This window comes from Podarcis tiliguerta, assembly GCF_965153285.1.
Source record: "Podarcis tiliguerta genome assembly, chromosome: 17".
NCBI classification, from domain to species: Eukaryota; Metazoa; Chordata; class Lepidosauria; order Squamata; family Lacertidae; genus Podarcis; species Podarcis tiliguerta.
The window spans coordinates 25,198,605-25,447,275 of record NC_139550.1 but is presented as its reverse complement, the minus strand read 5'-3'; the positions used below and the strand labels follow the sequence as shown (position 1 = coordinate 25,447,275).

Sequence of the window (248,671 nt, the reverse complement as noted above, 5' to 3'; positions counted from 1 at the left end):
GTTCTGCATAGTCCATCAATTTTTCTTGCCATGATTCTTTAGTTGGGGTTTCTTCAGTCTTCCATCCTTGTGCTACCAGAACTCCCTCCATTCCCTTCAAATGTCTTGACCTAAAGGTTGTATAGTTACTTATCTCCTTATCTCAGGGGTTGAATAACTGCATACCCTCCAACATTTCTCCAGGGAAAATTGGGGTGTCCTAAGGAAGAGCAGGACATTCTGGAATCAAATTAGAAACTGGGATGGGAGAGTCAGTGTGGTGTAGTGGTTGAGAGCGGTAGTCTTGCAATCTGGTGAACCGGGTTCGCTTCCCCGCTCCTCCACATGCAGCTGCTGGGTGACCTTGGGCCAGTCACACTTCTCTAAAGTCTCTCAGCCCCACTCACCCCACAGAGTGTTTGTTGTGGGGGAGGAAGGGAAAGGAGAATCTTAGCCGCTTTGAGACTCCTTAAAGGGAGTGAAAGGCGGGATATCAAATCCAAACTCTTCTTCTTCTTCTTCTGTAAATCTGGGACTGTACCTGGAAAATAGGGGCGCTTGGAGGGTCTGACCATGTGTGTTTTCGCTTGGATATACTGCATCCAACTTACCTGTTAACATTGAGGTGCATAAGACACAGGTTCACCTCTGCTCAGGAGAAACCCACCTTGGGATGCAATGATTGCAGATATTAATATTGTGCAGTTTGAAGTGACTGAAGCATAAGATCTGACTCCTTTTGGAATAAATCACTGTCCAGGCCCATAAAAATATTATTCAAACTTTTACTGGAAGAATTCTTTGCAAACAAAATATAAGCATCAAAAATACATCCAAAATATCCATATAATGTTGTGTGCTGTCCAGCACAGGTTCAGAATCTTAGAAATAAAAGATAACTCTCTGTCTCCCACATTCCAGCTTGCCTAAGCCTACCCTACCTAAGGCTATGCAACTCTTTTTGGAGAGACTTTATCACATCCTTTGTTGTATTAGCCACTACCCTTCCAAGATGGCAAATTAAGCAACTCGGTACCTTTGTCAACAACCTCAGATATGCAGATGACACAACCTTGATGGCAGAAAGTGAGGAGGAATTAAAGAACCTTTTATTGAGGGTGAAAGAGGAGAGCACAAAATATGGTCTGAAGCTCAACATAAAAAACCCGAAAATCATGGCCACTGGGCCCATCACCTCCTGGCAAATAGAAGGGAAAGAAATGGAGTCAGTGAGAGATTTTACTTTCTTGGGCTCCATGATCACTGCAGATGGTGACAGCAGTCACGAAATTAAAAGACACCTGCTTCTTGGGAGAAAAGCGATGACAAAGCTAGACAGCATCTTAAAAAGCAGAGATCACCTTGCCGACAAAGGTCCGTATAGTTAAAGCTATGGTTTTCCCAGTAGTGATGTATGGAAATGAGAGCTGGACCATAAAGAAGGCTGATCACTGAAGAATTGATGCTTTTGAATTCTGGTGCTGGGGGAGACTCTTGAGAGTCCCATGGACTGCAAGGAGATCAAACCTCTCCATTCTGAAGGAAATCAGCCCTGAGTGCTCACTGGAAGGACAGATCCTGAAGCTGAGGCTCCAGTACTTTGGCCACCTCATGAGAAGAGAAGACTCCCTGGAAAAGACCCTGATGCTGGGAAAGATTGAGGGCACAAGGAGAAGGGGACGGCAGAGGACAGGATGGTGGGACAGTGTTCTCGAAGCTACCAACATGAGTTTGACCAAACTGCGGGAGGCAGTGGAAGACAGGAGTGCCTGGCGTGCTCTGGTCCATGGGGTCACGAAGAGTTGGACACGACTAAACAACAACCACCTTTGTCACCTGACCTAAAGTTACAACAGTTTAGAGTAACAGAATCAACGAGTAACCATTAATCCATTTAGGAGCTTAGAGCCCCTTAGAAAATCTACTATGGAAAAATCCCAATGTTACCAATACACGTTTAACCATTTTCCATTTTAAATTTCATCTTTCATTTCTGTGTCAATTAAATCAATCATACTCAGGGCTCCCCCCCCCCCCAGTCGGAACTTGTTGGAACTCAGTTCCAACACCTCTCAGGTGGGCACCATTGCCATTAAAAGAGAACAAGAACTTTACAAAAGTTAAGCACCTTTTATCTTATCCTTGGAATCAATTGTGAAATGACCGCAAACATAGAGAAGTCACGATCCTTTTCACATTTTGTATAATGCAAAATTTTACTATGAAGTAAGTCTTGCTGGGTTTTGTGGGTCTTAGGGGTAAGATATATTTTGGGGCTGTTGTGTGTGTTGAAGCCTTGTAGTAACATATTGAATTAACACAGGATCTGGGCACACATACAGAGAGGACTGAATATTTTTCTATGATGAGGACATTTATTAGTTATCTTCTTTCACAAAGGGGTTTCTTTCAGCTATAAAGAATAGTTGATATGCAATAAACAGGGGAGATTCATTTCAGAAATATATATATATATATATATATATATATATATATATATATGGGTTTCTCTGCAGTTATTTTATTGAGTGCAGTAAAGTCAAGTAAACTTTAACACTGAATTTTCATTCCCCCCCACAAGATAATACTGCACAGAAATAAATAACAATGCTCTGAACACAGAGACACACAAAATCCATTTATACAAGCAAAGCCTCTGAAGGATTCACCTTCCAAAAAAACAAAGTAGTTCATTGTTCTGTATATATTTATAGCTTTAATCTTCAGTCATAGTGGGTTGCTGACAGTTGAACAGTCGAAATGGGCTCTCTTTGTGGAGGCTAATAAAAAATATAATTCGAAATGATAGGAGTGTGCTCTTGTTTCAGCCGATATATGTTGAACCACTTGCATCTGGTTTTGAGAGAAAACAGGAATCATCAATACTCCAGCAGCCTCGAAACAACTCTTGCGCAAAGCTAGCAAATGACAGCAAAACCCTATAAATGTTTACTCAGGAGTAATCCCCTCTGAGGTCAATACAGGGGTGCCAACTTGGAGCCCCGACTGTGGGTGCCCAGCATGCCACTCCACAACATCATCGTAGCTGAGGTGTGAATTCTATGATTATGATGAACGCCGAACACAAATGTCTAATATTTTGTAGCTCACACAGAAAGAGTTGTCTCCAGCCATGAACGATGTGACCTTCAAGCCACGGTAAGTGAAGGTCCCATAGCCAACACGTGAAGTCATTGCTCACCCAATAATTACTCCCACGACAGTGGAAGTCGTTGTGTGACCTGGATATAAGTTGAATGGTTACTCGCTTTGCTCAGTGCAAATTCTCTTGCGTTATCTTCCCATGAGGACCGTTTTGTCTTCATTTGCATGTCTAGTAGCAACAGGTGCCAAGCCACTGGGATGAGCAGGTGTTAATACTCTCAAGCCTTTGATTCCCAGGGGGCTGGAACACTGCAGAGGTAAGCAGAGTTTGTGCTTGACAAAATCTGTGCAGTTCTTCCTTGGGTTTTCGCACATTGTCCCTCCTCTCCAGTCTCGGAGCCTTCCAAGGCAGAGAAGGGATGCGTTTCTGACAGCCACCGCAGTTGCCTAAAAATCAGGGACAAGGTATCTTGCCCTGCTTTGCATCCTTCTTGAGTGTCTTTGCCTGGGCGCAAGGCATTTTTGAACTCTGATAATGCCCTCTGCTTGCCTGCATGGAGGACAGAGAAGGATGTGTGTGCAAACACAAATGGAGAGGTACCAAGAAGAAGAAGAAGAAGAAGAAGAAGAGGAGGAGGAGTTTGGACTTGATATCCCGCCTTTCACTCCCTTTAAGGAGTCTCAAAGCGGCTAACATTCTCCTTTCCCTTCCTCCCCCACAACAAACACTCTGTGAGGTGAGTGGGGCTGAGAGACTTCAAAGAAATGTGACTGCCCCAAGGTCACCCAGCAGCTGCATGTAGAGGAGCGGAGACGCGAACCCGGTTCCCCAGATTACGAGACTATCGCTCTTAACCACTACACCACACTGTGTAGTGGTTGCTGAATATCAGTCCTGCTCAGATATATTTACAAAACCAAACATGGCCATGGAACACCATCTTCCCCATAGCTCCACACCATTCCCCACTCATTTCCTGCTTGCGTTTTTTGCTCCTTATTTCCCACAGCTCCTGCATTGTCCCTTCCTTAAAGCATCCTCTATATAAACTCCTTGTCGTTTCCATGCTGCTTCATTAATCAGCCCCTGCTCTCGAGCGCTGCAGATGGCACCTCTGCTGCTAATTTCTAAAATGAGCGGTATCACACACTTGTAAACTCTGAGCTCTATATTCTGATTTGATCAGGATGCCTTTGCAAAGCGACAGGTGGCTGTGGTTACCTGGTAGAAGAAGATTACTCCAATGCCCTGCTCTTTTTTATCAGCTTTTCCCCAGCTTAGCTTGAGATTTGCATACACAACATCCAGAACAGTAAACTATATCCCCCATGATCGGAGGGAATGTACCTGTGAGGACCACATGCTGGGACACAGCAGGAGAAAGGCTTCGCTTTATGATGCCCTTCTTGCGTTCTGGCTAACAGATTGAGGTTGAATCCTGAAAAAACAGAAGTACTGTTATGGGAGGACAGGAGGTGGGCAGGTGTGGAGGACTCCCTGGTCCTGAATGGGGTAACTGTGCCCCTGAAGGACCAGATGCAAAGCCTGGGAATCATTTTGGACTCGCAGCTGTCCATGGAGGTGCAGGTCAATTCTGTGTCCAGGGCAGCTGTTTACCAGCTCCACCTGGTACACAGGCTAAGACCCTATCTGCCCACGGACTGTCTCGCTAGAGTGGTGCATGCTCTGGTTATCTCCCACTTGGACTACTGCAATGCGCTCTACGTGGGGCTACCTTTGAAGGTGACCCAGAAACTACAACTAATCCAGAACGCGGCAGCTAGACTGGCGACTGGGAGCGGCCACCGAGACCATATAACACCAGTCCTGAGAGACCTACATTGGCTCCTAGTACGTTTCCAAGCACAATTCAAAGTGTTGGTGCTGACCTTTAAAGCCCTAAACGGCTTCTGTCCAGTAGACCTGAAGGAGCTTCTCCACCCCCATCATTCAGCCTGGACACTGAGATCCAGCTCCAAGAGCCTTCTGGCAGTTCCCTCACTGCAAGAAGCCAAGTTACAGGGAACCAGGCAGAGGGACTTCTCAGTAGTGGCACCAGCCCTGTGGAACGCCCTTCCATCAGATGTCAAAGAGAAAAACAACTACCAGACTTTTAGAAGACATCTGAAGGCAGCCCTGTTTAGGGAAGCTTTTAATGTTTGGCAGACTATTGTATTTTAATATTTTGTTGGAAGCCACCCAGAGTGGCTGGGGAAACCCAGCCAGATGGGCGGGGTATAAATAAATTATTATTATTATTATTATTATTATTATTATTATTATTCCAGAGGCATGTGGCCTGCCACAGGGAACAGGATGCTGAGGTAGTCTAAACTTGCACAGATCCAACATTGCCAGTTTTCAGTTCTAATAGTCTTAAAGTGGAGCCCTGCCAGATTCCCACTTATTTTTTGCTCTCCGGCCTCCAGCATATGGCACAGAGAATAACACGAGGAGAGCTCAGTCTTTGATGGGGTTGTGCCATAACCTGCCAATGAGCCACACTCAAATTGCAACTGTAGATTGCTGCAGACTCCTCTCCACAGTCCCTGGGAGTTGATACCTGTTGCTGGGATGTTTTTCTTCACCACCTGCTTTCTCTGAGAAGCATAAGAACCAAAACTAAGCAAAAGAAACAAGAACAGTATTTCACAGGATGCTGCAGCAAATTTTTAAAAAGTGCTCCTTTAAAAAAGCGTTGTCAAAAGCTGTGGGTTGCTGAATATCAGTCCTGCTCAGATATATTTACAAAACCAAAAATAATCCATTATACATGAAAACACAGTTCTAGCCTCCTAATCACTAGTCACTTGCAAATCCATTCCTTTCTAATTATTTTAAGCACACTCCACATTCAATTTCCTCTCGAAGATTGATATATCTTATTATGAAACTAATTTGTTTCGTAATGATTTCAGGCTTCCAGATCTTTGCTTCTGCCTCTAGTCAATTCCGCACTCTGCATGCATGCTGTGCAGCTGCTCTCAGCACATTAATTGCAGCCCTTCTTGCATGTGTGCGCACACAGCCATGAGCCTCCTCCTGCAGCTGCAGGAATTGCCCAACGTGGCATGACTGTATTTGCAGGGGGAACAGCAATGCACACTGGCATTGCTGGCGAGTTAGGTAAGAGGTGGAAATGTTGAAATGAGCCCATTTCTGTGCATAGCTTTCAGTGTTCTGCCTGGAGGAAGTGCCAGGATTCTTCAGGAAGTAAGGCCAGCTAAGCACATCTCCCCTCCTGTATGATTAAGACAATAAGGAGAGCATTAAACAGTCTGGACCTCTGAGGCTGTAAATGTGGGACAGCTGTGTAACTTGTCTGCAGTGGGGCAGTAGCATGTCCTCTCTGTTAAGAAACCATATCTGAAATCTAAAAATTATTGTTCAGGTTCAAATATTCCAATCCTAGGTAAAATGCTTGGAGTGTGTCACCCAGCTCTGCATTTACTCAAACGAAGGTAATCATCTTGGATGCAGCTAATTTGGGACAGAAGCTTTCATAAACAGCTCATACCAGGAGACAGATGGGGGGAATGCGACCCTGAACCTCTCAGCATCTTTTTCAGTACCATCAACATAGGATGGATCTACACACGGGGGTGGGGGGTAAGCGCTATAAATAAGTCAGAAATCAAATCATTATAACAAAAGAAAAAAACACTACATAAAAAATTGCATAGAATTTTTTTGCTCTCCGGCGCCCTCTGGTGTTGCATGTTTATAATGCAATCAAAGTGGGGTTTTTTTGAGTAATGTAGCTGAGTCCTTCTGGGTCATCTTTCAATGGTGGGATTAGGAAGAACCCTGCTGAGGTCCTTTGGGGTCACTATGGATTCTAGAAGATGGGGATGAGAAACTTATGCACGGACTTCAGCTCCTGGGTGCAAGAGGTAGTACCTTATCCCCAATGCTCTTTACCACAGATGAAACCACTAGACGAAGTCCTACAGAGATTTGGGCTAAAGTGTTACCAGCGCGCTGTGCTGAGCAGCTCTACTGCTCTTTATTGATTCAGTTAAGAAAGGTTTGGAGTCTGAACAAAATAGATTTACATGTCCCTTTTTCTAGCTCCCCGTTTCACTTACGACCAAACATGCTAAGGTAAGGAAGCCTTGCTCTGCTTTCTTTTGACCTGAGCTTTCTGTGTTCAGCTTTCCTTTTTCATTTGATCTGCTGTTGCTTCAGCTTTTGAGGTGATTGTTCTTGCTGCCTTATGCTGCTGCTTTCTTAACTGTTTTTATTACTTGGAAATATAATTTTATTGTTAGAATGTTGTTTTTTTAAAAAAACAACAACAACCACCTTGGGCTGTAATCCATTCTGGGATATATATGATTCCTATGCTCCATAGGAATTATTCTATTCTATTCTATTCTATTCTATTCTATTCTATTCTTCTATTCAACAGACTCCAGTCTGGCCACCAGCCAATGGCTCAAGTGAAGCTTGATTTATTTGACAAGGCCTATTCATAGATAACTAACTTCCATAGTGTTTTCCCTCGTGGTTCTATGGGTTTATTTTTCGCCCTGAGGTTTATTGTATGAATACAACTGCAGAAGGTCTTTGGGGGGCTCATCTGGAGAGAGAAATCGCCTTTTATTCTCCTCGGCTCTGAAGCAGTAACTAATATACCTTCCGGCCTTTTCTGTTGTGAGGAGAAATGTCCAAGAAGCATGTTTGATTATTATTATTATTTTGCTTCGCCTGCGTCTCAGGGTCCAGGGGGCATTGTGCTGTTTCAAGGAGGGACCAGCATCTGATTATTATCCAGATACAGTAAGCAACATTGTTGGGAAAATTGACTTTTTGGATCCCGGCTGATTTAGCTGTTTGCTGTCTTATCTCACTAGGCTCACTAATGCAGTTTGAAATGTTCTGTCAGCCTTGGTTTAGCCACCGATATGAGGCAAGCAGACCATCTGCTCCTGCATTTTGATGGGATGCCAGATCACAGGCTGGCAAATTGTTCCTTAGGTGGAACGGACGGACCTCCTGCGAACTGCTTTCTCGCCTAGCAACACAGACCTGAGGTGGCCTGGCCACCAGGCCTCACGGATGTCAGCAAAGGCAGGTGAAGGTCAGATGACCCATTGAAATGCCAGTGGAGGAAAATAGATCTAAAGGGGGGAAATAAAGTTTAGGACAGATAGGAGGACATTCATTTACAAAGCTATTGTAATGAGGGGCTGGAGGCCGCCACACCCCTTTGCTATCCTATATATAGGAGTGGGGTGTGAACAACTTAGAGCTCTAAGTGTTTCTGCAATCTCTTTTTATGCCCAGTAGGTGGAACCTTCTGTTCTTTTCTTTTCGGGCTCCTCCTGGACCCAGGTGCTGGAGGAGGTGTCTCTGCCTCCTGAGAGGTTGCTGGCACTGGAGAAACACCCTGTCTGGAAAGGCAGAGCTAATCCCAGCATCCCATGACACAAAGGTAGGCGATTGTGCTGGTCCCGGGGGGTTACCATGCTGTGTGGTCCAGTCCGAGGTCGAGGGTGTGGTATGGAGGCTGTCCGTCAAGGCTGAAGTGGAGTCCAAGGCAAGGAGTCGGGTGTGGTCAGGAACTCTGGTAGAAGAGCAGGACAGGGTGCCGGCAGGAACAGGTTACCAACAATGTTGCTCCGGCAACCTGGGACTGGGCTGGCTGGCTTTTATCTGCACTGAGGCATAGGGCAGCCCCGGTCTACAGGTGGCTCGCCTCTCCTGGCCTGGAGGTGAGCACTCCTCTGGCGAGAACTTAGTTCCCTCCGCCTCTCTGCTCTGAGCCTCTGCAGCTCAGGAGAGGCTGGAGGGTTACCGGACCCAGAGGCAACCTCAGCTTCCCCTGACGGGGCTGAGAGTGGAGCACCTGCAGGCAATGGGTCCTCCATCACCTCCGGAGCCAGAGCAGATTCAGCTGGTGTCTGCTCCTGAGGATCCGGCACAGGTGAGGGCCCTTCAAGTTCAAGCCCCAGCCCCGGCTCAGCTGGTTCTGGAGGCGGGGACTCCTGTGCAGGCTGGGATTCCTCAGGTTCAGCCTCTGAATCCAATTCCCAGGCCATCACAGCGATGTTACAGCCTTCAAGGACAGGTGAGACCAGAGAACAGGTTAAGACACTCCCTGCTCCATAGAAGCTGTCAGGCGGCAGAGGTTTCCATCCTCACGGCAGGTTGCCAGGAACAGATACGGCAAGCGAAATTTCTTACCAACTGCTTTTTATTCAATATTCACAGAGAGAGGCTTGGAAATGCAGCCTCTTGGAATAATGGCGTTACCCTGACTGAGTCTCCACCCCCTTCCTCTCTTATAGCATCGCTATGGGTGCTGAAAAGTGCCCTATGCATTTGAGCTCTTTGCTCTCCTACTTTCAAGGCTCGCCAAGTTCTGGGAGGGGAGGTCTTGAATGCTTTCTAAAAACACTGTGTCCGTCAGCTGTCGCCCCCCTGGTGCTTCCTCTTCCTCCTCCTCCTCTCCCATTATTTCCCAGCTTTCTCTCTCATCTGCCTATGAGCTGTGACCTCCCTCCCTTCTTGTAAATCTGAACTGTCTTCTTCTTCTCTGAAGAAGAAAGGAGAGAAGCAGTGACTAAAGAGAGTTAGCCAACATTACAAAAAACCTGGATTAATTCATTTTGGCATTTGTTGGGTGGTGCTGTGGTCTAAACCACTGAGCCTCTTGGGCTTGCTGATCAGAAGGTCTGCGGTTCCAATCCCTGCGATGGGGTGAGCTCCCGTTGCTCAGTCCCTGCTCCTGCCAACCTAGCAGTTTCAAAGCACGTCAAAGTGCAAGTAAATAAATAGGTACAGCTCCGGCGGGAGAGGCGGTCTCCAACATTCCTCCTCTACCCAATCTCTTGCAGAAGCCAACTGGTAGTGGTCAAGGTCCCTTCGGTCCCCCCCAATAAAATATTTGAGGGGGCTGCCCCCCAAAGTTGATGGGCAATGCCATTCAAATGGTGTGTGTGTGTGTGTGTGTGTGTGTGTGTGTGTGTGTGTGTGTGTGATGTCATGCGATCAGTTCTGTGGGGCAGAGCTTAACTGTCCCCCCAATATTTTATTCAGATTGGCACCCCTGCCCCCCTCCATCCCCACCAATAGGCTGCTCCAATCCCAGCAGAGGTCCCCAACTCCCCACATCCCACTGGAGTCCTCCCCGGGTCCTCAGACAATGTGCTCTCTGCATCATCCTGACCCAGCCAGGCCATGACAGTGATTTGGAACTAACTTTAAAATCCATTCTTTCCTATCCTGCGCCCACAAACATCAAGGCAGCTCAGCTCGCTTCGCTGTAATTCTAAGGAAGAAAAGCTCCAAAAGTACAGGCGTCACTCTCCATAAGTGCTTGGATCCGACTGATAATTCCAAAATGAATGGAAAATTCATTTCTTTTACTTTAGCACCATCATGTGTTTGGTTGGAAAACTTAACTTTTATTAGAAAAGATGGTGGCGACTCAGTAATATCCAAATGATTGAGAAGTTTGATATAACTATTCTTTCAAATGCTAAATAATGTTTGCTCCTGTAACTCACTGTTACAGGGTAAAATAAAAGTTATTTTATTTGAAATGCTTCCCATCCTGTCCTTCAGTTTTGCAATTTGCAGGGCAGCTGACAGACCCCAAATTTCAAAACCCCAATCAGCATACTGGCCTAGTTTCCTTTGGGAGGAAGGGCAGGATATAGATTTATAATTATCATCATCATCATCATCATCATATCATAATTTACAACCTCCAAACATTACTGAAAAATGTAGTGAAACCAAAAACAGAAAGAAGAGAAGCAGTAACTAAAGAGAATTAGCCAACATTACAAAAAACCTGGTCTAATTAATTTTGGCATTTGGTGGGTGGCACTGAGCCTAGGACTTGCCAATCAGAAGGTCGGCAGTTTGAATCCCTACTCCTGCCAACCTAGCAGTTTAAAAGCACGCCAAAGTGCAAGTAGATAAACAGCTACTGCTCCGGCGGGAAGGTAAATGTTGTTTCCGTATGCTGCTCTGGTTCGCCAGAAGTGACTTAGTCATGCTGGCCACATGACCTGGAAGCTGTCTGCAGACAAACGCCAGCTCCCTCGACCAGTAAAGCGAGGTGAGTGCCACAACCCCAGAGTCATTCGTGACTGGACTAGAGGTCAGGGGTCCCTTTACCTTTACTGATAATATATTGGTCAAGTGTTGGCAAATAATTACCAAGTTATCTCCTAGGAAAGGTATTTAGGCCAAGGGTGCCGAAACCTGGGGACCTGATGCTCCCTCAACTTCATATTTTGTTGATGGTGGCCAAAAGAAATACAAAATTAACGTAATGCTAGGGTGGGCAGAGGAAATTTAAATTTTGGGTATGCAGTGACCACAAAATTTGTCTTTTATCTGTAGCATCTGTTAAATCTGAGGCTCTGCCTTTACCCTCCCAAATAGGTTATAATGGGGAATCTAGAAATGGCCATAACCTTTCCCCCCACATAGATGGATGAAATTTGCAGAGAAATGAGTCCCTCTAGAACTGGCATAGGCAAACTCGGCCCTCCAGATGTTTTTTGGGACTACAATTCCCATCATCCCTGACCACTGGTCCTGTTAGCTAGGGATGATGGGAGTTGTAGTCCAAAAACATCTGTAGGGCTGAGTTTGCCTATGCCTGTACTAGAATAAAACAAGTTTTCCATATTTCAGGCAGATTCATCCAGGGGCTTTCATGCAGGAAACCTTTAAACTTTTTTTCCCCCCTGCTAGAATTGGATGCAAATCGCAGGCATGATCACCCCTTCTGAAGCCTACCAAATTTCAGACAGAAAGATGCCGTGGTCCTTCAGTAATAGCAGGCTCTACCTGCCTCGTCTTACTGGATGGGAAGGAGAAGAGGTCTCCGTTACCTGTACTGCTTCATTTGAAGACAGAAGTTCAGCTGATGACGCTTCATTCCCACTAGCAAGTCAAGCAGCGTGTGCAAAATCGCATCTTCTACACAACCAATAGAGTTCCATTAGAACTGTGGGTCAAAACATAAACATATGCAGAGAGAGATAATAGACATGTGATGGACTCATTTTCCCTGCCAACATAATACATTTTCAGTTAAAGTTTGCCATCTAGTGGGAATATTGAGGATGTGTTTGCATTTATCACTTTTATTAAAAAAAATTGCTGTAACGAATTGAATGCTCTGGCAGGGTATAAATAAAATTTATTGTTGTTGTTGTTGTTGTTGTTATTAACCAATGAACATGGATACGGTATCTGAAGAAGTAAGCATGCACACGAAAGCTCATACCAATAACAAAGTTGGTCTCTAAGGTGCTACTGGAAGGAATTTTTTTATTTTGTTTCAACTACGCAGACCAACACGGCTACCTACCTGTAACTAGAACTATGGAAGTCATTTCATATAGTCACTGAATTTATTTGTTTCTGGTTTAGACTTGGTAATGAGGTTTTATCTAGTCACACACACACAACCTGTTGATACCAAATGGTACTGAAAGTCAAAGATCGTCTCAAGCAGTTTAAGATCCTTTTGAATGTACAGTCATGCCGTGGTTCTCAAACGGAATCCGTTCCGGAAGTCCATTCGACTTCCGAAAGCAGTCAAAAACCAAAGCGTGGCTTCTGATTGGCTGCAGGAGTTTCCTGCACTCAATCGGAAGCCGTGTCGGATATTTGGCTTCCAAAAAAACGTTCGCAGACTGAAACACTCACTTCTGGGTTTGCTGCATTTGGGAGCCAAAACGTTCAAGTCACAAGGCATTGAGAACCAAGGTATGACTCTATACAGTTGCTGCTCTTACTCTAGTCCAGTTTTTCTCAAACTTGAGTCTCCTGCTGTTTTGGGACTACAATTCCCACCATTCCTGACCACTGGTCTTGCTAGCTAGGGATAATGGGAGTTGTAGTCCCGAAACAGCTGGAGACCCAAGTTTGGGCAACACACTAGTCAGATGATTTCTCATGGGCCTGTAAGCATCTTCTCCTTCACTTGAATGGAGAAATCACTTTGCATGTGTAAACGTGATCTCTCAACTGAAGAAAGATGACAAGTGCACAGAGATGTGTGTACAACTTGGAATACACCATCTTTGGACTGGGCCAACTTGTGACTCTTTGCCTACTTTAAACAAGCTTAGTGAAACTGAAGGACATTTCCAATGCCATCTTATGCAAGACCACTCAGAAGTCCCACTGTGTTCAATAAGAGTTAAAGGTAAAGGTAAAGGGACCCCTGACCATTAGGTCCAGTCGTGACTGACTCTGGGGTTGTGGGGCTCATCTTGCTTTATTGGCCGAGGGAGCCGGCGTACAGCTTCCGGGTCATGTGGCCAGTATGACTAAGCCGCTTCTGGCGAACCAGAGCAGCGCACGGAAACGACATTTACCTTCCCGCCAGAGCGGTACCTATTTATCTACTTGCACTCTGACGTGCTTTCGAACTGCTAGGTTGGCAGGAACAGGGACCGAGCAACAGGAGCTCACCCCGTCGCGGGGATTCAAACCGCCAACCTTCTGATCGGCAAGTCCTAGGCTCTGTGGTTTAACCCACAGCACCACCCGCATCCCTGTGATCAGGTGTCTCACTCAGTGTTAGGATTCTTAAAACATGAACACTCTATTCAGGAGTTCAAAAGAACACCCAAGGATGCAATACTGGGAGGTCAGAGGAACATGTGCCAGCCCTGCATTTATCCCTCTTGTGATTCCCTACCTCTAATGCTGACCTTTCTAGCTTCAGCATGTTCTGAAATGTAGAGTCCAAGAAAGTTCAGCTGAATGCACATAGAATCTTTCTGTAACTATGAAACCCAAATGAGCAGGCTTCTGGGGTGCAGGAAGGCTTTTGGCACACATTCAGATGAACTCACTTGGAATCTCCCTTTGGACCTTCACACTGAATGTGCAAAGGTCTCTGACTGTATATGGGACCCGTCTGGGCTTTTGAAGCTGAACACCTGGGGGTTGTGGGATATATCCAGCCTCATATAACCAACATGCTTAAATCTAATTAATGCACGAAGGGGTTAAAACCATAGAGTAAACTGCCCCGCCTGGCTTAGTTAGGTCACACACCCTTACCTTGGGAGGAAGATGGACCAAACTCTTTATTCTCTCTCTTTCCACTATGTGAAAGCTACCAGTAAGAAAGTCTACACCAAGCTTAGACCACATGGATTTAGCAAGCCGTCTTTGTGTTTGCATACAAATTTAGAAACATTGTACCACTTTTTGAAACTAAGCTACATTGCTTCTCTTTTCTTGCTGCTGTATGGAAAAGCACATGAATTTGAACTTTGAAGAGTTTGTAAGTAAACTGTTATTAACTTACCAAATGTGTGGTCTCTTTCTATGCTAAGGAAGTTTTGGAAGTGACTTAGAATGGGATATTTAAAGGTCTAACAGTCTATATTTCCATGCATAACTTTGCTGCATGTTTTGTGACTTTAAATCTCTGCTGTGGCTTTCTCAGCAAAGAGCACTTGCCCCCAAACCTGGCTCTAGGCATCCAAGAAAGTATCCTTTTATTCTTTAACAAAATTACAAAAGCAACATGGATGACCTAAAGAGAAGCAATAACTTGTCGTGCTGGCAAACGTAGCTATAGAAAAGAACTCTTAAAAAAAAAGTAAGGATTAGGTCTGAAAAGGTAAACTGGAAAGGTAAACAGCTGTGTCATGGCAGATAACCTAGTTGTAAGGCATAGGTACCTCCCTCAAAGTTAAGCAGGGAATGCCAGTCAATTCATTAAATGGAGACAGGATCACACTGAACAAATAAGTGATCAATGTGGGCAGATTGCAATCTAAACCGCCGTGTACTGTTCAAGCCAGAATTATTCACTGTTACTGGACAATTCTTCATTTTGTACATATTGAGGAGGGGAAATATTTTAATTTTCCATTTATTTTTGCTTCCATTCCCCCTGCCTATTGCACGTTGGTTTGTTTCAAAAGAAAGAAAAAACATGATGTGTTTGCGTAATACAACCAAGCATTGCGGTGTGTGTGGAGGGGGACGACGACAACAACTCAAAAAACATTTTTTCCACATTAAAACTGTTTTACTGAAAAAGCTCACAGGAAGTACTAAAAGTCGTTTTGTGTAAAGTTTATTTAAGGCAGGTGGGAACTTTCCTTCCACTAGGTGGAGCATCAGGAGCACTTAATGGAAGAATAGATTCAGCCAGGAAGCCCCCATTGTCTATATAAAGTAAGAGGACATTTTCTTTGAATTATTCTCCAGTTTCCTTCGTCATGTTTGGGGAGGTGTACATAAAATGTGCATTTAAAACCCTGTACTATCCAATGCCATTTAAAAATGTGCTGTATTTCTTGGGTTGTTTCCTTTTTTATTATGTATTTTGTTTTGTTTTTTGTATTGTGATTTTATGTTGTAAGCGCCCCGATACCTGTGGGTATAGGGCGGTATGCAAAATTAATAAATAATGCAAAATAATGAAATAATGACACACACAAAAATTAAACCCTTAAGAATCTGCTAGGCTCTAGAAATTTTATTTGGTCATTTAATTGTCACAAAGAAGCAGCTAGCAGCAACCTGATCCAGCTAGGCCATAAGCAGGTCAGAATACAGTGGTACCTCAGGTTAAGTACTTAATTCATTCCAGAGGTCCGTTCTTAACCTGAAACTGTTCTTAACCTGAAGCACCACTTTAGCTAATGGGGCCTCTTGCTGCCGCCGCACCGCCAGAGCATGATTTCTGTTCTCATCCTGAAGCAAAGTTCTTAAGCTGAAGCACTATTTCTGGGTTAACGGAGTCTGTGACCTGAAGCGTATGTAACCTGAAGCGTATGTAACCCGAGGTACCACTGTACTCATCTCTAAATTCAGGAAGAACGACATATGCAACATATGCAAACAATGTTATTCATACATTTCCGCCCGGTTCAGAAGGAGGGGCTGCAGTGGTTGTTGACTGCACCAATCACTTCTTCACAGTGCCATTTTGCATGTGTCTACTCAGAAGTAGACCTCATAAGAATTTAATCATCGCTTCCTGCTCCACACCTTCCTGGTAACCTCCTTAACAGCGGAAAATACATATGCCTCTAAATGAGGTGTGAGGAACCTTTGGTCCTTCTGCTGTTGACAAACTGCAATTCCTATCTGCCTCGGCGCTGGGATGATGAGGATAATAATAATAATAATAATAATAATAATAATTTATTATTTGTACCCTGCCCATCTGGCTGGGTTTCCCCAGCCACTCTGGGCAGCTTCCAACAAAGATTAAAAATACATTAAAATGTAACACATTAAAAACTTCCCTAAACAGGGCTGCCCTCAGATGTCTTCTAAAAGTCATTTAGTTGTTTATCTCCCTGACATCTGGCAGGAGGGCGTTCCACAGGGCGGGTGCTACTACCGAGAAGGCCCTCTGCCTGGTTCCGTGTTGCTTTGTTTCTCACAGTGAGGGAACCGCCAGAAGGCCCCCGGTGCTGGACCTCAGTGTCCGGGCTGAACAATGGGGGTGGAGACTCTCCTTCAGGTATGTTGGAAGATTGTGAATCTCCTTGACATCTGGCAGGAGACGGGTGCCACCACCGAGAAGGCCCTCTGCCTGATTCCCTGTAGCTTTGCTTCTCACAGTGAGGGAACCGCCAGAAGGCTCTCGGTGCTGGACCTCAGTGTCCAGGTAGAACAACAGAAGTGTAGTTCAGCAACAGCTGAGAGCCCAAAGGTTCCTCACACTTGATGTTTTTAGTGGAAAACTTGTCTGTGAAGAATTCAAATGGTATTGAACAAGAACAAAGGGACTTGGCTGTGTTTTTTAACAGGCAGTAGCTGTTACTCTCAAACATCTCAGCTTCTTCATTGATGGCTCCACGCAAGATGAGAGACCTCCAGTCCTCCCCCTTGCTTGTTGCATGTGGGGCAGCATACCCTCCAACATTTCTCCAATGAAAATAGGGACGTCCTATTCCATAATAATGATGATGACAATTTTATTATTTATACCCTGCCCACCTGAGCAGGTTGCCCCAGCTATTCTGGGTGGCTTCCAACATCTATAAAAATAAAATAAAACATGAAACTTTAAAAAAAAAACTTCCCTATACAGGGCTGCCTTCAGATTTCTTCTAAAGGTTGCAGAGTTACTTATCTCCTTTGCTCGGGGTTTGCAAAACTCTGGACCCTCCAACATTTCTCTGGTGAAAATAGGGATGTCCTAAGGAAAAGCAGGACATTCCGGGATCAAATCAGAAACCGGGATGGCTTCTGTAAATCCAGGACCAGGACTGTTCCTGGAAAATAGAGCCACTTGCGAGGTTCTGTGACAGGACTCAGGGATGGGCAGAAGAAGTCTCCTTTATTGTGCTGAGATATCAACCAGGAAAAGGCTTCTACTTGCCCTAAAACTTGGCTTGACATGGGAGACCTTTCAATACTTGATGAACTTGGAGGCAGAGATCTCTGTGCTGCTGGACTTCTTGACCAGGGCAGAAGTCACTGCTAGAGGGTCAAGGGCAGTTGCCTTCACAAGTACATTTGTGGAAGCTTGGTTGACTGATTGAACCAGAGGTGGCTGTTCTTACAATAAACACACTATTACAAGGAACAACAGGTTGTACCCGGCTCAGTTTTTCTTAGAGTAGACTCAGCTGAAATGAATGGATCCAAGTTAGTCACATCCATTAATTTAAATGGGTCTACTCTGAGAATGACTAAAATTGGCTACAATGCTTTCTTGCTAGAGCAATGGCTACTTGCCAATGAGTAATAACTGCTCAAAGAATTATTATTAATTTTAAAAAAGAAAACGACATTGATACTATTTACTACAAACTAAGCTTTATTACTCATCTCATTTTCAAAAGTCTCAGAATTAATAGCCAGATACAATTTAGCGCAACCTGACAATTTAGAAACATTCAGTGCTGCTAAATGAATTGGTGATGCAGGAACATAACATTCACAAAGGGTATTAATTTGTTTTGTTTATAAACAAATTAGATTGGTTTATAAATGGATTCTCATTACTTCTTCCTTTGGCTGGAACCTTTTTTTTTCATTTCACTAAAATGAAATTTGCACAAAGCTAATGCAAAACATAAGACTCCAGAGAGAGAGAGAGAGAATATCTAAGGATACGCACAGTGCTTGGATAATTGGCATTATCAATAAGCCAGGATTTGTGTAAGAACAGTTTATACTGTATAGTATTAATTATGCCTCTTTAGTCCATACCCACTGACAAAACTAATTCATTAATCAGTACAAGGATGAGGCTAAAGAAAGTTGTAGAATCTTCACTATTGGATTTTTAAGAGAAGTTCAGAAGCTGTCAGAGATGCTCTGGGCAAAGGATATTCTGTTTGAGGACAGGAAGTTAAAAGCTGGCAACCCTGCCTTGAAGTTGCATTTTCCTGTAAAAAATGAAACGAATGAACTGGTCGTGCTTAAATCCAACAAAGGTGGGGAATTTAAGCCAAGGATGGTAAACTTGCACTCCTCCAAATTGTTGGATCCTCCCCCTTGGACATGCCAGCTGAGGCTGATAATTCAACAATATCTGAGAGGTCACAGATTCCTCATCCAGGTTTTCAGCTGTTCAGCCACTCCACCTGACAATTTCTTCAAGCTGCAAGCTCTGTTGCCGTGTGTAGTCAAAGGCATTTGCTCTAATTCTTGTGCTGCTACTGTAATTTAACGATTTTTCCTATAATCCCTGGGATTCCAATTCATTTTAAACTATTATTAGGGCTGGGCGATACCTGGTTTTCAACATCGCGATATACTGATACATCACAATGTCTGAATAAGGATGGAGCTACGAAGAGGCATTGGCTGACTTTCCTGGTTTTTTCCACGTTGTGATTTTTGCATGGCACACACACCATGATTCGTGATATATTGCCAGATCAGTAATTATGAAAGTGGTATCACAATAAGGACTTCAAACCCATTTTGGACGATATATCGATATATCACCCAGTCCTAGTTTTCATGTATGTATTCAGGCATACTCTGATGCGACAGACCATAAAATCAGCTCCCAGGAGCCTTTTAGTGCAGGGATTCCTAAACTGTGGTTTGTGGACCACTGGTTGTCTGTGAGCTTCATTCAGATGGCTTATGGTATGTTCATTAAATAGCTGAAAATCAAATAACGCCAAGTGCAGTGAATTGCGTGGGACGTGGGTGGCGCTGTGGGTTAAACCACAGAGCCTAGGACTTCCCAATCAGAAGGTTGGCGGTTGAATCCCCGCTACGGGGTGAGCTCCTGTTGCTCGGTCCCTGTTCCTGACAACCTAGCACTTCGAAAGCACGTCAGAGTGCAAGTAGATAAATAGGTACTGCTCCGCCGGGAAGGTAAACGGCATTTCCGTGCGCTGCTCTGGTTCGCCAGAAGCGGCTTAGTCATGCTGGCCACATGACCTGGAAGCTGTACACCGGCTCCCTCGGCCAATAAAGCGAGATGAGCGCCGCAACCCCAGAGTCGGCCACGACTGGACCTAATGGTCAGGGGTCCCTTTACCTTTACAGTGCATTGCAGTTTCTGCAACTGGCAGGAAAACCATTACCGTATTTTTCGCACCATTGGACGCACTTTTTCCCTCCTAAAAAGCAAGGGAAAATGTGTGTGCGTCCTATGGAGCGAATGCAAGGGGGAGGCAGGCGGGAAAAGCCCCCAAGAGCCGCACACAAGCTTCGTGCGCTCTTGCAGGCTTTTCTCCAGGAGGGAGAAGGGACTGACTGGCCGCATCGGTCAGTTCTCCCTCCTCGGGAAAAGCCCCAAAGAGCGGCACCCTCTTTAAAGGCTGCGCGGCTCCTGCGGGCTTTTCTACGAGGTGGGGGAATCCCCGCACCTCCCAGAAAAGCCAGGAGAAGCCGCGCAGCCCCTTTAAAGAGCGCGCGGCTTCTGCAGGAGGTGGGGGAAGCTGCAGCAGATTCCCTCCTCCCGCGCTCCCTTTGAAGCGGCAATGTGGGAGGGGAGCAGCTTACACTCGTGTAAGCAGCTCCTCTCCCACTTTCCTCCTTCAAAGCAACTACGGGGGAGGGAAGGAAGGGGACAATGGATCCTCCGCTCCTCACAGGGATTCCTCCGTGATTGCTTTGAATCAGGAAAGTGGGAGGGGAGCAGCTTACACTCGTGTAAGCAGCTCCTCTCCCACTTTCCTCCTTCAAAGCAACTACGGAGGAGGGAAGGAAGGGGACAATGGATCCTCCGCTCCTCACAGGGATTCCTCCGTGATTGCTTTGAATCAGGAAAGTGGGTGGGGAGCAGCTTACACTCGTGTAAGCAGCTCCTCTCCCACTTTCCTCCTTCAAAGCAACTACGGAGGAGGGAAGGAAGGGGACCATGGATCCTCTGCTGCTCACGGCTGCAGCGGATTCCTCCTCCGTGATTGCTTTCAATCAGGAAAGTGGGAGGGGAGCAGCTTACACTCGTGTAAGCAACTCCTCTCCCACTTTCCTCCTCCAAAGCAACTACGGAGGAGGGAAGGAAGGGGACCATGCATCCTCTGCTGGCGAATGCAGCAGATTCCCTTCTCCCGGGCTCCCTTTGAAGCAGCAAAGTGGGAGGGGAGCAGCTTACACTTGTGTAAGCAGCTCCTCTCCTGCTTTCCTGCTTCAAAGCAATCATGGAGTAGGGAAGGAAAGGGACCATGGATCCTGGGCTCCCTTTGAAGCAGAAAAGTGGGAGGGGAGCAGCTTACACTTGTGTAAGCAGCTCCTCTCCCACTTTCCTGCTTCAAAGTGGAGGGAATCCACTGCAGTTGCGAGCAGAGGATCCATGGCTCCGCTTCCTTCCCTCAAAGCAGGGTGCGGGGGTGCAGGGGGGGGGGGAAGAGGGCAGGAAATAGAGGCCGGGCAGGAAGACACAACCACACTTTGACCACTGGAAAGTCCACCCCAGCCTCCCCAGATTTCCACTGAGATGGCCAGGCTAATCTCGATGGCCATAAGTCACGCTCAGCATTATTAACTGGACTTACATAAGCCATGGTTCCCCTTCCTACCCTCCTCTGAGGCTCAATTTAAAGCAGCAAAGTGGACAGGAGCCGCCCGCTTTGCTGCTTTAAATAGTTTAGTGCAACATTTGATTCAGAATATTTTTTTCTGTATTTTCCTCCTCTAAAAACTAGGTGCGCCCTATGGTCAGGTGCGCCCTATGGTGCGAAAAATACGGTAAATGGCTCACCAATACCCTTAGCAATTTTCAAGTAGTTCACGGGGTAAGAAAAAGTTGGGGTGGCACCGTTCTAGGATTTTAGATCTACGATTGTAATCCTTCTAACGGCTGGTCTACATGTTCAGCTAAATTATGTGGCGTGCCCGTTTCAGACTGCTTACCAGCTCATGGAAAAGCCTAGGCCAATTATTTGTTTCCAGTGTGCCAGCTGGAATCTATGTGCAGGATTCAGATACGCAATCTCCCACTTCAGTGTAACAAGACTTTACTGAACATGCAGCTCAACTCTTAGACCCAACAGCAGATTTACAGTCCTCCTTTATAGAAGGGGTTGGGGGGGGGGTTACAGCTGTTCATCTTGCATCTCTCGATGGGTCTCCTTTTTTTCTCCATACTTTTTCAAAGTATGTCAGGAGGGAAGCAAACTTTTTTGGCCCAGAATTTATAATAATCCAAAGACAATATTTTCCCGCACTTTGTGGAGGAGTCTAGAATCAATCCGAAAACAGGATCAATTGGGAAAAATTTATAAGCAATGAGGAGGAAGGGGAGGAAAGTAAATCAGAGGATTGGTCTGCATTCTAGGTGAGGCCATCATTCAGGTGCGGAAATAATGAGAGGTGATGCACAAAGTACCTGTAAAAATGCAGCTTGCTCCAAAGTTATTTCAGCCGCTCAACAAAAATATTGGAGACAACCGGAAACGTGAAAAGTGGTGGGTTGGGGTGAGGAAATGTTGATTTATTTATTTTTACAAGCTAGATAGATGTTTCTACTAGTTCTAGCTTTATGGGCAAGTTGTGATTGGGTGGGATCAGAGAATTTCCCATCATGCTATTCTTATATGCTTTTTACTGAATTAACTTAATTAAATAGCAGGTGTGATAACACGTTAAACCGTCCGAAGGGTGTGCAGGTATTTCACATCAGTTCAGGCTTCGTGGCTTACAGGGTTAACTTCAGATAAGCTTAAGCACTCAAAAGCATATGTCTGCTCAATTTTCTACGCCATAACAAATCCAAAAAATCCAAAAAAGATCCAAAAAAATTATGCAGTGCTGAACAGCATTTATGATTATGAAATTTAGTCTCACTTTTTAAACCAGACAATAAAATTCATCTGTAGAAATAGCAATCGCGTATGCAGCTGTTTATAAGTGTTCTGATGTTGTTCTAATTAAATAATTGAATGGGTGGCCCCATTCTTCCATGCCAAACTGCTTGAAGAAAATACCAAGTTTTAAACCTGGAACTTCCGTTGACCAACCAACCAATAAGGCACACCACTGTTTCATTTCCTTGAGCATATCTTCAAAGGCATTTTAAAAGAAAATACTTTATATGGAAGACTAGAACAAGTTGTCAAGCAGTCTTCAGAATCTTGTTCACACAGAAGCAATTTACCAGTAGCTGAATATTTTGTCTGTGCTGTAAGAATGTACCTTTGTTCTAAAGGGAATATCCTCTTTAGGAAATAATCGAACGGGTCTTTAAATATTATTGTAGTTGTGTGGGAGGGGTCTTTTCTTAACCCAGCCACGGGTGTGCTATTGATGGCATGGGTCTCTAACATGGCATTTATTTCATGCCATGTGCTCTCCTGATTCCATGGGAAACAGCTCCCACATGACTAAGAGACCCTTTTAAGAGCCTGTCCACAGTTGTGATCCCCTAAATCAGGGGTCGCCAACGTGGTGAGATGGCCCAGCCAAATGGCCAGTGGTCAGGGGGCTACAAGTTGGAGCTCAAACCATATGGAGGGTCCCACATTTGCTATCCCTGTCCTAAAGGTGTAAGGTCAATACGTGCTCATCTATGCACCTCTATTTTCAAGCATATTACTGATAGTTCTATTATTACAAAACGTTACTACAGCTATGTGTGTGAGAGAGACAGAGGGACGGAGAATCGAAGAGAAACATAATTTTTCAGGGATTTCCTAGATAAAAAGTTCAACTCAAAATCATTTATTCAAACAAAACGTTTCTTAAATACAATTAAATACATTGCACACTTAATGCACTCCTTCACAGTAAAAAAAACAAAACGAACAAACAATAGGAAGCACATGTTTGCTGAATGGTCCCTAAAAAGGCTTCATTAACCATGCCTTGTATTCTTTTTGTTGTTGTTTCACATAAAAAGAGAATTTTGAAGCTGTTTATTAGGGTAGTCATAATTGAGGGTTTTCAAAGGACACTCACTTCAGTTTTAATGAATTATGTTAAAATTTGCACTCCTGCTTTTCTGAATGTATGGCACAGTTGCCTAGGGGGGTTCCTGTACACACACCATTCAAATGATCAGGAGCTGAGCAAGAAAAGAAGCTGCTCAGGTTCCTAATGGATTGTGCTTAGCAATGCCGGTTGTGTGATGCAGCCTCTACCATTTTTGGACGACAACTCCAGGCATGTTTGCTGGGAACTGCTCTTAAGACGACTTCTGCAACTGTATCTTGCTTTATCCAGACTTTCTACTGGCAAAATAAATTTAATTTTTAATTGCTTGAAGGCAATCTCTCTGCAAAATGCTTACACTATTTCCATTGGACTTGGGAGCATAACCAGTGTCAAATGGCTCTGCAGCTAATGCTTAGAAATGTGTTTGTGTAGAAGGTGGCTAGCAAACAAGAAGGGAGATCTACAGCCAAATCTTACGCCTGTTCACTTAGAAGACTCATTGACAAGGTTGCCAATGGCTGCTTCACACTTAATGAGAACAGGTACGTTTGCTATGTCTACATTGGTGTGTATCTTTCCTTTTCGTATTTGCTGTACTTTTTTGTGAATGCAGCAAATGCACCTGCTGCGACAGATTGTGAACTGGTCGTTAGGATGAGCCAAAATCAGGAGTGGAGTCAAAGTGCAAAACCAAAAACAGGACGGGGAAGAGTCCCTTTTTTCTCTTTCAAGATTCTGTTCAGCAACACCTAGGTCATTTGTTTCACAAGAGAACTGTATTCTTCCGCCAGTTTTTTCTGCTCATTTAGTTTTTCCAGCACTGCATCCATTAAATACGAAGCAAAAGGAAACTGAAAGAGAAGCAGAGTAAGAAAAATGATCAGCGAAGCCTATATTTTTCTTCAGCTAAAAAACATTTACTAAGTGTTCTGAAGCCATTAGATTTCACTTAGTTCTGACACTGGCACACTTGCCCACGTCCGTTCTCTCCTAAAACGGATCCTCCTGATTAGTGTGTGTAACTGTTCCTTATCATAAAAATGATAAAAGAGCAGAATAAAATGAAAAAAGATAAACGCCTTATTGAACAATTCATGGTTTACTGACCATGTTAATGATGTAATCTGCAATACCAGCAGCTCTGTCATTTATCTTCAATCAGCTGATCAATATGAGGTTACAGTCATCTCTGGGGCACTTATAAGTAGACGCAGCACTGCATGCTGACTGCTCTCAGGAGAGGGAGAGAGGGAGCTATCAATACAGCTCCTCGGGCCGGAGGCAAATGCTTTCAGAGGCATCCAGTGAAACTTTGGGGACTAAATGCGGGGGGGGGGGGGGGAATCCCTTCACAGATCAGGATTCTATTGGGAAAGGTAAGCATAAAGGAAACTTTGGGGTGGGCGCAGGACAAGCTTGCACTGACTTTATTTATACTTTATGGTCAAAGTTAGAAAAACGACATTATTCACAGGATGGCTGTAATTCTCAAGAAAGCCTTCGTCACATAGCAACTTTGTGTCCTTAGAGCAGTAGTGTCCAAACTTTTTTCAAAGAGGGCCAGATCTGAGGAAGTGAAGGGCTATGAGGACCAAAGCAAAGGGCCAACCGAAGTTGTTAACCTTTGTTAGGATTGAAGTTGCTGAGGTATTTTTAGGATTTTTGCCTCAGGAGATAAACTGCCACAGGGGCCAGATTAAACAGACCGGCAGGCCGGATTAGGCCCCCAAAAAGGTCTTTAGACATGGCTGCCTTACAGCAACAGTCCACAGCGGAAAGGAAATGTTTTTCACCATGTGAATGGGTTGCTTGTGAGCATCTAAATCTACACAAATTCTGTGAGCTCACTATGATGTTGAGAAGGAAGAAAGTGATTTCCCCAGCAGGCCACGCAACAGGTGTGAAATCTTGTGCTAAGTCTGGAAAAAGCCTTGCAGTTGCAGAAGGACTTCTGAGGATCCAACCTTTTCTGGCCCCAAAGGCTATGAACCTCAACAAAGTGGGCCAGGTGTCTGGTAAGAGCTAGAAACGGTAACTAGCAAATATGGCAAAAGTGACACCAGGGGCTGGATTTGAAATGCTCAAGCATGAGCCTAGGTCAAGGTAGATGCAGCATGTAATGGCAGATGGACACATCAAGCATATTAAGTCATTCTGTTGAGAAGGTTGGGTTTGGTCGACAGATAACACTCAGCAGTTAGTACTGTTCAACGAACAGAAGCACTTGCAGAAGACTTCACTCAACACAGACTTAGCACAAGCATCTTCTTGAGATGTTTTGCAAGTCCTTGTGCAACACTTTGTACCAGCAGACACTGCGGAAAATATTTCACAATGCCTTGTGCTAACAGAAGCACTCCACTGAATTTCACTTCTTTTTCACAAAGGTTTTGTGCTAAGTCAGAGGAAGTCTTTTCATTTGCAGATGAGGGCTTCTGCTTGCACCTGTGGAACCAACCCATGGTACCTGAAGATTTCTAACCTCAACAAAATAGGCTAGGTTGGCAAAGGGGTTTGCTTAGAAATCCCTATAGATGCAGAGGTATTCCCACAATGGGGGGTTTAAGACCTTTCCTTTGCTGCAGGCCACACATCCAAATGGACCAATATCAGAAATAAGGATATGCGGGTTTGTTTGTTTTTTAAAGAAGTTTTCTTCTCCAGTTAAGTATTCACAGATGAATTAAGAACAAGAAAAAGTTGTATGTGGGGACATAAGCAAATGACTAACTCAAACCACCACAGATGAGAAAAATAAATTAATACAGAGAAAAACACATCAACATGTGTGCAGTTTATACACTGGCGTTAAGGTTTCTTGTGCCAAAGAGTACTGAGCCAGTGGGAATCATGGAATGCAGTTCACATATGACTTTGTAAATATCATTTCCCTACATTATGCTTTCCCCCTCTTCATGTAGTTATGTATAGGGTAACCACCATCCTTTCCATTCTTCAAAGTTTCTCAGACCTGTCTGTCACCACCCAGACCACATTTGCTTTTGAGGCATCTTTATTTTTTCCTAATAACACTCCCCTTTAGATGAATGGATTACTTTACCACTGTCTTGGGCTCATATCATTCTATATTTTACCTGCTGTTCACTACATTCTAAGGCTCCTTTGTCACTGTAAAATGATTTTTAAGGAGGTGTTTCTATCTTAATCATTCAGTGCAATCAAGGATAAGAGAGCTTGAAATGTTGCAGATGTCTTGCACATTTATCAGCTTCTGGGAATGTGTCCATGTTCTTATCTGGCTCTCTTTATAGACATACATTCCGCACTGCATCTTTGCAGTCTTCATCTTCAGTGGAGGCCTGCCAGATTTTTATTAATGGGTTAGTAAATATACAGATTTCCTCTGTGTGTTCATAATTCCTGAACAAAAAGAGCTCACCCTACAGAATCCTATCAATGGGGCCCAAATGTTTACTCTCTCTCATAGGAAGCTACATTATACTGAGTCTCATAGTACAAGCCCTTTTAGCTCAGTATCAGAGGCACCAGGTTGCCCCCAAGATTGGGGGGCGGGGTTTCCAGTATGTGTGACATCACGTGTATGACCCGCATGCCTTGGGAACGGCTCAGGAGGCTGGAGGAGCCAGCCAATGAACCTGCATTGTGCATGTCACATCACGCACGCACAACATACATGGGGGCACCTGGAGATTGTGGGGGCCTGGCCCCTTCAAACAAATATTGAGGGGGCCAAGGTGCCTTTGGCCCCCTAGAGTTGGCATGCCTGCTTCGTATGCATAGTGTAGGGGAAGCAGGCCATGAATAAAAACCAGGCCATAACTTTATTAATTAGGGTCAAATGTGTTTGGTGTGGGCACTGGGCATTTATCCAATGACCAACCAGCTCAGGTGCAAGTTGATTGACAGCTGGGATTGACAAATATTAGGGGTTCCCCACAGTGCTTCTGGTGGAACCCTAATCAGTAAGTGGCCTAGCAGCCTCCAAACATCACCCAACCTGCATATATGATTTTTTAATTGACAAGAGTTACAGATTATCCTGCCTGCAAGCTTGCCATCTAAGATATGGGGCCATCTAAGATATGGGGCACGGAAGGCAAGAACACCAATTCAGGTTGCATAAATCAAAGAGATATGGCTCTTAAACAGCTGTTTGAATGGAAGGACCAGGCTGAATGTTGGTGGGCCCAGAGTTCATATATTTTATGACTTAGGCCTGGTCTCTACCCAGGGCATTTGCAATGAAGGAATAAAAATGTGTATTCCTGTGGCAGGGAGTGACAAATTTGATAAGATGCAGCCAATGTTCCTGCAGCCAATCGGAAGCCGTGGAAGCACCGTCCGACGTTTGGGTTCCAAAGAACGTTCACAAACCAGAATACTCACTTCCGGGTTTGCAGCGTTCAGGAGTCAAAACGTTCGACTCACAAGGCGTTCAGAATCCAAGGTATGACTGTATATATATTCACCCTCTCCACCTACCATAAGCAAACACACACTTCTTTGGTTGAGGTGACAGAATGTAAAGATTAGGCCTCTCACTCTGGTCCTTTGCTGCCCCCACTTCCCCTGCAGTTTGCCCACTTTAAGATGTTTGACAGATTAATTTGATGCAGGACAGGTTGATTTAGAGTCCGCTAGCTTTGGCAAAGAATAGTTTTCAGAGTTTCCCATTTGAATTAAAATTTTAAGTCAGTACAGTGGTACCTTAGGTTACAGACGCTTCAGGTTATAGACTCCGCTAACCCAGAAATAGTACCTCGGGTTAAGAACTTTGCTTCAGGGTGAGAACAAAAATTGTGTGGCGGCAGCGGGAGGCCCCATTAGCTAAAGTGGTACCTCAGGTTAAGAACAGTTTCAGGTTAAGAACGGACCTCCAGAACAAATTAAGTTCTTAACCTGAAAGGAAATATCCCTTTCCTGTACAGTTGCATGGCCTCACATGGTCCGTTGAGGTGGTATGCATATCTCCACTGGGATACCTTGTGCCTCACACTGCAACCTGTTTATTCAGCTAATTTTGTGTGCTGCAACGTTCAGTTGCTTTTCATAAGCCACATCACTGCAGAGCTCATATTACCTTATTGAAAAGACAACCCCAAGCAAGTTTGTGATCGCTATGAAAGGAACAGCGGTTGCGTTGTGTGCTGGGTGATGCCGATTCTTCACAAGCCGCCTATTGTATAGATTTCAGCTGCCTTTAATATAAGGATACTAGAAGCTTTGCTCTCTGAGGGTTCCAAGAGAGCAAGGCCTCGTGAGAGAGGAGGCAGACATCAGAGAAGTAACTCTGCTAGCAAATGTCTCCAGGGACAGGGAAGTCCCGTGAAACAGCTCAAAGGGCAGCTACAACTAAGGTACAACTAGGGGGCAATTTTTAATTTAACTGGCCCCTCCCAATCTGTGTTTTGTTTTGCTTAAATTAAGCATTGGTGGTAGTAAGAAAAATGGCAGGTTTGGTACATGATAAAAAGACTCATATGACCCATTTCCAACTGTCATAGATTACAGTAAGCAAAGAAAGAAAAACGGAAGATTCATATGAAGTGGTCCTTAATGATCCAGCAATGTTTGGTGTCTGATAAGACACTGTACTATGCTATGGATTTCCCATTTGTTATCCTTCTGCCTGCAAGGCAGGGGGGAACAGCGAACAGAAAGGAAAGAGTCACACAGGGAGTGCCACCATGTTTGTGCAAAGCAACAGGGTGACTATGGGTATTACTGATATGTATGTATTTTCGTAAAATGTATATACCACTTGATTGTAGAAACACCCCCCCCAAAAAAATCTTGCCACAGATCTGCCCTGCCTCACTTTGCCTCCACCCTGCCCCTGACTTGGCAGAAGTAAGGGTTGACATTTGGTCCTCTTCACACACAAAGAGCCTCATAATTAGAGTGACGGCATTTTAGGGAAAGCAAGAATTTTGGTCAGCCCTTTAACAGGTGACCTTTAGCTTCTGCTGCAAGGTAAGTTCTGCAGCGCTGAAGCAAGCGGAAAGGGCTTAAGCAGTGGACCATCTGTGATTTGGCTGCTGTGTCCTGGCTCCTGCATCTCAGCCAGGCATTATATTGCCAAACCCAAATATTTATTTACAAGTCAGCCTTGCAAATATCAATGGTTTAAATAGAAGCCGGGTTCTTTCATTAGGTTCTCATCCTCAGCACACAGTACTATATTACACACACACACACCCTGCTGCCCCCAAAGTGTCTCTGCAAGAACAAGGATTTAGAAACACATATTTTCACTTTTTAAAGGACAGAAGTGCGACTATATAAAGGGTTACTTTGATTATGGATAGCTGGAGAAATGTACGTTGGATATTGTATATACGCAGGTATGCCACGTAATAAATCTCCTAACCAAGTCTTTCTCCATAAACTCTGTGTACATCTGTGCCATGGGAAGTCATTGATTACTCTCCATTCCATGAGCTTGAAGAAATGTTACGCATTGGAGGGACCCATTCATTTTTTCTTTCCTTCCCCAAGGCTTTCTGAACTACATGGATATGTGTTTCCATTCCAGCTTGAAATTATAAAAACGATGTAACTTTAAGAATTGGTTCCCGTTTGCTTTCCCCCCTCTTCCTATTTTCCTTTTGCGTCATATCCTTCAGTTCATAAGCCTTTTTGGCAGGCTTCTTTTGACTGTAGGTAAGCCGCTCTTGGAGACTTTTCAACAGAAGAGCAGGGCAGAAAGCCATTAAACCAGGGATGCAGAACTTTTCTCCAGCCAGATGTTGATGAAGGCCAACTCCCATCAGCACCGGTGAGCAGGACCAATGGCAAGGATGATGGGGTTTGCAGTTCACCAACATCAGGAGGACCAAAGGCATTGTAAGTGAACCATAGATACTTTGGTGATGAAAGGCGCAGCCCTTACTGAAGGTCCAGTAGGAGGCTATAGGATTCTGCGGAAGCCCTGCTACACTGGTGGAAAGCAAGAAGCACCATTGCTGCGACACTCCAGATATGCCAGTGAAATGTGGAGCCAGCCAAGGGAATGGCAGTAGAAGTGCTGTTGTTGGCTAAGCCACTGGGGCTGAGGATGCTGCGAAGTTATCTTGCATTCAGTGCGCATGGGGATAAGAGGCATGTGTGTCCCCCAATGCATGGATGTCATGTGCTGATGCTGGCAGAGTCCCTGACTGAAGGCTTATGGCAATATTTCCGGGGACATTGTGGGTGCCTCTGCTGTGTTTATTCCATAGTCATATGTTCCGGTTGCGTTTCTTCAACCTCATACGAAGGTCCATGCTTCCTCTCCTCTCCTGGGCGAAACATGGTAGCCATTCCGCTAGCATATGTCGCCCCTGCACCCCCAACACGGGTAATGCGAGGATAGGATTGCTCCGTAAAAAGACTCTAATAGCCCATTAGGTGAAACAAGAGCTCGCTGGAAGCTTTCTCTCCATTCTGCCTGTAATCTCACTCATATGGGCCGGGGGGGGGGGGAGAGGTCACTTTATGCAGATATATTTGTTCCGCAACTGCCCAGAGATATTATATTTGTTAATCAGCAACATTATTGATGATTTCCTTAGGCAGAAAAGATCCCGTCCCCTTTAGGTATCAGCAATACAGGAAACACAGGTGGAGATGCAACATCTACGAGGTGTGCCCCGGTTTACGACTCCTCTCTGGGGGAATCTTTAAATGACAATAAAGAACAACCAGTGCTCACCATGAAACCGCTCCCTCCCAAATTCTAATGTAGTACTAAAACGGTGCATGTCAGCAATAAAAATAAAACGTCTATGACATTTTAAATGTTATCATACTGTCACAGTGGAATAAAATTAGCTTGAAAAATGATCCAAAGGGATGTGATGCTGTTCATTTATGTATAACAGCAACAGCAGCAGTTTCCCTGTGTTCATAAAGGTTTCTCCATTAAATTTACCTCCAGTCAATAATTAGGAGTCCACAAATAAACCTAGGCAATTAAATCAATACTGTTGGGCAATTATGTTCTAGAGGCCAGGCTCAATGGCACAAGAAGACACTATATCAAACTTCGGTATTAAGTGATCTCATGTACTTTGCTGCAAGACATTCTGCGAGGGGGTGGGGAGGAAGTGGGGGGGGGTGGCCCAGCAGATCACAAAACGGACGTAAACATCTTGGATGGGAAACGCAAATGACACAAGAGGGCTCTAACTTTTCCAAGCTTATTGGCCTCCACAGAACGGGCAGGAGTTTTCATGTCAGCCTGGCCTTGTCTGCAGGATGTGCTGCCCTTCGTGTTCCACAAAACTGGATGGGTGCCTGCGGTACTGGTCCGCTGAGAGAAGGGGTATTCAATATCTTCCAAGTGCACCTGCAACATATGATACTACCCTCTCTTTCCCAAAAAGGCAGCTATCTGGCTTAGGCTTGTGAAGTTTTGTTGTGATTTAGGGCTGCCTTCCATTTTCTTCCATCGTCAGTAATTCCACGTATTACAATTGTGCTCATCACATGTCCACTGGCATGCTTGAGGAACAAACGTTATGTTCGTTCTGCTATTTCTACACATGCTGGGAAGCCATGGCAAAAAGATAGAACAAGGCCCATTGTAAATCTACAGTCAACTTTTGGAGCCCGTGGTTGGAGTTGGAAGCCGCTTCTTTTCTTCAGCAACTGAGTTCCAAGTGCTTCCCACTTGGTGGTGGTGAGAAATGAGCAGCAGTATGATCTGAATCATCTCCAAAGGCTGCAATTCTCAACACACTTAGGTGGGAGTAAGCTCTGAACTCAATGGGGCTTGCTTCCAAAGAAATAGCATTGTGCTATAAATGACATGAAGTCCCACCGGATTAAGGAAAGATCCTGCCTTTCCAAAATACGTGGATTCCAGCCCGAAACCTAAAACTTTGCCTACCTAAGTTATGCACTAATGGCCAGGTGAGAAGTTCAAAAGGAGGATACAGAAAACAATTTTTTTGTATTTGATCTTTCTATTGTATAGACTGGCAGAGGCGTAGTTCTGGAGACCTTTTAACTATGGTTAAGAGTTTTTGAGACTACCACCTTGCCTCTTTTGTCTTCCCCAGAAATTGTGTTACGTCAGTATTAATGTTAACTGGAGTCCCTGCTTAACTACAGGTTGAAGCCAGTTTCAGATCCTGCCTATGATAGAAGCCTACTTAGCACTGGTAATGGCAAACATCGATGACAGTTACACTTAGCCAGGGTTAAGGTGGTCAGAGGAAGAATGGCAGAATTTGTGCCACGAAGGAAGAAAGGGAGCAATGAGCAACAGGGGAAGTATAGAGTGAGTTCTCAGTTGTGTCATCAGCTCCCAGTCTCTTAGCCACAGTTAATGTATCACCAGAATTACATAGGCACCAACCCCATAAAACGGTTGCCTGATTCACACTTCCTATTGACTGGATATTTGCATTTCTGGGATTTTGGGGCAATGAAAGTATTGGCGCTCCTTTAACCTTTTGATAATAAATTAAATACCAGCCAGTCAATAAATATCAGCCATCACTGTAACACTGGATTTTAAGTTTTGATCTCATTTAGGGTGAAAATGTGTGCTGCTTTTAACTGGGTGCACAGATTGAAAGCTATTTCCACGAATCTCCCAAACCATTTTAAACATCCCCCTTTTCACTTTCTGAAGAGAAATCGCATGTGCATTTTACGACATTTGTGCAATAAATACTGTGGCGCATCTGTCATAAATAGACTCTTCTCTTTGTAGGACAGTTTCTCCCTGGATTAGGGAGACACATTAGCAGAACTGGGAGGATAAATATACTACACAGGAAAGAAGTTTCAAAACCCAGTTTATGTTGTCAGCCATCTTGAAACAAAAGCTGGCTATGACTAGAAAAGCAGGGCTCTCACCTGCCAATAAGCTGCCCTTGATCACTTACAAGAGGGGAGCATCCCAGCAGACTTGTGTGTGTATTAAAAAAAAAAGACTTGAAAGAGAAGAAAAAGTATCACACAGGTCACAGCGGCAGTCTCAATGGACCCCTCAGGGATTTCAACTAGTCTCAGCCTTGTCATCCTCTATGCAGCCTTCCACTCTGCCCAGAAAATGTCGATAGGAAAATGTTTGAGGGGCCTCTGGTGGAAATTTTTTCATTCTTTCTGCATTGACAGGATGCCAAATCAATATTTACTTCCCACTAACAAGCTGCTTGAGGTCTCAGTAGAAAATATTGTAGAGAATGCGGGAAGACACGGTAATAAACAGCTGTCTGGCTGTGAGGAAAACATGAATTGACTGGAAACAGGTCCATAGTAAAAGGTCACAGAAACCCATGAACTCCTCAGGTGTCCATATCAACTACTAACTTTAAAGGCACATGATAAAAAAAATCTCTTTTTCCTAAGACATATGAGGGAACAGATCCTTTTCTCTCCACTATGGATATAGATAGACTCAATAATTTAATTAATACGTTAGCCGAGATGTAGGCTTGTCTCCCTAGATGTTCTATTTTCCATATGTATCCTTAGCTCAAACAAATATGGTGTTAACCTTTCCTCCATCTCATGCAAAGTCTCAAAAGCTTAAGAGAAAAGGATGTTTAGGAAACACCCTTGGAAATTTTCAATAGATTTTTTTTAATAAAAAAGATACTGAAATGCGTTTTAATTAAATCTGTACTTGAACCTCTCAGACTTAGGTGAACTCTGCCTAAGATATTCAACTTCCCTTCTTTCCCCAAAACGTAAGCAGGAATGGTTCACTTGGGGCTGAGTTTAGCTAGGGCTGACATTTTCTTCCAGCCCCTCCGCCTGTCTTCCTTTGCCGTATTGAGCAAGTGGCTTCTCACCTTGCAGGTGCCACTAGGAGTGGGGAGCAAGGTGACATCATAGGAGGCCAGGCGAGATGTGCACTGATCACCGCTTTTGGCTTGGCCAATGTAGCTTCCCATTGGAAAATAGGAAATCCAAATAGGGACCTCCACCTGGCATCATTATTATCAATTATTTCTCTGTAGGAAGGGCTCCCGATAGGCGAGTGAGAAGCAGAGCTTTTGGACCAGACAGCCATTTCCTCGGAAGAGAAGCACTCTGTTTCTTACTCAGATAATGGGCTCCTCTCCCACCAGGAATTGGGAAATCACTCTAGATCTTCCATGCAAATAGCCTTTGAAGAAGTTCTCCTTTTTCAATGGGAAGGATCCCCATAAATACAAGGAGGAGGTAAATGAGACTCTTTGGCCTTCTTCACACTGGGAACTGAATTCTCCCCATCTTAGCTGTCAAAGGTGGGTGATAACAAGAGTGTTCTCCCCCATAGCTGAGGAAGTCAGCAAGTGTAGCACATATTTTCTGGACAATATTGTGTAAAAACAGCATCTTTCCAGTAGATAAGCAACTGCATGCCATGAAATAAACAAATTATAGCCAAGGTTATACTTGATGATATAGCAAAAAACCAAGCACCTGTCCTTCAAGAAGCTTCTGTAAGTAGCCCATCCATTCTTTGTCGCTTTCATATTCCATTTTCATCTGTTGTGTTTCCTAAAAACACACACCAAAATAAATAAATAAATATTGGTGCACAACAATTCCTCTATTATAGGGTGCAGAAGTTGGGGCCTGCCACCCCTTGTCAGCCAGATCACCCTGTCTACTAGCAGCGACATTTAAAGGGATATAAGAAGTAGAGAAAGAAGACTTTTCTGTCCCAGGCAATATTGAGCAGGGCTTTCTTCAATGCAGTCCCAACCCTCAGTATAGCTCCACCGTGTTGTTAACTTGGATGTCAGGTCTGTGGCTTCTCAAGGCACAAATGGTGGACCTCCACAGCTGATGAGCCAGTGGTTGCAGAACTTCTATCACAAAACATGTGGCTTTTGGAGCTTAGCATGGGGGATGCATTTGAGGGACAACTCCAAACTCCCCAAGGATCTGTGGAATAAGTTCTTTTAAACCTTGCCCATTTATTCACGAGCGGTTCGCCCTTCCCAATAGATTTAGCCTACGTCCCAAAAATACTGAAGTACTGTTTCTGGGGGAGATGGACGGGTAGGTGGGGGGGGGGGGCTCCCTGGTCCTGAATGGGATGACTGTGCCCCTAAAGGACCAGGTGTGCAGCCGGGGGGTCATTTTGGACTCAATTCTGTCCAAGGATGCAAAGATCAATTCTGTGTCTGGAGTGCCATACTTACTACTGGAGGAATAGTTTATTTGGAATTGGAGGGTATGAAATATGTTGCATTTAAATTGTCACTCATTTCTGAGCAGTGGCAGGCAAGAAAAAACTAGGGAAGGCCCAGAGCACAGTGATCAAGAAAACATGCAGAAGGGCCCAAATTGAGGCTACAATCCATTACTGGAAGTAAATTGCATGCAAAGACGGGTTCGAGCAGATGAAAACAATAGTGGGTCCAATGATCAAGAAGGCAGTTTCTGCATGTGCTGTGGAGGGAAATGAGGAGCAGATGGGGTTCCTCAACCTGGAAAACTCTGGTCCTAAACCTCCGCTATGTTCATTCATGAGAAAGGCTTCCAGAAGAAACCCCAATGAAAAATCTGAACCCGCTGCCTTGTGGGACATCTAAGGGAGAAGAAAAGGCTAAAGAATAAACCATATATACAAGCAATAACCCAATATAGTGGTACCTCGGGTTACATACGCTTCAGGTTACAGACTCCGCTAACCCAGAAATAGTGCTTCAGGTTAAGAACTTTGCTTCAGGATAAGAACAGAAATTGGGCTCCGGTGGCGCAGCGGCAGCAGGAGGCCCTATTAGCTAAAGCGGTGCTTCAGGTTAAGAACGGACCTCCAGAACGAATTAAGTATTTAACCCGAGGTACCACTGTACATACATAGAATCATATAAACTTAGCTAAAGCATCCATGACACACACCCAGTCTAATCTTGTTATTGCATTAGTGGAACCTTATGGTGAAGGGTGGGTAAGAAATCAGAAGAGGAGGAAGAAGAGGAAGAGGTGAATAAATTTATAGAGTCTAAGTGACACTGCTACAGCCCACTGAGTTAAATGGAGCTATGCCAATCCACACCAGCAAAAGAGGGGGCTTCCTTTTAGCAAACCCAGGTGTTATTGGTAGCTTACCTCATCATCCTCAACATCAAGTAAATTGTCTAAATCAGTCTTTGAAATATTAAGGATAGATGCTGCCACGTGCTGGGCTCGGTGAACAGATGCTTTGGACACGCTGTTGCATTTTTTGTTTTCTTGCATTTTTTTACTACATCTGATTCGCGTTCTCATCTCTTTCACACTAGACTGCAACTCTGTGGCCAAACTCTAAGGAAAGTGAAATAAAGAAATAAATGATCAGTACATTTCCAGATCACCTTTCAACGCCTTTGGTCTTCATACTGGCACATCACAAATGCTTTAAGGTATGCCTGCAGTTGGGGTAGAAGTCATAATCAAAAGAAAGTAGGCTGCACATGACATATAGGTGTGTAACTGCAGAAGCATACGTGTGTAATTGAGAAACACCCCATTTGTTTGGCATATGTATGTTAGTAAAATCCCTAGAATGGAACAGAACAGAGTTCTGGATTGACTTTGGACAAAGTCTGATGTGTTGAACAAGACAGTTCTACAAATAAACCACCCCATTTATTGTTTTAAAAGAACCTCAACATGAGAAACCACATGAGGTAATTAAGTTAAAAATAACAAAACCCTGCCTACAGTCCCCAAAAGCTGCCACAGCTGTTATCCTCTTTTGAATTTGCCTGAATATTAGACCCGTGTTTTGCTCTAGATGATAATTTTTGGTTCCACAACGGGGTTAACGGTGCATACCTACTCATTCAATAGGATGAGTTCAATTGAGTTAGTTAGGATTTACTCCCATTTAAATAGATTTGCAGCCTAAAACCTGCAATAGCACCTAAGAAAAGATAATGCAGCATAAACATGCACATCAAATGCCCGATGTTGCCTCATTGGAGCAAGCTTCTATTAGTGATAAGATTCATACAGTTGTTCATGAGTAAACAAACAACAACAACAACAACATGGAATTTATTTTGAAATAAAGTTAAAAATTCAGGCGACAAAAAGGGAAGAACACATGTAACAATACAAGAAGATCACTGATCATAGTCCTTAGCCATCATTAAATTGTACCACTCCAAAAAGCCTAGTGTGTCTTCACATGTTGAGAAAATGGCAATAATGTTTGTTTGTTAAATGTCAAATTTAAGAAAGAATATGAAAAACAAAGCAAGATGAAAAAGGGACATGGAAGTCACAAACATATGGACAGCTTCAGACCAAAAAGTATGTAGCACACTGGATACAGCCACATCATATGCCTCAACAAGCGCTTTTCAGCATTACATCTCCAGCACCTATCTGTATTAGACTGCCTTCTGGTACAGGCATTGCAGATTCCAGTATCTATTCCTTTCCATCTCCAATACCAGCATTTCACAGGGAGTCCAGGTCTTCAGCAGCATGTCATCAAGGAAGTCCAGCTGAGTAATCAGGAGTCCACTGGATTTCATTAAGACTCCAGGGATGCAACCCCCTTGCCAGTGGCATTCCAAATCCCACCAGGGAATGGTCCACCCTGACAATGGGCTTATTACAATCCACTGACCAACAAACCAGTGACCAACAGATCCTTGGTTTGTAACAAAGACCAGGTCAAGGTTGTGTCTCGTCACATGAATTGGGTCCTTCATAAGCTGAGACAGGCCCAATACCAGAAACAAACCCTCAAAACCAGTCCAGAGTAGATTGGCTTCCTGGTGAGAGTAATATGTAATTTCATACCCTCCAACCCTTCTCTGATGAAAATAGGGACTACTTCTTCTTCTTCTTCTTCTTATACCCCACCAATCTGACTGGATTGCCCCAGCCACTCTGGGCAGCTTCCAACATATATAAAAGCATAAAACATTAAGCATTTAAAAAATCCTTCCCTATACATGAGTGCCTTCAGATATCTTCTTAAGGATGTATACCAGTAGTTACTTATCGCCTTGGCTCGGGGGCCATGTCCTCCAACATTTCTCCGATGAAAATAGGGACGTCCTAAGGAAAAGTGGGACTTTCCAGGATCGAATCAGAAACCAGAACGGCTTCCGTAAATCCAGGACTGTCCCTAGGAAATAAGGACACTATTTATTCTTCGTGTAGCACTGTCTGGGATAGAATGCGGGGCAAAGGTATGGTCCCGTTACAATTCACTACATGCTATGGGCCTTCTGGGCCCATCAACACCATCAAGGCTGCACTGCAAACTTCCAACCTCCAACACTGAAAGTAAGAAACTAGAGAGAGGATTTGCCTCCAGGGATAAAGAGATGCATAATGTTGCTTCTGTTGCTAGATCTATAGCACTGGAGGGCAATGCTGCAATCCAGCACATTGATTTCAATTGTTCTTAAGCACCTCTAACTGAATACTGGATTGCAGCCCAAATGGCTAATCAGCAGGCAGGACTTTAATAACTCGTACTCCACTGATGTTTTTGTTTTCCCCTGTGCTGGATTCTCATGGTAACTGTAAAACTATCCCTAGTGTTCCCCGACCATCAGTGCCACAAGGGAAGCATTGCAGTTTTGAATATGTTTTTAATTTTGGTAGCAAATAATTAAATGGCAAAGAGCTTGAAGTTTTTACAATGGAGGCGCACATATGTTTTAGAGGCTCATGATCTATTTTCCCACTAGAGTACTACAGAAGATAGAATTCCCCCTGTGAAAACTCACCAACCCAATCCTTCTTAAGTAGCTAATAAGTTCAATGCTGAGTATGTAAGGGAATGATCAAACAGTTTCACCAGCAGCACTAGCTCATACTGGTTTGATGGAAAAGAGAGAGAACTACATAAATAACGGCGAATTTCTGCGCAGCTTTAGAGAGATCACACCTGAAATATTCAGTCGGCCTTAAACAGCTGGCATTCAGACATGATCAAAACAAAAGTATTATCTGTCAGCTGAAAGCAATGGCTTAGCATTGGCAGCAAATGAGAGCCAAAGTCTGATTAAAGAACGAGTAAGTGGTTTATGAAAAAGATTTAAGCAGAAAGGTGGAAGAATATGGTAGAATAGAGAAAGGGGAGTCACCACACTCAATAATTCAGTGAACATCCAGCAGTTTCCCACTAATTCAATTGTAAACAGCTCTGAGAATGTGGCTGATATGGAGGGGTATACACTTTCTTGAAATAAATATATAAATAACTGTGCAAGATAGCAGACTACATTTGCTATCTGTGATTTCTTTTTCTTTTTTAAATAAATGTGTCAGTCTCCAACCTCCATCCTAGGTAAAGCTGATGACAATCAATAAGCACAGGAACAGCTTGGTGGCCTTCTGGAGCATAGTTCCAAGCACAGGAGCCAACTGCAGGGGGCCGTGGGTGCTTGGTCACCCACAATAATATAATTGTGAGGATTGGGCACCACAAAGTCAAGGAGCAAAGCCAGCAGGTGGCATTGGTACTGCCTCAGAGAGAGAAGCTGTTCAGCTCTGCCCTGCACAGCCAGCCAGTGAGGCACCGTTTCTGGGTTAGGGGCTTAGACGCTGAGACAGAGCCTCTTTGCCTCCAAGTGTGAGCCTCTCTCCACAGAAAAGGGTGCTTCACTGGCTGTGGAGAGTAGGAGGAAGAGGAACGACTGCCGCAAGGCGGACATGCGACATCACATGCACTACGTGCTGGCATGTGCTTGTCACATCACACGTTCGTGTTACGACAGCGGGCACCCACAATCCTGAGGGCAAGATGGCTCCCCTGGTTCCAAGAGTAGCCACGGCTAAGGAAAACACAACTAGCAACATTGCCAGTCGAGTGTCTGCATTGCGACACATGACAGAAAAACAGGCTTATGAGGGGGACTACTTACAGAACCCACAGGATGGAGCACCACTGAAAATGCACCATTTCATATTTCAGGTTACACAGAGGGATTTGGAATAAAGGGTGAAAGGGTAACCAAGTTCCAAATCTTTGTTCCTGCATGCATTCATGTTTAATGTGTCATAAAGGATGGTGTTCCATTACGTATTGCTCAGAGTAAACCCATTGGCATTAACTGATGCAAATTAGCCATGCTTGTTAATTTCAGTGGGTCTACTCTGAGTAACATTAAGGGGAATACCACTGAAAACATCTGTATTGCCACTCTGGCCATCAGCAGTTGTGCTCTCTACTGCCTTCAAGAGCCAAATGGAAGGTGCCCTTTGAGGCAAGTTTCCTAGTGTTTTTTCAGACTGGTTCTTCTCTGCTGGATGGTCCAATTTCAACAGAGCACTAGTTGCAAAAAAAATAAAAAAATAAAAATAATAGCAAGAGCTTTTGACATGCATACACTTAGCACTGTTTATAACAGTAATCACTTTATTTATGGATGCTGTGAGCCAGCCAGAAGTAAGATGATAATAATTGTTTGCGGTCTATAATAAGGGAGGGGGTGACACTCACTCTAAATGTCACTCTTGGGATAGAGGGAGAGAAGATGGGAACTCAGCCTGAAGCTGGAAAACTCAAGAGAACTACTCTAATTTTTATTTCCTGCACACGTAGTAGGTGGTCATTCTACAGACATTTTTTATTATTATTGAAAAGAACCAAACTGGACATTTTAGGGGGGAAACCTCATAGGCACCCATCCATTTGGCTTCATTTCCCAGTGGTTTCATAAAAGAGCCACAGAGAATCACTGGCTATACTGTTAGCCGCTAAAATGACTGACCATGCAGATTAAGATAAGATTCAGAATAAGATAAAGATGTGACATGTAGAATATGAGTGGTACACAAAATTTGTAAGCTGTACAAAGTTAGGATGGTGCTATTTGCTCACTGACCGTAGGATTGACCTTAGGTGTATGAAACAAACAAGGATTAATCAATAAAGTTCTCCACTTGGGTGCCAAATCAGAGTTTGGTGATTGGGAGCGTCCATTGACTCATTACCTCCCATTTGCATGTCTTATGTTTTCGCCAGTCATAGCTTGCCATGACATCTACATTGGCAAAGTAGAATTAGCACAATGTCTTCAAATAATGATTCTGAAACGAGTTTACAAACTTACAATTTGCCAGCTCAGATGTGGCAGCAAAATATGGGTAGCAAAAATCAGGAAGTGGAAGAGGAAACCCAAACACAAGGGAAAGAGGGAAGGAGTGTGAGCCCCAGGGAAGAACCCAGTTGCCAAACCACCATTGATTTGAACCATGGAGTTTAGAACACAGACTAACAGGCTTTTTTGCTCAGTACATTTTCTTCCCTAATAATGTATGTGTACAGAAAAACTGAATGAATGCCTCCCTTGTACAAAGCATGGAACCACATATAAAATTGATTACAGTATTATGAAGCATGGTTACTGGTGTGCTGAGTAAAGCACTCTAATTTCAAGCCTTTGGTTTATTCAAAACATGTTCTTCAGGGAGGAGTTGTAAACGTATTTGAAACATATCTAAAGAGATTTCTCTAATTCTGAAAATCCATTTCTTATTTCCCTTTACTCATTTCACAATCTGAGATTTGGGTAATCTGAAATCAATAGTTACAAAAGACTACTCCTATGGTAATTTTCCTGCTACGTCTTGAGAACAGCTTATTTCTTTGATATTTTTGCAGTTTGTCAGCAGTTCACTATGGTCTGAAGAAGACAAAAGACAGCAGAAAACGAAGATCAGCAAACGAAAAGAGCAAGGCAGTGTTGTGATAAATTCATAGAAAACTAATGGAAATCTCTTCATTTATTTTAACATAGTCTCTTGTCTCTGAGGCACTTGTAGGCCTGGATGAAACATCTTTGATTTATTTTTTTGCTCATGCATGCATTGATAAATGAGAGGATATCATTTTGTGGATATAGGGGCATGTTAAGGGTATAGCCTGCATATTTCAATTTCTATCCCCCCCCCAAAAAAAACCTGTCATGAGGATCCCAAAGGGACACCAGGGCTTGAAATTTGAACTCAAACTGAGGCCGGGACCTTAGCCTGAGGCTGTGTACCCTCAGATCTCAGAGTTCTTCTTAAATCCAGAAGAGAAGGTAAGAGGAAAAGAACCCTCTGGTTGGCAGGCAATATGGAGCCTTTGGCTCCATATTGCCTGCCAACCAACTGTAGGTACCAGGAACCTACAGTTATGCATTTCACTGGTAAACAAAGCAGTACCTCTCAAACTCTAGAATCTAACTCAAAACCTCTACATTTAGATTTTGAGCATATTTCTACTGTAGTCAGTACCCATGAAACTTTCCTTAAAGCATTTCAGCTCCCAGGAATCTTAAATGTCCTCAAAGACCTAGAAATAAAGGTCACACTTTTACTGACCTTATTTGATATTCTCTCAGAAAATACATTTTGAGCATTAGCTAAAGTCTGCTAACATTTTTGTTCAGCTTTGTCAGTCTGAGCTTTGATCTACTGGCAAATAAGAAATTAAGAACCACTAGTCTTGTTCAGTGTTTGGAGAACAGTACTAAAACTGTTGGTACTGCAAGCATCGGAGTATCTGTATAGCTAGTATACTATCCCCCGCCAGGTTACAGTTGAATGACAAAGGTTTTGCAATCTTAGTAAGACATAAAACTAAGGACTCAACAAAAATATGTGAAAATAAATAAATAAATAAATATTTTTTAAAAGTTATTTATACCCCACCCTCCCCAGCCAGGGCCGGGCTCAGGGCAGCTAACACCAAATATAAATTACAATAACCCTAATAGGGAGAAAAAAGTTAATTAAAATACGGCTTAAAATGCAGCCTCATTTTAGTAGTAGCCCATAAATCAAGACCATAAAGGGAGGAAACATCAGATATTCACCAGAGCCAGCTATCCATGCTAGTCCTACATGGGCCAGCAAAAAAGCCAAAGGAAAATTTATATGCCAAATCCCATATAAGGGGTCAGAGTGAGTCTACGCCAAAGGCCAGGCGGAACAGCTCTGCCTTGCAGGCCCTGCGGAAAGATGTCAAATCCCGCAGGGCCCTGGTCCTGAGCGTTCCACCAAGTCGGGGCCAGTGCTGAAAAGGCCCTGGCCCTAGTTGAGACCAATCTAACCACCTTGCAACCTGGGACCTCCAAAGTGTTGCTACGTATGGACCTTAAGGTCCTCCATGGGGCATACCAAGAGAGGCGGTCCCGTAGGTACGAGGGTCCTAGGCCGCATAGGGCTTTAAAGGTCCAAACCAGCACCTGACCCTGTACTCCACCGGGAGCCAGTGCAGTTGGTAAAGCCTAATCCAGTTTTGCAAATGGTTCTGGGTGCTTTGAACTGAAGCATGCTTAAGCCTTACACTACTCAGTTCCAGAGCTTCAGCAGCATAATATTCAGAAAGAAACATGAAAATACTGGTTTTTTTAAATGTCTAGGCCGTCTTCCTGAATAATAATAATATTCAGGGTGATTTACAATTTCAAAAAAACAGAAAGATGACCAAATCAGCAACAGAACATGCAAGAAGTTCAAGAATTAAAACTGTGGTTTCCCCCCTGATCTTCCAGGGTTCTTAACTGTGCAGGAAGCTCACCTGGGTAGAGCAGGCTGCAGAAGAGGGGTGTGTGTGTGTGTTGCAGGGACACCAATGGAAAAGTGTGGGAGGAGCCACTGTCCCTAATCTCCCCCTCACATGTTGGTAATCACGGGGGGGGGGGGGAATTGAATGACTAGGACTAGAGATCCAATGCTTAATGCTGGTAGTTACCTATATCTTTCTGTCAGGATTAGCATGGGTGTGCCCAAAAAACCCGAGAAGTAAATAACTAGCATCAAGATTTCACAAAATTCAGCTGGTATTGTCAGAATTCACCACATTTTGGACACACCCTGTAACATAAGAATGCTGAACTATACCACTGGGTAAAATAAGAAATCTTATCACAAAGCCCATGGATACATCTTTAAAATGTTATATATGCTATCTGTAGATCTGGAAATGTTGGCCAAATTATGTTTTGTCATCCCTCAGAGCCAGAAAAGGAAAAGATTCAAAAATTAAAGGTAGCCATGCTGACCCATAAGAAAATTTCAAAATCCTGAGTTTGGGCCAGTGCCTTGTGATGCCCCTCTCAAGACCACTTATGGGGATCCCCTTCAGGTTATGGATCCAGTATCATACGTCCCCACCCAGTCATTTTCCTGACCTGTGGATGACCTGCATTCTCCTGACAGCCCCTTGACATATCATGTCTTATCATTGGACATTGGCTGGTGTTGAAGATTGATAATACCAAGCTAGATGGACCAATGACTTGATTCAATATTGGGAAGCTTTCTTCTTCTTTAGCAAGAAAAAACTCTCCTTTTTGTGTTCAATATTTAGATATGGTGGTGATTTAGTAGACCTGAACTTCACAGTATAGCACAGTCTCTGTCTTCACAATCAGCAGAAAAAAGCATCTCCTTGAAGAGATTTCCATATTTTCTTTTGCCAAAATAGAACTGGATGCATGTACCATGCAGGTTCTATGTGCTTGCCCTCTTGCGAAAACAATCTTGAACATCTATCATATACTGTATAGAAATAACTATGTGATTGTACCCAAAAGGCATTTGAAGAGCCAGAACAAATAGTTTCCCTATGCCAGCTCTGGATCAGCACACTACGTTGCTATACTGCAGCAACTCTTTAAAACGAAATGTGCTTCTATATTAGTTATGTGAATCAGGTCCATAGACACTTGCCTTTTCAGAATTATATGAGCAGCTGCTGGAAAGATGCTGCCCACTGCCATTTGGCTGCCATATATATATATATATATATATATATATATATATATTCTAAATTTCAACATAGGCTGAAAGATTTTCAAAGATTATAAATACAGTAGTATCCAGACACAGTTTGTATACTGTAATATTGAAACCCCCAAGGAAATGTGCTATCTGTGTCCAAATCATAAATGGAGCCTAATTTCCAGCACAGCAGAAGTTTTCAATTTTTCATCTGGAGCGATACAGAGTCTGTCCAGCATCTACATTATAGCTCCTGGTGTACTGTACGTATTTCTTACCATATGCTAACGCAAAACAGCGAGAATTCAGATATTCACTTCATTCATTAAAATCCAGATAGCCTATTATTTTCCCCTTGCACTCTAATAGATATTCACTGTCACCATCCAGGCTTCTGATTCAATTTGCCTAAATCCCATCTGAAGAGTAATCCTGATGGAGAATTAATTTAATCACCAATTTCTTCTCAGAACCATCAACTGTGGCTGTTTCTTAATACAAGCATCGGCGCCTGACCTGCCACCAAACGGAAGCCTGGTGAATAGAAAATAGTCAGCGAATCATATACATCAAGATTTTCCAGATGCGTCATGAAAATGCTCCCATGAGCCACTTGTGGTAGTCTTCTAAAGAAGCCAGCCTGTGACCTTCACATGTTTGAACTATAGCACCACGGACAGCAGTGTGGGGAAGGCTGTTCTAGCACATATGAAAGTGTTTAAATTAAAAACTATTCTGATTTATTTTCTTATCACACATATTATGGATGTCCACAGACTGGCAAACTCACTGCCTGGCGACAATGGTGCAAATGCATCATACTGGAATTTTTTCCAAATCTGAACTAAAATTACAACTGTAAGATTGAGCTAAAATGGACCAAAAAGTTCAGTCTTTGCTTTCAAGCTGCTCCAACATTAAGCTTGTTTCCTGCGACCAAAAACCTTATACAAGGAATGGTGCTTCTAACCAAAATTGTATTATAACATCTTTCCAGACACAGTAGAGAAGCCAGGAAATCTTAGTTATCATCAGGCTACATCCTATTTAACCAGTGTATTACTCACATAGTTCTAGGGCTCTGATCCTAAACATTTTTCCTGGAAATAGGTCCCACTGACCCCAGTGGAGCTTACTCTGAGTAGACATATTTTAGATTGCATGAATGTAGTCCCAGAGCAATAATTAAATCAAGATCTATAAAGTATGAAAAATTCAGCTTGTTAATTAAATTGTTGAGTATTTGGGGCATTTTTGCAGTATCTGCTGATATCAAATACCAATACGAAGCCCTCCACTTGTAAAACATTACAAAAGCTGCTTTATTTCCACCAATCATACAATACAAATATGTTACATTAAACTTCTATTATAAATACCAAAACTGATATGAACATGTAGATGAAAACATCCCACATCCTTAAAGGAGATATTTGATTGAAATTACTATCAAACAAGTTTTCCTTTTTTAAAGAAAGCCTTTCACACATCCCATATTCTCCAGTATTCCCCCTCAAATTCAAAATCTCCCAAATGTATCTACTGGTGCAGACATAGCTGACAAGAATCCAAGTTTCCTGTAGATAAATATGATGGCTGAAAGTAACGCAAGGCTGAAGGCTTTGGGGGTTGACAGTACTGTGAACAAACAGATCAGATCACTCAAATGAAGAGAGAGAAAAGGTGAAAGCAGTATGGACAGCTGCTTGGCCAATAACCTGGGGACACATACTCTTATCTCTAGGATTGGGGTGACGGGCGGCTGAACTGAGCGCGTTGTAGCAGAGAAAAGGGCAGCAGTGTCTACAGTGAGCAAGATCTATAATGCAAAGTAAAGGCATAATGCAAATTACGATCAAACCGAGAAATGGTACTGTGTTTTGTACTGATGCAGCCCTTACAGTGCTGAAGGTCAAAAGCCAAGGTACGTTTGTACGCCTGGTGTACACTTCAAATGCAGAATGTGTGAAAAGGGTCTCTGTCATTCACTTGAAGATACAGTCGTCTCATAATAAGGGCCGATACAGGAGGGAGAGACATATCAAAGTGGAAAAGGGAAGAGCAGGGCGAGGATAGAAGAAAAATTGGCAGTTTCCTAGAGGGAGAGGGTAGAGATGGCACAGAGTATACTTCAAAGAAGGAGGTGGTGCCAGGGGGAGGGGCACAGGTACTTCCTCATTGTGCTAACTTAATTTCCCTATGTGTGGTTTTAGTGGGAAATGTTTAAGAAGTAGTTTTTATGTGCAGTATATAGTGCTACTGATACCCGAGGAAGAATCTCAGCTGTTATTTTTTGGTAACACACTGTGTTTAAAAATGGGTTTCAGAGGACTCTCCTTGCATAAATATTTAGCAACTAGGTGAATTCAAGTCAATAATGGCTGCTCTGCTCATCATCAATATCTGATTTCCAGACCACATCTTTGTTTTCTTGCAATTTATCTACCAGGCACAATAGATTAACAGTTTTCAACAAAATTATTCTATCAAATGCATATTGACCTGGGTTTTGTTTATTATGAGGTTTGCAACTGTGTACGTTTTAAGATTGTCACAGCATAAATATGTAGAAAAAGGCAGTCCTCAGAAATGACAAAAATGTGTGAAGCTGCTGATTCCTTGCAATGGTTAACCATGTAATGGTGTAACCATATAACAGCATTTCAAGAGTATAATCTAAGGCATTGGGAAGTCATTTGACATGTTGCCATTGCTAAACAAATGGGAGCCAGAAATCCCAGATGATCAACCTCAAATCACCTGAAGATCTCCCAGTAGATCCCAATCAACCCTTTGTCAACCCCTGCTATATACTAATAGAAAACTCATTCTATGAGGGTGGATTTGTATGTAGGCAAAATGACACTACACAAATGGAAGGTAGGAACACATCTGCAGAAATAAAATTTTAAAAAATCTGTAGGAAGCGAGGGGAAACGAAAGGATGAAAAGGCACAAAAACAGCTTAGTTAGGATTCAGCAGGCTTGGTAGGTATGGAATGCTGACTGTCTATTAATTTTTTGTGCCAAGATTGGGAGAGAGATGCAAGCCTTGTTTGTAATAGAACAACACTGGGAAAAGGGTTGTGCAAGGCTAGAACCTTGAACAAGAGCATTCTATGCTACAATAGGGTTCCATATTTCAAGAAGTAAAAATCCAGACACAAACGTTGTTGAGCTCCCCCCAGCCCCCGATGCAAATTTTCCCATTTCAATTGGCATTTCAGTACGGCAACCCTATGCTACAACATTCTCTATACTGCTAAAGCAATTTGCAGCAGAGCTCAGTATCTGAATAGTGTAGAGAGGATCTGCACCAGTGCTGCACATGACTACAGTGGTACCTCGGGTTACATACGCTTCAGGTTACATACACTTCAGGTTACAGACTCCGCTAACCCAGAAATAGTACCTCAGGTTAAGAACTTTGCTTCAGGATGAGAACAGAAATCGTGCTCCAGTGGCACGGCGGCAGCAGGAGGCCCCATTAGCTAAAGTGGTGCTTCAGGTTAAGAACAGTTTCAGGTTAAGAACGGACCTCCGGAACGAATTAAGTACTTAACCCGAGGTACCACTGTACTTGCAGCTGGCACTGGCCTGGAAGATCACAGAATCATATGAGTTGGAAGGGACCACGGGGATCATCTAGTCCAACCCCCTGTAATGCAGGAATCTTTCGCCCAGTGTGGGGCTCGGACCCACAATCCTGAGATTAAGTGTCTCATGCTCTACCAACTGAGCTATCACTCAGGAGATATCCATACAATGTAGAAGAGCAACATGAAAAGCAATGAGCCTTGTGGCCCCTTAAAGATTAAACACGTATCATGGTTGCAAGCTTTCGGGCACTACAGGTGAAATCCAGTTCACCAGCTGCATGCGTTGTTATACTAAGTTGGCAGGTATGTTTATGCATGAGTGTCGTGTTAAAAATGTAATCAGATAGTTCCGAGTGAAATGATATGCCCAAAAGTACAGATTGTGAGAAATATGCAAAACTAGAAAGCAGTGTTGAGGAGTAACAAATATTCTAACACTGGTACATTCCTAAACACACATAGTGGATAATACAAAATACTACGGGGAAGATGCCATAGGGGCAAGATGCAGTATGGGAAAGGTGACCTGGGGATGCTGTTTGAAGCAGGCTCCCTAACCATTTTATTATGTAGAACAGGACCTTGGAGTTGATTTCTGTGTGTTCAGTTTGAAGGGATCAATATATGCATGTGGTGAGGTCCTTGACTTTCAAAATTAGTGTTTTCTCTGACATGATAACTTTGGAGCAATGCTCCCCTGATCTTGTTTGGTCTACTTCTCACAAATTGTGCTCAGCTAGAAAAGTCTTGTTACTATAAGCTCATTCCGTTGCATTTTGTGCAGTCGCAGTCAAAAGCACAGCAAAATGTGCTTAAGTTCCAATGAAATCCATCAGTGTGCTTAGCAGACGAGAACTGTGCCCTGACCATTTTAATACATGCAGCGACACATCTTTTGAGATAGCGTGCTTCCTCTTCTTCCTCTGAAAGCTACTCAGCTGTTTTTAGGTGCCGTGTGCTTGACTGTGTTTATTACTGACTATCCAAAGTAGTAATTAGCTTGTTAGGTTGTCAGCAAGCAAGTTAATTTCATTTAGTCTTTATTAATTTCACTCCTGCTGGCAATTTCTTTTTAGCTACCTTTGCTCTTGACAACTTGGCAGTGATCTTCTATTCAACAGAGGGAGGATACATAACTATGATATTTTGGAGATGGCATTTATTTGGAAAGGTCTATTAAATTAAATTTAAAATGTTGATAGAGAAAACAGGATGTTCTATTCCAGATTCATAACAGGTTAAGTCAAAGCAAAAGAAGCCCTATGACATTTATCTTACTTTACTGTAACCCACCTTCATAGAGACTGCTGTTGCTATTAGTTCGGGGGGGGGGGGGGGACAGCATCTATACATGCCTTTTTCTGCCCTGCACAGCTAACCACCGTTTTTTTGCAGGAGGCAATATACCTTGGAGAAACTGCCTAGGAGAAAAGGATTAAACAACACCTTCCAAATCAAGTCCTCCCCCCAACCTTCATACACCCCCCCCCCGCCCTTAATAGTGATGCCAATTAGCAAAACAAAATTCAGTGGACATCCTGTTCACAGATCTCCTGTCTGGTTGTGCTGTCTGGACATTATTTTGTACTTAGGAGAAATTGGACAGTCACTCATCAAAGGTTATGAAACAACATCTTTGTTCACAAGAGGAGAGGTGTTTTTTTAATATATACATATATAGGGGGAAGAGGAGTGGGATGGCAGTCTGGAAACCAATCTGAGGGAGGGTCCCAGGGGCTGGGGGGGTTTTGATCTGGATATGCTGAGCCAGAAGAAAACTTCATTCTGGCAACAATGGATGCCCCAAGTGCAGAGGCAGAGATGTCACCATTGGCCCGTCTCACCTTCTGCTAGAAGGACAATAGGACAACCCTGAAGTCAGGAGTCCACAGGAATATTTGCATTAAATTAGTATGATGTAGGTCAGCCTTCTCCAACCCAGTGCCCTCCAGATGTTGGAATAGTACTTCTGTCATCCCTACGCACTGGAGGGCACATCTGGAGGGCGCTAAGTTGGGGAAAGCTGACCTAAGGCATGTCACTAAACCAAAAGACAAATTTTTAAAATAACGAACCTTCACAAAGGTAACGAACTCTTCCACCTTGTCATTGGACATCATCAATTTTTTCTGCAGTACTTCAAGTGCCTGTTCACTTTGCTTTGCCAAGCCATGAAGTTGCTGAGAGGCGGTGGTTTCGAGTTCTGTCATGGCACATTCCGCCTCAGCCATTTTAGCTTCTAGAGTGGCGAGTTTAAGCTCCTGAAATTAAGCCACATGAAAATGATATTGGTATACTTTTTACTCAAGAGCAAAATACCCTAAAGTGAGTCAATCAAGCCATGAGAGGGATTGCGAGTTTTGTGGATACATAGTGAGTCCACAAAGTCCATTGCGTCCCCTTTCTAGGAAGATTCACTGTAGGGACCACAACTTGGTTCCTTCACCCTTAGAGCGGGGGCATTCTTAGTTCTTGTCTGATTTCATGAGGAGTTGGGATACTGAACAGTTAGAAGCTAGAGCAAGAACAAGAACATAAGTTAAAAACTGTATTCAGCTTCCTTTACCATGTTCATTGCTGTCTTCTTCCAGCGTCACATATCTATAAAGGTATCTTTGCTTGATTTGCTTTAGGTTACAATGATTTTGTACATTACTCTCTCCCAACAGCCCGTTACCCTCTCCCATGTCCTCACCATTCTTCCTCAGCTGTTTGGGGTTAAACAAACTCAGAGAAAGGATCTATGTATTGGTGTGTCATACCTGGCTTAAACCTAAGTGCTGTTTCCTTTGGACAGTATCACACAGTTGTGGATTTTCTACCACCGAGTGCCTTGGGCTCAATGAAGCCATTGCTGTCCTAATATGGGCTCAGGGTACGACCTGCCCATAATACGAATGTAGGGGTTTTGGCCCAGTAGAAGACAAGAGTAAGCTTTGAGTTCATACATGGCCTTCATTCCATCTTTCTTTCCCCCTTTTCCTAGGTACCAACCCATAAGGCAAGGTGAGGCAGCAACATCCACAGAGGGAGCAGATCTGGAATTCATTGCCCCCTGCTGCTGCTGCTGCTACCACTCCTTGGAGGCTGGGTCTGTGGACTTCTTAAGCCCCACCCAATGCCACCTCTGCAACGACCTTTTGCTCCTCACATCCTTGCTCCCAATGTAGAATGTTATTTCCCGCCCCCCGCCCCCATTCCTGATATACATCTTCCCTTACCCGTTCTCCCCTGGTGGGGGAGTGCCATTGTGTGGTTCACCACAGGTGCCAAAACGCTTTGGGCCAGCCCAACTAGGTAACAGGTAATAAGTAAGGTGGGACGCGGGTGACGCTGTGGGTTAAACCACAGAGCCTAGGACTTGCCGATCAGAAGGTTGGCGGTTCAAATCCCCGCGACGGGGTGATCTCCCGTTGCTTGGTCCCTGCTCCTGCCAACCTAGCAGTTTGAAAGCACGTCAAAGTGCAAGTAGATAAATAGGTACCGCTCCGGTGGGAAGGTAAACGGCGTTTCCGTGTGCTGCTCTGGTTCGCCAGAAGTGGCTTAGTCATGCTGGCCACATGACCCGGAAGCTGTACGCCGGCTCCCTCGGCCAATAAAGCGAGATGATGCCGTAACCCCAGAGTTGGCCATGACTGGACCTAATGGTCAGGGGTCCCTTTACCTTTAAGGTGGGAACAGGAACAACACTTAAAACCTCTGTCTCTACCTAAGCGAAAAGAACAACATGAATAGAAAACCAATGGAGAGCCAAAGATAAGCTTTCTACATAGAGCAGGGATGGGGAACCTATGGGCCTTCATATGTTGTTGGACAGCTGTAATTCCTGACGAGTCCACTTCTCCCCCAGCTTCCAAACATTGCATGCCGTTGGTGCTCTCTTGGGGGAGGGGGGAGAGGCATGGGGAACTTGGCACTGTGTGGTGCTGGGGAGCCCATCTGCCACTATTGCCATTGTGGCCCTGAACAGCGCCAGATTGTGCTCACACTGTGTTTGGGAGCCAGGAGAGCAGCAGTGCCCCCCCCCCCCAGATCCTACAGGTTTCTCATCCCTGACCGAAGGATAATGATGGTGGGCACCACAGGAGCATGTTCACATATTCCCTGACTGCCCCAACCAGAAGTTTCAGTCCTTGCTTCTTGAATTGCGCAGAAAAAAAGCAACACCGCTGAACCCATTTTAGGGTGCTACAAACAGGGGCATATTGAATTTCACTACCTAGGCTAATATCACAGAGCATCATACTGTGATTCATTTAATTAATTTTCAAATATGCATTTTGCCACTACATTTGTATCTTGTAAAGGCTCCAAGTCCAAGAGAATAAAAACCACAGAGATACCGCGATGGGTAGAGTGAAAATGCGGAGTTGCTGATCTCACCACTCTTTTCCTTTTGGTAATAAACACTGTACATGAAAAGGCTAAGTAGAAATTAAATATTCTGTGTTTAATCCAAAACAGTCTGTAACCATGTACCTTTTTCTCCAGCTCCTCCTTAGCTTTGCGATTCATCTGCTCATATTGTGCCTTTTCTTTTGTAGCTACATTAAGCCTTTGCTTTAGTGAATCAATCGACGTTTTTTTGTTTGAACAATCTTCCGTCAATGACTTTACCTGAAGTAACACCCAGAGAATAACTGTTATTAGGGAAAACATTTGCATCATTTCGAGGGGAAACCTAAAACCTTTTGTCAAAATAACAACTACATTTAATTGTAAACATTTCTTTTGCCAGTTTAGGTGAAAAGGCCGGTAGCTCTCTTTCAGCTGTTTCTGCAGGGACTGTATCCCATGGAAATCAATAGAACTTATTCACACATAACTGGCTACAGAGCTGCAAGTTCCTAGTTATTACAAAATGCATAGCATTTAGCAAGTAGACAGATATAAGCATGCAGAAAGTATAGCTACATGGAGAATTAGTGTTTTCAGGTTTTGATGGAAACAAATATTAGCCACACAACCCTTCTGTTAGTATCCAGCACCTATAGATTTTGTTTGGATCAGCCTTTCTCAAACAACTGTAAAGGAAATGTATTCAAGTTCTATGCAATCTATGGTATGCAGATACTTTCTCTCCCCGAAATCAAAACATGCAAGATTTAATATCACAGCTCTTCAAAACATTGATTTTCTAAAACAGAAACAAAATCAAGGATTCATATTGCACCTTCCTGGTTTGATTTCCTCTCAACCCCAACCCCCCTCTTTTTGGCTGATGATTTCTTAATGACATCTTATCTCTGACATGGAGGGCAAGAGAGTAGTTCTCTCTGGAACTGACAAGTGCTTAATGGCTGCCGGTGCAGGCTACTTTCAGAGCAACGCAGCCAGCACCTGATTTTAAAGAGAATCAAAGTAGGGCTCGCCTCGAAAACTATTTCTGCTCTGAGGTTGTACAGTGTGAAGCCTCAGGGGTTCCTCCATGTGAGCCCTGTTTGCTGGGAATAAAAGGGTGCTGGGCAGATAGCGTAAGGAAGGCGCAATTTCACTTCTCGTCCCTTTAAGCATCTGCAAAATGCATTAAATATTTAGGGAGAAAACAACTTGCAGAATAGCATAAAATGGAATCATTAAATATATAACAGCGAAAGGGATAACATGTCACTGTTATTATAAAGCTAATTGAAATGTAATCTTTTCTTTCTGCTAGATGTTAGATAGAACAAACACATATATTTCACATATCAGGGATTTGAGCTGCATTTTTTTGAAATTAACAAGCATAAGAAAAACCAGCTTCACTATATACCATATGTACACAGCAAACCTTTCATTCTCACATTAAATTATTTTGCTGTTTAGATAGCACAAATGTGCTCTCTCTATGTATGAATGGAATTATCACGACTGCTGCAATTAATCAATGAAATCTGATAGCATTTCTAAGTGGATACAAATGCAACACTTTTTTAAAAACAAACAAACAAAACCTCCCCAACGGTGTTAATATTTTGATTTTTGTGATGCTCATTTTGGAGGAGGGGGATTAAACACACACAAAACATGACATACCTTTTCTTCAAGAGTTTGTAGTTTTTCATTAAAGCTTTTTTCTTTTTCCTGATTTGCTTTCATGCGCAGCTTCCAGTCTTCTATTAAATTTCTTTTCATACTTAGGTCTCTCTCCATTCGAGAAATCCTTCAAATAAGGCGGAATGCAATATCCACAGAATTAGGAAACATTAATACTGTGTGCTTATTTTGAATAATTAAAATGTATGACTCTGATGAGTGCTAATCTTTGTACATTTTGCCAGTGCAAAGGAGTTGAAAATCATTACATTTTTCTACACATATAAAGATACAAGAGATAAATTGAAACTCTGTGGACTTCTGAATTGCAAGCACAACATTATTATACCAGCAATGCAAATACACAGCACTTCCTACAGTTAATCATACTAAGGTGAGCATACACAATTATGAGCAAAGGGAAAGCAGAATATTGCATTATTTTGGTGTAGGCTGACAAAGTGAAGAAGAGGAAGAATGTAATTTACTAAAGCATCAATTTAAAAGTGCAAATATGTGGACTGCCCAGCATGATTCTACACCTTTATTTAGGATGTAGAAAGCTTCATAACAATAAAAAGGAAGGAATTAAAATATGTCTGTGGGTAATATCTGTGGAAAATCAATATGCTGATTTCAAAGACAGCATTGCTTTCACACATAGCATCTCTGAAGGAAATGCAAACTTTTCCGTAGCAAATCTGTGGCAAAGGAATTTTAAAAACTGCTGATTGGGTGATATGTGAAACAAACAGGATGCCTATTGCCTTATTACTTGAAACTGTTTTCTTATGGACACAATACTTTATCCAAATAAATCAAATCAGTATGTTGAATATACATAATACATTGTTGTTGAGATCATGTCACATAAAATCAGCAAGAAAACCACAGCATAATAAAAAAGGATAGAAGGAATTTACATTTGAATGGTCACCTAACAGTGTACTGGGAGCAGTCAAGTAGATCACCTCCAGCAAAGCACATTCAGTATTTACTATATAAAATAATGGTAGGGCACCGTCTTATCTAAAATCTAAAAAATGGAGGTGCTGGGTTCTTTAGGTGCATCTTAAGGCATTAATCAATGAAATATGCATTCCATGAATGTATTTTAAAGATACTCCCGTCTTAAAGGTGAAGGAACCACGTCAATAAAATATTTTTTATTTCCAAGATCACACATTAGTAGGTAGCAGGTTTACTCATTTGCAGGTGTTTCTGTGAGTTTAATATTTGACTAGATAATCAATCTACAAATCTATAGTATGCTTTTCTGGAATAAACCATCATAGTTAAAATACAGTGTTATGTATGTAAAATAAATGAAATGTGATTTTCAAAGTTAGTGTTTTTCAGAGTTAAAACTGCAATCCTATAATAAACACTTACCTGGGAGTCAGCCCCACTGAATACAATGGGATGTATTTCTGAGTAAACAGGAATAGGGTTGCAGAATTAACAAACATAAAAATGAATAAGCCTAACTGCCCTTTTGCACCTTTTACAGATGTAAAACTGGAGATTTAATCCTGTTTAAGCATCTAAACCTTGACTTGTCTTTAAGCCCTTAGGCATTTGTATTTGAAAGATTGCTTTTAGCTACGGTGAGGCAATCATTTAGATTTACATCAAGGGATAAGCAAGCCCACTCTGCACTCTGAAATGTAACTGTTGATACTCTTTTTGCTATACAGAAATTATAGTCAGTTAACAACTCATCAGTTTTTGTCTTCTGCTTTTAAAGTCATCAGCATGGACTGCTGCAATAGTTTGAAATAGGAATCATAAAGAAAAAAAGAAACTGGATGGAAAATATCACTTCCAGAAAAATGTCTCTACTTGATCCAAAATTCTGTTAAGTAATTACATTTCTGCCACTGGGGGGAACCAGACACAATGGAGAAGCAAAGTGAACCTACTTTTCCTGTAGTTCCCGCATCTGTTCTTCTTTTCGCTGGACTTCATATTTCAAAGATTTAATGGTTGATGACTGTTTAGTGATTTCATTATTTGCATTCTAGATTGAATAAAATATTTATTAAAGCCTCAATAGTGTAGATTTAGAATTATCAAAAGTATAACTCATAATGATCTTGTTTCAAACAAAAAAAATTACTGTATAATAGTTTATAGTCTATTTTGATCACTATTAAACAATCATTAGTGTACATCACAGCACAGAAGAATATCTCTTACAGCTTTTGCACTTAGAAATTCTGCCCTTTAGAAACACTTTGCTAATGTTTCACACTGCTGACTTTATAACCACTAAATGGTTATTTATCAGGGCCAGCCCAGAGGTAGATACATCCCGTCTTATTTGGCAGAAAAAATATTAAACTCTTACGATCGGCTTACAGAAATTTTCCATCAACTGTGTTTCCTCAAAGGATAGGTTTGGGAAACAAAAGGCATATGTCTGAGAGACCTGTGCTTCTTCTCGGTCTTTTGATCCTCAAGATTTGCATGAGACCTATGAGAAACATTACGTAGGAGCAGGAGTTGACTGTATAGATTTTTGGTCTGTTGTCCCATGTCCTCCTTAGGAGTAGTCACACAGGACACCAGCATCTGGATCACTTCCTCTGCTGTTACTATTTTCACCACCAACACATCAGAATTTTAGCAGCCTAAACAAGGATGTCCATAGACCTTGTCTTGTCTATGTATACTACTCGGAAGTAGACAGCACAACTCACTGTACACAGATGATCATGCGGCCTTAAATCAGTTATTTTAGGCAATTCTGGGGGGAAAGGGGATGTCACAAAAAGAAACCTCTCAGCCGTTTGAAATAATCCTACCATATTTTCCAGAGTGATCAACAGCTAAAATTAGTGGCATGGAACTGCAACAATTAACTTTCATTTCAGAGTATTTCGGAGTAAATGGCGTTCTCTTCTCCTCCACCTTTCGATGCAGAAGTGGGAGATGAATTCACCGTAGGTGTGCATTCCTATTTGCAAGTTCAGCCCTTGTTCTGGCCTGGGGAATTTACACATTAGGTGTAAAACTGTGAGCGAAGAGATGGGATAGGCAGTAAAGCCAAACTCTGCTGGAATGTCTCCTGCTCATTGCAGCCTTCTAACTCCCATTAACATTAATGGGAGCCTTGCACATAGTATTCTTCCCCTCAAGGGAAGTATAGACTCTGATGGGTAGAGTATGGGGTAAACTGCAGTTATATTGAGCAGCCTCTTCTGCACTGCTACACCCTTTTACTCACTGGCTTAAAAATAAAATGATAGTTGTTCCTCTAATTAAAATCCAATAATACTGGCAACCCACAGTGCCTTGAAATTCCGACATTTTCTCATGGCAGGGACTATAACGATCCTGTTTTAACATTCATATAATGAAATAAAAATTAAAAGCAGGTTTGCGAAGGATTCCAACACAACTTGGTAAAGCATGCCAGGAAGTTGAACCTCTAATTACTTTTTTCTTAAAAAAAAAAAAAAATTAAGGCTGGCTCTGCATGTTCATAAACACAATCATACTGAAAGGGATGAAAAATAATGTCTAGTTTATACTCCTGAGCCACAAAAAGAATGCAAGTCATAATTCTTGCGTTACAGCGCACTTCAACAGGAGCTTTCTCTGGGTAAGGAAAAAGATTTTTCAGAACAGAGCTGCAGTCATTTATTACATTTACCAAAAAAAAAAAAAAAAAAAAAATGGTGGGGGGGAGGGGGAAGTGAAATGTTTTCATGTGGTCAAAGCATGCCTAGGATTCCAGCAGTTCTGCATTGGGCATGTCACCCTAACCTGAAATATATGAAGTTTAACCTGAGAATAGTTAAAATGATAGATGGCAGGAGAATAATAACTGAAGTTCCTTAGGCCAACTTGTGCAGCGTGACCTTCATTAAGGGTGAAGTGCAACACGCCGTCAGAGGCGTTTACATGTGCCAAGTGAAAGTGGACACTTGTGCGGAACGGGGGCCTCTGCAAAGAGCTACACAGCAGTGCTTGTGTCCGAGGGGGAAAGTCACCACTTCCTGTGGAAAACAACGCTGCAAAGAAGGGGAAAGGAAATGAAGCAAATCTCTTCCAGCAGTGATTGGGTAGGAGTGTTAAGATGCAGGAAGCCTGGTTCTCAAAAACCACTTATTGTGTGGTTAGACTTTGGAATTTGGAAAAGGGGGAAAAAAGATACATGAGTAAGGTACAATCTCGGACTATTTATCCTAAACCTTGCAGGGGAAACTGAGACGCGGGCACAAACGATGATGGTTTTATAACAGGTTACCAGGAAGTCAGATGCATCGTATAAGTTTATTGCGTTGCTAATAGCTTTCTTAAAATTCTCTTTGCTAAAGTTGTTGGATGATGCAGGACACACTGAGGGGTGTATTAAGAAGCCACACGGTTAATATGTCAGCTTTGATATGTGAGTAGCTGTAGCAAATCACCATGTTGTGTTTTTCCATACTGCAGCAAGCTTCCATGTGTATCCCTTGTAACTGCTTGAAAAGCAAGGCAGTCTTATGAACAATGGACTATACTAGGAAGCCATGTGGTATAGGGATCAGAGTGATAGACTAGGACTGGGAAAACTCCGGTTCAATTCCCAACTCAGCCATGAACCTTACTGGTTGATTTGGCACCAGTCAGCATCTCTCAAACCAGCCTACCTCCTAGGGTTGTGGTGAGGATTTTTTTTATTTTTTTTTGAAGGGGAGACAAAATATATGCTGCCTTGAGTGAACTGAAGGAAAGGCAGGATATAAATGCAATAAATAATAAAACAATGTTGACTTTGGAAAAGCGCTGGGATACTTGATTAGGGTTTTCATGAGTAAGTACTGAGAGACTAACGTAGGGTTCCAGTAAAATCTGCTTAACTAAATCAGGAATTAGATTCAGGTAGGTAGCCATGTTGGTCTGACACAGTCTCTCTCTCTCTCTATATATATATATAGACCAGTAGCATTTAAAGAGACCAACTAAGTTTGTTCTTGGTATAAGCTTTCGTATCTGAAGAAGTGTGCATGCACACGAAGGCTTATACCAAGAACAAACTTGTTTTAATATTTTATATAAATCAGGAATGCCATCGCACAGTGCTATGAAGGTTGATTTGGCTCCAATTAAATGTTTCATCATCCGCCATCCATGAGATAGGAAAATAACATACGAAAATTCACTACTTTGAAATAGTCTGTCCACAAAGATGAAACCATGGGCTTTCCCCTCCACCCTACCCCAGGATTCTTCCTTTTACCAAGAGGAGTCGTCTTGCTCTATCTGAAACCAAATTTTAGTATGTTATTTTCTGGGACCTGCGCACAGTACGGAAGCACTGCTGTGGCCGTCCGGTGCTGGGCTCCCCACCCCTCTCCCTCCCTGCCTTTTGCTCAGCACTGGGAAGACAAGAACGTAACTTTGTCCTGCCTGTACTGCCAATGGCTACTGGGGATAGTCTAGGTCCTATTGGAATCCAGTTCACATGAGCCCCAGCCAGCAAGGACAACAGTCAGAGATTATCAGAGCTGCAGTGCAACAACAGTATGGGAGGGGCACCATGTTGGTTACTCCTAGCCTATCCAATTTCAGCTATTCCACAATCTCATCTTGTAGCTGCTAATACAATGCCTATTCCATGTTGCTATCAACATTCAAATATCATAAAACCTTCAGCCTGCATGTACTCTTCCTTTCTGTTTCTCCAACCTGTGCTCTCTATGTACTTTTTGCTATTGCCAATGTTTCCATTAAGATTAACCTCCATACTGCAATTCTAATTCCCTCCAAGAAGTCAGGAACGCAAAATAATCATTGTGATGTGATTGGTGGAGTCACACTGGGTTTTTTAAATGTTCACCAATACTGTTGAAAGTCGATAGCATTTTCCAATTAGGCTTGAGGCTTTCCCAGAAACATTAGAAAGACTTTCAGAGAGGTGTTCCAGAAAGGAAGTTGTTTCTGGTAGTGGACAGCAACAGAGGGTTGAAGAGAATATGACTACAGGGACCTCTTTCTTCTAGATTATATTTTCATACTGTCCCAAAATGCAAGGAGGTCACTATCCTCTCAAACAGCTGTAATGGTGATTTATATCCTTCATAGGACACACCCACCCAGTGAATATAGCAATTTTAAATCTCACTTCTTATACTGTAAGGACTGGAATCATATGATTTGTCTTAAACACAGCCTAACACTTTCAACAAGCCAGATTTAATCATAGTCCTGAATCTGATTTATTTTCTCTAATCTTTGAACAGATGAAGCGAGCCAGTTCAATTTCATCTGACTGAATGTTAAGTTATTCTTATTTAATTATGGTTGTGTGACCATCATTTAATAGCAAATTTACCTAAACCACAAGATGCATTTCATTTTTGGTCTTTCAGCGCTTGATACTCTCTTTAGGACATAAAAGTGCAAATTTCATAATAATTTCATAACGTGGACTGTCACCTTCAGTTTACACTGCAGCTGCTTCATTTCCAAATCTACATTCTTTAATGGAGTTGCTGGTGTCATTCCAGTAGGGCCAGATGTCACAGGAGACAGACCCTCTCTCACTTTCATCAACTGGGTCAGGTGGTCCAACTTCCCTTGTAAATCTGATTTTTCTCGCTGCAACTCAGTCAGGTTGGACGTCAGTGTCTGTTTTCCAAAGAAAGTAATAATAGTGACAGTTGTGTTCAATATGCAATAGAGACCAACGTGCTGTATAATTTTACAGTTTAGCATTACGAAACACAACATATGTACCGTGCATTGTCCAAATTGCAAATGGGTTGGCTGATTTCACTGGTTGCAAAACAGGCACAACCATATTAAAGAGGAAGAGAGAAAGGAGACAGGCTGCCTTTAGTGATATTTGCTTATCAAAGGGGAGAGGAAAATGATGCTTTAAAGAATAGTTAATACTGTTCCCCACTGCCACTGATATTCCTTGTGATGTGTATGTGAAAACAGTGAGATATTCTCAGATTTCACTTTATGTAGGAAATGTGGATTGAATGTAATGGCCGCTGGAATAAGTTCACATGAATATTCTATTGACAAATGCTATGGAGCAGTGTGCTTTGACTTATTAGGTTTGTAGGACTTGTGGAGGTTAAAGCAAAATAGACCATATGCACTGCAGAACTTCTGTTTGGCTGGTCTTTATGTTGTTGCTTCTTCCGTTCCTCATGTACACACAAGAGCCAGGAAACCACAAATTCCATAACCTTGACCCTGGGGCTGATGTACTTAACTGGTAAAAGCCAAGCTGGAGCACGACAAGATAGCAGATGTTAGTTGTTTATTCCACTGGGTAGGTCTTACCACCCAACACTGCAGCCAAAATGCTTCTCATTTAGCAACATAAATGTTAAGTCCAATTAGCAGATGAGGCTTGTTAGGGATTTAGTTCATATGAATAGCAAGCAAATAAACTATTTCAGTCTTACTGAACTTGACTGACAACGGATCAGGAGCATTTATGCGATGTGAAATGGTGCTGCAGCGTGCGTCTTAAAATGGTAAAATGAAGTATTCAGTATTTACCTTAATTTTGCTATGCTGTGGAATATAGGAACATGTTTTATTCTGTAATAGCTGGAATAATCTTTTACCAGACTGTAGTCAGCAGAAAGCCACCAAGCTTTTAATGGCATAACAGCCGAAGGCTCCTTAAGAGCTCAACAATAGTACTATTTTAATATTCCAAAGATGCTTATAATATGGTAGTTTAACATAAGGAACAATTAGACAAAATGGTATTGCAATCTCTCAGAGGAGCAAAAAACTTCCCTTGTGAAGACTCCCAATTAGACACTGCAAAAGATGCTACCATTTAAAACAGCTAGCTGTAGCTACTTTATATTTTGTACTGAAATAAGGAGATAAGAAACAGATACACTATAATGTTAATCTGAAGGTAGAAGGCAGGAAATAGAAGAAAGGACTTAGGAGGCATGCACAAAAGCAAAGAACGTAGACAGGAAAAGGGAACATTAAAAAAAGAATTGGAAGGAAATATTGGGGCATTATTAAAACAGACAATGAGCCGCCCCAGAGAAAAATTGGGAGGCAGTGGGTTTGCCCAACGTTTATTTTCTCCACAAAGCCTTAAGACTCATGTATTCATTTCTTGCTCCTTTTCATTGATGTCTTCACTAAATTCGCCATGTCTCTCACCTTAAAAGCATCAGGACATCTGATAATGTTCATATTTTATCATTTAAATCATTTGTGTGTGTGCATGTGTGTATATCTCCTGTTCTCTACTACTGAACCTGAAAGACTAGAAGAAGATGGGGAATCACAGGGCTCATTTAAAATAGGGCAGTGCTTTCTTTTGAGCTGAATAATTTTACTGTGGGGTTGATGGAGGGATGTGTACAATATATGATCGACACAAACCAGAGCTATATGGTATTTATTTTTAATTCAGTGAGGAGGAAAGACACGCAGATAAATTATAATATGTCTGGTGTCAGACGTGTTGTGCCGGCTGGGGTACTTTGCTCACCTTTGGTCCCCACCCTCATTCAGCTCTCTCACCTGTGACTCCTAGAAGCTGTCAGCATGTGGCAGCAGCCACACACACCGGGAATGGCTTCAGCAGGCTGGCTAACTCAGGTGAAGATAGCTGACGGGTCTCAAACCCTCAGTGAGTTAGGGACTTCCCCTGCATGCAAAGATAGGGTCCGGTTGATTGACCCATAGTGGGTCTAACAGCACGTGCTGTAGAGGGAAGTGAGTAGCAGATGGCACTCATCAACAAGGAAAGGGCACCCATCTAGGAGAAGGAAAACCCTGATCCTAAACCTCTCTGCCTTGTGGGGTATCTTCAGAAGAAGAAAAGGCAAATGAGTAAACCCTACACAAATCTGGAGTGGAGTCACTAAGACTGCTGCATGACACTTTGTACGCTTCCTTCCAGCAACTCCTGCAGCCACTCCTGATATTGTTCTGCTTTCCTTTGAACGAAATCAGTGAGGCCAAGATGGGGGTCTTATTTGGGCAGCCTAGGACCTCCATACACAATGCCCTGGCTTGAGCCCTGGGGGGTCACTTCGGTGCTGCTAACACAGCAGTTTGACTTCACCCCCAGAGGCGCACTCTCAAGACAGATGGATGCCAACAACAATTCATACTCTATTTTACTTTGTATGATCCTGTGTATATGACATACACCATGTTGGCTGGAGTCGATAGGAGCTGTAGTCTGGGGCACCAGGTTGGAGAAGGGTAACATACACATAATTATATTGAAAGCAACAAAGACATTAACTATCAATTGTAAAAGAAACCAACTTTTCCCTAAAAGCTTTAAGCAACAAAACCACAGTTGTTTAAAATGAGACTGAAAAACATTGAAACTTAACCTATACTCTAGTCACCCCAAAAGCCTATCCAAACGTCAATAGCATAATTTACTTATTGAGACATTCAGTGGCCCAGATCCATCAAAGTGAGTCTCAACAAGGCTTCTTCAACCTTGGGTCTACACATGTGCTTGGACCAGAACCCCAGCTATCTCTAATAATTTTGGCTGGAGCTGATGGGAGGTCCATATGCTCCTCTGAGAACCACTGAAGACATCTTATTAATTATGTCCATGTACCAAGGACAGATCGTGAAGCTGAGGCTCCAATACTTTGGCCACCTCATGAGAAGAGAAGACTCCCTGGAAAAGACCCTGATGTTGGGAAAGATGGAGGGCACAAGGAGAAGGGGACGACAGAGGACGAGATGGTTGGACAGTTTTCTCGAAGCTACCAGCATCAGTTTGACCAAACTGTGGGAGGCAGTGGAAGACAGGAGTGCCTGTCGTGCTCTGGTCCATGGGGTCACAAAGAGTCGGACACGACTAAACGACTAAACAACAACAACCAAGTTCCAAAGCTAGGGGAGCAAAGAGAAGGAGTGTCATAGGCTGTTCTCCAGTATGGAAGTCTCTCCCAGTATAAACCTTCCAGAGCATACAACCTACTTGTCTAAGCTAGCCTTTACAGCTCAAGAGTCAAGAAAGCTTGGGAAAACTTCACTGCATTTGAATATATATACATTCTGATGGATGGTGTTTGCTTTTGTAATCTGCTCTGAGCCTTTGAGAAAGGATAGCTTGTAGATCTAGAATCACAGAGTTGAGGTGCCTTCTGTTCAGATCTGTTACTCTAGATCTAGTCTTCCCTATCTCAAGGGCTCTGGACATGTAACAAAAGCACCTTCCAGCAGAATTGGAACTAAATATATAAATAGCTATCAATTTATAGTAAAAATGATCTTCATGTCTACACTATTTATATAAACTTGTAATAGCATTAAAATAGACCTTTCATATAGTACATACCTTGGGAATACTCTTTTAGCACTTAATGATAGGTCATGTTATAATTTAGATCAGACAAAGAAAGGACTGGCACGTTAGTATTAAAAACATAGTAGGGGGTGGTAGCTGAGGGCTTCTGCTTAATCAAGATAATCAAGATACACTTCTTTGCTGATCTGATGAACTCAGTAGATAATAGCAAAAGCCAGCAGATGTATGGATAAGCTGACTGAAGTTAGTGTAAACAGCATGCATTATTCCAAAAACTCTCTAGGTAACTGGCAGCAGGTTAGGATAGCAGCTGTAGACAAAAAAACATCCAATTTCTTTTCTGTAGATATACTTTTAATAGTGATCCTCAGAGGATTTTAATTACCTGTGTGTGTGTTTTATATTGTCCAGGAGCAACAGCAAAACCATAATTAAGGTACTAGAATTTAAATTGGAGACAGTGATATTATTAAGTAAAATGCCTTAAAAACTGACTCGATGCAGTAATGCTTTGTAAAAAGCTTCTGCATAACCGAGTATGTCTGTAGGGTTTTCTTGTAGATCAGCCTTTCCTCTAAGCTCTCAATTACACTATTTTACCAAAGGCTTCGCCCCTAGAAGAAAGGCTTTAGCTTTGTATCATATCTTTGTGTGGTAGATTACACTGCTGTTTATATCTTATTCTAAGAAAGGTTGGAGAAAAATAATTTAACCAAATGCCACATTCTGACACCTTTATGAAAATAATTGTCTGAAATGGAAAATTGTAGGGTTTTTTTAAAAAAAGAACATAATCAGCCAAAGCAAAGGCCTGTCTAGTCTTGTAGTCACAGTGGCCAGCCAGATACCCATGGAAAGCCTACAAGCAGAATCTGAGCTTGTGCTCCAACCATTTAGGCTCAGGACCACAATACCCCAAGGACCGCCTCTCTCCATATGAACCTACCCGGACCCCGAGATACATCATTTGAGGCCCTTCCTTGTGTGCCTCCTCCAAGAGAGGTCCAGAAGGTCTGGCAACACGAGAATGGGCTTTTTCTGCAGTGGCTTCCCGTTTGTGGAATGCTCTCCCCAGGGAGGCTCGCCGGGCGCCTTCATTATACACCTTCAGGAGCAAGGCAAAACGTTCCTCTTTGACCAGGCCTTTGGCTGATTGACATCCAGTCCCCTTTTAAAAGGTGTTGTGGAGCAGGGATTATTGGGTGGTTTTTTGTTTTCGTTTTTATTAGGTATTTTGCGTTTTTATACTGTGATTTTATGTTGTATACCATGTGTGGGAATAGGACAGTATACAAATAATAAACACAATAATTTATGCTTTAGTCTCATTGAAACGGATGAAATAAACCACCCAAACCACATAAGCTATCCAGAGGGCACCATGCTGCCTACCCCTGCTCTAAGGTATGTTTGATCTTTACACTGATAATACACTTACCAACACACTAAAACCAAAGTATTACAGGGAGGGATCGGGGAGGTCATTGCACCTAAGTTGTTATTTTATCAAAGCACTCCATCTGTGGTTGTAGGCTCCAGCATTATGCGACTGAAAGCACAACGCACCACTTTAAAACGTTTAGCTACCTTGGTGTATGTTATGAAATTCCCATCAACATCTGAGCATACTCCAGTGCTGTAATTTCTCTGGTCATTCGATTTTCCTCCAGAGGTTATCCTACTGACTCCTCTAGCATCACTTATACCCAGTCCTCTCTAGTCGCAGCTCGGATCATCTGTGCGGCATACGAAGGGAATGCCAAAGAGGAACTGAGAGACTGAAAGTAGTTTTTATGGGGACAGGAAGAATGCAAGGCAGGCTGGAATGGTTAAGTGTTGCGGCAGTTATGAATTAACACAGAACTCTGCAAAATTATAGCACCAAATGGAACTAGGTAAGTATACCCATGGTCTTCTATTTCTTGCAGATTTGGAGCTTCATATAGGTAAAATATTTATGAAAAACAACAGATGTGGGACATCAGGCCACTACTGCCTTCAGATAAGAGGCTATAATAATTTAATAACTTGGAATTCCAAGATGCATATTATTTTTCATGCAAGGAAAGGAAAGAAAGGAACTCTTTCTTCCACCACATAACTACATGGAGAAAAATGGAAATGAGAAATGGCCACCTTGTCAAATAAGACAGACAGAGCAGGGAGGAAAAGAATATCCTTAGTTGCTCAGTTTCGTAAGAGCTGCCAAGATTACACATTTATAAACTATTTCCAGATAGTTACTGAAAGATAACAGTGTATTTCGCAAAATGTCAAGCAAATGAAGGTAATGCAGAGGACTTTTTAACGAGTACTTTAGCTAGTTGCTAGACTTCATCAGCCTTTAGAGACCATTAAGTACCCTTTGGTTAATTGGCCAGTGGTAGATTAATCTTTTATTCCAGCAGCACTGTTTTAACACCCCTTGCACTCTGTCAGAGTAGCAGCTGAATGACAAAATAATATTGTGCATGAATAATAAGCAGAAAAGTTAAATTAACATTTCATATTTCATATGCCATACCTGTATGTCAGCGAGAGAAAAACTTTATTTTCAAGTCCCTGACATTCAACTCTTTTTTTAAAGCAATCCAATGTTGACATCTCATTGAGTTGAATCTTCCTAATTACTGCTAATTGCCTATCAAGATTTTGCTCCCCTTGAAGTTCAGTTGTCTAGTATAAATGAACACTGCTCTAGTGCATGCTGCATAGACAGCCATGACACTTGAGGTGTGCTACATTATTATGAGGTCATACTAAATATGGTTTGCAATTAACAAAGCAGCTTTTAAAGATGCTTAAAGGTACCGAAAATGCCAATCTCTAATGAAGTGTTTAAACTACATCCCAACAGAGAAATAGAGGTATGTTCCTGTTGATAATACTGCTTTTTGCCTTAAAAAAAGATCATTTGTAAGTATTTTTTCCTGCCAATGGGATTCACACTGTAGTTTCAGTTCAAAAGATCACACTAACACGTTTTAAGGAAGATTTTGCAAACTTTCACCTCACGTGCGGAAATTAAATGCTGAAACTTATGACAAATCCTGTTATTATTATGTTCTTATATATAATAAAAGTCTCAATTTGGCAACAAAAAATGTGTTAAGCAGGCCACCAACTGAAGATGACCCATCTAAAGAAGTCATCCATTAAGAAAATAATCCTGAAATTATCTCTCAAAGCGTCTCCCCTCTCTCCCTGCTTTTCAAATAGGGCCAAATCAAGTTCTTGATTGTAGCTTCACACAGTAGGGCACTGAAGGGAAGTTTAGGAATGGCAGAGCAAACTAATGTATGGCATTAATACATTTATATATGTTCCACGAATGTGCAAACTTCTGGTTTTAAAAACCAAAACACTGTGTGTACACTTCTTATGAACTGCTTCTGAGTGTTAGCATAAAGGAACATCAATAAACTAACAAACTAATTAATGTAATAAAACTAATTGTAAGTTGCTGATTACCAGAGATAAATATAAATTAAACCAGTATCCCACAGAGCTAGAATTCTTTCAGATGAATTGGGCCAATGAATTCATCATAGCTACTGAGGCTCTTATGCTCCTTTTAAGAGGGCCTTTTCGGTAGTGGTGCCCACCCTGTGGAATGCCCTCCCATCAGATGTCAAGGAAATAAAACAACCATCTTTTAGAAGACATCTGAAGGCAGCCCTGTTTAGGGAAGTTTTTAATGTTTGATGTTTTATTGTGCTTTTAATTCTGTTGGGAGCTGCTCAGATGGGCAGGATATAAATAATAATTTATTATTATTATTATTATTATTATTATTATTATTGGTTAGAATTTATGTAACCATATAAATTTGGCTATAGACATTATTGTATTTATCTACTGCATACATTTCCTGTAATCCAAGTACAGGCAACCCCCAAATTGTGCAGGAGTTGCGTTCTGGGTGATCATGCCCACCTCATTATGCTCCCATTCTACCTTCTTCTAGGTCCAAAAGGACCCGCCCATTGGCGGTCACATGACAATTGGACGCACCTAAAATGGTCGCTGCTTGTAGATGTATAATCACACATTTGGTTCTGGCTTATTGAGTGAACTTTTATAGTATCTTTTTTACAAAACCAAATACAGTGGTGCCTCGCAAGACGAAAAGAATCCGTTCCGCGAGTCTCTTCGTCTTGCGGTTTTTTCGTCTAGCGAAGCAAGCCCATTAGCGGATTAGCGCTATTAGCGCTATTAGCAGTTTAAGGGCTATTAACGACTATTAAAGGCTTAAGGGATTAGCGGATTAGCTGCTAAAAGGCTATTAGCAGCTTAGCGCTTTAGAAAAAGGGGTTGGGGAGCGAAAAAAACCCCTCAAGAATCGCAAGACATTTTCGTCTTGCGAAGCAAGCCCATAGAGAAATTCGTCTTGCGAAGCACCTCTGAAAACGGAAAACCCTTTCGTCTTGTGGTTTTTCCATCTTGCGAGGCATTCATCTTGCGGGGCACCACTGTATGTACACTTATGTGAACACAGGCAAATGCGATACCTTTATGCTCACTGTCTATTTTAAGGTCAAAATCCTGTTGTAGGCACCAATGTACCACTTAGGCAGGACACAAGAGGATATCTTAGGAAGTTACATTACAGTTCAGTTGCCCTGTCGTTGCTGCTCACACCAAATATTGGAGGAAGGAAAACAACAGGTTCAGAATAGCAAAATTAGGTTAGCACATCTCAAAGTAAAGGCTGGCTTTACTACGTTATTATCCAGCATCTTGCCACATTTAAGTGCTGTAAATGAAGTACTTATATGAGAGCCAGTCAGGGAATTTCACAGCCCCTACAGCTCATTACAAATTTAACAGCAGCAATGCTCAGTATTGATATGTTTCAGGTAACACACAAATATACTCATTGTGGAATGGGCGTTGGATGCTTCCATCTGTTTTCCACATAGCTAAGAAAAATATGGAGAAACAGACATTAACATAATAGTAACATAATATTAAGGGTTTTTAAAAAATTGCTTCTGATTATTTAAATTGAATGTAACCAAAGTATATAGTCTTCCAAATGACTTTTTACATGCACAAAAAAATAAGGGGATGCTGAAAATTCATTTGCAGCATTAAGTTCTCTTTTAGGAGCGGAAGCAGCATTTTCTCTAAACTCTTATTGTGCAATGAGTACAATAGAAAAATATACAATATTCCCCCCCTCTTTTTTGCTTCCGTGCAGCTCAGGCATTTCACTGCCTTCTTCTTCAGCTGTAATAACGTTACACTGCATGGAATGTAGGAAGCTGTCTCCTATCAATGGCCCACGAAGCTCAGAATTATAGGTATTTACTTACTGGCATGAATACTGTACCCTTTAGCCAAAAAGCCTCTCAAAGCAGCTTACACAACAGGGGTCTCTCCTAAATTTACCTGGAAATGCTGGGAATTCAGCCCGAGATCTTTTGAAATGAAAAACGTTGTGTTCTAGGACTGAGCTATTGTTAATTTTCTCAATAATTTTTAACACAAGTAAACATATGTACACTACTCATACTACTGAGAAATCATGATAATAATAACACCTCTGGACAAAAGTAAGTAAGTAGCTATTAACTGCTGGAGAAAGTACAAAGCTCTATATATCTTTGACTTTCGTTCATACTAAAATGGTGAGAATAAATCAGGATACCAAGCCACATAAGATGTTCTGGATGACATTTCTGCTACCATTATCCTGAAATCTGTGACTGTTCAATAAAAATGCTTTGAGACCTTACTCCTGAGGTCCCCAATCCCATCAAACCTGTAAACGCAAGTGAAAATTAAAATGGACACAATCATTTTCTTGTTAATTCTGCATCTGTTGTTCTCACTTTTAAAGGACTCCTGTTTATCCAACAGCTTGAGGAAACCATTTAAATTTTTCACCCGTCTCCTGGAACGTGGAAAGGCCTGCGACAGTAAGCAGAATCTCACCAGGGCTAATAGGGAGGGAAGCCAGGCACACTTCCACTGGCAAATTATACTTGCCAATCCTGGCCACAATATTGTTGTCAAACTCCACCTGTGCCTTCAGTTACCAGGCTTTTCAAGATTGTACTCTGGCTCAGTGCTGATGAGCCATTTGGCTCTGAGCTACAGAATTAACTCTCTGAGCAACTTAGCCTGCTCCCCGCAGAGTGCTTACATTGTCAATCTTTATCTCCTATCAAAGAGAGGGCCTGCCTAAATGGTTCTATGAACACTTCATGTGCCGAACTACATTCAGGCTGGGAGGGTACTCTTTATGGACTTGGCAGGGGATTTGATGGTGGGAGGAAATCACTCAGCAATGGATAAAAATCACTGCATGCACCGAAGTGCTACGATACAGTTTAGAAAACATCCGTACAGGCCAAACTAATGGCGCTCGAGTAACGACCAAGAGTGGAGGCTGTGTGCAAGGAAATCACATCTTTCCCAAGCCATAAACTCACTAAGGGGGAAGGAAGAATACTCAGTGTCCAATATTCAATACAGGGATAATAAGGCTGACTTACTGTACAGGGTTGTTGTAGTGATTAAGACGACAGAGGTGAAACACTCCAAATTATTGAAAAGTGCTATAACAACATAAGGATTAAAAATTTGGCAAGTTTCAATTAGTAACGATAGTAATATTAAATGGAATTGTGATCAAACTAAAAAAATGATTGTTTTCTGCCAATTTCCCACTGCTCAGGTTTTCGTTTATTAATATCAGTTGTGGCACATGGTCACATATTTGCAGCTTCAGTCATTTGAATATTATTGGTAAGTTTGTTTGAAAAATTTGTCTATTTTGTATAAAAGCCAGAGCAAATGCTAGTTAGCAAAATCCACATTTGGATGGCATATTCATTAAGCAACTAAAATGTTACAAAGAAGTGTGCCCACCTTGAAGCTTTCCTGAATGCTTCATCAGGGTAGATTGGTTTTTCAATTTTTAAAAAACAGGGGGAGGAGACAGCTTATGCTGAAGGATGTTTGAACCATGGCTTCCTTCAAAGAATCTTGGGGACTGTAGTTTGTTTGGGGTGTTGGGAATTGTAGTTCTTTGAGGAGTAAACTATTGTTCCCAGGATTCTATGTGTGAAAGAGGAACCATGGGAGGAAGCAGGCAGTTCAATGAAGCTACTAGGTGCCATGCAGGTTCCAGGTTGCACACCTAGAAGTGATGGGAAGAAGCATACAATAGTTGATCACCTACATTTAATCTCTGGCTTTGTGTATACAAAGCTTTCTCCGTATTCCTGTTTATCACTTACCAAGGAACTATTGCTATTATTTATTAATTTATATACCAGTCATATGCTTATATAGCTTCTTAATAGTTTAAAACTATAAATAAAATCCAAATATAATTAAGCTACATAGAGCATCCCTAATATACAATGAATAAGCTAGTTAAGAAGAATGAGAAAACACTTAAAAGCAGTTTAAACAATAAGATCAGAAGATCAAGCTCAGAGGAGTGCTTGCTTAAAGAAGTGTGTTTTCAGCAGCCGACAGAATGCCAATAGTGATGGGCCTCTCATATTACAGCACGGAGGACACTCCACAACACTGGTGCCACCAGTAAAAGCAGCCTACCACCATGTGGCAAACCTAACTGGGTACCATTTGCTGATCCCACTGCCCTAATCAGGCAGTTGAGAGAAATATAGTTTTCTATCTGGTCCAGTTGATCGGGCTGGCTCGGTGGCTGATAGGCAGCCAGTGGTGATCCCTCAGCATGGCCAGGATATGTGCCCAATGATGAGCATCCATCAGCACAGTTCCTTAGGTATTATCTGGGATTTATATTTTCAAAAACAGAGGACCAGCCATTGCATGCTGCTTCTTCCCAGCTAGATTTCTTTACCGCCTTCTGGTCTGATGAATATTTCCGGCAACCTCAAAAGCTAACGCCCTATTAGTAACAATTTGGTTGTCTCCATCAAGGTACTGCCCTAATGTGGAATTTGGAATTTTTATTCCAAGCCTTTGCTTCTTATTAGTTAACAAAAACTTGTTTCACATTTGATTTGACAGTTTAGTTTCTTGGAAGAAAAAAAATCTGTACATTCTAAAATAAATAATTCAGTTATTTTTGAAATGCATACCAAAACATTTTGAAAACATGTACAGTGCAGGAATTTTTTTTGGATGGTATTACCATGAGATCAAAGCCATAGATTTTGTGACCACAGTGCATGCTGAGATTTTAATGAGACAGGCTCTCTCTCTTTCCCTCTCTCCCTCTCTCCCACACACCTGTAGGTGAACTGAGACTAGCAAGGGAATTCCTACAGGGAATATAAGCAGATTCTTTTATTCTGTGATGTATGAGAACTATCAATTTGCTACAAACAGAACAGAAATTATTGACTTGTGTTGTTCAGATCACATTTACTGACTTAAAATATTCTGATCCCAAGTGCATTTGAAAACAGAGTGGAAAAATAGTATGACTTTATTGGACAGGGTATTTCAAATGATAATCATACTTCTCTGAAACATAATATAAAAACCGCAGCCATTGGGTTAACAAATATCACTCGCCTGAGCTAGAATATAGGACATAGGGATAAGACAGTCACGTCCAATTCCACATAGATTCTCAGCTTGGATCCTGTTTTTTGCCCAGTTTACCTTACGAACATGATCCAAGTGACATTTCACAAATTCCTGGATAAATGTTGCTACACTCTGCCAGCAGAGAGACAGGCTGTGTCATGTACAGATCAATAATAGCACCGTGTTTCATCAGCCTCAAAATCAAAAGTGCTTCATCTGGCAAAAGCCATAGCCCTTGAGAACCCGACATATATATACTAAATATCCTACTAGGATTGTCCGCTATGCAGGCTGCCAAGTCAAAGTAAAAACAATTCAGGGGGTAGACAATGAAAAATTATATAAATAGGACTTTTCAGTTGTTATCACCAGAGATGTACAAAGGAAAATCACAAACTAGCTGCCGAAAAGAAAAGCTGTTTTTCAGTTCTTAGCATAAATACTTTTGGAAAAATTAACTGCTAGCATGAGGTGCTTTGCCCAGAAAATAAACTGTCCTGGTGAGTATGAAGGCCACAAACACTAAAAGACATTCACTTGGCTATAGTAGTACATAGAAAAAATATTAGACCCCATATAGGAAAGTAAAAAGAAAAAACACCCAGTGTAACATTTTATCAGAGTATAGTATTTAGGCATGGCTTAGGATCCCAATACCTAGCTTCTCAAGTTACAGAATCTTGAAAAGCCCAGTTAGCAAGTCCATCATCTGAGTTCTTGGAAAGCTTTCAATAAATGAAACTGAGGAGACAACTAAGAATGGGGGCAAATAGCCATCTAGCTGCACTTGACGAAGGCAGGCGCAAACTGAATCCTGGGAGCCCTACATCAATCTGTGGGCACAGCCAACACCCAATCTGCTGGCCTTTAGTTGTAGGAATGAGGAAATTGCAGGGGCTTCATTTTTGATATAAAAACAACAACAAGAAGAAACAAGAAGAAGCAACAAAAATGCCTTACAATTTTGTTTCTACATGTTTCCATGCAAAATGAAGCTAACAGTCTTATTTGTGAAACAGAAACTGAGAACTAATTTCACAATTTTTTTGGTAGATGCGATTTTGAGCCAGCAGAAATGTATTCAGTACTCTGGCTACAATCCAGAATGACATACACACACACACTTGAAATATTTATTTCAGAAAATGTACCTGAACCTATATCAAATTCAAATATATTGACACAAATTGTGCACAGAAAGCAGGGAATGGCCTCAAAGCATTCCGAGCGCACTTCATTTTCAGAGAGCTACAGATTTTTTTTGATGGGTTGGAGATATTCTGAATTTCTTGGCAGTCACCAACACTGGCTATTGAATATAGTTGATACAGAAAGAACTTGAGTACTGAACCCTGCAAAGGAAAAGCCAACTTGTACCCACTTTGTGACTCTTCTGTGAGTCTCACACACCAAGTAAAGGCACAAGCCCTCTTCACAACAGTGGAGAAAAGATCTTAGGAAATGTTTCCTACCCCAGTATGCAAATATAAAGGAATTTATAAGTTTTCTAGAATGTGCAAACAGTTTCCATCCAGGAGACATTTGCTTCTCATCTTAGATTGTTTTAGTTTAAGTTTAGATGAGTTAAATTGTATCTATACAGGACAACTGCTTTTGTATCTGGAATGCACACACACAAGTTGTATGTAACTACAGAAGCAATTAAAAGCTTTTAAAAAGTGACTTTTGTACATGCTAAAGGTTTATCTAGGACATAGGCAATGTTGATGGTTTTAACGCCTGTTATCAGTGAGTAATTAGAATAATAAAAGATACAAATGACTGGTTCTAGAACGCAATTTAGAAGTAGCACCCTCTAATCCTATGATTCAGGGATCCAGAAGGACTATTTCCTTTCTAGAAAACAAAGATGGGGAACACTGACTCTTCCAGACACCATTTGCTTTTTTATTCTTTCATGTGAGAGAAATCATTATTAAATACAAAAATAAATAGAATACGCTAAAAATAACTGGTGCTTGGGGGAACGCTTATAAATATTACCAGTTTCAGCAGGAACGCTTAAAGCGATTAAGAAATGGTACAATTATTAAGTTACATATTATCAGCATTATGAAGTATTATGTGACACCCAGAAATTGTATATATTAAAGGAAGAGTTCTGTGTTATAAACCACTACCAAGAAAACAAAACAAAAACAAAATAAGGTATTTTTGTTGCACTGGAATGAATCACAACTGAAAACTTGTGATACAATTATAGCAAAATCACGCCATATGTACAAGAAAAAACTGATATACTATAGTTTGTATTAAGTTTGCAACTAAAAGGAGAGGGCCGTGTACAGTTTAAAACTCCCGATATTTAAATAAAAGAATATAAAGCACATACCTAACGGGCTCGTTGGAAATGGGACTTTCAAGTGCTGAACATCAGCTGAATCGGGCCCCTTACTTTATGCCAAGGAAATCCACAGGGATGTGCCTTTGTTTTCTAGGAAGGCTATGCACCAGTATTTGAATACCAGCACTCCCTCTTTGAGGATAATTCACTTGCCTTGCCACATTATACCTTTTTAGCATCTAGCATCTATCAACATTCAGTTTGCATTACAATGAATATAAGCACTCAGACAGGTCTGATTCATGCCAAACAGCTGCTGTAATTTATGAATAAGCCGCATTTCCAACATGCAGCCTATGTAAGTTCATTAATAATGGAAGACTTTTTAAATAGCAATCCTGCTTTAGAGATCAGTAGAACATAAAAGGCATTTTGTTTGATCGCGGAAACACAAACCTACGGAAAGGAAAAATCTCCTACTGTATCGTGCCCTTGTACTGTAAAAAATATGTATGTCACAAAATGAAGAGAGTTACTAATTAGTATCATAACGCTGAAATGGAACCCCAAAAAAGGTCACCCAGACCCGGTCACCATGGGACCACCCACCCACTACCCAGAGAGCAATCCAATAATTATAATTTTATTATTTATACCCTGGCCATCTGACTGGCTCGCCCCAACCACTCTGGGCAGCTTCCAGCATATAAAAAAACATAATAAAACATCAAACATTAACAACTTCCCTATAGAGGGCTGCCTTCTGGTGTGTTCTAAAGGTTGTATAGCTACTTATCTCCTTGATGTCTCATGGGAGGGCATTCCACATGGAGGGTGACACCAGGGAGAAGGCCCTCTGCCTGGTTCCCTGTATGGAAACCACCAGAAGGCCCTTGGAGCTGGACCTCAGTTTCCGGGCCAAATGATGGGGTGGAGACACTCCTTCAGGTATACAGGGCCGAGGCTGTTGAGGGCTTTAAAGGTCATCTCCAACACAATGCCACCCACATTAGCAGAGAGTGCTGAACACAAGAAAAGCGTTTGGGGCAAACAGCTTCAGATGGCTTCTACCAGACCTGTGCTCTTCCAGATATCATTAGGCTCCAACTCCCATCAACCCCAGCCAGCATGTCCCAATGTCTGGAATGATACAAGAATCCCTGCACACTCATGGAAATCGGTCAGACCTTGATAAAAAAATAATAATAATTCCACACTGTAGACAACTGTATGTGTAGAAATCAGCTTCAACATGTGCAGCCCCATAGCCTAAATCTGCATAGTTTCTGCCTGGATTCTGTTTTTCATTCACCCTGTGTGATAGATACTAGGGCAGCCTTTCTCAACCTGTGGGTCCCCAGATGTTGTTGAACTACAACTCCCATCACCCCTAGCTAGCAAGGCAGAGCTCAGGGATGATGGGAGTTGTAGTCCAACAACATATGGTGACCCACAGGTTGAGAACCGCTGTAGGGTGTTATGGAATGACAGGAACTGGTATACATGATTATTGTCCTTATTTATTAAATTTGTATACTGCTCTATACCCACAGGTCTCAGGTCAGTTCTCAACATTACACTTACTTCTGTAAAACAAGAAAATCCTTAATAAAATATCAAGATAAAAAAAAAGGTGCAATATAAAATACACATAATAAAAATAAAAACAAGAACAACACAATAATCCCCCCCATACACATTTTAAAAGGGCATTGTATGTCAATCAACCAAGACCTGGTTAAAGAGGAACATTTTTGCCTGGCAACTATAGGTGTATAATGAAGGCACCAGGCGAGTCTCACTGGGAAGAGCATTCCACAAATGGGGAGCCACTGCAGAAAAGGTCCGTTCTCTTGTTGCCATCCTCTGGACCTCTCATGGAGGAGGCACACGAAAAAAGGGCTTAGGGTCCAGCTAGGGGAGAGGCAGTGAATGAGATTGAGTTGTGAAACTGGGTTTTCTGTGAGATATAGCTGAGAGAGCAGAGAGAAAAGGAATGACTAGAATGGAATTGATGGCAGGCCTTTTGCTTTTGTGAATTCAATTTAAGTGTTTGACAATGATACAAGGAACTCAGTCTCTTCTAAAGATGTACCAAGTTAAAGCAAAAGTTACCTCCCTTAAGCCAACAGAGCTCTGAAATGCTAAGGAGGTTTTCAGTGCAAAACACAGAAAGCACCGAACAACCAAGATTTTCTTTTACAAATTACTAGCATCACTGGAACTCCTTAAGAAACGCCTGCAGTCGTTTTTGAAATGCTACTGGAGGAATTCTTTAGGCTGAAACGCAGCAATCCCAAGCAGAGGCTTGAAGGAGAAACAACAGTTACACATCTGGAAGAGGAGCTGCTTCACAGCCTTTGTGTACTGCTGCCCAAAGGAGCTGCAAACAGTTGCCTGGCAGGTTGCAAGTCTGTTCCCTTTTTTAAAAGCCTGGCCTCTTCAGATGAGAAGGGTTTGCTCAGCTACTCAGTCCTTTTCAGATGTCAAAGGCAACCCATAAAACAATCCGATTACTCCTGTGGAGCCACTTCTGTAGCAGTATGGGAATGGGAGCAAAGGATTCTGGGTAGCTTTGTCGTGGGGGGGCTTTGTAATTGGGTCGCTACATTTAAAAGGCAATGATTACTGACTTAAATTACAGTATGGCAGTTTTGTATTGTATCTTGCATCCCTTGCGCCTCTATGAGTTTTTGCTATGCTAATGTTATATCTTACCCATGTATAATTGTCATTACCCTAGTACGTACAGCAGAGGATGTCTTAATCTGAGAAGACATCTGGTGATGGAAATTCCAGCACTGCCATTAGACACAGGGGGTGTGAGGGGAAAAACAAGCTTTTAAAAAGAGTTTCCCTGAATTTTGCCAATAATTCTTCCATGACATTTTTCTAAGGAACTCCTGAAAGATCAGATCCCATCACTTCCACATTAAGTAACAACTCCAGCTGTGATTTCTACACACTGAGTGGAAAGCCTAACTACTTTGCTCACAAACAGAAGGCCTTGTTTCAGTACTTATGATGAGTCTCGGAAACTGTACACCAAATCCCAAATGCGCAGTCACCCTGCGGTAATTTTGCTGGAAAATATGGGGGGCAAGGTTTTCACTGCAAAGATAACACAATATGGGCTCTGGAATTCTACAGATAATTCATGTAACTAAGAGTAAATATTAAATCCAACATACATATTATGAGATAGTTACAAACATGCACTGTGTGTGAGAGAGGGGTGGAGGAGGGAGGGATAATGAATCTAGCCATCCAGGAAACAGACGCCAGCCAATCCTCGGGTTGCAGGAACTGTAAAATCAGTCTCAAAAATGAACATCTGGAACATTTACATCTTAAATCTAGAGCTGATCTTATACGACCAGAGTCCATGGGGATGATGATAAAGTATTGACTGAATGAACACCTGTTTGTGTTGATTTACATACCTTTTTCTTCAGTTTCATTCAGTCAAAAGGTTATCTTGTCTACGCATAGTATGTTAACAAAAGCTGATGTACTGGACTGTGTTTGATCCAGGGTCATGAATTAGGTATACAAACAATGTTACATTAACAAGTTTTTATGATGTATAAGCGGGGGTGGGTTTTTTTGAGCTAAGAGCAACTTTCCCTACAGCTACTACCCGTCCAGATCATTCCAGGAGCTTGTATTTTCACTTCCATCCTGTCCTGCTTTGCAGCCTATAGATGCCAAAAACCATCTACATCCATTAAAATATTACGTGGGTGGGCAGTAAGCATGACAGCATGTCATTAAAGGATAATAGCATAAGAAAATATCTGCTGTTGTCCACAAACTTTTGTAATCAATAGATGCCAAAGATCATCTACATCTATTACAACATTTCCAGAGTGAATTGTAAGTGTAACATCACATCATAAAAAGCACATGTCAGTATCTCCTGCTGCCCACTAAGTTACTACATTAGCACTCAGTGAACTAGTTCTCATATCAACACTAAGCCAAACCTTGGCTTGGCACCAATGCACACAATCTTGGAGAGGAGCTTGCAGCTTTCTTTGCTGATCCAAGCCAAGATTTGGCTTGGTGTATCACCGGAACCTAGACTCATGAGCTATAACTAAAGTTTGCCCATTGATTTACAGCTCGTGGATTGTTTGGGAAAGCTAACCAGCCAATTTCTTGATCATAGGCAGTACTAAAAATGTGTTTTTTCTATCACTTGGTCTTTTGAAACCCAAAGCTACCTCTAAAATGCATATGTTCCTGCAGTGACTACAGCGATGTTTTACCTCCTTAATTTTCACTGGAAGGTAGCCGAAACCTCTTCTTAAAGTGATTTCTCCTTTGGTAGCACTAATAGAGCACGTTAAGAATAACTGGGTGAAATCAGAAAATTAAAATTGGATGCTGAGATTTGGCACATAACTTGTATAGATAGATATTTTGCCCAACTTTCTGCAACAGTTTTATCTCTCTCTTTTTTGGCTTGGAGACAATTACTTTTTCTGTAACCTGTGTCTAGTGTGTTTGTTAGTAAAGGCAGCAAGGAAAAATTGTGTGTGACTATTTTTACATGTGGTCTAGTTTCCATATTTTCTCAAAAGTTACCTTTCAAAAACTCTGGTCACCTAGGGGAGGAGTAAGGATGAAGAAATCTGAAAACACATTTGCCAAAATCCAGTTCTACCTGTCCTCAGAAGCCCTAAGTAGGCAAGGAGAATTTCTAGGCTTTGATCACATGCCAGTCCAACACAGTCTTTTGAGGTTAGGACATTATTTATGGCTTTCAATTAACTTACCATCAGAAGATCGCTCAGGCAGAATATGCCAATATGAGCACTACCTGTATTCCTTTACCACAAGACAAACAAGTGTCAGGTAGGTGTTCATATTTTTTGATGCTTGGCATGGATAGCTAAATGGAATCTCCATATTCAGAAGTATAATGTACCTTTGTGAATTTCACAATACCAGTGTCATGCACCCACAGGTATCTCTGAATTCAGATAGATAGGTAAACAGATGTATATGATTAATTTGGCCACCAAACTTTGGTTTTCTTGCATGTCGAGACTACAGTGCACCATTACCTGAATAGTTTGCTTGCTGGCCTGAAGTCTTTGTTCAACAAGATGCAGCTGGGATGTTAATTTTTTATTTGTTTCCCTGGACGTTTTGAGAGATGACATGGCTGTCTTTTTCGAATTCTGAAGAATGGCTAACTGCTGCTGTAAGGATGTAATCCGTCCCCTGAGTGAAATGGCACAGCCAGGTTTCTGACCCACGATACTTCTCTTCTCTCTGTTTACTAAACATTGGTCACAGAGATCAACAATTAATTTGATGGTTTCCATTGACCTTTGATGAAATGGTCATCCTCTCTTCACACTTTAATGCCTCACAACTAAACATTCTTTAGAATCAAGTCCTAATCAAGCCCCCTTTTCTAGTTGAGACAATGCAGGGTTTAGTATACAATACTACTATGTGGGAATTAAATGCATGCTAGATGCTGTGCGCATGACTGATAGAAGACTATTTAAAAGTAACTTATCGGAAGTGAAGAGGGTGTGCCTTCAAATTTCCCTCTTTGCAAATTTGAAAGCACATTGGTTATCATAGTAGAGAAAACAGGTGCAACAGGCCAGGTGTTAGTGTTTGATTTTGGATCTAACTGTGCTGAAGGAAATGCCCTCTGAGGTCCTAAACTCTGAGTCATTCTTCTTGACCTGCAAACGCAACTCCAGAAAGTACTGGCTGTGCACCCCCACCTCAGAATACAAGGCAGACATGAAGAATACTGCACACTCCCAGTTAAGAATTTGTCCAGAATTTGACCATCTCCAACACCTTTCTTCATCTGAATTCCATACTTTCCCCCAAATGCTTGGGATTAGGTCAGAAGCAAGACTGTACAAAATTCAGCACTAATGCAGTCATGAATATGCTCATCCAGTTTTCAGTGTGTTCTCAACTTGTTTTTATTTAGGGTGATTTAGGCTTCTGGTAAATAAGTAAAGGGCAGCAGTTTGGTACTGCATGGACCACAGAAGGCGGTCTGTACTGTTCTGTTACTGCTCAAAACCCAGCTAATGTTCATGAACAGAAATAAGTTACCAACAGAAATTGGCCTCAGATACCTGGGACAGGAGAAAAATACATGCATATGTGATATTTAACTGGCTTTGATTACATTAAAAGTCACTCTACACAGATATTAGGATAATAGGATGATAAATTTTACTTTTCACAAACAATGCAAGCGTTTTATAAGAATCTTACCTTTACTTGGGTTGAGAGCTGAATGCAAGATCTTCTTTCTGTGGAAAGGAACTACTTCTGTTTCTTTCTTTTGCTAGAGTCACCAAAAAGAAACATGTACCGAATAGTAGAGCATGTGGCTATACATGAGATAGTTGGGTATTTTAAAAAGCTACAAATCAGCAAAGGAGGATACCTTCACCTTGGTGTGGCTTCCCTTTATCACACATACAGCACAACAAAACAATTACCTATCCCCCACAACAGCATACAAATCAATATGGATAATCTGGCCCTAGCAAAAAAACAACCACCACCCAAACCACACTGTAACAAACTGAATGCAACCAACCAAATTCTGGACTCTCTAATCTCTTGGAATGCCTATCTACCTATATACATATGCACACAAATAACCTACCCTCGTGACGCTGACACGAAAACCCTGCACAAACACTAGGACGAAAGATCATCATTCCCCTCCCTCCCTTGCTCCTCCTCTCTCCCCTCTCTTTTCCCCCAACAGCACAATATGACAATAGTGTCTTATACCAAATGTAAACGAACTGTGAAATAGACTCTATGAAAGTGGAGGTGCTATATGCACTTTGACTTGTTAATTTGTTTATTTTGTAACACAAGAAAACAATTAATAAAAACTATTTTTGTTTAAAAAGCTACAGATTATCCTTCCCTTTGTGAATCAACAAGAGACTAATCAACAATGTAGAAAGTGAAGAACTTCCTGTATTTACTGAACTCTGAATACAAGTTTGGGATTGTGCATGTGATGCTTAGTTAGGTGAGAGCAGTAAGAATACGGGAGTGGTCAATTGCACCCTGCATAACTGGAAGGCTGCTCTGTGGAGGAGAACAAACTTTGGGAATTCACCCAGGCAATCACTCAGACAGACCATCAAAATATACCGCATTTTTCGCTCTATAGGACGCACTGGACCATAAGATGCACCAGACCATAGGAGGGGGAGAACAGGGGAAAGAAATTCTCCCCCTCTCTGCTCAGCGACCCTTCAGCGAAGCAGCAGGAGAAACGGAGCCCCTTCCATTTCTCCTCCCGCTTCGCTGAAGGGGCGCTGCGCAGCTCTCCCTCTCTGCTGAAGCCAGGAGAGTCTTGCGCACTGACCCCTCTCGCTCTCCAGGCTTCAGCGAAAGCAACGCAAAGCCTCCGGAGCACGGAGGGAGCACTCCCTCTGCGCTTCGGCGGCTTCGCGTTGCTATCGCTGAAGCCAAGGAGCCTGCATTCGCTCCATGGGACGCACACACATTTCCCCTTAATTTTCCTATGGAACGAAAAATACGGTATCTTAATGCAGATCAAGGCATTTTCCCAAACACACTTTATTATGCTAAGAAACATTGCGAGATACCAAACAAAAAGTTCTCTGTGGAAAACATATCTGAAATGCCAATGCAAATCTCATTCAGTTCAACCATGGCTCCTACTAGAACAGCATTTAACAGCTGTATATCAGGGTTCATATAAACTAAGCTCTCTTTGGACAACAAATAACTGTGTGAAGGGTGCACTGCCTGATGAGCCAAGCAGGAACACCTGGTAGCTACACAGATGCAAACAGGATTTGCAGTGACACTGTGAAAACAAAGAGATCCATGTTGTGAGTGACTTTAAAGAAATAGTTGCCACACAGCACAGGTTTCATACAGGACTACTATACTTGTGACTGATTGCAAGATCTGTTGCAGAGGTAAGTAAATGCTTAGGATGTGATTTTCAGCTGCTGCACCAGTGCAACGTCACACAACACTAACAATATTTGATAACAGAGTGGCTGTTTAGCCAGCTTGTTCATGCCTTATCAGACTTGTGATGTTGCCACTTCCTCATAGTTTGATCCCCTGCCACTCTGTTAACATATCTTAAGAGGAACCACTATGTACAAGACAAATACATTTGATCATCATTAAATATTTGTCACATACATTGAAGAGCAGCATGGTTAAATGTGCTCAAGTCCATTTTTACCTTTTTGTAGCATATTTTGCTTGGGCCTTCTAAATGCACACTGTTTGGAGGCATGCAATTATCTTCCACCTTATTTTGTTCCTGTTGGTCATTTTTGTCTGTCGGTGGAGTATGCTGTGCTCTTTTTGCAGTTATTGTCCCCAGATTCTCGGAAACTGGTATTTCAGAGTCACTATGAAGACCAGATTTGGAAACATTAGAACACTGGGGTTTAATTATCTCCAATTATCCAATAAAGCAGAAAATAAAGCAACCACATAATGATCTAGAAAAAACAAACACACAAAAACACAAACTAAAGTGCCATTATTATTATTATTATTATTATTATTATTATTATTATTATTATTAATATTAATACCCCACACATCAGGTGGTTTCCCCAGCCACTCTGGGCAGCTTACAGCATATCTAAAAACATAAAACATCAAGCATTAAAAACCTCCCGATAAAGGTCTGCCTTCAGATGTCCTCTAAAAGTTGTGTAATTCTTTATCTCCTTGACATCTGAAGGGAGGGTTTTCCAAAGGGAGGGCGCCACTACCGAGAAGGCCCTCTCCCTGGCTCCCTGTGACTTAAATTCTCGCAGTGAGGGAACCAGCAGAAGACCCTCAGTCTTAGTCCTCCAAACCTTCACCCCATATCCTAAAATTTAGAGAAATAAGTTATATGAAGTACTGACTATAAGAATGCAATTTCATCATCTTTATTTTGATCCCTTTTAAAATGCAATGGATGCTTCCTGCTTAAGGAAAGGGAATGGAGAAAGGAAACAGCAGCAAGAAATCCCAACAACTGTTCTGATTCCTTGCATTAGTTGCCCAGGACTCTGGGGGCCACTTATCACTTGACCCTTGGATGTTGCAACCGTATCTAAAGATCCAGAATAGAATAATTGTTCTATTTTTCTTTAAGGAAATATGTGTATTGGGAAAATTCTGAGAAGCTATTAATTCTCTCCTCTAGACAGGGTTATGCATAGTTCAGACATTATATTTTCACTGGCATAGGCGTGACATTTCTGCATAGGCCACATGTGGCCTTGCTTGTCCCCAAATCTGTGGGAGAACTTTCCCCCAGAATTCAGAAAGAACCTAATGGTAACCATATAAAGGGCATAGGATCATTGATAAATATGAAAAGCAACGATGCCCAGCTTACTTTGAGGTGACTTAAAGAATATGCCGAATGAAAACCTTCAGTGATGGCAAGGGAGAACTTAATCTCAAACTTTTAAAACTGAATTAAGCTTCATCTGATTGCCTCTAAGGACACATGTGCCTAGTATATTGTTGTTGTTTTTTGTAGTGGAAGTTGAAAATGACCACTCCTCCTGTTGTGGAAGGAATGTGAAAGCTACAAAATTTATAGATTATCCAGATTTCAAATTAAAGTCAAGGTCTGATCGAAACCATGGATGAGGAACCTGTAGTCCTCCATATATTGCTGGACTCTAACTTCCATCATCCTTAAGCATTGGCAATGGTGGCTGGGGCTGATGGGAACTAGAGTCCAATAACTTTTGGCGGGCCGTGGGTTCCCCACCCACATCTAAACTCTTAAACATATTATAAAGATAATGTGCAAATTGTTACAAAGGATCTTCAATTATTATTGGTTAAGACAAGCATCACATGACCTGGAAGATCCTTTGTTGTACCCATTTTTAAAGCGGATGTTTCTTATTGCAGACTTATTCTGCACACATTTGGTTCATTTGATGAATACAAATAACTGTCCAAAACCAACTTTCCATAACTGCAGATTTACAAATGTACTATACAATTCAGGTTGAATTGTACTATACAATTCAGGTTGAACATAAAAAGGGGTGTGATAAATTTGTTTTATTTTACAACATTCATAAGATTAAAAAAAACACCACACAAAACCCCCACAAATGAACATGAGCTAACCCCTTTCAGGAATACTGGGAAATATTCAAGGCATTATTCTCATGTGCAAATGGCAAGTTCTGAAAGTTGGATGATGCACATTATATGTATGAAATGAAATCAAGTGGGAAGCTGAGGAACTTTGCACCCATTGGCCTCTTACAACCTATGGAAACATCCTGAAGTGGCTTCATTTCAGGATCGGAAATAGCATTTGCTAAGGACTGTTTCTAAGCACCTTTGCAGTTATACTTACCTTTACAGAACTGATTTTTCAACCATCATTCAATTAAAGTTAGTACAATGACTGCACATAAAACATACATGAAATAATTAGTGTGGATGATCCTTAATTTAAAGGACGTTAAACAGCTTGTAGACATCTGGTTGCAAGCTGAAATGGGTCATTCAAAATTTATCTAACTAAATTAAGGGGAGAAAATGTTTCTACTCCCGGGTCGGCATGTCACAAGATAACTAAACCGACTTCGCAAGGCTTGCCTGGGAATCCTTAGCTGTCAGTGGTGAATATGCAAAGGGCCAGCAAATTAAATCAACCTGCCAAACTGTCAATTTCAAGCCTCATGACTGCATGAAAATAGCATCACTGGAAGAAATCAAGCATCGCCTTCTTTTGGGTTTCCTGGCACCTACTCAAATACTCGTGCAGTTGTGGCTAATTTTGCATGCAAATTTCAGTCAATAAACTCAGAACAAGACCTCCCAAGATATTTCAAAGGCTCTGACAGTATTTTTTCTGAATACCAAATCGACAGTAGTTAAAATTCAATCTCTATTTGCTAGTACTTTACATATGCACAGTGTCCCCTCTACAGAGCGAAGTTAATGAGAGCCGTACCTGCTTTCACTCACATCCTCCCAGCCGTCCTTATTGAAGTTCTCAAATACACCGCTCATAGCCTTGATGGACTGATTGAGAAGAGACTGGTGATATCCCACTAAGCCTTTCTTGTTCCCTGTTTTCAACTTAACTTTGGCACTTCTACTCTTACACAGACATTGCCTGCAGGATGTCTCCGCATTGGCCATGGAAGGCACTGTCCTTGCTCTGTCCAGCGAACTCTGCAATTGCCTCACTTGACTCAGTAGATCCTTGTTTTCATCTCTCAGCGAGTTTGCTTCTGCCAATTGCCTCTTCAGAGAGGCAACCTCTCTCTCTAGCTCATCTATCAGTAGCAGCAGGTCTGCTTTGTCCTGCTGGACTTCTTTGATTCGTTTCAGTAGCATCTCCAGCTCCTTCTCCCTGGCCTCTGCTTCTTCCTTCTGCTGTTTGAGCAATGCTTTCAGATCACTGTTACCTTTCGTTAACTCTTTGTTGATTTCCTTCAATCTCCTTGATTCTCTCTCGAAACTCTTTAGCCTCCTTTCCAGTTCCAAAACCTGAATACAACAGCAAAAAAACCCCATATTTCAAATTTAACCTTTCAGACAGCAGTCAGTCTAGCAATTATGTCTTAATGTCCTATATACTCTCTATGAAAACAAAATTGCATCCAATGCAAGGGCAAAAGCTATTTAAAGTACCTAATCGAAAAATAATTCCAAGGTAGTGCAGATGAATGCATTTGAACTGCAATAATACATCTGTTAAACAAAGGGCAGATGGTAAAAGGAAGTTAACATTCCCAACAAAGTGACACAGAAGTCTAAATATAGTCAGAGACTTTCAGCACAATCTTATACACCTCTGCTCAGATGGAAGTCCCATTGAGTTCAGTGGGGCATACTCCCAGGTAAGTGGGAACAGAATTGCAGTCAGGGGTGCCAACTTGAATAAAATATGGGAGGGGCAGGTAAGCCCGCCCGCATAATCACAAGATGCAGCATGCACACACACCATTTGAATGGCAACGTCCATCAGCTTTGGGAGTGTGCCCTCAAATATTTTATTGGGGGGGCTGAAGAGACCTCGGCCCTTAGAAGCAATATACTGCCTGGACACTGTAATGGGTTGCATATAGACTAACAGTAGACAGGAACGTGGGATGGGTTTTCCCTTGATTATGGAATTCCCTCCCTAGGGAGATTAGATTAACACTTTCATTGCTCAGCTTCTGGCTGACAGTAAAGAGATTTTTCTTCTGGTTTTTTATAATAGCCTCTTTAGTCTTGTTGAGGTGTAATTGCTCAACATTCAGTTTCCGTTTTCTTAGTTATATTTCTTCTTTTTAAAATTGCTTTCACATCTGCTTTATACACAACCTTGAGAGCCGTGTGTCCAAAGGATATCCCAGATATCAGACATTATTAAACTTTAAAATAAATTCTGCACATTAAATTCAGACTGAGCTACACTGTCTCAAGAAATAATATTTATAATTTCAGTTATTTTGATGCGTATAAACTTAACAGCTTCATTCAGATCTTTATCTGAATGTTCTTCAGCCAACCGTGGTCCCTGGGGTTGAATGTGACCGACTTTTAAAGGCTGGGTGTGGACTGGAGGCAAGCCTGCACCACTACGGTCCTCTCCCAAGCCCTGCCCACCCAGCGAGCCCAGATTTGCTAGAATTCAAATCTTGGGGTGGTGGGAAAGCCCACCAATCCAAATGGCCAGCCAGAGGATTTCCCCAAATGCTGGGTGCCTAGCCTAGTATTGCTCCCCAGAGGATGCAGCCTGCCGCAATGGGATGGCAACAGCTGCCCACCCCAAGCCATTATTCACATCAGTAGTGTGGTGGCCCTGCACTCTCCACCCCTGACCTTCTGACGATGACAGTGGTTACTGCCCATCTCTTATCAGGAACCGTAACAGCACAGGGAAGAATGGAAGAACTTTCCGTGACAGGTCCCCCCCCCCATACCTTTTGAACATGGGGAGGTCTGGAATAAAGATGAGTGAGGCTGGGGAAATCCCCAGTCACAACTGTAATGAATATGATACTTTTGCATGGTCATAGCAGACCAATGCAGGGCAACCTTGGCCTATTAAATCCTTCATTATTATTTTTCAGAAATACAGACAAAATGGTTAGTGGTTCTGCCAGGATATTGCTTGAATGAATAAACCTCACCATCAAATTTGTCATTTTGGTGCATGAGCCTAGGTGAATACTCTTATCGTCAGAGCATTTAAACTTGCATAGGTGGTGTGTATTGATACAATTCTGGTTTCAATTAAAATCAAGATTGAAGTGGAACTCAGGGATGTTACTCTGACCAATTGTCAGTGCTTTTGAGGCTAAAAGAAGTGGCACTCTGCCTAAGTCCAGTTGGAGTACTGTCATTTATTACTGAAAATAGTTGGATGATGTTCCAGAAGGAATTGCTACAGCTCTCAGCTCTAGTTACTCCCCACCATAAGCCAGCTACAATTGCAGCAAATAGCAATGAAACACCACCCTGTATATCTGGGTAGTACATACACTATGGAGTTAGTGCCAGAGCTGAAGCCTGTCTGATAATAATTTACGTCAAATTAGCCTCCATCATAAAGCCCTCCTATGTAAGATGCTTGCTGCCTTTTAGTTTTGTAAAACAGATTCTTCTTTATTTGGTGCAGGACTAGATCATTTACAATAGTTGAAAGGAAACAATGAATGTCTTCAAGGTTTATACCCTAAGGTCTCATGATAACACCTTTAATCCACAGAGATGGAATTTAGAGTGTACCTGGCAAACAAAATTACTCTGAAACACAGGTGATTGGTGTGACATCCTCTACTGTATCGCTCAAATTATTTCAATTACTCACTCTACCTTAAGATAAATGAATGTGAGCATTTCCTGTTCTGTGTTATTATTTTAACATGATGTTTGTCATTCAGTAATAACGAGATGACAGCCTTCATTACCTGACCATATGGCAAGTGTTAGAAGTATATGCAATCACATCATCTGCTGTAAATTACTGTACTTCCTACAAGCTAATTCACAAATATAAGATAAATGGACATAGCTATCCTGATATTAAGTCACAAGGTCTCGCCTATTCAGTTCAAGCATACTGTTAAAACTTCAGTTTAAGCAGCTCAAGAAATGGGGATGGAAAAGCGGAAAGACACTTTTAAATATATTTTTGGAGCAAACATATGGTAAAGCACAGCCTCCTAAGTGAGCAGCTGTTAACAAAATGAACTACTTAATATCAGTTCTAGAGATGTGGAGGCTCAGGAAGAAACAGCAACATTTCACCCCCTTTATCCCAGGCCTTCCCATTTCTTGCACCTCATCCAAATAGTTTGTTCCTCAAGGGCTGCCAACATGATTTTCTGGGGCCAGTACATTGTATATGAATTAGGCCCTCCGCCCACTTGCAAAAAAAAGGGGGAGGTAAGTTTGCATAAAATTTGCATATGATTTGTGTCATATCCAACTTGTGTGCACGTGTGGGTGGGATGAATGGCCCCCAAATGGTTCACAAACAACTAAGAAGACAGAATGTTGGTGGGTCAAGCTGTTCCCATAATTCTACTGCCCTACTAGCAAAGGCTTGACCTGCTTAATTTCCGCCTGCCATGCATCTGTTAAAGGCATAAGAGTGCAGTTGTCCCCCAAGAATTTGGTTTCATGAGCTGAAAACTGGTTACGTCACTATACATCTTTCATCAGTTAATTTAGGCTGGAAATATTTACTTCAATATAACACCAGGTGTGGTATTTCAGATTGCTGGGGCAGGTATCTAAAAAGGATTAAGATCTGCAGCAACCAAGGTGCAGATAAATTCTAGATTAAACTGTCAAATAGAAAGCACTATATTCTAAGAGCGATTGTGGTCATTTCTTCATGTTTCATAAGAAATACGCTAATGTTATCATCACAGATCAAACAGCCTTTAATAGTTGGCTTTGGTTTTTAGCAAAAAGATTTGAGCCTCTGACATAACTATGTTGATTTGAAAGTTTAGACGAGCAGCAACAACCGACACCCAACAATTCCCCTCTTTCCTCCCCTCACGCTGTGGGCGGTAAACCAAGTAATATACACCACACTGCTATGTTGATGCTACAATCCTCTTGTGCAGTCAGAGAATAACTTTGGAAAAATTTAGTTTCAGTTCAGTGGTGGTTGTGTTCAACCCAGGGATTGAACACTAACCATCACCAGTTTCAAAATATGTCAACTTCGGCCATGGGTTACAAAGCTGGCTTGTTTAAACTACAAAGTTAATGTAAAACATGACCCCTAGTTTGGTCAGAATTAAAAGGCATATTTAAGGGAAACAAAGTCACTGTCCTAGCTGTGCAAAAGCAGGGGAGAGTGAACTTGAGGATGACTGCAGTGTGTGCACAGCACTAAACCATGGTTTACTGCAGCATACAAACTGGGCCAATGAGAAGCCTATATACAGAGGGGTACATTGGGCTCTTGGAAGCCTTTGATGATTTCATTCATTTATTTTTCACATGTTTCCTTCACGCAATATACCAATGTGCCTCTGCCCCCATACATGATTTGTGAATCAGCAAACCTGTGGCATCATCTTAGAGGCACCACATATAGGCATAAAACCAATTACATTGGGTTTTGTTTTTTTTTAAAAAAAGCACTATTTTGCACTGTGAACTTACACACTTATGCATACACAACCGAGTCTTGAAATTGTCCTTTCTGCAAGTATAAAAAGCCATTGGGGTGTAGTATTTACGTGTTGTACTATACAAAAGCAAACCGCGGCACACAAAATGTTTACTAAAGCTTCATAAAACAAAGAAATGCTTCCATTTACAACAAGATCTTCCCTGTCTCTTTAAATACATTTTAAAATTTTTCGTCCCCTCTACAAGAGACACATATATATTTTCCACAAGCATTGATTTCTGACACAATTTTGGCAGTTAGGGTTATTTTGAATTATGGGTGGTAATTAAAAAAAAGAACACATGGCTTACATTCATCAGTTCTGTCTTTTAACTTATGATCCCTTACACTGAAATTGAGATTTAACTTGCTGGACTCAATATCTTACAGATTAGGGTACCTTCAGTAATGTCTGTGCTGGTATTTCTTTCACATTCTTCTTTGGAGTACTGTTCTTGACCCCATCCTCTTCACCAAGTCTAAAGAGCAGCTCTGGGAGGGGAAATAAATAATATATTTTGACACCTAATATCCTAGTAAAACAATACCAAGGCATTTTAAGGATATGGGTTCATTGGCTTCCCAATTATGAATAATGTGGTCTATTTTCTTGTCAAGCCATTTGGTCAGCTCAAAAGAGTGACCTTTTTTTAAAGTCTTATGCTGTATAATTATTAATCCTTGTAGCATCACCATGTTTTTTCCCCCAGTACAAGCTTTTCAAAGGTACAATAGATGTGCAGGTTAAGGATGCTGTACTTTTATTCCCATCTTCATTCTTTTATAGACTATTCCCTCTGTGCCATAAAAGGCAAATTCACAAGTCTTTTTATCTACACAGTCACTAGCAGTTTTGTTCTCTGGGTCTTATCCCCTGCCAGGAGGATCAGAGTGATTGGCGAACAAAGCAAACAGAAACAGAATTAGGGTGGACGGAACTTTAAACTCCCTTTCTTGTAAGGTGAAAGATCAAGTACTTTACAGGATAAGTCGCACATGCCATTCCAGTGAAATGCTGGAGATTCATAGCAATTAGAAACTCCAGCAACCAACTGGTGACCCATCATTCTATTCACCACTCTGAAGATCATCCACACGCTTGATGGTTTCCCTCGACTGTACCTCCTCCTCGCTCTAGTTGAAAACTCAAAACCTATTTTTTGTCACATACTAACCATTGTTTATAAAAGTAAAAACATGCGTTTCAAATAGCCAATCTGGAACCCGCCTTGAAAACACGCCCCGCTGCTCCATCTGATAAGCCAATTCTGTGGCCCAGTTCCAACCATTTCCATCACATCATTCCAATGCCTTTTCGGCGGTTTGTGCTGGATATATTCATGACCACATGGGCAGAAACTCACTCACACAACTAGCCAGTGTGGTGTAGTGGTTAAGAGCAGTGGACTCGTAATCTGGGGAACTGGGTTCGCGTCTCCGCTCCTCCACATGCAACTGCTGGGTGACCTTGGGCTAGTCACACTTCTCTGAAGTCTCTCAGCCTCACTCACCTCACAGAGTGTTTGTTGTGGGAGAGGAAGGGAAAGGAGATTGTTAGCCGCTCCTTAGGGTAGTAATAAAGTGGGATATCAAATCCAAACTCTTCTTCTTCTTAGCTTGCCCAAAGGACCAAATCATAGAATTGCAGAGTTGGAAGAGACCCCAAGGATCATCTAGTCCAACCCCCTGCAAATGCAGGAGTCTCAGCTAAAGAATTCATGACAGATGGCCACCCAACCTCTGTTTATAAACCTCCAAGGAAGGAGAGTACACCACCTCCCGTGGAAGACGTTTCCACTGTCAAATGGCTTTTACTGTCAAAAAGTATTTCCTGATGTTTAGTCGGAATCTCCTTTCTTGTAACTTGAAGCCATTGGTTCGAGTCCTACCCTCCAGAGCAGGAGAAAACAAGCCTGCTCCTTCTTCCATGTGACAGACCTTGAGGTATTTCAAGATGGCTACTTAATGAATGCAGCATGAAATCACGGTTTGCGTGTCTGAATGGTTCACGCCAGGCCAGTCCTTCTCTCCCAAAATATGCAGTGCTGCACCCCTTCCAATTGTCCATTCCCATATTTAAATTAAATTCATCAAGTTCACATTAGCCAAGGGCCCAGAAAGTATGTTTGTGTGCATATACTAAGCCACAGCTGTGCTTTTGACTGTGAACTGAGCTTTTAAAAAAATGTTATATAAAGGAAATGGATTGCAGCAAAACTGCTCAAATGTTGCAAAAATATTTTTAGGGTAAACAAGACGTGCCTCCTCGGAGAATAATATCCACTATACCGGCTAAAGGTTTGCTTTAGAACCGTCATTCAAAAGTAAAGCAGACATGGCAGGTCACTTAAGAACTTTCAATTCACAAACAAAGGAGGAGCAGAAGAAAAGCCTGCTACTCTCTGTAGGTTAGCAATCCTCTTGGCATAAACAGTGACTAACAAGTTTGTTAGAGAGAATTAGATCTTTCTTTTGTCTTTGGAACATGTCATGGCCAATTAAAACTTCTGTATTCACAAAATAAATGGAGCACCAGTCTAAAGATAATAGAAGCTGAAAAAAGTAAAATTGTGCAGCTGGGGAATATGTACCTTTACCTTGATATTAATCTATCAGCTCCCATGTTACTTCCAAGGCTAGTCCCTCAGCACAGTGGTACTGCATACATTTGCTACTTCCTTTAAGTAACATGCAATGGTAACACATAGAGGCTTTTCATCTTTTTCTAAATATTCACTCATTTGAATGTCAATTGTAGCTTTTACATCAACATTTACTTTTGAGGGAGTTTTTTGTTTTGTTTCTAATAATAAACTGATCAAAGCACTCAGCGTTAAACCTTATAACATGATTAGATATATGAAGTACAACTACTGAATATAAGATTTACACACACTGAAAACAAAGGTGATTTAAATATCTCTTTTTTTTCTGGTGATCCAGAATTTAGGAAAGCCACAATGCAACAAATGAGAGAGAGAGAGAGAGAGAGAGAGAGAGAGAGAGAGAAAGGAGTTACAAAGGTTCATTGCTACCAAGCAAAGTATGCAGAATTCACTCTAGATTCAGGTGTCGATTGTGAGGTTAACTGACACAACATTGACTAAATGTCCAGATTACAGTTAAAATTAAGCCAGAACTGGCAGTGTATCTCCAGTCCCTCAGAGGAATGCTGCAGTCCCTCCAAGTGTCCCGGTTTTCCAGGAACAGCGGATATAAGCCACACCTGTAAATAAGCCGCACCTTTAAAAATCAATAGGAAAAAAGAAAAATAGATATTCCCAAGCCTTCCCCCCTTCCCCCTTCTTTCCGGCGGCTCAGGGGAGGCATGGGAGCAGCAGGTGGGCTGTGCGCCACTGCCCTGTGCTCCCGGTGGGGCTCCCCACCCCCCGCATAGGGAAGTTTGTTAATGTTTAATGTTTTATGATGTTTTTATATATGTTGGAAGCAACCCAGAGTGGCTGGGGCAAGCCAGTCCAATGGGCGGGCTATAGAGAGTAAAATTGTTGTTGTTCTATAGGACAACCCTATTTTCATTGCAGTAATGCTGGAGGATATGGTGCTCCCATTCCAGGCCCCAGCCAGTCTGGAAATGGAACCTCAGAATACTATGAATAATAATAACAATAATTTTATTATTTGCACCCCACCCATCGGACTGGCTTGCCCCAGCCACTCTGGGTTTGGAGTGTTCAAAGTTTTGGGCTGCGCACATCCACAGGGATGTTGCTTTCTTCCCACCAAGGGATTCTGCTTCTGCACTCTAAGCTAGAGGGTCAAAATGTGCCAGCGTAGAAAAAGAAGAAAGATAATGGCAAGTATTTATAGGAGGCAACGTGACTCCTTAGATGGCTTTAAAAGAGGACTAGACAAATTCAAGGCTATCGATGACTACCAGCTACAATGGCTATGTTCTACCTCTACTACCAGAGGCATAATAATAATAATAATAATAATAATAATAATAATAATAATTTATTATTTATACCCCGCCCATCTGGCTGGGTTTCCCCAGCCACTCTGGCGGCTTCCAACACAATATTAAAATACAGTAATGCATCAAACATTAAAAGCTTCCCTAAACAGGGCTGCCTTCAGATGTTGTCTAAAAGTCTGGTAGTTCTTGTTCTCTTTAACATCTGGTGGGAGGACGTTCTACATGGCGGGTGCCACCACCGAGAAGGCCCTCTGTCTGGTTCCCTGTAACCTGGCTTCTCACAGGGAGGGAACTGCCAGAAGGCCCTCAGCGCTGGACCTCAGTGTCCGGTCAGAACGATGGGGGTGGAGATGCTCATTCAGGTATACTGGACCAAGGCCGTTTAGGGCTTTCAAGGTCAGCACCAACACTTTGAATTGTGCTTGGAAACGTACTGGGAGCCAGTGTAGGTCTTTCAAGACCGGTGTTATCATGGGAAAAGCAGGAGGCGAGAGTGCTGACACACACATGCCCTGCTTTTAGGCTGCCCACAGATACCCGGTCAACCAGTGTGAGAACAGGATGCTAGACTAGATGGGCCACTGGCCTGATTCAGCAGACTCTCCTAACGTTCTTATGGTTGGAAACCAAATCCCCTTAACAGCTATGCAAACACTTCTTTTGGATCCCAAATGCCAGCCTTTTAAAAAGAAAAGAAAAAAAGCACTGAAATCCATGATTATGGTAATCACAATAATTTGAAGTTAAATTCAATTAATGCAATAGGGCACACATTAGAGCCAATGCCTTTATGACTTAATTATGGTAGAGTGCCATTTTAGGAGAACTGTGACTCATTTCTTACTTATTGAAGAGCTTCACAACAAAGAAAGCACTTGAAGCAATGCATATCTGAAGTGACTGACATAACTGACACAGACAAGTTGCTAGATGCAAGAGGGACAACTGCCATAGATATGGTTTGATAGGCCATTTCTTATATCCATGTATGTGATCCTCATGACTAAAAAGGGAGAAGCTGAAAAATTATTACAACAGCAAACCTCTGCATAAGTAAACTGAGGGAGATTTATTACATTTCTTCTAAGAAGCTCAGGGCAGCTGTTTAGCTTTGTGACCTCCCTGGCAATTCTGACATCATACCAAGCTATAGTTATCACCAATTGTGGTTTTTGGATTCTGGTTTCGCCAGCCAGGGTTTTAAGAAGCTTAAGTATGTTTTCAAGTAATTTGTGAATTGACAAACCACAGTTTGCATTTGGCTGGCAAACCAGCATCAGAGGCCATGATTTTAATAGTGTTTGAGAATACAGTTTGGTGTGATGTCTGAATTAGCACATCATAATTATACAGCCATCACTCTGTTTCCCACTGCAACTGTACCATGGGGCCTAGAATGAACTTATGAAGCTGAGCATTGCGAGTACAGAGAAGAAAAACACAGAAACAGATCTAAAACTATGGTTTGGGTTATAAACTATAATTAGCACGCACATGGTTTGTTTGACATTGTAGCTGAAATAAGCCTACCTTCTCTTTCTTGTTGCAGGCATATATTCAGTTCTTGTATTGTAGCTTTATCCCTAGATGTATACACTCTCATCTGATCCAATTCTTCCTCTAAATTCAGTCTAGAAAAACACACACAAGAACTGAGTGCACAGCAGAAAGAATGTGGGGTGAGAGAGTCAAGGAGACATACCCTACAAAAACGTGCTGAATAAAACATGTCACTTAAAATACTGAAAACTTTTATACTGAATTTCAGGAAACACAAACCAGCACTAGTGTTACCTGTATTTACGTGAATTTAATGTACCATTGAATCAAATGCGTACCTCAATTTTCAAATCTTTGAAATCAAAAAAGTATTTGCTGGCAAATGTAAATGTACCGTCAAATCTAATGTGCACCCTAATTTCCACGACATAATTTGGCCAAAAAAGGTGCACATTACATTTGAGTAAATATGGTAACTTTTAACACTAGTATGTTATGAGCAGTCCTGCTCCAGCACAGTACGATCAGCAAGAAAATCCATTGTTCCATTTCTAGTCTCTTTAATTGAAAACATGTACATACATCCACTCTCACGTTTAGCTACAATGCCAACTTTTGGGGAAATCAGTAATCAAATCACAACCACGTAAGAAAAGAAGAGATTTATAAAATAGAAAGCATTGTCACAACGGTCTGTATTTGATTTGATTTTCTTGAAATGCAATATACTCTCTTATTATGATGTTATGCTTTCAAGTTTAGAGTATTTGCCCATTGACAGATTTCACAGCAAATGAAAAAATTAACTAGACGGTACTGGAATAACTGTGATGCTGGTACCAGTGAACAGCACAGCCCTTATAAATGCAGATCTCTTTTTCTTTCCTGTGTGTGCTGGTTTCTGCTTCCATTGTAAGTAATCAGGGTTTCAGCTAGAAATAGCTTCCTCCTATGATGAATCAAAGTCCCATCAAGTCATCTGTCCAGCAGCAGATAGAACAGTTGGTAGTAGAGCACGAGACTCTTAATCCCAGGGTTGTGGGTTCGAGCCTCGTGTTGGGTGAAAGATTCCTGCATTGCACGGGGTTGGACTAGATGATCTCTGTGGTCCCTTCCAACTCTACAGTTCTATGATTCTATATGAGAAGAACTGTGTGGCAGGAGCAGCCCTGTCCTCTCAGCCTAGAAACCTCTTCTTCCCGAAAAACAGCAGTGCATTACACTAAAACTATTTTAATTATATCCCTTGCATTTGAAGAATATTACCAACCAGCATTTAGCTAAATTAAACCAGGACACAGAAAACTGGGGGGGGGGGGGGGGGGGGGGCGACGACTAAAAATTCCAGCCTAAAAAAATTACAAATAAGTAGGAAACAGAATAATTGTCTTTATGAAGACATCATAATGATTACAGATTAACCAATTATCATGACCTTAGGCAACGTACCGGGATACATGCAATAACCAGAGGCATTTATGTAAAATCTTATACACAAAGCACCTGAAGCACATAAGCAATTCCAGGAGGGTACATCAGAAAACTTTTTAGATCACTCCTCACAACTTCTCTATGATCCTTATGCAATAGATTTTATTTAGGAAATGTATTTTCATTTTGCATTGTCTTGGATCAGGTGACAACTCTGAGGATCAATGTACACTATATTCTGTAAGCAGTGCTATTTCTCTAGAAAAAGAGGTGCCGGAGCTCACCATGAACATCTCCCTCATTCTCTTAGAATGGCAATGGGGCCCACCTGAGAGGTGCCAGAACTGAGCTCCTGTAGTCTCTGGCTGAAAAAAAGCCCTGTCTGTAAGATATTTTACTACACGTATAAATTTTCAAACAACCATTCAGACAAAATCTTACAGATATAATCATCAAAATCCTACAGATATATTCATCAGAGAGCTAGGATTGGCTGCACTTCTCATTTAAGAATACATTTAGTGGTAAATTCATTTCCCCCTGCATTTTGTGTGAAACAACCCTTCAGTGAGGAGGGTTTGACTTCCACCAAAATAAAAATCTTCAGTCCTGCGAAACACGATAATTGAAGCTTTGCAGCCACCCATTTTTGCCTGAAAAACATTGTAAAAATCAGGATTCAAGATGACATTAACAGATTGGAAAACAGGGCTAAATCTAAGAAAATTAATCTCTATAGGGACAAATGTAAGGTTCTGCACTTAAGCAGGAAAAGCACCTGCACAAATATAGGATGGGGGACACCTGGACTGCCAGTAGTACCAATGATAAGGGATTTTAGTAGACTACAAGTTTACATGAGTCAGGAGTGTGATGCAGCAGCAAAAAAAGCTAATCCTATTCTAGGCTGCATCAACATAAGTATAGTGTTTCAATCAAGGGAAGTAATAGTACTGCTCTGCTCTGACTTGGTCAGACCATAACTGGAATAATGTGTCCAATTCTGCACACTGCAATTTAAGAAGGTTATTGGCAAGCTGAAAATGTGTGCAAAGGAGGGTGACCAAGATGATCAAGGGTCTGGAAACCAAGCCTTATGAGGTACAATTGAGGGAACTGAGTATTTTTAGTCTGGTAAAGAGAAGACTGAGAGGAGAGATGATTTTGTTTAGTCGTTTAGCCATGTCCGACTCTTTGTGACCCCATGGACCAGAGCACGCCAGGCACTCCTGTCTTCCACTGCCTCCCACAGTTTGGTCAAACTGATGCTGGTAGCTTCGAGAACACTGTCCAGCCATCTCGTCTTCTGTCGTCCCCTTCTCCTTGTGCCCTCCATCTTTCCCAACATCAGGGTCTTTTCCAGGGAGTCTTCTCTTCTCATGAGGTGGCCAAAGTCTTGGAGCCTCGGCTTCAGGATCTGTCCCTCCAGTGAACACTCAGGGCTTATTTAGTTCAGAATGGATAGGTTTGATCTTCTTGCAGTCCATGGGACTCTGAAGAGTCTCCTCCAGCACCATAATTCAAAAGCATCAAGGCTGTCCTATGAACGATGGAGCAAGCTTGTTTTCTCCTGCTCCAGAGGCTAGGACCCAAACTAAAGGATTCAAGTTACAAGAAAGGAGATTTTGACTAAATACCAGGAAGAACTTTCTGACAGCAAGAGCTGTTCGACAGTGGAAAAGATTCCCATGAGAGGTGGTGGACTCTCCTTCCTTGGAGATTTTTAAGCAAAGATTTGGTGATCTGTCATGGGTGCTTTAGCTGAGATTTAGCTGCATTGCAGAGGATTGAACTAGATGACTCTTGGGGTCCCTTACAATGCTACAATTCTATGAGTCCTTGAATTTCATTAAAAATCTTAATGGGTTTTCAAATATATAGTTATGTAATGTTTGGCAGAAGAAAAGCCCAAAGAGGTGTGCTGTAATTAAAATGGCATTCCATGCATATTTGCCCAGCTTGCCAAAATATGGAAAACAGCTGTAGTTAAAGAGTGACACCCCAAGTCAGAATTGCAAAAAGGGAACATGGAAAAATCTACTTTTCCTATTGTATGATATCCTTCTGATACATATGTAGACAATTCCACTATTAAGAAGTTAGTTCCCCAAAAGTATAGGTATACGCTTCTGCTTCTGAATGTCACTGATCTTTTACTATTTATTTAAAGTATTTATGAATCACCCGTATTCATAGATTTCTAAGCGATTTAAATAAAATATAAAATAACTCGCATCATAAAATAAAACAGCAGAATATTAAAAGTGACTGGATAAAATTAACATTCTGGAAAGGCTGGCTGAAATATAGAAATGCTTTCGCAGCACGTCGAAATCTATACAACGCTGGCGTCTGCCTCATCTCCACTGGGAGAGTGTTCCATAATGCAGGGGCTACTGTGCTCAATGCTCTCTTCTGAGCAAGCTTAGAGAAATTTAATTTCTGGGGGCATTAGGCACCTGAAGAAGCTGGGCCTCTGATTATCTCAGGGATCTATGTGACCTACAGGGGGTGAGGTGCTCATTAATATACCACGGTACCAAGTTGTTCAGGGCTTTGTTCACTGGTACTAGCTTGAGGTGTGAGGAGGGTGAGGAGACTCCTCGTGGGCGATGGGTTGCGATGGGCTTGCTCGCAGGCGAGAGTGCGGAGCAGATGGGGCGGGGACTTGAAGTGGAATGCTGGGCAGCTGCGTCTGCAGAGAGAGCATCAGCGCAGCTCAAGAGCACATACCCAGCGTGACCGGAGGGTATTTTGTGGTTTTGCTTGTTTTATATTTTAAATTGTTTTCTATTAGGGACGTGGGTGGCGCTGTGGGTTAAACCACAGAGCCAAGGACTTGCCGATCAGATGGTCGGCGGTTCGAATCCCCACGACGGGGTGAGCTCCCGTTGCTTGGTCCCTGCTCCTGCCAACCTAGCAGTTCAAAAGCACGTCAAAGTGCAAGTAGATAAATAGGTACCGCTCTGGTGGGGAGGCAAACGGCGTTTCTGGGCGCTGCTCTCATTCGCCAGAAGCGGCTTAGACATGCTAGCCACATGACCCGGAAGCTGTACACCGGCTCCCTCGGCCAATAAAGCAAGATGAGCGCCGCAACCCCAGAGTCGGCCTCAACTGGACCTAATGGTCAGGGGTCCCTTTACCTTTTACCTTGTTTTATATTGTTTTGATTGATTGTATTTATTGCACTCTTATTGCATATCCTGGTCCGACAGCATACAGGCAGGCAATGCAGATCCTGAAGCAAGCTGTCAAAAACCTGCACCTGTCTGCAACTGAGCCGCAACATTCTGTATCAGCTGGAGCTTCCAGGGCAGAGGAAAGGTAGCCCCACATAAAACAGACTGCAGTAATCAAGTCTGGAGACTACCCATAATCACCTGCTGCAGAATCTTGTACAGTTAGACTTTGTTTGAGGGGAGGGGCTTGGTAGCCATATTTGCTTCCCATGTACAAATGATGTTGATAACACTGATCCTTTATCCTGTAAACTGCTACCTGTTCTTTCAATGCTTCTCAAACACGGGATAAAAGCATGATAAAATATTTAATAAAAACTGCATTTAAAAAGATGAATGTGACTACTGTTAATCCTAGACGGAATTTATGCCACTGCTGGTCTACTCATACAAAGCTGAAGGTTCCTGTTCAATGCTTCTAACTGGCCCTGTTCCTCCTCCCTTTCGACATAAGTCCTTTGTATAACAGCCACCATAGCATAGCCAATAACAATTGGTTCACTAGGAACTCATTAACTAGGGCTGGGCGATATCTGGCTTTCAACATCGTGATAGATCACCAGCTAAACATCACGATATACCGATATATCATATTGTCTGAAATAAGGATGGAGCTCGGTAGAGGCATTGGTTGGCTTCACGCTTTTTCCCACTTGGTGATTTTTGTATCACACACACACACACACACACACACACACCATGATTTGTGATATATTGCAGGTCAAAATTATGAAACTGATATCATGATATAACTTCTAACTGGTTTTGGACAATATAGTGATAGATTGCCAGCCCTATCAATAATCTGTTTGTGCTACCTGACTGAAAAAAAACATGAAAGGCTGATGGGCAGCTTTTATTTATTTATTTTTCAGGTAGCATGAGGGGCTGGAAGTACTGAGGAGCATGGCCAATAGCTGCCTCTTCACAAATAAATAGCATGATTCATGTTGGTACGTGACTTGCTGTGGCGCAACATAATTTCTTTATGCCCCTTGACGGAAAAGCAAAGACCCCACAACACATTACTTTAAATACTATGGTGTCAACCTAGTGGCTCATAGGATTACCACTTAGTTGCATAAACCAGAACAATCGTCATACTAAAGTGATTTTCATCATGACCCAATGAACCAGAAATATTCTTTCACTTGCTGTGAGGAATGCTGTTATGTGAATATAGGAGTGTTACTAGGGAAATAAAGCTGTTTTTTGTTATTAAGAAAAAGGAAACATTACACCAATTTTTCCTCAACGAATCCCTGTAAAACTGCTGAAAAACCTGCCCTTTAATTCTGCTGTCAATACAGATGTCATAAATTAAGGCTGAAGAAAACAACATGGCTCAATGTTCTCTTATGCTACTTTGCCAATATCCCCACCCTGCCAGTCTTTAAAGTTGTAAGATCTGAAATAAGCTTGAACCAGATCTGACTTCTTAAGCAGTCAAATACTAGTATGACAAAAGTTTTCCCTTTGCTCCTCCAATGTTAAGATTCAGGTACATCTGCTTGCAATAAGGGCAAGATATGCTCTTTCAAAAGGTCTGTATATTTGTGTGTCAACTGACAGCTTTGGGAGGCGAGAGCAAATCTTGGAGCAGGTGTTTGATCTAGCCTGTGTGAGAAAGCAAAAAACCATTACATACATTGGGGGATAAGGCTGCCAAAAGAGTGTAAAGCAAAAAAAGAGAGAGAAGTACAAGCATTACTTACATTTTAGTCATGTTCGTGCTACAGAGAATGATTTATTGAATTCCTTGGCCAATTTGGACTATCTGAAAGTGATTGCAGTTTGATAACTATCAGCTAGCCAAGGACAGCTGTTCAACATTTTCTGGATCTTCCAACCAGGGTTAGGTGAACAGCCACTGCAAGCACATCAAGTTTCAGATGGTTGAAATGCCCAAATAAGGTATATCATAGAAACAAATGGTGCCTGGGTGTGCATCTGTTTGAATTCTTAATGTCTTTCCTGGATATATTTTTCCCCAATTAATGACCGAGAAACATTTGCATGTTCACAGTCGTGAACTGGGTCAGTTCGCGGTTTGCAGCAGCAGTAAACTATGGTTGGGCATTACATGAGTAAACCCTGAGCATGTGCACTCCTCCTTCCAGCCCCACCACACTCTGTGCTCTGATTCCTTTAAGGATTTCTCGAGTGTCAGCTGGAAGTGAAACACTGAAGAGTGAGAGTGAATAGGCCTGAGCCTATTATAGCTGATTAGTATCATGGGGAAGGGATAGCTGGCTGGCACCCTAAATAAGAGCACTTCTGCTAGTGGTTGAGATCCAAAGCAACATTTTGTTGCAAGTCCCATTTGTTTCAAATGTACAGTGGAACCTTGGTTCCCGAATGGCTTAGTTGCTGAACAAATCGGCTCCCACAATGCAGCAAACCTGGAAGTAAGCCTTCCAGTTTCCGAACATTTTTCAGAAGCCGAACATCCGACGCAGCTTCCGCTTGAGTGTAGGAAGCTCTTGCAGCCAATCGGAAGCCGCGCCTTGGTTTTTGAATGGTTTCGGAGTCGAATGGACTCTCGGAATGGATTACATTTGAGATCCAAGGTACCACTGCAAAGTATGATTTGTCCAAAACTGGCAACAAAATGTTGTGTTTTGTCTAGGTATTTGGTTAAACTGGATCTTTTAATTGTCCTCATTACCTTATGATGACACGGACGCAGGTGGCACTGTGGGTTAAACCACAGAGCCTAGGACTTGACGATCAGAAGGTCGGCAGTTCGAATCCCCGTGACAGGGTGAGCTCCCGTTGCTCGGTCCCTGCTCCTGCCAATCTAGCAGTTCGAAAGCACATCAAAGCACAAGTAGATAAATAGGTACTGCTCCGGCAGGAAGGTAAATGGCGTTTCCATGCACTGCTCTGGTTCACAAGAAGCGGCTTAGTCATGCTGGCCACATGCTGTACGCCGGCTCCCTGGCCAATAAAGCGAGATGAGTGCCGCAACCCCAGAGTCAGCCACGACTGGTCCTAATGGTCAGGGGTCCCTTTACCTTTACCTTATGATAACAGAATGCTAATTTGCTGTTTATGGAAAGTGTTTATAGGATTTTGTGGTTTTTACATATTGTCCCTCCACCCCACCCTATCCCGTTTACCTTTGGTACTTTGTTCCCTGCTCTGGGATTTAAAAAGCTGAACAAAGAGTAGCCTATATATACTGTAAGTAAATAAATAAGCTCATTTTAATCTGCCATTCCTAGGGTTAATTGGCTCTTGGGAGTCCCTTCAAACATATCTGTGTGGCTTGGGAAGATGACAGCAAAGAAAGCAATCCTGCCATCCCAACTGCCCACCTGTTGCATCGCCAGAGCAATGTTGGAGGGGACCATGCGACTCAAGCAACTCCCATGTTGCAAAGGTAGCTTCTGAATGAAGCCTGGGCTCAGTCCTAACAGAAAAACAAAAGGGAAGAAGGGAGTTTGCATTTTATCGCTGCCTTCTCTCTGTCATAAAACACAACCTTGACTCCCTTTGAGTGAGTTAGTCAGTGATAAATCATATTAATAAGTTCTCCCAACCACAAATTGTATGCGAGGAGTATTACATTCCTCCTCATTATTTCAATTTGAGAAAGGAGGTTATTGGGCAGCATGTAGGTATTAATCCACTTAAGGACCTGCATAGAGGGAAAGTGACTGAAGCTCAGAACACCTTAATTTTTAATAACAGTCAGCATTATTAAAAATAATTTAATGTAACAGGCCTATCTCTATTAACCTCTGTGAAACACCTTATTTAGATAATCATTGCCTCATTTGTACATAAACTTTTTCATAGGAGACACATCCCTTCCAGGCCCTTGAGAACCTTTGGCAAATCTAAAAGCACAATAAAATTACAAAATCAATCAGAGCAGCAGCGGTTCTCCTTCTCTGGCTCCCAAACATCTCTCATATTGATCACCAGCCAGAAGATCCAATAAAATAGCCGCTCCCTTTCCACATCACACCCCCCCCCCCAAATAAAAATTCCAGTCTCATCTGTAGCAGCCTTTCTTCAAAACGCTGCTTAACTAAATGGGCTTCTATAAATGCCTGGAAGGTAAGAGGAGGAGGAGGAGGGAAGGCCACAACAAGCTAACACAGAAAGGATGTTGACAGAATTCTAATTACGGAAACAAGGCATTGATATGGCCACTTAATGTTAAATTCTTGTGCTATTTCCCTGGTATGTGCTCTTGGAAGAATAGCTGCAAGAAAAATGACCCAATTAGAGACAAGAGACCAAGAGTTAGTTCACCCGGGCCTTTTCTCATTCCGATGAAAAGTCCCAACTCATCCTTCCACACACTCAAATATGCAGTGTTGGTGTGTGTTTTATTCTGTTTTTAGTTTATCGCTGCTGTTAATTTTTTGATATGTTTTAGGCAGCTGTTCATTTCATTTTTTCTGTGAAGCACTTTTGAATTGTTGCGGGATTTTTTTACAACCAAGCGGTGTATAAATTTTATGGAATAAATATATAATAAATAAAGGTAGTGTATAAATTGTGGCACAGGGACCTAGCCTGTGACAGTTTCTGTGCCCACGGCAGCCTTTTTCCCTATCTGCCCCAGACCCCAGGCCTAACTGCTTTTTAAAAATAGGATGTCGGGAGATTTTAGCAACACAATCCTACATCTAGTCCAAAGCAAGTCCCACCAATGTACACAGCAATGCTAAACACGTCTACTCAAAGTAAGCCATATTGAACTCAATGGGGTTTACTGCAAAGTAAATAGGATTGAGATTGCAGCCTTACTTCCAGAAAAGTAAGTACAGGAACAGGATACTGGAAGAAACCAGATTCAGAACAGGCTATGCATCAGACAAATAAATTGCCCTGTTCTGTAGCTCTGGGGTCCTTTATAGGAAGGTGACGGGTATAAATCTAATAAATAAATAAAAATTATAAATAAAACACACCATCAACACTTTTAAGGGCATCATAAACTATAATTCTGCTGCAGCTGTGTTCATGCTAGAGGGGGCAGGCACACCTGCTGCTGCTGAAAGCCATAAAATCACTCAGGTCACATACTGCAAACATAGACACACCATCAACCGTGGTGCACCATCAATGCACAGTGTCTGAGATGGGCAGCAATGAGACACAGGCAGAAAAGGCAGCTCTAGTCATTCATAACATTTGTGCATTGGCCAAAAAGATCATTTGCCAATCACAGCTTTGACTTTATTCGCCGGCTATAAACCTGTAGTCTGCCGATTCATTTTTTAAAAAAACGATAATTAAAATTACTTGCTTTTAACACTTCTTGTTGATAATTTTAATGTTTCTTGTAAAAAAAAACCAATACATAAATGTTGTTAAATAATAGTAATAATAATGCCTCATTGTGGCATATGATGTGAGAATGTCCAGTGACATATTCATTTTGGTCTGAAGTTGTTGTCCATATTAATGTTGTCGTGGTGAAATCCCTTATCTTTCATGTACTTTTAAACTCCATTATTCCAGTATGGGGATTAATGGAAGGACAACCAAAGGGTATTTCATGAACCCTTTTATAGTTGCTAAGAGAGTTATATGTTGCGCATGGAAGGGTAAATACCTGCCATGCAAGGGTCTGAGGACCTCACCACCTTTGCCACATTTGAACACATTTCTTATAAATGTCAGTTCCATGTGGATACCTATCTGGACATTTATTTGACACATATCAATTTATATGTTTAAATTAAGATGGCTGTATCAATACTTATTGTATTTTTAAAGTGAGCTAATGGGTTTCCCCACATTGCCTACCTCTTTCTCTGTTCTTTTTGCTTGCTTTGCTAAATTTGTTAATAAAGGAGGGGTGGTGACTACAGATGCCGATGATAGTGGTGCAACTGGTCTGAAGACGGTGTACACTGTACAGTTCATTTAAAATTGTTGTAGTCATGAGGATTCATACAAAACTCTCGAGAAGAACATCTAAAGTATAGTTCTTAGAATAGATGTGCTTTTTTTTAAAAAAAAGGGGGCTGTAAAGATATTCAGCATAAAACGTACTTTAGTTCACCTGCATTTATGTTTCAAATTAGGGAAGAAAAGACATGGGGTTTGGATGCCAAGGAAGGTACAGTCAATTAGCCCAATAAGAGCATCAAGTTCCATGTAGAAGCATAATCCCAAAGAAGTGTGGAAGCAGTCATAAGTGTGGGATCAGCAAATTTAGGGCTTTTCTTTCATGAGTGATCAAGGACAAAGCTTTTGATGCAGATTACATTAATACACGGCCATCCCTTCTACCTGGGAAGAAAAGATGAAATACTTTACCCATGATCATGTGTGCATGGCTACACTGTGAATGTAACTGAATTCCTAGTAGCTATTGACAATTCTTCTTCTTCTTCTTCTTCTTCTTCTTCTTCTTCTTCTTCTTTTGCAGTTCACAGTTCTATTTCAGAAGAGCTAGTGGCTACACTAACTGACATAGTGTTTTTAAAAATATGTATCTGTGGCATAAGTGTCAGCAACTGAAGGAAACATCTTTGCCACCATCTTTGCATCTACCTGACATTTAGAAGACATCTTAAGGCAGCTCTGTTCAGGGAAGTTTTTAATCTGTGATATTTTACTGTATTTTTTGTTTCTATGGAAGCCGCCCAGAGTGGCTGGGGAAACCCAGCCAGATGGGCGGGGTACAAATAATAAATTATTATTATTATTATTATTATTATTATTATTATTATTATTATTATTATTACAAAATAGCATCCAGTAGATTTTCTCTGGAGGCAAAAGGTGGAATTGGATTCTTTAAATCCAGAGCCATGGGAAGATCCTTGTCTCTTGAGATGAGGTTGATGTTTATTGTACCCCTGTGCTGATGGATCTGTTTCAACCGCTACGCCATCTAAAGCAGAGAGTGCACTCTGTGCTATACCTACAACAAGCCTTAGTTTGAAGTAATCAAAGAAAGGCTGCTACAATAATTGCTTTTGCTAAAATGGAGAAAGGAATAAATACGACAATTTCATCCTTTTACCCCCAGTAGAATAAATGTTTCAGAGGCACACAGTGGAACTCCTGACCACTTCCCCATTAGAATGCCTTTTCAAAAATCATCTCCTGTCCTCCTGCACATGATCATCATATTTATATCCCACTGCTAAACTTTTGCTCCCAGAACAGCTCACAACAGTATGAAACAAATAAACAGGTCCATGCATCTGAACAGGTCATCAGCCAAACACTACCAATCAGATGAAATAAGGAGAGCTCCTTCCATCAGCTCAGCGCCTCCTAAACTGTTTCCATTCCACTTGGTCATTTTAGGAGCTTCTATTTAACTTTAAGAACTGGTGCCTGAGTGTGCTTTTTTCTCTTTCCTCCTTGTCATGACTGTGTGTGTCTTATATGTGTGTGATGCCTTTTAGAATGTAAGAATGCAGGCAGAGACTGCCTTGTTTTAATTGCTTGTGTGTAAGCCCCCTTGGGAGGTGATTTAGCTGAAGACTGGGGTACAAATGCTCTATCTTAATTAATTACTATTTTGCCATGTGTTGTGTTGAAGGTCTGCTGAGTGTGTCCTGCAGAGTAGTTTCTTTCCCTGGAATGTGAATCATCACAGGATGCATGCGATAGGGGGCTTTATCACAAACAGCGTACCTGATCAATTCTTTACATTCCATACAAGAACTAACAAGACAAGCTATATAAAATCTGTGGGGGGGGGGAGCCTTTAAGGAACATTAGTTGACCACTTAGTCATAGAACACTTAGATAACCATGCCTGGTACTGAGACATCTTGGACACAGTGCTACAATTAAAGAATTGGGCATCTGTACTAACTGCAAATGTAGACCAGTAAGCGGCTCATTTTAGAGCAAAGGGGAAAACATTTGCCTGCCACCGCTCAATATCTTTATTTTAGAAAATGATCTTTATTGTGTTCTCCCCCCCCCCCCCTTCAGCTGACTCTCTAGCAGAGATAGGCAACTTTTTAAATACAAACTATCAGCAGATACCATTGACTAAAAACATCACTGATGTAATATGTGCATCAGAGAAGACCGGTACAGTCTTACATCTTACCCAATTTTTCTGCTGGTGATACTGATGTTCTAAGAACATGACTTTATCACTTGAAGCCTTCACAGGAAACTTAAGAAAAAGACCAGTAGGACCAGTCAATTTATGATCTTCCTTGTCACTGAACAGCATTTGCTACAAATCAGAGGTAGATTCAATGATTGGAGATAAAGCATTTGAAAAATGAGTAGCTCCTTTTTTGCAAATCTATCACAGCACAGTTCATAATCAGAACTTTGTATAAGTCTTTTAAGCCTTATTTATTTCTTTCAGTATTCTATCCTTAACAAACCCCAGTCCATTTAATATTGCTTTTTCCTTGAAGACCAAGGTTACAAGGAAGCTCAAATGTGGATTGAACTGGAACAGGTTTTTACAACACTACACTATGTTAATTGGCCTCCTAAAACAGAGTCATCAATATTTTTTTGTATTATTATTATTATTATTATTGCAAATGGCCACTGTTGATAATGCAATTAGCACCATCTGTACTTTTTTGCATTTTATTTCACTTTGTTTCTTTTGTGATCTCAGTGTTTATGTTTCTCCTTCTCCCAACCATGCAAACCTCATAAGACAGGATAACACTTCCTGAATCTGATGAAATCGACGGACGTCGGTGAAAGCTTATGCCATAATAAATGTGTTCAACTTTAAGGGAGGGGAGGAGAGGATGGGGAAGTTTGGTTGCACTCATGGAAGTTGTTCGGAGCAGGCAATTGTTTGATTCTTAGATACAAACCCCTGCTATATTTGCTGCAACCAACTAACATGACTATCTTTCTGGAAAAAGCACTACCCAAGTTTCTTCCCATAGCGTTTTCCTAAGATGTCAGAATAATGCTGAAATGCAACTGGCCAGTGTAGGGTCTAGTGCTTGGAACAATGGAGTAGAATCAGAATTCTAAAACATTGCAAGACGCAGTAAAAAAAATGTAAAGAAGATCTCCAGCTTTCAGAAATTCTATGGTAGAATCCCATATGCTACTATCTTTATGTGATGATACAAAAACCTATGATGCCAGTAAATGTGTCAGAAAATCATTATCCAAGCGATCATAGTGTCATATATATATTAATACATAGCTTGCGCTATGGATACAGCAGTATTTTTGTAGTTCCAACAGTGAAGTTTTAAAGGTAGGTCCTTCAGCATTTTACTGCCAAGATAATATTCTAGATGTTCTATCAATGCAGGCACACTTCTGACAAATTTGCTGAAGTCTCAGAAGAACAGGGGGGGGGGCGTTCAGAGTTTTAAGCACACTCAATGCTAAACAACAAAATCAACTTGACAAAGGACATTTTAAAACATAATTAAAAGAATAATTATGCAATCCCTACCAACTCCCTTTTTTCTAGTATGAAAGGGAAATGCTCTTACTTTACCAGGGTGAGTGTAATAGTCTATGAATTATAAGATCAAAGAGGCAAACTGTATGTTTTCTAAAGTAAGAATTCCTTCTCCAAGTTTTACACTTACCACAGCTAAAAGAGCTGTGTGAAGGGATCAGTACTAAACCCAAAGGACAGGCTGTGCATGGCAAGAAAGAGAGCAACTCCCTCATGCCTTTCGCAGGTCACTACGAAGGACCATGTTAGCAGATCCACTCCAGACCCTTAACAGGCAGCTCTGCTGCTACCAGTAATTAGCTTGGACAGCTCTGGCTCCAAGAGTAGCAGCAAGGCTACACCATAATGAGCTCAGCTGGGATTAGCAGGACAGGGCAGGGAACCAAGAGAGCTGAGGCATTCTGCATTGCGTATGTATCAAGGAGATCAAACAAGGATGGCTGGCTAGGTTATCCCCTCACCACCTCATTCCAAAAATGAAGCACGGCAGTGTGTAAAATACAGGCTAATGAAGAGCGACACCTCCAACAGATGAGAGCCACATTAATTAACACAATCCCTAGATCATGTAATACAGTTTCTGTTAGTGCTAGCAAACTTGTTGTCACTGATTTAAAAGGAGGGGTGGGAGGAGGGTGGTGCTTTCCTCTTTCTTTCTAGGAGAGGAAGATGATTTAATTTTGGTATTTGAAAGGAATTCCTTCGTGTAGCCTTCAAACCCCAACGAGAAGAAGATTTAGCAAACTAAGAGCATGTTTCTCAATGTATATGTATTTTAAAAAGAAAGAAAGAAGCTCACTTTTCAATCAATAGCTTTTTGTGTTCCTTTTTGAAATACGCCAGCTCGTTCCACACAGCATCAGAATCTTCTTGACACAGCTGCCGGGGATGAGAACGCTCTGCTCCATTTTTACTGCTTCCAGGCCTGTATTTAAACAAACAATGACAACAACAAAATCTATAAAATAAACGGTTTTAAATGTCCGTGTAAAGTGTAATGTCCCAACACTTGACATGTAATGACATTACTGAAACATAGCCCCTAAATTTTCACGTCAAGAAACTGAAATTCCCGTTAACTAATTTCAGAAGGATAAACTGCTGATGTGGCACTAGAGTTCAGAAATGGTGTGTGTCAAACTGCAACGTTCGCCTTCGTTTGCACAGTCAGCAGGGAGAAAGTGAAAGGTAGAGATGTCAGACACGGTCTCAGAGAAAGGTGAGGAGCCACCAATTCTCCCAGCACCCAGTGTCAACTGATCCTTAAGTAGCACAAACACTTGATCTGGAGGAAGTAGCTAAGCATATATCAACACACAAAGACAAGCAGGAGGAAGCTCTTCTTCATGATCTTGGCAGTTCCTTTTCAGACAATCAGAACTTCACAAACCATGGTGTTTTCATACACAGCCCTCATATGGAGACGCTGGTTCCCGTAAATGGTGCTTCGACATTAGTGGTGCCAGTTACAAGCCCACTGTCAGGCCTCTGTACTCCCAAAACCACCATAGCGATGCAGTCTACAACTTCCTGCACAAAGATCCATGACATCACAGGCATACATGACACCTCTTTTCTTAACTCATTGTGCTCCACAATCCAACTGGCTTATAGTCAAAGCACAGAATTCTGGTAAACTGAGATCAGGGCTCTGCTTAGCCAAGAGACACACTGGGTGGCCTTGGATACGTCTACGCCTTTCAGACAAACCTACCCCTGCCCCTGGGTTGTTACTAACATAAAATTATGTAAATCCACATACTGCCAGTTTTCTGTTTGGAGAGAGTAAATCAATTGCATTTGAACAGAATGTTGCTGTTGTACAAGACACTACAACTAAGCTCGGGATTCTACTGTCTGTCTTCGGAAGGAATTTGGAGATGTGATTCATAAGCATGCCACAACACAAACATTACATGAAAGGCTTTGTGGCAAGAACTGACATATGACATTGTCCACTTTCCTCCCAAGAGAATGCTGCTTATGGCCTTACTACATGCTCAATTTACGTTCCCATTCTGCTGTGTTTGGGGAGGTTTGAGCATGATCCCACACAGTGTGGACAGAAAAAGACAAATAATCAGCAGACAAGAGGAGAAAACCCCTCTAATTTATGCCTTGCATAAACAACCTTGCTGACTGTGGTGAGTCATAAGTGCAAAACCAAACTGAAATGACAAAGTGGTATGGGAAACATTTGATAGGCAGTAGTGTGCAAAAACTGTAACAGAAGAAAGGACATAAATAGAGATCATATTAACAGTGATAGGAAGAGAACCAAGCAATTGAATCAAATTATAAAGCAATTGAATCAAATTATAAGCCAATACAGATGTATTTGCACATGTTCCTGAAAAAGTCTATGTCATCTATATTATTCATATATTTATACATTAATATTTGAATTTTGAAGACCATCTGTTAAGGTATTATTGATATTATTAGTTTTATGAATTATTATTCCTATTATTATACCTATTTCTAACCATTAGAAATTGTAAATTAAAATCATTTCATTTTTAGAAAAATAAAAAGCCTTCTAAAAATAATAAATTTATAGAACAAATGTTCTCCATTAAAATTATATATGGACAATGCATAGGTTTTAAAAGTGCATGCAATGCCCTATATTTTCATTTACACCAGAAGGACAGTTTACTGTGTGCGATAATGCCAAGCAGAATGACTTCTGAGAATGAGTTCTAGGGTAGTACAATGCTTTACTCACATGCTGCCTTTTGATGTCCCTGTAAAAGCCACATGGCGAATTCAAGGAACATGAGATTCCTTTGTTCCAGCAACTCTGATTGGATTTCTTGTGTCTCAGGTAAGGTATGGATGTGACGGTTTGTAATCTTCCCTTTTGCATCTGGTTTGACAAAGTCCTGGTCTAATTATGTCTTAGAATCACTTCTCTCAAAGTGACCTTGCAAGTCAACAAAACATCTTTTATATGTTAAATAGAAATATTCAGCTTGATCCAATGTTCTGTGGGTGCTCTGCTGAATAGAAGGAGCTCCTCGCAAGAATTTCCCATTCAAAACAATACTGAGCTTCAGGTACATAACAGGGATGGGAAGCATGGAGCTGCCCCAAACACTGACATGAGTGTGGAAAGTGCCTCACACCTCCCCTGAACAAAAGCCAGTGTGTATGGAACGATTCTTGGCATCCTTTGGATTCACCTTCTGTGCAACCAGAGCCATTCCTGATTACTAATTTACTTCAGAATAATTGCGTACAGTCACCATTCCGTAGGAAAGTGTGTTGGTTGCAATGGCCTCACATTTTCAAATAGCAGCATTTTCTTTATCAGAAAATGTTATTTCTAGCAGTCAATACTACTTTGTGGAATGTGTTTGTGCATCTGCTTTGGACACCTAAAGGATTGTGATAAATGACACAACTCTTTCCCTTGCCAGAAGCTTATATTTGATTTTGATTTTTTTTAAGACTGGAAAAACCCTCTTTATAAGCTATGCCTCCCCTTATACATGAGGAATCAAGAAACCCTTTAAATATTCAAGAAATGCAACCACTTAAAAGTCTCTCCTCCTCTCTCCACAATAATGAGGAGACCTGTGGCTCAGTGGCATGGCACATGTTTAGCATTCAAAAGGTTCCAGGTTCAGTCCAGATCTCTGGACGTGTCTGGGAAGGATCTATCTGAAATGGGAAAGTCAGAGCTGTCCGCTGAAGCCAGCACTGAGCTACAAAGGCCAATGGTTGGCTTTGGTATACGACCACTTCCTATGTCCCTATACCATGTTATTTCAAAAACAATTTCTTTTCACAGTTTAGCCATCCAGTAATGTACTGCTCAGAGCATATGCCTCCCGATTTAAGATAATATAATTGCTATTCCCTGCAGCATGTGGGAAACCAGGCATGATAATAATATGTATTATTAGTATTATTTATTTAATTTGTATACCACCCTATACCTGTAGATCCAAGGGTGTCCTGATATTGGATCAGAGCTAGTATAACTGTGGTCCTAAAATAAGTATTTGAGGGGTTTTTTAATTGTCCAGAAAGTTCCTTGCTCAGTGATACTACAAACCCTGTGCACAGACGACAAGTTTATAAAATTAAATTAATTCATTATCCCAGTGGAAGAGGTATATTCAACCAACATATCAAAACTCCTCCTACTGAAGACTGGGGCTTTTCCAGAGAGAGGAACATCCATGCTAATTTGCTGTGTTCATTGAACACCATCCCTATGTGGTTGTGATTCTGAGCTAAATAGCTCAACAAAAACTGCTTTTATTTAATTTGGTAAATGAACCCAAGTGTCTCAGAGTGCTCCACATCTTCAAACAGAAAATAAAAGATCGTTGTGTGTGGTTTTTTGTACCAGTTCAACATACCTAGAGCCCCCATGGAGGCTCCCATTTGGTTAGGGCAGAGGGAGGGAAATAATGGAAGTAGAAAAGGTGGTCATTTCATTTCTTTTAATAAACCCAGGCACACAACAGCTATCTACAGGGAATAGAAAAACCTGCAAAGGCCCCTGAAGAAATCAATACATGGCCTTGATTCAGAGTTATTCCTAAAAACCCATTCAAAGAAGTAGCAGAATCTCAATTAGTTTTACTGTTATTTTCACTACCATTGCTTAATCCGGGTTTATGAATTGATCACTTTCTTCCCTATAACTTATAAGCATAAATGATTAATTAGCAACACATTCTGGTGTTGAATTAACAATGCAATCTGTGCAAATTAATTGTGGAGCTCCCAAGAGAACCCCCCCCCCCTCTACTGACCATAACACTCAAGAGGGTCTGTAAGGAAGGAGGCTGACTTTCAGATATTTGGGGCCCAAGTCATTTATGGCAAATATCTAGTAATATCTGGCTGCTTTGTTTTGGAACTGTTGTCCTCAATGGTAGCCCTATGTTCAGCATGCTGCAATAATTAATCTGGAAGTTATAGAGCATGGAGAACATTGGCTATGTAATATCTGTCCAAAGGGGCCATAGCTGGAAATAGGCACTCCTGGTCACCAAGCTATGGACCTGCTTAAGTTGCCCTTAATTTAAAACCTAAGCTGTTCTTGCCCATTGCTCATAGAAGTTATACCATGTGACCTAACAGTAAAAGTGGAGTATAACTGCATATATCAATAAATGTTTCAGGTGTTTATAATGATTATTGCATGCTATGCAGAATTATTTGGAGTGTACAATGAAATCTACATGTAAACAAACAATTAAAACAATGGGCGATATTCAACTAACTGTTACTCAGACAGACCCACTGAAATGACTGGACCTAGCTTAGTCATGTTCATTCTTTTCAATGGATCTACACCGAGTAAAGTTGGTTGAATATCCCCCACTGTAAACTCATTAATTGAGAAAGATTTTAGAAGAGGTGAAACAAACCATTTGACAACTTAGAGAAAGTAGTCATACTGTGTTAAGTTCATTGCAGCAAAAACAAAGGGGTGGTTTGGCATTACTCGTCTGAGCCTTTGCTCATGCCCTCTCCCCAAGCATATGCACAGCCCTCTTCCTCCTTTCTTCACGGATAAGAGGAAAAAAGCTATATATAAACAATGGAACTAAATGTCCACAAAACACAGGTACAAGGAAAGGACAGCGACCAGTCACAACAGAAGTAATTGGTGGCTCTGTTCATTTGTGAAACTTATAATGGGATCTAAACTTAAATGGCATTCCAGTTTATGCCACGTGTTTATACAGTAACATTTACTCATATGAGCCTGTGCAATAAAGACCAACAGTATCAGGAAAGTATCTTTTCCCTGCTTTAATCTACTTCTTTTCTAGAACACCTAAGCAGCAAAAGTTACACTCAGATTTAATACATATAATGGTTTTTAATGAGCTGTGTAACTTACTTGCTATAGCTTTCCTCCCATTGTTTTAATTGCTTTTTTACTGCTCTGTAGTTGGTCTGTAACATCTGCAGCCTCTTTTTGCGCTTTTCATGGGTTTGCCTCAGCTCATCGTTTTCTTGGATCTGCATAATACCAAGGTGACGTGATAAGATACAACTGAGTAAAATGCAAGCGCTTAAAATGGCAGTCTGCCACAGCTAAGTTTTTTATTATTATTTACGATCAACTGACAACACAATGTTCATACGCGGTGACAGAAACACCCATGGCATTTAGAGTTGGAAAAAGGTTGAGAAACGGGCAACCGAACGATCAAAGGGCTGGAGAGACTCCCCTACAAAGAAAGGTTGCAATGTCTGGGACTTTCAGTTTAGAGAAAAGGCGAGTAAGAGGTGAGATGACAGAAGTTTATACAATTATAAACTTGGCATAACATGGAGGAAATGGATAAAGTCCCCCCCCCTCTCAAAACACTAGAATTCATGGAAATCCAGTGAAGCTGGACGTTGGAAGATTTAGAACACATAAAAGTACTTATCTACCCAGTGCATAGTTTTGTTTGTATTGTTTTTGAAAACAATAATTGGGAATACAGATTCTTAGAAATGGATTTATTTCACAAACGTTCTTACGAATATTCAAAATAGTTGTGACCAAGCACAATAGTTTAATTACTACAGAAACTGATTGACAAGAAGCAACACATTACCACCTCACTGTATCCTCGAAGCGCCTGTGGACTCAAGTTGTCCTATGTATTCCTGGGACTAACAAGTCATGTTCCTTCCTATCAGTAACACAGCCAATACAGATCAACTGTGCTTGGCAACAAAGAATTTATTCTTAGCACTTGACTTCATGGTTTTTTGTCGATGAGAGTAGCCAAAACCTGAAGCTGTGCTGATACCCAGTGCATAGTTTAGCTATGGAACCCCCACAGGAAGTAATGATGGTCACCAACTTGGATGGCTTTAAAAGATTAGACAAATGCATGGAGGGAGAGGTCTATCAAAGACTACTAGCCTCAGTGACTAGGCTCTGTCCTCCACAGTTGGAGGCAGCAAAGCTTCTGAATGCCAGTTGCTAGAAACCAAAAGCCTGCTTGATGGTCTCCCACGAGCATCTGGTTGGCCACTGTGAGAACAGGATGCTGGAATAGATGGACCACTGGCCTGATCCAGGAGGCTCTTCTTATGGCCATTTTAGACATGGGGACATAACTTTCTATGGTGGACAGATAGATTTGCAGGGATCCAGCCCCACAATCCTTAATTCAAATTCTATTTAAGTAGCTGCTTGAACATTTTATTTCAATTTTTTTGTTGCACAGGACTGACTGTGAAAATGGTAAAACTTTAAGCCCATGGAAAACACATCTTATTTATTTCAATTTCCAGTATGCATTGCTATGTATGCTGGGTTTTATAAAATGACATTGTGATTTTTGTTTGCCTCTGTCTATGCCAACTGAAAGCTAATTCTTATAATAATAATAATAATAATTTTCACCTTTAGCTGCAGTGTCTTTTCCAAGTTTTCAATCTTTCTTTCAGCTATTTTAAGCCTTCTTAATTCCTCCGACTCTTTCAAAAAGCTCTTTGGGGACAGAGACCTTGAACGTTTCACAGGTGGTTCCTCGAGAATAAAACAAGGACATGGTTGAACTGGTTGGAACACCGGATTATGAAAGACATGCAAAATTAAAGAACAAGTAATTTTGAATACTAATAATGAATTATAAAGAAAAAAAATCCTGCATGGAATACCAGAGAAATAACAAGCAGAATTACCACAGCGCTACCACTAAAGGTTTCTCTGTGACTCGTTAATGAGAATATTCATTTACATTTACATTGTTTCTTTCAGAATAATGATGTCCCATTAGGGAAGACTAAAGGGTTATAGACTCAGAAATGCAAGAAACCTCATTACAAAGGAGGGGATAGAGGCTGATCTAATTGCTCTATAAGGGTCCAAGGTTACACTTGATAGGACAACCAGAAACAAGAGGGAAAGGATTTTTTCCCCTTTGAAATAGTTTAACACACTGTGAAGTTGAAGGAACAATATGCTTGAGGAATATAAATACAACAGACAGTAGATCTTATACCATAATGACCATATGGTCATTAACTATAATATGCCTAACTAGAGACAAGAGTGTGTGTTTATATTATGTGCAGCTTTCTACGGCAATCTGGAGAAAGGATGTGTGAAAATAGCACTTAAACTGGGCAACCTTCTTGCTCGCACCATGTCATATGCCTTTATGTAAAAGGCATGAAAGATTCAGATCAACTTCACTGAATTCCTAGATAATTTTGCTTAAAAGGCTGGGCAGTATCTTAATACCATTATGGTGCACTTAATAGTTTAGCAGCCTAAGATATATAATGCTCCTTTAGCTTCTCCAATTCTTTTATTTTGTAAAACAAGGAGCAATTGCAGTGCCTTCAAAATTCATCAGTTTTTTAATGACACAAAAGAAAAGAAATAGGGTTCTGCTGTTCTTTGTTTTTGCGCAAAACGGATAAGGACTCGGACTGTAGTGGAACACCTCTTTGCAAAACATATTTAAATATATGCTTCCCATCAACTATAAAGATAATCTGAGGAAGGAGGTATGCTACTTGGCTGCATAATCCTGTTTCCTGCTGGGAACAGGATTGTGCAGCCAATGCAGACTTAAACTCTGTTTTCTCACCCATCAGCTGACATTCCCTTGACATTAGCTGAAGAGCAGATGGACGTGGTTTGGGGGAAATGGCCTCATGGGCCAAACTGGAACCCCTGATCACCAGGATTTGTGCAACTGCAGCCTTATTATTTTTTTGAGCCACTATGAAGGCAAGTGGCTTGTGGACATGAGTACTGCCTGCCTAGTATTGTCTCCAACACTCCAGGGGTGCCTGCATGAGAACTGTTGGGTGTGAACTGGCCCACAGACCAAAACAATAAAAGTTATATTGATTTCTCTGTTTGCCTGTACTGAAGGCTTAGGATGGCAGAGGCACTGCTGTCCCTAACCTATTCTTCTATGACCACTGTTCATGTTTTCTCAGCATCCCTGTGAAGGGGGGACTCAGGACACCTGGTGAACAGGGCTGAACTCTAATGCCTCATCTCCATCTTCCACACATATTTACATCTTCCTTGTCACTTCCAGGAACACAATTGCAGTCTAAGGTTGATGCCCTCTTGCCAAGTGTTCAAGGTGGATGTTGCAAAACTGTACCACCAACTCACCACCCTTTCTCTGACTCCAGTGAGTCAATCCACATTTCAGTAGGAATTACGTAGAATTGTACTTAAGGTAACAGATGACATCAGGTTGACTATTCTGGCAGAGTATGTTTCTTGCCGCTAATGCATTGCTACGCTATATAAATCTTTAAGAACACTTTTATGCTTGTAGCATTGTAAAGGCTATTATAATAAGATCCATAAAGTGCCATGTACATTGATGGTGCCGAACAGATTATAAAACACATTTTGCTGTAGATCATCCGTAAGTGAAGAGGAACTGGTTGCACAGGCCAAAGAGCACAGGAATGGAGAGAATTCTGAAGAACATTTATGAAGTCTTCAATACAATAGAAAGGTTGACGCAACAAAATGTCGGTGCAAGCCCCAATGAGGTGCAAATGTTCCATGCTAGAGGCTTTCCTGGAGCAGGTCAGAAGTGGGGAAAAGGTTGCTAATAGAACAACTGTATAGTTTATAAGGGTCACTAGAGTGGCATAACTAACTAACTAAGTAGATTCTGTTATACCACAGCTAGTGGGCCACTTCAAAGATTACTACAGTGTGGGACAAAGAATGGCCCCCAAATTTGTTACCCCATTTGCGGGGTTTTTCAGGCAGCAGCAGCAGCAATGGCAGAGGTCCTCTTGTCAGGTGCCTCTTGTGGCAGATGCTATCTCCAGCGGCAGCACCAAAAAAAGATTTCCAGGGGGTGGGGTGGGGTGGGCACAGAAAAGGCAATGTATATTTCTGGGTGAGAAAGTTGTGTTTCACATGTTAAGATCTCTGAACCAAAAGTATCAGTATATGTTAATGGCAGGAGTCTAGTGGGGGGGGCAAGTGGGGGGGGAGCTCCTTCTTTGGGGGGCACTTGCCTCCTGTCCCGTCCTCCCCCCCCCCCCGCTGCTACCTATTTCCTACCCAGAATGCCTCAGATACAGTGTTGTCCCTGAGCATCCTAAGTGGAAATGGCAGCTTCCCCCAGATCCTGGGCATTCTGGCGGGATAGGGCAGTCATTGCAAAAAAAGGTGAGTCTTAGTGCAGGGGAAAATTTTCCTCCAAAATTGTTTCAGAATTACTCTGTGTCCACAGCATTTGTGGGAGGGGGTGAAAAGAGGACATCCATTGCAGCTGTAATGTTCTACCTTTAAAGATAAAAAATACCGTCAAAATGGTGCCTGATTAACTTCGCCCAGTTTTTTCTACAGTATTTCAGACATAGAACCACCTTAATTATGTCTAATGGTTCCAAATTAGAAAAAATTGGAATAGTAGAAGGCACCACTTCTTTCACGGGGGTCAGAATGATGAAGGAGTCCCTGTTTGACCACATATTTGTATCTTTACAAATTTCCTAGTTTCAAAATACCACAGGGTGTTGTTGTATTGGCCATCAACTTCTATGGCATTAATAGGGGAGTAAAAAAATTAATGGTGGGTAAAGCTATCAGTAATTAGTAGTCATGATGGCTGTATGCTATGTCCAGTGTCACCAGCACCACAGAAGGGCTCTTGAGCTTGTATCCGCTTGTCTTCCCATAGGCATGTGGTTGGTTACTCTGGAAAACATGATGCTCGACAAGATAGGCCTGGTCTAATCTACCAGGGCTCTTCTTGCAAGCTTCCAGGTATAATTCAAGATACAGTGGTATCTCAGGTTAAGTATTTAATTCATTCCAGAGGTCCGTACTTAACCGGAAACTGTACTTAACCTGAAGACCACTTTAGCCAATGGGGCCTCCCGCTCCTGCCGTCGGAGCACGATTTCTGTTCTCATCCTGAAGCAAAGTTCTTAACCTGAGGTACTATTTCTGGGTTAGCGGAGTCTGTAACCTGAAGCGTCTGTAACCCGAGGTACCACTGTAGTTGTTCTGTTCTGACCTATAGACTCCTATAATCATTGAAGCCCTGTATCTGAAAAATATCTTCCTTCCTCATGATTGTGATTAATATGACTACACAAAACTACTTTATTAACAATACTATCCATACAAGAAGAGTGAAGACTAGTGTTCTGTGGAGCTGCTTCACAATTAAGAATAATCAGAACCAATGAAAAGACATATTTTGGCTGGTATCTGGAAATTAGTGATATACAGGTATAGGTGGGATTATTTTCATGTAATATATTTTGTTTTTTGTTTTTAAATGACATGATGTAACAAGCCCTGAACATCTAAGAGCAGAGAGAAATACAAATTCTAATAGGTAAAATAAATGGAAAATAACTGAGTTCAGATTCAATAATTAATTCTAAAGATAAAACAACACCAGTTGTACAGAACTCCTAACTCAGCATTTATATTAATTGCAAACTTTTAAATCTCAAACTCAATTTCTTAAGTTCATCTGTTTGAAAAGAATGGGCATCCTCACAAACAGTATCAAGTAATAAATATTCATCTTAAGAATCCTACAAAGAATTGAACCTTTAAATAATTTCATTAAATTAACAATCCTTTATTCAGTGTTTAATAAGGTAAAACTTCCTACTCCCAACAGTTATTTTAACAAGTCTTTGGCAGATAATAAAAACACTCTTCGATCAAGCTTCCAGAATTATAAGTAGCATCGACAGTTATTAAAACTGGTATTATCCGAGTCCCAGAGCAAAATGTCAAGCTTTGCCAACCTCATTTTGACACAAATACACAAGGCAATAAAGCTTTCCTACCTTGTATTTCTTCCCAGCCTTAACACTGATGCAATCCAAGAAATCTCTGCTGCAAAGGCTATGATCTGCTAGCGTATGATTTGCTCTTTTCAATTTTTCTTTCAAAAGCTTTATTTCAGATTTTTGTGATAGTATGAGATATTCTAGCTCACTTAAAGAATACTGCTGGAATTCCTAGAAAACAGAAGGGCAGGTACTTTGGAATATTTGGGGATAAAAGCAAAATATGAATACTGCTGCCAACATACTATGCTTCACATATTAAATCAAAAAGTTGTACACCAAAAGACCACCTTTTATAGCCGGGGCTGGGGTGGAATAAAAGAAAATATTTAAGTGCAATTGGACATAGGGCTAAGTTCAATAAAACATTTTTTTGGGATTGTACCTGTTATGATATGAACTGTGCTCATAATGATTTGGATGTTTCCCACAGGGATTTAATTTATTTAATTCAATTCCACAGCCCTCCTCATCCCAAGGGAACAGGACGGATAACAATATGCTAATTATAAAACACTGATTTTTTTTTTTTTAAATCCCACCTTGATCTATACTAACATTTCATCTATCCTATCTTTGGCATCGAAAGTCAGTAAAAGAAACACTTTACTGCTTCTGGAGGGCACATATTCACGGAGAACTGTCCAAGGAAAAGGAGGTCCAAAATTACAGTGCAACTACTGGGAATACATCTCTTAGTGCCCTTTCTGTCCTGGCTTAATACATAGATGACACAGTTGATAGGAGCTCTTAAAGGCTTCAAAAGAACATGGGGTGAAGACGACTTCCTATTTTGGGCCCATACCATTTAGGCCTCTGTAGGTCATTGCCAACATTTTGAACTGAAAAGCAAAAAGGCATTAGAACACTGGTGTAATGCACTCATAATGCACCCCTCACCATGGCCCAAAGATGGCATAGCAGTTTTTATCAGCTGAAGTTTCAAACCATCATCAAAACACAGGAATCTGTGTTGTTTTGATGTATAAACTTGTAGCTATACCATGGGAGCCTTGGGATTATTTGCCATGAAATGTGTAGCGCAAGTCTAACATGTTTGCTAGCAAAAGTTCTAAACCTTCTCCATGTAGCCCATTAGGACAATTCCAACTCTAGAGAATACAATCGGTTACAACGTGCATGAGGGAAAGCAGGGGCATGTGAACCAATGGTAGGTTGTATGTGAATCAACCTAATCAAGAATCAACATTAACAAGAAATATGCATATAGTTACGTGTGCAGCTCACATGACAAGTTTGCATTGAACATATAGAGAAGATGCATTGTATCTAACTGTGTTAAGATAAAAGGAAACATCTCACTAATTGTTTGTCTTAGTTAACACTCCAGTAACTTAGTTTTTATACAAGTGCAGCTAGCAAGTTCAAAGGAAAATCAATTTTTATAAACATCGTAACAATATTTACTACGCTATATAGTGAGGAATAGCATCAAAATTTGTAATTACCAGGCATAGCATACAAGCTGTTCAAAATATAAGGCCCAGCTATAATGTAGTTGAGTACCATTCTGCCCTCCTCCCCCCCAAATTCTTCTCCATCTCAGAATGATAAATCAGATTTGGTGATTAGGTGATCTGAAAAGCTGGAATGTGTAGAAATTATTTACTCTTAACTTCTTTTGAGTCTTGCAAGCCCTTAATGTGGTTATTAGGAGGGGAGAGAATCTGTCAATTTTGTTTTCTCTTGGTTTGTCATTTTCCAGTCTAAGTTCAGGTCTCCACATGCAAATTTTTGAAACACATACGCACATCCTCATCAGGATTCAAATGTGATATTCTGCTAATATACAAACCTGTGTGTATCATTTTGCCCAATATACACATTTTTGCAGAGCAATTTCCCCGAATATTTTATGCATACTTTACCCCAGTATATGCATTTCTGTACACATTACTAGGTTGGATAATTGCATTGTGAAATTCAGGGGGAAATGCAAATGTCCAAGGATGGCTAGCTTCAGTCTACTTGTTGTTCCAGAAGGTACAACTAGGTATGTTCACCTTTAAATGAACACTGAATTTAGGGGAGGCTGAATTTTCAAGGTGCACTCCACCATGGTTGGTACTGTGGAGTGAAAACAAGGCAACAAGGATGGGGATCACACTACAATTCCTAGAAGGCAATACAGAATTTTCAGAGAAATGGGGCACTCATCAGGGAGGCCACAGCAACACAACTTTATAGAGCATGAGAACATTCCATAACACAACAGGGCTGAGCCTAAAGACATCAGGATGTGATGAGCTTAGCCAATTTACATCTACATCTTGGAATCTTCCATGTCCACGATGAAGAATGCCCAATGCAGACAGAGAGCAGGGGCGGGGGACGACTCACAGAGCTCTAACTTCATAATGAATTCTGTATGATTGTTGCATATGGCCATAATCCAGAGTCCACATGCCAGACAGTTCGGCAATACTTGGACACCTTTCTCCTGTTGTAGCTTAAAGCCCCATGTTAATGTGTGGGGTGCCATCTGGACTTTTGTCTGTGACTATCATTCGAAGTCCTTTCCAATGCCTCACTGAAATCAAAACTGCAGCATTAATTTCACGCTAAACTGTTCTACATATTGCTGACCATATTATCAGTGCTAGAGAAGACTTTCAAACAATTTTGTTGAATGCAGTCAGTACTTTACAGAGACTCCAATTAAACGCCTTTCCACGCCATTTTAAGTATATTTTGCATGCTCTTTCTGCATTCAGCACACTGACACCTAGATTGTGTTTTCTAATCCAATGTAGTAACGCTTGTGTAAGGAGCATCTTGCCTCATATGCAGAGTCGGACCGGATGACCTTAAGGTTTCCTCTGGGGTTACAAGCATGCAATTGTGTGATACGGTTGTATATTAGTTTGGGAAGGCAGAGTTAGTTTGATTAGGAAGGAAAAGGTGTTGTTTTGCTCTTCCGTCTTACTGCTGCTAACAAACACAGCCTTATAAGCCAGCTACACCAAAGTCTGCACAACGGTTACACTTCTGTCACCAGTAGAAATCAAATCGTGCACAATAATGGAGTAAACCAGGAGCGACGCTTGTTATATATTATCATCTCTATACATTAGAATCTCAATCATACTCAAACAAATTCACCAAAGTGTGGTTTTCAATCTGCTAACTATGCATTCCATAATAGCCTGTAATTATTAAAAACTGACAAGAAAGCTACGCCACCTGTGTTTATGTGAAGCCAGGTAATGAAAAAAACAACAACGCTGTCATCACCTCTCAATTCCTGATTGCATTATCAAAACTGTAGCTGAGTTTGGCATCTGGGTGTGACCTTGTTAACTGCTAGGGTAATTAAATTTATTCTATTGGGAAAAGGGATGATAAATTATTAGCAAGAAGATTTTGTTCACATTTTATTAAATTGGCCTGTCAAAGGGTCGGCCAAATTATCAAGGGCCTCATTTATTGGAGGCCAGCCATATTGCCACATCTGTTACAATTATTTATAATTTCAGCAGTTGAAAACCAACTGAGTTAGGCATCCGCCATGTAAAGTAATTTACAAATTATCTGATGAGGGTTTTAGCTTCTCCCTCATTTCTAGCCAGCAGAAAGCCGCACTGTAATTACAGAACACGATTAGGTTCTTTGGGGAACTTATCTTGCACTCATAGCCATAGTAAGATGCCGCAAGAACATATGGAGGAGCTTGTGCTGCTACTCCCTGAAGCTCGTGACCCGCCTGCCGCTGAGCCCTCGAGTTGAATTTGAATGAGAGTGCCATGGCTAATGTTCTACACATGCACCATTTATGCCACAAAACAAATCGGATCACTGTTAATTATGAAGCAGCTATAATCAGGTCTTCACATCTGTGTAATGTGAAGCGCAGTAGGCTCTATTCCAATAATGTATGACTACCTTTGGGTCGCAAATTGTGAGCCATATTGCCTCAGTAGTAGTTACTGAATTCAAAGCAACTCCTTTGATAAAAGCCCATCACAGGGATATTTTTATCCAGATTTGTTTTTTAACACAAGCTCCTCTTTATCAGCTATTGACCAGAACAGTTAAAGCATATGGCAAAAGTTCATTAATGAACGGGAGCACACAGCACTCTAATTTAATGAAACCACTTGAGCCATAAAATCAAATCTACTTAATTCTCTCTTCCTTTTTAGTTCCTCTTCTGCATCTAGCCTAAACCCTGAACTCTTAGCACAATATCATGAGCAACCCGAATGGGGGGAAAAGCGAATATATTTATAAAAGCTGATTTGTAAGAGGCTCCATGAATTCAACAAAGCAACACTGACAAAAAAATAAGATGTTACAAAAGTTCTTTTTCCGCAACATTATTTTTAATATAGAGCAACATAAATTATTAGGGCACACATCATTTGTATTTTAAAGAGTATTCTCTAGCAGCTGCTTTCTAACAACAAAAATGCTCTTTATTCCGTGAAAAATCTTTCTATGAAAAGCAGCTAAACAAGCTGCACCCAGATGGCAAACCAGCTACAGTTTAATTAATCCACTAAAAGCCATTCAGTTTTCAGTAAGGGTAATGTAATTTTGAATAATTGTAGGGGAAAAAATTACTAAAACGTTCTTAAGTTTTATTATAGCGGCATGAACACTGCCACTATAGAGTAGTTAAAGTTGAGTTGCTGTTTCCATAATAAAGCCCTGCACTTTCCCATTCTTACTGCTTGCCTTTGCTTTGAGTGGGAAATGGATATTCGCTTTGCTGGCTTATTAAACATATAAACATTTAAGCTTCACCAACAAGTCCTGAAGACAGAAACTTTGGATATGGCACTTTGCTACTGGCTTGAAACTTCTTACTGGATAACAGAATTCAGTCAAAAGGGCAGGGGTGGGGCTTGCATGCTAAACCGCTCCTAGAGATGGTAAAACCCAACACTTGCAACCTTTTCAAACTATGTTTCCTATCATGCACCTTTCTACATACACTAATGTTGCTGATACACTGCTCCCAGCAGCCCTGTTACCATTAACAAAAAATGGTTACTGCACAGAGACCCTCCATGGGATGTTCCTCACCTTGCAATAGAGAACTGTCTATGCATTCCACCTATGCAAACATACCACGTTGCAGGGTTGGGAAGCTACTAAATGCAAATAAAACGGTTCTAAACATCACATGGCTGAAACTGTAAATAAGAGGCAAAGGTCAGAAATGCTTAATATCAGCCTTGTATTCAGCACATTTAGCTGAATACTGTCTCTGCAAATATTTTGCTAGCGATGTGGATGAAATTACTGAAATGAAAGTTAGAAATGATAACTCTTTCACACACACACACACACACACACACACACGGGTTACTATAGGGGTGCTTATGCAGAAGATAAAATGTGTATGGATTACTCAAGAACATTATCCTAAGTACTATTATTTGAATCAGCAGAAGGATTATCATTTGCATTTCTCAAAGGAAATAAATACATGAATAATACTCATTCCATGTGTTCACAAACCACTGAGTAAATTTCAATATTTAGGTTTTTTCCAAAGGGTTGAAATAGGAAGGACGGGGGGCAAGAATCATAGTTGATTAATCTTATGGGTTTAAAACAATTGATTAAAAGAGGCACACAATTTTACCTGAAGAACTGACCACTTTGAAGAAGGGAAAGGTATTTTTTGTTTTTTACATTAAATTCCCATAACAACCTTAAAAAAAATATATGCAAGAATATGCCCATTGATCCAGGATTTCAAGATGATTTCAGGAGAAACAGCAAGTTTGTTCACATTTTGTGGCCAGTGCTGCTAAGCATGGGTCAACTCAAGCGGGGGGAATGGCAGGAAACTGGACCAGGGAGAGGATGGTGTAAGGAATGGAAACCCTGGACCACCACCACCCAATGCTGTTAAGACTGCAACTTCCATCATCACTGACTATGCTGACTGGAGCTGGTGGGAGATGGAATCCAGCAGCACTTAGAAAGCTACAGGTATGTTATCCCTGGTGGAGAACAATATTAAGCCTGGAAAACTTCTGTTTGTCTTCACAGCAAAATGCCAGTCATGCCTAGTTCTGCACCATCACAGAGCACCAGCAGGTGGAATGTCCTGTCTTAGAAAAGGCATTCCCTTCTGTATGAGAAAATAAGTGAAATGCCTCTCCAACAACAGTGTCCATTCTTCTTGATTTGCATTCAAATTTTTAAAAAGCCTGCTACCCAATTAATTGGAAGAACATTTGAACGGACTGAAGAGTGCGTAATCAACCAGTTGGTGGTATTAACTGACCAAACGTTACACCCGCAGGATTTAAAAAGTTGGTCTTCCATTGGAATGTGGAACTCTTTGACCTATATGAACTATGTATGAACTATGCAGCTGTGCAACCTTGGTAATGGATTGGATGAGAGCCAACAAGCTGAAGCTCAATCCGGATAAAACCAAGGCACTGTTAGTGGGTGGTTCTCCAGAGGGGAGGTTGCCTGCTCTTGATGAGGTTACACTTCCTCTGAAGGAGTGGGTACATAACTTGGGGGTACCCCTGGATCCTTTGCTGTCCCTTGAGACTCAGCTGGTGGCCCAGCTATTCCCCATTCTGGACAGAGATAGCCTAACCTCTGTCATCTATGCTCTGGTAACCTCTAGGTTAGATTACTGGAACATGTTATATGTTGAGCTGCCTCCGAAGGCAGTTCAGAAACTTCAGCTGGTACAGGATTCGACGACCAGGTTACTCACTGGGGCAAGACAGTTAGAGTATATTACACTGATCCTGGCCCAACTGCACTTGCTACCAATTAATTTCCAGTCCCAATTCAAAGTGCTGGTTTTGACACATGAAGCCTTAAATGTCTCAGAACTACAATACCTCAAGGACCGCCTTTCCCCATATGAAGTGACTCAGACCCTGCAATCATCACCTGAGGCCCTTCTTCGTGTGCCCCCTCCATGAGAGGTCCAGAGGGCGGCAACGTGAGAACAGGCCTCTTTTGTGGTGGCTCCCTTTTGTGGAATGCTCTCCCCAGGGAGGCTCGCCTGGCACCTTCCTTACATATCTTTAGGTGCCAAGCAAAAACATTTCTCTATAACCAGGCATTGGGCTGATCAAACATTTTATGGCCTTTTAAATGTGTTTGTGGGAGGGGCGTTATTGGTTTGTTTTTGTTTCATTATGTATTTGGTGTTCTCATTTTTTGTGTGAACAACAACAACAACAACGCAAGTGCTACAGAAATACGTAACTTAGTTGATGCTTGATTGTTTCATGGGTGCATGGTTTTATATCTATCAGGTTGTTCACTTGGACAGTGGGATAATTAAAAATACTATTTGCCAACAATTTGTCTCTCACCTCTTTTCTCTGTTTTGAAGGACTTTCAGGTTTTGAAAACAGAGAGCTGAGAGCCTGTTGAAGTTGTTCTTCCAGCTGACTGATATGCCGTTCTTTTTCAAGTAGTTGGTTCTGGAGAGAAGCTTGACTTTGCCGGAGCTCCAACTCACTTGCTTTGAGTTTCTCAAAACATATGGTCAATTCATTGTAAAGCTATTTTAAGATTTAAGAAATTTAAGAAAAAATTAAGATTTAAGAAAAAGTGTCATGAACAAGAGCACATGTTCATAAATATGCAACTATTAAGACTGTGAAATCTAGCAACAAAATTCAGAGAACCAGTATAATTAAAACCATTTTCAATCCTTGTAAATGCTGATCCCACTCTGCCAGATTTCGTTTGAGACAGAGTTCCAATGCCCTTCATCAACACATAGAAAGAAAATGCTTGACACTGGAACTGTAGTGTACTACCTATAGTGTACTTACCTATATTTTACACTAAGTAAATCTACAGAAGCTACTCTGCATAAAACTATCTTAGATGTAACAGCTCCCAGAAATCTAAATTCTACACTACTAAATGAAGGCTATAGGCCAAACAAAACATGACAGAAGCAACCATTCTATCACACTGACATATAAATTGGGTGGGTCTAGTTTTTATAACGAAAGGCGACAGCATGTGAAAGGACCTGAATCCACCTGAACTTAATCTTGCCGTGCTCTGGCACACTTCCAGTATCAGAACTGCCCTGGGAGAAGAGCCGGAGATTCCTAGAATGCAGGGGCGGAAGAGAGAGGGAAAGGGACAGAAAAGCAACTTGCCTCTGCAAGTATCTCCTACAGAAATTAGACCACATCTACTTTATTCATGAATGGAACAGACACAGCAACAAGACAAATGCAACAAACATTTTTTGCCTGCCAGGGCTATTTTGGTTCTAAGAACATGAACTCAGCTTTAGCTTGATGGTTACAGTTTCACATGTCATGGGTTATAGAAAATGGATGGGTAGGGCTTGTGCATACAAATGATTTTTTCTAGTTTCTATTTAATATTCGGCAAAAAAATAAATAAATACAGTTCTCTGTTAATTGAAGCTACTGTATAACAGAATACCATTTCCAAGTTCTTTCCTGCACCACAGTAGCTTACTGTTATTTACATAGCAGCGAAGATGATCAGGTTTCTCTAAGCCATCTAACTTGTCTGGATAAAAATATTAAAGAGAACAAAACAAAACAAAACAAAACCTGCAGCCACCCAGCAATGCAGATGTCTACATTTGCAAAAGGCCCAACAAGTTTTCATCCTCCAAATGGCTGGAACCAGATAACAGACTTTATATTCCCCTAACAAATCAAAAGTGCAGTATTCCAAGACAACTGTCTCCCTTGCATTAGTGTGCTGGCTGTAAGAACTAGATAAGGACTTGTCAGCCACTCTATAGGCAAATTCACAGAGGAAAAGCCTTCTACGTTTCCAAATGGCATTGAGCCTATCAGCATGTACGTCCTATGATATATCGTCCCTTATAGCAAGATCAATGACCTCTGTTAGTGGTCAGATAGCCCATATGCCCAGAACCTCAGGTCATGTGACTCACTGGCATATCATTTAGGAAATAACGAAATTTGCACAGGCAGACCAAGTTTATTAGGTCACAGTTGATCCCATGGGTTAAAAGCTACTGCAAGCGGCCTTGAACAAAAGAAGATAAGGTATAAATTGAAATAAATAAAGCTGCTCTGACAAACTTGCTGCACAATTTTGCATATATGCCTACTCAGATGTAAGTCCCAATGAGTTCAATGGCACATACCGTAATCCCAGTTGTGTATGTATGGGATTGCAGCTTCAGGAGTGAAGGCAAATGATTGGTAATATCATGCGATATACACAGACACAGAAAGATGCCGTATACCATGTCAAATGATTGATCCATCTTCCTTTGTATCGTCTACCCTAACTGGCGGCAGGGTTCAGATGGGAGGCATTCCCACCCTGACCTAGAGACACCAAGGGTGAAGCCCTTCCCTGCTTCTGAACAATACAGTAATAGGCTGTAATCAGGCTGTGAGTAAGCAACTGAATGTTTGAACATTCCCATATGCCCAACATAAAAAAAATCCTGAATGAACAGACACATATGAACCAACAAACCTTACATGTCAAAAAGAGAGGCTCTAGTTACCCGAACCTTTTCTATGATGTGTTAGTATTTATAGATCCAGGATTTGTTTTTTGTTTTTTTAAATATAGGAAATATTCAGTCTAAAGGTTTTTATGCGTTCAGACATTTTTGGTAATCTTGAATTCTTGAAACGCATGACATAAATGGATAGTATGATTATTAATCCTCCACCTATATTTTAAATTTGGACAGTCCTGCACCAGATTAATCACATGAGCCCATTCACGCTTGTATCATGCTCTTAGATATAACATCTTGAGAGGCTTATAAATACATATCCAGACATAACTACAATGGAAAACATCTCCAAACTCTCAGGCGTTTTTGTAGAACACAGTCTAACCAATGATCCCAAGTTAGAAAAACTGGATGTAGGCATTCAGTTCCACACTAATATCAAGATGGGCTACACAACACTACTTCCCCTCAGTCCACATATTTTAGGTTAGTGGGTTTATGGAAACTCATTGACATCTATTTTATACTGTATTTATAGCTCTTCTTCTCAAGAAAAGGAATTATTTTCTAAAAATGTATACCAACTATTTCACTGGTCCCAGACACACCAAGTGCTCCAGTAGCATGCTGGTTTTAATGAGACTCAATAGATTTATCCTCACCTAAGACTCAAGGTGGTGAGTCTTAAATCAATACTAAGGATAATAAGACAACAAGAGTTTCTCGGTCTCCAGACTACCTTATCAGCACACTCTGAAATTTACAGTTTAAAAGTTTTGTTTCAAAATGCAGCACTTCCCTTCAGCGAGGTCTTGGCTGCCTAGCTATTTATTAATTGGTCTGATTGAAAATCTCATAAAGGAAAGCTTTCTCAATGGTCCAAAAGTAACATTGTTTGCTCCCAAACAGGAAACTAAGTTTAAATCCTAAACCACATCTGTGTTTCCTCTATCTACAGAAATTGGGACCAGCAACACAGATAAACAATGTGTCTTCGATGTACTCAATCAAGTGTTGTTTTTCAAAGCTTGCTCAAATGAGCTTGATAAACCCGAAATGAACTTGACCAGCTCTTCAAATATAAATCCATGGTCACATCATTAGCTTGAAAGGACATTACACTTGTTTGTCCGAAGCGTAGAGAAAGAGGGAGAACAAAAACAGGCTTGACTTTCCAAGTGGATCAAGAGAACAGATTTTATAAGGATAGAAACAGATAATTAAACAATCGGTCTGTAAGCACTTAGAAAAGGATGCTGTGATAACTAAGAGCCTGCAAGAGTTTCTCAAAAACAGGTCATGTCAGGCAAATCTTATTTTTTTGATAGAGTTACCAGCTTGGCTGACAGGGGAATGCAGTGGATGTAACGTATCTTGATTTCAGTAAGGCTTTCAACAAAGTCCCCCATGACAGTCTTGCAGAGATGGTGGTAAAATATGGGCTAGACGATATTACTATTAGTGGATTTGTAGCTGGTGACTGACCAAACCCAAAGAGTGCTCACCAATGGTTCCTCGTCATCCAGGAAAAAAGTAAGAAGTACCACAGGGTTCTGGCCTTGGCCCAGTGTTGTTCAACATCTTTATAAATTACTTGGATGAAGGAATAGAGCAGATGCTAGTCATTATTATTATTTTTTACACTAAACTGGGAGGGATAGGTAATACCGCAGAAGATACAATCAGGATTCAAGATGCCCTTGACGGATTGGAGAACTGGGCCAAAACTAACAAAATGAATTTCAATAAGGACACCTGTAAATGAAGACAGTTAGGCAGGAATAATCAGTGCCACAACTATAGGCTGGAGGACACCTGGCTTGGAGGCAGGACATGTGGAAAGGATCTAGGGGTCTTAGTAGACCACAATGTGAACAGTGTTGATGTACCGGGGGGGGGGGGGAGCTAATGCAATTCTAAGCTGCATCAACAGAAGTACAGCATCCAGATCAAAAGAAATAATAATACCATTGGGGAGGCATGATTATAACCTTGCATATGAAGACTGCTGATTTTGACAGGTATTTTACTTTTCAGGCTGCTGACATATTTAGGTTTTTGTAAACCTTCATTGGCTTCTAACCTGCTGTCTCTGTTCCTAATTTTAATTTTAATCAGTTTTACACTGTTTCTTGTATCTGATGAAGTGCCACATAGTGTTCATTCTGCAGGAAACTGAACCTTTTAGTGTGGTAGCACCCAATCCTTGGAACTCCCTTCCCATTAGTATTAACCATGTGCCTTCACAATATTGTTTTCAACACCTACAAAAACCTCCCCCCCCACCCCCACACACAGCAAGCCCACCCAAACATGTAATTTTGGTGTGCAATTCTAAACACACAATTTTATTAAGTATAACTGCTTTGAAAATTCTAGGTTTTTTTAATGTAAGTTGTTCTACATGTTCGTTTTATTTGTTTTGTTAATGAATATTTTAGATTGTCTTTTATAAATCTATGTTCTATGTTGATCAGACCACAACTAGAATACTGTGTCCAATTCTGGGCACCACAATTTAAGAAGGATGTTGACAAGCTGGAATGTGTGCAGAGCAGGGCAACCAAGATAATGAAGGGCCTGGAAACTAAGCCTTAGGAGGAGCGCTTGAAGGAGCCGGGTATGTTTAGCCTGGAAAAGAAGAGACTGAGAGGAGATATGAGAGCCATCTTCAAATATCTCAAGGGCTGTCACATGGAGGAAGGAGCATGTTTGTTTTCTCCTCCTCTGGAGGGCAGGACTCAAACCAATGGCTTCAAGTTACAAGAAAGGATATTCCATCTAAATATTCAGAAAAAACTTTCTGAGAGTAAGAGCTGTACAGCAGTGGAACAGACTCTCATGAGAGGTGGTGGACTGTCCTCCCCTGGAAGTTTTTAAGCAGAGGTTGGATGGCCATCTGTCATGGATGCTTTAGCTGAGATTCCTGCATTGTAGGGGGTTGGACTAGATGACTCTTGGGTCCCTCCCAACTCTATGATTCTATAGTGTAAGTGGTATATAGTGTAAGTGGTATATAGTGTAAGTGAGAGCCAGTGTGGTGTAGTGGTTAAGAGCGGTAGTCTCGTAATCTGGGGAACCGGGTTCGATTCCCCGCTCCTCCACATGCAGCTGCTGGGTGACCTTGGGCCAGTCACACTTCTTTGAAGTCTCTCAGGCCCGCTCACATCACAGAGTATTTGTTGTGGGGGAGGAAGGGAAAGGAGAATGTTAGCTGCTTTGAGACTCCTTAAAGGGAGTGAAAGGTGGGATATCAAATCCAAACTCCTCTTCTTCTTCTTCTTCTTCTCTTCTTATATACATTTTGTTAATTAAAATAAACAGATAAAATAAGAAAAAGAAACACAGCAAACTGGTGCACACTGATTGTGCTACATTTTCCCCGTCTGGAAACAGGAGTGTCGAATTATATGTCCTCCCTTCCTCAGCTGCAAAGAGAAAGATGTCAATAACAGTGTGGTAGTGATGAGGCCAAGGGCAGTGATGGAACAAGCTATTTGCCACTGACCTTCAATGACTACTCACACAAGTCCAACCACATATTGCACTTACAGTGAAGGTGACACTTTTGCAAAGCTTTGCCCTTGTAAAGAAGGAAACGCACTTTCGGAGCGCCTACGTACTTTTTGATATGATATTGTTTCAGCTGTGTGAGCATCTTCCTGAGTTCTCAGTACTTTTTGTGTATCCATATTGAGAGCCTGAAGCTGCTGGATCAGCTCTGCCTGCTGTGCTGCATGTTCAGTGTTTTGTTTGTAGAGATTCTGCAGCTCCTGCAACTCCTTCCTGTGCAAAGCAAGCAAGAAACAAGAAACTTGAGCAAAAGAAATATTGCAATCATCTCAATTAAACAGTTATGTTAGCTGTTTTTATGTGAAAATCTTTCACTCTCATCTATAGTTTCAGATTCATTGAGTGATAAGAAAGAGTGATAAAATAAAAAGAAAAGAAATATAAACTGTAATGTCAGTTTTCATTTTAATTTGTTTGAACAATATGAATGGTAAAATAAATGGTCTTCAACAAGTTCTCACAGAAACACTTGCAGTTTTCCTTTCATAGAATCATCATAGAATCATAGAGTTGGAAGAGACCACAAGGGCCATCGAGTCCAACCCCCTGCCAAGCAGGAAACACCATCAGAGCACTCCTGACATATGGTTGTCAAGCCTCTGCTTAAAGACCTCCAAAGAAGGAGACTCCACCACACTCCTTGGCAGCAAATTCCACTGTCGAACAGCTCTTACTGTCAGGAAGTTCTTCCTAATGTTTAGGTGGAATCTTCTTTCTTGTTGTTTGGATCCATTGCTCCGTGTCCGCTTCTCTGGAGCAGCAGAAAACAACCTTTCTCCCTCCTCTATGTGACATCCTTTTATATATTTGAACATGGCTATCATATCACCACTTAACCTCCTCTTCTCCAGGCTAAACATGCCCAGCTCCCTTAGCCGTTCCTCATAAGGCATCGTTTCCAGGCCTTTGACCATTTTGGTTGCCCTCCTCTGGACACGTTCCAGTTTGTCAGGGTCCTTCTTGAACTGTGGTGCCCAGAACTGGACACAGTACTCCAGGTGAGGTCTGACCAGAGCAGAATACAGTGGCACTATTACTTCCCTTGATCTAGATGCTATACTCCTATTGATGCAGCCCAGAATTGCATGGGCTTTTTTAGCTGCCGCGTCACACTGTTGGCTCATGTCAAGTTTGTGGTTATATTCATTATTCAATATACTTTTTAAAGCAAAAACATAAGAATGGAGACATGCAGGTGACTTTCACTGTTTTTATTCATACCTTTTTTGATTCCTGATAAAATATGCTTGCAGTGAAAATGTCCTACTAAGGAGTTTATGTAACAGAACACATAACAAGGGGACAGTAAGAACTAGTCCAAAGAGGTGTTGTGAAACTTCTTGTGATGTTTAAGGAATTTGAAAGACCCATCTTATATCAGGCCAAAGACAGGGGGTAGAATTCAACATTGTGCTAAGCAGATCACTCTGCCAGTGCAAACATTTCTTCTTGTCTGAAATCAATAAACATGACCATGCTAGACTGAATAATATTAACAGGTCTATTCTGTGTAAAACTTTGTTGAATACCACTCAAAGAAGGCTTAGCTTTTGAATTTCTGATTTTCCATTCTACTATATAGCTAAAATGTTTAGCAATTCAGAATTTCCTATGAGAGCAGATATGTGATCATTAAAAGTACAGCTAAAAACAGTGGTTCAGTTTGATTTATATATTTTGATCTTGCTTTTTATTTTCAGTATTCTTTGTATCTAGGATCTTTAGATTTTAAAATTTTTAAATCTTAGCTTCTCTTTATTACATAGGAACAACATTTTGTGTAGATTTACCGTATGAATCAGGTACTTAATGCCATTAAAATGGCATGCTGTTTACAGAAACAAACAGAAACATTGTTATGTGTCCATTTAAACCCAAAGGAGGAAAGAAATTCAGATGACAGGGACATGAATTATGTAACAGAACAAACAGAAGACTCAAGAGAATTAATATGCTAACAGATAGTTGACAAAATAATGCCTTTTACTACTGGAAGAATGGAAACATATGCTAGATGCTCAGTAGCATAAAGGCAGCCAGTGGAAATTATGACTCCCTACTAGTGCAACTGTTAAAACCTGTGTGGCAATGTTATGCACCAGCTACAGTTTCTAGACTGCCTTCAAGGGTAACCCATATGGAGTGCATTACAGTAATCCAAATGGGAGATCTTGGAGCAAGCAAAACTGCCACCAGGGAATCTCAATCCAGGAATGACCACAGCTGCTAAACAAACCTGGGTCTCTAGTGAAATTATTGGGTTTAGGAGCATTCTTGCTCCTTTACAAGTCCCTCCAGAAAAGCCCAAACATCCAATTCTCAGACATGAGAACTGCCCACCAACAGTGCCGCCATTTTGTCAGGATGCAGTTTCAGTTTTCTGGCCCTCTTCCAGCTCGTCAATGCCTTCCAGTACTGAGTATGTATGGTATGTATGGTATGTAGATACAGAATTGGTAGTAATCAGTGTATTGGTGGTGCAGATTCTCAGTCTCCCTGGCAACCTCACCCAGCTCTATATCTAGATGTTACATGGTACTGGGGACAAGGAGGAAACCTGAGGGACTCCACAGAGTAACTGCCACGAGGGCCAAGCAGAAGTAATCCAATGCTATTCTCTGGAAGTGGCCCTGTACGTAGCAGCAAAAACACCTTAACCCTGTGATCCCAACCACTGGATGGGGGGGGGAAGGGGGGTAACTGTATCAAAAGCCGCAAGGCCAACATACTTGAACTCCCCCATCTCTCACAAAGCAGGTGATCAACCAGATTAACCAAAGCTGTCTTGGTACGAAAACCAAAGCCAGGCTAAAATGGGTGAAGATAACCTGTTTCTTCGTCCAGGTACATCTGAAGCTGCACAACCACAACCCTCTTGAGTACCTTGCAAAAGTAGGACTGCATTACCATGAAATACAAGAGAAACTGCCTGCGACAATTCTATATTGACTATTTGGGATGGCTCTTTTCACCCTTGCTGTGGAACAGCTTTCCCAGGGAGGCTAACTTCAGGATATCATTTGAGAAACAGAGAAAGGTCTTTTTTATTTTCCAATGCCTTATAACTGACTGCTAGTTTTTTAGGGAATTTATCTTTACAACACATTTTTAATCTGTTCAATTTTACTGGATGAATTTTTAATTAAACTTTATTGTAGGCTGTCTTGTAAACCTACAAATAGGAAGGTCTATAAATACCAGAAAAGAGCACTTTGTGCTATGAAAACTTATGCCACAATTAGTCTGTTAGTATAGTATTTAAAGTGCCACAATAGTCTTTCTTTTACATAACTAATTCTTCAAACTTGTATTTAAACTTTGGGGTGTTTCAAACTCAGCTGGGAAGTTCCATGGTGCTAGCGGATGTGAAAGCAACACAGCAAAAATCTGCCTATGTGCAGTCTGCTCTGGATTATATTCATAGCCCAACTTGCACGGTGAAACTATCTTGTGCACAAACTGGATGTGTTATGCCAGTTATAACTTCCCCAACAGTGAGGGGTTGCTTGCTTGAAACACCAATTACAAGTATATCATGTGCTGAGATTCCTGGCACTGGTATAATGTGGTCTGCCCTGCACTTCCGAATGTTTCCATTCTGTATTGCTTATGATCTCCTTGGGGGTCCCCTAAAGAAATGCAAGTAATAGAATGGAGGCTAGATTAACGTTAGGTATTGATTTAAGGATGATGAAACCCACTGGACTCTATGCTGATCTCAAGTTTTCAATATCCCCTCTCCTAATTTAACTTTGTGAAGTTACTTCAAGGATCTCCCTGTTTAAAAATGATTATTATCATTTCTCACAAAAAAACCCCATGTATTATAATTTGCTCTTTCTAAAGCAAGTATCTGCTCTCAGGTGCTACAACAATACACTTTAATTAAATTAACATTTCCCTGATGCAGATACCAATGTCAGTAAGATCTGATACCTAAAATGGAATTATTGCCCTTTCTCCCCACTTCTGAAATTTGCCATGGAGGGCACCAGACTGGTGGATGAAGTGAGGTTTTTCTATGGGTGTGTGTGTGTATGTATGTATGTGTGTGTATATATATATATATATGAAAGAGCTTTAGGTCAGGCAGCTGCTCTGTTCGTTCCCACAGCTGCTGAAGTCAAAGCCTTCTCCTGCCGAGCGAACTTTCATAGAAAGCACAGTCATTACATTGTAAGAAGAGATAGAGCCGCCAAGCAGCAGGGATGCTGCAGTTGATCACAGGATACTTTTCAAAACCTAGCAGTTTTAATGGAGCCTCGCAAAGACTATAAAAGGAAGAGACCTCAAAGCTCACAATTCCAAGCATTTATCTGCAAATTTCAAGGTTAATGCCCTACAAGTAAATGTCTAAACAACAAAGCAGAACAAAGGACCTGAGCATAAGCGACAGGGTTGCTAGTAAGTGGTTTGCTGCTTCAGCTGTAATTCTGCTGGGTGCACGGCTCAATTTTGCAGGTTTCTGAACATGTATAGACTGAATAAAGTAGTATTTTTGCCAAAATAATACAAACAAGAAAGGGATACATTTACATTTATCCCAGTTCCTATCATGCAAATACAGAGACTAGGGGAGGTAATTATAAGCAATGACGTCATTCTTCCCCTATTAGTTTTCTGGCCAAGTCATAAAGGTAAGCATTGCCATTTTGTGATGTAGCCAACGCAACACAATTTTAGCAGAGGACGCTCCCCGCAACATATTGGAATAATACCAAAGATCACTGAACACAGATTAATGTCTTAAGCTTTAGTCATCAAGTGGTGTGCACAGTCTAATCCATGTGGGTGACTGAAAATGGGGTTTCAAGTGGTTTTGAGAACCCTGGTTAATTGAGCCATGGTTAACTTAGCCGTACGCTGGGGCAGTGCTAATGCCAGCACTTGAAGTGGAGTGTTAATTTGCAGTAGAGGAAGAAGCATGCATTCCTGAAGCTGATTTCAGAATCTGCACATTGTGAGCTGTAGGGAGCCAATAATAGATATGCACCACAGACAATGAAAAGATACAGCAAGAAATAAAAAGAATTTTAAGTTGGACAATTGGAGAAGCAATAACCTTCGCAGCTTCTTTGCAAAGCAAGTATGTCAGAGTTTCACTTAGGCTCGCATTCCAAGCACCCAGTTCAAAGGAACATTGGTTTTCATACCTGAACTGAATATTAAGTCCTATGAATCTTAGTGGTTTCAAACTGAAGTGCAACTTTCCAATCCAGATGCTAGATGTGGCAATTATGAACATATATCATGCCCATGGCATCTATCATCCTCAGGATAACCCTTGCTGATATTTTGTAGATTTGTCTTACTGATATACTAACAACAAGTATTGTAGATCTTTCATGGTCATACTTGTATGTTTATTTGTAGGTACAGAATAAGAGCCTTATAGGGTTATAAACAATGAATATCATGCTAATTTCTTCAACACTACTCTCAGGAGATTTCTTGCCTCTTTCTACTTGCATACTGAATTGCATTATCTTTTTCTTGGCTTTGTGCACTGTAAAGACGGACCATTCTGTCACCACCACACAAGTTCCTGGAAGGCTACTTATTGCCATGGACATTACTGCCTAGAATATAAAGTGTGAATGTTCCAGAGGGGCAGCTGTGTTAACAGGGCAAACCTTTGCATGTTTTGCTTCTGAGTCTCACGATGTCCCTAATGGGTAAACATTCCAATGCCGGCCTGAGGACAAGACTGTTACCGCAGAAACAAGGAGGAGGTTTGTGACACATTAAACGAAGACCTATTGTGGCACAATCTTCCACGGGCAAGAGTCCACTTCATCACTGCATGCATGTAAAATTGTTCTGAAAGAGCTGCACTGGCTGTCAGATACTGAGCAAAGTTTGAGGTTTAAGTACAGGCTTATAAAGCCTTAAATAACCAGGTGATTTGAGCGAATTTCATTCTCCCACAATGAATGAATTTCATTCTCCAACAATGACCAGTCTAATTGCTGTGAATTGTGGAAGCATCCCTCTTAACCAGACCACAGCCTTCAGATTTCTACCTCACAGGGGTGCAGGGAAGGGATTTCACCATGTGGCACCTCCCTTACAAGTTGATCTCCCTCTGGAGGAGGCCACTGATTATTGGGTTTTTATTCAGGTAGGTAGCCATGTTGGTCTGACGCAGTCGAAATATATAAAAAAATTGTCCAGTAGCACCTTAGAAACCAAGTAAGTTTCTTCTGGGTTTAAGCTTTTGTGTGCATGCACACTTCTTCAGACACACTGGTTTTTTGTTGTTATTGTTAAACGTTGTCATTTTTACTGTTTTTGTATTTATTTGAAATGAAAGGTAGTATGCAAATAATTGAAATCTATCTTCTGTGTGCATGCACATATATGTTTAAATTCATGAACAGAGAGAAAAAGTACAGAAAGGCCATAGGAGAAAATAAAACTGCAAAACAAAGGTGGCCAACCTGTGACTCTCAAGGTGTTGTTTAACTACAACTTCAATCAGTCCGAGATACCATAGCCAGTGTGAAGAGATGATGAGAGTTGTAGCAACTTGTAGTAAAGAGCGGAAGCAAACGGAAGAGGCATCATGGCATTTCTATGGAAAGCTAAATGTATGCTAGATAAGCACAGTGGCCATTCAGAACAGCAGTATTTGGAGATGACATAAACTCTTTCCAGGCATTATGCCTGAACAGATAATGCCAACTTGAGCAGGGAGCAGCAGCAATATGTTTCATACCAGCACTACCTAAAAGGTTCCTGCATTGGTGGGATAGCTTCAAGGGGTTCTGAAGTGTGTCCAGCAAAGCTGTCTTAGGTTTGGTCCCCTGCTGTGAGGTAGAAAGGAGTGTGGCCCAAGCACAAACTTATTTGCCTAGCAGTTGACTGCCAGCACACATCCAAAACATGGCCACTGTCTGCACAATCTATGCACACTTAATACGGGACATCATCTGCAGCAACACTGTGATTGGTGATTGCGAGACAGTTCCTAGGGGTTCTGAGTGGCTGTCATCATTAATACGTTCCCTCATTTTTCTACTGCTGTTAATTGTGCTTGGACATTTCTTTGGGGACAGCATAAGATTCCAATTATTTACACTGATCTAAGCTCCCGCATAGCAACAGTCGTATTAGCCGAAACGTAAGTTTGCCCTGCTTGTGCTTCTTGGTTCAGACTTGCCTTACGTGTCAGTCATATTTCATACATGCAGTATTAATCCTCATGATCCAACTTAATATGTGAAACGCTCAGATAAAGCTAAAATCACAACATTTTAAACCTTTAGCAGCAGACTCCTGCTGACCTGTCAGACTTAACTCTAATTAAAAAGTGAAAGTTAGGCTTCAAACTTTTGTCAGTTTCGGGCATTTAGCCTCTCAAATTAATTGCTTATGTTACTAATCATATTGATGTTTTGTGACTTGCAGCAGAGACTGAGAACTCTTTGACCCAATGCTAATTAGAGATGTGCAATTTTTAAATAATGTCCATAACAGAAGTCAAAAGGCATTGAGATAGTCTGCGTAAACAGTAGACATTCTAAACTTTTTTCATAATGCGCAGAACATACTACAAAAAGCAAACCATTTGATGTTGCCCCATATTCGTTATCATGGGAACAAGCCCTTTATAAAAACATTGCATACATACCTAGTTCTGGCCACATCCAAATCTTTTTGTGTTAGTTCAGTCTGCTTAACACCCAGCTGAGATGCCAGATCATTGCATTTGCTGTGCAAGGTTTCCATTTGCCCACTTGCCTCTGTTAAATCAGCTTCCAAATTCTGGAAAACATATATTATGCTATAGACAAAATTAAACAAGAAATGAAAGGATGCACATCATTATAACAGGATCAAAAATAGTATGGATTTTTGCCCCCTTTTAAGAAAACAACCCCCTGTTTTCTGTATTTAGAAAATTCCAAGCTGCGTAAAAGAATTTTTTTAAAAAGTAATTCAAATTACTAAAATCAGCCATAACCAACAGCAGGATAAAACAATTCAACATAAATAGGGAGGTGGGACTTCAACTCATGCTAAAAGCTTAGCAAACTAAAATGGTATCTGCAGCTAGATTAAATAATGGTGTGGGCAGTAAAACAACCCTCATCACATCATGGAAGCTTGGCTCTTTGAATTAAGTTCTGTCTACCAAGAAAACTTTGTGACTCCAATTAATTCATAGATAATTAGCTACCGGCTCAAACTAAGAATGGCAAACTCATGGCTCAAAAGTTTCATGTGGGTGCCAAAAGAGAGCTGCTGTAGATAGTGCCTTTTTGTTGTAAATGAAATTAAAACATAGCCTTTTTGCTGCAGAGCCAAAACTGCTTAATACAGGTCTGCTATTCATGATGCAGTGATAGCATCCACTTCAAAAAATTAAAAGTAGTATCATCACACACAAATTCAGAGCATAACATCAGCTCATAGAGTCATAGAAGTGGAAGGGACCACAAGGGTCATCTAGTTCAATCCCCTGCAATGCAGGAATATTTTGCCCGACGTGGAACTCGAATCCATGACCCAACTCTACCAACTGAGCTATTCATTTTCAATGTGATACCTGACCATGTAGACACATGTGTTTTTACAGAAGTCACTTCCAAAGCTAGAAGGTTAAAACCACAATGTTCCTTCCATGAGGAGAAGGACTCTCTCTGTTTGTGGAAAGGTTGCAGAGGGAAGGTGGAATCAGCAAAAATCACTTCCTCCCTTGCTTCCTCTAGTAGGAACATCCCATGAGGAAAGTTCATGGTAACTCTGCATTCAACCTGTAGGAAGAAGCAGTAGTAGACAGGTGTGGCACAAAGATTTTTGTTGTGGATTTGATTACTGATGAAAAATTATCATTGGAAATACAGTATCCGGCACTTTTTTAAAAAGGGAAACTGAGGAGCCTTAAGTAGTACCAGGATTGTGAGGAACAATATCAAATTAAATTAGTTCAACAAGAATGGTGCCTCTGGACACCACTGAGACCTGTCACTAGACAAATTTTGGAAAACCTTTTTTTTTTTTAACAAGGTACGAGCTACCCATGAGAAAACTTAGAAGTGGAGCAATAAACTCTCTCCACCACCACCCATAATCAGATCACATAAATAAGATCAGTATGGATGCACCCAGAGTAGACTGTATTTAATGAATAAGTGCTAAATGAAACCATCACACATTATTTCTCAATGGTTTCAGAAATGTTATTGGCCTTGTTAAGTTTGCTGGACATCACATAAGAACAAGTCACTGTTGTGAACTGGTATAAAGTCTCCTGGTTTGGGCTTCTTAACTTGACTCACAATAAGAAATTATGTCTTGCTTGGATCAGGTGGGACTTATGGAAAGCTGAGGTGCATCAGGTATAAGGATGCACAGACCCATGGGTTCTTGATGCTCCAGATGCTGATAGTGTCAACTGGCCAGAGGTTCTACCAAGTGCCCCTAGAAAAAAAGAAAAATTCTCTTCTTCCTCCCTGATTCCAGCATATTTCTTACTGTTTCCTGACCACCGTCATACACACACCTTGCCATGAGGCCATAGAGTTTTCATATTTCTAGTAACTGCACTAGTTAAAAGGTACGGCATTGGATTTGGGTTCTCCACAGTTTAAAGAACAGCTGGCTACAGGAAACACTAAGGCATGGAGTCTGTTGCTAATTTCTAAGTGGTCATGACTCTTACCTATTCCAGGGCCACAGAACAGTAGAGAGATTTTCTCATCGTTTATTATGAAAAAGGTTACAGTAGTGTGAGAATGCGATCAATGTGAATTGATTGCCTCCTTGGAGCTTGCTTTAATGAGCCGGTCATGTATACACAGATGAATGTATACATCTTCTTTTACAAATGAGCAGGCAATGGGGTCAGGCATTTTGTGAAACCCTCTAATATCGTAAATAGTTCAAATTGCAGAATTCCATTCTGGGAAATTGTCTGCTAAAGAAAAATAAGCTTTCTGATTTAGATCTCTAGGTTGTCAAGCATGTTAACAAGGGGAAAACATCAGCAGAGCTGATAAAACTTCAGATGTCCCAAAAATACAAAACAAGGAATGTGACTGGTAAGGAACTCTGAAAAAAATCCATCCAAAATAGCATTCAAAGCATGCTAATGTAAAAGTTCCTTCAAATTACACTGTTTCTTCCTCGAATTGTTTTCCCATATAAAGCAACAGGTTTCCAAATGCCTGTCATGGTGACATAAGAAGAAACAAGCAGAGACTGTGCGCAAGGAGGAAAGCTGACGAGAGATCTAGAAACTAAGTACTGAGAATCAAGGGTTGTGTACGTTCAGTCTGGAGAAGAGACAATTAAGAAGAGACAGGATAGCCATCTTCAAATATCTGAAGGGCTGTTATATGGATGATGCAGCAAATGTGTTTTCTATTGCTCCATAGCCTGCTGGGTCTCTCTTCTCCACTTGTTTGGGGAAGCTGGGGAAGCTTCTGGAGGCCCATAAGAATTTCCATCTTGGAGTTCAGTTCTTTGATCTGTTGTTCCAAGGGAGTCATTGGGTTCTTTCAGGTTTTGCAGAGTCCATGAGAGAGCCTTGGATGGCTTCTTTCAGTTTCAATTCAAGTTCCTCCAGGTTCTGTTTTGGTACTGTTGCGTATTCACTATCTGGGGAACTTGTCTCTTTGGTTTCTGTCTTTCCCTTAATCAAAGCCATTTTGGTCTTCTTGTTGACCTTGGACTAGATCTTGTGTGGTGTCGATCTGGGGCTGGGTGGTTTGGTAGGTTCTTTGTGATTGTTAAGAGGTCATTCAGACTGTGTTGCTTGATGGCTTCCTATCCCTAACCCTAGGTTAGGGAGAGCCAGTGTGGTGTAGTGGTTAAGAGTGGTAGACTCATAATCTGGTGAACCGGGTGGGTTTGCATCTCCACTCCTCCACATGCAGCTGCTGGGTGACCTTGGGCTAGTCACACTTTTTTGAAGTCTCTCAGCCCCACTCACCTCACAGTGTTTGTTGTGGGGAAGGAAGGGAAAGGAAAATGCTAGCCGCTTTGAAACTCCTTCAGGTAGTGATAAACAGGATATCAAATCCAAACTCCTCTTCTTCTTCTAAGAGCTTCGGGGATCAAGCGGCCATTATTGTTGAAGTCAGGCCAGCGCTCGCTTGTGTCTTTCCATTGGTAAGCTGATAACTGGGTGGTCTGAGTTCCCCATAAAAATCTGTGTCAGAGTGTTCTATAGGTCATGGTTCTGGGGTCAGCTTGAGCAGCAGCCATCACCACTCTCTCCTTCTCCTTTTATAAAATACTTTACTGATAATACTGAAGAATGGCAATTACCAAAATCACAGATTAGACTTTGGAAAATTTAACTAGATTAATCTGTTCTGGAGGAGGGAAGGGGCAAGTTGGGATTTTTGAATTGTTTTTGTTTTTGTATCCTTTTCTCTCTCTTTTTGTAACTGTTTTATACTGGAAATCAATAAAACTATGTATTTAAAAGACGAGGCTGGCAGAGGGGAAGCTGGTGGGAGCGACAGGAGCAGCAACAGCAACATTTCAAGGCATTTGTGGTATTGGTTTTAGGACGAAAGGGAAGCTGAAGTTATCAAAGAGACAAAGTAGGGGATGCACAGAACGGATTGAGTTGAAAGAGGGGAAAACAGACAGAAAAGATGAAGTGAAGAAAGCCAAGGAAGAGACAAGACATGAGAAATGGTGGTAGAAAGAAAAAGATTTAGGAGGCAAAAGAGCATAAGAGCAGGAAGAAATGAGGAGGGAGCAAAACAAGGGAACTAGTTTGAAGAGGCAGAGAGAGTGCAAAAGGTGGGACTTTGGGAGAAGCAAGGTGAGTGAGAAGGAGATTAGAAGAAGCAATTGAGGGGTTCAGGAGACAGCTAGGGAGTAATTAGGGAAATGTGAGGAATAGTACGAGGTGAAACCTAGGTCACTGACACTCACCCATCGACACAGCCACACTTCTCATGCAATAGTCATTTTTTCTCCACAAAGAGCCTTGGGAAATGCAGTTCTGAGATTGGGACTAGGAATCTATTAAAGAATTATCGGCAGCAGCACCAAACTACAATTCCCAGGATTCTAGGGGGCAAGCCTCATAAAATGCACTGACACATGTCTGAAATATAGATTATGTCCAGAGAAATAGCAGGATTCACTCAACAACTGCACCATGCCTTAGCAACAAATCTCTATCAGAAAAATACAAGGGTTTAAAGTGCCTAATTTATAAAGCATCCATAGCTTATCTATCTGTGGATATCTCATTTGTGCAAAAGCAACAAATATGCTATAGCTATGCAAGGGGCATTTAGTCTTAATAATTTCGATCTCACAGAAGTCTAGATACATCACACAACATATTGCTATAGATATGCATAAACAGACGCTGAAATCTGTATATGTGAGACAGCCTAACAAAATGGAAGAGTCAGCATATTTATCAAAATCACTCCAAAGAGTTGTTTGTTTGTTTTGAAAGCAAGATGATACAATATAAAAACTCAACATGCATGGAGCTCTCTAAAGAATGATAGAAATGTATTGCAAAGTTTAAGAACAGTTAATTACAACATGCTGTAATTCATGACATTAACATTAGAGAAGTGAAATGACCACTGCAAACCTTTGCACACTTACCTGGAAGTAAGGCCCATTGATTGCAGTGGGTTATACTTCCAAGTAAACTTGTTCTGGCTGGTGACTGCTGGGAACAGAATGATCCACCTTTGGGTCAGATCATTTTTATGCACAGGTCTGGGCTGCCAATCTCACCGACGGGAGAAATCTTGGAGTGATAGGATAATTTCTATTTATTTTATTTTTTAAAAAAAACCTACATGTTTATATTTGAATGAAATATCTTTTATTATTTAATGATTACATTTTAGGGTGGCTATTTGAAGTCAGCTTCCTGCTTTGCAACATCAATTTTTAAAAAGCTTTGGGTCTTAAGTGAAGGAATGTAAATGAATGTCAGTCCCCATTGGTGCTTATGAATATATAACTTGTTATTTAAAGAAAATAACATGTAGCATAAAGCCTGTGAGAAGCTGGTGCCGAAATCACATCCAGGAGTCTCTTCCTCCTCATACCTTTATTTTTGCTTCGATGCCAGATTTTTCTATTCTCCATTGTGCCTCCCGCTTCCTCAGTTTCTCCAGGTCATTTAGCAGGTCAGCATAGCGTGTACTTAATCCCTCATTTTCCTCCTCCAGGTTTTTTATAACCAGTCTGCTTTGCTCTTCCTTTCTCAGTGCACACTCCTTAGTGTCCTGTACAACAGTACCACAAGGGCCGATAAACAAAAACAAAACCAAGGAAAAGGGGGAAAGGAAAGGGGGGGAAGAAAAGTGAGAACTAATCAGCAAATATAAACTGTGCAGTTTTACCCTCGCAGCAGCTTCTTCTATATTTGATGGCCAAGGTCACCTGTGTACTTTTATTGGCCTCTTTCATGCAGGTGGAAGGGTCATATTTTTTAGCTGGATGACAGCTTTGATGAGTACACATTTGCAAAGAGCCCATTAATTGATCAAGCTGCCTTTGATGCTGTCCCCAGCTATTTTTGAGACCCACACAGACATATCCTCCCAGACCTCGGCTTTATCAATTAATAATGCCAGTCCCATCAGAATCTAATTACACGAAGCCACATCTTCACACTCCTACTTTCTTTGCTCCATTTCCATCATTAACTATTTATTCAAAAGTTACAAAGCGTGGATTCTTCACTTTAAAGCATCTTTCTCCGAGTTTTGCGCGTGAGAGAAGACTGGAAGGTACAGCCTAAGGCCTAAGGCTATATTTCCTCTGAGCTTGTCACTTTCCATGCCACAAAGACAGATGCAGCTCAAAGAGCTACTTCAAAGCTGTGGCCATCTTAGTACTATGTACGAGTCAATATACCTTAAGTTCCTGGATTTTATCTTTACATTTCTGTTGGAAGATGCAGAGCTCTGACTTCAAGACTGCGTTTTCCTCATCCACAGCAAGCTTTCTCTGTACCAGGTTGTTTATCTCCTCTTGTTGCCCACATGTTCTCTAAGAAAGATTGTTTAATAATAATGATGATGATGTGAAAATCAACACATTTCAAAAATTTTCAGGAAGCAAAACATTTGCAGTTTTATCTAATCTGCCTGTACCTGCAGCACAGCTTTGTGACAAACACAAACATTTTATCATTAACCAAGCCAATTATTACATTACTATTTGGCATATCAAAAAGGAGGGATTTGAAACTATTGCCTGAATGTAAGGATCCATTACATCATAAATTTGTGCAAATAAGGAAGATTTTCGTTTTGCTGAAGATGATTAAATACCCAAGAGCCAGAACAGAGGGTATAGATGTTCATCAGGCAATGTCCTAGTCCAACTCAAGATTTTTTTTATTTAAAAAAATATCAGTGAGAGTCAATGGGTATCTTGGGTTGGTGGAGTTACTTAGGAGCGTACTGCCACCGGAACACTCCAACCTGCACCAATTTTGGCTGGCCACACTAGGAGCAGCATACAGATTTCTGCCCAGGCAGCTCCTGACCAACTGAGTGGGGAACAATTTTGGCCTGGCAGGTCAGATCTTTATCTGTCCCCATTCCACAGTCACTTGCTGAAAAGGAAAACAATGTTGGAGCATGAAGCACCTCAAAGAGGTGGTCATTGCAAAGCTGTGGAATGCCCTGCCACCTACCCCTGCACCACAGCAGGTCTTAAAGCACAGGTAAAGGTAAAGGGACCCCTGACCGTTAGGTCCAGTCGCGAACAACTCTGGGGTGGTGCTCATCTCACTTTATTGGCCAAGGGAGCCGGCGTACATGTGGCCAGTCATGTGGCCAGCATGACTAAGCCACTTCTAGCGAACCAGAGCAGCACACGGAAACGCAGTTTACCTTCCCACCAGAGCGGTACCTATGTATCTAGCACAGGTAGGCTAGTATATTTCACATCTTTGGACACATTACTTCAGACTTCCAACGTCACTGTGAGCACTTTTAGTGTGGATCTCTGTAAAAATCGGGGTTCCAGACACAAAGGAAGCCTCCACAGATGAACACAGAATTTGCCCTAAGCATAGCTTAGTCGGTAGAGCACAACACTCTTAATCTCAGCGTTGTGGGTCGGAGCCCACATTGGGCAAAATATTCCTGCAATGCAGGGATTTGAGCTAAATGGTCCTCAGTCCCTTCCAACTCTACAATTCTATGATTCTGTGATCTATGATTACTACACTGCATGTCACACGCTACCTCCCTTTTTCTCTTATCCTATATCACCCCCTTCCAAGCTTTTGTTCTCTCCACATCCTTTTTGTACCCCCTTTTTCTTCTTCTAATCTATTCCTCTCTCCGCACCCCTTTTCTATTCTCCCCATCCCACTAAGTTTAGGGACAACAGCACACAAAATTTCCCCTCTCCAAGCAATGCACACCAGACACAGGTGAGCCATGCAACATTGTTAGTGCCATTTTTTTCATCTTATTGCTGTCAGCTAATTCCACCATACATTTCTAAATCCAGAGAGATTAAAAGCTCTGCAGATACAGTCGGACCTTGGAAGTCGAACAGAATCCATTCCAGAAGTCCGTTCGACTTCCAAAAAGTTTGAAAACCAATTGGTGCAGCCAATCAGAAGCCACAGAAGCCCCGTTGGATGCTCAGGTTCCAAAATAACGTTTGCAAACCGGAACAATCAAAATGTCCGAGTTCCAGGGTGTTCGGGATCCAAGGTATGACTGTATAGTGAAGCAAGTAGGATTAGATAGATGGTCCTACACAGACATGAAAAAGCAATGAAAACAACAGGCATTCCAACTCCCCCCAGAAATTTGCAACAGATGGGAAAGGGTCACAGTTTGCCCCCGTGGGCCTTATTCTGTGGATGCTTGGACTAGACTCTAAAGAAGAAATCATGATGAATAGCTGTGAGTGAAATACCCTTTTCAGCAGAGGCACGGTCAGACTGGGAGGGGCAGACAAGGTTCTCCACTCCAATTCTGGCCACTCAGCACTTTGGCTGATGATTGTACAGGCCTCTTTCAAGCCTTCCAAAAATCATGTTACATTTCTTACAATTGCTCAAGAGTTGCATGACACTTTGCAACTGTCTCTTTTTATCATGATGAAATATTCCCATTTTGCCAGTAACGTTTTAGTGAGGTTCCATCTTTCAAAAAATATTAATATTACAGTAATTTCTTCTACAATATGATTTTAATTTAATCAAGGTATAGAAAATTGAATTAATAAATAGGCTAGGTAAAAGTTAAGAACGAAATGTATTAAAGTTAATTAATGCTCGAAGCTAGAGTTATGTTTCTTTCAATTGGACCTATTAAAGGGGGCTTTAATATAGATTTGCACAGCAAGCCAAAGATTTTCAAGTGGAGATAATGAGGCAGCTAGTACTGTTTTAACCCCTCTGGAGTATAATTGGTTGATAAGGTTTTGAAAGATTACAAGGTCTAGGACAAAAAGATTAGCTTTAGTCTCTTCAGATCAAAACTGAAAGCTAATTAAATAACAGTGCTATAAAAAAAGAAGGTAAAGGTTTACTGTACTTTTATTCATCCTTAATTTTCATCTCCCGAGAAAAAACAAGTGAGCATATTTTCTTTACATTTTATTTCAAGACTACTGTGTGGACTACACAGGAGGAACAAGATTTACATTGTCACCTGAGATAGTATTAAAGCCACCAACAGACATGGACAAACCTAAAATGTGGACATGATAATTTCTGTGTCACCAGGAATTCTTTGTATCACAAAGGCACTGTGTAGTCATGTTGACTTTTTTATATTGGATCAGATTGATACTATTCATGTTTGATGCTTTATTATGTTTTTATACATGTTGGAAGCTGCCCTGAATTGTTGTTGTTGGGCACAAACATTGCTGCCATTTATATGTTCCATGGTTCGCTTTGAAGAGGTCAGAGTCAAAGGTATGGGTAGGGCTTTATTTAGTGTCGTGTATGGGGACAGAGTGTGGGACTCAACAAAGCCAGATCCAAATTCAAACCTTTAGGTAGTCACAAAGCTCAATGGGTGGCCTTTAGCCCATTTTACAGGTCTTCATGGGTATAAAATAGGATAACCACAGCTAACAATAACAATGCAATGGTTACAATCTGCACATATATATGTAGTATTTTCTGCTAGAGGAAAGCCAATGGGAGGGCCATGGAAAATCTGCCTCTCCAGAGAAACACAATTTGATGCATGCCAACAATTTTTTTTTCCAAACGCCAACTTAGATTCCAACACACACACATCACTGATTTCCAGATGATTCCAGTGTAAGCAATGTGGATTAGCACCAGTTTCAAGTATGCGATTACCTGTATTAAACTAATTAACATTAACAAGCCCTGAAACCAATTCACAGAACTCAACGCCATACCACATATTACATTCCCTCCATTGGTTTTCTGATCTGTGTGCCTGCAATGATGACACATAGTCTTCGCAACTGTGCAAATGCTAAAGCTCATGATTTTGCAAGCACAGAGATTGAACTACAGGTCTTTTTTTATTAAAAAAAACAAAACACCCACACAATTAGTATTTGGAGATCTAAATATGTGTTCATTTTAAAGTTAAAAAATAAATAAAAGATGTTTCCATTTATTTATTTTGAGATTTATAACCTACTCTATCCCAAGGGCTCAGGGCAGTTTTCTGTTGAAAAATGAGAAACTGATTTTAATGATTTTGCTAACCCACATGTCAAGACGACCAAATGGCAGTTCACAAATAACAAATGCTAATTAGCTACCCAAAAGATGTAACAGAATATTCATCATGAACTGTGGGTCAGCATGCATATACAATGTAGTATTCCTAATGCTACTAGATATAACCCAATCTTCTGTACTACACCTTTGGAACAAATCTTTCCTCACCAATTGCTACAATTATAACCAATAGTTAGATGAAATTAATCTGAAAAATATTAAAACTACCAGAAATGCAGAAACTACCAGAACTAATGAAAGCCAGTTCCTACAAAGCTGCAGTTAGCATTCCTGTTCCCTACACCGGGTGACTATCATCTCAAGGAAGAACATCAGCTCAGGGGAATTAGTAAGTGAGTGCACATTCAGAGTTAGGAGCAAGGAGCTAATCTGAAGCATGTAAAAGAGAAGAAGATCCAAGCTGATAACATCCTCTCTTGCTTAACCTAATAAGCACCCAGTTATTATAATAATTGTTGTCTCAGCTAATGAACATGAATCCAGGAGCAGCTGACACAGTACCCTCCATATATTGTTAAACTACAACTCTTATTGTTGGCTAAGCTGGTTAGAGCTGATGAAAGTTGGGGTCCAACAACATCTGGAGAACACATCTGGAGACCTCTGCACTACTTGCTACCAACATCATGGGTGTCTTGTTTCTCCACAAACTAACTGCTGTTCTCTCTGTCATTGGAGAGACAACTATAGTTCAGGATGTTAAGGCCCAAAGTGTCACTATCTATAGTGGCTGCAGGTTGTCTCCAGATACAACCACAGTTTTCCACCAGCAACCTATACAATTGCACCCAACTGTAGCAGCAATAGTTCTGGATCAGGGAGACCCAGATTGAGACCCCTGCTTAGCTACAAAGCTCACTAGGTGACCATGAGCCAGACACTCACCCCCTCTTTTTTCTCTTAGCCTTATCTACCTGAGAAATAATCTCAGGATAAAAACCAGGATAGTCATGAATGCTACTGAGCCTCCTAGAAAAGAGGTGAAATGAAAATAAAAAAGAAGATAAAGTGTCTTACTGGATTTTGGTAAACCAGTGCCTCAAAGTGGGTAGGCCTAGGCTGTGTATATGGATGAGAATTAGTCAAATGCATCTCAAACACCCAGTTGTACAGGATGCACACGAGGCAAAAGTGACATTGCCCCATGTGGTTGACAAACAACTAGCTGCACAGCTGATTAACGTAAACCTGCATTAATTGAAGAGGTCACTTGAAAGACATGATGTGGGGAAATATCCTTAGTATTTGATGGTTTCAGAAACATGGTATAAGTAGAGAATAAAGACAGAAAAATCAAGATAAGCAACTCTTTTAATGGTTTTTGAGTAGATCTTCTGCTGCATCCAAGTGGCCAAGCTCAGCACTGACAGGTTTTCTGAAAGCTGAATGCTTGTAACAGACAAAAATGTACTTACTCAAAGACACATATTAGTTTTTATGTGCCCACCGCTTCTTTCACTATTGTGATCTGAAAATTAGTATGTTTGTGTTTAAGGCTTATTAAGGAATTGCCTAAGGAGGAATCTAACCCTGCAATTCTATACCTACTTTCTCAGAAGTAAATCCCATTGAACAGATTTACTTCTGTACAAACATGCTCAAATCTCACTTATCTAGAACAAATACAAATAATAAATGAAAATATTGCTCCAAAACAACTGCCACCAATTAGAACTCTCCACCCACCCCAACAACCCATCCCCTCCAACCACAGGCACCCCTCGTTCCAATGACTATACACAAAAAATAAGCACACAAACAAAAATAAGAACCCACCTCCCACACACACAACCCTAATACCCCAAAAAACCAATAAACTTTACACCCAACACAAGCGCCACAAAGGTGCTTGACACAGTCTCACTGACCCACCCCTATCACAAGCGAAAGGGGGGGTGGCCTGTTCTCAGACAAGGCCATCCATGCCAGCTGAGACACAGGACCAACCGGCTGGGAGCCAAACAGTCCAAGCTAACAAACAACTACATAACAAACAAACTAACACATATATAACTACATATAGGCTACTCTCTATAACATGCCCCTCAATCTTCAGCCCACCCCTAACTCTTAACCCCCTCTTCCCCCACCACACTATATGTCAGCACAACACACTAGGTTTGATAGACAATATAAGGTGAGAAACACAGGACAACCCAGACGGGTTGGCAGGGAATCATCCTATAAAATAGACATGCAAAGTGTCTAGCTTAAAAGCAATTACATTAAATGTGAGGAGATTGGGAAATCCTACCAAAAGAAAATGCATCACCTCATACGTAAACACCATGAAGCTACACATTGCCTACCTGAAGGTGATACTTAACACCACAGAAACTGGCGCTGATATGCCCAGGAACCTCACCAAGATGTTGGAGAGGCTGTACCTCCACAGGCACATCCCTCTACATGTGGTGGGAATGCCCTAAAATCCAACCCTTCTGGACAGCAGTCCTGCAAGAGATATGCAAAATAACTAAACAGGTATTAGAACTCACCCCAGCACTGGCCCTACTGAACATCTTCCATGATCATAATCATCACTCACATTATACAGAGCTTATAACCCACCTACTCTCAGCAGCCAGAAGCCTCTTAGCCAGACACTGGAGAGTCCTGTCAGGCGTAAACATGGACCAAGGTATCAAACTGTATGGGAAATGGCCTAACTAAAAATGCTAATCAATAAACTGAAACTGACACGGGGACAAATACAAGAGGACGCCTTCACCCAAGTATGGCACCCCATTATCACATACACAGCCCAACAAGACAACAACAGGAATCCACCAACAGCATACAAATCAATCTGGCTTACCTGACCCAACAAGCCCTCCCCACTCACAAATGCAAACAAACCCCACTGCAGACAACCACAGACAACCAACCACACGCTGCCCCCCAATACCTCTCACTCTCAAGGAAATGTAATAAACAAATAGAAAGAGAACCTACCCAGCTGACGCTGACACAAAACCACACGTGTACACTATACAAAATAATATAAGCCACACCACCCCTTTTCTCCCCCCTCTTCTTCCCCAACCTTATACTGTACTCAACACTAATGTCTCACAACAAATGCAACTGAATTGTAAGAAAGACTATACAACCTGAAAAAAGAGACAAGGTATGTACCTTTGCAAACCAAGAAAATCTTTAATAAAAATATATTTTTAAAAACAATGACAGCTAGTTTTACAGGAGCTGTGCCTTGAAGAAGAATTAGAATGAAATGTTCTTGCCAGCTTCATCAACTGCTACACTTTGTTCATCTCTAGGTTGAAAACGGGGAATGAAAAGTTGGAAACTGGAAACAATATAGAAATACAATAGGGTTCAGGGAGCTGGATAGGCTCCAGGGCCCTCTAGTAGCTCTTTACACTTTAGGAAACAGAACTCAAACAACAGGGATTAGCCAAATTAGAAGAAGCAACATTATTCTCACCTGTTAGTTTAAATATAACACTAACCTGTTCCAATGTCTGTATTTTGTCGTCTTTAACTTGCAAAATTTCTAAAACCTTCCTGTCCTTGAGTTCAGCTTTCTGCTTTTCTCTAGAAACAACAAAAATATATTGACACTTATTAGTCATAATTTGCTGCTAATCATTTGAATTTTTCATGTCCTGATAATGAATGTCATTTTAAAGCATGGGAAATTAAATTATCTGAGGCTGACAGCCCTTGCAGAATTAATCATGGAACATATGGCAAGTGACAGCAAATTTTATCTGCAAACAACTAAGACAACTTTATTCTAAATGAAGCAGCATTTATGATACCAAGACTAGATATGCTTACTTTTAAAAAAAGATATATGGAGTATCTTGCAAATGAAGCCTTTTTTATGAGCACTCCCGCGCTTCCTCATTATTGATATCAAATAAAATCTGGGTTTCATTTTAGGGATATAAAAAGAGCAACAAATTGAGGACCATCGCCATTTTCCCACTGGTAAATGCAAAAGTTATATTGTGCTAAAACTGTCAACAATTGGTAAATTCAGGGCTGAGATGTTTCATTCCCTAATGATTTATTCTCCTCAGTCAAGTTCCAAATTGGCAACCATCCCAACCTGTGTATCATAACTTCAACTAGGATGATAATATGGGAACAGAAAGAGAAAAGAAATGGTGGCAGCTTCTCAGCTGCATTCATCAGGTTTGCTGGTTTACTCTTCATTTAGTTACTGCAACCTGTTTATACAGTTCTTAAACAAATCCTGCAATCAATTGTGCCTCAGGAGTTTTGATTTAGTTGTGGGTAATGTTTGGAGGAATTGTAAAAAAATTCCAAATGAAGACTGGCCAGCTGGACAAAGACCATCTCCACCTTCACAGTTGTCATTTCTCACCTCGCAGTTGCGAGGCAATAGTTTAGAGACCTACTCCATTCACTGATGTAATCATACAACTGTAGGAAGGGACCCAAAGGGACATCTAGCCCAACCCCCTGGGGATGCAAGAAGGGTCATCTTCTGGCTGAGGGGGAAATGTGCAAACAATGCTGGGTTTTTTAGCCTGAGAAGCCAAACTCTCAGTCAAGCACCAGTGAGATATATATATATATATATATATATATATATATTCTGGAACCTGAATGACTTAGCCAGTGAGGTTCTACTGTTTCAAGCTGAAGAAAGTGGTCATTGCTCTTCTAAAACACCAAGTTTACTCAACACATACATACTCAATATACCATACAGAAAGACTAAAACCACACACATTTGCCTATTATTCAGTAGATTTGGACCAGAAAGCTTTATCAACCACATATTTTATTCCAATAAAGATTTAAATATCATCCTACACCTTTTCTTGGCTTGGTGATGTCACTGCTTTCCAAAGTATATAGCAGTAAGATAAAATATTATTATTTATAAAGCACCTACAATGAGTGGAAAGAGGGCATGGCAAGAGTAAGATAATTAACTGTATTAATTAAGAAAGAATGCACTGGTAAATCTAGTGCACCCTGACTTAGCAACTTTTGCCATTATGAAGGGTAAATGACAACAGTGTGTTGAAAAATGAAAGGTGATCAAAGGAGCGCCAAAAACTCCATCAACAGTTGGAATCTGTAAGCAGACAAAAAGTAGTAAACATGGGTACAGAATCTGTCCCTCACAGAAAAGAGAAACCAGGAGGAAAAAATTGAAAGGATGCACAAAGTGGCCAACCCTCGAAGAGGCACAGAAAAAGCATCCGCATCTGAAGAGTGTTTGTCGGTTCTTCATACAAGGCTTTATACAAGTCTCTGTGGCGTGGGTGGCGCTGTGGGTTAAACCACAGAGCCTAGGACTTGCCGATCAGAAGGTCGGCGGTTCAAATCCCCGTGATGGGGTGAGCTCCCGTTACTCAGTCCCTGCTCCTGCCAACCTAGCAGTTCGAAAGTATGTCAAAGTGCAAGTGGATAAATAGGTACCACTCCGGCAGAAAGGTAAACGGCGTTTCCGTGTGCTGCTCTGATTTCGCCAGAAGTGGCTTAGTCATGCTGGCCACATGACCTGGAAGATGTCTGTGGACAAACACCGGCTCCCTCGGCCTATAGAGCGAGATGAGCGAGCAACCCCAGAGTCGGTCACAACTGGACTTAATGGTCAGGGGTCCCTTTACCTTTACCTTTAAGCTTCACATACTTCAATGAGAAAGTTCTTTTTGTTTCTTCTTTTTAAACAAGAGGTCTATAAATTTTAAGAAATAAATAATAAATAAGGGCATACTTATTTTAGGAATAATTTTTCAATAGAATGTTTTTTTAATGTATTCCGTCTGCTTTTTCTTTTATTTCTTTTTTAAAGAGCATGCTATGACTAGACTAAACATTTGGGGAAAGGAGCCATAATAAATGCGATGGGCACTGGATGAATGCCTCATTGCCTTAAATTAATAATAATCCCAGAATTGTAACTTTCTGCTGCAAAGTCTTTGCCATCCTATTCCCTCTAGCTCCAATTTCTGCCCTATTTTGTCTCTTGCACACATGAGCTCTCTCGCTTTCATAGCAAGCTGTAAACCTGGGGGGGTAGCAGGGAAGCCCCATACAGTCATACCTCGGGTTACAGACGCTTCGGGTTGCGCGATTTCGGGTTGCAAACGTGCCTCCCGTACGGATCATGTTTGCAATCCAAGCATCCATTGTATATACAGCCTGAAGTCTGTTGTACGAGTAGAACGCCACAAATTAGATATCACTCCCAGTGTCTAACAGGGGCACAAATGAGAATTCCAAGAATGTATCTACATTCCATTAAAGAAAAGGGAGAAAATTAACACCTTCGGGGGGGGGGGGGGAGAGTTCCTTCGGTAAGCAGCCTTTAGTAGAGTGGTTGCAGTACAAACTAAGTCAGAAATGTGCAATCATTGTATATACTGTGTAAATGCTCCAATTTTTGCATACAGTGGGTGCAAGTAGATGCTGCAGCATAAATTAAAAACCTGGTATAGAATTTTATCACCAGCTCCTCCTGGTGGTATAGGATAACTTCCAATACTCATTACAGGGAAGGTCCCAGAAGAGGCGCTAAGTAATATTGCTGTATGCTTCAAGCTACTAGCATATCATTGAACCCACTGCTACATTTTAAGTATGATAAACGGGAGGAAAGGGTGGAAGCAGAGGAAAGGCTTGCTTATAAAGGTAAATGGCACAGTCGGAAAAAAATATGGTTGATTCAATTAATATACACTGTACATGCCTACAATACATTAAAAAGTGTTCGCCCAAATAAGAAAAAAACATAATTCAGGCACTGTCAAAGAGTTGATGATGATCAATGACCGAGACAAACTCCAGTTTAGCTAATTAGAACCACTGATGAGCAATAATGATGTGAGCTAAGAATATTTGCAGACTTCTTTAGGATGAAAAATGGAGTGAAGAGAGGCTGTCAATTTGTACAAGTTTTAAGCTCCAATCACTTTTCCCACGAGTACCGCCTATTTTAAATGTTTAACAGAGCTGTATTTAACCACATGGATTTTTCACAGTCAGTTTTCACCAGCCACCGAAAGCCAAAAAATCTGAGAAATTATACTAAACCATTAACTAACAATTTTCTATTGCATATGGCCCACGCTATATATTATACAACATGACAGGACCATATTTTCTGGGATTTGGCCCATTTTTAATGAGTTGTCAAAAATGAAATATTGGATACGACGAGGAAGCATTTAACTACGAATGAGGTGTGAAAATAGAACCTGCAGTTTCTAAAAAACCGCAAATATTTTCAAAGGTGCCCTGCTGAAGTTTATAAAATATTATCTTTTCTATAATAAATATGCAAAGCAGTGGTGTTGAAGAGAAATTATGGGCAGGAGGACAAATAGAGATCTGTGGTGGAAATCAATTAAACTTGTTCATAACATAAAGTGAAACACAGAGAAGTCAAAAGCTATGCTATTTCATATTACTGTAGCAAAAGTGTAAGTGATAAAAGACAGTGGCTGCAACCCAACGAGGCGCCAACAAGTGTAGAAGGATTTGTTTGTAATTTCTCTCCAAAAGCCCCCTCTGAACTGAAAAGCTGCATTTTGAAATGCCAACACAATGTTTGGGTTTGTCAAAGCAGGATGCTGAAGAAAGGAGTCTGAAGGCATAGGAGACAATTTAGCTTAGGCAAAGTAAGTGTGGTCTTGAGCAATGCCTAGATGGGTGATGGACTGGGCCCTATGCGAGCCACTCTAGGAATACAGGAAACGACCTTACACCAAACAAGGCTTTACCTTTTGTGTAGATCACAGTTTTTTTAGTTGCTCGTTGCTTTTCTCACATGTACAAACAACCCCACTTTGACAATCTCAACTGCTTTGGACTGTTCATGGCACTTCCCATTCATTTCATTGAGTCTACTCAAAACCCTGTGTTACTAGGAAACCTTGCTATTAAAATGAATGGAGGTTGTGCAGGTGAGACTTGTGAGACCATTTAAGGATACCAGAGCTCACATATACACATATGTGTTGCTTTGACTATCCTTCTCCCACCACCGTCCACAAAGAGACACAAGAAACTTCCCCAGGATTTCAAAAGCAGTTTATGCTACGGCAGGATCTTGCTGATGGTGCCTCCTGGTGCAGTTTACCTTGCAGAAGTGACAATATATTTCATTCTCTCCCACAGGAAATGAAGGCTGGGAGGGTCAACATTTCTCTGGACATAGGGCTTTGGAAGAAAGCCTTCAGCGCTTCCTGAACAGGAAGGGTGGGGGAGACAGTGAAACTGGTTGTGTTCTCTCCATCCATAATTCCACCCCACTTCAGTGACTCTGCCAGCATAGTGGGGCTTTTGTGGCATTATACAGCCCCTCAGCCAGGAGATCTCAAGTATAGGTTGCATCTAAACCTCAAATGTGTGAAAAATGGAAAACGTGAGACTGCCAAACCAAATTTTACATGCAGTTTTTGTTTTATTTAACAACCTAGAAAGCCTAATTTGCAAAGTATTAAAATATCTGAGTCTCCATATCAATTATTTTTATAATGAAAACATTTAAAAAACATATGATCAATATAAATTACATTTTTCTAACATCGCTTAATTTAAAATTAAGTAACTGCTTAACTGATTATGTCTTTGCTCTGTGCATTATTTCACTACATATTGCTTTGTCTACTAGAGAAGCTTGATTCAAGGAAAGAAACTGTCTTGTACTTGTAAACTGAATGACTAAAATCAATCATGATTTTTATAGCTATGAACACAGATGACTCTTTATGCATTCCTGTACATTGTGGAGGTTATGGCTTAAAGTACTAAGCTGAACACTTTAAGTATCATATTTCTTTCTTAATTTTGAAAGCATCTTATCATATAAAATGCACAAGTTTCTTACAGTGCTCAAAATATCAGCACTTCAGAACAGACTGGTCTAACATCTGCACATCACCAGGGTTTCCCCCAAGGATTTTTAAATGATGCCTGCCTGTGCTGAATAAAGTGCTAACTTGCACCTTGCATTTCAAACTGTGTCCTGAGCAGCCATCCAGTTGGTACAACACCAGCTGAATTCCCATAGGCCACTGTTCACTCAGGCTTGACTGCAATTATCATGTCAATATTTTGTGCTCCGATATGCAGATATGCACACATGCAAGCTGCGTAATACTTTCTTCTCCATGGAATGTTGACTTATGTTCAATGTTCTGAGAATTTTTAATGAAACAGGGTATTAAACTTTCATCAGTTGTGGACAATCACAATTATTTGACCTTAGAGGCAAAGGTTATACACCTCGACACCCCACTATTCTTTTCTGCGTGCCAGTCAGTGATGGCGTGATCTGGCTAAAAACAAAATCCTTGTTTTAAAACCTTTGCTGCTATATATTCACTTAAGAAAATATTAATCAGCTTACATTACAGGTTTTACATTAAAGACCAGGCATTTACCTTTTGTTTTACTCCAATCCACATCTATAGCATAATCTTATAGTTTAAATGAGTGCCCATATGCTAAGCGGTCTATGACGGCGCTCTGTATGCCTTGATGAACTGAGGAAGGAAGCTGATAAATGACAAAGTTGCATTGATTGAATTACTCTGTCTATTGGCAGTATAATCAATGAGCATTGCTAAATGATTTAATGCAAACAAGTTCATTTGATATTGCCACCAGAAGATAAAATATAAATCACTTGATGTTTAAATCCTGCCATGGTGTTATATTTCCCCTCTAAATAGAACACTGGGAAGGCTGTACAGACAATGTAACACACAGCCTCTACTCAACGGGGGGGAAATATTATGGTTTATTCCACCTTCACCAGTCTGAGCCCAACTGTTGTAGTCCATGCTGGACATAATCCACAATCCCTAGAGGAAGCTGACACTTGAAACCAACATAAATGCCCTGCTCATGAATTTAAACATGTAGTTACAAGATTGGCATTATTCTGTAACAGACTGGAAACCCAACAGACCAAGTAGTTTTAAAACAGATTCCGGTTGCTTAGATCTTTACCCATATGTAAGTGAAGGAACAAAAATTTATTTTATAACTTATAACAGAAACAGTGTAAAGCTTCACACATTTCTTTAATAAACGGAAGCACATTAGATGCACAGGGCAATCTCTGCAAGCTGTCTGGATAAAGGAACTTTTTAAAAAGCAGGGTGGGGGGAACCAAGATATGAATAGCCAAAGCAGGATGTCACTGCACAACTTTAAGAATCTTTGCTCTAGTATTTGGCTCAAAAATATGTAGCTAAATTCATTAAATTATTGCTCTGCCCTCAGAGTTTTTTAGTTTTTGTTTTTTTAGAGGGGAGTTGGCCTTACATGGCAAAATCTCCATTCTGATCCAGAGTAAAGAAATTTGTTACTTGGGAATATTCCGATTTAAGGCATTTGCTCACCCAAGTGACTGAAATACAGAATGAACCATGTGTAAGCCAGAGGAAGACATGTCTCCTCCAGCTGTTATGAAACAGCAGAAGTCCATTATTAGGTCCTTTTTCGTATACATTAAAATGGCCACTCCCAACAGGACCAATGTCATTTTATAGGAGGTTTGGAAACTTATTGGACATCATTGACCCTTGCACTCTTTGTCACTGTGGTAACTTATGTGCATGAGTTTGCAGGATAATTCTCTGGCCTTGTCTTCAAAGTATTTTTTTTCTTCTTCAATTCATTTCTATACCACTTTCTATTTTTTAAAAAGAAAATCTCCAGGTGGTCTACAACCTACATTAAAACATCAAATAAAACAATCCAGAAAAACCACACACAAAAGAAATACAATACAAAGTATACATTCAAAGCAACATAATTAACAGGAAACAAAAATATTTTCTTAAAAAGTCAGGGTTGTTTGTTTTCACAAACATCAGGAAGAATTTTCTGATGGCAAGAGTTGTTCGACAGGGGAGCAGACTCCCTTGGAAGGTGGTCGCCTCTGCTTCCTTGGAGGTTCTAAAGCAGAGGTTAGATTGCCATACATCACAGCTGCTTTAGTTGAGATTCCTGCTTTGGAGAGGGTTAGACTAGATGGCCCTCAGGCTCCCTTACAATTCTACAAAGATTCTATGAAAAGGAAGCAGAACCCCCACCCCAAGTCCTAGTAGGACCAGGGTCTGCTAGCAAAAACTATATATGTGGGTCATGCTTTCCACCTGCTTCTGATTGGAGATTTGTCACACAAGTCAAAAACTATTGCTTATAGGTACCTGGCATATCATCCGGACACAGAAACCACCTAACCACACAGCCTCCATCTTCCCAGGATTCATACGCATTCAGACCAGCACTGCATTTGGAACTTAGTCCAGAGCTTCCGCAGTGTCTTCTGATTCAGATGTTACAAAGAAGTAGAGTTGCAGGTCACCAGCGTAACCATGGCTGTGTGCTCCAAAATGTCTAGCGATAGCTCCCCAGTGTCTCCATGCAGCTGTTAAATAGCATTGGAGTGAATTGCCTGCGAAACCCCATAGCACAGTTGCCATGGGTCAACAAGCACTCCTTCCCCCAATCCTATTCTCTAGACTCAACTGTGCAAGTAGGAATGGGATGACTGTAGTACAGTGTTTCTACACACCATCCTACACAGCCAATCTAGAAGCTGCTGAGAGACCGGGTAACAGTAACAGGGTTGCATTCCCATTGACTTTCTCCCAATGCAGCTCATTCATCCAGGCAGTGGAAGCTCGTTTACTCCCCAAACCAGGCCTAAACCCAGACTGAAATGAATTTAAATAATCAGGGTCATACAGGAACACTTGCAGTCGCTCCGCCACCACCTTTTGCACCATGCTCTTGTGCAGGCATGTGTTAGGGACGCGGGTGGCGCTGTGGGTTAAAGCACAGAGCCTAGGACTTGCCGATCAGAAGGTCGGCGGTTTGAATCCCCACAATGGGGTGAGCTCCCGTTGCTCAGTCCCTGCTCCTGCCAACCTAGCAGTTCGAAAGCACGTCAAAGTGCAAGTAGATAAATAGGTACCGCTCCGGCGGGAAGGTAAACGGCGTTTCCGTGCGCTGCTCTGGTTCGCCATAAGCGGCTTAGTCATGCTGGCCACATGACCCGGAAGCTGTACGCCGGGTCCCCCGGCCAATAAAGCGAGATGAGTGCTGCAACCCCAGTCGGTCATGACTGGACCTAATGGTCAGGGGTCCCTTTACCCTTTACCTTGTGCAGGCATAGGCAAACTCCGGCCCTCCAGATGTTTGGGACTACAGTTCCCATCATCCCTGACCACTGGTCCTGTTAGCTAGGGATGATGGGGATTGTAGTCCCAAACATCTGGAGGGCCAGAGTTTGCCTATGCCTCTCTTGTGCTTTTGCACTGGCATGTGGGTAGCCACTGTGAGAAAAGGATGCTGGACAAGATGGGCCACTGCCCTGATCCAGCAGGCTCCTATTCTGTTCTTACAACCATTGGGTCCAGGTAGGTCACATCACCACCTCTATAAGGGCATCTGGCACCTCCCCATCACACAACGGCATGTTCACAACACCCTGGGCACCCTGCTCTAGCTAGCTTTAACCAGCCCAGGAAGGGCGGGTACCAGGGGAACATATGATCACATTGATTGCTTCAATTATCCTGTCCACTTTCTCACTTATTAAAATATGCTAGGTTTGATACCTTGATAAAAGGTATTCAAAATACCTTAAAAGTTAATTTCAAAACTCCGTACAGTTGGCTTGCTCGTTCTAGAAACATTTACAGAGCAACAGAAGCATTTCCAGGTTTTTACCTGATAAACATAGGTATTCAAAATTACTGATTAAGTGTTTATTTGTGCTTAATTTTATCAAAAACAAGTTTCAAAAGGCATATGAACTAGAAATAGCATACCTTTTTTTTTTTTTACATAATTCAGAGATCAATAGTATTTAAAGTAGTTGGAAAGTACACTAACATGGATATACTTTTACAATGGCTTGTTTGAAAATACCTGGAGGCTTTAACATATCCCAAAGGCTTTTCTCATTTGCACAGTAAAGATATTTTTTGTTTGTACCTGAATATTAAAACAGAGAATGTTGTTACAGTCACCAGAGAAGAACTGCAACGAATGCTGAAAAGTGAAATCTATTTTGTGTATCTCAGGAATCAACGCTACAGACAATGAGGTTCCAATTTCATTTTGAAATTTTTAGGGCAGTTCAATCCCTATTTGGGAACATGAAAGAATTCTGAAAAGGAAAAAGTTACTTTCTTCAGTTGCAAAATATTTCCACATCAAACCAGTACAAAGGTATAATTCCCCAAAAGATTTTTCAACTGCACAGCTTAATTATCATAGTCTCATAAAAATGGATATTTAAAAGTGTTGCAAATAAAAGTCTACTGAAATATTAATTGGTTAAATAAAAACAATTAGGCTAAATAAAGAATGCCTAAAAAAGACAGGCCTTTTTTTGGTGGTAACCCTCTCAGGTATGGAAATATTAATATAGGGCCAAAAAAATCTGAATTTCATGTGTACATTAAATAATGGGGTCTGAACAGGCACAATGAGATCATTGGGTCATAGAAAATAGTTCAGTGACCCAATGTGCAGCAACTGTGAAAAGGGCTAATTTGGTGCTAGAGATCATTGAATTGATCTCTAGAATTGAATTTGAAGAGATCAAATTGAAAACAAAAGTGACAAGGCTCATGATCATTAGAGGGAGGTAAACCAGTACAGTATGCTGGTTCAGACAATGTGCAAACCAAACCGTGGTTCAGCTCAGTGTAGTGCAGCAGGAGAGAGACCAGGGATGAGCAAAGCAGCCATAACCTCTTTTCTCAGAGCCCATACATTTGCATTAAGCTATGGTTTGGTTTAGCATGATGTGTGAAGCGGGCCAATGTCTGGGCCAAATTCACCCCATAAGATTCATAGTTCAGTGGGATTTTGATCTCAGATTTCCCTAGTCCTAGTCCCACACTTTAACAACTATACCTTATTGGTTCTTATATTATTTCTTCACTCAGGGAAAAAATGACCATATGTTTTCAACAATTAAGGTCCATATATTTAGCAAGCAAGTATTGCAACATCTCAGAAAGTGGCAATAAGAAAGGCAGAAAGTCATTTTAATGATGGTGGTGGTGTTAGTGGTATTTATTTATATCCTGCCTTGTTCCCTGATGGGAAAAACAATTATTAACAGAATTAAATCTCTCCATCTCCCTCTCTCTCTACATATAATTACTAAAATCATATTAGATGACACTTGGGATTCATTTCAATTCTACAGTTCTATGGTTCAATAATAATAATAATAATAATAATAATAATAATGTTTTAAAACCAACTTTTGTCACTTTAAAAATTTTATAACAACGTATCTATAACAAAATATCAAAAGATGAATGCTATGGCTACAACATTTATCTGATTGATAGGCTAGGATAAATCAGGTCAAAACCTTCTGATCAACTGAAAAATTAATCAGGCAGAAGATAGATAGATAGATAGATAGATAGATAGATAGATAGATAGATAGAGATGATAGATACACACACATACACTGCAAATGGTAAGTGTCATCAAAAAGTATTCACCCTTCGCTTCTGGGAAATGATATATAATGAGATGAAAAAAATGTTGAAATACACATTCTTAAAAAAAACCAGAAGCATTTTTACTTGGTATTATAGGTCAGGACATTAATAGGCAAGATGTTAAACTGCGACAAGAGTATTATTAGCCCAGAAATGGAAACAAGAAGAAATTCCGACGAAAGAAGAATGGCAGATGAAATTAATGGACTATGCAGAATTGGATAAAATGACAGGAAGGATTTGAAACCTGCAGGACCAGAGATTTACAGAAGATTGGAAGAAGTATATGAATTGTTTGAAGAGCAGCTGTAATCAACAAATTATGCTAGTAGGACTACAAGAAGTTTTGTAAGGAGAAATATACGAAGTGTTACAAAGTATAAAAAGATAGAGATATTGGTTATGAGTTTTAAATGTAATCGGGAAGATAAGAAATGTATACTGAGAGATTAGATTGGAAAATTTTCACACAAGATTGATGGAAGTCAAAAATTTGAATAAGATGTAAAAGTATGTTTAATTACTGTTGAAAATGATATGTTAAAAAAACTAATAAAAATTATATATATATTTTTAAAAGTATTCACCCTTCGCTTACACAATAGGAGTGCTTCTTCTAAGATGAGATAGTAGAATGATGCCTGCTGTGAGAGATACATGCATCATCTTACCTTCACCCCACAACTGATTTCTGTCTTTAGACCTATTGTTGATCATATGCAAATTCAATTTAATTAATCAATCAACTAACACTCATGCAATTTATGGACTAAGATTCCTTTAACCAAATGGCAGCCCTAAATATAACTAGGACTGCCAGCTTCAATAAGTCAGCACTGATCTCCTGATTGCATGGAGAACCGAGTTATTCCACTGTATTGTAGGACATCATTTCTGCCCTCTCTGTATGGCCAGCTACCTAGGGCAAACCCTTGTGATTTTAAACAGTTTCCTCATATCTGAGAAAGGAATGATGTGTTCAGGCCTGAACATGCAATATCGAAAATAAAGGGCAGCCAGACACAGCATCCCTGCATGCATGAGCCCAGACCTTCCTGTGTTGAGCACGAAAAGCCTTGAAGCAGGCTTTTACTCACATTCATTTAAACGGGACTACAACTCTCCATCCAGTGGGAGACTCTGCTTTGTCAATGTCTCAAACTGAGCAGAGAGTTTTACCAGTATTCAAGCGAATCTAGGCAAAAGCCCCTTTCCTGCTCTACATGGGAAGGTCAATGTTAATGTGCATGAGGATGAACGAACACAAGGATGTTGTGGCTGGGGCTTGCATGTGCACCCTGTCCTCACTTTTAAGCATTGCATGATCAGGTGAACACCAGAACATGACTATAATTAAAAAAGAAAACAACACAAAGAGAAAAATCACCCATACTCACCTTTCGACAACCATACTGACTGCTTGTGTCAGATCTGGGTTTGCGACCTGAAGACGTTTCCATAAAGACCACACAAATTCTTTATCAGCCTAATAATACAAACACAAAATGAAAGCGTGAAACATGTTGGCACTACATTATAAGCCGTACAAAACCTCTACTACACGCAGGTCCCGCTTACCAAACACAATGTGTTCCTGGAAATAATTCATTGTGTGAACATTCACATATCAAGTCCATGGTTTCCATTGATTCCTATGGGAACATTTCTAATCAAGGGTTTGTCCGATTTCCCCCTGCCCCACTCCAGTTTCTTCATCCCCATCATTTCAGTTCCCTACATCATTTGCTGAACCCATCCCACGTCTTTTAACCAGTCTTTCTCCTAAGAGTATTTTTTGTTTTTATTTTTTAAAAAGAGGCATTTACAAGACTTACAAGGTAGCCAGATGTAGAAAAGCTACACCTGCTGAAATTCCCTCTTAAATACAAAGGCTAAAGGTATGTCTGCTTTTGTGGTGGACCACCATACTCTGCCTGCGCAGCATTTCAGCTTACTCCATCCCCAATAATAAATATCATTTCTTAGAAGCACAGACATCCTAAGGATTCTAAGTTCTAATGGCTGGGAACTCAGGAAGGCAAGCAACAGGGCACATCCAGCCAGTGTGGTGTAGTGGTTAAGAGTAGTGGACTTGTAATCTGGTTAACCGGGTTTGATTCCCTGCTCCTCCACATGCAGCTGCTGGGTGACCCTGGGTGAGTCACACTTCTCTGAAGTCTCTTAGCCTCACTCACCTCACAGAGTGTTTGTTGTGGGGGAGGAAGGGAAGGAGATCATTAGCCGCTTTGAGATTCCTTAGGGTAGTGATAAAGCGGGATATCAAATCCGAACTCTTCTTCCTTTTCTTCATATGTATAGAGGGCACGGAAAATTTGAATACAGTGGTACCTCGGGTTACATACGCTTCAGGTTACAGACTCCGCTAACCCAGAAATAGTGCTTCAGGTTAAGAACTTTGCTTCAGGATGAGAACAGAAATCGTGCTCCAGTGGTGTGGCGGCAGCAGGAGGCCCCATTAGCTAAAGTGGTGCTTCAGGTTAAGAACAGTTTCAGGTTAAGTACAGACCTCCGGAACGAATTAAGTACTTAACCCAAGGTACTACTGTATCTGAACTTTGTTCTAACTGAAAATACCCAAAACGTTTGCTATTAAATATTCTTAATATTATAAGAAGCATTTGGCCTAATAGAAGTAGCAATATCAGCTGGCAATTGTTTAGAATAAAACATCATAAAGGCTTTTCATAAAATTCTTGCACAATTAGCCATCTTTGTAAGATGGCTCTCTAAACGGTTTTGAGAGCCAACTAATTTTTTTTCTGAAGCAAGAAAAAACCTCCCGTCTGAAATTGGCACAGCAGCCCAGCTCTACAGCTGTCAATGCCTGGGATATATCAATCTTCAATGTACCCAAGGACTGTTCTGTCTACTCTGCGTATGTTAACGGCACAGAGAGGTCAGCTGAGGTGTACCTTGAGCAGCTGAGAACTTATCTGTGCAGGACAGAACACAGATGTCATTCGGAAGTTCCCTCAAATTTCCTCATTAAAAATAAAATTACCCACACTACCACTGTGTGTCAGAAAGAGAAGCTGCTCACTTTGGGAATGTGTGTGCAGGCTGGAAAGAGAGATGTATAAAACATAAATATTTAGAGTGCTTTGGGAACTATATTGAAAGTGAGATGCTCTTCCCAGTGCAGCAAAGCATCTGCGATGATTGCAGGTCAGGCCTCGCACTGGAAAAGTGACAGTTATGAAAGAGAGAGACAATGGGATTGTGCTTCAGTCAAGAGTGAAAATAATTATACCTCATCATCGTCATGTTAGCAGACATATGGAAATGCAGAACAACCCAGCCTCTGATCCCTGCTACTATTGAATACGGTCATGTCATAATAGGAACAGAGCAGATCCCTACATGCAATATTCAGACATATACCTTCCCTCCCGCCCCACAAAAAGCCCATATGCTATGAAAAGGTAAAAACATCAACATTTATTTAAGACTTCAGTTTAGTACTGTAGGACTATTCAGCCCTCAGCATTTGAGCCCTGGCCTTGAAAACATTTCAGGAGATGCTCACCCTAAACACACATTTTCCACACTTCAGATAGCTGACACAAATTCTTCTCGTAAATTAAAACTGGAACACTGCACTCTTTCAGTTGAAAAGATTTTGAGTGTCAGCACCGGAATGGCTCGCCTTCAGAGAACTACACACATGCATGCAACACAAACATGTTTCTGTGGTGGTTCCTATTCTGAGCGGGTCTCTTGCAAGAACAGGTAATTCTACTGTGTCCAATCACACCAAAGGAGGACGTGAGAAGAGCCCTGCTATAAGGCCAAAGGCCCATCTAGTCCAGCATCCCTCTGATGCCCAGAGACTTTGCAAGCAGTACATAAGTGCAGCAGCTCTCTCCCTACTTGTGCTGCCCAGCCTCTGGCAGTGGAGGCAGAACACAAGCACCATGGCTAGCAACCTCATCCTCCATGAATGTGTCTAAACTTCTTTTAAAGCCACCCAAGTCAGTGGCCATCACTGCTGTTTTTTAATATATATAGATATAGATATATAGATATAGATGATATAGATATAGATATAGATATAAACACATACAAAATACTGTAAAAGTAATAAGTGCATGAAGATAGAAAAAATAAAATGGGGTAGAACAGGGGGTTTAATGGGCTGTTCAAGTGAGTTAACATAGGGGAAAAGGCTTATACCATGTTGAATAAAAAAGATCTGCTTTTAATGAACCGTTATGGACTCTTATGAACGTTATGGACGCTTATGTGTCAAATATTCTGGAAGTGCAATGTCCCATACTTGTGCTAGCCACTTCTCTTGGGAAGGGGTTGAACTTCCAATGGAAGGTCACCAACAATCTGGCTGCAGCAAGAAGCATAAATACAAGATGTTTGTGCACAATAGGCTCCTACTTCTCACAGGAGCAAATTCCCTAGTTTAGCTATGAACTGTGTGAAGAAGTACTTTCTTTTGCCTGTCCCAAATCTTCCAACATTTAGCTTCATTGGGCGGTACCAAGTTCCATTGTTACAAGACAGGAAGAAAAACTTCAGGTGTTTTTTCCCTCTCTCAGGAAACTGAGATGTGGCAAAATTAGCCACTGGCTGTAAGGGGGCCAGAACAGAGATGGGAAGTCTGCGGGCAAATGCAGCCTTCAAGCCCTCTCTCCTGCTCTTGGGATTCTCCCCAGCCTGTGGCTCAATTGACAAACCATGAGCCTTCTCCACAGGCCACAAATCACAGCATCTCCCTCCTTGAATCCTTCTACCTGGCTGGAATGTTTCCCTGTATTATGAAGTTCTCTTATAAAGAAGGCAAAACTTGCTGTTTTCCTTTTACAAATGCAGAGTTCAATGGTGAGCAAATTATTCAGTCTCTGGAAAGCCCCTGCTTCCATTCAGAAATCCAGTACAGTGCAATTGTTACTGGTTTTTGTTACTTTGAATTTCCTGGCATGTTGTGTATTTTGTACATATGTACATCAAATATTCTCTATTTTTATGTTTTGAATGTCTGCTGTAAGCCGCTTTGGGCACAGCTCATTGTAGAAAAGCGGTGTATACGTGAAACAGACTGATCCATCCTCATTGTATACATTGCAGCAGCCTTTGGCTATAAACAATAAACTTGACTGACTGACTGATCCATCTTGCCTATCTGAATGAAGAAATGGAAACGTGTGAGAAAATCTCTTAGTTTCACCTGGAATGTAGCCTACAGTACAAAGAGTCACATCAACTGATCTGTTCACTTTTGCCTCTTGCCCCACCAACCCTTCGAAGGTTCCCCAGGAGGGAATGCAGGTTCTCACCTTGGTGAAGTTGGCTGCTATTTATTCACTTACTTCCAGCAGCACAAAAATCCCTCCGCCTGGCACCAAGTTTTGGAGCTACTGATCTAGACCAACTGAAAAGCACACAGAGTCATGGCCATGGTGAATAACATTCTAAAATTAAATGCAGCTCAGAAGCACACTATTCCATCGATTTCCATTATTCCTGAACACACATATACACATACTACTATTTTCCTACAAGAAAAATGTGAACTGTTCTGATACCCTCTCGTCAATCTGGTTTCCTGGTGTGCTAATTGAGCCAGAAGCAGAATACTGATACCTCTATTCACATAGAGACACTTCAGAAGCAGAAAGTATTATTTACATCAATATCATGCCCACACTTATTCTACTGAGGATGCCAAAGGTCTCAGGAGGCAACCCTTACACACAAACACTCAGCCATGAGCTCCCTCCAGGCCCCTTGTTTTCCTAGGCTCAAAGCATCCAGCTCCCTTCATTTTTCTTTAATTTGCAGCTGCTAAGCATGAAACCTAAGCACCAAAGCCTCCCAGGAGCAGCATGGAGACCTTCAACAAGAGCAGTCTCTTTCAGGAGCATGCAGGCAACACTCTATCCCAGAGCCAGGGTTAGTCCCAGGCACATACCCAAATAAACTAAAATTCCTGACCAAGTTGCAGTCAATGATATTCCAAGATACGCAGGAGTGAAATCCAACAGGTGTCCTCAGGCTCACAGAAGTTATTTTCATCCAGCAAGTTATTCATTGGTTTATTCCATTTCTGTCCTAGCCTTCCTCCAGGGCAGCTCTGCTAACACTCCCTGGTGTCAGGTGTGCGTGCAGGAGCCAGGCCCTATGACCAGGACTGGGGCCTTCCTAAGTTTGTTATGAAGAGGCAAGGCACGGCCCCACAGGTGAGGCCGATTGGTAACTCACAGCACCTGGTGGCAAGAGCTGGGAAGGGATATAAGGTCAGCATTTCCCTTCAGCTGTTTGCCACAGCAACACGTTCCCTGCCTTCTTGCTCCATGATCCTCGGACCCCTGCCTTCGTGACTCCTTGCTTCTTGACCCTCGGACCCCTGGCTTCGTGACTCCCAGCTCTATGACCCTCGGACCCTTGGTTTCCCAACTCCAGGCTTCTGGACTCCTGTTCCTCCTCCCACCCTGCCATCTTGCCCCTGGTCCTGACATCCCCAACCGGGACTTCGATCGCCCGTGAACTGGACTGTGACACCTGGAACCCCCTGACACGCCAGCATAGGATGGAAGACAGTGGTGGGGTTGCAAGGGGAATGGCAGAAAATGCCTTCCTTCCTCTTGTGTTAGTGGAGGTGTCTGCTGTATCCAAATCCTTCCATGAGCATAAGGATACCAGCTGGAATTCACCCAAGGCACTTGAGCCAAGCTCAGAACTCCATAAAATCAGAACAGCTGGGTCAGACCAAACGCCTGCCTAGTCTAGTACTCACAGTACTACCACCCAGATGCTACATGTGGGGCATGAGTGCAATAGCGCTCTCCCAGCGTTTGAAATTCAGCAGGCGCCAGGCACATTTTGCACCTGGATATCGGCCAATTGCAACCAAGATGCCAGGATGGAACATGACATTTCCACCATCTGGTGGAAATGTTAGAAACTGGGATAGAAAAGCTAGGAGACAAATGGCTTCTGGGATCTGGGTTGTGGGAGCCAAAACAGACTGTCTAGTCGCCATTGGGGGTTGCGGTTTGGCAACACTTTTTATTTATTATTTTGATTAGCATGAATTAATATACAATTCACCTAGGTGACACATTGTTGATATCACATTTTAACAGAAATTGTTAATAAATGTTTAATTTGGTGTTTGCAATAAAAATATTGGGAACATACTTCAGTTTTCAAAACACTCTTTGTTGTTAAACTCCTTAACATATTGTCTATCCTTAACATATACTTTGAGGCTTCAAAGCACATACATTTCAGGAATACCCGAGTGTCTGCCAGGCGCAGAAAATGGCACCCACTTTTTTACGTGCATGCAAATGGAGAATCTTTAGGTGCAAAATGTGCCTGGCACCCTGCTAATTTTGAACCCTGTCTGAAGGTGCATGCCTGGAGATCATTAGATCTTGACTGTTTTCACACACAAGCAGCACATCCTGTAGAATTCTATCTGTTATATTTTATCTGCACAATCAGAACGAATTTCAGGAACCAAAAAGTTGTACTGAAAAATACGACTTGTAAGCCATCTGACCCCAAACTGGCAACTAGGCATTCCATTTTTGCAACTGCAACCCGGTTTAAGGAGCCATTTGGCACCTATCTTGTATATCTGACTTTCTAACATTGCACTCTCCTGGAAATCCAGCCACGACTTTAAGATTCACTGCAAACAGGCAGGGAATTCTTGGCTGCACAGAACAAATCTCCAGGGGAAGATGAAAAACTTGCAAAGTCCTGGTATCCGGGCTGGCCAACTGAATCAGGCTGTATTTTGTTGCCCTTTTTCCTGACCTGATCCCAGAAAAAAGCGAGGACCAGGCTAAGGGACCATCTCAGTGTAACTTACCTTATTGATTTATTTTAACAATTTATAACCCACCTTTTCTTTTTTTTAAAAAAATAGTCCAAGACAGCTCATCTAAAGCAATATTTTAAAAATAATATTATTACAGCCAGTTCATATTGCTGCAAATCTCTTAGATCCAAGATTCAAACGTAGCATGTTAATTAAGACAGCACTACTACTATGCTTGACTGGATTACTAAACAAACAGAGCTCTTAGGACTTGATCTTGAAAAAGCACTTTCAAATGCTGCAGAATAAAGAACACTTTCAAGTATTTACTTCAGGAGAGCTAGCCAGGAATTTGGCAAACACATTGCCCCTGCAACATAGCTGCAAGGTTTGCTCAACACAGCTTGATTCCTCTTGCTTCTCACTTGCCTCACTGAGTGAAAGAAACTGATGAACATTTGAAAAAATACACAAACAATTGAAACAAGCCACCTGTGAAAGAGCTGAGAAGCACATTTCAGTTCATGTAAATCTTCCATTCTAAAGTCTATGAAGCTTCAAGTAAATGCTCAGGGCCACAAGCAAGTACATCTTTCAGACTGGTTCTTGTTAGAAAAATAGATGAGCGAGGGAGTGGGAGATATGTTCAACAAGGCTTGGGATAGTTTGTGGAGAATAAGGCTATCCATAGCTACTGACCATGATGCCTATACTTCTGAATACCAGTGGCTGGAACTCAAGCAAGGGGAGTATGCTGTTGAGCTCAGGCCCTGCTTACAGACCTCCTGTGGGCACCTGGTTGAACACCATGAGAACTTGCTGCTGGACTAGGTGGGCCACGGGCTATTCTTATACAGCCACCCTCCCATTGATGCACATTCTACTCACTTGTGACCGTGTATATGCACGGCATCAGGAAATACTTCAAACCTGGAAATGGTGGGAGAGAGCTGGAGAGTCCTCGTAGCTCATAAGACCCTCCCTGGAGCCCAAAGAGGATGTTGGTGAGGGCGGATGAAGCCCCAAAGAGACCAGAGGCACAGGGGGGCTTGTTTACGCTGCTCAGCCTCCCTTCCTAACAGATGATGTGCAGGGTAGTGCAGCAGCAACCACTTTCCCATGCATCTTCCACCCTCCTGCCAGCCCCAGAGCTCCAATTCTAGTTGCACATATTTTTGGATACAGTATTTTTGATATGGATTGAAGAAAGTGTGGCAGAGAGGGCACTTAAAACATGTTTAGAGGGTCCTCCCAACTTTACGCAATTTCACTTATGTGCGTGGGGGCCCGGAACTTAGCCCCTGTGTAAGTGGGAAGTGGCCTGTGTTTTGAATTGGTCTGGACAAAACACTAAGCCATAGCTTGTAGTTTATCTGCACAAGGCTTGCATTCATTCACTTCCCCTTCTCCTCTCCTCCGCTGGCACAGGAGCAAGGACACCAGAACATAAGCAGTGCCCTGCTGGATTAGGCCATAGACCCATTTAATCCAGCAAGCATCCTATTCTCAAAAGTGGCCAAAAAGAAGCTTGTGGGATGCTTTTAATTCTGTTGAGAATTAACAGTGGATTATTCTCATGCCTGGATCAAAACTATGCTAAGTCTCTACTATAGCTTAGAGAAATATGTTACACCATGGTTTGAGGTTGTCCCCCCCCCCCCCAAAAAAAAAATCGTAGTTAAAATTAACCAAAGTTGCCCTAGTGCTTCCACACACTGGCAGGGCCTGCCCATATCTTGGATCTTGGGTCTGCTAGCTATCAGCTGGGCTGACCCAGATTAGGGCACTTACTGGGATATGTTTAGGGGTTGTCATTTTGTTTCTATTTTCTTGAGAGTTCACTTTAGCCATTAAGATAGGCTATAAATATTTGAATAAAGATGTGGATTGTGCCCTCAATGAGTTACTGTTTCAGAGAACTCAGCATGAACAAATGAAACCTAGTGAAAAAATACATAGAATACCAAAACTACATACATCCCTATGGGTTAACACAGCTATCTTCTAGGAGAGCAAAACTAGAGAAATCAGGATTTCTGCATTTGATCACTGGTTCAGGGAATGGAGTGCATTCTAACGGTCAGAACATCCATTGGACTGATGGGAATCTTTTATTGTTCCTTGCTTCCTAATGATGCTCAGCATTTGCATAGTGTTCATCTGTCTGTAAATTTCAAAGCTGTTTTCAATGTAGAATTTCTGTGAAATCCCAGGATACAGATAGCCTAGCCAAACATATATACTTGGCACATTCTTTTGAGAGTTGATGTGGCTAAATAGAGAAAATTTAACTGTTAAGCACTCTGTAGCTCATTGCAGTGTTGGAACCTCATTTATCAGACAACTAATTCAAGAGGCAGAAAATCTGCATTAGGATCTATAGAGAGCCACAGCTTTGGTGATAAGCCACTGATAAGCCTCATAGATCTCAATCCACTATAGCTGCAAAACCTAGGGTTAAAGACAACGATCACTTTAGGAACTATGTGAAACAATCCTACGTACTTAAAGGGTAAAGGTAAAGGGACCCCTGACCATTTGGTCCAGTCATGACCAACTCTGGGGTTGCGGTGCTCATCTCGCTTTATTGGCCGAGGGAGCCGGCGTACAGCTTCCGGGCCATGTGGCCAGCATGACTAAGCCGCTTCTGGCAAACCAGAGCAGTGCACGGAAATGCCGTTTACCTTCCCGCCGGAGCGGTACCTATTTATCTACTTGCACTTTGACGTGCTTTTGAACTGCTAGGTTGGCAGGAGCAGGGACCGAGCAATGGGAGCTCACCCCATCGCGGGGATTTGAACCGCCGACCTTCTGATCGGCAAGTCCTAGGCTCTATAGTTTAACCCACAGCACCACACTTAGATTGTGCTAAATGATGGGCGATATTCAATTGCACAACAAACTTCTGCTCAAGCAAACAGGGCTTCCTTTTCCTTTTTCCCTCTTGTAGCACCCAAATTCTGCTCTAGAGCATTGGGGTATTTTCTGGATGGGGGAGAAAGCATCTATAGGAAGAGAGGGAGGGGAATGCCCATCGCTCATCATTATCTTATAACAATAGGATTAGAAACTCAGAAAATAAGCTTCTATTGGTTTAACACTTCACAGAACTTTTTCAAGAATTAAATTGGGGACTGGGTGTCACACTGTGTATGCCAACTTGTGCTCCTTGGAGGAAAAGTGAAATTTAAAGACAAAACTCATTCCATCAATATGAGAAAGTCAGGTTAATAATTTGGGACTAACCCTTTCCTCACAAGTGTTGGAGAAAGCCACTTCTGTCCCACACCCTTCCAAGCATATAATTCCTTGAATAGGCTCGGAAATGACAAATGACAATATTCCACAGGTCTTGGCAACATACTGAAAATATCTGAAATACTAAGGAGAAGTAGAAAAAGGAAATAGGAGGAGCAGTCATGGTAAAAAAAAGTAGCTTTCAACTCTAAGGACCCTGGCCCTAACAAAATGAAAACTATTCAAAACCGATAATCATGTTGTATATATCTGTATTTTGGGAGAAGAGGAATGAAGAAAAATATTGCAGGTGCTTTGCCACCGTCTGGCAAGTGACAATGGTGTACAGATAGAATAAACTACTTCAAATTTCAACTAGCTTTTCATAAAAATGTTAAAGAATTATGAGCACTGAAGAGTTTATGATCTCACTGCTGAGGTGGTCCTTGTTGACATCAATTTTGTATCAAAGTTTCCATATTTTTAGAGCTTGCATTTGCAAACATGTAGCATCAAAGACAAATAACACTCCCAGTGGGTTCAGGCTTGATGTTCAGCTGTTTCAGAAAGAGAACATGCATGTTTCAGGGGATAGCTGAATATTCATCATTGTACAGAGCCTGAACACCAGGGTCAATTTGTTTGTATTTAATCCATAATGCACTTTTTTTGAAGGCTACTGGTAATGTACTAGTAACTAGCCCAAAGGTTCCCACTTTCCAAAAAGCCAAGCCATGGACCTCTAACTTTTGAAAATGTTGATATTTCTATGGTAGTTTTTGTTATGTAAATGGTGTCACCATATCCTCCAACATGTCCCAAGGCAAAAGAGGGCCACGCATTTTCAGGGCCGTGCACCTATGCAAGTCACATGACACCCACAAGAGCACAGCGCCAGTGCCAGGTTGGCCTAATAAAAGTATGCCCCTACAGTGGTACTTTGGTTTAAGAACAGCTTAGTTTATGAACAACTTGGATTAAGAACGCTGCAAACCCGGAAGTAGGTGCTTTGGTTTGAGAACTCTGCCTTGGAAGCGGAACACATTCTGTTGAGTGTATTCCATTTGTAAATCGAGTCCCCCCCTTGCACTGGGAAAGCACTCCTTGGTTTAAGAACGCTTTGGTTTAAGAACGGACTTCCAGAATGGATTAAGTTCGTAAACCAAGATACCACTTTATAGGGTTGCAGCCTTAAGATACCATGACACATATTTTAAAAATGAATAATAAATACTTGAGTAGATCAGAAGCATGTAAACCCTGAACACCTGAAGACTGTTGAATCTGTCTAGCCAAATATTGTCTATTCTGACAGGCAGCTGTGTATCTTCCCTATAGGAACAGGACTTGCTTCTTGAGATCCTTTAACTGGAGATGATGGGCATGAAGGTAGGAACTTCTGCATCCAAAGCATATGTTCTATCACTGAGCTATGGTTGCTTTCCAGTATACCAGATACAAGAAGACAAAGGTACAATAGCAGGATGTAAGGAAACAGGGAAATTATAGAAAGGTAAATCACATGTTTGCACATAGCCACTCATCTAGCTGCCTGTGAAGAATAAGTATGTCCTTCAAACAACCATGCAGAAGCTTTTCTAAACCAGAATCGCGGCAAATAGCATGCCAAAAATTACTAATTAAAGCTTTTTGAAGGAGGCAGCATTGTATCTCTTGTGGTCTTATCTGCAAGTCAGAGCTCAACGGATTATTTTCATCAGTCCTTACTGAAGATGCTGGAAGAGATTCCTACTTTTGAACAACCACTCCAATGAACTGTGTCAATTGGAGGTGACAAAGGAAGCTGGTTTAGAACTAAATGACAAGTTAAAAATAAGTCACCAGGGCTGGATGGCATTCACCCAAGAGTTCCTAAAGAGCTCATATGTGAAACTGCTGATCTTTTAACAAAAATATGCAACTTATCACTAAAATAAATCTTCTTAGAAAAGGACTGGAAGGTAGCCAATGCAGCATCAATTTTTTAAAAAGGATCCAGGGGGGATCCACATAATTACAGACCAGTCAGCCTAACATCTGTCCCAGATAAATTCGTAGAAAACAGGGGGTCCCCTAAGGATCTGTATTGGGACTGGTGCTATTTAACTTATTCATAAATGATCTGGAGTCAAGGGAGAACAGTAAAGTAGCCAGGTTTGCCGATGACACCAATTATTCAGGGTAGTACAGATACTGGAAAGTTTGAAAAAGGATTTCTCCAAACTGCTGGATTGGCCAACAGAATGGCAAATAAGACTGAAAAACAGTAAGTGCAAAAAGTGATGCACATAAATTCTGATGGCTGTGCATACCCAGGAAGTAGGTCTTTAAGGGCATAGCAGAAAGCTCACTGAAAGGGGCAAGTGAAGAAAGTATTAGGAATTATCAGGATATGGGTTGAAAATAAACCAAGAATCACAATGCTGTCAGAGAATTGGAAAATATACCCCAAAAAAGACTTAGATGAAGGAGCCCCCAGTGGCACAATGGGTCGGTGGGTCTGGCTGTTAACCAGAAGGTTGGTGGTTTGAACCCAACCAGGGACAGCTGTGGGCAGGATTCCTGCATTGCAGGGGTTGAACTAGATGGCCCGTGGGGTCCCTTCCAACTCTACAATTCTATGAGGCCAGCTGAGGGGAGTGGCATAAATGCCACTGTGCCGTGAGAGAGGATGTGCCACTAGTGGACTTCTACAGGTCGTAGGGAAGGACAAGGCAAGGCAGCCTAAGATTCAGAGGATCCAAAGACCCAACATTATCCTGACATATCCACAGATCAGGCCGGGAGCTGACATAGTTAATTTTCCTCGTATTGGTGGCAATTGGGAGACAGGAGGAGAAACAGAGAGGGGAGTAACTGGGCAGCAGATTCAGGGAACACAAACACAAAAGAAGACTACATGCAATGCATAAATAATGTAAGGAATTCAATGACACACAATGAAGCAATAGCCACAAGATTGGCTTTTTTAATTCACAGATGCATCAATGGCTATTAGTCATGATAGCTTAAAACAGAAGCTGCATGTTCAGAGAAAGGTGACCTCTGCCTATGAAATAAAATAGGGGATGATCATCATCAAACACTGCATTTGAGATTCTTAGATGCATCTAGCTGCCCTTTGAGAATATGTTTCACCAGCTAGGATTTCTACTTCATCCAGCAAAGGAGTTATTACTGACTTGCAGTACCAGGCTGTCATAGGCAGCAATGTCACACATAATATCAGAAGGCATTTTACACACACTTCTAAAATAAAATGTGGAATTTACACAACCATACAGAGAGCTTGCAATATGAAAGTGGTATCACATATTTGTATCAGGGAGCTAACATTAGGCTGAGTGAGATGGAAGGTGAAGGGAGCAGTGGTGAAAAGGTGGAGGAGCAAGTCATGTGTGCTACCTGGTCAGCCATGCGCCCCCTAAGCTAACCTGTTGTCCCATCATCAATACTTACTAATGAGGTTCCATACCTGTGACACGTGCATTTCCCATATTTTTTGCTCTATAAGACTCACTTTTTCTCTCCTAAAAAGTAAGGGGAAATGTGTGTGCGTCTTATGGAGCAGATGCAGGCTGCGCGGCTATCACAGAAGCCAGAACAGCAAGAGGGATTGCTGCTTTCACTGCACAGCGAATATTTATTTTCTTGTTTTCCTCCTCCAAAAACTAGGTGTGTCTTGTGGTCTGGTGCGTCTTATAGAGCGAAAAATACGGTAATAATATTTAACTTTTTCAAGTTGCTCTAGCAGCATTCTTATGTAACATTCACCAAGTGGTGGAGTATCTGTGTATACAACAGTGGTGGTGTACAAATCAGTCAGAAGACACTTGCACACAAGCGCAAGTGTAGAACACAGCACAGTAGAACGTTCATATTCAGGGGAGTCAACGAGACTGCATGGGAATTTGCTTTGGTACTGGATTTTCTCAAGCAATGGAACCAAAGCTGTAGACCAAAATGTACTTATGGCAGGCTTCTCAGCTTCCATACGAAAAATCGTAAGGCCCTTATGAAGAAAGAAGCCATCACAATAACTACTTGTTGTTTCCCTTCCTTATAGTGTGTAGCTTGGCTTACTTGCCTGAGTCATCAGGGACTACAGTGGTACCTCTGGTGACGAACTTAATTCGCTCCGGAGGTTCATTCTTAGCCCGAAACCGTTCTTAACCTGAGTCGCGCTTTCGCTATTGGGGCCTCCTGCTGCTGCCACACAATTTCCGCTCGCATCCCGGGGCAAAGTTCGCTACCAGGAGCATCTACTTCCGGGTTAGTGGAGATCGTTACCCAAAGCATTCGTAAGGAAGATGGTACGCAACCCAAGGTTCCACTGTATTTGCTCTGCATTCACTTTTTTGTGTCTCTGGGCACAACTGATCCCACTTCAGCGTGTGGCCCTATGGCATGCCTGATGGGGCATGCCCAGGGTTCAAGCCCCACAAAGAGAGAAAGATTCCTGCACTGCAGGGGGGCTGGACTGGATAACCCCTGGGGGTCCCTTACCACTCTACAATTCTAGGACTCATAAATTCTAGAACCAGGCAGAGGGCCTTCTCGGTAGTGGCGCCCTCCCACCAGATGTCAAGGAAATAAACAACTATCTGACTTTTAGAAGTCATCTGAAAAGTTTTCAATGTTTGATGTTTTATTCTGTTTAATATTCTGTTGAGAGCCACCCAGAGTGGTTGGGGAAACCCAGTCAGATGGGTGGGCCATAAATAATAAATTGTTATTGTTGTTGTTGTTATCATATAAACTCCAGTCTGGAACAAACAAATTCAAAGGTTGGAGAGCCGTCGATCAGGGATGCTTTAGCTGAGATTCCTGCCTGGCACACGGGGTTGGGGGGTTGGGCTGGATGACCCCTGGGGAACCCCTCCCCACTCCAGAACGCTATGATTCCGTGACTCTCCTTCCCTGGAGGTTTTTAAGCAGAGGTTGGATGTCCGTCTGTCAGGGATGCTTTAGCTGAGACTCCTGCCTGGTTAGGGGGCTGGGGTTGGACTGGATGACCTCTGGGGGCCCCTCCCCACTCCACACAAAGCTGCGATATTTTCCCCTGCTGCCTACCTGCCTGCCTGCCGAGTGGATGATGGGTTAAGGAGTGAGGGAGGCCCTCCTCTCCCCCTGCCCCCGACGCCCTGCGCCCCTTCCTCCTACTCCTCCTCCGCCCCCGTACCCACCTGGCACTGGCTCAGCTCCTCCGTCAGGCCCCGCACTTCTTCCTCCAGGGCCAAGACCCGCGACGATGCTGACGCGGCGGGAGCCGGACTCTTCCTCCCCCCTTTGGAAGAAGAAGCCATGCTGAGGAGAAAACCCTTAATTGTAGGGGGGGGCGGCAGTTGGGGGGGGAGGCTACAAAGATGAACCTTCGCCTCGCGCGCCACTGAAAATCGAAAGCGCGCCTGCGAACCAATGAGACGAAGGGCTCCGCCGAAGCCCCGCCTCCTCCTCCTCGTCGTCCCGCCTCCCCTCTCGCGTCCTTCTTCTGCCCGCTTTTGCTTGCTTTCGAAATGTGTTTCTCCAGAGCGGGAGGGAGGGACGGAGGGCGGGCGGCGATAGGAACCACAGGAAAAAGCACGCCGCGTCCCACATCGCCCGTTTAACGGCTGCTGAGCGGGGATGGGGGGGGGAGCGGAAGGGGGAGGTGCTTTCTCTCTTTTTTTAATGTCCCTGCGTCGCTACAGCACATGCGCAAGTTTTCGCGCCTCAGACTCCCGCTCTTTTTCCTGTGCGTCTCCTCAGTCTGTGCTTTTGCAGCTTCTGTTGCCTCTGAAGAGACTCTTGTGACAGAATTTTTTTTGGTGTTCTGTTTGGAAATAAGCCCAATTTACACTGAGAGGGATTTGGAAAAAAAACTTGTTATATTCTATACAATTTCAAGAATTTTCACATATACACTCCAAAATGTAATAAATTTTAATTTGCTTCTTTTTCGACTTCCTCTCTCGTTTTCCGTGGTGTTTTTAACTTCCTCCCCCTTGAACAATTCCTTACCTCAGAGCTTTCCAAACAGTGTTACTAGGTGTGTCCCCACACATTTCGAAATTACAATTTATGTCTATGTCCATATCTCTTATAAGGAGTTAGTTTATAACCTCCAATTGGCTTGTAAAACCTGAATTCCTGCGTCGCAAAATGGTGCATGTCTAAAAAGTCTGTCAAAAACATGAAAAGTTTGGAAAACAGCCTCACCTGCTGGATAAAGTATATCTGCATATACACACTAGGGTTATAACTTTTAGACTCCCCACCCCCCCAAAAATAGCCTGATTTCCAGTCTCATAAAGGGGTGAACTTTTGCTTAGAAACACTGAAAAGGGGGCTAATTCTCCTCAGCTGTGAACAAAGGTCACCCCGAAATGAAAAGTCACCCTATATGTAACATTACTACTCATAAGTATTTTCACTTGAAGGCCCCGCTGGAGGGGTCTATGGCGGAGAGGCTGCTCCACAATGGATGGAGAAGGTAGTGCCAACCTCGTGAGTAACAAAAGGTTTGTGTCTGAAGTGGAAATAGAAGAGCTGCGCAAGCGAAGGCAGGAAGAATGGGAGAACGTTTGGAAATCTGAAGACCCTGAAGACTATGAAAGGCTCCAGGAGTGGAACGACAAGCAGCAGCAGGAGTTTGAGGAGCAGTTCAAGTTCAAAAACATGGTCAGAGGCCTAGACGAAGAGGAGACCAAGTTTCTCGATGAGGTTTCTCGGCAGCAAGTGTTAATAGAGAAGCGGAGGATCTCAAGGAGCTGAATGAGTACTGTTATGTACTGAAGTTCTCACCCTGGGCCAGCAGGGGGATACTGCAGATAGTTTTCACTCAGGTCCGCATATGCAAATAAGGAATTGGAAGCGACGTTCAGTGATTGGATGTGTACAGAAAGTTGTTACTGTTGCTTTGTAGTTGAGCTCTATATAAGCAGGTTGGCTGAACCCTGCAGCCCAGTTCTGTTCTGGCCTGTGAATAAACAAGAGCTGTTTGAAGAATCGTCGTGTCATCTGATATGTTCGCCCACAACTTAACAAGTACAGAAGCACTTTGTCAAAGGTGGGGATCAGTGCTGACCTGAAGAAGGAGGCAGACAAGAAACTGCTGGCAAAATCAGCAGAAAACGAGCAAGTTCTCATAGGCAAAGCTGTTGGCTGGAGCTGTGAAATGTTGGTGTTCAGAAGGTGCCAACAGTGTGAAAAGACTGAAACTCGATCCGGATCCTGACCATGGCAAGACTCCAGACATGCTGCCCTGTGTTCCTCTGAGCAGCGGCTCCATGAGCTGCTCTGCCCTCCACTGGCTGCCGTCTGCATTGGGATCCTGCCGGGCCTCGCGGCCTACTCTGGGAGCAGCGACTCAGAGTCCAGCTTGGACAGCGAAGGGACCATCAACTCCACTGGGAAGATCGTCTCTCTGTGTTTCGGGGAAGCAACTTCTTTGATGCTCCGCTGTAGGCATCTCCCCAGCCCCTTAGAAGCATGGGTAGGGATGCTCGTCATTTCTCTGTTTCCATCCCAACAGTCCCCTAGACTCGCAACTTCTGTTCTCCTGTCTCTTTTATTTTCCAGAGAATACCAAAATAATGTACAGTGGTACCTCAGGTTACATACGCTTCAGGTTACATACGCTTCAGGTTACAGACTCCACGAACCCAGAAATAGTGCTTCAGGTTAAGAACTTTGCTTCAGGTTGAGAACAGAAATTGTGCTTCGGCGGCGCAGCAACAGCAGGAGGCCCCATTAGCTAAAGTGGTGCTTCAGGTTAAGAACAGTTTCAGGTTAAGTACGGACCTCCGGAACGAATTAAGTACTTAACCTGAGGTACCACTGTACTGAATCAGTCTTTGTGCATGTCTCTTTATATCCCCTGTTCTTCACTCCGCTCTAAGACTTGTGTTCAGTTTAGGAGAAAGTACAGATTGGGGGCATAGCTGTCAACTTCCAGATTTGAAAATAAGGGATCAGCAGCCTCACCTGTCCCGGTGACAGTCTCCGGGATATCTAACGGGATAGCAGTGGGAAACAGCAGGAAACGGTGCTGGAATAAAGGAATTTCCCACAAAAAAAGGGGAGGTTGACAGCTATGATTGGGGGAGACATACATCTTCAATATCCATAAAATCTAGAAAAGCATCCATTGTACCAACAGCAACAAAAGACTTGAGGCTTCTGAGGTTTACAGATGAGGACAGGAAATTCCTTGTATTTTAAAAAAGATTCCATGATTGAAAATATTGTTTGCTGGGGGTGTTCCGAGTTGGTTTTACAAAGAAGAATTTTTAGGGTGTAGCTGTCTGGCAGGTGCTGACATATGGGTTGGATCTCTCTCTCTCTCTCTCTCTCTCTCGTTTTTAAGTATTGGTTTTGTTGTGGAGAGAGTGCAAAATTGAGCAGATGGTAATGTGGATTGTGACGACACTGTAATGATGTTTTAGTCTTGCATCTGATTAAATAACTCCTAAAAAATAAAAAAATAAGTATTTTCACTTTTAAAAACTTTAGGGAACTGTTCAGAATTTTTACAGCTACCTGGAAGTTCCCAAAATATTTGAGGAATTTAATATTTGATGAATTATTGCATTTTAATATTTAAGAATTTTAAGAATATTTAATATTCTTTTAAAGCCATCCAAGTTAGTGGCCATCATTTGCACTTCCCAAAGCAGCATTTGCTCTTAGCGTTCAAAATGGAGTAGGAACTAGTAAAGATGCAAGATCCATTTTCTGAATAAAAAGGGCAATACTTTGTCAACCTGATAGGTACAAATTGGAATTAAGTGTGTGTGCCGGCAGTGTTCCCCGCTTAACTCCGTGAGGCTTTTCAGTAGGGTTGCATGGCACTCACAGGATCTTGCCTTGTATTCTTAATGCTTCCAAAAAAACTGAGCTAGGTAATAAATATGTACCATTGCAACAGATAGATGATGACCTGCCAGGGAACGAGTTTTCCAAGGTCATGCCTCCAGTTCATGGTTACATAGAGATTTCGCGCATCAACATTCTGTCTACTAGACAACATTTGTGTGAAGTTAGCTCAATATCTACCTTACAGTTACTTTGAAATGTGTTCATAAGGGACATAAAGGTGTATGGGAACAACGTTTTATGACAAAGAAGAGCTGTTTCGGTAGTTTTGAAAAAGAGAAGGTTTAGAGCAGAGGTGGACTTTAAACCATTTGTGGTCTGAGGTCCATAACTGGACCTCCACTCCATGTTTTATAGGCCACCCACTCAGCTGTGATATAAAAGAGAAAGTGCTCTTGTGTTCAGCAGAAAGCAACCAGATTCCAGACACACACCCTCCACTACTGCTGTTGTAATTTTTATGGACCTTCATGAAATTTAATTGCATGCCCTTGGCGTATGCCAGAATTCTGAAAACGAAGTTAAATTTAGACAAGACTACTATTATGCTTGATAATAGGAGGCTGTTTTCATAATGGCTGCAACCTGAAATACATTTTAGTAAAGCTGCACAGGCAAGGCATAGGGATGTTTCAAGTTACAGCCTCCAACCTTGGCAAGGCTTCACAATCTTTAAACTAGTCTGCAAGGCTCGTTCCAACATTCAGCTCTGAAGGGAATGCAAGTCTCTGTAGCCTTCAATGATTATTGTCCTACATTCCAGACATAAGAGCAGGAAGAAATGGTTACAAATGAAAGTGTCGTGGAATGGTCAATAAACCACACAAGGCGGCTGGGCTGGAAGGAAAGAGGAAGATAAGTTGTTATTAGTCACTTCTAGATCAAAGTCGGGTGGTACCTCCCCATCCTACATACTTGTCATTAATACAAAGCCTGGAGGGAGTCCATCAGCTGGAGGTAATTAAATGGAGGAAACAAATATCACAACTGGACTGTCCTAGCAAAAGTATTTGTGTTTAAATGATCCAAAGGAGAGAGTAGGACAGAGTTTGGGAAGTGCTGTTTATTTGCATTTTAAACACAGTCAAGCTTAAAAAGAGGGTGAGGTTTGACCCTGCACAGGATGTGTAGGCTGTCACAAAAAAAGAAAAATGAGAATGTTACCTGCTAGGAAAAGGATTGGTCGGGAAGTGGAATAAATTAGATTACTGTTCTCTGAGGAGTCAAAAGTACATGGCCACCCAAAAGAACAATGCTCTTCTTAACCTAAGGCGTGTACTTGGAAGGGACAGCAAAGTCCACGGCCACCCAGGCTTGATGCATTGTGCAGAGGACACCCCTAAGATCTGCCCTGCCCTTTGGGATGCCAGCTGAGAATGCACACCCACACGTCACACCCTCACTATCCCCTTCTCGGGGGACTAACAGAATTCAGAACACACAATCCATAGAGATCCACAGCCCCCCCCACATGGATGCACGCACACAAAAGTAGTGTGTTCCTAACGTATGAACATTAGGACAGTAGCCAAGTTCTACACACTTGAAAGCTGCTGTGTACAAACTGACCTTCTCAAGCACAATCAGATTCTTTAATAAATTTGGTGCCACATCTGTACACATGCTTGGGGCCAAAGCAGATGTGATGTAGGACATCCATGATCACCCACTTTTTTTGCTTTCATTAATTAGCACATCCCCACAACTGCTTTGAATAATGGGGAAATTGCCCCAATGGGTACAGTGTCTTAATCTGAATTCTTTTTCCAAACTAAATAATCCCACATCCCCACAAAACTGCTGTTGGCTATGGGAAATCCTGATCAGGGTCAGCTGCATCACATTTGGTTTTGTCCTGGATATATTTGCATAACATACAAATATATGCAGTTGCACATTGTGTACATAATCAAAGATTAAGACGTAACTGATTGGAATACCCCTATTTCTTACAACTGAACTGTTTTTCTATTCCTTATAAGTGAAACTGTGGCTGCAATAAATTTCTGCCATACCTTGATTAAAAGTAGGACAATCACGGATCAAGCACAATTGCCTTGGGGACCACATATACCAGTTCGCCATTCTTGGCATACAGATATACAACCTAATGCACTATACAGGATGGGGTCATTTTAGCCAAACCGTGTCCACCTGCCAGTCACATGGGCAAGTAAAAAGGTGCCTGGACTTGGCCAAAAGGCATAATTTTAAAGCAGGGCTCTTTGCAACTCCAAGCCCCGCTGTGCAGTTCCAACAGGTTCCAACAATTGTCAGGGTTTAAAAGCACAGTGTAACTTAGCATCATTGTGATGTCAGGTGATGGGAGCCCTGCCCACCTGTCAGATTTGGCCCGCAGAGTCAGAGGCTCTAGCTTGCAAGGATGACTGGGGGTGGGGTGCGGGATGTTGCGTGCATGACATCCTGGCGTCACGGACGTGAGCAGCATGCTTCCTCCCCTAAGCTAGGCAGAAGTCTCTAGGAAGGAGGTGTCAGGGCTCTAACAGGATGCTGGAGCCCTCCTGTCTACTTCCCAAAGTTGGGTGCACTTTGGGAAGGTGGCAGAAGAGCTCTTTAACCCATCGAAGCATCATGCCTCCCGCCCTAAGCTGGGCAGGCCGATGCTTCCCAGGCTTTGGGAAGAAGGCACCAGGCTTTAATACTTTAATAGTCTAATTTACTGGGAACATTTAGGGGACTAGCCTAGTCTCCCTAATCCACTGATTGGACTCCACTGTGTGGAGTGTAGGGGGAGATTAGGATTTGGCCCATCAGCCAGATCCACTTCCACACTCCATACTAACAACTTTCCACGCAGTAAGACTATCATAACAAGGCTCGTCTGACACTGGAGAACAAAGAGACAGAAATACACTTACTGTATTTAGGATCACTCACTGAAGCTGAATCAAACATCACAGTGACATTAGTAAGGTGAACCTCAAGTTACTTTTGCTTCCCCTTTGATACTACTATTACACTTTAAGTATAACCCACATATTTCACCCATTTTGAGAAATTTACAGGAAACCATAGAAAAGATTCGCAAGTCTCACTTCACATATTATAAGAGAAGTGCTTATACCACATCTAAAGCATTGGCTACTCTGTCCTTCATATAAAATAGTCACAGTTTATCCAGCTCAGATTTATGGATTATGGGGAGGTGACCCTGTAGATCTTTTTCTCCACATTGTATATCAAGTTATTTATTTAAATACAATCTTAATTAAAATTATGTTTTACAGGTAGCAGGGGTTGTGCCCCCAAAGATCTTTGCCAAGCTGATTTGGAATTGGTTTATCTATATGTTTTTTTTAAGTGCTGCTTCCACAAATTTAAATCCTTCCAGTATATTTAACGTGACCCCTTTTAATTAAATCTGACCAGTTTAAAGCTGCTTTAGATGAGCCAGCAAAATGCTATTTTTGTTTTGCTGGCATTGTTCTACTAGTAGCTCTGAGTTACAGGGAAGCTACTTTATATTGCTGTTTCTCAGCTGCTAACACAGTTCCCCAAAGCAGTGCTTGCTATAAATTCCCCACCTCTGGGGAATATACAAGAGAGATACTGTACATTGCATTCCAGGGTGGTACTGCGCAGTCAGCCCAACCTGAACTCTCTGTGCAGCCCGAACTCCATCATCACAGTGGGACTTACATGACTCAGTCCAGCGAGGTAGGGCTAGTTTTTATTGGCAGCAGCGTAAAGCAGAAATGTTCCAACTTTCCTGTCCTACTGTGCCTGAGCTCAGATAGAGTTAACAAAGTGTGAGCGGTATAACTGTTGATTCAAGTGTTTAAGCCACACTGGACTGCTTCTAAAATACAGTATGTGTAATATATGAACTTATTGGGGTGTTAACACTTCAAAAGGAATACTTAAACTCCAATCACAGAGGAACACGTGCAAAGAAATTCACACACAGGGCTTCCATAGACAGCAATGAAATACACTCACAACAGAGCAGGATACACAATGGGGCAGGGGGCAGGGTAGGGGATGTTTGCCTTAATCCTAAAAACATGGGCTTCAGTCCAGATCTCTGCAGGTGCTTCATTGCACTTACAAAGCTCCCATATTATGTCAAGGTTACTACAGTCTCAGGCTGCAACAGATAAGCCATTTATTTCACAGTCATACTATTAATATCAGTTCAACCACAGATGGATCTCTGCTGGTAGAGATACTGTTAAAATGTCAAACATAGTAGCGGGATGGATCCAGGGATGCCTTTCTGCCAAAAGCAGGATCTTTGCATTCCCAGATGGGAATCCAATCCACCAAAGGAAATAAAGGAAACAATTTTCACAGATTTCCCCCTGCAGGTCGCTGTATCACCTCCCACACTGTTCTGGGGGGTCTCCAGACCCTCTGGAGTAGCTTTTCAGGGGCCTGCCAGGGGAAACAGGAGCCTGGGAAAATGACCTCCCGCAATTCTGCCTGCAAATGTGTTTCATGAGCAGAATTCCATACCCTCCAACATGAAAATAGGGGCATCCTAAGGAAAATCGAAAGGGACGCGGGTGGCGCTGTGGGTTAAACCATAGAGCCTAGGACTTGCCGATCAGAAGGTCGACGGTTCGAAAGCCCGTGACGGGGTGAGCTCCCATTGCTCGGTCCCTGCTCCTGCCCACCTAGCAGTTCGAAAGCACATCAAAGTGCAAGTAGATAAATATGTACCGCTCTGGCGGGAAGGTAAACGGCGTTTCCGTGCACTGCTCTGGTTCGCCAGAAGCGACTTAGTCATGCTGGCCACATGACCCGGAAGCTGTACGCCAGCTCCCTCGGCCAATAAAGCGAGATGAGCGCCGCAACCCCAGAGTTGGCCGCGACTGGACCTAATGGTCAGGGGTCCCTTTACCTTTTTAAGGAAAAGCGAGACATTCCAAGATTAAATTCAGAAACCAGGATGGCGTCTGTAAATCCGGGACTGTCCCTGGAAAACAGGGAAACTTGGAGGGTCTGGACTTTAGTCACTTTGGAAGGGGGATCAGGGATGTCATCCCCCTTTGACCTTCCTGGAGCAGAGAGCCTATGGGGGGCTGGGAGTGGGGGACTTGGATGAGCTGAACAGAAGACAGCAGCAACTGAGCAGGAGGGTGCCGCCTTCTCATCTTGAACCAGGTGCTACTCTCTCAGGTGGGAGCAGACCCAGCCACCCTGACAGAGCATCCACTTGCAATCTTGATATCCCCACAAGCTTGGTGGGAAAGGGGGGGCATCTTTGGCACTTCGGTTCATTTCTGAACTACATGCCCTGCTCCTGAACTCCTGAATCATGACTCCTGGGCACTGTGTCTGCTGCAGGGCCTACACTGTTATTTGGCTGAATAAAGATCTCTTTCTTGCTTACAAGTAAGAGCTTCTGTCTGCATGTTTTGGATGGGAGCCAGTCCAGCAGGGACGTCAGAGAGCAGGCTAGCTCAGGGGTGGGATGTTAAGAGCAGGGCCAGGAACGCAGTCCCACTCCTGCTTCACCTGACAGTTTTTGTGTGTGCAAAACATAAATGGGGTTTCTCCATCTATCTGCTTAATAATAGATATGAAGAAGGTTTGCATCTCAGGCTATGGAGAATACAGCCATTCTAATCACATAGTGATTCTGGGAGGCTGACTAGGGGCAACCCTTAGTTATAGCTATTAGCATTTTTGTTGAAACATCTGCCTCTCTAGCAATGTTCTTGTTCTCCTTTTCCAGAATAGCAAGGAACGTTAAGTTAAGGATGAGAAGTCTAATGCTAAGAGACAACAAGAGAGAAACCCCAACAGTAATGGGAGGGTGATGGAGAAGTAATTCCCTCATAATTCAATGCAAGACCACTGCTAATGTGTCATGATTTATTCAATAATTGAAGTTCCTTTGGCCCCATAGCCTCAATGGAGGTTACTCTCTCTGAGCAGAGGGAAGGCCAAAACAGTAAACTGGGGACGGGACGTTCAGACACATCCCTGCATTGAGTGTGATGGGGTCGTTCTGTGCTCTGGATGAAGAGATGCAGCAGAATTGCCAGTTCATGGAGGAGGCTGCCTGTTGAAACTCTGAATGCTGAATGCTTCTTCCAGTCAAGAAGCATGCCCACAGACCCTCCAAGTGTTCCTCTTTTCCAGGTACAGTCCTGGATTTACAGACACCATCCTGGTTTCTGATTTGATCTTCAAATCTCCTGCTTTCCCTTAGCCTTATGAGGAACGGTTGAGGGAGCTGGGTATGTCTAGCCTGGAAAAGAGGAGACTGAGAGGAGATATATGAGAGCCATCTTCAAACACCTCAAGGGCTGTCACATGGAAGAGGGAGCAAGCTTGTTTTCTCCTCCTCTGGAGGGTAGGACTCAAACTAATGGCTTCAAGTTACAAGGATATTCCAACTGAATATTCGGGGGAAACTTTCTGAGAGTAAGAGCAGTACGGCAGTGGAACAGAATCCCTCAGGAGGTTTTTAAGGAGAGATAGGAAGGCCATCCATCATGGATGCTCTAGCTGAGGTTCCTGCATCGCAGAGGGTTGGACTAAATGAACCTTGAGGTCCCTTGCAACTCTGTAATTCTATGTCCTTTTTGGCATCATGCAAATATATTTTCTACTCACCCAGGCATTTTAAAGTATTGCCTGACCTGCTTGCAGTTCTATTGCTTGATGATTTCTTACTGCTCTACTGGTTTTAACTAATTTTGAACTGTTGGGTTGTGTGTGTGTGTGTTTATTGGTTTATATTTCTGTATACCACCTGAGATTTAATGAGATATAGGAGGCTGGGGAGTAGCCCTTTTTGGGCAGAGGACCAGGTCTTGTTAAATATGGACCAGTTTGCACATTCAGCAGAATAACGTGGTTTTTAAAAATTCCCAGTTCAGGATGCAGGTGGGTGGTTGCCAGGTTAAATGCTTTCCTACTTGCCCCTACAAAAAAGAAATAAAAATAAAAAGTCCCTGAATATTAGCCCATCAAGGAGAACACCAAACTGAGCCCTATGCAGTGCTGTTTTAATAACCTGCCAGTTTTAAGAACCCATTTACTAGTTTGCTATCTGACAGCGCAACCCTGTATTTGACTACTCAGAAGAAAGTCCCATTTATTCCAATGAGGTTAGTATGTATGGGATAGCAACCCAAATGGCTAGAGCTTTGGGTGGAATCCTTCAACAGTGTTAACGAAACTTAGGATGAAAAATGGATCCTCAGTTTTACATCAAGCAATATCTTACTGCATGGCAAAACTTGTTTTCTCCGTGGCTAAGTGTCAAAATAGTGGATAATTCACAATTAGGCGTGCTATTTATAATTAATGTGCCACCTTAACCTTCAGCAGGGTGTCATTGACAGCTTACCTGCTCTCACTAGAATTTACCGCTGCAATTAGATGTTCTCTTGCTGTTATTATTGCATTAGTATACATTTATTTTTTAGTGTAGCTAAACCAGGGGTAGAGAGCCTGAAGTCCTCCAGACATTGCTGTGGTCTCACCATCCCGATCCATGGGCCATGCTAGCTGGGACTGATGGGAATTGGAGTCCATGACATGGGGAGGGCACTGGTCCCCCACCCCTGAACTAAACGCTTAGAAATGGAAGGATAGTTTTATGAGCTATTTTAAGCACACTTACACAGAAACCAGTTTCATGAAGCCCTTTAGATTTTCGCTTGACTAACGGTGCGTAGAATTATAGCCATAGAGAAGTATTTCCAGGGCTTTTTCCAGAAGAAGACAATACAAAAATAATGATAGCATTTAATGCATTTAAAAAAAAAAAAGAGTATCCTAGAGAGAGTAGTAATAACATACACACAAACATTTCTCTGATAAAAATAGGGATGTCCTATTTCATAATAATATTAATAATAATATTTTATTTATACCCTGCCCATCTGTCTGGGTTGCCCCAGCCACTCTGGGCATTTTCCAACATATATAAAAACGTCAATAAACATTTTTTTTAAAAAACTTCCCTATATAGGGCTGCCTTCAGATGTCATCTAAAGGTTTTATAGTTACTTATCTCCTTGGCTCGGGGGTTGCATAACTCCATACCCTCCAATATTTCTCTGGTGAAAAATGAGATGTCTTAAGGAAAAGCAGGACATTCTGTGATCAAATCAGAAACCAGGAAATCCATAAATCTGGGACTGTCCCTGGAAAATAGGGACACTTGGAGAGTCTGTAAAAATAAAAATCTCAGATTAAATATATAAAGTGGGCAGATCCCACTGTCAAGCAAATAACATTCCTAGAAAAACTCTAATATATTCTTCCCCCTTCTAAAAAGGAACTCTAGTAAATGTTAAATCTATATTTAAACATATGGAGAGATGGTGAACTGTCAGAACAGAGGAAATTCAAGTGTAGTCTTGGAAATGTTACTTGAAGAGTGATATAATTCATGCCATTATATCTGTTTCGCACAATTTGTATGAGTTAAGGATAGACTGTCAACATAAACCTTAAAGAGATTGGCCTGTGTTGCTTTAATTCAAGGCTCTTCACATTATTTAAACATAGCTCTTGCACTTAATATTCACATGACAGAATACATAACATTTGGATGAGAAAGAGTGCAAATTCATTCTGTTAGTAGTCAAACTTTAAGATACACAAGTACCATTGTTTTATTTTGTAGTGGGTTGGGAGTGCATTCTACAAATCTGGAGTGATTTTAATAGCATGGCAAGGTTCATAATTCTGCAGCTGTTTAGTCCAAATTCTCCTTTGTGAGACTGCAAACCTATGCATGCTTTTTTGAAAGTAAGCCCAACAAGACTCACTCAGCTTATTTCCAAGGAAATGCAGAGGATCAGACCACATGGCTCTCGTCTTCACTTTAAACCATACACACAGTTCAATTCATGATTTTTGGATCAGTGCTCAAATCATAGGGGGACAGTTGGGGGCCCATTGATTCCTTCCAGTTTTAGCCAAATCATCTCCACAACCACTGCCACCATCACAAAGGAGCTTTCTTTTTTAAAAAATAAAAGATCGTAAATATTAGGGGGTTTTGTGTTACACAGAAAACAGATTGTCATGGTCCGGCTCACGGGTAATCAAAGTCCCTACTGGGGACGTTGGGACCAGGGGCAAGATGGTGGGGTGGGAGCAGGAACGGGAGTCCAGAAGCCAGGAGTCAGGAAGCCAAGAGTCTGGGGTCTGAGGATCAAGTAGCAAGGAGTCACAAAGTCAGGGGTCCAAGGATCAAGAAGCAAGGAGTCAAGGAGCCAAACACAGCAAGGCAGGGAACGTGTTGCTGTGGCAAAGAGCCGAAGGGAAATGCTGACCTTATATCCCTTCCTGGCTCTTGCCACCAGGTGCTGTGAGTTACCAACTGGCCTCACCTGTGTGGCCACACCTTGCCTCTTCAGAACAAACTTAGGAAAGCCCCAATCCTGTGAAGCCCTAACGGTAACAGGGCCTGGCTCTTGTACGCACACCTGACACAGATAAACGGTACATCTATTGTCTCCACTTTCAGTTCATATTCTTTTTCACAGTTTGTTTACGTTTGGTGAGAGACATTTTTGTCATCGACATCCTGCAGTTAGGGGAGGGGGGACAGAGATGAGGATATTATTCTTTCATTCTACAGTATTGCCTATTCTTAGTGTAGGTTGGGGGTTGTGTCAGCATAGGTAGGTCCTTTGTTTGCGTATTTATTTATTTTTATTGACATTGCGAGAGGTATGGGGTTCCCAAGCTTGGTTGGTTGTGTTTAGTTGATTGCGGTGTGGCTCATTGGGGGGGGGGAAGCATGCTAGGTTGATGGGTCAGGTTAGCCATATTGATTTGTATGCTGTTGGGGGGGGGATAGGTCATTGTCCTGTTGTGCTGCGTATGTAATAAAGGGGCCCCACACTGGAGTGAAGGCATCCTCCGTAGCGTGTCGCTGTGCTAGTCTGAGTTTGCTGGTTAACTTTTCTAGTTGGTTAATTTTTCGTTTTGGTACCAGTGGTCGATATGTTCACCCTGATAGGTCCTTCGAGTGTCTAGTTATGATATTTCTAGCTGCTAAAAGTAAGTGACTTATGAGTTCCTTGTAGTACAGTGGTACCTCGGGTTACATACGCTTCAGGACACAGACTCCGCTAACCCAGAAATAGTACCTCAGGTTAAGAACTTTGCTTCAGGATGAGAACAGAAATCGTGCTCCGGCCGCGCGGCGGCAGCAGGAGGCCCCATTAGCTAAAGTGGTGCTTCCGGTTAAGAACAGTTTCAGGTTAAGAACAGACCTCCAGAACAAATTAAGTACTTAATCCGAGGTACCACTGTATGCATGTGTATTGTTGTCCTGGGAGATATTTAATAGGGCAAGTTCTGGAGTTGCTTCTGTGACCTGTTCTGTTATTTTGGAAATTTAAAGGAGCTTTCTGAAAACTATAGCTAAGGGAGCTACATAGCACATAAAGGAAAGAGGTTGTGCCCTCTCTGCTTCCCCCAATAATTTGAGCACTATTTTTTATTGCAAAGAAATGAGAAAATGTGTTAATTACTAATACCGAAGTTTATCGCTTAGTAGGAGATATCCTCATGCCTTCATGGATTCCCTCCGATAACCTACACAATACCATATATATTATAATCAGTGCTGTTTTTCTAGAAAAAGAGGTGCCGGAACTCAACATGAATGCTTCTCTTTTTCTCTTATAATGGCAATGGCGCCCACCTGAGAGGTGCTGGAGCTGAGCTCTGGCTGGAAAAAAACAACAACCCCTGCTTTTACCTATTCTTAGTTTGTAATGTACCAGGGTTACATTCCCATGCTGAAACAGATGCCAGGGTTAAACTCTGGCAGAAATTAAGCTTTGATTGATACCCATAAGATGGTATTTCCGCTCTCAGACTGTTCTCTATTTATGCTACAGCTGTAAAATGATGCTGTAACAAGCATGCCTTCCTTCCACTTCTCCATGGAATGCCTTTCTTTGGATAGCCAAAGGAGCAAAGGAAATGGAAGTTACAAAATGCACCCACATGCATAGCTTTTGCAAGGAGCATATTTATTTTGTGTATTCTATTACTAGTGTTGGATTTTAAATATATTCCCAGAAAAGAATATGCCTGAAAATTTTCAGCTACCAGCAGTGAAGGCAAAAATGCTGTTTTCTGTTATTCTGTAGGACACCTTGATACATCCACCTGAGCATAATACTAGCGAATGCAAATATATTGGTGGGTTATTTGTGATTTTGTATCATTTATTATCCAATGTTTCTTGAGACCAGAGCTGACCATTAAGTTCTGAGCTGCATCAAGCCTTTGTTTTTCCTAGAAATGGAGTGTATGTGTTGGATAAGTTTGAAAAGTTGCAAACATCTGCAACTCCCCGCAAAACAGATGGAAATTATCAAAAGTCAGCACTTTAGAAAGCCAAGCTGCTCATCGGAAAAGGATCTCCAAGGTCTTCTAGTCTGACCTCCTGCCATTGCAGGAAATCTTTTGGTATGGCATCCCTAAGAGGTGGTCATTCAACCTCTAATGAAGGAGAGTCCACCACCTTCTGAGACCATCTGTCCCGGTGTCAAAGAGTTCATATTTCTTGGTGTTTGGTACATATATCAAAGCATACCCCTCCCAACGTTCTGCTGATCAAAATTGGCCACCTGGCTCATGCCAGAACGCCAGGCAAAAAAATGAGCATCTTTTGGTCGTGTGCTCTGTAACGAGTCGGGACCTTCCAGGATCCAATCAGAAGCTGGGATGGCTTCTGTAATCCCAGGATGTCCCGCTTAAAATTGGGCGGTTGAGGGGTATGCCGCAGCAGTGCACAGAAAGAACTAGTCTGGCAATATTCTTGGTTAAAGTGATAAAGAAAACAGGAAGTTTATTACTGATGGCAAACAAAGCCATGTGGCCAAGACGGAGTCAATAACACCTGCACATGCTAACTAATACTGATACTGTACTTGAACTAACTTGGAAAAGGGAAGGGAAGGAAGTAAAGCCTGAGAGGCAGTGATCTACTTTCTCAACAGGTAGTTACTAAACAAGAAGGAATCAGTGGGGGAAGAAATTGTTACTTTTCTGTCTATCGCCCCCACTGGTTCAGGTAACTTACTGCAAGCCTTGTTGCTTTATTCCACAACAACAGTGATGCCTTGGTTTACGAACTTAATCCGTTCCAGAAGTCCGTTCTTAAAACAAAGCATTCTTAAACCAAGGCGTGCTTTCCCATAGCAGCAGGGGACTCAATTTACAAATGGAACACACTTGACAGGAAGCGGAACATGTTCTGCTTCCAAGGCAAAGTTCACAAACCAAAACACCTACTTCCGGGTTTGCAGCGTTCTTAATCCAAGTTCTTCATAAACTAAGCTGTTTTAAACCAAGGTACCACTGTATATTGGCAGGAAGTTCTTCCTGAGGTTTAGTCTAAATTCTTTTTCTTTTAACCCTTTGTTTTGCATTCTGCCCTGGACATGCCTGACCAGCAGAGACCCAGCTTTCACAGGGTGCAAATGGAATAGTGGTCCCTGAGTTTATAAAGGTTTTAGGACAGAGACCTTTCCTATCTACTCCTTAGGATGCTTTCTTGCTTTCCATCCAGTGCACACCCAAGCATCCGTGTTTATTTTGAATTGTAGTTTTAAAATGTTTCAGCAGAACATTCCCCAAAATAATTAGCAAGTCAGCCAAAAACCATGCAGACGCCTTGTGACTGCAGAGCAGATCCTCTCCAGATGGAAAACATCAGACATTTCACACCTGATATGTAGTGATTTTGGCACAGGCTCAAGATAATGTGCTTTTTAGTAAACTAATTGCTCTGTTAACAAGCAGTGAGTGGGGTGGGGGGAGATCCATTTTACCAGATGAAGGGCCACTTTCTGGCACTACAAAGCACTGTCTATACAAAATGGTCAAATATATATCATGTAGTACTGATAAAATTTTTGTAAGATTAAACTAGACACAGTAGCTGTTTCTCTTGCCTCTATGCACTGAGCAAGGAGGTAAAAATGGTATGGATCAGTGCTTTTGCTCTGGGGGTACTCAAGGGCAGCTTTGACCCTCAAACATTAAAAGTGTGGCACTTATTGTAACAACTTCATGGTGAGTACAGGCACCTTTTTCTATTAAAAAACAACCCCACTGGTATGGACAATGGAATATGGCAGCCTTTACCAGCCTGGGGCAATAGGAACTGGAGTCAAAAATCAAGTTGGCAAAAGCTGGAAGAAGAGAGTGTGTGTCCATGCATTCATGCACAACTTGCCAAAAGAACACAGCACCTCTGCAAACAGGTCCCCATTCAGATCTTAATAAAGTTCCTTTTTCTCCTTAGAGCAGGATGTGTAAACTGTGACATCCCCGGACCAGGGCTTTTTTTTAACTGGAGCTCACCAGAGTTCAGCTCCGGCACCTCTCAGGTCAATGCCTTTGCCATTCTAAAAGAACAAGAGAGAAGTTAATGGTGAGCTCTGGCCCCCCAAAGTATAGCACTGTCCCAGATGTTGTGGTTAGCTTGTGGCTCTCCAGACTACAGCCCCCATCATCCCTGATTAACGGCCCTGCTGGCTGGGGTTGATGGAAATTGGGGAGCAGCAACAACCAGGGAGCTATAGCTTCCCTCCTTGGTGGGTTGGTTTGACTTTTGCTCTGAAGCTCTGAAGTAATAGTCTACTTTAAAAATTCCACTTCTGGAACACCTACCCTGACACAACAACGAAAGTGTAGGATCTCAACTTCTTTAACTATGAAAAAACTGTTCCAAATATTGCTATGCCTACAGAGCTCCCAAAGACCGTGCATTTCTCTGACCATAACATCTGCAGCAGGAATGCAGATTGTGTACGACCAAGTGAAAGTGCCATTTGCAAAGCAGGTTGCATAACTACTGTGGAGAATGCAGGATTAAACGCTTTCCCTTTCCCAATGGGTAAACAGCCACACCCTGGAGTGGCATGCTGGGACACAGAGTCTAATCACATGCCCCAGCTGCAGTTCCAAACTCTGTGCCAGAAGCTGATGGAAAAAGCCCTCCACAACAGCAGGAAGCTCTGGCCTGGCTAGATGATTTCTCATTTCATGTTATCCCATAAAATCAGTCAGATGTTATTCCGACATTCAGTCTGTTCATGCAAGTGCTATCTTCTACAGGAGACATATCTACTAGGTGGAGTTATCTCACCTCTGCTTTTTTTGCTGGTCGACAAATTAAACTGGCCATATGAATTGCCAACCAGGCTCTAGGAAGAAATGTGGTTGTGAATCAGTCTTTACAGGGCTGTAGCCTAAAGTTAACAGTCACTGCAGCACACCATTGAGCTCAGTGGGAGTTACTTCCAGGTTATTGCACATATAGGATAGTAACCTTAAGTGTGGTGCAGGGACTAGAATAACTCGAATGTGATAATCAGAGCTTCAAACCCCCAGCCATCTAAGAAGCTCTATTAGGTTGCTCAGGGCAAGTTGCCAGAGTCAGTTTCAGATCAAATGGTGTCTTTGGAGTCCTCTGTTCATTTCTTCAACATTTGATTACCATGTTGGTTTGCATTTCTAGCCTGCCTTACAACTTTGCCATCTAATTCACATGCATGATTTATCTCTGTCATGTAAGACAACACATTTGCATACCCTCCAACATTTCTCCGTTGAAAATTATGGACGTCCCATTCCATAATGATAATTTTAACTGTTTATACCCCACACATCTTACTGGGTTGTCCCAACTAGTCTGGGTAGCTTCCAACATATATAGAAACATAATAAACTATTAAACTAGGCTTCCTCTACCTCGGCCCTCCAGATGTTTTGAGACTACAATTCCCACCATCCCTGACCACTGGTCCTGCTAGCTAGGGATCGTGGGAGTTGTAGGCCAAAAACATCTGGAGGGCCGAGGTTGAGGAAGCCTGCATTCATTAAACATTTTTTTTTAAAAAAAAACTTCCTATACAGAATTGCCTTCAGACGGCTCAGGGGTCAGATATGGAGTTACCCTCCAACATTTCTCCAATGAAAATAGGGACATCCTAAGGGAAAGTGGGATATTCTGGGATCAAATCAGAAACCAGGACGACTTCTCTAAATCAGGGACGTCCCTGGAAAATAGGGAGACTTGGAGGGTCTGCATTTGCAGATTACACTAACATTCATACTATTGTTGCACACCACCCCACTCTCCGAGTGATGCAAGATTCCAGGGGATTACCCAGGGTTCATGTTTCCTTTTGGAAATGAAGCATACTGTAGCAGAGTGTGGTGTCTTTATTATATATGGTTTATTTACACATACAGTGGTGCCTCGCAAGACGAAAAGAATCCGTTCCATGAGTCTCTTCGTCTAGCGGTTTTTTCGTCTTGCGAAGCAAGCCCATTAGCGGATTAGCAGATTAGCGCTATTAGCGGTTTAGCGGCTATTAGAGGCTATTAAAGGCTTAAGGGATTAGCGGATTAGCTGCTAAAAGGCTATTAGCAGCTTAGTGCCTTAGAAAAAGGGGGTGGGGAGCGGAAAAAAAACCCCAGGAATCGCAAGACATTTTCGTCTTGCGAAGCAAGCCCATAGAGAAATTCGTCCTGCGAAGCACCTCCAAAACGGAAAACCCTTTCGTCTAGCAGGTTTTCCATCTTGCGAGGCATTCGTCTTGCGGGGCACCACTGTATATACAACCTGAGCCTATGATGGTGGGCCTCACAGCATCAGCACTCCAAAAGGGTCTTTTTTCTCCCACAGCCTTGGATTCAAACAGATATCAAACATTGCTCTCACACATTGGTCTGACACTTCTGCTTGCAGCGTTTGCAAACTCACAACTCTAAAACTCAGGCTTTGTGAGGAGCCCCAAACCAGCTTTCCTTTGTTCTCTTATTGAGCCACCATCCAGGTGATTACCTCATCACTTGCTGGATCCAGGAATTAGAAGGGCACTCACAAACTCATAACACTATACAGTATTAAATGTTTATACTTTTTGTTTCAGCCGCCAAGTGGGTAATTGCATTGTTAGCCCATGACAGATATTTTTCCTCTACCCCAAAGCACAGCACCCCTTGAGCCCAGTGCCCTATGCCTGCTCCTTTATCCAGCAGGTAAGTTTGCTGTCTACCACACATAGTCATTTTGAGCTCATAGAAATGAAGTTATGAACTCAGGGTACAAATGTAACCAATAAGGAGGGAGACATTTCCAAAAAGCATTCTAAAGAGCTTTCCAAGTCTTCTCAATGCACTCTGAAAAATCGTAATATAATTATGCTGCAAGTGAAGATCATAGTCCAACTGTTTTAATATGTAATAAAATGCCTAAGGAAGGCTCATATCTTTGGAGCAATTTACAATTTTTCAACCAAGGAGAAAAATTAGCAGAAGTCATGACTTCTTAAATTTAAATATCACTTACTCTTCCTTTGCTATACTAAACTGGAATAGAGAGAGAGAGATGGAATACCCTCTATCCTGATCTAAATATTTCAAATCTTGATAGAAATGATAAGAGAAAATGGGCAGAACTTCATGAAACCTGCTTTTCATTCAACATTTCTTGGAGAAGGATGATAATGATAGAGAACAGATTGTTGTATTCCTTGGGGTTGCTATCATACGAGCTAGCAAAATTTTTGCCACAGCTATACGAAGGACCCAGAGAACCAAGATTTTGACTGTGAATCTCGTCAACTTTGTAAATCTCATCGAGAATACTTGTCTACGTTCAGATCCTGACATAGAATAAGCTGAAAGTCATGCAAATCCACCTCTTGGGACCTGATCTCACACAAGGAGAAAGATCCATAAAGAGCTATTTTATTTACTAACATTCTAATCCTAAAGGATAGAATGAAATCCCCTGGATTCCAGTGGGGCCTCCTTCCATATAACGCCCAGATTCCCAACAGCTCTGATCGTGCACATGAAATCCCGCACATTATACAGCTTCTCGTTCTTTTCCACAAAGGGAATGCCTAGAGTGTGCACCGGGGAGGGGGAGCCTGTTAATTTACACAACACTTCCCTTTCGCAGAGGTAAATGTGAAGTAATACACATATTTCTTCTATTTGTTTAAATAATAGACTCGTAGACTGCTCTTCATTTGTTACAAAATAAGCACGGTGCACATAGTTTATATAATGACTTTCTCCGACACTCTCACATTCCGGGAAGCAGAAATGAAAACACTGAAGCATGCCTGGAAGAAAGAGAAACTGCAGCACTGCAAGGTCTTGTTTATCAAAGCTAATCCCTTACATTTGGTTGGAAATGAAATGAAATTCTATACCAATATCCTTCCTGTAATCACTTTGCAAATCACTTCCAGTGGTGGGCATTATGACCCTGTAGGACAATGGTATTTACTTCTAGACTGTGCACTGCATGGAAGCTCTACAGAGACTTATAAGCCGTTTTGCCCAAGCCTGCATGGAGTTCGGCCTCCCGACCAGCCTGATGAAGACCAACATCCTGGGCCAGAACATCACCAGCACTCCACACACCAGCACTGGTGACCACACAGGTGAGGTGGTAGATGATTTTGTCTATCTGGGCTCCACCATCACCAGCAACCTTTCCATCGACACTGAGCTGGACAAGTGTATTGGCAAGGCAGCTGCTATAGCAAAGGCTTGCATCGCCAAAAAGGGATGGGAGAATGTGATGCTACCATCTAATAATAATAATAATAATAATAATTTATTATTTATACCCCGCCCATCTGGCTGAGCCTCCCCAGCCACTCTGGGTGGCTCCCAATCAAGTGTTAAAAAAGTACAGCATTAAATATTAAAAACTTCCCTGAACAGGGCTGCCTTAAGATGTCTTCTGAATGTCAGGTAGTTGTTTATCTCTTTGACATCTGATGGGAGGGCATTCCACAGGGCGGGTGCCACTACCGAGAAGGCCCTCTATCTGGTTCCCTGTAGCCTCACTTCTCGCAATGAGGGAACCGCCAGAAGGCCCTCGGCGCTGGATCTCAGTGTCCAGGCTGAACGATGGGGGTGGAGACGCTCCTTCAGGTATACAGTATCCAATACCAAGATGAAGGTCTACCAGGCTTGTGTGTTGAGCGGGCTGCTTTATGGATGTGCATCACAGGCAACTTACACCCTTTAGTAGCAATGCCTCAATACTGTCCATATGCACTGCGTCAGGAAGATTTTCACATGGCAGGACACAGTCTCAAAGATATGCTCTCCCAAGCCTACATCCCCAGCATGTTTGCACTCCTGTCTCAGTGACGTCTGTGCTGGCTTGGTCATGTTCACAGAATGTAAGATGGCAGAAACCTCAAGGACATGCTCTAGGGGAAGCTGGCTTCAGGTACTAGGCCTGTCGGCAGACCAACTCTGCATTACAAATAAGTCTGCAAATGTGACATGAAGGCTGGCAACCATGTAGGAATCCCTCGCAGACGACCACAGTGTCTGAAGAGAGACAGTCAGGTTGTGTATCCACAGCAGTGACCAGAGGAGGAATGACCACTGGGAGGAGTGCAGAGAGAAGAAACATCAGTAGCACGGCCAGATTTAGGTCTGATGAGGCCCTAAGCTACTGAAGATAATGGGGCCTTTATACGTCCGGCTGTCCTTTGTCAACAACAAATTGTTGCTGTTTTTTGTGTTGAATATAGGCTATATGGGAATTTATGGACCTAATAGGTATCTAAAGCCATTTGGACATAACAAAATATGTATTTTATCAAAGTAACATGGGCCCATTACTTACATCATAGGAGCCTACACAGCACAAAACACTATTGCTGAATATAGGTTTTATTTGTCTTTTAGCTTATATTTTGGAAATGTACATCCAGGTTTTTTTCCCCTTTAAGGTTTTTGGGGGGTCCCCAAGAGAGTGGGGCCCTAAGCTATAGCTTGTTTAGCTTATACGTAAATCCGGAACTGATCAGAAGCAGCAAAACTGGATGCCTTCATCTGCCCCTGCTGCAACAAAACATATCTCTCCTGTATCGGTCTCTACAGTCACAGCAGGCGCTGTAACTCTCCAGTGGTTTGGCTTCACCCCCAAAGGCACACTCTCCCATTGTCACCCGAGACAGACAGGTGCCAAACAACCAATATGAGATCAGGAAGCAAGACTTATTTAACTTTTCTACAATTCATACGATCAAAAAGGGCTGGATCCAGATTTAGTCATGCTTAGAGAAAACCCATTGGCTTGGATCCTATTCCTAACTCAGCCTTTGTGAACAGAAGCTTCTTCTGTGACACAGAGGGAACTTGGATGCTGCAAAGACAGGATGGCATTTCTAGCTTATCTCTTGTCCTGTCCCCACCTACCTGGAGGGGAAGGGGAGACTGGAGATAAAGCACCTCCTTCCACTGGCAAGATGGGACGCGGGTGGTGGTGTGGGTTAAACCACAGAGCCTAGGACTTGCCAATCAGAAGGTCGGTGATTCGAATCCCCACGACGGGGTGAGCTTCCGTTGCTTGGTCCCTGCTCCTGCCAACCTAGCAGTTTGAAAGCACGTCAAAGTGCAAGTAGATAAATAGGTATCGCTCCGGCGGGAAGGTAAATGGTGTTTCCATGTGCTGCTCTGGTTCACCAGACTTAGTCATGCTGGCCAATAAAGTCTCGACCTCCCTCGGCCAATAAAGCGAGATGAGCACCGCAATCCCAGAGTCGGCCACAACTGGACCTAATGGTCAGGGGTCCCTTTACCTTTACCTTTACCCATTAGTGGAACTTTGCCTACAGGATGCTGTCGCCAGCTAAACCACTGGCTTGTATCCAGTGTAGCACTAAGTAACTCATTCCATCAGCTCAAGGACACAAACTTCTGCAATGGAACTTTCCACCTCCTCTTCCCCCCCCCATGCCCCCTAAATCTGCTCTATGGGTTTGCCCAAACGTCTGGAGCAGATTTGATACCCAGCATACCCAGCAGAAGGAGAGTAAAGGGGGGGGGGTTCCATTGCACAAGCCTAAATCCTTGCAACTAACAGAAGGAGTTGCATTGAATTCCACCCTTAGTTTGGATCTAAGCCATTGGAATCAATGGGAATTGAGTTGTGATTGGCTTAAGCCCCATTGATTTCAGTGAGACTGCACCATGCATTTTGAAGTCCTGTTCCAACCCATGCAAAATTATATTTAGTTTTCACTAATGTGAAATTTTAAAGATGCAGCATTCATCCACCCTAGAGAAGATTGACAGCTAAAAGGCGAACAACTTGCCTCAAAGGAAGCTCCATTGAGATCACTTAGACTCAATGAGTTCCATGCAAACAAGTTTTCTTGTTGGAGCCGGCTTTTATTCCCACTCAGCCACCAAGAGTGCTCAGTAACTTTTGGTGAACCACTATCTCTCAGGTTAACCTGTCCCCCAGGTGAGGTTGTGAAGAGGGCAAAGGAGATCAGGTCATGCTTGCCACCTTGAGCTCTTTGGAAGAATGGTGAGATACAAATCAATCAGTATTGGAGCATTAATTACTCAAACGTTTTTTAATTGGTTGCGCATTTTGCTGCAAAACCTGAAAGTATCAACCAACCGGTATGAGCAGCTACGCACTGAACATGTGCGGTTTAAATTAGTACCAACTATTTATGAGAGAGTTACACTGTTAATAGCATTCTTGTGAAAATGGTTCATTTCCATCTTGGGCTGGCGTTTGAGTTGTTTTATTAACTGAGAGAAATTGTTGTTTTCTTTCAATATGAAACAAGGCACCACTGTCCAAATCGCCTTATGTTTCTTGGAAGTGTCCTGTGGAATTAAAAAAACACACACCATATTGTCTGATTTGGTGTGCTCCAGGACTTGCCATCTCTTTCTTCTCCAGTGACATTGCTCCCACAGGGCTGGAAGTTGGGAGTTAGTCACCACTTTCCAAAGCTATGCCGTTTTGAAGAACCAAAGCACATTTATTTATATAGCAGAAACCCAGCCAAAACAAAGCAAAAGTGCACACTCCCAGACCAATCGTCAAAAAAAGAAAGGGAAAAAAAGGTGGGGTGGTGGGAGTTGAACAATAACAGTTCATTGACAGGCCACACACAGAGTACAACACTGTTTTTCTCATCTAAAAGGTCTGTGTGCTGGAATAAAGACTAAGAGAAAGAGGGTGTTTGTTTTCCATGTGATCAGGATGCCTCCAAAGCTTACTTGACAATTACTCCAATTATCACCTGCAACCGTTGGATGATGTTTCTGCTGTTTTAGTTCACAGATGGCTTCTTCACATTAGCCCTGGAGTCCACCCATAATAATAATAATAAATAATATTTTTTTATTTATACCCCGCCCTTCCCGGTTCAGAAAACCGGGCTTGGGGTGGCTTGCAACAAATTTAAAACACTTAATTGATGCAACAGAAAACAGCATAAAAATACAGTAGAAAATGTGAATAACAATAAATTCAGAATTCAAAAATCAATTTAGGGGGGAAATCCATCCAATAAACATTAGATGATCACCAGGGCTAGCTGGCTAAATTAGTCCTATTTGGGCCAGCGAGGAGACCAGGGGAGAATTAGCTGTGGGATCCCAGAGTGGGTAATCTGCATAAGTTCAATGGGTGAATAATATGTCAAATTTATTTATTGCACTGATATTTTTCCTCCAAGGAGCTCGAGGCAGGGTACGTAGAATGACGGCTGACTGTTTCTGTCCAGCAGCAGAACAGGCCGCCTTGTGGAGGGGGCCTTCATTCCCTGCAGCCCCTCCTGCCCCGTCTCCCACATGCTCTGGCCTAGATGATTGGAGAACCCTCCAAAGAAGACTGGGAAGGCAAGGAGAGGAGAGGAGAGAAAGGAGTTAAGTTGTGCAAATGGAAGCCTTGTTGCATGACATTGGGTGTCACCCCCATTGCTCCCCACTTGCACAATTTAACCCTCCCGATAATCCTGCACTGTGGAATAGGTTGAGACAAAGGACTCAGCTATACAGCTGCAAATACAATGTTTTAAGGGTGTTTTAAGTGCATTATACAAAAGTGACATGAGATGGCGAGCTTAATGGCAAATTTAATATATATATTACAACATTTTTAAAAGCATTTTCAAAGCGATATATATATATATATATATATATATATATAGTGACTGGCCCAAAATCAGCTAGTGAACTTTATGCCTGAGGAGGTCCTTTCTTGAAAAAATTCATTGCTGGAATGTACATAAACATCCAGGGCACCTTTGTTTCAGCAATATTGCAGAAATATCCTGAAATATCCCCGAGGCAGCCAGATCCCACCTGCCATATGGACAGGTTCTTGTTGTGTGATGTCAAGCACAGTGGTACCTCTGGTTATGAACTTATTTCGTTCTGGAGGTCTGTTCTTAACCTGAAACCGTTCTTAACCCGAGGGGTTAGCGGAGTCTGTGACCCGAGGTGTTTGTAACCCGAGGTACCACTGTACAGCTGTGGTTTAGCATCAAAGGATGGAAACAGAAAGAGAGAACTGCTTGCATAGGGTCCATGTATCCAATGATCACCCAAAGGACTTGTGTCTACTCCTGATTGTCCTGGCCCTCTAGATTTGTGTTCTTAATCTTTGGGTCCCCAGATGTTGTTGGACTAGAAGTACCATCATGGCCAGCCAGCTTAACTAGTGGTCAGGGGGTGATGGGGTAGTCCTGCAACATATGGGGATGCAGGGTTGAGGAACACTGCTAGATGAAAATATTTTTTTAGTGACATCCTATGCATTCAACAAGAGCTGACTAGAATAGTTTGTAGTCGTCTGTCATAGTTGCACAACCAAATCAAGCTGACTGCAACTTCCCAGTAATTACTTCTCTTCCCAGGCAGTTCATGAGTGGTCGCGCTGCCTCTTCAAGCACCAAGTGTCATTTCAAAAAGGGCACCGTATTCATTCCACACAGGCAGCTTTCCTGTATGAGGTTTCCATTCAAAGTGCTCTTTAGCTTGTCATCCCTATCAAGCCAAAGCTATGTGTGATGGTGCACGTTGGTGCCACACGTCAGGTTTTTTGACATGTGGATTTATATGTACATATGCTATTTGTGCAAATCAAAAGCTCCATGAGATAGAAAATGCAGGAGGGAGAGTTGGGGAAAAGGGGAGAAGAGGGCATTCCGATGACAGCAAGAACTTACCGTATTTTTTGTCCCATAGGACGCTCTGTCCCATAGGATGCTCCGTCCCATAGGACGCACCTAGTTTTTTGGGGGGGAAATAAAGAAAAAAAATTAGCCCTCTTTAGAGAAGTTTTTAACGTTTGTTGTTTTATTATATTTCTGTATATGCTAGAAGTTGACCAGAGTGGCTTGGGCAACCTGGGCAGATGGGCGGGGTACAAATTTGTTCTTGTTCTTGTTCTTGTTCTTGTTCTTGTTCTTCTTGTTCTTGCTCTTGTTCTTGTTCTTGTTCTTGTTCTTGTTCTTGTTGTATTGCAGCTCCCAACTCTTATCAGATCCAGCCAGTTTGGCCAATGACAGGGATGTTAGGAGGCTACAGTTTCCCCAACTCTGGTTGGGGAAATAAATTCCATGGAGCTCGTTGGGGATGGCTTCCATGCAAATGTGCAAAGCACTGCACCCTTCATTAGCCAAGGAAAGAGTTTCATCCTGGGGGAAGCTTCATAGGGTGTCAGAGAAGAAGAAGAAGAAGAAGAAGAGTTTGGATTTGATATCCCGCCTTTCACTCCCCTTCAGGAGTCTCAAAGCGGCTAACATTCTCCTTTCCCTTCCTCCCCCACAACAAACACTCTGTGAGGTGAGTGGGGCTGAGAGACTTCTTCAAAGAAGTGTGACTGGCCCAAGGTCACCCAGCAGCTGCATGTGGAGGAGCGGAGACGCGAACCCGGTTCCCCAGATTGCGAGACTACCGCTCTTAACCACTACACCACACTGGCTCACACTGGCAGTTTAGTGCTGTGCGACCAGTCCCCCCCCCCCCACTGGGCTCCGAGCAGAGAGGAAAGCCCAGAAAGCACTTGCTCAGCTACAGGAAAGAGGTGTGAGCTGCTCTGCAGGGTCCTAGCATCCTCCCAAAAGTTTAGTTAGCACTTGGTCAGCTTTTGAGGAGGAGGTAGAAGGGCTCTAGGGCCCTGCCAGAGCCCTTGCACATCTGTCCCAAAGCCTGCCATGGCACGGGGACTGGGTGCAGGACAATTTTTGTCCTAGCTCAGGGTGCCATAGAACCAAAATCTGCCCCTGGGAGTGTGATGCAACTGGCTCAGACCTATCTCAAGGTCCTATCAACATGAAGTAAAAAAGGCTTTATGTGCACTGCATCTTTCAGTGGAAGAAAGCAAAGGTAATGAGCTTAATTAGGACTTGGAAAGAAAAGAAACCCTACCAAGAGTGCCTCTTCTCTAATCTAATTCTGGGTCCTTATCAGTTAGTCCGTTGTTTTATGAAAGCAGGTCCCTTTGTCTGCTGCTATGTTGCGGGTTAGAATACTTCATGGAACCAGGAGGGGTCACTGTGAGATGAAACCCCCCCCCCTTTGCACTGAAAGGCCATGGTCAGGCAGGGAGGCAAGGCCAGACCTCAACCCCGTAGATGACCACTGCCCTCCCTGTGTTAGCAGCTGTTGCCTTTAATGAATGCCTCCTGCTTAAGACAGCTGTGCATTCCTAGACTCGGTTTCACTGATTGCCTGCAGAAACTCAGTAATGATTGTTAGTGGAGGTTCCTCTAATGAGAGAGTGTTAATAATGTAACATTAGATCACTTAAATGAGTGTGTTGATTTTCTTCCAGTGCTGGGCAACATGGTGTCTCATAGAGCCTCCTGCTGAGGAGTGGACTTGAGCCATTTGATTATTTCATGAAACTTCCGCGCCGCCCCTCTTACCTCCCCATTGCTCTGCTGGTTTGAAGGAGCAGATAAATAACTGGCACGGCCCTCCCTGCTGGCGGGGGGGGGGGGGGAATGGACAGTGGAGAGGGAATAACTGCCGAACTGGGCCTCAGCAGAGCGATAAAACTGCCACCACCGTTGGTAAAACAAGGGGGTCCTGGAAGAGATAATTAAAAGTCTGAAGAGGGAACTGTCGCTGCTGATGAGGAGGAAGAAAAAGTAGGAGCACCGTGGGATGAAGATCAAATAAAAGAAAACAATATTTTACTCTAATCCATTAAAATCAACAATTAAAAACCAATACATTCCTCCCTGCAGAGAAATAACTCAGGCACGGTTTACTTATGCATGCAATACACGGTGTGCTTATGAAGCACCTTTCCAATGGGACTGCCAAGGTATTTCACAGATACTAATGGCATTGCTCAATCAGCCCATTTGAAGGCTAAGGGAGAGGCAGGCACCGTACAAAGCAAATGCATTCTGTGTGATCCTTGCTTTTAGGAAGGTAACAAAGGTAAGAGACTGCTGGCCCATCTAGCTCAGCATGGTCTGCCTCCTACCTACACCGACTGGCAGGACTTTTGGCAGGGGTCCTTCCAACCCTACACAGAGATGCTGAATCTAGGACACTTTGCATGCAGGGTAAGTGTGGTCTGTCCCAGTGTTGTTGTTTAGTCGTTTAGTCGTGTCCAACTCTTCGTGACCCCATGGACCAGAGCATGCCAGGCACTCCTGTCTTCCACTGCCTCCCGCAGTTTGGTCAAACTCATGTTTGTAGCTTCGAGAACACTGTCCAACCATCTTGTCCTCTGTCATCCCCTTCTCCTTGTGCCCTCCATCTTTCCCAACATCAGGGTCTTTTCCAGGGAGTCTTCTCTTCTCATGAGGTGGCCAAAGTCTTGGAGCCTCAGCTTCACGATCTGTCCTTCCAGTGAGCACTCAGGGCTGATTTCCTTCAGAATGGATAGGTTTGATCTTCTTGCAGTCCATGGGACTCTCAAGAGTCTCCTCCAGCACCATAAATCAAAAGCATCAATTCTTCAGCGATCAGCCTTTTTTATGGTCCAGCTCTCACTTCTGTACATCACTACTGGGAAAACCATAGCTTTAACTATATGGGCCTTTGTTGGCCAGGTGATGTCTCTGCTTTTTAAGATGCTGTCTAGGTTTGTCATTGCTTTTCTCCCAAGAAGCAGGCGTCTTTTAATTTTGTGGCTGCTGTCACCATCTGCAGTGATCATGGAGCCCAAGAAAGTAAAATCTCCCATAGCCTATATATATATGTCAGTATCAATTTTCCCCTAATCTGAGCAACCAATACAAGCATGCCTAGGCACCAATGGTTGTCTGTTTGGACTTCAACAACCCAGTTAGGATGCAGATGTTGAGCCAATAAGAGAAAGTGATGGTTCTTTTATAATGGACACCTGAAATAAATTTGTTCTCATTGAGTGGACTTGGAAGCTGCTGGCATGCAAAGGAGCCTTTGATGAATCCCAAGCTTCTCCCACAGAACCTGCATCTGCCCAATTGGGAAGTAAAATCCCATCCCTGGTGAGCTGGTGTTGTGTGCTTTATTCAAATGGTAAGTCCTACCAAGTTGTTCCAAAGGAATGTGTTTATTAGGCTACAATTTGATAGACACTTCCTTACTTCCTTGGGAAAGAGTCAAGTTGAATTCAGTGAGATTTGCATCTAGTAAATATGCAGAAGGACCGGCTGCAGAAAAGTTTAACTGTGGCTGGATCCTGCCCACCCTATAGGTTTCAGCAGAAATTACTTTTATGGTGAGGTTTGCAAAGGTCAGTGATACCAGCTTTAAAAGCTTTAGGGCTGCTCAGCTGGGAATTTTAAAGGATGTCGTATTATTATCAAGCAAGGTGACAAATGGGCAGCTAAATAGGTGTCGATTTTTCATTTCCTAGCAATGCTAAACCTGCCATAGAGGCCCCAGGCAATCCATCCTTTTCCCTCTGCTAGTGGGAGGGAATTCCTAAACTGGAGGAGGGAGCATTTGTGTTCAAGTTCAAAAGGGGACAAGTGCTTAACAAATTTATCCTAAATCATAGCTAATAACCTGAGGCTGGTGTGGTGAACCTTTGGTCCTCCAAATGCTGCTGAACTACAACTCCCATAATTCCTAGCCATCGGCCATGTTTGCTGGGGCTGATGCGCATTGTAGATCTGCAACATCTGGAAGGCCAAAAGTTCTACACACTACCTAAAGAATCAACTTTATTATTGGCCAAATTACTGACATTACGCTTGCATTATTTGGTTGTGATCGGGATATTTTCTATGACTTTGTGGACTTGGAAGCAGCACCCCAGCTTTCACATCTTTGAGACAATTTCTCATGTGTTAAAAAGTATTTATTTGATTCCGAATTTACTGAAAATTGAGCAGCAGCGCCAGAATCCTCTGGACATTTAGGTCTAAAATGAATATTTTCCTTACTATTCAAATACAGATGAAGTATTTGCAGGTTGGCATGGTAGCCTGTTTACATCTTTCCTGGACTAGACCTTTTTTTGCTGAATCTCAACCGGCATTAAAATTACTAGTCACACTCCCAGGTTACTTGAGAGACTCCACAACAACAGAGGATAAAAATTCAGCTCAGATAGCAAGTTCTTGCGGCTTGCACAGCAGTCCCACCCAATGATGACCAGTAATGACTGAGCTGTCGTACTAAATACAAAGACCTCAATGTGATTTGAATTAATTGATTTATTAGGAGGAAAATAGCCAGGTGGGCCAGACTAATTAAGAACCTTATTGCTAATTGACTGCACAGGGGATAAAAGTATGAGCAGTTTGGAAAGTTAACAGATAAGCAGCCTATGGTGTTTGCGCTAACTCATGTGGTGTCGGGCAAGATGTTATCCTGGCGCATGGGGCCTGGGAAATGCATGTGCACTGCCTATTGTTGTAAGATGTTGGTGGTGACAGTGGGAGAGTTTGGATGTTCATATCTTAGCTTAGTAAGCTGAGATACAAATGAGCATCTTGCCCACATGTGTGGCTCCTTTGTGTGAGCCACCAAATAAACCAGGAAATCTTCATTTAAATACCACTTGCCACTTCATCTGAACTGGTAAACTATGGTTAACAGCTTCATAACAAGTCTACATTTGAAGTTGGCTTAATACCCTGGCTTGTTCCAAAGCTCTTAACCATAGTTTCATGGCTTGGGCAAAATGCAAAATGGTAGTCAACTGAAGATTTTCTGGTTTTCTTGCTCGAGTGAAGAGGCTGCATTCATATCTCAGTTTTATTAAGTTAAGGAAATAACCACCTGAATATGACTGGTCAATTTTATTGCTCCAGATAGTGTAATTTGTGAGTTTGAGCCGATCACACCAAAGATTGGTTGAAGTCATGCCAAAGTCACATTTCAGTCTGCCACTTTGATTCAGAATGGTGCCTGGCATCCAAATAGCAATTAAGACCCACCCCCACCTCCAGAACTCCTGTGCCAAGTTTGGGGGCAATATATTTAGTGGCAGTCAAACCTATGCCAAAAAAATAGGCAAAGTCACACCAAAGTCATGCTTCAGTCCACCATTTTCATTCAAACTGGTACCCAAACAGTGATGAAGTCCACTGCCACCCCAACCTTGGGAATGCTTGTGCCAAGTTTGGCAGCAATTTATTGAAAGGTGTCCTAATGTATAGAGAAACAAATAGACAGACAAACTGACTGACTGACAAACCGCTTCCCCTAATATACTGTAGATGTGTTTGCCACCCTGGGCTCCTTTGGGAGTAAGAGTGAGATATAAATTACATATATATTATGACTGTTCCAAAAGGAAGAGCAGAATATAAGCTAAATATTTAAATAGCTGTCTTCTGACAACACAATCTTATGAGTGCTTTTTTCTAGGTGTGGGGAACCTTTGGCCCCTCAGATGTTATTGACCTACAACTCCCATCAACTGTGGTCAAAGGCCATGCATGCTGAGGCTAATGGGGATTATAGTTCAGTAACATCTGGAAGGCCAAAGATTCCCCATCCCAGGCTTATTCAGAAGTAAGTTCCTAAATACTTATCCTACCAAAAAGAAGAAAAGAAAAGAAAGAGTAAGTTTTGGTGTTCGACAGAGCTTATTCTCAGGAAAGCATGTATAGCATTGCAGTTATATTCACCTGGTGCCTTTTTCGTTCTTAAAAATGCTGATCTGCCTTGATACCCATTTGATTATGAGGTGTAGGCCAAATATTATCTTACAAGGATAAAGAATTAAATGGGACAGATTCATTGTAAATCTTTCATTTTCAATAATAGGTTACATTTCATTAGAGAGTTCGCCATGTTTTTTTTTAAGTGATCAAAGGTAAACTAAAAACTTAATAGTGTTTGAATCAACTGAGAACCTTCTTTTGTCTCTCGGTGTTAAGATATTCCTGTGATTTATATTTTATGATTAAAGGTGCTTTTAGATTGCTCTCTCAAGGAAGGCAAAAACAGCACCAACAAAGAGAGCCTAGCTACTGCATGCATATAGATTCCATTTATCAGTATAACATTCATTAGTATAAGTAGGGCTTATTCACCCCCACATCCCCCAACTAGGTATCAACTTCACCTGCTGCTAATGATAAAGGTCTTTTGCTGTTTTGCATCAAGCTCCAATCCTGAATACACTTACTGGGGACTGAGACCTAGTGAAGATGTTGGGACTTCTGAGAAAGCATGTGCAGGATTGTAGTGTCTGTCTCTACATCACAGAATAAAGTAAAATAAATTAGAGATTTTATATGTGTGTGTGTGTGTGTTATGAAAGATTTTCCTCATTTACAAAAGCACATGTGTTGTCTCTTTCTTCAGGTTATGTTTTCTCCAGATCAGTTACATTTGTTGTGTGACATTGGTGTTACAGAGGGTTGGAAAGAAAAGAGGTGGAGACAGGAGAGAGAGGGCTGGTGGGCTGGTGAAGCTTATGTTCTTTTACTTAGTGCATGCATGTGGTTTTTGTGCCAGCGTTACTTGGGTAGCTTCTCTTTCTATTCACTTGTTATGTTTCCTCGGTGGTGAGAGAGGTTGGGGTGGCCTAGGGTGTGGTAGATTGTCTTTGGTTGGCTGCAGTGGGATTTGTTTGTGCATGGGGTGGGGGGAGTTGTTGGGTTAAGTTAGCCATACTGAATCATATGCTGTTGGTGGGTTTGTGTTGTTGTCTTGTTGGGCTGTGTATGTGATAAAGGGGAGCCATACCAGAGTGAAGGCATCTTCTTCTATTTGCCCCCGTGTCCGTTTCGGTCTTTTGGTTAGCTTTTCTACTAAGGCTCTTTCCCATACTTCTCGATACCAGTGTTCCATGTTTATTCCTGACAGGTCTCTCCAGTGTCTGGCTATGATGTTTCTGGCTGCTGAGAGTAGGTGGGTTATGAGCTCTTAATAGTGTGAGTGGGCACTGTTATCTTGGAAGATGTTCAGAAGAAATTGGAAATTTAAAATGGCAACATAGCAGGGAGACATGTAAATCATCCAGAATATTATCTCTGATTGCGCAGTCTCCTAAGTGTCTGTTCGGGACACGAGTAGAGCATGGAGTTGCTGAGAGTGCAATCATGTGGAGCTGACCGAATACAATGTCATGTGACTCACACAGACGATCGGCTGAGTAGCAATAACCCAAGGTGATGCAGTCATCTGATGTACAGAAGCACCATGTGGGGTAGTTTGGGACAGGGCTGGATAAAAGAGGAAAGAGTGTAAAAAAAAGTTTTGTTGGGCCTGAGAAAAATTTTGTATCCCAGCTCTGGGTGATGCCAGCAAAGTGTCTTGGAACGGAAAGTCTTAAACGGCGAAGCAGCTGAATTAAGCACTTCATGTCACCTGATCCCATTGGACTGTAGTTGCCATGTTGGTCATCAGACAAGTGGTGCTAGCAGCCCTCTTTGCCTATCACCCAGCCTGCCGGCACCCCCGCCTGCCTGCCCTAGGGGGTCAGAGGTCACTCTCCCATTAGGTGCAGTGAGGCAGGTGGGGGGTGGAGAGGGCTGCAATTGCCAGGTGGCTTGATCTGTGTCCCCTAAGTCTGCCTGCTGCTCTCTGGTGCAGCAGCACAGACCTGTTGCCAGTATGAACGACTCATCTGACAGTCCAGTTAGGATTCTGTCTGAAGCATGGAGGCAGCACCACCTTGTTCTTCTACTCAAGCAGAGCTGCCCCTGCTGATAAGTCCCCGTGTGGTCTGAAGTCCTTTGAGCCTTACAGTAAATGGCAAATTGCTGTTGTCACTTGCTTTGAATGTCTGCAAGCTGCTTCACACATACATAGACTTCATTTGGCTCCCATCACTTCAATTACTCAGTGTGTGAACTAACTCCCTTTAAAATCAGCATGCACATTATGGTATGAAACCCACTCGCCTTGGTATTTATTTATTTTTTGGGGGGTGATGTTCTCACATGCAAGCCACTACCTGATGCTGCAGCAAGTAGCATTCATGCATCAAGGAGGCTTGGAAAGTTGCAACGGTGCTGCAATGTCATTAGCCTCTAACTATGAAGACCTGCCTCTGCCTCTGTGGCATCTCTAGGACTGCAATTCTCTTTCTGTTGATTGTTCAGCTGAATTATGTCTTTAAAAGAGATTGTTTCATACGCTAGAAATTTCAAAGGAAGTAAATCTATAGCTGCCTCTTAAAGTGGGATGTGGATATATAAACAAGATTCTGGTTCGTTTTACACCCTTAGGATATGTTGCTTAAAATTCAGCTCATCAGCCAGTGAACCACATTGCTAGAGCTTTGTTGTTACAAGCACACTCCCAAGCTTTATACATGAATAAAGTCAAAATACAGGGTATCCAAAATAAACTAGCTAGATACGGAAAATAAGGATTGTATGTTAATTTGCTCGCAACTATTTCTTTCTTCCCTCTGCATAGAAAACTAATAGTTGAATAGTGGTCATCCCAGTTATCTCTACAGTACTTGCAAAGAGAAGTTCATAGTAATTTCTTAACCTTGTTGAATGTGAGTAAACTAAATCAAACACTTTGTCATGGACTTTCCCGTGATTCAGGAGTATTGTGTTTAAAGTTTCTTGAGGGTGAGTATTAAGGCTGGAAACCTAAGGGAGGCTGAGTTGTAAGCAAGCTCATTATGTTAGGCCGACTTTCTTTACCTTGGTAAAAGTATAAAAATATAAATAAATGCACTGTCTTTCTTTACTCTTTACATTGTTTGCGATAGTTAGAGCAGTGAGGTGCTGCAAAGGTAAATGTTGAAGGTCAAGAGCACATCATGACAGCTGCCACAGCCATGCCCCCAAAGAGAGTGCAAAAATGCAGAGTACTGTACAGATCTATCTGTGTGCATGCGAGCACACCCATAGCAATAGTATGCCGCAAAATGCAGCAAAATGCCCAATTTATTTGGATCAGCAAGACTGCAATTCTATGCATACTTACTTGGGAGCAAACTATAATGAACTTGCTGGTGCTTGCTTCTGACTACATAGGTTCAACTTGTAAAAACATTGACCTTTAATGACAGATCATCAGCCAGCTGAAATGCAACCTATAACTTTTAATCAGAAATACAAGAAATAATGCAGGGAATTGTTAACATTTCAACTGCCAGCATGAAATACGAACCCCATCAAAAAAGAGAAAGACGTGCACAGTCTCTGCTTAATCATTTCCCTCATTCTCTGACTTCTTCTGTGCTCACCTTTCAGAACCAAACTTGAAATCCTCATTGCTTCTTCATTCACTTTCTAGAGGGTCCATCAATTACTGTCATTGCGTCATCTACTCCAGCAGATGACATAACCGCTTCCTCTCTTTAAAAGACAATTAAACAGCGCTTCTCTGTGTGCTCCACCTGAGGGAGGTGTGGCGGGTGGCAGCACAAGAACAGGTCATTTCAGGAGGTGACAGCCTGGCCCCTCCCCAATCAGTGGAAAGTTCTCCCTAGGAAAATGTGCCTGGTATCATCCTTGTCAGTCTTTATAGACACCAGGCTAAGACCTTTTACTTATTCCTTAAGGTAATTAAGTTGTTTCCTGTGGCGTTCCTCTCTTAGTGGGGTGGCTAGTACTAGTCATTAATATGTTACTGTGTAAGCATTTGGGGTACTTTGTATTGTTCACTGCTTTAGATTTTTCTGGTTTTAAATTGCTTTCATTCTCCTTTATCTTGCCAGGACACTTTGAGACTTTTAGCTTTATATAAAGTGTCTGATATATGCAATAAAGTGTGATTGTCATCACCTATCAACGTTGTTAAAAGTTGAGAACACCTGATGCTTGGTTAACGTGAGAGTGTGAAGTTTGGTCTATGACTCGGTAGTCTTGCATTATGATTATGGGATTTGTTTCCACAGTGCTTTTCCAGCTGAATGGAATTATCCTTTGGAGTTTTGGAAAACTTCATCCAGTGTGTTGCTTTTAATACCGACTTTCTCAATGAGTGTTTCTGTCTTCTTCCTCTACCCAACTGTGGCATGTTTCAGTGTTTGAGGGACAGGAGGAGTAAAAGTCACGTATGAATCAGTTTCTAACAGGCTGAACTAAAACATGGTTGCTTTTTGGCAAAAAGATTTGCAGGCTGTGTGTGATCATCGTGCTATCTTTTAAAATATTAACAAGCTATAACCTATAATATGGAAAACCATAGTGATCACTTTTTTTGCCTTCAAAGAAGACTGTAAAATGAACCGCTGGAAGAATGCAACTACCTTTCCAACTTCCTTACAAAAATGTGACTTGGCCCATATTTCAGCCATTCTTTATACCTCCCCCCCCCCATCCCCAAACCAAAAACATCCAAGCCTATCCTATATGATCAAATACAGAATTAAACAGGAAATACCAATATTGTTATGGGAGGCAATGCAGTCTAGATTGGTGTTTTTCCTACACCCAAAAAGCCGCAGAACTGTAGCTGTTTAGTAGATGGCCTGCAATTCAAGGGAAGTTAGGCGTGCATGATTTGAGGAAAAGCTTGAGTAAAACACGTGCTTAAGTTCTATTCATTTAATGTGTGAACTGTTTTTGTACATTTGCCTCTTCATCTGGCTGCATTTTGCTTTTAAATAACTTTTTTTTTACATTGAAGAAGCATTGCATACAACTCAGTAGTTCACATGGTATTATTTTACTGTCCTGGTTTGGATTTATTTTATTTTTTTAATGGATCAAGATAGCTATCTGCTTGATTTTGCATTAATTTTAACGACACGTTCCTAACAGCATGTGCTTAGTTGGAAACAATGTAAACAAGGGCTAGTTAGTTTTTATTATACTACTATGTGCAACAACTAGTTTCATGTGTATTGCATGTTAGTGACTTGGAAATTTTCCACCCCCCACATTTCACATACCTAGTGCAACATGATTTCTTGTTACAGTCGATCCTGTATCACTTGAATGTATAACAATTTCCATATACGTGGCTGAGCTGCCTTCTGTGTTGATGTAAGCTGCATAAAAGCATGTAAGAAAGCTTTAGCACATGGCTAGAAGTGTTTTTTAATATGTCAAGCACATTTCCGAGCACAATTCAGAGTGTTGGTACTGACCTTTAAAGCCCTAAACGGTCTCGGTCCAGTATACCTGAAGGAGCATCTCCACTCCCATCGTCCAACCCGGACACTGAGGTCCTCCTTCGAGGGTCTTCTGGACCCTTCGAGGGTCTTCGAGGGAGGTCCTCCTTCAAGGCTCCCTCACTGCGAGGAGCAAAGTTACAGGGAACCAGGCAGAGGGCCTTCTGTGGAATGCCCTCCCATCAGATGTCAATGAAATAAACAACATCCGACTTTTAGAAAACATCTGAAGGCAGCCCTGTTTAGGGAAGTTTTTAATGTTTGAAGTTTTATTCTGTTTTAACGTTCTGTTGGAAAGCTGCCCAGAGTGTCTGGGGAAACCCAGCCAGCTGGGTGGGGGTAAAAATAATAATAAATTATTATTATTATTATTATTATTAGAAGAGTAATAGAGTAGTGAAGGCAGCCAATTTTTTTAAAGCCAAGAATGATGCTACAGGCAAGGTAGCCAAGATGGTACCCTTCCACCAACTCCTATCATTCCTGACAATTAGCAATGCCAGCCGGGGTACATAGGAGTTGGGTGCCATGTAGCCCTGTTCCTATTGAGCTGTTTGCAGTGGGTAGTCGCTGGGTTGCAGTTGCTCATGACAACTTCACTGCTCCTTGAAGTGGCAGCAAAGCATTTTTTCTGATTGATTGCAAGCATCTGCTGCCTCAAAACCCCCAAATATTTGTAAGAACACCACATCCCCAAAATAATTTTTTTCCCATCCCTGAAGACCACGAAATCTTTACACCAAATCCAAGGGGGGAAATGGGCCAAGCTATAGTCCAAAAACAGCAGGCGACCCAAGTTTGGGAAACCCTGCTTTAGATGGTGATAAATAGGGGAGTGAGTGAGTTCAAATGTACCAGGGCAGGCATTTTCTTTTTAGTGGAGGTCCTCTGAAATAAGCTAGCATGGGGGGGGGGCCACTAGGGGCGCATTGGAAGATGGCCGACAATAACATCTCTCCGACCCACACGAGGTAATTAAGAGGCTGTTATGGGAGTATGCAGCCTCCCTGCCCCCCCAAGGGAATGGGGGGGGGACTGCCCTTGCCTGCTGTGCCCATAAATCACCCCCGGATTCGAGGGGGTGAGGGCACTAGGCAGAACGCCCTTGTGTGGACTTCGGCTCTCCTGGACGCTGTCTCTGATTGCGCCACTAGCTGCAGCAACTTGAAAATAAACAATTAGGAAGAAGCAAATGCACATATTTCAAGTGAAGAATGGGGAGTAAAGACTGCTAATTGAAGGGACCTCTGTGAAAGAAGACGGGTCAGATAAACAGGAATATATCATGAGAAGACACATCAAGGCTCGGTATGTCGGCAGCGGGACTGGATGGGGGGGGACTTTTCTTTCTTTCTTCTATGTGATTAACCAATAATCCCCCCTCACAAGTCAGAAATGCCGCTTAAATGACCTAAGCTGGATGATTTAAGACTGTGTGGAAATAAATTCTAACCAAAAGCATGTTTTAAGGAGATCGAGGAAAGTACAAGAGCTTTGGGATGTAGCAGTAAAAAACAGCGTCGCCATTTTGGCAAGTTCTGTCGAAAGATTAATGTCTGGGAGGAGGAATGGATTTGTTTTCATACTGCGGGCGAACCTCCTCAGAAGACTAAAGAAGGCGACAGATTTGTGAAGATTAATGATGGAAAGAGTGCTTTTATTTATGGAAGTGATGATATATGGAAACCATCTCGATATGGCTATTGGACGAATGGAAAAATTCACACAGGATTACAACTTGTTTTTACCTGCTTAAGGAGATTATCAGAAGAGGTCACAAAGAGAAAGGAAAAATATATGAAAATAACAAGATGAGATGTGGGAAACAGCAAGATAGGACTGGATAGAATTATGAACATTATTTGGACAGATTTGTGGACATTAATGCAGCAGCAAGAAGATTATTGGATCCCCTTCGGAACTTGAAATATGGGTACCCCCAACAAAAATTTAAAATTTGGCTTTGTAATTTGGAATTTATGTGATGTGATTTGATTTGATTTGATTGGTCGGTTAATAAAAATTATTTATATATATAAAAAGAAATAAGCTAGCGTGCTCCATCATGCTTATAGCTTTGCTTTGCTTGGTTATTTATTTATTACCAAGGGATGTGGGTGCTGTGGTCTAAACCACTTAGCCTCTTGGACTTGCTGATCAGAAGGTCGGCGGTACTAATCCCCGTGATGGGGTGAGCTTCCGTTGCTCTGCCCCAGCTCCTGCCTACCCAGCAGTTCAAAAGCACACCAGTGCAAGTAGATAAATAGGTACCTCTGCAGCGGAAAGGTAAACGGGGTTTCTGTGGGCTCTGGTTTCCATCACGGTGTTCCATTGTGTCAGAAGCGGTTTAGTCCTGCTGGCCACATGACCCGGAAAGCTGTCTGTGGACAATTGCCGGCTCCCTCGGCGTGAAAGCGAGATGAGCGCTGCAACCTCATAGTCGCCTTTGACTGGACTTAACCACCCAGGGGTCCTTTACCTTTATTTATTTATTAACGCTCTGAGTTAATTGAAGAAGTTTGTTTCGATTTGGAGAACAAGCTGACAAGCTGCTTGGATACTGAAGGTTGGTAGCCCAACCCACATATCACTGAAGTCCATAGCAAAATACCTATTGAGTTTAATGGATTGCATGCAAGAGGCCAGATAAAGGGTTCGGGAACTGGTGGCCTCCAGATATTGTTGGACACAAACTCTCACAGTCCCATGCAGTATGGCCAATGGTCATAGATGATGGGAATTATGGTCCAGGAATATCTTGAGGGCTACAAGATGCCCTACCAGGGTGAGATACATTGTTATAGGAGGTCTAGATTCTTCCAGTAAAGATGACTTACTTAAAAGCAACTACAGTATCTGCATCTGCACTATACTTTGATAGAGCGCCTGACATAATACTGCTTTTAATTCACCAGGCATTGTGGTGATTTATTGGTATGGAGATAAAAGTATGGACGTGTCTGTTCTCAGCTTTCTCTCTCTCTTATCTTGAATAAAATCTAATTTTAACAACATTTCATAAATGGGCAAACACAGTGACTAATGCTTACCCACTCCTACAGCTCTTTAATTAGCTCTCGCATATACTTGTCTCAACAACTTATGTAGGTGGAAAATATAAGCAGTTCAATATAAATGTATTGTGTCTTGGTAGAGCAACGCATACAATCTCCCATGCAGCAGAAGAAAAATGCCCATTTTGATGCATGCTGATTTATGATGCTTTATATATATATATATCCACATAATGTATTTTAATGTACCCAACAGACACCATGAGCCGAAGTTTTTAGCTGCAGCATGCTAGCGCCGTGTGCTAACGGTCAAGAGTTAAAAATGCTCTCCACATACCTTCTAGTTCCTGTGAGTACACAATTGATGGTTAGCAACAGTATGCATTTCTGCATGAACAAATAACTATCTAAGGAGATGAGGTATGAGGCAAGATGCATTAGCAGAATGTATAATTTAAGTAAAATAAATGTGTCAGTGGGGCACAGATGCATACGTACGTTTCCTCCTAGCATCAATAATTATCTGGAGCTCCTTCCTTCCTCCAGTGTTGGAGTTGCGAAGCAGCTGGAATAGAAATTCCATTTTTCCTGAACCCAGAAATCTTGTTAGAATGCTGAGAACCTAGGCTTTTGGGTAAGCTTTCACAGACATGATCACGATCCCTGTGAAAGTTAGGGACTTTAAGTCCCTTGGAAATGAATGGGCCTTCAAAGAGCTTGATTTCGACTTGACTGGGTGCTATCTTTTAGAGGAATTTCCAGGAACTGAATGGGAGCATGTAATCAACACCAAGTTCTTCAAAGAACAAAAAAAAGGAGAAATGGTTTCAAATTCTAATTACATCCATGCCATGTATGCAGGCTCTTGGTCACCCTAGTTTTGAAGGCTATTATATTACATTTGGGAATAGTATATTATCTCTGATATCTCAAGGGGGCATACAAGTTTCTCCTCTCCTCATTTTACCCTCACTAATAAACCTATAGGGATGCGGGCGGCGCTGTGGGTTAAACCACAGAGCCTAGGACTTGCTGATCAGAAGGTCGGCGGTTTGAATCCCCGCCACGGAGTGAGCTCCCGTTGCTTAGTCCCTGCTCCTGCCAACCTAGCAGTTCGAAAGCACGTCAAAGTGCAAGTAGATAAATAGGTACCGCTCTGGTGGGAAGGTAAACGGGGTTTCCGTGCGCTGCTCTGGTTCGCCAGAAGCGGCTTAGTCATGCTGGCTGTACGCCGGCTCCCTCAGCCATAAAGCGAGATGAGCGGCGCAACCCCAGAGTCGGTCACAACTGGACCTAATGGTCAGGGGTCCCTTTACCTTTTTAATAAACCTATAAGGTAGGTAAGGTTGAGAGATAAATCGAGCCAAGGTTATGCAGAGAGCTCCATGGCTGAGCGGACATGGGAATTTGGTCCCAACAACCCGTAGGAGCAGACTCCTAGGGGCCGAGTTGTCTTTGCCCCCCCCCCCAATAAAATATTTGAGTGGGCCGGGCGTCTGCAAAGTTGATGGGCATTGCCATTCAAATGGTGTGTGCACACCCTGTCATGTGATCAATTATGCAGGGTGCCCCCTGCAATATTTTATTCAAGTTGGTGCCCCCTGCCGCTACCCTAATTTGTTACAATGCATCACACTGGTGCGTAGTTAAAGCTAATACTAGAAGGTGAACAACAATATGAATAAAAAACATGCATGGAACTGAAATACTATTTTTATTTTGCAAGTCCACGTGAGCTAATTTAGAGGTCTACAGGAGCTTGATCCAGCAATAGGCTAGACTCTGGCTTTTAAGCGAGCCGAAGAACAACCTGGGGAAGCAATCAAATCTCCATTCAGCAACATGAAGCTTATAGGGTGTCCAGTCCTTATCTGCCTAATCAACCTCACAGGGTTGTTTGTGAGGACAGAATGGGGAAAGAGAAAAATCATGCATGCTGCTTCGAGCTCCGTGGAGGAAAGGAGGCTTATAAATGTAGGTAAATAATGAAAATAAATAAAACCACACAGGACAGCGAAGCTACCTGTCAGGGAGAGACAGGAGGCGGCAGGAGCTGGCATCTGAATTCATAAAATCATAGAATTGTAGAGTTGCAAGGGACCCCAAGGGTTGTCCAATTCTACCCCTTGCAATGCAGGAATCTCAGCTAAAGCATTCGTGACAGGTGGCCATCACTTGCAGTAGCATACAAGGGGTAGTGTCAAAGACAGACCTGCGACACAGAACTGGTTAGTTTCTTGAGAATGGCATAAAAATGGAATGTTAGTATCAACAAGCAGCACGGGGGTTTCTGCCTTTTATGCATTTTTTTTAACCAAAATAAAACATATAAAATATATTTTAATGGGTGTTACAGCAGAATGTGCACATTTGCTGGACCGGGGAAACTCAGAATCTAGGAAAAATGCCAAAAAGAGAGTCTAGGTTGGGAATATGAAGGATTTCTCTGTAATATATTTGACTGGAGTGCCTGTTCTCAGAGGTACCTCCTGTGACCAGTTCGCAGGTTACTCACAGCTGCTGGAGAAGTTGGCACTGCGCTCATATGGTGGCAAAGTGCCATTGCCCCAGGACCAGGCACTGTCTTTTATAGGCTTATGGCGTGACGGATAATATCAGCCTCTTCTTCAAAGGACCACTGCACATTGCACAATTAATAGAGCTGAATCTATACTCACCCTTGGCCAATGTGGAATCAGGAGAGATGAATACAGGATAATGAGTCTATATAACCACTAGGGGGCTTCATGGGCACAACATTTTGGTAAAACCTGGGTACAGCTTGCGAGTTTTTTTCTTCTTCCAAAAGGGAAATGAACCATGAGTATTTTTAATGTGTGTGTGAAAAACAAGGTGCAATGCCAAAGTGAGTAACCAACTTTTTTCATTCTCCTTTTCTGGAATGCACATCAGATACTAATTCCAAATATCTGTTCTATTTTAAAACAAACGAACAAACAAACAAACAAACACACCCTTCCTATTATAATAAAGAGCTTTCTGCTTCCTAATTTCACAACATCTTTCTGCACTGTCTGGTACAAGAACTCATTTAACACGATTGCCGAGCTGTTGAACCACATCCACCTGGACTTTGCAAGAAAGAGGTCTTGTTAAAGTTAAAGCCTAATAGAACGGCACACATTAAACAGCCTTGTTTTGTGTATGTACTGTTACTGGCTTCCCTACTGGCCGCCAGAGTGGGTGAGCAACACGTTTGCACAAGCACAAGAATCTAGTGGCAAAAATATTTCCTGGGCTTATAGAAGGTGTGATTGGCTTGCATAGTTCAGGAATGGGCAAAAGGTAGATTGTGGTCCACTGGTAGATCTCCAGGCTACTTCCAGTAGATTGGCAAGAATTTTTGACTTCCGTTTGACAATAGCTGAAATCAGTGCTTTTCCTCTAGAAAAGAAGGTGCCAGCATTCACCATAAAGTTGTTACAGTAAGTGCCAGTGCTTTTTTTCCAGGAAAGGAAGTTGCCAGAACTGCGTACTGTACTTCGGTGGTTGAAGTGAAAACACCTTGGGATGGGAGAAACCAGGAGCAGATTTTTTTGTGAGACAAGGTTGTGACTGAGAGCTCATTTCTGATACTGCATACAAATGCTGGGCTGAGCATATGCTCTGAGGTAGTTCTTGCACTTTGTTAAGGCTGCGATCCTACCCTCAGTTTCCTGGGAGGAAGCCCCATTGAATTCAGTGGATCTTACTTTGAGGTAAACTTATCTATGATCAAGTGTGCTTCTTTCCCACTGAGCAACTGTTCAAACATTTGCCTGCAACTGGCAGGTCCTGGCGATCTAGGAAAATTTTAAAGAAAAAAACACTGTCTATTCCACACACCTCAAGTCTGCCCATCTCTGGCATAGTTCAGCCTCTCCCACGTTTTTTCCTGCATGTGGAAAACTAGCATTTCAAGCATTCATCCTAGCCTTCTCCCAAACATTCTGTTTCCTTTACCCCACCCCTGAGTGCAGTGAGAGTTTCACACCCCTTTTAGGATGGGAATGGACTTTTGCAGACTGAAATATTATAGCCCAAGAGAAGCTTTGTCACCTGAGTCTGTTGTGTGTGTGTGTACACTGGCCGTACAGCGGTGTATCTATGAATGGGAATATTTAGGTTGAATGTATCTCTGATATGGCAGACACAGGAGATCTGCATGGTACCTGAGTAGTGTCCATTTGCCCTGTGAGCAAGCCCAATACTGGTCAGCTGCATTGTCAACACAGTGGGAAGACGCAGGAGAAGTGTAAGGGCATGATGTGCCAGTCATGTCTAAACAGGAACACTCTTGTCGTGCTCTCATTCCTCCCACATGCACAACAATTAAAGATCTGCAGCTGTGGCCTAAAGGTGAATTCACATATTCAGGTTGCTGACATCAAAGCAGTGCTGTAACTACTTATTTGAGCCAGTGTGGTTTAGCAGATAGAGCACTGGACCTGATCCAAGAATCATAAAATCACAGAACTGTAGAGTTGCGAGGGGCCCTAAGGCCCTTATATTCCAACCCCCGGCAGTGCAGCAATCTTAGCTAAAGCATCCATGACAGATGACCATCCAACCTTTGCTGAAAAACCTCCAAGGAAGGAGAGTTCACAACCTCCAGAGGGAGACTGTTCCACATCTCTCACTGTCAGTCATGAAGCTCACTGGGTGGCCTTTTGCCATGCATTCTCTTTCTGCCTGACCTACTTCACAGGGCTGTTGTGAGGACAGAATAGGAGAACCCTGTGTATATGCTTGTGGGTTCAAGCCTCACATTTGCAAAAAGATTCCTGAATTGCAGGGGGTCAAACTAGATTGACCCACATTGTCCCCTCCAACCCTACAATTCTATGCCATGCAGAATTCCTTGGAGGCACAGTGGGCATGGTAAAGATATATCAGATTTATACTGTGGTACCTTGCGTTGCAGATGCTTCAGGTTACAGATGCTTCAGGTTACAGACTCCGCTAACTCAGAAATAGTACCTCGGGTTAAGAACTTTGCTTCAGGATGAGAACAGAAACCGCGTGGTGGTGGCAGCAGGAGGCCCCATTAGCTAAAGTGGTACCTCAGGTTAAGAACAGTTTCAGGTTAAGAACGTACCTCCAGAACAAATTAAGTTCTTAACCCGAGGTACCACTGTAAATTTTTTATCTACGTTCAGGACAGTTCTACGTTCAGGACAGTGACTCCTACAGTTTTGTGATAGTGCAAGCTGCCTTTCTGGTTTTCCTTTATTTGGCACCCATCAAATATTCATATATAACGACTTCCAAAGTGAAAGACTTCTCAAAACGTTTCTGAATTAGTGCTTCCCTTCTTTCTATACCCCAGTACAACTCAACTCCGTGCACCGATCGAAAGAGTGGATCTTTCTGGAAATAAGATGAAGTGACCTGCTTTCTGGCAGCACAATGAGTAGGCAATACATGTAAAAGCAAGTGTGATGTAGAAGTTAATATATTGGACTAGAGCGGGGGAGGGGCCTAGAGTTCAAATCCTCATTGCACCTCACTCCTCACTGGGTGACCTTGAGCCACTCAGTCTTTCAGCCCTAGCCTACCTTGGAGGGTTATTGTGAATTTAAAAATAACATAGAAGGAAAAAGAACAGTGCACGTTGCCTTCAAATTAAAACAGTAAATAAATTAAACCTGGAATTAGTGCAGGAAGGATTTTTTTGGGGGAAGTGGGAGCATTTTGGCAACGTCATCTGCCGTCACTGGCTGAAGTGAGAAGTTGTGTTAAGATGATGCTGCTGCTGTAAGTAGTTTGGCAAGCAGAGGTAAAACAGCACCCGCAAATCCAGCAAAGCCTTTTGTACCTTATGTTCGGTACAGCTGCTCAGAGTGCAGAAGGAGCTGCGTTTATGGTGTCACCAGATTTACAGGGACGACAGCTTTACGACTAATTGCTGCAGGGGCATGTTTTCAAAGGCCCAAATGACTCTTTAGCTTGATTCTGCAAAGTGCTCTGCTGGTTTCATGCTTCACTGGGTTCAGGATATCTGAGGCGTCTAAATTCCATTAGAAGTCAGCACCAAACAGGCACTGAAGTGTCATGTTTGCTTTTGAAAATCTGTCCCTTAATCTTCTTCTGGAGTAGAAAGCAAAAAGAGTTATCCTTTTTTTTTTACTAAGCAGAGAAATGAGATGTGTTCAGTCCTGTATTTCTTAGATCTAAGTCAGTACTAAACTAACCTCTTAGCCGGCTATGAAACTCATAGATAGAACATGATCTTGATAAACTGCTGGGAGACTGCTTTCTTTCTTAAATTTCCATTTTGAAGGCAATGTTAGGAAACATGAGTGTGGTAATTTTAACATTCTGCCCCTAAAACACCATTTAGTCTGAAGTAAATATTGCATCCATCTTAATGCAGATGGTTTTTTCACAAGACTGATTCCTCCCCTCAGCAGATAGCCCCACGACTCTCAGAATGTTCTGCAAATGGGAGGGATTGGGAAAGTGTTTAAACTTTTCAAAACTATAGCAGAACTCACTGTAGTGTTTGGATTGTGACCTTATGAGGTTTTCTTTTCCCTCTAGGCTTTTAAACATAAAATGCATTCTTATAGAGAGGATACATAGCTTACAGAAGTTTTATCAAGTCTGCTTTCTATGCATCCCTTAAGAACAACACATGCCACACTCTTCCTTAGTACTGTAGGAGCAGATGCCTTAAAAAGTGACGGAGATCGCAGCCATACAAAGTTTAGCACATGTTTAAAATTTTTCTGTATTAAGGTACAACTCTTTCCTCCGAGTATGTAGCTCAGAGCATGTTCTCCTTACACCAACCTTCTGAAGTAGGCTCAGAGACTGCAACTGAAGCTGGAAGCTTTACCAAAATTTGCAAATCTCCACCACATTCACTCTGTTGTAGCGCAAACGTCTCTTTTTTTATATAGCCTGTTCTGCCTTTCTGTGTGGCTTGGTCATGCTGTGAGCATATCAAAGAGAGAGAAGGCAGACAGGTGACTGTTGGGGTTGAAACAGAAGAACAGGACAATGATATATTTTCCAGCAACAGCCTCCTTCTCCAAGCCTGCCCACAAGTGCACCATCCCTAGGATAACAAAGCTATTGGGGTGAAGGAGTGGGGCAGAAGCTGGATTGGTGAGAGGGGAGAAATGTGCTGTGGCTGCTTCAAATTGGGGCAGGCAGGGAAGAAAGTGAGGGAGAAGCTGCTTGGGTGAGGAGCAAAGTGGGAGGCAAGTTGTGAGGGCTTTGATGTGTTTGAAGCCTCCCAAATCAGAGCAGGACAGGAGCAGGGCTAGGATAATGTGACTAACACAATAGACAATCTCCAGCTGGCAAATGAGCCAAGCAAAGAATTTTGATGGAGGAGAATATTAATTGATGGAAGCATGCTCCTCGGATGGAGACTAAACACCATGGTTACTTTATTTTTTAAAAAAGTAATTTTGACTCATGTGAATTCCTACTGTAGGAAATAGTGAAGGTGGCCTTTCCTTTCAGTAATGAGTACTTGCTTTTTTAAACACACACACAATAAATGGCAAGTTCTCCATAAGGAGTGGGTGGTATTTTCATTTCTAAGTGCAAGAACCAGCCAAGTCAAGACCCTGGAAAGTAGCTGCTTAACAGAGCAGCCCTATATATAAAGTTTAGTCAGAAGTAACTCAATGAGATTGAGATTTGCTCCCGGGTCCCTGTCTATAGGTAGGGCTCCAGCCTCAAAGTGCTCCATTCTGTCAGGTCAGTTAAGTTTTACTCTGAATAGACCCACTGAAATGAATGACAATAGAGGTCCATTAACTTCAACAGGCTTTCCCTGAGTAAAACTTCGTTATCAGTAAACGGGAGTGCACTCAAAACCGAGGGGTTTCTGCACAGAACTTGGCCAATAAAGGTGTTGGGTTTTCTTTTTTTAATGGAGAGAGAAAGTGAACCATAACAAATTAACTCAAACGGGAGACCTAAGAAAGAAAGAAAGAAAGAAAGAAAGAAAGAAAGAAAGAAAGAAAGAAAGAAAGAAAGGTATCCCACTATGCCCCTGGTTTAGATGCCCCAGAAGTTTGCCAAGTCGTGCCAAAACTTCGTGCCCAATAACGTCCGGCGGGGCGAGGAAGAGGACGGGGCGCGCGCGCGTGCACGCTGAGGGAAGGAGCGTGTAACTTTTTAGAAAATAAATCAATAATAAAAAATAATGAAACAATGAAAAGGAATAGCAATAATGCGCAACTTGGAGAGGCCCTGGTCTGTGGCGCCTTTGTACGTGTTGGGACTGAGGCGGCGAACGAGCGAGCGCCTTTTCGCGGTGTCTCCGACGCGGGCGGGCTGCTCTCCGGGTCTCCAGAGCCGCCGCCACCGCCGCCTCACAGTGGCGACTCTTCGCCTCGTTAGCCCAGCAAAGCGACCAGCCCCGCGCAAAAACTTACAACCCCGACGGGCTCAGCGCAGCCCAGAGTGGCCCGCGCAACTTAGGCAGGGCGGTGGGCAGTTAGAAACAAATCCCCGAGGGCTGCGCTTGGGCGGTCAAAGCACAGCAGCCCGTGAGGTAAAGGAAGAAGCTGCGAAGTGGGGCCACAAGTGAGCTGGGCAAGGCGGGCGTTGCGCGCGACCGGAGAGGGAGAGAGAGGGAAAAAACCTCCCCTCAGGAGCGGCCCAAGTTTGCTCTCCTCTTTGGGGAGCAGCTCCCGCTTCTCCCGGCGGCGGCGGCGGCAGCGGCGGGCTCCTCCATTTCCCCCTCCTCCTTCCCTCTCGCTCCGTCTTTCTCTCCAGCGGCGCCTGGACGCCTTGAGCTGATAAGGAAGACGAGAAGCGGAGGCAGGAGCAGCGGCTGTGGCGGCGGCGGCGGGAGAGCGTGTGCCTGCTGCGCCGCTCGCTCGTGAGGAGGAACCGGCCCGGAAGGGGCGTCAAGAGCGCGCAAAGAGAGAGAAAGCGCCTCAGACAGACACACACACGGCGAGGAGGGCGAGGGGAGTCCCGGGCGGGCGCGCTCTCCTCAGAATAAAAGTTTTCCCGGGTCTCGCTTTAGGCGGCTTGCTTTCCCCGCACTTTTCCTTGACAGCTGGGCGCAGGCGGCCTCTCCTTGGGTCTCCTGGCTTTGCCCAAGGAAAGGGGGGGGGGAGAGAAAAGTGTCCCGTTTCCCCTCCCCACCTCCTCTCTGCCTTCCCCAGGACCAATAACAAGCTGCTCTGAGGTACAGTAGCGGCGGGAGGGGACGGCGAAGGAGGAGGAGGGAAGAGGAGGGAAGCGCCTCCGCCGCCGTGTTTTCAGATTGGGGACAGCCTCCCCCCTCCTTCTCCCCAACCTGTGGCAGCACCAGGCTCCCATTCCTCGCCTCTTGACCCCTCAGCAAACCTTTTATTCCCCCCTTCTTCCCCCCCCTTTCTCTCCCCCCACCGAACATTTCTTTGGGGGGGCGCCTGAGAGACTTTTCCTCACGCGCGTGTGTCTGGAAATCACCTGGAGGGCTGCGGAGATTTCTTGTTGGTGTTGCTGAGGGGGAAAAGGGGGGGGCGGAATTTGTGTGAGGAAGGTGAGGGGGGATAAGGAAGGAAGGAAGGAAAGGCCGGTGCCGCCGCCGCCGCCGCCGCCGCGAGGACTTCCAGAGCCGGGGGGTGCCCCTGACAAGCAGCATGCCGAAATGGTAAGAAGTTTTTCCAACATTTCCTTAAAAAAAAAAAAAAAAAGTTGTGCGGTGTGGGGTTTTTTTGGGTGGCGGGTGCGTGTGCGCGCGCGCCTTTTGAAGCGTGCGGTAATGCAAACAGCCCCGCCTGTGAGGAAGCGTGTTTCCTCAAAAACCTTCGAAACAAACAAGCGGGGCCGGGGGGGGGGGGCGAAGGCGGCGAAGCGCAGAGCAGGGTCCGGATTGGAAAGTTGGCCTGAAGTTGGGTCGTTTCTCTCTCTCTCTCTCTCTCTCTCTCTCTCTCCCCCCCCCACCATCTTCCCTTCGGGGAGGGAGGGAGGGAGAGAATGGGATGGGAGCTCTTTCCCCTTCTGCTCCTGGCATCCAAAGTGAGGGAAAAGAGCGGGAGGGGCTAAGGAATGAGATCCCCCCCCCTCTCCTCTCCTCTCCTCGCTCGAGGTGTGTGTTGGGTACGCGGCGCTGGCGAAGGGCAGCCTGCAAGGGAGGGCAGCGTGCACCAGTGGAGAGATCGGGGGTCGCCGATCGGCGGGAGGGGGGGGCAAGGGAGGTGGGCTGCGAGCTCTGTGCGAGTGGGAGAGGGAGAGTGTGTGTGTGTATTCTACGATCTCCAGCGCCTCGGGCTCCCAGGCCAGAAGTGCAAAGCCGCCGGTCCCGCGCGCGACTTTTCGGTCATGTGCTTGGCAGTTTTCACCTCTGCAGGCGGCGCGGTTCGTTAGCAGAACTTGTCCCGGGCAGGAAGGCTCGTGCTGCGGGCGGGCGAGGAGAAGGCAGATCTCAGGCAGGCAGGCGGGCAGGCGCTTCGTGGAGGGCCATTATTATTATTAGCCTTCTAGGAAAGGGGTCTGCGGAGAGATTGCCAGCCGCTGCACATCGGAAGCGAGCCCCATAGAAAGCAGGAAACGAAAGTGATTCAAGAAGGCAGAGGTAGAGAAAGCAAGACGTCAGGTGCTCTTAGGAATTTGCAAAACGCTTATCATCATCATCATCATCATTAAAATCTTCACCTCCCCCCCCCCCTTGAAGGTGTTACACAAGTTAAAATAAACCCAGGAGACCTACCTTTCTGAAGCCTTTTTTTTCCCCTGGGCTGTTTTTGATGTGGACATTTTATTAAAGAACTGGCATGTTTTGAAGAGGTAGAGAGGGACACTATCTGTTTGCATTAATTTCTGCTAGCACTTTCAAAAGACCCAACCGGCTCAGCGAACGTAGAAATTCGGTGGTCTTTTAGTCTAGGGATGAGTGGGGATGGATTCTTCCCCGGGCTCGCTGCCTTGCATTTTAAGTGTACTTTAACCCCTGCGCGTTGCTGTCATAAGCCCCACTTGGGGAAAGGGATGCTCTTGCGTTCTGCGTCTGTAATTAGAATGCGTTTAGGGAAAATACTATTTCCTCGCCGCCACCCCTTCCCCGTAGAGTGGCATGTCTTGTTCCAGTGATCAAAGCCCCTCTTGGAGTGTAGGAGATGTGACTGTCAAATGAAGGCAACCCTAAAGAGGGGAGGTGGGTGGGTAAAAGTGGCACATCATGCGCTCAGGACTGTGGTAACCGCAGCACTGACAGAAATTAAAGTGGTTTTGAAAGCAGACTGCAGTTTATGGTGCTTCTCATTTACCCTAGAGTCAAGCTGTTGTAAAATTGATGCACAAAGGACATCACGTAATAATCTAAGTAGATCCAGCATTAAAGTGTATTTTGCATGGGGGGGGGGGAGAGATTGTGCCACTCAGTAGAAATGACTTGAAGTGCAAAAGTCCCAGCGAAACATTTCAGACCTCTTCTCAAATCCTTCACACGTTTCCTGACATGGCAAATGAAATCTTATAATACAGAAGTCAGCATTTCTTTTATTTTTATCCCCTTTTGTATTATTTTTTTAACATACCATGTGTATCATTGCTTATCTTCCATGGGCAGTAATTACTTTTTTTAAAACAGTAATTAATGAGACTTTTTTTTTTTACCATTTAAAAATGGGGATGGGGAACACTTGCATTTTAATAAGTTCATTCATCCAGTAATATTTAATGAGTCTGCCTGATCAGCAGATCTTCTGAAGAATATCAAGTCATTGCAAGAAAGCATAGAACATCTCTTGTCCTTAAAAATTTCAGGAAGCTTCAGCCTGAAATGTAAATAAGGGGATATGCACACTTACAGTGTCAGAAGTCCTAACTTCTGACTTGTGTGTGTTTGCATAAAAGCTTTTCCAGTTTTATGAAGTTTTTTGAAAAAAATTCTAGGGGTAATAAAATACTTTTCAGGTTGTACATTAAGGAGATTTCATTCCACCTGGCCTAGAAGTTGCCTACGTACGGTGACTGGGTATTAAGTATTATTAATTCCCAATGAGCTAAATATAATCCATGTTCTTGCACTGGTCCATATACCCAGCACTAGTTTTGATGTAGCAAAGATCTATTTAGAAATGTTTTGGAAAATAGTTAACTTTAAAAATATTTATATTGCAAGAAATGTAGCAGGCACACATGTTTATTTCCACTGCTCCGAATGTTTTCCATTCTTACAAGTGTACAGAGATCAGGATCTCTCTCTGTGTGTGTCTCTTTGACACACTGGGTTATGCATTTACATGAAACAAAGCAGTAAAAAGAATGGAGCTGAGGAGCAGACTTGACTCCTGCAATGTTATGGTGTGTAAATGTGATCTGTTTGAATTTCCAAGCAAGCTTCTTCCCGCCCCCCCCTTTCCCCCCCTTTCCCTTTTTTCGTTCAGTGCTTTTACATAACATTTTGTCCTAATCTTGCTTTGCTGTCAAGGATGTTTCATGGGTTGCGCAATTGCTGCAGTCCAAGAATGCCAATTTGCATTCCAGGAGTGTCATTTGATTACTTTTATCTGCAAAGCTCCAAGAGTGGCCTGGACCTCTTGTTTCATCTCGCCATGTCACTGAGTCAACGCTGTGTCGTCTTTCCCCACCACCACTGCCCAGAAAACTGCCTGATTTAGAGAAGGGAGGTGGGGGGGGGGAGGAGAGAGAAAAGCACTTTTCATGTTTCAGCTGTGGTCCCCCAGCTAAACTTGTCAGCGGCAGGATATGATTCACTTGGGGCCCAGAAGAGTGGCGCAGAGACAGGGGTTAGCGTTAGGCGTTTCAGTAAGCTCAGGGACAGGTAGTGTGTGGCATCCCAAGAGGTTTCAAGTTAATGAAGAACAGGACTGCATAGTTCTCTACACTCTGACCTGGTGCTGTCCCCACAGTTTTCTCATTTGATCTTTCATAGCAAATTGATCTTTTTTTGTGTGTGTGTGAACTTCTTTCCTTCTTTTTATTTGGCTTCTACGTTAGTCCTTGCAAGCCAGGAATTAGCTGAGCAACTTAAGCTGGCGAATACAGCTGTTCAGGAACGACGAAACTGGACACTCAGCCCTCTTTCATAGGCAGGGTATTCTCCTGTTGTTTCAATTTATTAAATTAAATTAAATTATTAAATCAGTCATCGACGTGGTGTAGTTATGAAGTTTGTTTGTGTCTTGGCATATTTTTTTTAATTATTCTGGGTGGTATGTTCCTCACTGTATTAAATTAAATATATATCCATTAACACACACACACACACACACAAGCATATCAGCAATGTACAGTAAAGGTTTCATTCGGTATTTCACAGCTGAACTTGCTTGTTAGAAATGATTTGCTGATCTATAATGAGCCTTTTATAGTTCTAGTAAGACATGCTAAATATCAATTGCGCATGCCAGATACATTATTTATAGCCTGCTAAATAATTGTAATTCCATTGTATCCAGTACTCAGATACATAGGGGATTAAACAAGGGGAAAAAGTCATTACACATACTCTGTGTAAATATTATTTTAGTGAAAACAGAGTGAGAAAATTACTATTGGCATTTCCAGTCTTCTGTTAAAAGAAAAGGGGGGGGGGGAGGGAAACACTTTGAGCTATCAAATGATTCCTAATATGTGAGTTATTCATATGTTCTCTGTTTTTCTTACATGTACATCCTGGTCCTCAACACATTTATTTGCAGGCGTATGTTCTGCTTTTTATATCAGTTGAACTTATTTCCAAGTTAAGTTAGCGTTAGCATAGCAGCCTTAATTCTTGAAAAGTAGACAATCATTTCCTACAAAATGTACAAGAATTGCACCATCTAAGGTTTCAAGGTACAAGGGTTCTAAGTCAAGTGTGAATTGAAAAATGTTTAGGCGAGAGTTCTTTTTTTAATGGACAATAAGTAATATTTACCTTTTATGTGCTATACCAGATGTTCCCATTTATCCCCCACATCTCTTTAAGCTTTGGCACTGAAAAAGTTGCTGAGTTAAAATCAAGAACACTTAGCTTCTATCTAGGGGAAGCAGTGCCTCATTTCTTTCTCCCCCTCTGTGCATGTTTATAAAATAATATCTGAAATATCTGTAGAAGATTATTGGTTAAAGTCCTTTGTGGAGAACTAGAAGAAGCAGAATCCTGATTTAGTTGTCAGTGCCTCGAGTCTAAGTACTGTATTTCTCCTGATGAATCAAATGTTCCCAACAGCTCCTGTTTTCTGGATGACTGTATGGTGTGTGTGTGTGTACACACACATATAATGTCTCTGTATATGCAAAATATTGATTTCAGTGACAGCATGTGGTTTTGATTTTCAGAGGAGTTCCTCCCCTTAACTTCCCCAGTAAAGTCCTTTTTATTAATATAGTACATACCTACGGACCTTTGAAACTTATTATGTACGGGAGAAGTTTGATATCTTAAAAATAGGCTTACAACGCAGTGCTTTACCTGTCTCCTCAAAAGTAGCTCCCATTACCTTTAATAGGGCTGACTGCAAGGCAGTGTTCCAGTCTCCCATTGTTCTAGGTGCATTTTTGTGACAGGGAATTTCATTAGCTTGAGCAGTTTCCAAGCTCTGGGCGCAGTCCTGTGCCTAAGATTTCAGATTAAACCTGCAGAGTGGACCTTTTTCTGCCTCCCCACTTCCAGCTACTCTCTGAAGACTGGAGAAGAGACTCTCTTAAGAACATTGGGGGGGTGGGGTGGGCAGGGGAAGGACTAGACCATGTGAAAAATGAACATAATATTTTAGCTGCAGTTCATTCATTTTCAGCACTGTATTCTTGTTATAAAAAAGCACGCCTAGACATTCCATTGATGCACCCATAACCTAAGTTTATGGTGCCATTTAGCTACTAGTTTTCATATCTCAGTTTCTAACACTGCTCTCAGATTAGTGTGTATAAGAGTGAAGCTTGAAATAACTAATTACCGTTCTTGAAATCAAAAGTCTTACTGAAATCAAAATAATGTCCTTTTCTTAAGAAATTCTGTGGTAATACCATTGTTATGTAAGACATCTAGAGTAGGTATAGATGAGGAAGTAACAGGCACCCTTTGGTATTACTGTTACTTAGTCCATTTTAGAGAAATATGCCGTATTCCAGCATAAGCTGGTCATGACAAGGGCTGTGAACACAGTGATGTATACTCCAGCTCCAATGTGCTGGTGTTTGAAGCCAGATACATATGATGTTCCTGATTCACATGATGTTGGCCACAGTTCATATGCATCCTGTAAGTTATCGAGAGTGGGACGCGGGTGGCGCTGTGGGTTAAAGCCTCAGCGCCTAGGGCTTGCCGATCAAGAGGTCGGCGGTTCGAATCCCCGCGGCGGGGTGCGCTCCCGTTGTTCGGTCCCAGCGCCTGCCAACCTAGCAGTTCGAAAGCACTCTCGGGTGCAAGTAGATAAATAGGGACCGCTTACTAGCGGGAAGGTAAATGGTGTTTCCGTGTGCGGCTCTGGCTCGCCAGAGCAGCGATGTCACGCTGGCCACGTGACCCGGAAGTGTCTTCGGACAGCGCTGGCCCTCGGCCTCTTTGAGTGAGATGGGCGCACAACCCTAGAGTCTGTCAAGACTGGCCCGTACGGGCAGGGGTACCTTTACCTTTACCTTTAAGTTATCGAGAAATGCTGCTGTTTGATGTGTTTCCCCTTTGATGCTTTAGCTGAGATTCTTGCGATTGCAGAGGGTTGGACTCGATGGCCCTTGGGGTCCCCTCCAAATCTACAGTTCTATGATTCTATGAAAACAGCTTCCATCTGATTTGACAGGTGATTTCAGTGATTTGTGTGCACATCTGAGACAGTCGTTGCACCTGAACAGATGACAGCTTCATGGAATAGAAGGTTTTTTTTGGGGGGGGGGGTTGCAGGCATGAGGAGACAATTAGGTAATGTTGCATTGGGTGAAGACATCTCTCCCCGCCCCGTCTTGTGCATGTAGCAATGTAGAAATGCAACTTGGAATGTAGCTGGGATAAAGGACCTCATTGATTTTTCACCACTAATGTGTACATATCTGAAGTCCCATTGAAAGCCATGGAGTGGGACTAGTCAAGCCTAAACCAACTAAGTCCGGAAATGTATACAGTTATTATACAGTTATTATACTATACAGTCCACAGATACATTTCCAGACTTAGTTGCAATGGGCTTTTTGTTGTTTGGTGCTGGGCTCACAATGTTGCAAAAACACACAGTTGCATATAAAGATGTTACATTTAATTACAAAGTTACATGTATACCAATTTAGTTTACTTCCTCCCTCTCAACCTGTGGATCCAAACAAACTCTCAGCTCACCCACAAAAGTCTCACATAAGAAGAGATCCTGGAAACAGCGGACATCACTCTAGACTTGCTTCTTATGGGCAGGTAGATGGTCATTTTTCAGGCTGCCCACAGCTAGGTTGCATTAAAGTTGCACCCTTCAAACCCCGTTTCAGGTCCAGCAGGTTTGTTGGGTTCCTCAGGGGGTCCAGAGGATGGAGAAAGGGCTCACCTCCCCTCACAGCTCTTTCTTCATCTTCTATCCCCCTCTCTTCCTTCTCCTCCTGCTTACTATTATCTTTATCTTAAAGATACTGTACATATGTTATTGTGTGTGTTGCAAAATGGAGGAGCAGAAGGCATGGGAATGTGGGTGAAGATGACTGCAGGAGATGGTGGCTTCATAATTGGGTGAAAGGTGACAAGGGAGCTTAGCAGTTGCAACGTGTGAGAGGGGGAATATGCAGGAGGTTGCCATGGGGGTGGTTTGTGTGCAAAGGGGAGCATACAGTATAGATAGCTATTTAATGGAGTGAACTGCACTCAATCTTATATATACCATTTACTTGCAGTCTGTGTGTGGGGCAGTTTCATTGATGCAAGGCTCAGCTGACACTTCCATTGCAGGGGAGTCCCATGTATATAAAAAATGGGCACAGAGCTCTAGCCTAGGAAGTGTCTTTCACTGTTTTAAATACAATGTACTGTGATACATGTACACTTAAAGTTAGTGCATCGTAAAAAAACACACTAAGGGTATGATTGAGACTGTGGGTTTAAGTGAACTCTGTCATGTTTAAATAGGAGCAAGTCCACTGAAATATATAGGATTTACCTAAAGCAAATGTCTTTAGAATCAGGGTGTTAAAGCTTAAATATATATATATACTGTTCATCCTCTGCATGCTCACTCAGAAATGTTTCTTAGATTTCAATGGAGCTTACCCCGTTGAATATGAGCACAGCCTTGGGCTGTAATCCTGGGTGTGCACTTAGCTAAGATTAAGGCTTCCTGAACCTGGCGGGGCTTCTGAATAAACAGGTAGAAGACTGGGTTGCACAACTGCAGTCTTGCATGCACTAAATATTATTGGAGTAAACCTTATTGAAGTCATTGAAACATACTTCTGAGTAAAGATGCTTAAGGTTATGTCAAACACAATATTGTGATCAGGTTACTTTCTGTTCTGGGGAGATGCATCTCCCACCCCCTCCTTTAGCTCACTCTTGACTGCTGTTCTTTAATAGGTATGTGTTTGTTTAAAATATTTCCCCATTGTGCCTAACAGCTTTATTTGTCCTTCTACCCTTGCCTTCATTTGGAGGGGGGAGAAACCTATGGCATTTTGGTATGTTTTGTGAACATAATTATCACATCAGCAAACGAGTAGGAGATATCAAGTACCCAAATGTGCTGGGGGAAAAATGTCATTGTTTCAAGTCAAAAGGTGACTTAAAGAGTTGTAAAACCTTGTTGTTTTTTCAGCTACATCTTTCAGCCCTTTGCCTTTTCAGATACTGCACATTCATGCTAATGAAGTTGATAGCTTTAGGAAGAAGAAATGCAGGCAAAGTGATGCGTGGATTATGAATGACTCTGGTTCTTAAAGAAATACATATGCAGCATCAACACCCATTTCCACTATCGGTTGGGATTCCTCTGAAAGGCAGCTGTAATTGCCAGGCAGGCCTCATTGTCCTTAAAAGTTGTGATTCATGTGTCTTTTTAATAGCTGCTTTTTAATGTTCTGTACAAAGATGTAGCAGCACACAGAAAACATTTTTCCCTCTTTGTGACCTTACATTTGCCGAAGTGCCCCATGCTGGAATTCCTTTTCAGGGTCTTTTTTCCTTCCAGAGCCAGACATGTACCCAGACACAAAAGCCTCTGTGTATAGCAAGCTGTTTTAAATATTGTGACTTGCTGATGTGCTGTCCTTTCTCTGCTTGAGCCAAAGATCTCTGCTCAGTGTCTGTAGATTACCAAGCCCCTTCTTCATTGTACCTCTTGTCAGCTATTCCTATTCATTTAACCTTTCATTAGTGTCTGTGCAGCTTCACTGTCTGGAAAAGGCAAGCCAGAACCCAAAGGCCCACTGTCACAGTTATTAGATTTCTCGGTTACATCCCAGCAACCATAATGGACTGAGAGTCAACACTATTGTCATGCGTGCTGCTGTCCTGGGGTGCAGGCTCTTCTGTGCATGTCAAGGACATGTGCCACATGTTGATAATGCACCCCAGAGATAAATGCACAACATGAGGGATAGACTAAGGCTGGCAGTAATGAGCTTTGTGGGAGTTACTGTGAAGACAAACAGTTGCGGAGGAATTTTGCTTAAGGAGCCAAAGGAGAGGGAGTCGAATTAAGTGTTGCCAGGGTTGCCTGTGAGGTACTTGTCAATCATGCTACTTTCATTTTAAGTTTCTGTTACAAGTACAAAAAATAAATAAAAATTAAGTGCTATCTGCAACTGGTGAAAATATTGACTTTTTCAAAAAGAAAAAGAGAAGAGAAACCTAGCTAAGATGGAATATAATTCTTGTTATCCTCTAAAAGGTACCTTGTCAAGGATCAGAACGGCAAACTGTGTATTAAAAACATTGACAGCACCATTGATATGATCAACTCTAAGCAATGAAATCCAGTATTGCTCTTTGGAAATTACTAAGCATTATAATACATTTTGCTGGTTCTGAACATTTGTAATTTTTTTGCTGTGAAGGTTAAAGTGGCTCAGAGCGATGCGGGGCAAGTCAAGTCACATACCTAACTAAAGAACCAAATAAGTTATACAGTGGTACCTCGGGTTAAGTACTTAATTCATTCCGGAGATGCGCTCTTAACCTGAAACTGTTCTTAACCTGAAGCACCACTTTAGCTAATGGGGCCTCCTGCTGCTGTTGCGCCGCCACTGCACGATTTCTGTTCTCATCCTGAAGTAAAGTTCTTAACCCAAGGTAATATTTCTGGGTTAGCGGAGTCTGTAACCTGAAGCGTATGTAACCTGAAGCGTATGTAACTCGAGGTACCACTGTACAATATTTATCCTGTTGTGCTTTCATTTCTGTTACCCTGTCTCCAGTCATATCTCCAGTTATCTATATGCAAAACAGGCTGTGCTTTATTAGAAGATGGGATCGCTTTAATTTTATTGTCATAGTTTCCTTATTCCCCTTTAACACCTTCTACCACATTGGCCAACACCAGAATTCATGTGGTAATGAACACATATTGTGGCAGTGAATTCCGTAAGTTAATTATGCCTTGTGTGTCCTGAATCTTCTACTGCTAATTAATTTAATTGGCTGATCCCAAGTGATGATTTTATGGGACAGTGGGAAAATCAGTCTACTTTCACTGCATGATTTATGAATTTATAAGCTTTTCCTGTGTGTCTTCCTCAATCTGTTTAGGCATCTTACACTTTGACATGATAGAAGTCTACTGTCCAGTCTTAGTACTTCTAGCTCTGTTTTCTCCATGTCCTTATTCCTTATTGTAGTTTTGCTGAAGGACAATCAGATATCAAAACCCTTTCTAGATAGGAAGCTGTTCAAGGCCTACTGAAAGTACAGTTGTCAGGAAAACAACTCTGTTTATGTTGAATAGATTCAATATAAAGTGACTATTAATAGAAAACATACATTTTGAGAGTAATTAGTGGGGGTGGGGTGGGATTCAAGACGTGTGTAATAGGAGCTTGAAATGCCATGGAATTGCTAAAGGGTTAGAATGAAAGAGGAGGAAGTTTAGGTGAAGATGGACCCGATTCCACAGATGAAAATGTCAGGGGTGCAAATCTGCCAATCAAATACTAGACTAAGCTAGTCTTGCTTTTAGACATGTCATGTATCTTAAAAGAAGTACTGCTTGAACTCTCTAGAGAAAGGGGACATTGCTTCAAGTGTCTGTGTACTAGGCTAAGCTGCTGCAGTGTCCTCAATTCTACATGGGGCTGTTTTTTAAGTTGACTCAGAAACTTTAGATGGTACAGAATATATTTGTTGAGTAAGTATTTGTTTAGACTAGCTGGTCAGATCCTAACACCAACAGCATTCATTTGAACTGGTTCTAGTGTTTCTCAGCCCAGTTGAAGGTGCTGGTTTCCACTCTTAAGTCCTAAATAGTACAGGGCTGGATTGTTTGAGGAACACTCTTCATCCATACAAACCTGCCTGTGCCAAGATCAGTGTTTGAGACATTGTTTGTTAGCCTGCTGTAAAGATATGAGACTGGTAAGCATTAGAGAGAGGACCTTTTCACTGGTGGCCCCTAGTTTGTGGAACAAGGCGTGTGTGGCTAGCTCCAGCATTGTTGAAAAGGACTTGAAGGCATTTGGTTTCATGTTTTAAAGCCAGGCTGTTTATTGTTCTAACATGTTGATTAATCTGCAGTTATTGCTTGTTGGCATTACTTTATTGAATTGAGTTTTTAGTTTTGTCTACTGCCCAGAGATGGCATTGTCTTTTAACCTTGCAACAATAATTTAAATAAATGTTCATCATCTTCCATATTACTCTGAAAAATGAAAACTTTTATTTGAAAGTACAGTACAGCTTCAGAGACAGTGTAGATCTTTGTGACATCACAAGGGGAAGAAGGAGCCAATTGGTGTCAAGTACAACAGGAAAAGGGACGCGGGTGGCGCTGTGGGTTAAACCACAGAACCTAGGACTTGCCGATCAGAAGATCAGCGGTTTGAATCCCTGCAACGGGGTGAGCTCCCGTTGCTCGGTCCCTGCTCCTGCCAACTTAGCAGTTCGAAAGCATGTCAAAGTGCAAGTAGATAAATAGGTACCGCTCTGGCGGGAAGGTAAACGGCATTTCCGTGCGCTGCTCTGGTTCGCCAAAAGCGGCTTAGTCATGCTGGCCACATGACCCGGAAGCTGTACGCCGGCTCCCTCGGCCAATAAAGTGAGATGAGCGCTGCAACCCCAGAGTCGGTCGCGACTGGACCTAATGGTCAGGGGTCCCTTTACCTTTACCTTACAACAGGATAAAGCTTCAAATTTGCAGAAACAGCGTTGCAGAGCTCCACCATGGAGAGGAGTATTTGATCCATTGCTCCAAATATGCTTGTCTGCCCTTTGATGTCAGTGCTTTGCCTATCATGTGATATTAAAAATTTCCTACAACAACCAGATCTGGATAATATCAGAAAGAAGCTATCAGGTGGCCTGCATGGGCACATTGATGTGACCCAGGCTCTTAATCTTTTCAGCATTAAGTTCTAGGAGTTGCATACCAAGCACAATATGAAATAGTTCTATGACGGTTGCTAATATTTCTTCGTGCTCAAGGTGGGTGGAGGAAGAACACAATTGGCCATTTTGTGATGTAAATAGAGTTTCTTAGCAAGATGTATCCACCAATAGATATGGATGGCTAGAATAAAGTTAACAATTTTTAAGTTTCATTCTTCTTGTTACGCTGTGCTGTTTCAGTTAGTATAAATGCATTGTTGAGCTGCTTTGTTTTCCTTCTTGTGAAAGAAGGCAAAGCACAGCAAACAAATGATTTACGCTTTAGAAAGCAAAAAGTCAAATTGACAAGCAGAGAACAATTGGCCTAGGCAGAGTCTATTTGGTAGCTACGCACAAAGGAAGATTTGCTTCATTTTTGTTGTTTGTGTTTTTAAGCACAACTTTTAGTTATTCATGTACAAGAATGAGAACTACATCTGCTGCAGAAATTAGTAAATAGCAATTGTTCAGAAATTTCCTAGGCTGCCACATTATAAAAAACACGAATGGTAAAACTGAATGTTTAAAGAACAAGATAAAACAAATCAGAACATTGTCCTGGTTTTTCCTTCATGCTAAACCAAACCGTAGCTTAGTGTGGGCTCCTGGAGAAGATACAGCAGCCTCTTTCTTCCCCCCTGGTTGTTCTGTTGCTGCGCTGAGCCAAGCCATGTTTCGGCTTGGGTGTCATTCAAATCCAGGCTCCTGGTTTAGCTCCCCTGAGCAAACCACATCCATTGGTAGGATCAAACCTTGTTTACGGCTCATGGTTAGTCTGGAGAGAGCTTAAATCACAGTCCTGTGTTCGAATGACACACTAAGCCAAGGCACAGCTTAGTTCAGCACAATGCATAATAACAACAACAACAACAACAACAACAACAATAATAATATCTTTATTGTCATTGCCCCCTTCGGGGACAACGAAATTATATATATGCATACACATATATATAAAATTTTATTTATACCCCGCCCATCTGGCTGGGTTTCGCTGGTGATTCCCCAGAATACCCAAGGAGGAGCTAAGTGATCACAGTTTTGTCCCCTGGAGCCTGTACACTTGTGTGCTCATGCTAAGTTGTCGTTTGGCTTAGTGTGACATGCAAACTCATTGTGTGGAACATCTTATCATTAGATTGATAAGAACTTTGATGAATTCAGATAGTGCTTTCTGGTTCTGAGTTCAAAGATGAAAATGTCAGCTGGGAACCAGTTTTGTTTAATGTGTATTTATTTAATGTTTTCATGAATGACATAGCATGGAGAAATTGTTGTTTGTTTGTTTTTAGTGCAGTCTAACCAGACCTCTTTTAAAAAGTACATACATCTTGAAATTGAATTACATAAATAAGTGGCAGTACAACTAATTTGGAGGGCATCTTTTGTGCCAGTGTTGAATTAAGGACAATGCTTGGTTTCTTGGGAGTTCACAATTATCTTTTTCATGTTAACAAAAGCCTGTTCTTACTGTTTGTCTAATAATTACTTTTGTAGTCCTTTGATAGACTATTGGCTTAACCACGCTGAATTTGAAATACATTGCACCAGTTGTGCTGCTTAGCATTAAATTTGTGTTGCATGTATAGATTTTTTAAAAAGCCACTTCGTACATTCAGAGGATAATGAACTGGTTTAAATAAACGTTTATGAGAATGCAAAAAGTTCCCCTATTCAAAACATCAGTAATAATTTGGCAGGAGTGTGAAGAACAGGATGACACAACTTCTGAAGCCAAGTGTGGACTGCATGAGTAGTGTAGTTTCATGTCTCCCCTCATTACTGTTCTGTCCCATGAATACTGATGTGTAAAATCTCCCACAGGGTTCTGTACATGATAAGGATATCTCCAGAGACTTGAGAAGGGATTGATATGGAAAAGATGAGGGGCGCACGCTATGTTGCCCCTTTCCCCAAGTGTGGCTGTAACTCCTTCCAGCTGCCTAGTGCCCCTCATAAAGTGAGTTCCTGGAGGCTAGTGCTGCAAGCTTGTGTCTGTGCCAG

General features: G+C 42.0%; 2 protein-coding genes and 1 pseudogene across 7 annotated transcripts in view; 2 read left to right on the top strand and 1 right to left on the bottom strand.

The window, feature by feature from the left end:
* Positions 1 to 23,161: 23,161 nt before the first annotated feature.
* On the bottom strand, positions 23,162 to 184,737 carry CNTLN (centlein). Of its 3 annotated transcripts, XR_014506276.1 has the most exons (27): positions 184,257 to 184,648; positions 169,427 to 169,515; positions 156,996 to 157,080; positions 149,670 to 149,804; positions 148,856 to 149,035; positions 143,440 to 143,573; positions 135,857 to 136,019; positions 130,099 to 130,290; positions 122,768 to 122,941; positions 118,359 to 118,484; positions 116,850 to 116,971; positions 111,777 to 111,902; positions 96,935 to 97,035; positions 91,868 to 91,959; positions 86,785 to 87,326; positions 84,031 to 84,202; positions 82,047 to 82,119; positions 80,855 to 81,072; positions 61,090 to 61,281; positions 56,583 to 56,680; positions 54,661 to 54,787; positions 53,122 to 53,259; positions 50,718 to 50,903; positions 36,425 to 36,619; positions 34,784 to 34,861; positions 26,491 to 26,715; positions 24,129 to 24,246 (listed from the first exon to the last, which is right to left on the bottom strand). XR_014506276.1 is itself a non-coding variant. In XM_083419492.1 (26 exons), exons 1-26 carry the CDS (start codon positions 184,374 to 184,376, stop codon positions 24,145 to 24,147), a joined length of 3,960 nt encoding a protein of 1,319 aa, XP_083275618.1. In that variant the 5' UTR covers positions 184,377 to 184,648; the 3' UTR covers positions 23,162 to 24,144. The 3 variants fall into 3 exon arrangements, 2 of the variants coding, with proteins under 2 accessions (XP_083275618.1, XP_083275619.1); XM_083419492.1 differs by lacking the exon at positions 26,491 to 26,715 and having other exon boundaries at positions 23,162 to 24,246; XM_083419493.1 differs by lacking the exons at positions 26,491 to 26,715; positions 122,768 to 122,941 and having other exon boundaries at positions 23,162 to 24,246; positions 184,257 to 184,737.
* Positions 184,738 to 185,491: 754 nt separating this feature from the next.
* LOC310667892 (PSME3-interacting protein-like) lies at positions 185,492 to 187,043 on the top strand (annotated as a pseudogene). The gene is made up of 2 exons: positions 185,492 to 185,828; positions 186,098 to 187,043. The product of its transcript is annotated as a PSME3-interacting protein-like (transcript).
* A 47,112-nt stretch (positions 187,044 to 234,155) lies between these two features.
* The window catches only part of BNC2 (basonuclin zinc finger protein 2), a 410,695-nt gene continuing 396,179 nt past the window's right edge, over positions 234,156 to 248,671 (top strand). The window contains exons 1-2 of one of the 3 annotated variants that reach the window (XM_083419586.1): positions 234,714 to 234,826; positions 240,839 to 240,923. Coding sequence is in view for 2 of the 3 variants with exons in the window: in XM_083419583.1 (XP_083275709.1) it covers positions 234,824 to 234,826 (3 nt within the window). In the remaining variant the exon portion in view is untranslated. Of the gene's footprint in view, positions 234,827 to 240,838; positions 240,924 to 248,671 lie in introns of all 3 variants that reach the window. The other 2 variants (XM_083419583.1, XM_083419588.1) reach the window with 2 other exon arrangements.

Coding starts and splice junctions, on each gene's coding strand:
- CNTLN (XM_083419492.1), bottom strand. CDS start 184,376: ATGGCTTCTTCTTCCAAAGGGGGGAGGAAGAGTCCGGCTCCCGCCGCG. Junction 149,805..156,995: donor AAATACAGACATTGGAACAG/GTTAGTGTTATA, acceptor AATCTTTCTTAG/AGAACATGTGGGCAACAAGA. Junction 54,788..56,582: donor ATGCGGGAACTACAGGAAAA/GTAGGTTCACTT, acceptor CCTTATTTGAAG/GATTTCTCGAATGGAGAGAG.